The following is a 229,320-nucleotide window of genomic DNA, read 5'->3' as shown; positions in this document are numbered from 1 at the left end:
TCGTAAAATTTTGGAGGTGACAAATTTTTTTTAAAATTTTTTTTGATTTATAAAAAAAAACCGTTAAATGGATTTTTTTTTTTCAAAAAATATATCAGACCTTTTTTTCAAACTGCTATGGTAAAAAACCAACCACGCAATTTTCTTGAGAGCCCTTTCTGCATCCTTCTGTCTTATTATCTGTACAACAAAATTTATTTGAAGTCGACATTTGGGAAAGAACTTTTCATGACAAGAATAACTCTTGGAGAATTTGTCAATTCCTCGCAAGAGGCAGTATCCTCTGGCCTCTGGCATGGCAGTCCAACGCATTTTTTTTTAAATTCATTTTTATTAATTAATTCTTAAAACTATATTAAAGCTAGACAAATATTCATAGAACTAGGATAATTAACCATAACTTACAGCTAACTTACTGGTTCCATACAGACACTCTAAGTTGAACAATAATTTTAATGCCTTTCGGCCCTAAGATTTATTTAACTTCAATTCAATTTTATTTATTTTTCTATTCATTGGAAGATAAAAAAAATCTAATATCAATATCCTTTTTTATTGTTACTTAAAAACTACTTAAAATAAGGTCCTTAAATAAAACTTAAAATTTATTTAAAATACTTATTCTACCTATAAACTACTTCATGTTTTTTTTTGTGCCACCATGCCTATTCTACTTAAAACTAAACCCTAAAACTATGAGGCAAGTATGTAACCCCATCCCGACTACCCACTATCAAGTACCGATTGAAGCCGCCAAAACTGGTTTTCCTGCTTCACCCTATCAGTGAACCGAATGAGCTCTGCTCCACCTTGTTGGTCGAAGACAAAGCTCTTGCAATATGAACTCGAACGAGTTTTATCACGAAATTGTCAATTCTGTTGATTCGAGCCCCGTTGTGTAGGACCTCGTTGGAATAATAATGCACGTAAGAAGATTCGGCTGTTCGATATAAGCCGGTACAGCGTCGTAAACACTGCCGCTCAAACTCCCGAAACTTCTCCATCTGGGAAGGGGCAACATTGAACCACACAGGACAACCATAAACGATCATCGGCCGTATAAGGGCCATGTAGCAAATTAGAAAACAACCGTTTCGTCAAAGCGAAGGCTCATCTAGCCCTGGTCAGAGCAGCATTTATATGTCTGTCGAAATATAAATACTGATCTAACCAGATACCGAGGTACTTCACTACACTTTTACCCGCTAATGGCTGCCCGTGAAGATCAACGCTGACCATCTTGCGCGAATTCTTGCTTGTATCCCTCGTGGCCCTAGCCAACGAAGTCCGGAATAGAATTGTCTCCGAGTTCTGGATATTTATTTTCAGTTTTCAGTCGTCGCAATATTGCTGAATCTTGTCGAAATCACGCTGCAAGAGAATTCTAATAACCTCAACCTTTCGGCTCGTTCTGTACGCTAGTAGATCGCCAGCGTTTTAGGCAAAGACCCTTTAACCATACGGTATCAAAGGCCTTTTCCAAATCAACCAGAACAGCACCTGTTCATTCTTGTTTTGATTTATTCCATTGGATATTAGAAACGAGTTTAGACGCAGCATGAATTGTGTCATGACCCGCCTTGAACCCGAACTGTTTATTCGGAATTATTTTGTTGCCCGCAGCCCACTTAGTCAGAGCCCTGTTGATAATCTTTTCGAAGACTTTGCTCATACTCGAAAGAAGACTTAACGACCCAAGATTTGACGGCTTGGAGTTGTCCTTTCCTTTCTTCGGGAGAGGATGAACCACAGCGATTTTCCAATGCACTGGATAATATGTATTATTCAGTGTATTATTGAAGGGCGTGGTGTAAATGTCAATTGCCTCCATCGGTAAATGTCTCAGTACAACGTTGGATACACCATCAACACCTTTTGACTTTTTGTTTTTTATTGAGTTGAAGATGAGCTGACGCTCAGTTTTCGTCACTAACTTGGTCTTGGTCCCGTTTGCTCGGTGATTATAGCATTTGCCAAGGAATCGTCATCGAACCGCATGAAACCACTGTTCTCAGATCGCCATTGTGTCATATCATTTCGAAGGTAAAAGTGATTGAGTAAGCCTCTGTTTTTCAGGTCGTGGTTGGGGCGTATGCTAACATTCACCTTGTAAACTTGCTGGAAAGCAGCTCTCACCGTCTCCACTTTTTCCTTCGGATATTCAATTATATAAAAGTCAACGTAAAAGATGACTTCTTCTGGATCTATTTGCGCTGAATACGTCTCTGTCTCTTTAGTTCTTTGAAGTTTCAGAAACGGAAATTCATTACCGTTTTTATTCTGAATATCTTGTTGATTTTAGGGAACATACTAGGGTCACTGGAATTAACTGACTGGATCTTGCGGTCCCAGTACTTGTTATTTAATAACCTGTATTTCTCCTTAATCAACAGATTGACATGTTTTATTGACGATTTCAGTGTCCTAACCTCCAAGTCATGTGGAATATCCAACGCACTTACATTCATGCCAAGGGTACTTAATTAAAAGCTTAAATTAAGGTACCAATTGAAATGTTAAAACAATAAAAAAAAAATGGAAACAATGTTCGCTTCTACGAGCAAAATCTAATAATTTCGATCACACGCGCTGTACAACCTTGGGTACGTTCCCGTACAAATTCTTTTGTTTTTAAAAAACGAACAATCGTCATCGTTTTTGTGTTCAATGTTTTCTGTATTCAATGTATTCGTTGTTTTCTGAAAACAAACGATTTACCGAAAAATTTGTATCTGAATTTTTGAAGTGATAATTAAAAACTTGCTAAATAATCACAAAATGATTTGAAAAAAAGAAGAATAAAGTAAAATAAGTTCTTTCAAATTTCAAGAGGTGATAACTCAAAAACTTGTTTTGGTTAAGTAATTTTGAGCTTCCTATTCGAAATAATGTCAAAATTTGTCCATACACGATTGAAAGCAAATAACTTTCAATTTTAGATTTTAAGTCAAGCTACTACCTAAACCAAACTCTTTAAGAAGGCAACATTTTTGTAAAAAGAGTTTTTGTTTAGTGAAAATTTGACAAAACCTATTTTTGCGTAATTTCTGTCAAATGTTCATGTCTATAGTTTAACCAAAATTATGAGTGCAAAAGCTCTTTAAGGTCAATTCAAATCCAGGTTTTCCCATCCGTTTTTTTAAACATACTTAACAAAAACTTTTCAAACAAAGAAATTTACATTTATTCGTTTCAAATTGATTTTTTAACATAAACATAAACTGACCTAGAATATCAGAAAAGAAGGACGTTTATTGTGCCGAATGTAGTTTTTTAAGGTATTTTAATATATTACGGCTTTTTTAAAATTTGGGTAGTTTAAAAAATTCTCATCCAAACCCAAATTTTATTTATGTTCAATAAAATGCAAACTTCCTTAGGAATCTGATATAAACTTATAACAAAGTACACAAAAACTATTTCTGACATTGATTTCTTAACCTCACTTTGATCTTACTTTGTAATAAGATTTTTTCATTTAAAGCTCATTCATTTGGAAAAATGTCTTCAAAACTATTTTCATGTATAATATGTCAGCTTAAAATTATGCATCTCGTCAGGTACATGAAATATGAACTCACTAATCAAATGTATTTCATTCAATTTCCTTGCCCTACAGCTTTCATTCGTCTTAATATCTTTTCGGAAAAAGCAGCTTCATAATTTGTATTATTAATCTACTTGATCCCACAACTTTTCGATGTAGAAAATAATACCTTTCTTCTCATTATTAGGTATCTTAACGTTGAAATAAAATTCACATTGTACATAGGTATACATACATTATGTAAATATTTATTTAAAACTTCCTGTACTTTAATTATTGTACTTCCTGATCCTGTGAAGCTTTTACTCCTATGTAAATATGTGAGTACTTATATGCAAATTCTTCAGTTCCGGTTATCTTCAGGCACAATTACAAAGTCAAGTAACAAAATATAATAAGCTTTATCTAGGTATCTTTGTTTCAGAGGCCAAAAGTCTCTACGACTCACTTTCCATGAATAATTTCATTCAACTTACAAACTGAACTCTTTTTCATTCTCCGATTGACTTTTTGATGGAAAAACAAAAACAAAAATAAAATACATAAATGCAAGTCAAATCAAAACCAACTTCTTTTACAACTCGTAGCTCGACGTATCATAGGTTCCATATATTGCTCAATTTGCCGTCCATCCACACACAACTTTTGAGGAATCTGTTACAAAATCGATTCTGGGAAAATCCACGCATGAAAATTTATCTGTCTAGAAGGAGGTACGTTCATACGTCGTCGTGAATCGTGTTAAACCTCATTCAAGAAATAAAAATTGTGCAATATCCAACCCACTGGAACTGCCAGTCCGCCAAATGTGACAGGAGTTCATTAGCTCCTTTTTTCCCGCATTCTTATATTTCTCACTGCAAATGCATAAAATAAATAACACGAAAATTGTGCTATTAAGAAAATCCGGTAAAACCCAAGTCAAATGGTACATGCGGTAATAATTAGAGTGGAAAAGCAAAAGTGAAAAATAATATAAAAATTTTCATCTTGAACATTGAAGAAAAACCCGAAGGAAACGAACCAAGAAGTCAAAGAAATACAAGACAAGAAATATAAAAATTATTGTGCTCAAGCTGCATTTCTGTGGTCTTGGTCTCCATCTACTTTGATCCACCAAGTGTGTACGAGTATAGTGGCTATACGTAGCTTGCAGCCTTGGGGATTCCCTGGTTTTTTGAGATGTTGCATAATAACACGCCAAATGTTATTGTTTTTTTTAATCGCAACTCTTTATGTTGCTGTCTTTTGGCAGACCACAAACACTCGAACTTTTAGTGACTCACTAAAACTCAACACCGCACTGGCCAGTAGTTAGCGCCCTAAGCGAATACAAACATACAAATTTTACTATCACGAATTCGGAGAAGCCGATTAATGAGGTCAATTGATTGAACGTATTCACATGAATTGAATACTTAATAAGATTGATTTGTTTGTTTTATTTATTTATGTTTTATTTAAATTATACTTGAACTTATGATTAAGTGTGGAGTGGTAAGGGTCATTAATTGGATTGCTGATCCCATTTTAGGATTTGGAGTATAGTTTTTAAAAGTGTGCTTAAAGTATTTTTGTTTTATGTACCCTTAAACAGCTTTTACATATAAAAACTTTAATACAAATACTTAGATAAATCAAGCACCTTCTCAAATAAGCCAGCTGGACTTTGATTAACTTAACTATTTTAAGAATTATTTACTAAATCTTACATAAATTTTAGTTTAAAATAACTTAAGCTATACTGTATTTATAATTTGCTTTAATAATATTTGGCAACCAATCACTTTTCCTTTTTAAGAAAATTATGCAATTTTGAAAAGCATTTGAGTGTCTATTTCATATTTTATTTGTTTACATGGAAAGTTTGTAAATACAATTTATAACAAACAAGTTTAATAATTGGACCCTAAATTGGCAAAATAAAAACTATATTTGGATTCTTGGACCGTAAATTTGTTGATAAATAAAATCGGCAATTGTAAAAGAGTTCAACCTTCATTCGAATTTTTAGCAAAGTGTGTACTGTGTAGGTGTTGTTCCCTTGTAATTATTATGATAATATTGCGTGTTTATTTTGTTAACCTTGAAAAATATTGCCATTTAACAAGGTTAGTGAAATATATTCATATCATATTTTGCATGTTAAAGGTATCGATCGAGTAAGAAATATAGGTACAAATAATCATTGTCTTCGAAAAAAAAAATATTTCGCTCTAAAATCTAAAATTCAGTTTGGTAACTTATTGTAAGACCCGCTTATAGTCATACAAAATTGATTTTTTTATATAATAAGCACACACTGAAGGGGATATTAATTACTACCCTTATTGTGCAAACACATTGTGAGCACTAGGAAGAGGAAAAAGGGTTTGAAAGGAGATGTCGGTGCACATTGGTTTTGAATTCCTGAATAATGCAATGACTGGGAAAAACTGAGTGTTGTTTTCACATTGGCTTAGTACGGCTAAAAAACGAATCTCTGTATTTGACTGTACGGCTGAATTTGGACACGAGGGTATACTGATGAGCATTCTTATAAGCGCGAGTATTAAGTTTAAACTGTTTAAGGGAAGGAATGCATCTGGCTATTTCGTAAGAGCATAAACCGTTAAAATAAAGGTAGAAAAGTTGCTTAACAACTTTTAAAAAGACCATTTGATGCGATCCACACTGTTTACCGTTTCTGTACCCGTTTCCCGACTTTTCTTAAAGTTTGACAAAATATTAATAACAATATTTTGTGTAAGATTACACAAATTGAAATCGACAAAAAATTTAGTTTTTTGTTGTTTTTGGTAGATTTTCATGTTTCGTATAAAATGTCTATTGGAAACTTCTTAAAAGCTAATTAAAACTTGGCAACAACGTGGTGCATATGATAAAATAAGTTGGATTTGAATATCTGGTTATGTTCCAGAGATTTTTAGTCGAAAACCATACGCTACCAGTTTAAGACAGTTGGATTTTTCTTGAAATTTATTGTAATATTAATTTTTTTTTTGAAATATAAAAATAGTGTTAAAGCAATATTTTAAATATTTGTAAAGATATGTATTTTTATTTTCACAATTTCGAACAGCACTTTAACTTCCCGGTTTTTCGAAATGAAAATTTTGACATTTCTCGACGTTTCAAGGTCCCTAGAGTCAAAATAAAAGATTTTTAAAGAAATACCTGTGCATGCTTGTGTACGCAGGTTAGAGATAAATATAAAAATAAGAAAAAGAGGCTGGGATGCGACCCACACTGATAACTTCCCATCTCGTCTGTCGATTTGTCTTGCTTAAAAGTTTGTCTATAAGTACTCGTATCAATTTTTACCAAATTTGCGTACTATTTTTAGTAGATTTTATTTATTATGAAAAAACGGACTGTTGGATTTTTATATAAAAATTACTGAATATCGAAAACAATATTTTCTGTAAAATAAAATAAGTTTAAACCAATATTTTTAATTTTTGAAAAGATATTTGAGATTTACCAACTTTTGTTAAATTTTGTTTAGGTTTTTAATTTTTTTTACAAAAACTGTCCATTCGATTTTTTTTTCAAATTTTACTGAATGTTAACAACAATATTTTTTGAAAGATAAAAGTAGTTTGAAGCCAATATCAACAATTTTTGAAAAGATATCTGAGTCGAAAACCAATTTTTACCAACTTTTATTAATTTTTTTTAGGTTTTTATTTTTTGTAAAAAAAATTATTCGATTTTTCTCAAAATTTTTCAGAATGTTGAAAATAATATTTCTTAAGTTTTAAGCCTAAACTTCAAGTTTTTGAAAACGTATTTGAATCGATATTCAATTTTTACCACCTCTGAGTAATGTTTTTTTTAGATTTTTAATTTTTATAAAAAAAACTTTCAATTCAATTTTTCTCAAAATTTTATCAGATGTCAAAAACATTATTCTTCGTTGCAAACAAATTGTTTTGGAGATGAAATCATATTTTAGTTGTAAAATTGGAGGTGACAAATTTTTTTTTCAGTTTTTTGGTTTATAAAAAAAACTGTTAAATGGATTTTTTTCAAAAAATATATTTCTTTGATATCACGTTACAATATATAATATACAATTTTATTCAAGTCTCTAGCGTTTTTGGTTCGTAAGATATTTAGGGTTAACCAAAATGTTTACCTTTTTATCAAACTGCTATGGTAAAAAAACCACCCACGAAATTTTCTTGAGAGCTCTTTCTGCATCTTTCTGTCTTATTATTATCTGTATAACAAAATTTATTTGAAATCGATATCTCTTCTGGTTCTTGAGCTATGGACGGCGAAAAAAACGTCGCGAACGTACGGACGTACGAACGTACGTACACACGCACGCACAGACATCTTTCTAAAAATTGTTTATTTCGACTCTAGGAACCTTGAAACGTCAAGAAATGTCAAAATTTTCAATTTGACAAATCGGACCCATTAAAGTAACTTCCTATGGGAAGTTAAAAATATTTTTGTATTGCTCTAGAAAAGCACTCCCAATAGAACCGTTATCTTGTTCTTTAGTTTTTCTCATGTATTTTATTTCTAATGCAGTTTTATCACGGAAAGAGTTAAAATATCGATAGAAAATTTGTTTGCTAAGAATAGTAAAGCAGTTCAAACTCTTCATTTCAAAATACATATTTCGCTCATGACACTTTACGTTTTCTATTTCGCTCATCACTATTCACACCTCCTGCTTCACACTTCAGACTCCTAACTCCACATTTTACACTTCTTACTTTATACTTAATACATCCCGTTTTTCACTTCGGTTATAGCCTTTCATACTTTATATTTCTCACTTTCACACTTTATACTCTGTGCTTTAGAATTCAGACTTCCCCGTTTCACACGTCACAAACACAAACTTCTATCCCATTTTTCATTTCAAGCATCGATTTTAAAAACTAAATTTTTTGAACTTTAATTATTCGTACTTTGATGTTTGGTACCGTTTGACCTAATTTTTTGTACTATGATGTAATATTTTTGAGTGAATCTCAGTTTTTTCAAAACCCTTCCCTATTTTCTTTTAAACACTGTATCATTCAACCAATGTTAAAGAACTTGGTGGTAAAAATAAGGTTTACGACTATTTTTAATCCTAGACTATTTCCAAATTTAAAAGAAAATCCCAAGAATACATCATCGCAGCGTGAGAAATTAAAACATATCATAGACACACAACAAAAGGTAATTGTAATTTGCAACCAACTGTGACTGCTTAATTGTCTTAATAGCGCAGAGACTAACGAGCCCAACTTCAACAAAACATTTATATGAACTTATATGTACTGTACCGTACGTATGTCTCTATTTTTATGTCTAGTGCATTTGTACCTGATATTTAAACATACAAACATGTACAGTATGTATACCTACAGGAGAAAGTTTAATGACGTCAAGTCTTGGTATCAAACAATCAAACCTTCTAGGCTAATTAGACTATATAAAGTTCAAACAATTAAAGGCTATGTTGATCTGTAATGGTAAGTACTTCCAATTTTTAACTAGGAAAAACACAATAATGTCATATTCAAGACTTTATACCCACTAATTGGCTTGTATTCACATCCATATTGAAAATTTGTCCATAATAAGCGGAAATTTTATATAAAACCCTCTCATATTTTGAATTCCAGAACCAAAACATCACATAAAAGTACCATGTATGTGTATTATATTTATATGGCTGTGTTTGTATAGGTAGACTGCTGTTTTTGTGATCCTAGGTCCTGTAACTTTACATAGTGATGGTGATGATACAGAAAGCATTCATCCTCCACTGGTTTTTCGGATTGACATCAATTGAGGTGATTGAATATAATTATCTGATTTGAATCAAATAGTTTAAAATGACCACATGATTGTACCTATCTAACTTAACCTAACCTTTACATACAGCCATCAATGCTATTTAGAATCAAGGATAAGCTCAACTACGAAGGATTTCTAATCATCAGGTGCGTATACAAAGTTATCTGCTTAAGTAAACAGAAGATTGTACTCAAGGCGAACTTTCTGTTTTATGATAAAATTTAAATTATTTGAAAAATCACTGAACCTATTTTTATGAAAAGGACAATAACTCGAAACTTTGGTTTATATGAACTTTAGCCTCCTGGAAAAGAAAACTATGAACGTCCTTGTCTTTTTTAAAATGCATACCATTCCAACCTATAGATGTAAAATTACCGACATAGACTAAAGCAAAGCCACTTACACCCAAACACATTGCAATAAGCGCATAATAAAAGCGATGTAATAAAGTAACTAGGTAATATATACATTAACTATGGAAAAGACCTCACAAATAAATCCAGATATTCCAGAACCTTATACACCCGACTGACTCCCTATACAGTACAACTAAGTTGAATGGAAGGGACTTAGATAGAGAAAAGCTCCAGCTGTGAAAATTAGAATTGTCGAGATAGAAGAAAAATATATATATCATCATGGAAGGCATTTTGAGGACAAATAATGTTAATTGAGATTGAGCTCTTCTTCTGAATTATTCTACAAACCTATACCTGTACATAGTAGACAGAAGATTCAAAAAATTGTTGTTTACATTTAGTTACAAATATAATTAGGTACAAACTACTTGTAACTTTAAGGAATATTTAAGAAGGTTTAAAATATATTTTACACAATCTTTTAAGGCTTCTTAAATAATCCTTAAAGATACACGTAGTTTTATTAGGCTAAATTGTTTCTTTTCATTGATTTTTTTAAAGGTTTGTTTGTTAAGCTTTACACTCCACTTGATGTCGAGTCAAATTGACTTTTTTTGGACTCTTAATTTTTTTGTGTGGGGGCAAGTTGAAGTTACGAATAAATAATAAACCAAAGCGACATAAGATGAAAGCTTAGTATATAAAAATCATAGTGCTTTAATGGTGAAAGACCAATAGGGCGACATCTAGATATTTTTCCAGAAACGTCTAGTGGAGAAATGTATTTTTAGCCGGGAGACTAACCAATTTGATAATTCGAAAATTATCAAATTAATTATTAAACGTGTTTTTTTGGCATTCTATAAATAGTATAGTAGAAATTCCGAAGAAAACGCATCGGCAGTAGCTAGATTTTAGTATTTAAAAACTGGCACAACTGATAGATCTGTCAGAATAACAATACAAAAAAGACACTAATAGAAGAAAGTTTTGTGAAAATCAAAAGTTAAAATTAACTTAACAAAATAACTAACTAAAACTTATAAAATAAACAATTTTCAAGAAGTAACTGTAAGAAAACATCTGGAAATTGAAATTTTATAAAAAAAAGTTCATTTAACAATTGCTTCAAGGAGGGGGTATGTTCGTAAACTACTACATTAAGATGTGGTGTTGAAGCGAGCTTGAAGATCACCTCAGTTCTTTATATACCTGAATCGAGTTGAAATGAACTTAATTTGACTCCATTCCCGTCTGGGTTCAGAGTCGAGTCAAGATTTGTGAAGAAAAATCTGTGTGGAGGAGGTGGTTTAACAGATAATGCATATGGCCTGTTTATTTGTATGTTTGTGTAAAAAAATATAGTTTTGTTTTAATCAATTACAAAAAAAAATGGACATGGAGTAGGTAGCATATTCTTATATGGTGCTGAACTAATCAGTTCTTCATTGTTTAACACGAATCAAACAATGCAATTCACACATCGAAAGCATCAAAACACCTTTGCATTTTAAAAAGTGCTTTAATACTTAGTCATTTTTAAATCTTCTTGTTCGGTGGAAACACTAAAAAGATTAATTTAATCTCTTAACTGAGATAAACCTTTAGTGGAATCATAGCAAAACTTAATTATCTTTTCTATTGTTTTCTCTTGCACAATAAGCCCAGTTATTCCATTTTCATTTACAAAACTAAATAATATCAACAGCAACAGATTGATTTTTTTCCGAAATGGAAAACACAAAATTCCTAATGTACAACTACTCAACGAACACAGCCATCGAGATACAAATGCAATATTAATCTTAGCAACATTTGAGAACGAAATCACATAAGATCCATTCGAGACTCGTATAAATGTCAAAAACCCATCCGTAGTAAGATTCTACTTTAACTTTTATTGGTAGTATTCATACTGCGGATATTGTTTTTTGTTATTCTTGTAAAATCTTATTATACTATTGGTAGATTTTTCAACAAAACACTGGTATTGTTAAGGGCTAAACAATTTACTAGTAAGTAATTTGCTAAATTTGTAATAATTTACTAAGGGAGTCCAAAATTTAAACCTTTCTGTTTGTTTTCCTAACTAGTAAATTGATAATTGTCTTTCATAAAAAACCGAGTATCTAAACATGTCTTAAAAGTGACAGTTCGTGAAAATATCAAAGCAAGTACGCTTAAACGGACCTATTAATTGGAATTTCCAACAGTTAACTGGACCATTCAGAGATAGTAATATGTTAAAATCGTTTAAAATTAGTTAAATCATCTTTTAAGCTTTGTTTGCTAAAAATGACTAATATTTTACTAATTCGTTTAAAATATTGCACCAATATGTCTTTTCCTTTTTTCATCTCTTTCGAATATACAAAGGTCTCAACGGCTAAAAATAAATTTCTCAACTAGACGTTGGAAAGGAAACAGTCAAACATAAGTGATTTTTTCCCCAATTGAAATATCACAATAACGTCAAAAATTCACATCATGTATCATACATTTTTAATAAATAAGAATTAAATTATAAAATTCTTTCTTTATGTTAAAAAGATGTTACTTGATAAGTAAAGAAGTTCGAAGTTAAAATCATTTTAATTCGTTAATATTTCTTCTAATTTTATTGTTTTATTTAAAGGTCAACAGTAATTTATAGCTCTAAGTTAAATTGAATTCAAAACAAGAATCAGTGAATCTGACGTTAAATAGGACTGTTTGATTTTGCAACTTATCTTGTATTTGTCTTTATTTTTACTGTCAGATCCTGAATTTATAATACACAATTAAGTATTTCATTCTATCATATTTATCGTATCATTTTTTTTTTGCTTCTATAGGACTTTGGTTTAGTTAATACAAACCGTCTTCTATTGCTGTCATAAATTGTTTTAAATGGATTACACTCCATAACAATTTGTTCGAAATTTTGTTTCTTCTAAATGTCTTTTTAATTGGTAGAGTTTGGCGCCCGTGGTGGCCATTTTGTTTTGGTGGCATCTGTCAAATCCTTTGTTTATTATTCAGCTGCTTAAGTAAAGTCATCATGGCAAGGTACACGATTAAACAGCACGTTCAAATGATAAAACATTATCATCAAAAGGAGTGTTCGTTTACGGTATACGTGGTGGCCCTTCACAGTCCATTCTTCAATGTTTGGTGGACAAATTTAAAACGATCGGTTCAGTAAACAATCAGCCAACACCCATATCTTCAAAGAACGCAATATCAGCCAACAACATCGCCGCGGTCCATGAAAATATACAGCAGAATCCAAGGCAGTCTATTAACCGCAAGAACTCGGCCTTTCGCAGACTTCAATTTGGCGAGTTTTGGTTCGGGACATGGGCCTTCAACCAATTGTGGCCGAAAAATCATCTTTTGTGACAAGGCGCATTTTCGGATGAATGGCAAAATTGCCGTATATGGGACGGCATCAACCCACGCGAGGTTCAACAGGTGATAAAGGAGTATTCACATGAGAGCGACCAAGGAACGACGAATGAATTACAAAATGTGAGTTTATATACGTTTGAAGACTTGTTTCCACACAAATTGTTAACAAAACTATAGCAATATAGTTTCTATTTGATTTATGATGCATAGTTTTACTTTTCAATATCATATTTTATTAAGTTTAAGAAAAAAATGTATTCATCGCGAAAAATTTTTTTAGTTGATTGAAATTCAAAATACATTATCCAGTTTGAAGTTTGTGTAAATTACAATTAGCTACTGGAGTATATCTTTCTTCTTGTAAATAAATTGCCGAAGTTTCTTCTAAACCTTTTATTTAAGAAACTATTATTTTTTAAACATGATCACAAAAGACAGCTATAGAATCGACATCATCTTGAAATTTTATCGTAGGCAGTTTTTGTGCACAATGCATTTAAAGAAGGTAAGTAGTAGTAGTAAGTAAGTAAGTCTACAATTTCTTCAGAACATAAGTTTTAAGCTGGGATCACGATTTCCAATATTTTAGAAGCCTTATTTTCAAATATATTTGTTGACTATTCTTTATTCTTTACGTTTTATTTCATCTGTTCCAATACTAAAATTGTAAAAATTGGAAAAATCTCCTAGACGTATTAAAAATAAAATGCACGACTGGGTCGCACGAACTTGCTCCTGTATGCAAAGAGTCTGTTTAAAAAAGTACTTATATGAGATTTAAAAATATACCTGTAAAATAAGTTTGGCTTCAAAGATATAAATGCCATTTGAATTGTCAAAAAACCGCACGATCTTTGTAGGTATATGAAAACCATAGTATCTACTCTCATGAGCAGAAACTTTTAGGGCGACCAGATGCCGAGTCGTTGGCGTGGCGTTAGTATCGAAAGTGGAGAAATTCAGCGGGAGCGAGAGAAAAACATTATTCCCATTCCCATAAGCAGCCAGCAGAATAAGGGAGATAATTAAAAAGTCAACACAATTTCCTTCATTTTATTTGAGTCTATCCTCGTATATGTTTTCACATAAAGAGCTTCCATATGAAGGTTGATGAATTTGTTTTTGTTTTATTTATATTAACGCACTTTATATAACAAATAAAATGGCTTAATATTGTATCTAATAAGGGGATGAAACAAACTTTTGCATGCAAACGTCAGCTGTTTAGGATCTTTTACCGATATTTGTTTTTATTTCCATTCATAAGTCTGCTTTTACTTGTGTACGATCTTGTATATGAAAAATGGATTGTATTATGTATAAAGCTACGATGCGATTCATATAGATTCAACTTGTTCCTTCAAAGCTTTTTTCCTTTAGATAGCTTTATAGTAATTTCATATTAGAAGAACTAGGATGGAAAATAAATAAGATAGAAAAGAGGCAGACCATGAATGTTTAAATTGTAAGGCGATCGCCTATTGGTTGTGTAGTTAGGTAGCAGGTACATGTCTAAAACGAATAAAGAATAGTTCATTGGCGAGCTTAGCTTTATGCAGATAGAATAAGGACATGTTTATTATGATAACGAAGGAATTTTATTGGTAGCTAGAAGGTAGATACTACATTCCTTCATTACTACAAGTGTTCAGCGCAAACATGGAGTTTTTACGTTCAGTTTATTTATTTTGTTAAAGTTTAAATAAATAACAAGCATACGAACAGGTACAAGAAATTGGTATTAATGTGTTGTTTACAGTCAGGCTTTTGAGCGTTTTGGATTTTAGTTAAGAAGTGACACGTGAGCAGCAGTTGTAGAAGTTGTACGTAATACCTTTCAAAATAGGTATAATATGTGTACCTACGTTGAAAAAGTGATTCTAATAGAAAATACATTTACTCTTTCTGGCCCGTTTCTTTAACTTGTACTAAGTATTTATTCTTTTATATAGACTAAGGCAAGTTAAATATGTGTGAAAGAACCTTATTCGTAAAGAATAATATTTTAAAATCACATATACAAAGTGACCAAGATATTACTTCTTGATAGACACTTTAAAATAGATTGTTGATTAAATATATCATATAAATGTGTACCAAATGCATTAATTTAGATAAAAGATAGGAATGTATTTACAATTTGGCAAAATAATGCGCTCTTTCGGGCTCATGCACAGTTAATAATTTAAAAAAAAAATATTTTAAGATTCAAAATTTTACCTGAAAAATAAGTTTGTCTTCAAAAATTTAAATGCCGTTTTATTAATCAAAAAACAGTTGATTTTTCAAATTTTTATTTTGAAAATCGTTAGAGCGGTTTTTTTTAAAATTAATTTTTTATATATAAAATTTTCCAATTTTGTTCTAAAAATATTTTTGGAATGCAGTTGTTTAGTGATTGTAAATATACGTCTTATATTTGAATTTCGTAAAAAATTGTTGACCCGTTTTTGAGATATAGAATTTTGAAAAATAAAAATTCAATATTTTTTTAAAAATCCAAACAATTAAAAATTACATTTTTGTTAATCAAATATTGTTAAGGCAATATAGGAGCTTATTCAGAAAAAAAATTATTAAAATCAGTTCATAAGTTGCTGAGAAAATTAAAAAACAAAATAACGGTTCTATGAGCGGTACCTTTCCTGAGCAATACAAAAATATGATTTTCTTATAGAAAGAAGCCAAGTTAAAAAATAAAATTTTAGAGAAAATTAAAAAAAAATCTATCGGTTTGTTTTTGAGAAAATTCGAATTTTCGTTTTTTGACCAAAAAAATTGTATGGGTGCCACTGTTAGTTTTGATCTTAAAAAAAAAATGAAAAAAACGCCTAACGCGAATTTGCTCAAAACCTTAACTTCCAAGTTTGAACTCAATCGACCCAATGGTTTAGGCTGTAGGAGCGTGGACAGACAGACAAAACCGACCGGACGGAATCGCGGGACCCACTTTTTTCGACCTCTCTAACATCGTAATATCATGTTTGATTAAAATCTCGAGTTCGAAATTTTGCACGAATGCAAAACTTGCCATATAGTTCCTATATGTCGCAAGTAAAAAATACTTTGAATATTCATCTTCTTTTCCCCCGTTAATTTAACTTCAACAATTCAAAACAACTTTCAAATTTATTCACCAATCGATTTTTATTTTCAGTTAAATTAAGAAAGTAGTAAACTAGAGAGTGCTATTCCATCATCGACTATTTCCACAATCAAAAAAACATTGTCAGCTTTTAGGAGTTTCTAATAGGAAATCCGGTAGTGAGAAGTTTCAATTGGAGCTGTGTATGCCACCTGTTGGGAGATAGACACAATAAAAGTTTACCATGAAACAGTTTTGAATTTTCAAACTAAAGTTCAGCCCTCAGATCAAAGATTTTACTCACATAATTACGGGCATATGCCAATGGAACATGTTCAGCTGCATAAACTGCTGAGTAGGCAGCTGGCAATGATACATATTGATGGGCAATTGGTGTCAATCCACTGACATAGCCAGCATGTTCAGTATTGGCAGGAGCCAAAGATGGCTGAGGAATTAATCTGCCCAAAAGAGGAGTAGACACAGCTGGAACTAATCCTGCAGCAGCAGCGGCAATGACAGCAAAAAGAATCACCTTTGATTTTAAAGAAGTCAAAAGTGTTATCAATTAGATTTTTGTTTAAAAAGAAGAACTTACGAATTTGAACATATTGTTTGGTTGTTTGTAAAAAGTTGTTACTTCTTGAGTGTTTAACGAATGAATCGAATTTGATACCATCCCTAGAATTGTACTAACTATTTATACTACTCTTGAAGAAAAACACCCAGCTAGTTCTTTTGTTCACGATGATGGACACGGAATACAGGTTCAAGGGCAAAATAGGGCAAAAACAAGAAAAAATGCAACAAAACACAAAAAAGCAATCCCAAAGAAGAAGATTCACTTCGGGGCAATAGATGTAAAAACTAGATATCTTAGCAACATGCATCTGGGAAGACTTATTTTGTTTTTGTGCTTCATTTTGTTCTTTGATGAAAGACAAAGGGCAAGGCTGATTCTATCATAACCAAAGTTACCATTGAATGGAAGGTTAGGGCCATCCCGTCCGCGTGTCCGTCAGCTCATCATACTGTATGCATCATTGGTAGGTAATTTGACCTTGATGCCCAGTCCAAATGAAGGCATCGCCTATTCCATTTAAAGTCGTCTTCCCTTTCACTTTTGAACATTCGCGTACGTGTAGGTTTATATGGAAGGCAATTATTCTGGATTTCTACCTGTTTTAGCTCTGACCATCTTGCATTGTTATTGCCTTTGCGAGAAACGGTTTTTCATACAAGTTATAGGTTTAATGATCTCAGCGTGTAGTGCATCTTATGCACGGAAGCAACCTTCGAATTAACCGTTGGTTGGTGCATATTCTGCAATATGATTAAGAAGTATTTTGACGCTAGTTTGCGTTGGGTGCGGTGAGCACTAAATGTAATCGATATTGACAATTATTGACCCTTTTTTGCGTTTGCTTAAGTTTTTAAGCTTATGGGGATTCTGTTGTATTTTTAGATTTAATTTTAAAAACAATATCATTTTTCAACTGTAGGAAATGTTCGTATTTTTTCATGTTTGCTCATAGAAAGTGCTTCGAAACATCGCATAGTTGCCATAATTCATTAAAATTGTGTTTATAATTTTCTAAAATTGTGTGTATTCGAATCCAAAAAATAAACTGACACAATTTTTACTGCAAAAATGGTCCAGTCAACAGATGGGAAATTCAATTTTTAAGTCCGTTTAAGTGTGGTTGCTTTGTTTAACTTTCACGAACTGTCATTTTTAGGCATGCTTTGATGCTCGTTTTTAATAGAAAGCATTTAGAAAAAAGTAAAAAATAATAAAGGTTTAAAATTTATCTTTGCCTTAATAAGATGCTAAATATTTAGCAAATTGTTAAACCCTTAACAATAGGTTGTTTAAAATGTTGCGTCATAAGTTTTAACTAAAAAATGGTCTAAAGGTATTACAATTTAATATTACAGTTTAAAAATATGTTGAAATAGGTGGTTCGGTTTTCATACCGCCACCATGCGCCGCATAATGGGCCCAAACAAGCTGGGGTGTTTCAAAAATCTATCAACTTGGAAACATTTTAAAATTTATTTATGATTACGCAAACATTTTTCAAAATGTTAAAAATATAGTTTTTATATAGAACATTTAAGAATGAATAATCTTTGGATAGTTTTTTGAGTCGATTTAATTTCAGTAAAATTAAATTTTGTTTGTAATGGAATTGCCATATTCAATATTCAAAATATAAAGAACATAGATAAGTTGATTCGATATTAATAGTTTTTGGATTCATCCTTTGTTTGATTACGATAACCAAACATTTTGTATTAGAAAATTGGATGTTTTATGTATTTTAAATTTAACACGTAGAAAAAGAGTAGAAATACATTTTATGGGGTTCTCACTTTTATTTACTTCCCAGAGATAGTTATTGAGATCGGTCCGATGGACGCTTGAATGTCCCTTGAGTCTAAGGAAAAGATTTTTAAAGAAATGTCTGTGCGCGTGTGCGTACGTCCGTTCGAAGTTTTTTGCGTCGTTCATAGCTCAAGAACCAGAAGAGATATAAAAATTGATTTTCGACTTTTATATCTTTTCAAAACATTGAGATATTCGCTATGAACTAATTTTATCTTAAAAAAATAGTGTGTTCGACATTCGGTTAAATTTTGAGAAAAATTGAATTTACATTTGTTAACAAAAAATAAAAACCTAAACAAAAAACTAGTATAAGTTAGTAAAAATTGATTTTCGGCTCAATTATCTTTTCAAAACTTTGAGATATTGGCTTTAAACATTTTTTATCTTTTAAAAAATATTGTTGTCAACAGTCAAAAAATTTTTGAGAAAATCGAATTGACATTTTTTTTACAAACAACTTAAAACCTAAACAAAATTTCTCAAATATTTTAAATTATGACTTCCAACAAATTTTCACTTATAAGAAATATTGTTCTCAACATTCGGAAAAATTTTGAGAAAAATCTAATTGACAGTTTTTGTACAAGAAATAACAACCTAATACTAAAACTCAATAGATGTTTACTTTCGGCTCAAATAGCTTTTCAAAAATTAAAAATATTGTCTTCAAACTTTTTGAATTACACAGAAAATATTGTTTTCGATATTCAGTAGTTTTTTTTTATAAAAATCCAACAGTAAGTTTTTTCATAAAAAAATAAAATCTACAAAAAATAGTACCCAAATTTGGTAAAAATTGATTTTTGGTTTTTGATATCTCTCAAATTAATTTCATTCATCCAATTTGTAAAAAATTAAGAAATGCTACTTAAATTGGTAAAAATTTGATTTCGACTAAAAATCAATCTCAACTATTTCTTTTTATGAAAAATGTTGTTGGTAATTTTAAAAAATTGAAGAATAATTCAACGAACAACTTTTTTAACCCAGCACGAAAACCTACAAACTTTTAAGCAAGACAAATCGACAGGCAGGATGGGAAGTTATCAGTGTGGGTTGCATTCCAACATCTTTTTTATTATGTTTTTGAACAAACATTCTATATTTGAAATAGAAAATGTTTTGAGAACTGTAAATACTATTTTAAGTTTGTTCGAAAAGCTATATACGATAGTTGAATATAGTATTAAATGGAAATGAATCTGGAAGAAAAGAGAAACTTTAATAATGTACGGATATATGACAAATTCCAAACAACTTATTCTTGAAAAAAAAAATTATTAAAAATTAGTTATGAAAAGATGTTTGCAAAGTTTGAAATATTCTGCCTAGAAGACAATTTAACAAAAATTCAGTCTCTTCTAAGAATCCAAAAAAATGCAATACATTTTTGAACCATTCCTACAAAACCTTGTGATTTTTCCAACAATCCAGTTTGGAGGTTTACAGAACACTCAAGAATCATAAGCATCTAATCCTCCGTTTCTTACGTCAGTTAAGCTTCAACAAATATTTGTTTATTTTTTCTGTTCTTGTATAAAAATATAATAACGTATGAAAAGCATCCTTGGTCTTAATTGAAAACATCATAAAACGTACAAAAAGTTCTTTTTTAAATTTTTATATCGATTGAGTGTTGCATTCAATTTAAAAGAAAATAACTATTTTTGAAAAAAAGACTCACCCTTTAAAAAAATGTAAACCATTTAATAACTTGATTCAGAAACTTATAAAATAGTTCATATTAAACTTGTCCTCCCCAAAATTGTTAACAGAAGTAATGAGTTATAACAAAAATATAAATTACTTAAAAAAATTCTTATTTGAAAAGAACACATTTTCTAGACCTCCCCTTATATTTTTCAATTATTGAAAATTACCAAAATAATTTTTGAAACGCTCAAGCTTATTTCGTTGCATAGTGCGCTGGCCCAGAAAAAGTTAAGAACCGTATTTGAGATATTAGAGTGTTCTTTTAAAATAAAAGATTAAAAAAAAAAATCATCTAAGTTGTTTGCTTATTGAAATATGTTCAAATTTATAAATTGTTTACTAAATTCTATAGCAAAAAGCGACCCAAGACTTAAGTTAAAATAAAATAGTGTTTGTGAACAAAAAATAGATACATCGAGTTTAAAGTTCTGATTTCATGCAGAAATGTTAGATATTTTATTGAAACGTGTTTTTTTTTGCAAACATAATATATTGTGTTTTGTCTTTTTGAGCGCTACAAAAAGCCTGGAAATGATACATTTTTAAAAAATAAAACAGAATATAATATGAAGAATTTTCTGGCTTTTATTTTGACGTATTTTTTACGGACTCAATTTCCAGGAATCTATTATTACCTACTATCTTTATCAGTCTGCTTACACACGAGACGTACGTCATATTTGAAGGCGAGTTTCAGGAACTTCAAGGCAATTTTAGTTTTTGTTAAGGAAATAAGAAATGTAGTTTTTTCGGAATAAAACTTTAATTTACTATTTAAGTTAATATAATTAAAATCGTTACTACTTTTCCAAAATTTTGATATTTTGTGGAAACCTTAAAGATTATTGTGAAGATTTTAGTTGTTTTTAACCGCAAACCGCTTTTTGGTGAAAGAAGTTTAATTAGTCAAACATTTGCAGATGCAATTTTTACTTAAACAACTTAACTATTTAACTATTTCCAAAATTTTGATATTTTGTGGAAACCTTCAAGATTATTGTGAAGATTTTAGTTGTTTTTAACCGCAAACCGCTTTTTGGTGAAAGAAGTTTAATTAGTAACTCACTAGCTGGTTTACCCGGCTTCACCCGGGAGGTATTCAACTATTTTATATACAAAAAAAAAATGAGGATGAAAAAACTAGTATTTTTTATATTGTAGCTTTTTTATTTACTAATTTAAATATTTCTCTGTACATATTTCTATTACAGTTATAACACTTCTTTGTAAACAATATTTTTTGTTCTTTGGTGAGGCGCATAAACATATAGTTTTTTGCCGAGCTGACACGGGAGCAAGCCACACACAATTGTCCGTGGGTAAAATAGTGACTTGTGATGTCAAGGCCTGTGCCTTATTGATAGACATAGCAAAAAAAGGCTTTATAGGAAATTGTACTCGTTCAAATTCGAACGGGTTTTCGTCAGTTATCATATAGGTATCCTGGGAATGAAAACGACTTGAACTTGGGCTGAGCCGGAAAGAATGTTGGCTTCAATTACGATCCTCTGCATACCTTAATCTCGGTGCATTTAAATTCTTCATAAGTATTATTGGAGACCCAATTTCATAGAATTCAAAAATTCAATTAAAATATCAATAGCACTATCTTGATCATTCAGATTATCAATAGAAAGATAAGTTTGTTGATGGGGCTGAATCATTGGAAGAATTTTATTATTTACGGATATTAATAAGAATAACGTGTCCACCTTTCATCTTCAGTGGGCAAGTTTTTCCACCATCGGCCGGTGATCGACGCCGATATTTCGGATAGCTGTCATTTTGTGAATGAGTGTCTTTCAAAATGTCTTTTGGAAATGCCTTCGTACATTTTCTATTTTTCATACATGGTGTTTTAGGATTTAATCGACCGCAGGGTCCATAAATCATATTTTTTCGAACGATAACGTATTAAATAGGACCTTCTCGTTGATCAGGATCATTGGGCCGTACTTTATCTTGGAGCCATACTAAAAGATGAACATGAGGCAAGCCTTTTTTTTGCCTCTCGATTTTATACATATAGCACCTTGTTTCACAAAATATTTTATCTTTGGTTATTAAGTCAATCAGTTTTTTTAAATTTGAAATTAAAAACTCGTAAAATAATGTCATGTCGATTTGTCGCTTGTTGATTTAAAAATAAAGATGATTTAATTTCTGGCTTGTGGATTGCAAGTCATTGTGATAAACAGATCAGGGCATTTAAAATTTCTAACATAAACCAAAGCATCTTGTTTACGTTGCTGCATATACGAGTATCAAGGGCCACAGGTGAATGAAGTTGGTAAGCGTCAGCTTGAATTGCATCGTGAAGGATATTGTAATTTTCGGCTCGTAATTTAGTTGGACTTGCTCTTAAAAAGTCTAGCCGCTCAGGTTCAGTTTTGGCGTACTTATCGAAAATATACTGACTGAATAATTTCCCGAAACGAAGTAAAATATTATTTGAATTTTATCTGACTTGAAGCCTATAAGAGTAAAAATCCATATCTGACTCAGTTTTTTTTTTTTGAGGAATTCTTGTTATTGGATGAATTTGTAGTACTTAAAAGGTTACTGCAGTGCATCGTAAGTACGGTGTATTTATCTTACACGTTTTAGAGTGTTATCTCGTGCTCGCATAACGATATCCCTTTTTATAAATTCCTGTCCAACAATTAATACGGCTACATCATCAGCATGAGGTGCATCATAACGACCTCTGTGTTCTGTCTGTGGCACACGGTCACCTCTGATAATGACTTGAAAATGTTCTATATTTGATGACATTGCTTCAAAAGCACTTTTGAAGCTGCGCACGTAAGTATTGTGACAATGTAACAAATATTGCAAGTCGTATAGTAATTCTCTATCGCCATTCGTCGTTTTACTTCGTTCACCTAGTCTTACTTACTTACTTAAGGTGGCGCTACAGTCCTGTGTGAACTAGGGCCTAATTCAACAAACTTCTCCATCTAGCTCGGTCACTAGCTAGATGTCTCCAGTTTCGCGCTTCAAGTTGGGTGAGGTCACCTTCCACCTGATTTGCCACCTGTGGGTGCGGATTCGAAGACTTTCCGGGCCGGAGCATTGGTTTCCATGCGCTCTACGTGACCCAGCCATCTTAGTCGTTGGACTTTTACTCTTCTGGCTAAGTCTACGTCGATGTACAACCCGTACAGTTCGTCGTACCATCTTCTCCTCCACTCCCCTTCGATGCATACGGGACCGTAGATCACACGAAGAAATTTTCTCTCGAAGCGATCCGCTTTTATCATGGTCCATGCTTCTGCACCGTATTGCAGGACGGGGATGATAAGGGTCTTATATAGCAACACTTTGGTCCCTCGAGAGAGGACTTTACCATTCAATTGCTTTCTTAGTCCAAAGAAAACAGCGGTTAGCAAGAGTTATTCTGCGTTTGATCTCAGCGCTGGTGTTGTTTTCTGCGTTTACAGTGGAGCCTAGGTAGACGAAGTCCTTGACTACCTCAAAGTTACGTGTGTCGATTGTGACGTTTTGACCAAAACGTCGGTGTTGTATGTCCTTTCTAGACGACAGCATGTACTTTGTTTTGCCCTCATTAACCGTTAAACCCATTTTTGCCGCCTCTGCCTCAATACTCACAAAAGCCCCATTGACATCACGCTGAGTTCTTCCGATTATGTCAATGTCATCAGCGTATGCCAGTAATTGGACAGACTTTTGAAAGATAGTGCCTCTAGTTTTGACGTGTGAGCTCTGCACTATTCTTTCAAGCACGATGTTAAAAAAATCGCATGACAGCGCATCACCCTGTCTAAAACCTTTTTTGACATCGAAAGGTTCTGTTAAGTTGTTTCCAACCTTTATGGAGCAGCGTGAATTCTCCATGGTCATCCTGCACAAACGGACGAGTTTGGCAGGGATGCCAAAACTAGACATGGCTCTGTAGATGCTGTCATATACCTAGTCACCCATGAAATATATTTTTGCAAAAATTTCGGTTCGTCAGGGTTGTTTGGTAAAAGAGATCCAGCTTAATGACCATGAAATTAAAATATAGGCATAAAATATCTTCATGTCTGATTTCATTGGCACAGAATGAACGTTATTTGGAAAGCAGAATTGTTAACGCGAATCATATCAAGAAAATTTACAATGTTTAGAATCTCGATGAGAATGATTCAAAAGACTTTTTAATGGTTCCGGTGGATTAGCAATTACTGCTAATAAAACTTTTTCTCCTGAACAGCAGAGACCTGGTGGTTCTTTAGGCTATTTGAATGCACGATAGAAATTGAACTTGGTATTGATATTTCCTATCGAAAAGTGGGATCAGTGAGTCAGTGATATTAGATTAGAAAAAAAATATTAAAAATATAGGGGGGTCATAAATATTAACGCAATTCGATAAGTTTTGAATTCAAGGGAATATCTACGAAAATGGAAAAAAAACTCTCCCAAGAAAATATTTGCGTTAAAAAAGGCTTAGCAATTTAAAAAAGGCCCCCAAAAAGCAACTAATGCTTTGATCATAAATTGCTTATAAAACTGTTTTCCGCAAAGGAACATTCTATTGCAGTTTGACAAAATTAGAACTTCTCAAAGAAAGGAGAACTCAAATCATATAACGTTATAAGTGGGAACCTTCTAGAACCAATAGTTTTCTTGGCGGTATCAGTTCAAAACCTTTCATTATCGAATAGCTGTTGGAAAATTAAATAATGGATGAAATAAATGTTGAAACAATTTTAATGTCTGGTACACTAACAATTTGAAATAGGAGAACTGATTTAAAAATACCTTGTAGTAAAATTCATGTAAGTAAAAGGTGTTTTTCATTAACTTCGCGACGCAAGTTTTGCATTTGAAAGTAAAATACGTTTCGGTGCATTTGTAAACTGAACATAAAAAAAGTACCTTCTAAACTATTCGTTTATTAAAATTTTGTAGCAAATTAAGGGCCTTCAGATTTCATCATACACTGCTATGAATATTTACCGATCATTCTAGAAAATTGAAGACTAAATTTGATATTAAATAAAGAATTATGAATTGATTGAAAATCCATATACACTTCTCCACTTCAAAATCCCATTGAAAGATAAATCTCAAACCATCAGTTATAATAATTAAACAGTTTATCCTTGTTACGCATTTAAACAGATGCCAAGACCTTAAGGACAGATGTTCCTTTGGTTTGAATTGATTTTCAAACAATACTCACAAGTATATTGCTTTTCTATGAATCCTTGCCAACGTTGTTTTCGTCGTCGTCGGTCTTCGTCGCTCGTCTAGTTGGTTGGTAGGGTACTTATGCCACTAGAACAGGAATAAGCTATCAAAAAATACAAAACCCATTGGGAACTCATCAAATTGCACTTGACAACTGAATTGAGGCTGTAATTTTCTATACCCTACACAGAACAGTCTGTTCATTTGGGAAAGACAACAAAATTATATATCTATGGTAGCTATTTTATATTGGCCATGGCTTATAGTCGATATTTAGTTCAATTGAATTCATCATATAAGGATATCCATATAGATATTTGAGCAGTGATATTTTGTGGGCGATTCGAGAAAATGCCATTTTATACGATACACCGACACAAGTATAAGGACATTGATTATTTACTTTAAATTATTGTAGATTATTACGATTTGAAATGTTGTTATTATACAATTTCAATTATTATATTTTATCCATCAACCTAGATATAGACAAGGTTTTATAATGGCTGTTATAATGTTTTTTGAAGAACGTTCAATTGAGAGTAATCACCATAAGTAATATAAAAGTACCTGTGTAGAGTTTAATGTGTACTGCAGGTACTTATGATGAATATCGAATAAATATCTATATTGATTTTTGTTTTAGTCAAACACATATCAGCCAGATAAAAACAATCTATGCACGGAAAGAATTCTTAGATCAGATCAAGAAAAATAAGCTACAAATCACGAAAAATGAATCCAGTTTTGGACCTTGGCTTCGAAATAAGTAAATTGCTACTTTTTGTTTGCAATTTCATAAAATGAGCAAAATGAAGATATTGAAACTCAAAAATCATATTTCACTACATTTTAGTAGCAATAATTCGACCGAGGAAAACAAATATTTCAAACAGCGAATTGCAATTTGATATTAATTTGTATCAATTTAATGTTAATTTTAATCGTGAATTTCAGCAGGAGTTTGTGGATTGAAATTGTTTTCTTGTAGATTATGATTCGTTTTTTTAAATACCTACACACACAAGTGGCAAATTTCAACCCTTGTTTTCTTAGACTGCGACAATATACATTAGTTTGCAAATGACAACTAATGTTTTGCTACTTCTTTTTTTTTTAAATTGCAACTTTTGAGTCGTAATTTGAAACAGGTTATTCTGCAGTTTGCAAATGACAGTCACAGTTTTGATACTTAGTTATCTTTATATTGCAACTTTTGAGTCGTAATTTGAAACAGGTTATTCTGCAGTTTGCAAATGACAGTCACAGTTTTGATACTTAGTTATCTTAAAATTGCAACTTTTGAGTCGTAATTTTAAACAGTTTCTGCAGCAATTTGTAGCTTTTAAAGATTAATTTACTTTCTATTTTCAAGGAATCATGTAGAGATTCAAGAACAATTTTTTGCAAAATCAACAATCTTCATTATGATTTACAACATAAACTTATTGGTTTTCGTATTCTCAGGGATATTTTTTTAGTTGATCGCGCGCCGCGAAATATTATAAGTTTTTGTTACAAATTGCAATGAATATATTCGTAATTGCAACTTTTGAATATCAATTTGCTTATTTTTTTCAGCATTTTTGTCGCAATTTAAGAATATTTCTTATTAATTTAAAAACTATCGTTCTTAATTCACAAATATATCATATTTATTTTTGAATTCAAGAGTGTAGTCTTATCTTTTGAAGTTTAATGGTAGTTAAAAAATTGAGTGGTTTTACTCCTCTTAGTTGTGAACGAAAACTCTTATCTTTATCTTTATGAAGGAAACTGAAAATAATTTCTGTCAGTAGTAATGCAATAAGAAAATCCACACCTTTACTTATTTTTCATTTCCGTACCATTGTATTTTGTTTGTACTAGAGAATAATAATTTAAAAAATCAATAATATATAAAAGAACGACACATTTGAAAGAATTCTTTATTTTTTATTGTTTTTAACTTATTTCTAAAAATACAAATTTAGAAACTTAAAATTAAAATATATTATACTATTTTTATTATTTACACTGTTTCGCCAATCTTCTATTTTAGAACGCAATTTGGCCCGGTTGCCCACATCTGTTGGAAATAGTGTTATCAAATCACTTTCATTCAGTAACCTTAAGGATTCCAAATCTGTGATATTAAAAGCTGAAAAAAAAAATCCAAAAATTGTTCGATTTTACTAATAAGATTGGATTATACCTAGGTCAGTAATATTGATTTGGGTGACCGTTGGACCATGAACAGTTATAAAAGAAAATATTTACTTATGCCACTTTTGATATGCATGACTATTTAAAGCAACATTAGCTTTATGTTTATTTTTGTAGGTTTTAATGTCTGTTTTCTCGGGGATATTAATATTAAATTATTCTAAAACGTAAGGAGAAATTTTAAATTAATTCTTATCATTTCTCAGTTTGTCCTTTGTGGTGAATAACCAAATAAAATTGTTTTCCAACCAAGATATTGAAGTCGACATCAAATTCGAAATGATAAAAAAACCCAAGAAAAACGACATAGCCTGATTTTCTTTTATAAAAACAAATATATGTACCTATATATATGTATAGTATATACATACGTTGTTTTCAATTATTTACTTACAAAGAAAGTGATTATATAAGGTATCAAGTCCCCAGAGACTGAGTAAATCATACACATTTTTTGTGTTTTGGTTAAAATTGTCAGTTGCCAGTTCATTTATATCTGGATGGTCACTTGACCCAGCATTTGAAGTCATTTTAAAATTTTTTTAAAAATTTCCTAAAAAAAAAATAAAATTTAAGTTCAAAACTTTATAACGTTTTGATAAATTCGAAAGACGCATAATGGTTTTCAATTACTAGGTATTTGTAACAAAAGGGAAAATTATTAAATACTTTTGCTAATTTTGTGAAAGGCTTTGTGGTTGAATAAAGTTATTATATTTTTTTTTAAGCGCTGTCTTGAATGAAACATCAAAAAAATACTAATAAACATTAATTACTTGTCACTTTATTTTACTTACCTATGCAAGGCCGGATATCAAAAATAGTTAAATGAACAATTAATTTCCTTTTTGTTGAAATTTTTATTTTTACACCACTTGACAAAAACAATATATTAACGCACGCGCGACTGTTTACGAATGAATCGAATGATATGGATTTTCAGGAATTTCAACTCAGAAGCCCAGTGCAAAGCCAGCCACATACATAGCTGAAAATGCTAAGATTATATGTGTGTATATACACTACAATGCAATTCGGGAGCGGGACACCCAAAAACATCATCACTAAGTGAAAATTCTATTGCACATCAACCATATGTGCAGAGCAACGGCGGCGCTAACAAGAAATTATTCTTCGTCCAGCAGATTTTTGGGCACGAGCGCAACAACAACCACATTAACGTTGCGCATCCTCATCATCGACGACGTTGACGATCGAATCGAAATCAGACCATCAACATACACGTGCGCAGGCCACACCCTTTTTCATAGTGTTGTGATAAGCGGTACTTGCGACCGAGAACGACGTCATCGAAGGAAAATAAATATCAACGGGTAACTGCCAGCTGCAGCAGCAAAATACAAAAATAGTCAAAAGAAATACTAATAAAAAATGTTTTAATGAATGGCGAAAGTCACGTTACCATAGACCCCCGTCCCCCCTTGTCCCACCTTGTCAAACTCAGCAAGAGCCCATGATATTTATATAATATAAAATATCATCAAATAGACAAAGCAAATATTGGTATTGAGAAATATTCTGCAATTCTTCCATCGAGAGAATCAAAAATCTATGTAGCTATGTAATGTAAATGCATAAATACGCAATATATGTATTGTAGATAGTAAGCGAAGTAACAAAAAAAAACATAATACAAAATTGGATTGAGTGCATGCAAATCACCATATAAATATTTTTAAATTATTACCCTGAAAAGACTAGATTAAGACTAAAAGAATTGTAATTTACTGTTTAGCTTTTTTCTTAAATCAGCAAATATGTTTTTCTTAAATTACAATATTGCAGATTGAATATTTATACCTATTGTGATTATATTTTATTGATTTGAGAATTGAGAATGCTTAAATCACCGCATACATTTCGCAAAACAAGATTAATGAGTAGTCAAATTAAATTATTCCCCTAAAGTAGTAGATTGCGACTCAAAAGTTGCAATTTACTTTGATTTCAACAAGCTCGAATTATAACTTTTGATAATAATTACCAAATTATAAAATTTTGTATTTTACGAAGATTTGAATGCTGAATTATAACTTTCTCATTCATTTTATAATAAAATCGTCTTGATTTACTAAAAAAAGGGTTTTCGTAAATTGCAACCTAAAATTTAGCAATTAGTGATTTTTCAATTCTCTCCGTGTGGCGTAGCTATATGTTATAAAGTTTTTAAGGCGAAAAGTGATGTGTGTCATTTTTATGATGCAGAAGAAATCTCGAACGTATATCTATCAATTTTCTTGGAGGGTAAAAAAGTGTACGATTATATCTATTTTTATAGTCAATGTCAAGGACAACTTTTTTACAAGTGATGTTGAAAAAAAACACATTTAACTGAAGATATAAATGTCTGTCGTTTATATGTCAATCAAAATATCTGATTTAATATGTGATGGTGGTATATTTATTGATGTTAGACAGTTTTAATAGAGATTAAAAATGGATTTTACAAATAATAAACGAGCAAATAGAATGATGAATAAGAAAATGTATAAAAATGCAAAAAACGAATTTGGCAAATATTCTTTAAAGAAAATTCTCAATGAGAATAAAATATTAAAGAAAACTTTTAAGCTTTAAGATAAAACTTTAAATTCTATGAGTTGGTTAGGTCCAACTACGTGTGTGCTGATTTGGTTAAGTTTTATGTACATAGACTTTCACATTTAAACATGTGCACTTAAGAAAATAATATCAAAAACAAACATTTATTATGTGATGTGTTCGATGTCATGTTAGTTTAATGCATTCAAATTTGAACAAATTAATGTATTGGAGATAAATTATGAAGATTCAGATAAAAAAGTTCACTAGGACGTAAACGTAGTATTTTTTGTTGTCGAATTTAAATAAATCACTTCCCATTAGGAGTTGCAATGGATTTAAAGTTTCTTGACTTTTTAAAGCATTTAAGGTCATCCACCATCTATCGGTCAAATTGAAATGTGCCTGTGTTTATAAGCACATTACTTCGAAAATAGGGTCCCGAATTGCAAGTTGTCAGTATATTTTTTACTTTCCATAGGAAGATATGAAGAATCAAAATATTTCTAAATCTCCTCCATGGTTTGAATCTTGCCTAAAAAACTTAAAAAATAAAAGAAACAAGGCCTGGATTGAATATAATAAAACAAAAGCTGATAATGACTTGGTAATATACAATGAGCTAAGAAATATGTTTTGTGACTATTCAGAAACTATTTATAATGACTTTAATTTAAATACTGAAACCGACATATAAAACGACCCAAAAAAACTTTTGGTGTTATGTTAATAGTAAGAGAAATACTGACGGGTATCCAAACTGCATATCTTTCAACAACAAACTTAGCCATGACTCTGAAAAAAATTCAAATATGTTTGCAAATTTTTTAAATATGCTTTCGAAGCAGCGAACTCCTGTCAAACGCGTGAATCAATGGGCCTCTCACAAAATTTCTCTCATTTGAATTCAGTTAGTTTTTGGATCTCTGAAGATGAAATCGTTCGCAAAGCTTCAGAACTTGGCATTTGCAATAGACCTCGTCCAGATGGTATACCTTCTTATGCTTTGAAGAATGCGCACCCTATTTATCCTATCCTCTTCATATTCTTTCGAATGAATCGGTCAAATCATCAATTTTTCCTGAAATTTGGAAGAGTTCGTACATATCACCGATACATAAAAAGTGTAGGTAGGTAGGTAGAAATGGCGATCTCAAGGAAACCTAGCCTGAGATCCAATTAGCGCTGTAGTGCGCCGTTTTGATACCAAAAGCTCGTTTGACCTTTGATTGAAAGGGATAGAATTATAGAGAAGCTTCATAGCGATTATGTTAGAGCCATTTAGTCGCATTGAGAAAAAAGATTAGGCCTCTAATCTTTGTCTCAGATAGCTCATCAAGTTTGTGAAAGAATGCTTTTCCAAAGTATTTCATTCTAGTGTTTGCCAAAGCAGGCCATTTGCAGAGGAAATAGATTATCGTTTCACTTTCTCTTTGGTCACTACAACTACGGCAAAAAGTGTTGTTAGAGATACCCAACTTCTCTGCATGAACTCCTATAGTTCAATGTCCGGTACAAACCGCAACAATCCTGGCTATGTCTTGCCTTGGCCTGCATAGAAGATCGTTTGTACGGGTTTTGTTGTAGATGCAGTTGGGTAAATTGCTCCACCTTCGGTTTGATTCAGTTTGGTAGATATAGAAAAGATTTTACCCTTCATAGCACCAAGAGGAATGTTAACCATTTCCGCAAGTGAGCTATTAAGGGCATATCCTTGCTTGGCTAGCTCGTCAGCCCGTTCATTTTCCACGATACCACTATGGCCCGGAACCGAGATCAGAGTGACACCGAGGTTAATATTCAGGCTTGCAAGCTCATCGTGACATTGCTGGACCAATTTAGATGAGGATATGGCCGAGTTAATGGCTTTGACAGCTGCCTGACTGTCTGTGAAGATAGCCGCATTTTTGGGTTTTGTTTAAGTATCTTCCATGCCTCCCTTATTGCCACCAGTTCAGCCTGAAAAACGCTAGCAAAGTCAGGAAGCCTAAAGGATTTAGCTACATTTAGGGACTCAATAAAAGATCCCAGAACCAACTCCATCTTTGAGCCGTCAGTAAAGATGGTTGTGTCGAAACCTGTCGACACGATGTCATCCTCCCAATCTTTTCTGGATGGGAAAATAACCTTAAAACCCTTACTAAGGCTCAAAGTAGGAGTGCAGTAGTCAGTGTCTACCGAGATAATATCTGAGGTAATCAATTTCGTTGTGTTGCTGTGACCATAAGGTTTTGACAACCAGGTGTTTGATTCCTTCAGCCTAATAGCGCTGCAGGAAACTATGTATTTAATTGAAAGGTCGATTGGTAGAAGATCCAAAATAACGTTTAAGGCGTCCGTTGGGCAAGTACGCATGGCCCCTGTGGTGCCACGCAAGTTGTTTTCTGAACCTTCTTTAGCTTATCAATATTATAGGCTTTGCTAAGAGCAGGCCACCACACAATCGAACCATATGTGAAGATTGAACGTACTACGGCTGTGTACGTCCATAAAATCTTCAGTTCTTTCAGTTCTAACGGAAACAAGTTGACTGTGTCTTTATAGACTTCAGTAAGGTCTTTGATAAATTGTGCCATAAAACATTTACTTCCAAACTTAAATTCCAAGGCTTTAACGATAAATTTGTTAGTTGGGTTTCGTCTTACTTATATAATAGATCATACAGCGTGGTTTTTAAGAATGACCGGTCATCATATTTGTATACCAACTCGGACGTACTACAAGGTAGCCACTTAGGTCCTTTACTGTGTATTTTGTACGTTAATGACTTACCTTCTATTATAAAACACTCATCTGTTTTAATTTACGCTGATGACATTCAAATTTTCAAACGTATCGACTTATCTGACGACTGTTTACTCCAACAAGATAATCTAAATAGTTTTCGAGTATGGTGTTCTATCTTCTCTGATCTACGTACTATACTTGGCTCAAAATTAACTTTTACAAATCATTATGACTATATTATTAAAAAAGCAAATAAAACGGTTTTCACATGATTTTCGCAACGCTTATATTTTTAAACATCCTTATATAACATTTGTAGGACCAATATTGGAATATGGCTCCCTTTTATTCAGTCTATATAAACAGAATAGAAAGAGTACAAAGTAGATTCATGCGCTTCTGCCTCCGTTTCTTCCCATGGTCCAATAGGTTCGAACTTCCGCCGTACAATCATAGGCTCAAGCTCATAAATCTTCCATCGATTTCTAAACACAAAGAGTACATTCAGCTGTGCTTTATTATAAAATTAATCAATGGGTCATATCACCATCAATTTTGTAACAATTAAACTTTATTAATAGCCGTTCAAGTATTAGAAGACAAGTTCCTTTACGTCCTACATCAAGCGGATCAAACTATGTTAAAAACAGTCCCCTCAACCAAATGATTTCAGTTTACAACAAGTATTACTTTTTGGTATATTCCGTAAGCGATTATTTTAAAAGTAAAACATGTAAAGTAAATTTTGTCAACACTTCAGTTTAGCTTGCAAATTGCTTAAGGCATTATAAATCTATAAATCTAAGAATAAGTGTAATATTAGTCTTTAGTTAGTTTGTTTAACGAATTCAATAAATAAATAAGTATTTGAAAAAACTCAGTGCGATTAATTGTTTCAGCTCCTAGAAATAATATCCGGCATACATTGAAAATAAGACAGATGCAGACGAAGTGGTAAATGTTCTCAGCTGCATCAAGATTACATGTTTTGCATAAGCCAACAGTATCATGCTGATATGCCCTAGCATTCAAGTTAAGTAATCAACATCTCGTTCTTAAGATCGTGCTTATCATTGCTCGTGAATTTGAGTCATTAAAATAGTTGGGTAACTCTGAGTATGATACATTGCTATATCCGTCGTGAAATTGCGATTGTAAATCACTTTCGGTAGAATCTTTACACTGTTGTTTTTTCCGTTTAATCAAAAGCATGTTACTAATCAAAATTAGTTGCTTCAAAGTTGACAACAATGCCAGGCGCGCGGAAAAGGCCTGGGCCCAATGAAATTTTTGCGAAGTACTGCGGATGAAAGTATGCATGGTAATCTAGAGCTAGCCAGACTGAAAACTTTTCGCGAATATTTCAAATGTATTTCAAGGGTAGAAAGAAACGCTTTTTGAAAACCGGTTTCAATATTTACAACGTAGTTTATTGTATTATATGGTAGGTTGAAACATTTTTTGACTAGAAACCTTTAAAGCTTTTCACATTGTATGTACTCTTTGTACCCCCATAGTTGAGCACAGTGAAACACAATTGATCTGGTAATTGACTTTAAACTTTGTTAAATGTAGCACTAACTTATTTTTCAGGAGCTTAGAACTGGTTGCGTTAATTGCATTTTTTGATGTTACGAGCCTCTTTGTCAGATGTTCAAACCAAGAAATATTATATTTAAAGAAGACACCAAAACCTGGTTTGTTATTTTTACTTCTACACCTTTGAAATTTCCATTTTTAACTGGAGGCCGAAGAGCATTAAGCATTCTTAAAAATAACAATTTCAGATTTCTCAAGATTAACTTCAAGGTTAGATTTATCGCAATAGCTGCTAAACTTGTTTATAATTGTTTGAAGTAAAGTAAAGTATGGTTACATTTGTATGTACGATGGAGCTCCATGCGACACAGTCCTTGAAGAAAACATCCCTTTGTTGGACTGGCTGGGAAACAGCCCTGATATAAACCCAATTGAAAACGTGTGAAAGCTGATGAAGAGGTAAGTAGCTAAAGATGCGGTAATTTTTTGAAAGAGTTGTGGAATCACCACCCACAAATGCAAGAAACAGTCAAATCATGCATTGGCAGTATGCCGGCAGAATTGAGGCTATTATTTAAGCAACAGACGGTTCAACAAAATATTGACTGTATGTCATTTAAGAACAAGACAAAAAGCAGAGCGCTCAGGACGCAATCTTGTTTAACGCCTTTTCTAAGAGTTACTGCTGAAGCAGTACGACTCACGGCTTTTTACCCTACCAATTTAAAAAAATAGAGAACATTTTAATTGATCCAAAATCCCTGGTATAACTGACACCTGCTAAAACTTCGAATTGACAGGTTTTTTTTTTTTTAATACTATAACTCGGTAACAATTGATTTTCGACACAAATATCTTTTCAAAAATTAAAGATATTAGCTTTTATCTACATACTTTCTTCTTATAGAGAACATTGTTTTTGACATTGAGTAAATTTTGTATAAAAATCCAACAGTCAGTTTTTTCATAAAAACTAAAATCTAATTTATGTGTGATTCTCGATATCTCGCGAATAAATGAAGATATTGACTTCAAAATGATCTCATTTTATGTTATATTTTGATATTAACGTAAAATAATGGTCTTGCAAAAATCCATTCGTATTTTTATATATAAAATAAAAAGTGTTAGAATAACAAAATAACTTCAAATTTTTTACCTCATAAAAAATATTTTTATTGACATGTTGTTAAAGTTTTCGACAAATACGACACACGGGGTGAAAAGTTGTCAGTGTGCATCCCAGCTTCTTTTGTTTGTTATTTTTGTTATTTTTGAGTGATATGAAACTCTCTAAATCTAAGGGTAGCAACATCCCAGAAAATATGACTAAAAATCGTATATATATGCCTTTAGCAGTAAGCAAATCATCGGCTTAGAGTAAAAACCTTCTAACTCTAAAAAAGTAAATTTTACAGGAGAAAGAAAAAAGTTCAAAGCGGTTCTTGCTAGTTTAAAAATAAAGAGGCTGGAATGCGACCCCCACTGATAACTTCTCATCCCGTCCGACGATTTGTCTTGCTTAGTTTGTAGGTTTTCGTGTTTGATTAAGAAAGTTGTCAGTTTATATAATGAAACAGTTTGATTTCAAAATCTATTTTTGTTAGATTTTCTAATAAAAAAACGGACTATTGGATTTTTTTTTTAAATACTAAATTTCAAAAATAATACTTTCTGTGAGGCAAAATTAGTTTTTTGATATTTGATATTTTTGATTGACCAATTTTTAGTAATGTTTTTTAGGGTTTTTATTTTTGATATAAGAAACTGTCAATTCGATTTTTCTCAAAATTTTACCGCATGTCAAAATTATTATTGTTGAATTAATCTTTATAACAACATTTATTTGAAGTCGATATCTCTACTTGTTCTTGAGGTATGGACGATGAAAAAACGTTTAGTTTTTTTAAAATCATCCGAAAACCTCACCTAGAAGTATACATGTGTATAGGGAGTAAATCGTAATGCTCTAATATCAGTAACTTAAGCATCACCTCTGTCCCGACCAAACGAAATACTTTTAAAAATTGAAGTTTGCTAAAAATTCTAAAAAAATGTGGTTTAAATACTTACATGTTACATCTTACATGTTAAGGGAGTACCACAATTGATTTATGACATTCTTATATAGAGTTTTAAGGGATTTTTTTTGCGAATATGAAGTTACGCGATTTCGTCAACTCGAAAGTTTAAGTGAACGTTCATTTTGATGTCAGACGATGCGCCTTCCCAATACCTTTCAAACTGCATACCTAACTCAATTTCGCTCAAAAGTGGAGTTAGCAGGTTTACACTCTAATGCACGATATATTATTTTGAACAGAGGAGAAAGAAAACTGGTCCAAGTATTGACCCATGAGGCACAACAAAATACTAGTCTGATGAAAAATCAACCAATTTCTTTTTAAGTTCGCTTAGAATCCGAAAGATACAACGTCTAATTACAAAAATCACACCTTAAAATTAGACTCAACACCTCCTTTTCCAAAACCATTATCGTTGTCATCATCATGTTTCATCACCGTCACACTTAATAAAAATAATCCAGTCACAACCACATAATAACAAGATCCCATAATCAGGACCTCAATCAAGAGATTCTTTTTCAAAAAAAGACTTCATAATATGTGAATGCATTTTGTTGTGACTTGCAATTTTCCTATTTATTTTATTCAAATGTCTAAAGAAGACCGGCTCTATATCTGCCGGCCTACCTATCTCTGCCTATAAGTCTACCTTAGTCAAAGAAGGCTTAAAGTGCTTGTACGATTGTGGATTGTGTGTCTGCCCGCATGTTCGATATCTGTTCATAAAATGGGATTTCTGTGTAGGACGATGACGACGCTTGACGACGACTAGAGATGGTGTTGATTCTAGGTAGAAAACTATTGGATTACAACTGGTGGTAAGGTAATTCAAGACGACATAATATAAATCCCTGTCAGTGACCCTTAAACCACACCTTTGGTACAAGTATACAATTGAAGTGTGTATAACAACAAAAGGCATTCCAACCCTCGAAATTTAAGTTTCACCCACCAACAAAAGCTACGCTCCATGTCGTCTGCGAGCCTCGTCGTGCGTCGTCGCAAGCCACCTCGCGCACTTGGACTGACCAGTCCAGTTCGGACCAGAGATAAGAACTACCTTTGGGTATCTACAAAAAGTGTTCTTAAAAGAGCCTCCGGACACATTAATTGTCACATTGTTGCCGCAGTCAAAGTCCACAACGACTTCAGGCACAGAGATTCTAATTGGACACGACTATCATCATCGGCTGTTCCTAAGTGGAAAGGGAACTCATTTAAACTAGATTTACGCACTCCGTAATGACACTTAACTTATAATGACATTGCTTGTAAGGTGGAACTTGAAGGGACAGCTCGAGGGGGCACATGATGGTTGGGCTGTGGAAAATAGCCGCAAAATGTGGTCTGTGGAGCTCATGCGAAAGTAAAATCATGTTCATGGCCATCGCACCAAGATGCGTTTATAAGCGATCGTCCGTCGTCCCGTCGTTGCTCTTAAAATCTTGTTCCTTTGCCTACGAAGACAATTTAGAAGGAATAACAAGAAAATTAAAGACAACAACAACTAAGAAAAAAAGAGAGAGGATACTTGGAGGGCTCTGCACTACTTCTGCATCATCAGGGTTCTTTGGCCATCTGATGGAAGTAAACAATAATATGGTCGGAATGGTCAGAAACTGGAGTATATAAGAATGGATGCAATTCCAATGAAAGGCATCAGTCAGAATTGATAGTTCTATCAGAGTTCAACACAGACCTTCAAGCAACCCTTTTTAATAAAATTTCAAAATGTTCAAGTTGGTAAGTTTCAAGCCGTTCATGATCATCACATCGGTTCTCTTAGAAGTTCAGACGCACTAAAATTAATTATTTTCATCTTTCCATTTGTAGGTGGTGTTGTCTGCTCTTCTCGTCGTTGCTGCTGCTAAGCCAGGCACAATTATCGAAGCTATTTCGGCTCCAGTTCTCAAGACAGCCATTGTCCATGAGCCAACCTCAATTGAAGTTCACGAACCAACCATAGCTAAGGTTGGCGAATATGTCGAAAGTGTCCCAACAGCTGTTTCTCATCAGAGTTCAACCATTGTCCATAGTCGGGCTAACCAAATCACCCCGATTGTTGCTCCAGCTGTTCGTACCTATTCAACTCCAGTTGTGAAGACCTATGCTGCTCCAATTCTCGAAAGTGCTCCATTGCTGAAGACCTACGCTGCTGCTGCTGCTCCAGCTTCAGCTGCTTTCGTCCAATCTCCATACGTTCGTAGCTTGGATGGAAGTTTGGCCAGCTATGGTTATGCTTATGCTCATGGTTCACCTTTGTTGTATTCAGCTCCTTATGGTTATGCTGCTGCTGGAACTTATTACAGAGGTTATTAAAATCGGTAAACCTTTACTGGGATTAGGAACTAATAATTTGGCTAACAAAAATGGCGAGGAAAACTGATTTGATGCGAGATGGTATCTATTGTTCCTAATAATGAATTGATTTGTTTTTATTTTGGAAAGATTAGAACCACGTTATTTTTGGATAAATAAATTAAATGATATTCTAGAAAATATTTGAAATATTTTATTATTTTTGTTGTTGTAGTTTTAAAAGCTGAAGATATGAATCTGTTCATTAAATTCTAACAGCAAGGCTTTGAGGACAGTTTGATTTTGTAACGTCAAAAATCGTTGATTTCTTCTAAAAACTTACAAAAATCGGAGTAATTACTTTATTGTGAGCTATCTTATTGACAAACTTGAAGGAATGGTCTTTCCTATTTGTATGGCACTTAAGTCCTTACAAATATTGAAATTACTTTTTGATGTCCCTTTTTCCTTCTACCTGAGTAAATGATATCAACTAAAACCGAAATTTTACAGAAATATTTTGTAAATTCCTTGAAAATACCAAGTATTCGAAATATCAAGTTCTTGGAGTTATATCTACAAGTTTATATCAAACTGCTTGAATAACTTTTGTAACAAAATGCCTCAATTGTGCTTCTCAGTGCTTGACAAGTACTTTCTTTTAGAGGATCTAACTACTAAGAGTTTCTAAGGTTCTTCACCAATACGCTTCTTCTTTCTAAGAATGAATTGATTTGTTTTTATTTTGGAAAGATTAGAACCACGTTATTTTTGGATAAATAAATTAAATGATATTCTAGAAAATATTTGAAATTTCGTATTATTTTTGTTCTTGAAGTCTTAAAAGGTGAACTAATGAATCTGATAATTAATTGGTTTCGTAATGTGAAGAAAACAAATCAGAGTAATTACTTTATTCTGAGCTATCTTATTGAAAACCTTGAAGGCATGGAAAACTGTCGTATTTTGATAGCACTAAAAAAAGGAATTTACAAACATATTTTTGAAATATCTTGCAAATACCAAGAATTCGAAATATCAATTACTTAAGCGCATAAGTTCTTGGGTTTATACCTATAAGTTAATATCAAACTGCTTGAATAACTTTTGTAAACAAGTGCCTCAACTGTGCTTCTCAGGGCTTGACAATTACTTTCTTATAGAGGCTCTAGGTACTAAGAGTCTCTAAGGTACTTGACCAATACTCTTCTTTTTATACGGGTGGTCCATGGGAATAGGGACAAAAACGTACACACATTTTATTAATATTTTAACACACATAAATAAGTACCGTTTTAAGTTTTGAAAAGAGCATCGAGCATATGACGTTAATCTTGTTCCTTGCACGAAGAAAGTCGGCTCAACAAATTTTAGTGAACGTGTTGAAGCAAGCTATCGTGTATTAATGCAATTTCTGTTTTTATTGCATCCTTAAGTTTGTCTAGTGAACGTGGTTTTGACTAGTAACCACGTGACTTCAGTAAACCTCGAAGGAAAAAATCGCAAACCTTCAAGTCAGGTGATCTAGGAGGCCAACGCATATCTCCAAAACGTGGAATGAGTCGGTCTGGTTACATCTCTCGTACGACGTTCATTGTGGCGATCGCAGTGTGAGGAGGTGCTCCATCTTGTTGAAACCAAATATTTGACAGGTTGATAATTAACCTCCTTCTACGGAACTATATTTTAAAAAGCTTTTAAGAATGTAAATGTAACGGGCACTATCGACGGTCACCGTGTTTCTTTGATTCTCAAAAAAGTAAAGACCAATGATTAGTTTTTTTTCGAGACTGCACACAAAACAGTCACTTAAGGGCATTGCAAGGGTAGTTTCTGGAGGCTTTAACGGTTTTCTGCAGCATAATAACGGAGATTTTTGCTTATTTGCAAAACCGTCGAGGTGAAAATGCCCTTCATCACTCATAAATAACAGCATATCGTCTTGTACCTCAAATAACGATATCACCTCTAAAGGAAATGCTGAATGTTAGTGATAATCAGTTGATTTCAACTGTTAAACAACTGTCAACAACAAAAATAGAAGTTCAACGCACGCTTAACGATGCGTCAAACGGAAAACGTTTCATTTGTAATGCCTGAGCTTGTTTGCTCAACGAACGTTTTGGACTTTGGAGAACAGCGGCTTTTAAATTTTCCGTATTTTCGGAAGTTGTTACAGTACGTACGGGGCCTGGTGGATTTTTTGGAATAATTCCAGTTGTTCGAAAAGCAGTGACCCATCTTATAATTGTTTTCCGATCGGGGACAGCACCAAGACAGTCAATGTAAAAAATAGTTCTATGCCCACTGAATGACTCTCCACTGTGGAATTTAAATGGCATCATCTTACGGATCGTATGAGACTTTTCGGACTTACTCAAACTCAGTCTACGTTCAGAAACCAATCTATTGTTAACCCTACTTCCGTGACCCTATTGGTATTTTTTCATGTGGCTCCACATCACAAATTTGAAAGGTGTTAAAAGATCGAGGTATAAGACGATCAGGAAACGTTTCTTGCAAAACTGCAAACTTTGTAAATTTTAAAAATTCAAATGCTTTCCGTTTTTGAAAATAATGCTGTTTTAACTTGTCAAAGTTCAATATAAAAATAAAATATCTAGACGGCAGCTTCACAATATCAACGTCGTAGAAGCTTTTCTCCTTATTTGCAAAGAACTTGGACAGCTTCTTTTCACAAGCCTCTTTTGAGTTCAACTTTACACCACCAAGGGCATTCGCCATTGACAGGGACAAGTGGTAATCACTTTGCGTTATTGCCGGGCTATATGTGATAAAACTTGTCACACGAGCTCTCAAAGCTTCTGACGGATCATCAACGAAGTGTGTGGTCTGGGGTTGTCCTGGTGGAACACTACACCCTTCCTGTTGGCCAATTCTGGACGCTTCTGGTCGATATCCTCCAATTGTTCCTAGTAGATGGTAGAATTAACCGTCCTGGCGATATAGGAGCAGCTCATAGTGGATGATTCCCTTCCAATCCCACCAAACACAGAGCAAAAGCTTTCTGGTCGTCAATTCCGGCTTAGCCACTGTTTGGGATGATTCACCGGCCTTCCATCACGACCGTTTTCGCTTGATATTCCCGTAAGTGATCCATTTTTCGTCGCTCCAAAAATATCACAGGCGTTCATACAGTCCAGAAGGTTTGCTTGCGTCACATAATGCGGCACCCAAACATCAGGCTTTTTTTGTATCCAGCCTTTTGCAGATTGTTTTAAATGGTTTGGAGACTAACTCCCATTTCCTTGGCGACATCACGAGATGCCACATGCCGGTCTAACTAGATGCTTTCCATGATTTGATCGGAATTCGTCATCACCGGTCTTCCCCCGGCTGTCTTATCAATGGTGTCGTTTTCACCTTCTCTGAATCGTCGAAACCATTCCTCAGCGGTTAAAAGTGATAGAGTACGAAAAACCAACTCAATTCATCTCAGGGAACGTTTCTCTAGCGTATTTGCCTTTAACAAACTAAAACATTAAAATAGCTCGTATTTTGGCGTTAGTAAACTCCATGTTTATGCGTCTATAACTGTTGAACGCAATATTCAAATAACTTATCATGCATAGCGTCGTTTGGCAAGTTGTGTTAAAACCTTTCCAATGTAGTATTGCCAAATATGAGCTTTGTAGCGCTTTGCTCATATCCGAGAAATTCAAAAGACAACTTTTATGATATCTTCAAAACTTACAGCTGGAAAAAATAAGCCTTTAAAAAAAAACTTTTCAAGTCTGGTTACAAGTGATTAGAAGATTACTCAAACAAATGAAGGAAATTTAAAGTTGTTATTTTTATGTTATTTTGCTTAAGTTTTTCTTATTTTCTTCCAAAAGTTTACGAACTGTGAATAGAGCGAGGAATTGAAATAAGTTTGAGAAGGTCACTATTTATATGTTCCAAAGCCCAAACAAACGTATTAAAATAAAATAGTAATAACTTCTTACTTCATAACACCCAGGTAAACAACCTTGCAGCCCAAAAAAACATTACTTCGATTCTTCTGTCATAAAGCAATTTTTGTTGGCCTAGATTAAAAACCGGTTCACATTAACTGACACTTAATTACGCCACAATGCTGCTTACCTTTTTAACAGTCAATCTTAATTTTAAAGGGTTTACGTTCAATGTCATTTTAAAATGAATGCTTCTCCACTGAGTTAAATAATTTTGGTAATCTTCATTACCTTAATATGTAGATAAGTAATGCATTTTCACAACAACGGTGACGACTTACTTGACGCTACGAACGGTAGCAGAGAAGCAATAGTTTATCATCAGGTTAGCATATAAATTGCATGTGAGCCCTATTTGTCAGCGTAGTCTTCGTCGACGTCGTCGTCGTAGTCGGTCTCATGATAATTAAAAGCTTTTTGATGTGACGTCAATTGTACCTTCATTGACGAAAGCTGATGGTTAAAATCACCCACAAGTCTGTGTAGATATGTGACTATAAGATTTATAAGGAAGAATACCTATGCCAATGGAAAATTACAAAACCTGTTCACAAAATTGTACCATGCATCAGCAGATTGCTTGATGCTTGTTAAATTGATTTGCTTGATCGACCAACAGAAGAAATTAATCATTTAATTAAATAATAGAAATACGCGTTCCAGAGATTGTGAGACATTGAGATTCATTGAAATAAGTTTTTCACTTTAAAGGTTTTATAGAAAATAGTAAATTGAAAAGTGGTGGTAAAAGGGCTGAAAGAAGTATTAGTTTTTTTTTTTAATGTGACATAGGGAAGTTGTTAAGTTGTTACACATTAAATAACATATGATTTGTTTTACTATTCATTCTTGAACCATGTGCTAGACAGGGTATTTCGCATAAAAGAGTATCAAATGAGTGAAGTTTTTTACTTCAGGGTAATGGAAACCTGAATTTTTCCTTATAAAAAATATGTTAATATTTTTTTTATATTTGTCTTGAATCTACGATTTTTTGGTTATGATTTTTCTTACATAAAGAAAAAAACTTTTTTAAATTGAAATAAATTTTAAATAACAAATTGCAGATGCGATTTTAAAGGAAAGGCATTTATTGTAGTGAATTTATTAAAGGAAAAGCATTTAAACTATGGTAAATTTATATACGTTCGGTAATCTTTTTTCGTCGGCTATATTTCAAGAACTGTCAGATATAACGACATCAACAAAATGTTGTTTGAAGATATTAACACCAAAAGATGCAGAAGAAATGATCTTCCAAAAAATTACAGCAATTAAAAAAATAAGTGAAAATGTTGGTTTACGTTGAATATCGCTCAGATCAATAACGCTTGAATCAAATTTTATATAATGTATTAAGACGTGATACCAAATTGTTATAAATGCGAAATAACTTTAATTATCTTTTAGAAGAAGAAATAATGTTACATCCAAAATAGTTGTAAGCATCAAAAACGTTTTTAACATCAGGTAAAATTTTGGCACAAATCAAATTGTTTTTTACAAAAAAAAAAATAAGAATATAAAAGAAACAATATAAAAGATTGATAAACATTGATTTTTGACAAGAATATTTTGGCAACAATTAAAGACATTGTCTTCGATTTAATTGTATCAAAAATTGGTAAAAACTGATATCGGTTGAACAACTCAAGAATATATGAAGTTATTAACTTAAAAATTATTTTGTTCTATACAAAATTTTGTTTTTAACGTAAGACATTGTGTTTAGAAAAATCTGATCGGTACTTTTTGTATACAAAATAAGAATTTTTAAAAAATGTTACTTAAATTGGTAAAAATTAGTTTTCGACTAAAATTTTTTGGGAAAAAACTGATATTACCCGTGGTTTGTTGGAAAATCTATGAATAGTTTGGTAAGATTTTACACGAATAACAAAAACAATATCCGCAGTATGAATACTGCCGATAAAAGTTAAAGCAGAATCTTACTACGGATTTGTTCTTGACATTTATACAAGTCTCTTATGGATCTTATGCGATTTTGTTCTCAAATATTGGTACGATTGATATTGCATTTGTATCTCTATGGCTGTGTTCGTTAAGTAAAAACTGATGTCGATTGGGAATCAAGTGTTTTTCATCGGGGAGAAAATCAATCTGATATTGTTGATATTATTTAGTTTTGTTTGAAAATGGACAAACTGGGCTTATTTTTCAAGAGAAAAGAATAGAAAAGATAAATAAGTTTTGCTATGTTTCTACCAAAAGTTTATCTCATCTTTTTGGTGTTTTATTTCGACTCTAGGGACCTTGAATCGTCGAGAAATGTCAAAATTTTCAATTTGACAAATCGGACCCATTACAATAACTTCCTATGGGTTTTCTTGGGAATTTTCTACTATACTATTTGTAGAATGCCAAAAAAACACTGGTCTGAAATCAAACGTATTTTATCATATGAAAAATATTGTTGCTAACTTTTAATAATTTTTTTTTAGAAAAATTTAACAGTCAATATTTTGTACAAAGCACTAAAACCTACAACACAAGACTGATAAGAAATGGTTTTCGACTCAAGTATTATGACAACAAACAATGATATTTTGAACTTAAAATTTTTATCTAAAGTTCAACATTTCTACAAAAAAAAAAGAGGCTGGGATGCGACCCACACTGATAACTTCCCATCCCGTCTGTCGATTTGTCTTGCTTAAAAGTTTGTCTATATGTACTCGTATCAATTTTTACCAAATTTTATTTTTTATGAAAAAACGGACTGTTGGATTTTTATATAAAAATCATTGAATATTGAAAACAATATTTTCTGTAAAATAAATAATAAAAAGTTTGAAGCCAATATTTTTAAGTTTTGAAAAGCTATTTGAGTCGAAAGTAAATTTTTACCAAGTTTTAGTATTGTTTTTTTTTAGAGTTTTACTTTTTGTAAAAAAAACTGTCAATTCGATTTTTTTTAAACTTTAACTGAATGTTGACAACAAGATGTTTTGAAAGATAAAAGTAAATTAAAGCCAATATCTCAAAGTTTTGAAAAGATATTTGAGTCGAAAATCAATTTTTACCCACTTTTATAATTTTTTATTTTTAGGTTTTTATTTTTTGTAAAAAAACTGTCCATTCGATTTTTTTCAAACTTTAACTGAATGTTGACAACAAGATGTTTTGAAAGATAAAAGTAAATTAAAGCCAATATCTCAAAGTTTTGAAAAGATATTTGAGTCGAAAATCAATTTTTACCCACTTTTATAATTTTTTATTTTTAGGTTTTTATTTTTTGTAAAAAAACTGTCCATTCGATTTTTTTCAAACTTTAACTGAATGTTGACAACAAGATTTTTTGAAAGAAAAAAGTAAATTAAAGCCAATATCTCAAAGTTTTGAAAAGATATTTGAGTCGAAAACAATTTTTACAAACTTTTATAAATTTTTTTTTAGGTTTTTTTTTTTGTAAAAAAACTGTCAATTCGATTTTTCTCAACATTCTTCAAAATGTTGAAAACAATATTTCTTATAAGATAAAATAAGTTTGAAGCCTAAATTTTAAGTTTTTGAAAAGATATTTGAATCGATATTCAATTTTTACCAACTTTGAGTAATGGTTTTTTTTAGATTTTTATTTTTTATAAAAAAACTGTTAATTAGATTTTTCTCAAAATTTTATCAGATGTCAAAAACATTATTCTTCGTTGCACAAAATTGTTTTAGAGATGAAATTATATTTCAGTCGTAAAATTTTGGAGGTGACAAATTTTTTTTTTCAGTTTTATTGATTTAAAAAAAAAACCGTTATATTGATTTTTTTCAAAAAATATACCTGTTTGGTATCATGTTACAATATATTATATAAAATTTAATTCAAGTCTCTAGCGTTTTTGGTTCGCAAGATATTTAGGGTTAACCAAAATTTTCACCTTTTTTTCAAACTGCTATAGTAAAAAAACCACCCACGCAATTTTCTTGAGAGCCCTTTCTGCATCTTTCTGCCTTTTTATCTGTATAACAAAATTTATTTGAAGTCGATATCTCTTCTGGTTCTTGAGATATGGACGACGAAAAAAACGTCGCGAACGTACGGACGTACAAACGTACGTATACACGCACGCACAGACATCTTTCTAAAAATCTTTTATTTCGACTCTAGGGACCTTGAAACGTCGAGAAATGTCAAAATTTTCAATTTGACAAATCGACCCATTACAATAACTTCCTATGGGAAGTTAAAAATTGTACCAAGAATTTAAAAATTAATTGAAAAACTTCCCATAGAAAGTTATTGTAATCGGTCCAATTTACCGAATTAAAAATTTTGACGTTTCTTGACGTTTCAAGATCACTAGTGTCGAAATTAAAGATTTTTACGTACGTTCGGGAAGTTTTTTTTCGTAATCCATAGCTCAAGAACCAGTAGACATATCGACTTCAAATAAATGTTGGTATACAGATAATAATGTAGAAAGGTCTCTTAAAAGAAGTGGATGGTTTTTTAACCATAGCAATTTAAAAAAAGAGGTGAACATTTTGGTTGACTCTAAATATATCTCGAGCCAATAACGCTAAAGACTTGAATTAAATTATTATATATTGTAACGTGATAACAAAGAAATATATTTTTAGAAAAGAATCTAATTAACTTTCTTATTATAAATCAAAAAGACTGAACAAAAAATTGAAAAATTATTTTACTTCCAAAACAATTTTGTGCAACAAAGAATAAAGTTTTCGACACTTGGTGCAATTTTGAGAAAAGTCGAATTGACAGTTTTTTTATAAAAATAAAAACATAAAAAATCATTATTAAAAGTTTTTAAAAATTGATTTTAGTCTCAAATAACTTTTCAAAATTTTGAGATTAATGCCGCAAACTAATATTTTCTTATAAGAAATATTGTTTTCAACATTCGGTCAAATTTTGAGAATAACCGAGGTGAAAGTTTTCTTAAAAAAAAGTAAAAATTGGTTGGTAAATGTCTTTTCAAAAAGCAGTGAGTAAAATGACAATAATGTAATATCAATATACCAATAAATATTTCTAGTGTTTAGAACTTTCGATCTTTATTAGTTTCTTTTTGTCTTTTTATAAGATTGTTGTATCATATTGCTTTTAATTCATAGGTCAAACAAGACATGGTACCAAATCATAGCAATTCTTCGCTAATTAGTTCACAGAGTGAGGTTACTTTTGTTTGCCATTTCTACCTGCACATTTATTGCAATTTATCGAGAAATTTCACAAGCAAACTAATGTTTACCTTTAAACAAAAATATTAATTACCTGTACCTTACTTAAGTGCCTTGTTGAAGCACCGCAGTAAAAACATTTGTTCAGACAACTTCTTTGGATAAACATGTCACTTTAATTGAAGTGCTAAAATTAAACAAACAAAATTTTGTTATTTTAACAAATACATCAAATCAAAAATGTAGACCTTTGAGATATCACCCTCAAAATCTTGATTTTTAAAGCTGATATAATGTAGAACAACCTATATATTGAGTATTAAACGATTACGGTAATGCCTTTTAGATATTTATACATTATATCGATGTATTGTCTAGAAATGATAATGATCAAACTTGCTTTGTTATCCAAACAAAACATAAAATGCAATTAACATTTAACGTTTTAACACCCTCTATGTACTGTGTCTTGAAATACTTTATTGAATTTTGTGCATATAAAACCTTATGTGGGTTTAAACTGTCAATCATTCTTGTTAAGAATTCTTTTGTTTTCAGTTTAGCACACCTATACCTTTTTTTAAAAATGAAAATGATAGTAAGTAAGTTTGAATATTAACGATATCTTAGTTAGAAATAAAGTATTTTAACTCATTATCAATTTATAGATGATTTTGTTGGCCGTTATGGTTCAATCGGATGCTTTTACACCGTTCTTGACGAATCTTGCATTTAATAGCTTTCCTTCGAGCTTATCAAGAATTATTTCGGAAAAGATTGGATTGCCTATTTCTGAAATGCCTGCAACACCATCAGTACCATCAATACCATCGATACCGTCAACACCACCGATACCGTCAATACCATCAGTACCACCAATGCCATCAATACCGTCAATACCATCACTTCCATCAATTCCACCAATACCATCGTTACCTACAATACCGTCAATACCGTCAATGCCACCAACATCTTCAACACCTTCAGTACCATCAATGCAAATGCCTCCAATTCCGTCAATACCGGCTTTGCCGTCATTACCAACAATACCATCAATACCAACAATACCAGCAATGTCGCCAGCATCATCGATACCATCAATGCCATCAGTTCCATCGATTCCATGGATACCATCAATACCGTCGTTTCCTTCAATACCGTCAATACCATCAATATCCTCATCTAAACCAGCTAAACCTGCTAAGCCATCTAAACCAACAGAAGCATCCAAACCTTTCACTGAATTGAATCCTCAAACTAGAACAGCTTTTCAATATCCCGCTCAATATTACTTTATGCTACCTGGAACATATTACTCTCTTGAAAGCCTGAACGAAAATTACGAACGAAGTTATCCATCTTTAAATTCGGTAACTCAAGGTGGATATTTATACTTCTAGTATTTTTATTTGTTGCAAATTATTATTTTTGCTAAAAATACACATTTTTTATAAGTTTAACACTTGAAAAAATTCGTTTGAAAAAATTTAAAAATATTTGTATAATAAAGATATAATAAAAAAAAACTTGAAAATGTTCGTATTTTTGGCCCAACATTTTTCGTTTTAAACCATTTTTAGAAGATCAACAGTTTTAGAAATATTATCTATCTAAAGTTAAAAATCCCTGTTAGCATATGTCAACATGACAAGTCACAAGTAAGGAAAGAAAATATTGACATTTGGTACGTTTCAGCCCACTGAATTCTCCATATTTAAAACGCCTAAGATTTACTGTTTTAAAAGGTCATACACCGTACATGACGGTAAAACGTCAAAATTATTCACGTTAGGCCAACCAAACATCGTCGCACTTTTCCTTGAAATGTCAAATTTTCTAAAATGAAAAGCCAATAATTCCATACAACATAAAACTGGTATTAGAATAATCCCTATGACTTCCGAAAACGAAGTCTTCAAACTTTTTTAAAAGGAAATTTTCATTTGAAATTCAATGTGAACATACCTTAAAGAAAAAAGTATTAAATGGAAAGCATGTGTAAGAAAATATGACAGTAAGTTGCCTCTCAGCCGGAAGGAACCACATTAATTTGCAGGCAAAGTGGTGCAATTTCGTCTGACACAGACTTCCACATTTCACGACCGATTATTTGTATTCATACCTATGGAAACAATACGAAATACAAGGCACAGTGCCCTCAATGTGGAGCGCATGCCTTGCAGATCAAATTTCTTTTTTTGCAAGTATCTGATGATAAAATCACACTATTAACTGAGATTTGAGCAATAAGGCTGACAAGAGGGTAACCTTTGTGGGACAGTATACCTACTCCATTCATATACGAGAATGTATTTAATGAAGGTATGGTAATTGAAGCAACATCATCATCATCATAATTTTATCGTTTTAATTATTAATAACGACGCAATATTTAGATACCCTAGGAGTTGTCAATCTTGTTGATGATGGGGTAGATTCTTGAAGAGAGGGAAATCTAAGAATTGAATTTCACAATAAATACACTCCCATCTATAACGCCGCCGCCGCGCTATCGATTTATTGCATTAAGGTTGATTTAGATTTTGCATTTGGATGATTTCAAGATCTAGATTTCTCATGGTTAATACGATCGTATAAAAACAAGATATTGACAGAAGTTAGGCATCAGTAACGCACTGAATCTTGCATTGGATTTATCACACAGGGTACATCTATTTAGTTTTGAAGAACTTAACTAGAACATCAATCGAGTAAATCAAAGCTCTGAGGAATTAAAAGACTTAAAAATCCACTGGAAAATGTTCAAATTGGTAAACTTAGAACTTAGATCTTGGTGGATTATTTGTGCGGATATACGAGTTTCTTCCTTCTGTCTCTTCTATTCACAGCTCGTCGTTTCATCAGTGCTGATGGTAGTTGCTGCAAGTCCCTCATATCAGCTGCTGTCATCTCTGCCACCGGAGGAAACAATTTCGCTCCCTTCGTTGCCTCAGCCAGAGCAGCCATCAGCTGGAATTACATCATCCTCTTCGTCGGAGGAATCAGCTGAGCCTCCAGCGTCAACACGAGAGACTCCAGTTCCAACACAATCAGCTCCAACACCAAGTGAGATATCCACTACTACCCCCGAGCCATCGCCAGCGATCGAACCCTTGTCAGAAGACGAATTCAATTTGCTATCGGCTTCGGCTTTGGGAGCCTCCTCATTGGGATCGGCATCAATTCAACATCAAATCCTGCCACCTGAGACAATTTCTCTGCCAATTAGAATAACTACCAGTCCTGGGCTGAGAACGGTCCTTGCTCCCGAGACCATTCGCATCCATCAACCCACTGTCACCAAGGTGGGTGAGTTAGTTCAGAAGATTCCCACAGCAGTGTCACACCAAAGCCAGACCGTGGTCCATAAGCATGCCGAGATTATTACGCCAATTGTTGCTCCAGCTATTCGGACAATCACCTCACAAGTGGTGCGGGCCTATCACACTCCGTTGGTTTATGCTGCACATGCACCGGTTATTAAACTCATTCAGCATTGATTTTGATAACGATGAATCGCCAAAGGCCCAAACCTAGGACCTAGGACCGAATCTATAAATATATAGAATTTTCTTCAAAGACTTTTTCTGCATCATTGACTCGAACCTATAAATATTCTTCTTCTTTTTACATAAATGAATTTTGATGATGGCTTACTTATAATTCAATCTGTTTATTTACTCTTCTGTTTTGTGTTTAAAGAAAAAATAATTTTAAACGCTTAAATTTATATATTTTGTAATATTAAATAATAAGCTCGCGCCTTTGTAATTGATTTAAACAAACAAATAAATGAGATTGAGTGTGTGATAATGATTTAATAAAAACATATTTGTTTCTTTTAATCAACGAAATGAAGTTCGAGTGAAGGGAAGAGGTTTTAGGAAAAGATAAACTTATTGAAAAACCGTTTATTTCTTAACGAAGATAAGTGTTTCGATAATTGAGGTCGTTCAACATGAGATACATTATTAACATTGATAACTCAATTGAAACCGCACATGATATATCAAATTTTATTAAAAACTTTTTCTAAAGGCGGTGTTCAAATTAGTCTCATTTCATTTAAAATATTTTGACACGTCATCATACTTTCTCGTTCACATAGTTCCACTTCTTAATCTGCTTCTTACAGTAAAGAAGGCGTGAAATAGAGTGATCTAACATTTGACAGTCAAGAAAATAAATTGGGCACGTTCGAGGGCATAAAGGACTCAATTTACACAAAAAGAACGAATAATTTTATAAGATGTCTTTATAGCTCTAAGCTTGGTATTTAACTTCAGTAACTCTTAATATCAGTTCTTCGTACAGAACATACTATAAATTAAAATAATTTTAATAAGTAAACAATATGGATGGAAAATGTGATCAGGTCATATTTTGACAAAAATTAATTTAACTAAAGGCACATTATTCTTGGCTACTTTTCCAGTCTTTTAAAACAAATGTCGTAATTAGAAGACAGTTTTTTGACAGCTTGTCAATTGGATGTTTTTCAATTTGTCTTATACCTACAATGATTGTTCCAAAACGCAGAGAAATTTATTTTGAATTCAATTTCAGACTCGAAACGATAAGATTTTTTTTATGATATTGCTTTTCAAGTTCCAGACAGGAAAACAAATGAATTTTGAATGATTATTGCTCCATTTTGTTTTTACTTTTCTTCATTGACGGTCGGGGAAGTTAGACTTTTACTTTGAAGAAAATTTAACTCATAAAAGACATCTTATTTTCAGGTGGGGTTATGTACAGTAAATTCAAAATAACTAAATAAGTTATTTGTTTTAAAAAAAAAGTTGTCAATAACGACATGAGTTAAAAATGTGCCAAATTTATGTAAATGCAGATGTTGATTTTGATGTTCAAATGGTAGACATGTGCATTCAAGAGGACACAAGCGTCCACAGGTTTTTCTCAAAACCCACCTCTGTCTATCAACTCCTACTCTCACCTCCCCGCGGTGAACATCGGGTTCCTAGTACCTCAACTGGAGATTGGGTTCCAACCCCAGTGGAAAGTTGTTGGGGGCAGCAAACGAGAGAGGGGGGAGAGGTGTTTCCACTAAGGCACCTCTCCTTATCCAGGCGGCAGCGGACGAATTCTCGAGATAGAATCAACGGTGGCGTCTACAGTTCCAGTAAGGTCGAACTACTTAGTGAACACCTTATAGGGAGCACCTTATTCGGAGCCCAGGCCTATAAGGAGCGGTTCATCCGGCTCCCCTTCCTTGGAGTTATACTAAGGATCTGGCCCTCCAGGTTGGGGGTTGTGCCGTCGGGGTGACTTCCTGGCCACGTAAAAACATCATAGTTTCGAAGCAACAACAAGCCTCGGATACGGACGGATTCACTGTTGACAACCCACGCAAACGAAATAAGGACAACGAACTTCGGATATGTACGTGGAATGTTAGGTCCCTTAACAGACCACGTGCAGCCGAACAATTAGCGGAAGCCCTAAACTGCTGCAAGGCAGATATTACAGCCATCCAAGAAGTGCGATGGGATGGACCGGGTAAACGCAAACTAAAAGACTGCGATATTTACTACGGCGACTGCTACCGAGAACAAAGACAGCGTCTATTTGGGTGTGGATTTGTTGTTGGAACTAGGCTCAGGCAAAAAGTCTTGAGTTTCAACAGTGTGAGCGAGCGCATCACGACAATCCGCATCAAGGCTAAATTCGCCAACATAAGCCTAATATGCGCGCATGCCCCAACAGAGGAGAAAGATGAAGACACCAAACATATGTTCTTCGAGCTCTTGGACAAGACATATGAGCAGTGCCCTGGCTATGACATTAAAATTGTCTTAGGAGATTTTAATGCCAAGCTAGGAAGAGAAGACATCTTTGGTGGCATAATCGGGAGATACAGCCTGCACGACACCACCTCCGACAACGGATTCAGGCTGGTCGATTTCGCTGCGGGGCGAGACGTTCTGGTAGCTAGTACGCAGTTCACGCATCTTAATATCCACAAGGGGACATGGAAATCTCCTGATCAATCAACCGTCAACCAGATTGACCACATTGCGATCGACGCACGACACTTCTCCAGTATCCAGGATATCCGAACATTCCGAGAGGCCAACATTGACTCGGACCACTACCTCGTTGTAGCCAAGGTACGGCTACGGATATCCCGATCCAAGCCAAAACAAGGAAGTACTGTGAGAAGATTCGACGTTAGACGGCTACAATCGCAAGAGACTGCCATGTCCTTTTCCGATCGAGTCTCTAGTAACCTCCTAAGGAGTCCTATGCTTCCTGCATTAAGCATTGAAAACCAGTGGCAACATTGCCTTGCAGCCATCAGAGATGCCGCCTCTGAAGTGCTAGGTTTCACACGGCCACCACAGCGAAACCCCTGGTTTGACGACGAATGCCGGCAAGCGCACGCAGCGAAACAAGAGGCATACAAAACGGCGCTGCACAAAAGGACTAGAGCTGCTCGCGAGCTCTACGAGCAGAAGAGGAGAGAGGAACACCGGCTTCTTAGACGGAAAAAAAGAGAGCATGAGAAGCGCGCGATCGAGGAGATAGAGGGATGTCACAACAGGAATGAGGTTCGTAAATTTTACCAAAAGGTAAAAAAAACCTCCCAAGGGTACCAGCCACGAACCGAAGCCTGTAAAGACGATCAAGGGAACATCGTAGTAGAACCACAGTCGATGCTGAGAATATGGAAAGATCACTTCTCTAAATTATATAACGTCGACGACGAACCGAATTCCGCTGTAAGGGACTCAACTTCGGCGACGCAGATCAACAATTCCGCCTACCCGACCTTGACGAAGTGAAGATAGCTATATCTAAACTTAAGTCAAACAAAGCTACTGGAGCTGACGGCATCACCGCCGAACTATTCAAAGCAGCAGGCGATGACTTGGTAGGGAGCATGCACCAACTCATCTGCAAAATTTGGTCGGAAGAAAGCATGCCCGATGAGTGGAATCTCAGCATAGTGTGCCCGATACATAAGAAAGGAGACCCTCTAAACTGCGCCAACTACAGAGGCATCAGTCTCCTTAACATTGCGTATAAGATCCTCTCTGCCGTATTATGTGAACGTCTGAAGCCATTCGTCAACAACCTGATTGGTCCTTATCAGTGTGGCTTCAGACCAGGAAAGTCCACTATCGACCAAATATTCACACTACGGCAGATCTTGGAAAAAACCCAGGAGCTTCAAATCGATACCCACCATCTCTTTATTGATTTTAAAGCCTCGTATGACAGCATCTATAGGGAAGAGCTCTACCGAGCAATGTCTAGTTTTGGCATCCCTGTCAAACTTATCCGTTTGTGCAGAATGACGATCTAGAATGCACGCTGCTCTATCAAGGTCGGAAAAGATCTTACCGATGCATTTGATGTCAAAAAAGGTTTTAGACAAGGCGATGCACTGTCATGCGACTTCTTCAACATCGTTCTGGAAAGAATTGTGCAAAACTCAACCGTCAACACTAGAGGCACAATCTTCCAAAGATCCATCCAATTACTCGGATACGCAGATGATATTGACATAATTGGAAGATCAAATCGTGATGTCAGTGGAGCGTTTTTGAGCATTGCGACGGAAGCGAAGAAGATGGGTTTAGTGGTCAATGAGGGCAAGACCAAGTATATGCTGTCATCAAAAAAGGACACTGAACGACGACGTCTTGGACAAAACGTCACCATGGACAGCTATAACTTTGAGGTAGTTAAGGACTTTGTCTACCTAGGCGCCGCTATTAATGCAGTCAACGACAACAGCGCTGAAATCAAACGAAGAATAACTCTTGCAAATCGCTGCTTCTTTGGACTTAGAAGGCAATTGAGAAGTAAAGTCCTCTCTCGAGCATGTAAAATCACCATCTATAAGACACTCATCATCCCGGTTCTCATTTATGGCGCTGAGGCCTGGACCCTGTCAAAGAAAGATGAGAGCGTCTTAGGATGCTTCGAGAGAAAAATTCTTCGGGCGATTTTTGGTCCCGTACGCATAGATGGAGAATGGAGGAGAAGATATAACGACGAGCTGTACGGGCTGTACAGCGACACTGACCTAGTTAGCAGAATCAAAGTCCAACGGCTTAGATGGCTAGGTCATGTAGAGCGGATGGACATCAACGCTCCAGCCCGGAAGGTCTTCGAATCCAATCTCGAGGGACGGCGCAGTAGAGGAAGACCGCGACTCAGGTGGCGCACCCAGGTGGGAGAGGACCTCAACCAACTTGGCGTGCGAAACTGGAGACAGCTAGCTAGGGACCGAGCTGGCTGGAGACGCTTGTTGGTTGAGGCCCAGGTCTGCCCCGGACTGTAGCGCCACCTTAAGTAAAGTAAGTAAGATGTTGATTTTGAATAAAACACAAATTATTTAGAAAACAATTATCGGCCAAAGTACACCTTCATGCGATGGTTAAAAATGTCGACGACACTGAGGCATCATCAATATCGTTAATGTACCGTATTATCATACCTTAGCTCTTAAATTGTTGCGGGCTTATCGACGTACATCTTTTCTTTCAAAATACTCCAAAGAAAGAAGTAGAACTTAGTCAATTCGCATGATCTTGGCGGCCAATTGACATATCCAACATATCCATATCCTCATCTTCCAATTCTGGCCATAAAAAGTCAGTTTTCATTTTTGTATAACGGACCCCAATCACAGTCACTGCCTGATCAACCTTATTTTGGAAAAAATAAGGTCTGATGATGACGCCAGCCCATAAACCGCACCAAACAGTCACTTTTTGTGGGTGCAATGATTTTTGAAATGAGGTGCAAACTAAAAATGATTATCTTCGGAAATTGATCACCCACTGTTGCCATTTTTCACTTTTTCTTATTGTAAGCACATTTGGACGATTAAGTTGACAAACAAATCAATGGTTCAAATTGAATTAGTCTGAAAGTGAGAAATTAGAAATGAAATGCAGAAATAAATTTGACATTTTGGTGTGGTTCACGTTCAAAATCTCGGCCTTTAAATTTACCCACTCTTTATATCATATTGGAAAAACACAATTTGCATTTAAAAATTGACAGATAGCACGGTAAAAATATAAAAAAAGAGGCTGGAATGCGACCCACACATCTCATCCCGTCTGTGGAATTGTCTTGCTTAAAAGTTTGCAGGTTTTCGTGCTTTTTTAAAAAAATTGTCAGTTGAATTATTCTTACAAATTTTAAAATTACCGACAATATTTTGCATAAGATAAAAAAGTTTTATTTCAAAATTTATTTTGAAAGGAGATTTTTAGTCGAAAAATAATTTTTACCAATGTTACAAATTGGATTTATAAAATTAATTTGAAGTTAATATTTTTTATTTTTCACGAGATATATCTTAAGAAGCGAACATCAATTTTTACCAAACTTGCGTACTATTTTTTGTTAATTCTTTTTAACTTCCCATAGCTATTGTAATGGGTCCGATTTGTCAAATTGGAAATAAAATTCGGAATTTCTCGACGTTCCAAGGTACTTAGAGTCGAAATAAAAGATTTTTAAAAAGGTGTCTGTGCCTGCGTGTGTACGTTTGTTTGTACGTCCGTACGTTCGCGACGTTTTTTTCGTTGTCCATAGCTCAAGAATAAGTAGAGGTATCGACTTCAAATAAATTGTGTTATACAGATAAAAAGGCAGAAAGATGCAGAAAGGGCTCTCAAGAAAATTGTGTGGGCGGTTTTTTTTTACCATAGCAGTTTAAAAAAAGGTGAACATTTTGATTAACCCTAAATAGCTCACAGACCAATGACGCTAGAGACTTGAATTAAATTGTAAATTATATATTGTAATGTGATACCAAACCCATATATTTTTGGAAAAAAAAAACATTTTACGAATACAAAATTATTTTATCACCAAAACACTTTTGTGCAACATAAAATAAGGTTTTTAATATTTGGTAAAATTTTTAGAAAAATTAAATCGACATTTTTTTATAATAAAAACCAAAAAAAAATGTTACTCAAAGTCGGTAAGAATTAAGTTTCGACTCAAATATCTTTTCAAAAACTTGAAATTATGGCTTCAAAAGTTTGTAAAAATTGATTTTCAATTCAAATATCTTTACAAAACTTTGAGATAATGGCTTCTAACTAATTTTCACTTTTAAGAAATATTGTTTTCAAAATTCTGAAAAAATTTTTGAAAAATCGAATGGACAGTTTTTTACAAAAAAATAAAAACCTAACAAAAAAACAAACTAAAACACAGTAAAAATTTACTTTCGACTAAAATGGCTTTTCAAAAATATAAAACTTTGTCTTCAAACTTTTTATTTAACAGAAAATATTGTTTTTGATATTCAGTAGTTGTTTTTTTTATAAAAATCCAACAGCCCGGATTTTCATGAAAAATAAAATCCACCAAAAATAGTACGCAAATTTCGTAAAAATTGATGTTCGGTTTTTGATATGTCTCAAATTTATTTCATTCATCCAATTCGTAAACATTTAAGAAATATTTTGACAAAAATCGAATTAACAGTTTTCTTAAAAAAACTAAAAACGTTACAAAAATTTAACAAAAGTTGTTAAAAATTTGTTTTCGACTAAAAATCTATTTAACAAAACTAGATTTTCAAACTAAACTATTTCTTTATATGAAAAATATTATTGATAATTTTAAAATTTTTAAAAATAATTCAACTGACAACTTTTTGAACTCAACAGGAAAACCTTCAAATTTGTAAGCAAGACAAATCGACAGACGGGATGGGAAGTTATCAGTGTGGGTCACATCCCAGCCTCTTTTTATTATTTTAATAGAAAATGTTGACATTTTTCGACGTTTTAAGGTCCTAGAGTCTAAATTTTAAGAAATATATCTAAAAAAAACATTACTAAAAGTGGTTAAAAAATAACTAACTCAACTATCTCTCAAAAATGTAAGATATTGGCTTTCAACTAATTTCATCTTAAAGAAAATATTGTGTTCGACATTAAGTAATTTATATAAAAATCTGACAGCCAGTTGCTTTCATAAAAATTAAAATCCACACAAATTAGTACCCGAAAATGTTAAAAATTGATGTTCGATTCTTGATATCTCATGAATAAATGAAGGTATTGACTTCGAACTATTTATCAAACACGTTTTATTCTTGTAAACATTCTGTTATAGTTTTAAGCAAGACAAATCGACTGACGGGAATTGATGGGAAGTTATCAGTGTGGGAAGCCCTTTATAGATTTTAAAATTCACCTGCAAAATAGTTTGTTTTCAAAAATTTGAATGCTATTTGATTTGTCAAAAAAATCTACCAAATTCTTATTCCAAAAATTAAGCGGTACTCTTCTGGAACAATACAAATACATTTTTTTATTGTTAGAAGCCAACTTAAGAAAAACATTAAAGAGAAAATGTAATAAAAACTTATCGGTTCGTTTCTGAGAAAATTCGTATTTTCGATTTTGAACCAAAAAATGTGTTATTTTTAGTCTTAAAAAAACTGAAAATACAATTAACGGAAATCGGCTGAAAACCTTAATTTCCAAATTTGAAATAAAACGGTCTAATAGTTTGGGTTGTAGACGCGAGGACAGACAGACAGGCTTACGGAATCGAGGGACCCACTTTTTTTGACTGGTCATGTCATGTTGGATTAAAATCTTTAGTTCCATTTTTGTATGAATGCAATACTCGTTATATGTAGTACCCGTTGCGTGATGGTTAGTGCGTAGGACTGTCATGCAAAGGGTCTTGGTGCCAATCCCTGTCTGTGCCACTTTACTATTTTTCACGGGTACTGCCTCATGCGAGGAATTGACAAATCCTCTAAGTGTAATTCCTGTCATGAAAAGTGTTTTCTCAAATTAGCTTTTCGGATTCGGCATATGAACTGTAGGTAACTTCAATCTCTGAGTTTCTATATGTCGCAAGTAAAAACTTGCTATTAGGAATGAGCTGTTAATAAACATTAGTTTAAACACTTAAACTGTTAATAAAAATATAAATTTGTTAATAATTCGAAAACATACTTTAAAATATCTTCACATCTTCATGTGTCTTATTTTTGAAACAGATTTTTTAAAAATGATTTCAGCCAAAATGAAGATTGTTGGTCAATTGCCATCAATAATTGTACGGTTTGTAAAAGAATTAAACATATGCAAGAATACTGAGTTTAAAAATCATGATATCTGGATTGTGAACAAATGAAACCATCTGTGATTTCAAGCATATAATGTTATTCGAGCGAACACCAGTGGAATAATTTACTTAAAACTATTCACTTACAGCTCTGAAAAGTGATTTTCCTTTTACTTCTATAAGCTTTGGTTATATAACCAATATTTAAAACTCTCAATTCGAGCGCATGATCAAATTTCGTTCACTTCTTAAACAGACTACCTTTAACTTAACACTTTAAGTGACACACCCTCTTAATTGAATTGATATTAATCACTTAATTTAATACCATGCGTAGTTATTTTAAAGAATGCTTGTATTGATCTTTTTAAATTAAAATCTTGGAATATGATGCCAAGTACAGTTTGAAGCTTCAAAAGGGTCGTATTTCTATCCAATAAAATTAGAGCAGTTTCATACTGATCACGATTTAAGAATGCCCAACTTAAAATAAGTGATTGTCTTCACGAGGGAATATTTTTTGATATAAAACCAATAAACTCCTTCAATCAATCATCAGTATTTTCTGAATTAAAAACAGTGCAGTCGATTGAATTTGCTTCAATATTTAAAATGTTTAAAATTGTAATATAAATTTGAAGAAAATGCAAATTCTTCTTTTAAAATTAACCCATTCTTTATTTTTTACTTTAGATAATTTTGATTGCTACTGTCCTTGGAGCAGCTCTATCCCAGCAAGGACTCCAGCCAAAAGAAAATAAAACTATTTTTACACCAACTTTTGTCAGGCTAGGACATTTGATTCAACGTATTCCAACATCAGTCTCTCATCAAAGTCAAACTGTCGTTCACAACCATGCAAATATAATCAGAGACATTGTTGCTCCTGCAACAATTATTAGAAACATTCCAATAACTGATTCAATTCGCGAAAACATGAATCAAAATGAAGAGAAACCTTACAACTCCCCTCAAAACCAAAATCTCGAAAGGATCATTTACTTGAATTATTACTAAAATTTATCAAAACAATGCTTCACTGTAATCCTTCGATTGTGTAATAAATTTAAATAAATGGAAAGCAACATCAAATCCTTAGACTTTTAATATCGTAGCTGTTTTTGTCATTTTTTGGATTTTTACAATATAAATATTTGCTAATAATATTACAGAATTAATCACCTTTGCTATTTTTCAATGTCACTCCAAGGTAGGTACTTAAATGTGTTCCAAATTCTCCATCCCAAAATTTCAAACTAATGTCACGACACTATGTAACTCAATGTGCGCACTGTACAAACATCATCTTATGCACTTACTTGGCTATGATACCGATAAAGCTTGAACCCATGTCTAAGGGGTCAAGAATAGTAAAATAACAAAATAAAAAATGTCATCTTTTTGTATTGAGTATAAAAGTGGGCTTATAGCATCTTTAATTACATCAGTTGTAGGTTTGAATTTGAATTGACAGCAACATGAACATCTTGGTAAGACAAACAACGAATTACCAAAATTTCATATCTAAGTTTTTTTTTATCTTTTAGATACTTTTATCCGTGATATTTGGAGTGACTTTAGCACAAGCCATAAAAGATTGTGATCACGGAAATAATGGAGCTTCAGGGCGTCATTCTCATCATCAGGATATTTACCAAAGACCTTCAGATTATGATTCAGATGACTATACTCCCCATACATCATATGGTCCTCCTGATCCTCCTCGACGCAACAACTTTCCACAAGACTCATCCGATGGAGAAAGTAATGCTCGACCAACATACTCTCAGAATGTAAATCGTCCAGCTCCAGTCTATGGTCCTCCTCCATCACGGTCCCGAGTTGCAGCTGCTGCTGGTATCTATGATGACTATGAAGACATTCTCTACGCTCAACCACCTGCCACACCCCGACGTTATAATTTGAACTATGCTCAAAGGGAACCCTATTACCCAAGATACGAAACATACCCCTCCATTCGTCGTCCTGAATATCGTGTCCCAGTTTATTATGCTCCACTTATTCCAGATGGATTTATTCCAGTTCATTCCCATTCTCCGACAACTGGAAAACCAACAATAGCAACTGGGACTCCATCATCAACTTCTGAAACATACCAAAGTGAACATCAACATGGCAGTGCTTCGACATCGTCATCGTCATCATCATCGACAGAACAAGAAAACTATGATGATGGTCAAGTTAGGAGACAACAACCAACAGTTGTTGTTGCAGGAACCACTTCACCAATCCAAAATGAGCTCAAAAGATATTTGTTCAGGAAACCATTTAGAGGAATAAGGAAATTATTTCAAGGATCGATTTTGGCTAAAAGGAATAAAATCGGATTGATTCCTTCGTTTATTCAAGGAGCAACTAGTAATTTTTAAGAAAGACCAAAGACCATGAAAAAGTACCTCAATAAACAGTTAGAGTATAGAATTGAATGAAAATGTTTTTCTTTAATTAACAGTGTTGTGAGAAAAAAATGTCAAATATTCAAAAACAAAAAAATGGTGAATTTTGCATTCAAAGTGCAAGTTTTCAAAATGTCGAGTTTCAGGAAATAATAACGGTTGGGTTGGTTCGGATATACATATGTATGTTGCAATTTATCTCGTTATGTGTGAAAAAATAGTAAATGACAGCTTAAAACGTCAAATAGAAAAAGAGAACGCTTGATCTGCCATTTTCCTTCGATTCGAAATGAATGAAATAAAAGTGACAATAACAAAAATTCTCTCAGCAATTTTAGGTTTGAATTATAAATACGTGTTTTTTACAAACTAATAAACGGTGATTTTTTAAGAGCTTGAGAACTTTAAAAAAAAAAACGCATAAAATTTGCAAAATCTCATCAATTCTTTATTTGAAACGTTAGATTGGTCTATGACATTTACTTTTTGAAGATAATTTCATTTAAATGTTGACCGCATGATCTTGGTGGCCAACTTACCGGTCCATTCCTTGAGATGAATTGTTCTCCGAAGTTTTCCCTCAAAATGGCCATAGAATCGCGAGCTGTGTGGCATGTAGCGCCATCTTGTTGAAACCACATGTCAACCAAGTTCAGTTCTTCCATTTTTGGCAACAAAAAGTTTGTTAGCATTGAACGATAGCGATCGCCATTCACCGTAACGTTGCGTCCAACAGCATCTTTGAAAAAATACGGTCCAATGATTCCACCAGCGTACAAACCACACCAAACAGTGCATTTTTCGGGATGCATGGGCAGTTCTTGAACGGCTTCTGGTTGTTCTTCACTCCAAATGCGGCAATTTTGCTTATTTACGTAGCCATTCAACCAGAAATGAGCCTCATCGCTGAACAAAATTTGTCGATAAAAAAGCGGATTTTCTGCCAACTTTGCTAGGGCCCATTCACTGAAAATTCGACGTTGTGGCAGATCGTTCGGCTTCAGTTCTTGCACGAGCTGTATTTTATACGGTTTTACACCAAGATCTTTGCGTAAAATCTTCCATGTGGTCGAATAACACAAACCCAATTGCAGCGAACGGCGACGAATCGACATTTTACGGTCTTCAGCAACACTCTCAGAAACAGACGCAATATTCTCTTCTGTACGCACTGTACGCATTCGTGTGGTTGGTTTAATGTCCAATAAAGTAAACTGAGTGCGAAACTTGGTCACAATCGCATTAATTGTTTGCTCACTTGGTCGATTATGTAGACCATAAATCGGACGTAAAGCGCGAAACACATTTCGAACCGAACACTGATTTTGGTAATAAAATTCAATGATTTGCAAGGGTTGCTCGTTAGTAAGTCTATTCATGATGAAATGTCAAAGCATACTGAGCATCTTTCTGTTTGACACCATGTCTGAAATCCCGCGTGATCTGTCCTAACCTCAAAAAAATCACCCTTTATTTTTGATCTTTTATATTCGTATAAACTTCAAAACTCTCACTTTGGTGAAACTGTTATTTCTCAGTTGATTAAAAAAAATAGAAAACATTGACGTCGAAAGTTAGTGGTGCATATACTTGATGAACTAAGAAATTAGAACTTACAAATACGAGTTTATTTAAAACTTTCTTTGAAAATACAATCTATCACCTTTTATCGACAAGATGTTTTAGATTTGACTCTTGTCTCGTTTAATCTCTCAAATAAAATATTGAATTGGAGAGTATCAAAAGAGATCTCGTTCTCCGATCATAGATACATCTAATTCACACTTATTGAAGGGACCCCAAAACCGATCCAACTCCGGAATTATAGGAAAACAGATTGGTCAAAATATAGGGCAACTCTGAAAAATCTGATTAAACCAGAACTTTCGGATCCGCCCTTCTGCGCTCTTGAACTCGATCAAAAGGTCGATGAGCTTACAGCAGCCCTCAATAAAGCCATGGAAAATGCCTGCCCCCTCACTACAGTGCGGGGAAAGAAGAAACCGTATTGGTGGGCTGCTGAACTAGATATACTCAGGAAAGTTTGTAGAAGGCTTTTCAATCAAGCAAAAAAGACTAGACATCCCCAAGATTGGGACTCCTATAAAGAATCCCTCAAAAAGTATAAACTAGAATTGAAAATAGCCAAAAGATCCTCATGGAGATCCTTCTGTAACTTCATAGAAAAATCCTCGGAGGCATCAAGGATAATGAAAATTCTCTCGGCAAATCCAACCATACCTAGTTGTCTTAAAAACTCAGATGGGCTAACTCTTGCGTAGAAACGCTAAACCTGCTATTAGACACCCACGTCCCGGATAGCTCCCAATCCGTTAATACAACAAACAGTCCTGGGTCGGGTATTAACTTAATTTTTCCTCAAGGTCTGGTTACAAAAGAAAAATTGACATGGGCTTTGAATAGTTTCAAACCTTACGAATCTCCAGGTCCAGATCAAATTCATTTGATATAACTTCGCCCATCATTGAGATGATCTTCAAAAGTTGTATAAATCTGGTTTATATACCTTAGCGATGGAGAGATGTAAAGGTAGTTTTCATTCCCAAGGCGGGCAAATGCTCGCATGTCAACCCTAAAGACCTAAGACCTATTAGCCTATCATCGTTTATTCTCAAAACTCTGGAACGATTGATCGATATCCATATACGTAGCAAAATTGAGAAAAGACTGTCTCAGCATGCTTACTGCAAAGGGAAATCGGTAGAAACAGCCTTGCACACTCTAAGAACTATCGAATACTCAATAGAGAGAAAGGTATATGCTATGGTGGCCTTCCTGGATATTGAGGGCACTTTGAACAACGTTGACACATCCGCTATCACTTCTGCTATGACGACCTTAAACGTCGAATACTTAATCTGTGAGTTGATTAATCTAATGCTAAAAAGCAGGATCATCAACTCTAATTTGGGAGGACTAATATCCCTTGAGAGGGAAGACTACAGAGTGGTTGCGTATGCCGATGATGTTGCTATCGCCGTCACAGGGGAACATCCTAATACACTGAGAGACCTCCTCCAAAATGCCCTCAATATGCTCACAAGATGGGCTGATCACTGCGGACTTAGTATTAATCCTTAAAACACAGACCTCGTCCTTTTCACACGGAAATACAAGATCCCAGTAATTGAACCTCCTTTAATAAAAGGTATACCACTAATTTTAACCAATGAAGCCAAATACCTTGGTCTGAGTTGGAATCTAATAAACAGGAAAGAGTTAAAAAAGCTACAGCAGCTCTTTTCCTTTGCAAGAAAGCTATAGGAAGCAAATGGGGTTTTCAACCTCGCATAACCTACTGGCTATACACATCGGTCATCCGACCAATACTTATGTACGGGGTTGCAGTATGGTGGACTGAACTGGAGAAAGTCCTATACTGCGACATACTCAGCAGAGTTCAGCGCACTGCATGTCTCTGCATAAGCGGGGCATTGAGAACCACACCATCAGCAGTGGCAGCGAGTACAGCGATAAGATTCGACGCCTCATCTCAATGGGCCAACAACAATGTGGGGCACTCCATAATTTTGAACCTCTTTGGTTCTATACCAAAGTACATAGACTATACTATTCCTAAGCCCCTATTTGGAAAAAAACTTCTAGGTATCCATTCCATCCAGAGATGAATGGGAAGACAAAAAACTCCTGGATAACAAAAGTATTCATTTTTATACAGATGGATCCAAGACAAATGAGGGAGTTGGTAGTGGTGTGTACTCAGAAAAGCTTAATCTAAGCATCTCATTCCGCCTCCCTAATCATTGTAGCGTCTTTCAAGCCGAAATTTTAGAGATCAAAGAGGTTCTCTCCTGGCTAAGAGAAAACGTGATATCAACTTCTGATATCCGCATCTTCTCTGACAGTCAGGCTGCTTTTAAATCCCTTGACGGTGTCTCAACCACATCTCAAACGGCCCTCGATTGTCAATCGTCTTTTATGGAGATGGCGCAGCAATTTAACATTCATCTCTGTTGGGTGCCGGGCCACAGATACATCACAGGAAATTGTAGAGCCGATTAACTCGCTAAAAATGGAACCGTCATACCTATTTCACCTGAAAGGGAGAAGATAGGTATACCGAAAGCTACATGTAAACTTATGCTAAAAGAAACAGCTTTTGCGATAGCAAATTCTAGCTGGCACAACTTACCAACATGCGCAGCCACAAAACTCATACGGCCTTCACTGGACTGGAGTTATCTCAAAGCAGACTTCATATTAGCTCCCTAATAGGTGTCCTTACGGGACACTGTCTTATAGGCAGACACGCAATACGACTTGGTGTAGCCTCAAATGACTTCTGTAGGAGCTGTATGGACAAAGAAGGAGAGGAAACAATCTCTCATCTCCTCTGCTCTTGCCCTGCTCTTTCACTCAGACGCAAACTTCATCTGGGGGACTACTCTTTTGATAATCCCAGTCAACTAGCTAAAAAGGATATCAAATATCTTCTTCGCTTTATAAAAAGCTCAAAATGGTTCGACTAGTAAGAAGTAATTCTCTAGATTCATGTGGTATCACAATGGTTTCGCTTGGCCTAAGTGTGTGGATTTTAATCCGCAGCCACGTTAACCTAACCTTACCTATCTACATTTTGCTATTTTGGTTCTGTAAGTTTCAACAAATTGAGTATTTTGACGTTCGTGAAAAAATGGGTTATCGAAATACTGCCGTATCGAAAATATCGGTGAAAGATTAAATCGAAACTGGATGAGACCCAAATGAGATTGGGATGAAAAGGCGATGAGGCTTGGATGACACCAATACGAAATTTTAAATATGCAAATACAAGTTTTAAAGTACCTGCTTTTTTGTGTAACATGGTCTAAATTTACCTATTAGCGTGTTTTAAATTAGATAAAAAGATACTCTGATTGTTTGGGAGCTTAATACGAGTGCTGATTTGTAGAATCAAAAAGTATGGGTAGGTGTAATAATCTAACCTAGGAAGAAGTAGCCCAAATTTGATCTTACCGGTATCTCGGCAAAACCATCCGTTTTATAGCCATCTTATTTAGAGGAAGTTCAAATGTTGTATACAACTACCTTAAGGCCCGAGATACAAAACTAGAAAGGAAGATTGAAGAAAGGAACATAATTTCAGGAAAGGGAGAGCTGCTTCAAATTTAAGAGGCACAAGCTGGGGTAAATGTTAGTAGATTGACTGGTGCTTGGTGATACAGATAGCAAACCATATACGACATCAAAAAAAGAAGAATCTATCTTGAGAACGGCACAGCAAAGGAGGTTATGTAACGCTATTATAGAAGCAAAAACCTATTACTGGACAGTGGAGCTGAATTTTTAAAGCTCTATAATGACGGCAATCACTTAAAAATCAATACTGGAACGAGCTTTTCCGCATTTTTCTGAATTATTTAGTGGAAAAGGATGGACTTTTCAACAAGATAATGCACCGATACATACCCCACGGACAACCAAAGCCTAGAAACCGGTGTAAAATGTGAACCTATAATGGAAAACGTTTGGGGATGGCTTTCAAGAAAAATCTACAAAGGAAAACGATTATACCAAGAAACCAAAGAGGTTATTGAAGCCATAGGACCAAATTTCGATCAATTATCTGACAGCACTCTATGAATCCATACACCATAGGTTATTTAAAGTAGTTCAGAAATCAGCAGGCAGCACACATTACTAAAAATTATTTGAACTCATTCAACAAAGCTAGTATATACCTAAATTATAAGATTTTTTGTATTTATTTTACTTTAAAGGGTCTTACAAATAAATGTAGATATCCCTATTCATTTGACACACAAAAATAGGTACGTTTTATGACCTTCTTCGGAAAAAACCGCCATAAAACTTTATCAACTTAATCCATTAAAATATTTTTTGCAATATAATTTTTAGACTTAGAAAAATAAGTCAAATAAAAAACGAAAAAAGCTGGTTCCTATCCATGTCCCAAGATGTGTACTCCAAATGACTTTCCAGTTGGTTCCTCCTCGTTATGACGAGCTAGCTTCAAGCTTAATTTATTGTCACAATATCTGCTTCAAGGAAGATTGCATACAGTTCATGGAGCGTGTCCGAAATCGTCCTTCCTCACATAACAAGCCAACATTATTCCGAGAGACCCTCATCTCAAACGCGCCTAAGAAGTCGGTATGTCTTTTACTAAACACACAGGTGCCGAATCCATATGTGAGTACTTCGCAGAACCATATCGTCCTGTACAGCAGCAGCTTAGAGGTTTTGGTAAGGTTTCTGGATTTAAAGACTTTTGACTCTGTTAGCTTTGAAATGTAAATACAAATATTGAATATGGAAGGTACTACAATCAAAGTACGGCACCTTTACGGTTTTCTAAAAATCAACTTTAAGTAATAATTTCACTTGGCTATTTATTTTTATGGGATCACACTTTATTCTTCACTTTTATTTAATTAAAATACTCTTAAACATCACATCATAAGCCAGGTCGATAAACTGGTCCATACGATGGTGCTGCATATTTTTGTCCCACAGCAACAGTCTGGAAATCCCTTACGGCTGGTATCACTGCTGGAGCATTATAAGATCGTCCAGAACCCCTCGATGGAGTAACCACAACTTTCCCATTCAATTGTGAATAGCTCTGATGATAGACCACTGATGGTGCTGTATCGATAACTACTCCAGCTTTAGCATCTAATGGTTCAATGACCTTGAGATTGCCTAGATAACTTGACTGGGCAGTAGTTGCAACTAACAGAAGTCCCATCACCGAATAAATCTGCAAAATGACAGATATTTTAGAGGAACACAATATTTTCGACAGAAATGAACCGCACACTCACAAAATAAATTAACATCTTTTTATGTTTCGACTAAAAATATAGGCCAACTTCGGAGGCATCCACACACGGTCCAAGAGAAAGGTGGGTGTACTTATGGAATTTATTTTATGTAATTCTATGCAAAAACCAGGCGCGGTGCGAACAAATTATAACCAGAAACGCTCCACAATCTTGTCTCGACTGTGGACCAGTGCGAAGTTGGCACTTGCTTGAAGGTGCTTTCGTACCTAGGTTATGGGTAGGTACATTCGAATGTTCATAATATAAATGAAGGACGGTGGGGTTGTCTGATGCTGGTCATGGTTTAGTTGGTTATGGTACTTTTTTGAACTTAATAAAAAAATTGTTTATAAAAAATAAACAACACAAAAAACCGGTGAGTCATTCACTTGAGTGATTTTGCTAGACTACAGAAGTGAAAACTGGTAACAGGATATCGATAAGTACGAGTAGTCTTATAAAATACAATCTTTATAGTAGAGCCCCAACCTCCACGCCGTTGCTGCTCCACAATCAATCGATCTGGATATTGTTTTATTTTAATTTATTTTTATTGTGGCTTATGTTGGTGTGAATAAAATTAAGAGAAACAAAACTAAAAAAGAAATTGAGGTGCGTCGCGTCGATCGTGGATTAGAAGATAAGAGAAACAGATTTGAATCAAACTGATTGCATACAAATTCGAAACTAATTTATTTATTAATTAAATTAAATATAGTGTCATAATAAGAATTAGCTCATAAGAATGTGCAAGTCAAATTCAGAAACTAGTGCCAATAAAATGTGTTACTTCCTCCTATTGGCTCAACTTTTTCAGGGATGAAATTAATACCAAAGAAGGGTAAAGTTGCCATATATTGGCGTACGCAGACGATAGCGACATGATCGAAAGAACCCAGCAAGCTGTGAATGATTCTTTCATCCAGATCGAGCAGGTGGCATTTGGGACTGCACATTATTGAAGGAAAAGAAAAATACATGCTAGCGTCGACTATAAGAAGAACAGTTGGTTAAACAATCAAGAAGAATTAATTTGAAGTGGTACAATCCTTAAAAAATCCTTGGGTCAATAGTAGTAGCCGATACCAATATATAAGAAGTATTATGAGGGTGGCTGCTCAAAGTCAACAGAGCCTACTATAGTCTCAAAACTGTTTTAATCCAGATACCTTACTAAACCTTTTAAGCAGCTGCTGTGCAGGACAGTTGCTGATTTTGCTAGTACTCACATAAGGAGCTGTACCAAGTCCCCTTATATGAGGAAGCACGATTCCGTAGACGCTTTAGTCTTGAACTGTATGAAATCTACATATCTCGAAGCAGATATTGTGACACAAATTAAACTTGGTAGACTCCGGTCAGCTGGACAGCCAACTCACATGAGCGAAGAGGAACAGAAAGTCTTTTGCAGCTGATAGAGTGGAAGACAATTCTAATGCTTTGGAACGATTATGTGGACCAAGGCACCCATGTCCTAGAGGTGTACAATTGGATGGTGTCGGCTAGCGTTCGGGATAAATGGAGAAACTTGTTTATGAGGCTAAGACCGGATCCCGGTATTGAAATGGAAAAATGGCTTGCATATAACAAACTGTATCATGAACGTACACTGAGATAGGGGAATGTTATGTTATCAGTTAAGTATCGTTTATAGTAACAAAATAGGAATAGAATAACCTTAGTGGCAAACCTAAGAAACTAAAGAGTTTATGAAGGTAACAAATCTGAAACAAACATAATATGTAATAAAAAGTTATGAGGCCTTAAACTCAAAGTGGACAACTTAGTAAGTACAACTTACTAAAAGTGGCGTAACAGTCCTGAGTGAACTAGGGCCTCACATAATAAAATTCTCCATCTAGCTCGGTCCTTAGTTAGATGTCTAAAGTTTTGCGCTCCAAGTTAGGTGAAATTACTTTCTTCTTGTGCGTGCCACCTGATCCGCGGTCTTCCTCTACTGCATTGTCCTGTGGGAGTGGATTCGAAGACTTTCCGAGCCGGAGAATTGTTTCCATGCGCTCTACGTGACCCAGCCATTTTAGTCGTTGAACTTTTACCCTTTTGGCTACGTTGTTGTACAGCTCGTCATTCCATCTTCTCATCCACTCCCCTTCTATGTATACGGTATCGTAGATCACGCGAAGAACTGTTCTCTCGAAACCACCCAAGGTGCTTTCATCCGCTTTTGTCGTAGTCCATTCCTCCGCACTGTTTAGCACGACTGGAATGATGCCTTATATAGTGGCACTTTGGTCGCTGGTCAATTGATTTCTTAGTCCAAAGAAAAAGCAAGAATTATCCTTCGTTTGATCAAAGCGGTTATCTTATAAGTCTGATGCTCAAAGACAGGACAATAATTTCTAACATGAGAAGTTTTACTACCACCAGATCGGTGAATCGAGGCCCTCCCCAAGGTGGAGTCCTTTAGCCTCTTTTATGGAACATGGTATTAAACGACCTACTTACATCATTGGAAGCAGAGGGTTTCAAGGTGATTGCCTATGCTGACGACGTTGCAATATCCGTATCTGGGAAGCACCCCTAAGTTCTCTCGGAACTCCTACAAAATGCCCTAAACAGGCTAACTAAATGGGCTAAGCAATGTAGATTGGACGTCAACCCACACAAAACGGAATTAATACTCTTTTCGAGAAGATATAAAATTCCTCAGATTAGCCCACCCAAGATTAGAGGAATACCATTAGGCTTTTCCGACCAAGCGAAATATTTGGGCCTCATTTTAGACAAAATTGGAAGGCAAATATTGATGAAAGAGCAAAAAGGCTACTGTAACGCTTTTTACTTGTAAAAAGGCCATAGGATCAAAATGAGGCTTCTCCCCAAAAATAACCCACTGGCTATACACATTGGTAATCAGACCGATACTCATTTATCATATATTTATTTATAAGCTCATCAAAGTCCAGCGGTCAGCAGGTCCAGTAGGATCTATCCCAGATCGCTTAGACTACACCACCCCAAAAATGGTATTCGGTAAATGCTTCCATGTGTCCATCCCTTCAAGATCCCTCTGGGAAGAAGAGAGACCCCTGGAAGACGATTCGGTATACTTCTAAACTGACGGTTCAAAGACCGATCACTGAGTTGGAAGTGGTATCTTTTCAGAACAACTGAATCTCAGTCTATCCTACAGACTTCCCAATCAATGCAGTGTATTCCAGGCCGAAGTGATGGCGATTAAAGAAGCACTATCCTGGCTCAAAGAAAACGTTATATCTTGTAAGGATATACGAATCTTCTCAGATAGCCAAGCCACTCTTAAATCGCTCGCGTCTGTCTCCACAAACTCTCAAACAGTCCACGATTGTCGATCATCTCTGAATGAGATGACGGAACAGTTCAACATTCACCTCATTTGGGTGCCGGGCCACAGAGACATTCCGGGAAATTGTAAAGCCGATGAGCTCGCCAAAAACGGAACACTTCTGCCTCATGTTAGACAAAAACATAACATAGGAACACCACTTGCTACATGCAAATATCTTCTTAAACAATAAGTTGTTTTCAACCTTCATGGAGCAGCGTTAATTATCAATGGTCATCCTGCACAAATGGACGAGTTTGGTAGGGATGCCAAAACTATACAGCCTTTCCCTGTAGATGCTGTCATATGCGGCCTTGATTTCTATGAAAAGATTGTGGGTGTCGATTTGATGTTCTTGGGTTTCCTGGTCTAAAACCACACTGATAAGGACCTATCAGGTTGTTGATGATGGGCTTAAGATGTTCTCAAATTACGGCAGACAAGATTTTGTAGGCGATGTCAAGTAGACTGATGCCTCTATAGTCGGTGAAGTTAAGATGGTCTCCTTTTTTCATAATCGGGCAAACAATGACAAGTCTATTAAAAATTTGGTCAAATGTGTTTGTTAAACCGCTTACACAGTAAATCTGAAAATAATGATACAAGACGAAAAAATACGTTTGTACGTTGTAAATTTTTATTTTTCCGGAATTTGGTGCTGTTTTTGGGTTACGTGAAAAATGAAAAAGCTCAAAATTATTTAATATGTGCAGAGTACAAGGCTTTCTATAGCAACTGCAAATATTTGATAGATAGATAGTTTATTGATTTTGTTTAAATTTTACAATGGTTTTTACCGCACATTTTACAATATAGTGATTTGATACAATGTATCTTTCAGCTAAAATAGTATGTATATAAGTTTTCTAAATTTTCAATAAGGTTTACATAATTATAATTTTAATTTTGACCGGAGGAAAAAACAATAAAAACCTCCATTTAATGTAAGAATATAATAAAATCATAAAGCTAATTACTAGTAAGGGTATGAAATCTATCAGGTTAACAGATGAACCAATAAATGAATAAATGATAGTTTGTTAACAATAAGTATGAATAAATATTTTATAAATTACATACAAACTGTAAATAATTGAATAAATAGAATAAAATAAAATAAATAAATAAATAATTTGAACAAAAATAATAAGTAAATAAATAAATAAATAAATAAAAAAATAAATAAATAAGTAGCTAAATAAATAATAATAAAATAAAATAAATAAGCAAAACAAAAATTAACATATAAATAAATAAATAAATAAATAAATATATCACAGGTAAAAACAAAAAAATTCAAAAAAATAGAATTTTTAAATTTGATTATTAAGTTCACTAACCAAATTGTTCTCAGCAAGATCAAGTCGATCAAAGAATTTTGTTGTTAGTTTAATGATTCTATCTTTGATCAATTCGACATTCGCCTTTACGTGGAGATCTAAGGTGGAATGATGCCAGGGTAGATTAAGCATCATGTTTAAAACTTTATTTTGAGCAGTTTGTAGTTTTTTTATATGAGTTTTAGCTGCGCTTTTCCATACTGGACAACCGAACAAAAGAATTGCCTGAAATATAACCTTACAAATTATCGTTTTATTCTCGACTGAAAGTAAAGACTTCCTCTTAATAAAAGGAAACAGCAGTTTGGTTGCTATCTTGATTTTTTTTAGTGATTGTGAAATATGGTGATTGAATGTTAATTTAGAATCAAGGAAGATACCGAGATATTTCACTTGATTGTCCCAAGAAACCGCAGAAAAATTGCTGCTTCACAGGATGGAATTTTGTGTTAGGGAATCTTACTCCCAGATTCTGCTTTAGGGATATGCAAAGCTCTGAACATTTACTAAAAATATGTATTACCATTTACACAAGCTTATGTTTGTAAAGGTAAATCATTTGAAAAGTGTTAACATATAAAATGTTAAGTCTTAAACTGTTTTTCAGAAATAATTGACTTCTAAGGATTTTAAAAGAGTATTTTAAAGGTCGTCTAAGAAAAATCTTGCAGAAATTTCGGAAGTATTTTCTTTCATACGATATTCTGAAAAGTTATTAGTACATAATGTTTTTAAAACACTCGATGTTTTATAATAAAATACAACATAAATTATACATTTTTCAAAAGTGCATTGAAATGATGTAGGTACTCTATCAAAGCTATAACCTGGCCCTTTAAAAGAAATGTACATTGTTTTGTAAAACAGTGTAATGTAAGCTGTTTACAAACTTTGCTTCATTAGGATGAAAATTTCGGGTTGTTAATTGTGTGTTTTAAAAATTTGTTTGCTTAACAGAAATTGATGAGTTATCTTATTCAAAATAAAAAACAATGAATTTCTATCACATGCTGAGATTTATTTTAATTTAAATGTTCGTTTCACTTTTCAATTTGATTCATTTTGCTTTTTAATGGTGTAGAGCGTATGCATGGGGAGCAGCATGGAGAGAGTGGACAAGTGGAGCTGAGTGGACAGCATGAACAACTGGAGCAGTATGAACTGAGTGGACAACTGGAGCGGAGTGGACAACTGGAGCAGAGTGAACAGCATGAACGGAGTGAACAACTGGAGCAGTCTGAACAACTGACGAGCTATGAACAACTGGAGCTGAGTGAACTACAGCTGGAGCAGCATGGACGACAGCTGGGGCAGCATGAACAACTGGAGCAGCAACATACGATTTGACAACTGGAGCAACAACTGGAGATACCACAGCGGTATTGTGCACCCTTGTAAATGTTTGTGATGACACTGCAGATGGCACAGAATGAACAACTGATCCCACATGAGCCGATTCAACTGTGCTGTGAGTAGCCAAATGTCCTGGTTTGGCAGCAGCAACAGCGATCAAGGCAAAGAGTGCGACCTTAAAAGAAAAATAAGAAAAATGCTTAATGATAGTTTTTAGTGAGCTTCAAAATAATATAAGACTTACGAATTTGAACATTTTGATTGGGATTGAGATTTTTGTGTTTGGCTGCCTGATGACAAAAAGGTTGACTGAGTTCAACTGATGCCTTACTCAAATGCCAACAGCAGTATTTATACCCGCCTCCATATAATCAACAATCAACACTTCTTGAAGATCAAAATTTAAATCCCATTCATAGACACACCCATTTCAAACACTCGACACTCATATAAGCACCTTAAAAAAAAAATTGTTATCTTTTTGAGTAAGGTACTGGTACATAACCGAACATAAAATTTCATTGACATTTCTAATATTCCTTGTTACAGACATTTAACACAACTTTTAATTATTTCAGTTACGCAATATTAATGATCCTACATATGATTTTGACAAAACCTAATCCGTCCTTCACGCGAAAACAAAACATAACTTCAAGAAAAAAAAGATAAAAATAGATATCTTTTATTTTTTTTAAATTATATTATCTATAAAAATCCGTTGAAACCTCAGTCAAGGTAAGCCAAGTTATGTGCCACAATTATTGTTTGACTGACACTTTATGATTTCAACAACAACTTAAAAACTAACATGACGCTGGCGTTATTGGTAAAGACAGTGAGTCGATTGCATGAGAGTGATATGATGGTCAAATGGGAAGTTGCAGAGATACATAATTGAAAACCATAAAATAACCATTATGATGCCTGAGCTCAATGATCAAATGAAGTATAAAAGTAACTGTTTTGGATGAAATAAGCATCAGTTATCTGTCAATTCGCTTTCAAGCAACTTTGTACCTTAAACAAAAAATCTAAACAACTTCAAAATGTTCAAATTCGTAAGTTTTAAATTTTTTTTTGAGATAGTTTAAAGGAAGTTATATATTTATTATTTTTATGTTTGTATTTTTTAGATTGCCATCCTTGCTTTTGCCACTGTTGCTATTGCTGCCCCTGGCCATCTCAGCACTCACTCAGTTGTTGAAAATGTTGTAGTTGGAGCATCAGTTCACTCAGCACCCAGTGCAGTGTCCCACCAGAGTCAAACACAGTACCATAGCAAATCGGTTGTGACTCCAGTCTTGGCTCCAGTCGTTAAGTCCTATGTTGCTGCTCCAGTTGTTCATGCTGCTCCAGTTGTACACTCTGTCGTCCACAGTGCTCCAGTTGTCCACTCTGCTCAAGTATTGTCTGCTGCTCCAGTTGTCCACTCTGTCCATCATGCTGCTCCAGTTGTTCACTCCGTCCACCATGCTGCTCCTGTTGTTCACACCGTCCACCATGCTGCTCCCCTTGTCCACTCAGTCCATGCTGTTCCCCATCATGCTACCATCAGTGTGCACCACTAAGTTTGTAAATTGAATTTGTTGATTTTGGAAAATTTTGATTAAAATAAAAGTATTAAGAAACTAAATTCTGACTTAAATTGACATCATTAGTATTTACACAATTAAAGTATTTATTTCAAACGAAAGAGTTGAACAACAAACCTCTTTTAAGAACTCTTATCTATCCAATCCAAAAAATAGTCATAAAATTCGGGATTGACTTTAATTAAAGATAATTTTATGCTTTAAATAAAATTATGTGGTTTCCATCGTTCAAATTACCTTAAAAATACTCATTTTGTATCAAGTTTTTTGCATAAATCCATCAAGAAAAAAAACTTTAATTTCAAAACAGTTGTTCAAATTCACACATAAAATTTAGTTGCAGGGCAAATGGATTAAATTTCTTTCATTAGTTTACTTCCTATATTATGCTAGGCGTTAAATGGTTATTGAACTTTTATTTCAATCTGTCAAATATAACCTTCACAAAATTGGCTTTAACTTGCAAGGCACCTTACAAATTATAAAGTGCCTCAGGCATTTAAAAATTTGCAAAGGTAAGTGATAATTGTGAATTGTATTATTGTTTGTGGTTGAAAAAGAAATTTGTATAGAAGCATTTCATTAACTGCAGTTCATTTTCAAACGCATTTCGACCTTTTTGCAAATCTGAACTCTATCTTTCATTTTAAACTCTGTGATGAGTGATTTTTCTTTTTCATGAAAATTAAAAAAAAAGATATGTATGTAAAGATAATGAAATCGCTGGAGGCATTGCAATAACACACTCATTGTTGTCAACTCTTGCGATTCGCTAACACGTCTTTTCTAATTCATATCAACACTTTATTCAAAATGTCAAAATGAGTAAAAGAAACTAGTAAAAATTAAGAAGACTCAAGGCAAGCATATATATTTGACAGATGTAAAAACAGTAAACCGCATTAGACTATGTCAGTTGCGTTAGATCTTATTAATAAATTAATGAACTGTTTCGATTAAAAATAGTCTAATTTAATAATCTCCATATCTTTCAGACTTTTAAAAAAGTCATTCGGTAGGCTTTTAGACGACAAAAGAGATTTGAATGTAATGCAAGCTTATAGTCACTAATTTGTCTGCTTTAAAATTAACCTTCAAATTAAAATTTTTTTTTGGAAAGTAAATCAAACCAAAATTTTCTTAAAATGAACTTATGATAAAAAATCACATCAAAATATTTTCTCATTCAACAAAAAGCCTAGCTAAGATGCTTGCTGAATTATTTATATTTAACATATTTTATTTCAAAAGGAAAACGAATGTTAACAATATACACAAAACATCTTATGTTGTATTTTTAGCTTTTGAGGAAGTCAGTTTTTGGTTGTTAAAAATGTTAACGAGATTTTTTGAATGCTCCACTTAAAGACAAATTTTTTTGAAGCAATGTATAAAGGTTAAATACAGATTTCAAAGAATGCATCAAATTTTTTGGGATCATCGCTGCCAAAATATTTCTCTTTTGAAGTCTTGAATCCAGATAATTCCAATGGCGGTAAGTTGAAACAACCTGTTTGTTATTAGTAAGTGCTAATGGATCAAATTTAAATGATGGAATTTTAGTGTTTAAAGTTTTACACGCTCTTGCGCTTCCTTGAGCTATAATTATTGTTTCAGTTATTATACAAATTTGTGAGACATAGTTTCAGGTGTTTTCGACAGATCGATGCTTTAATTCATATCATGACAATAAGTTAAACTTTTATTTCACAAATCAACATTTTTTGAATTTAGAATGCAGCATCATTTGTAAACACAAAATAGACAATTTTTAAAGTTTTTGGAAAGTTTTTTTTTTTGATATACAAATTGTTAAGAAAAAGTGGGTAAATGTACCATTTCAGTTTAGTGGTTTGCAATTGATATTTTTCTAAATACAAATACACTAATTCAAGGTCGGATATTGAGTTTATTATTTGTTCAATTTCTTCACGGCGCTGGTACTCGACTTTACTCAAATTATTGAGCAGGAAAAGAAATATGTATTAACATACTATAAAAAACCATTGTATTTGGCAGTTCGAAATTTTTCCTATTTTGAAAAATCGGGATTGGTGTAATAATATCATAATACTAATGTAATGAAATTTATTGATATACAAATTTACTGGATGTTGAAAACAATACTTTTATAGAAGATGAAATAAGTTTAAAGCCATTGCCTTAAATTAAAAAAAAAAAGATATTTGAGTAGAAGGCAATTTTTTGCCAAGTTTTAGTATTGTTTTTTTTATACTTTTATTTTTTGTAAAAAAACTGTCAATTCGATTTTTTTTAAATTTGTTTGAATGTTGAAAACAATATTTTTTATAAGGTAAAATTTAGTTAACCTTAAATTTTTGAAAAGACATTTGAGTCAAAAATCTTTTTTACCAACTTTTAGCAATGTTTTTTGCTTTTAGATTTTTATTTTATCTTTTCGTCGCTCAGGCCATAAGCACTTTAAAAGACAACACCTTCAAGCAAACACTTATTACAAGGCTTTGTGTTTCCAAAAGAAAACAAAATACTTTGAGACAGAAGCTGGACGGTTACAAATTGTATGAACTCGAAGGACTTTTGGAAGTTGGTGAACAATTTGACCATTTTAAAAATTAGCTAAACCCAATTCATGAAGGTAACAACTTTCGTTTTGCACACCTCTGTATTTATAATGAAGTTTCGGACACAGATACAACCAACGAAGAAGTAGATGCAGCAATGAAAAAAAAAAATAGGATGGCAAAGCGGCAGGCTCCAATGGGATACCAGCGGAATTTTTTAAGTATGGAACCGTTGAGTTAATAAGTAAGCTTACTGCAGGTTACAACGAGGTGTTGGAAACAGGTATGTTTCCTTAAGAATTTAGGGAATCAATCATTTTTCCGATCCCCAAAAAAGGAAGCTGGTCTGAGATGTCGAACTATCGAAGAATAATCTTTTTAAATAAGTGTTATAAAATATTTACAGCTGTTCTGCAAACACTGCTCAATAAATGGATTGAAGAAAATAAGCTGTTGGAAGAATCTGAGGCAGGCTTTAGATCCGGTTATCCAACGATTGATCATATTTTTGTTCTAAAAAGCATTTCAGATTCATTTATAAGAAGAAGGAAGAAGTTATACGCGTTTTTCGTGGATTTTTTTGGAGTCCTGCAAAGCCTGTATATGGATACTAATGCAGCAGTTTGGAATGGTACAGAAAGGCCGGATTGGCTTAGAACTGAATCAGGCGTTAGACAAGGTTGCACGATGAGTCCAAGCCTATTCGCTCTATTTATCGAAGACGTAGTCGAACACGCGGGAGAATTTATTAAAGCACTCTTGTTTGCGGATAATATTGTGTTTCTCGCGTCATCTACAGCTTATTATAAACCGGATTTTTGAGTACTTTAAAATATGGAAACTAATAGTAAATATGGAAAAGTCCAAGATCATGATTTTCAAGAACGAAGGACATAGAAACTGCGTTAGTGAAAAATGGAACTACAATATTGAAAAAGAGTTCAAATACCTTGGAGTGATTTTGAAAAAAAAATTAAATATGGAAACTCATCTGAGAGAAAAGCGCATCTTGGAGTAGATGTTTCTCAAACAGAAATATCGCACACATCATTAAGTACTCTGTTTTTAAGAGAGTAGCAGAATCAACCTTATTCTATGCAGCTCAAGTGTGGGGAGCGTATCAATATCTTCCAGCTGCCACAAAATACGCCGAACTATATAGTTATGTTGGAAACGGGACTGCAGCCACTCTTTGTACGAACACTTCGAATACAGATTGATTATGTGCTCAAAATCATGAATATGGATAATTACCGGTTACCGAAGATAGTGGCACTTCAAACTATTCGAGAGAGGTCGAGACGGTATGCAGAATGGATGAAACGTAGATAACATAGATAACTTTGATTTCAATCAATGGAAAGAATTACTGTACCACCTAATTGTAGAATGGATGATATGTTATGGAAAAAATGACTTAATGAAGCAACTGGGTCTCTGCATAGAGCAATTTAAAGTTTTTCCATATTTCCGGGATGAATACAGTATTTCTTCTAGTATTTCTTAACTTCATTCCACATATGGAGAATTTATAAATATTATGCTTCTTATGTAATCTACAAGTGAGAGAAGATGTATTTCAATTCATGGGTAAATGTCCAAATCTTCACATCAGGAGAAATGTTCTTGGAACGGGTTTTTTGAACGAAAATGAAATTGTATCATTGTTGAACGAAGTCAACGTTAAAAAACTGTATATGTACTGCAAACTGGCCCTTAATTATAGGGGGAGAATTATTAATGAGAGTTTCTGAAGATAATATTTTATTTCAATAGTACACTATTACAAAAAAAAACTTTTTAAATCATGTATCTAATTCGTTTATCTATAAATTATATTTCACAAAAAATAAGTTTCCAATTTTTATTTTGTCAACTAGGCAGACAGCAGAATGCCATGCTTTTTTTGATTTTTGTAAACAATGTAAATTATTTAAGACGAGCAATAAAAATCTATCTATTTCTAATCAATCCAATATTACATTTAATTGAAGTCGCTAGCGTTATTGGTTCTTGAGATATTTTGGGTTAAACAAAATGTTCACCTTTTTTTAAACTATATAATTGAAAAACCACAAACGCACGTGTGAAACCTCGAGAAATGTCAAAATATTCAATTCGAAAAATCGGACCGATTACAATAACTTTCTATGGGAAGTTAAAAAACTTTTTTACGAAATCAAAAGTAAAGATGAAATTAATCACTATCAAGAACTGGTTTTGGTCCAAACTAATAACAATTTTAATTTTCTTACCCATTTATATTTTCTTACCCAACATATTCAATTTTTAAAGCTTTTCAAATCGGGGAAAGAAAAACTGTTTTTTTTTTTGGTTCCTTATGATTCTTTTAAAAAAATGTTCTTAATATTTTAAGGTATCACCAAAAGCTGGCACAAAAATCAGCAATATTTGGAAGAAACATAAAAAGTATTTTCAAAAATGTTTGTGCATATTCAGTTGAAGCGGAGTGTATGTGGATCATTAATTAATTTTTTGTTTAAATTCAGTCTTCATCTCTTGGTTTTGTATTTTAATAATGAACAGCGTTAGCCACTGATACAATGACCTTGAATTTATAGTAACACATCCACAATTGGAGCGGTGGCATGAATAATTGGTGTTAAAGCATACGTTTTCTCACAAGAGGTGTAGCAGCTACATATTGTAAATGCGACACAATTCGATTAGTGAAACTTTAGAAGTTTTTAAGATTTGTTTAATATGAATAGTTTTCACAACTGGAGCAAATATTTCATCAACATGAGCTTTGTTGTGAATCCTGTTAAGACTTTGAAGAACGACTGCAGACTATTTTGGCAAGATTTAGCTTTACAATAAAATTTATTGTAATGATTCTAGTATTTTCCCTTCTGATGACAAATACAAAAATAGGAAGAAAACAGTCTAGAAAAAAAATAAGAATCATAAATTAAAGAGTTATCCATGTTTTTAGTGAAAAATGGACATTTTTGGTGAGTTCAGATTGTTGCATAAACTTAAAATTGAGTTTGTTAACAAACTACAATTTTAGAAATACTTCTATACATATTTCTATGGTTGTCTCATTTAAAGGGAAAAGTTATAAGCAATTGAAACTTAATCGCCTAAAGCGCACAAAATACAAACAAAATTCACGCATTTTGCAAGTTGAAGGCTGTTCGTTTTTAAGATTAAAACAATAAAAGTTCATTGACCAGAAACATTTGGTATTAAACAAAATCGAGAGTAATGGTATTTTGTTATGATCCAACTAATCAATTGCCAGAATAAGTTGTTACATATTTAAAACTTTACAATTCGAAGAATTTTTAAAGTACATTTTTCAATAACTCTTGAGGTACTTTTACTTTGGGTAAAAATTAAAAAAATGACGATGTTCACCTTTTTTTGGTCATTAGAAATAAAATCATTTAAATTATCATAAGACTCTTATGTATAATATAAATTCTAAAAAAACTCCTTCATATTTCGTGCGAGTCTTATTATCTTATAAATAATTTTGTACAACACTTTATCTTCCTCCCTGAAATAAACAAAATTTACCTCCAAATTGTTTCAACTCAAAATATTAAGTGTCAAAATGAAGGACAAACTCGCTACTAGGTGGCTCTATTCATATGAACATAATGATCAATCGATAATAATGATTTTTTTTCTTTTTGTCAAATTACGGTAGGTAGGTACTTAAAGGTGATTAAATCAATAAAATGTTTGGGTCCATAATCTCTGCTCACGAATGAGCATACAAAAAATATTAACCTAGAGCTATAGAGGTGTGCCTTGAGTATTGGTGATTGATGGGTTTATGATGTTTCTCTTGAACTTGAAAATCTATAAGCTTTTTTTTTATTGAAGAATGATGATCAGTGAGGTATAAATAGTGTTAGAAGGCAGATAGTATATCATCAGTTGAGTCTCACTATTCAACATTAAGCAACAAAAATGTTCAAATTCGTAAGAATATACATAAATTAAGAATATTTAATATTTAATACTAATCAATTCTTTTTTTTTACTTGAACAGATGACATTCCTTGCATTGATTGCTGTGACTTTTGCCAAACCAGGGCATTTGACAACACACAGCGTAGTTGAAGAAGCTCATGTTGGTTCTGTGGTGCATTCTGTACCATCAGCAATTTCGCATCAATCAATTACCCGAGTTCACAACTCAGCTCATGATGCTCCAGTTGTAGCGCCAGTTGTTAAGACTTACCATGCTGCGATTGCTGCTGAGCCAGTTCCAATTGTTCATGCTGCACCAATTGTTCAAGCACCTGTAGTTCACTCAGCATCAGTTCTTCACACCAATGTCCATTCTGCTCCTGTGGTGCATACAGCACATGCTTACCATGCTGCTCCAGTTGTCCATGCTGCTCCAGTACTTCACTCAACAGTTCTCCATGCATCTCCATCTTTCCACCACCATCATTAAAAATATTTAAATATTTGGACGCAATTAAAATAAAGAAATGTATATTCTACTGTGATAAAACGAACAGTTACCTTAAGATATTTTGCTTTCATTTTAAGAAGCCAGTAATTTTCATCTTTCCCGACTGATAAAAGAAAAGATAGGGATCTGAATCCCAATATTGGTGGTATAATAGCGTTCAAAATTGGGAATTCTTTCATTCTTTGGCACTCTTTGGATCTTCAACCAACTTAAACTCTTCCCATTAGAATTCTATTTCTTTACCCTATCAAGAAAAAGACCAACGACAACGGGATTAACTGATTTCGCTTATTTTGGAAAAGGCTCTTGTCTTCGGTCAAGAAAATTTTCCTTAGCTACGATTTATGGTCATTGGGACGTACTTCTTGCTTATTTGAGGCCAAAACCTGATTTTTTAACTCAAATCAATTGATACCCATGGGTGTGATTTTAATTTCAAAACTAACCCACTTTTATTAGAACACCCTTTACATAGCTAAAAACCTTTTTTTGTCATTTCTTTTTCTTTAAAGTATTTTTTAACCTAACAGAAAGTTGGAATTTCCACTTCTTTCATTTTACCAAGATCACACAAATAAGCAGCACCATTTTTGCATAATTCCATTGCTTTAACAATATTTAAAGCACAATCTTCTGGTGTTTGCTGTTTGGCATCATTGAAAAGTTTTAACGTTTCTTTCGAATTTGGCGAATGTGTTTCTGTGGTAAATTGAACACAAAGGTTTGTTGCTGTAATTCCAGGACAAATACAGATAAATGAAACACCATTTTTAGAAAAGTTCACTTTGTCCTGAAAAAAAAAAACAAAACACAAATCCAAAAAAAATATTAAATTTTGGTTTCCTGCTGAAAATAAATTGAATTTTTGTTTCTTACAGCCATTGCTCTTGTATATGTAATAACTCCGGCTTTGGTTGCACTATAAATTGGAGTTAGAGGAAATCCAACTAATCCAGCTATTGATGCTATATTCACAACTAAGCCCCCTCCTTGTGGTCTTTTCATTAAGTCTAGACCAATCTGACAACTGTTAATCAATCCTAACTGAAATGAGAATATTAACTTCTGCAGAAATATTGGATTCGAAATGCTGTATTTTCTTACCAAATTAACCCCGATAGGTATTTCAGCACGAAATTCATTGCATACCCCACTTCCGTTGATGAGAACATCAATTGTTTTAATTTTAGAGATGACTTCAGTGAGACATTTCTTGATGTTGTCCCGATCACAAATATCTATGCGCAAGAAAAATACCTTTGTCAAAGGATTAAGTGTTGTAAGTTCTTTGATTAATGCAACATTTTCTACAACATCCAACACTGCTAAATTCTGTAAGGAAATGTGAACAAAATATGAAAGTCTCTATTTTTGTTGGTAACAGGAAGAAGACTCACAGCAACTTTCTTATTCACAAGTAATTTGCAAGTGGCGCTACCTATTCCTCCACATCCTCCAATGTAAACGACGTTTTTTCCATTTAAATCCATAATATTGTGAAATAAATTTAAATGAAGTCTGATTCTACTTTGGGCTTGCAAGCAACTGAAGTATTATTTAGTGTTTGAATATGAACTTTTATCAACTACGGAATTACAACAAAAAATGCCCCTAGAATTTATATTAGGGTAGAGCACGAAAAAAGACAATTTTTTTAATAAATTTAATAATAGTTATTTTACTTTGAAATATTATTATTTATTAATAATGTATACGTTCTTATTTTTTGTGATGAGGATGATAAAAAATAGTCTTTACTTTATAAAATTTTAACAAATTAAGTAATTTAAGACCAGTAGTTAAAGACCTGTTCATGGATTCTTTAAAAATAAATTAATTCAATACATTTTATCACTATGTACGGATAATAGCAACTATATCCGTACAGGGAAGGACTGTTACGCATTCACGCTATTGAGAAATGAAAAATTATACATAAATAACACTGAAATAATAAACAACCAATTTTATAAATATCGCAATTCACTACGAATGTGTTAAGAACTCTGAAGTCACAGTTTAGAACAATTAAAGCAAGAACTTTTTAATCATACGAAGCGCCATCTCTTTTATCAATAGTAAAATTTGAGCTTCCGTCAATAGTCAATTTTGAGCTGTTGGGAAAGCCTTATTATGGGAAGAAACGAATTTTAATGTTCAGTTATCAATAGAACTGAAGAAGGTTGACCAAGAGGAATGTTGTATTTTCGCTGATTATGTTCTTGAAATGCGTTTGAAATGCGGTGATGATGCCCATTACTACTCCGGAGGCTGCTTTGCAAAGCATAATAGTATTATTTTGCGCCATTCTCAATGTCTTATTGCATGCACTATGATTCGATTGTGTCAGATTAGACTTTCTTACACTTCAGAGCAGTTTTTTTTTTTTTTTTTTTAATAAGAACCTTCCTATCTCTAGGATCAACTTGAAATCTAAGTTGAACACCTTCAAACGATACAAGCAAATTTAAATAAATGACAATTGGCAGATTTCAAGGTATAAAGTTGTTATTTCCTGTTCTAATTATTTTTATCTATTTTTAACTTATATCGTCGTTTTTAATATCGATGTTATAGTTACAGAACACACTCAGGTTTTTCTTTAAGTTCTCAAAGATATGATATGAATGATATCTTTGAACACGCCTAATAACCTAAAAGTCACAATGACGATTGAATTAGTTTAGTCAGACAATAATATCATAGTTTTCCCCAACAGAATCCTTGAAACATTTTATTCAATTTGCGTAAACTGTTTTACATAGCAAAAATTAACAACAAATTTATAAACTTATCCAAACGGTAAACTTACTAAGTCCCTTTTGCTGGCACTCTTCCTTAATCTGTGCCATAACTAAGTACATCTTAAATTCTAAGAATAACCTAATTTATTTTTAGTTTTCAGAAAATGTGTATGTTTCACTTTACTAAGTTACACATAAAATAAAACGTTTGTAGCTAACTTCTTTTTTATGTAAAATGTCAACAAAATTCAAATTGTATAAAAGTAGGTGTGATATTTCACGGTAAATTTATGAAAAGTTTGTAAAACGTTTTGCGTTTGTTTAAAATTAATTAAGAAAGAAAGAAAGAAGCTGACAAGAAAAGGATAAGTAATCCCAATTTTTCTCTAAAAGAAAAGCGAAAATTAATTATCAATAAAAAAAATAATTGAAAATAAAAAAAAGATGGAGTCACGTGGAAAGAAAAAGAAACAGCTTGGGAGAGGAAATAACATCGAATTGTAATTCCCATTTGGATTTACATTCATCATGTTACAGGACCGTTTAAGCACTCAAAACATTTTACCAAGGATATAAAAAAGAAATTAGGAATGCGCCCGATGGTAATGTATGTAGATGGATTTATAGTATATTTCCTATACAGCTTTGCAATTCCTTTGGCAGCTCTTGAAACTATTGTTGAAACAATTGAAACATGCATCCTTCCAAAATCAGCAACACTTAAAATATGATTGCCTGTGGCAAAGAATCGTAGAGCTACCAATAGCTGGTTTATGCAATTGAATTATTTCTAGAAGACGGAACATTTTGTTTAACGATTTGTTATAAAAGATCCTTCTCGATTTGTTCTAATACGTAGATAGCAATCTTCTTAGCCAAACGAAATCTTTGGTAAAAGGCTAATTCATCAAAAGTAAAAAAGTACTCATTCCTATCGAAACCTGACGGGGGACCTTGGTGTCCCCCTTCTTCAATCAATTCAAGAACCAGCAAATCGGTCAATTCAAAATTTATTATTATTTTTCACTTCAAATAGGAAGTTATTGTAATGGGTCCGATTTGTCAAATTAAAAATGTTGACATTTCTCGACGTTTCAAGGTCCCTAGAGTCGAAATAAAAGATTTTTAGAAAGATGCCTGTGCGTGCATGTGTACGTACGTTCGTACGTCCGTACGTTCGCGACGTTTTTTTCGTCGTCCATAGCTCAAGAACCAGAAGAGACTTCAAATAAATTTTGTTATACAGATAATAATTCAGAAAAATGCAGAAAGGGCTCTCAAGAAAGTTGAAAGAAAGCAGTTTAAAAAAAAGGTGAACATTTTTGCTAACCCTAAAAATCTTACGAACCAATCACGCTAGAGACCTGAATTAAATTTTATATAATATTGTAAAGTGATATCAGAGAAGCAATTTTTTGAAAAAAAAAATCCATTAAATGGTTTTTTTTTAAACAAAAAAAAACTGAACAAAAAATTTGTCACCTCCAAAATTTAACGACTAAATACGATTTCATCTTCAAAAAAATTTTGTGCAACGAAGAATAATGTTTTTGACATCTGATAAAATTTTGAGAAAAATCGAATTGACAGTTTTTTTTATAAAAAATAAAAATCTAAAAAAACATTACTCAAAGTTCGTAAAAATTGAATATTGATTCAAATATCTTTTCAAAAACTTGAAATTTAAGCTTCAAACTTATTTTATCTTAGAAGAAATATTGTTTTCAACATTCAGTAAAATTTTGAGAAAAATCGAATTGACAGTTTTTTAACAAAAAATAAAAACCTAAAAAAATGTATAAAAGTTGGTAAAAATTGGTTTTCGACTCAAATATCTCTTCAAAAATTTGAAATATTGGCTTCAATTTAATTTTATCTTATAAGAAATATTGTTTTCAACAATCGATAAAATTTTGAAAAAAATCGAATTGACAGTTTGTTTTACAAAAAATAAAACTCTAAAAAAAAAACAATACTAAAACTTGGTAAAAATTTACTTTCGACTCAAATAGCTTTTCAAAAATTAAAAATATTGGCTTCAAACTTATTTTATTTCACAGAAAATATTGTTTTCGATATTCAGTAATTTTTTATAAAAATCCAAAAGTCCGTTTTTTCATAAAAAATAAAATCTACAAAAATAGTATGCAAATTTGGTAAAAATTGATACGAGTACTCAGTACATATAGACAAACTTTAGAGCAAGAAAAATCGACAGACGTGATTGGAAGCTATCAGTGTGGGTCGCATCCCAGCCTCTTTTTTTATTTTAGTTTGAACAAAGAACTAATTTTGTTGGCACAACAATTTACTGAAATGTCATCACAAAAAATAATCTCCTGAGTAAAACTTACTTCTATTTCTTCTTCATAAAATGAGTTTCACTTAGGTTTATTAATGTCAAACTCTGAGTTCTGTGCAAACCATTAAGCAGAACTTAGTAAATTATGTCGAACTTTAATAGCTATGAATCTTATCAGCAAACGGGTCTAAGTGTTTTACGACGAACGTTTCAAGAATACCAAAATGTATACTGTAACTTCCGTTACCAAATGCCCATTTCAAAAATAATCCAGGCTTATTGCATATTTTTGGGCGGCTTACAAAAATACTTTCAACAATTTAGCAGAATAAAGGGGCCTGCACACGATCAAACAGTTTTAATTTTTTTGTAAGTAATCAACAGATTGATGAACTACAAAATTGTATATTTTTCAAAATTAAACTGGAATATCATTGATCTTTGCTTTTTCTTCAAAATTAACAGAAATAAAATGAACGATTGGGTCGCACAAACTTGCTCATCAATCCAAAGAGTCAGTTTAAAAAAATTTCCTGTGTTTTAAATTTTATATTAATATAATATTTTAATGCCATTTGATTTCATAAAACTTTTGAAAAGTTTTATTTAAAAATTGTTAGAGCAGCAGTTTTTTTTTAAATAATGTTTTATATATAAAATTTTTCAGTTTGAGTTTAAAAATACTTTTTGAGCATATTAATATACTTTTTACATTTGATCTATGTTAAAAACTGTGATCCGTTTTGGAGATATCGAATTTCGAAAATTAATGTTTAATATTTTTTTAAAATCCATAAAAAACACTTTTGATTATTAAAACAGTAAAGATCTTGTGTCGACAAAAATTATTGAAATGGGTTTATTTGTTCTTAAGAAACCCTAAACCAAAAAAGCGGCTCTATGGGGTATTTCTCATCAGCCTCTCACGTTTCGTAAGGAACTTAAACTGATTTCATTGAGGAAGCCTCAAGATTCATTTCGTATCACAATGGGCCATTAAACTATCCTAAGTGTGTCCTATTCCATCACCGGGCAGCCACTTTACCCTAAACTAACCTATGGGGGTACCCTTCTGGAGTAACACAAACACATGTAATTTTTTTTTTTAAACAAGTTAAGTCAAGAAAAAAAAATTTAAGAAAATTCTTATTTTCGATTTTTATTCTTGAAATCTGCCGAAATTTGTCGTGCCGCTAGTTATTTTTATCGATATTTTAATTAGCAATGTGTTATTGAAAAAGATGTCGCACCCCTCACATTATTCAGCCGTAATACTGAAACTTCTAGGAATTCCCATTTGTTTCTCCTAAAACTACATTTTCGATGTACTTTCAGTCATAGAATTTCTTTTTCAGCCGCACATCATGAATGTGGAATGCTTTACAGAACGTTATTCCATTTCGACGTTTAAAACTTTAAGACAATTGTCCAATGGTGTCTTCTCTCTAATCCTTGACTATTTTAGTAAAGCATTTACTATGTTTAGCCATGACAGTTATAATATTCCTATTGCGTATAAATTATGAAGAAAATATAATTTAAATTTTTTTACAAAAAGGTCACATTAGACACTAAGGTCTTTTATTCGAACTATGGGATAAAAAAGAACACACTGAAAGGTTTAATAATTGAGAAGCTGCACTGTAATCCAACACTTAAATACAAGTTATTTATTATATTTTTGTTGTATTTATTCATATTGTGAAATACCTCTATAGTTATTATCAATTTGTATTTTATTCCTTTTGTGAAATACTCCCATTTCTCTTATCATGTCTTTTTATTTATCAGTTCTTATCATAATGTAGTACTACTATGCAGGTAATATTTAACATTTGAAATTTAAGTTTGAGTTTGACGTGTGCTTAGTGCTATAACTCTTGCTACTTGAATAGATCTAGATTGATCCGGAAAATCTTGAAAATAAATGATAACTGACCCGTTTCACTATTTTTCACGACTGATAAATGTTATTAACTTCCGTTACAAACCGTTAAGATTAAAATAAAAGGGGTCTTGAGGATACAAGAAATATTATACGAGTAGCTGTAGAAATTTACCCTTAGTATATAAGTAAGACAAAATAGGAAATAATTTGAAGGAGGTTGTTATTTACTTAGGATCTTTATTCTTTGGCACTTTCAGCAAGCTATAAGCTTTACAATACCCTATTTATCTCTATACCGCATCAAGCTAAAATTACCTTAGATAGCGCCATTCATTCATTGGCTGAATTTCTGATATTTTGGGAGAGAAACTAAGTTAAGGGTAACAAAATATTCTTAAGCGCCGATTTTTGGTCGTTCGTCCGCACTTCTTGAAGACCTTCAACGATGTTCATGTTCATGTGAGATGCATCTACTTCTTCATCTTTGTTATAAACATTGAAAATCGCTTGAAAGACTTTCTTAGGGAACGATTTAAGAATAAGCACATTGATATTCATCGCAGATATAACCTGAGTTGGTTATCAAAATCTCAGCTTGTAGATCAATGTTAACTAGAATCAACAGTCGATCAATATCTTCTAAGACAACATAGCAACAAAGTGTTAGCTTAAATTCTAGCTCGCGTCTTTTCCAAAGAAAAATTGTACCTTTTTTTTAAATCTTCTGCATTTGTTACTAATTTTGTGTATACTGGCGTAAAGTAGTTTTAAAATAAAAAAAAATATTTCATAAATATCTCTCATTAGCTTGTTTTATTTATTCAGTATTTTTCTTTTAACTATTTTTGTACATCCCAAAAAACTGGAAATTGAACTTCCGTCATTTTACCAAGATCACACAAATAAGCAGCGCCATTTTTACATAATTCAATTGCTTTAACAATATTTAAGGCACAATCTTCTGGTGTTTGATTTTTAGCTTCATTGAATTCTTTTAAAGTTGCTTTCGAGTTTGGAGTGTTTTTATCGGTAGTAAATTGATCCATAAAGCTTGTTTTTGTAATTCCAGGACAAATAGAGATAAATGAAACACCGTGTTTTGAAAAGTTCACTTCGTCCTTTAAACAAAATAAAGTCAAAAAAATATGTTTTTTTTTTGCAGAAAATCGATTCTTACAGCCATTGCTCTAGTAAATGAAACAACTCCAGCTTTTGTTGCACCATAAACAGGAGCTAGTGGAAAGGGATCTAATCCAGCTGTTGATGCTATATTCACAACTAAGCCCCCTCCTTGTGGTCTTTTCATTAAGTCTAGACCAATCTGGCAACTGTTAATCAATCCTAACTGAAATAAGAATGTTAACTTGTGCAGAAATATTGGAATCGAAATGCTGTACTCTTACCAAATTAACCCCGATAGGTATTTCAGCACGAAATTCATTGCAAATTCCACTTCCGTTAATAAGAACATCAATTGTTTTAGTTTTAGAGATGACTTCCGTGAGACATTTGCTGATGTTGTCCCGATCACAAATATCTATGCGCAAGAAAAATACTTTTGTCGAAGGATTAAGTGTTGTAAGCTCTTTGATTAATGCTGCATTTTCTACAACATCCAATACGGCTAAATTCTGTAACGAAATAGGAACAAAATATGAAGTTTTCTTTTTTTGTTGGTAACAAGAAGAAGACTCACGGCAACTTTCTTACTGGCAAGCAATTTGCAAGTGGCTCCACCTATTCCTCCACAACCTCCAATATAAACAACGTTTTTGCCATTTAAATCCATAATATTGTATTTAAATTAGATTCAAATGAAGTCTGATTCTACTTTTTGATTGATGCCTTAAGCCGACTTCTGATGAGTTCACCTGAGACTCGACTAAATGCTGTTACAGCTTGAAAGCAACTAAAGTATTAGTTAGTGTTCAAATACGATAATGTTATCAACTATGAAATTGCAACAAAAAACGAACTTAGAATGTTGATTAGAGTAGAGCACGAAAAATAGACAATTTTATTAATAAATTTAATAATAGTTTTATTCTGCTTTTGAGTATTTATTTATTAATAGTGCAAATGTTCTTATTTGTTGTGATGGGAATGATAAAGAAATAATGTTTGCTTTGTTGAATTTTAATAAATGCAATAATGTTCAACTAATATAAGACATGTTTATGGATTCTTGAAAAAAAAAATATCTTACTCAATATTATAATATTACGATGCAGATAATAGCAATTGATATAGGGAACTATAGTTATGCGTTCGTTCCACGGAAAATAACTCTAATTCACCTTCACCATTTCGTTGTGAGACTATCCCCAACAAAAGTCACTACTGCTGAGAAACGAAAAATTCTATTTCTATATCCATTATAAACCGAAATTATAAGCTATACATTTTGTTTTAATGTCATGAATAATGTTTTGTGTAATCTTTTATTAACTCTCAAAATATTTTTGAATAAATTATCGTTTGTGTAAACCTTTTTTCTGTCAAGAAAAATGTACATTTCCTTTGGAAAAAATACACTTTTTCCTGAATTTACAAGCCTTCAAAAATTCTATTAAATTGGTTTGTCGTATTTCATTTCGAAAAATAGATAACTTGAGCAGGAAATTTGCAGCTAAATGATATTTTAATAGTCGATATCCAAAGTGTAGTATTAGTTAATATGAGCATTCAATATGTTAAACGATTGAAATGTTTATAATCAATGATTTTAGCTGTCCGTTTTCTAAAAATAGACGTTTTTTAAGTCTTATTTAAAACATCAAGAAAGAGGCGATAGCTTGACATTAGTTAGTTATCATTATCCCTTACATTTTAGGAAAGGTCAAAATAAAAGTAAACATTAATTTTAATAACAATGAAGAAAAATTAAATTATTTCAAAAGCCAGTATAGGTTTAATTTTCATATTCTAATTTCAAATTTGAAGCAATTACGTCCAACTTAAACTTAACTCTACAATATTTACTCATATTACTTACATATATTTTTGTATGTAGATTTAGAATAACAATTTAATTTATTATGAAATATAGTTTAAAAAAAAGCAAGTTGTATTATTTGATTGTTCGTTTGTATTAAGTGGTACATAATTAAAATATTTATTAAGTTTTAATAGATAAATATGTACATATGTATTTTACTAAGATATATAATAGTCCTAAGAACATATTATATAAGGGCTCTCAGCAATTGATATCATTCTATTGTATATAATCGATATAAGTATCTTCTAACAGTGGGACTTTTGTTACAATTAAAGTAAAGCATTTTTATAAGATTTTAAAGCTATTTTTGAAATAAGGTTCAATAAGAAAGGTTTTGCAAGAGAATGCAATCATATTTGAATAACATTTTTTTATGGGAAAACATTTAAATTTATTTTAAATGAAAACATTACATAATTTTGGGTGTAAAATATAATTTAATTCACGATATTTGCAAATAAAATGAAAATACATTTATTTCTATCTCAAGACTGAATGCATAAGGTACTTATTATTTTTAAAATTGTTGTCTATATCAGTTAATTTAAATTTTTGAATTTGTTTTATTTTTGTAGACTACTCATAATTCCTTACTACCAAAGGAATTCGAAACTTTACCATATATCATGTTTCTTGTACCAACTTAAAATTCCTTACTATTTTCGGGAAATATTCTTTCTAACATAACCCAGCATTACTAATTTTGTATAACTTTATTCTGACAAAAGTTTTTTTTGATCAAAGAATTTCATAGGCCACTTGTACATTTTTGTGAATTATATCGGCATTTGGGATCAGATTGTTCTTCTAAATCTTCCGAAGGAAAACAAATCGTTTAAAGTTTCTAACCAAACAGAACTTTGGACTTAGTTGTATACAATATACATACAATAATATATAAAATGAATAAATGAAATTTTAATGTTTCGTCTTAAAAAATATTCTACTTTCTTAGTAGATTTTTTATTTTCTCACTTTCATTTTAACATACAAACAATTTGAATTAATTAGTTAAATAATAATATTAATATTTTCTTCTATACTTATATTTATTCAGGCTTTTGGAATACCGAATAAAGTTCTGCACCAGGGAATGAAACCTCATCACGTTTTCCATACCGGCACAAGTAAACAGCTCCATTTTTGTTCTCCTCAATTGCTCCGATAACATTTTCTGCTAATTGATCACAAGTCTGAGCTGTTGTTTCAACAAAATTCTTCTTAATAGCTGCAGAATTTGGTGTCAAATCATCGGAGGTGAATTGCTGGATAAGTCCGGTGGGTGTCATGCCGGGACAAATGCAAATGAAAGAAATGCCATGACGTGAGAAGTTAACTTCATCCTAAAACAGTCCAAAGAAATGTGAATGGTTGTTTGAGTTGAACATTACTTGAGGTACTTACAGCCATTGCTCTTGAATAGGAAACAAGACCAGCTTTGGTTGCACTATAAATCGGAGTTGGTGGATATGGTTCTAGGCCACCTGTTGAAGCAATATTCACAACCATTCCTCCCTTTTTGCCTTTTGATTTTTCCATAAATGCCATTGTACAGAACATTACTCCCAACTAAGGGTAAAATAAACACAATTTTTAGGTAATCAAAGGTTGTACAGTAAATAATGAAAACTATTCTCACCAAATTAACACCAACAGTAATTTCAGGCTTGAATTCATTACACAATCCACTTCCATTAAACAAGATGTCGATATGTTTCAATTTGGCGAATAGTTCATCAAAACACTTGATGACTTTTTCCTTGTTGCTTATGTCAAGTTTGACAAAGAAAACATTGGTCGATGGGTTAAGGGCAGCCATTTCTTTGATAAGTTCAGGTTTTTCAACCACATCAACTACAGCAAGGTTCTATAGAGTTTCAATCATTTAAAGTTTATTCATATTTCTAAATCACCAAACTACTTACTGAAACTTTCTTTTGAACAAGATGCCTACAAATAGCTGCACCAATTCCACCACAACCTCCAACATAGACACAATTTTTGTTTTTTAGATCCATGTGTTAATAAGTATTGTTTTTTTTAGTGTTTCTTTCTTTTAATAAAATAAATTAATTTAATAGCTTCAAATGTTGTGTAGCTCAGTGTAGAATATCAAATTTAGACTGATGCTTTTCTTCACTTTTAGGCAGACTTTTTATATGAAAAAGCTTATCTAAGTGCGTTCGATTGTAGCGTTTATTTTGTTTTGAAGTGTTTTCAAATAAATCTTTGTGCGCATGTCTAATACACTTAAATTTTTGATTGTCATTTTTTGTATTACAAGAATAATGTTTCCAACTTAATGTCTGTCAAGTAGCTCCATAAGCTTCTACTCTTGAATAAACGATCAATAAGCTCTCTAGTTACAATGCTTCTAATGACATTTTTTTTCATTTGAATAATTATGTTTGAAATTGATTTTACGACTAGAAAAACAATTCTGTTAATTACAAAAATTATTCTGTCACATAAGGTTACGCATAGATGATTTTAAAGTTAATAAAAATAGGCATAGAGCATGCTTATTAAATTAATAATATATGTATGTTTTTGTAAACATTCGCAAAAGCTTAGTGTTGTATTGATAGAGTAGTATGAGCATCAAGAAAACGTTGTGGAGGTATTGCCATTGTTTCTCGAAAACTGTGTTTCTAAAAAGTGGATATATGAAAACTAAAACAGACACGATTCTCAGGTCTAGCAATTAAAAGCACGTCTGGGTCGCACGGAATCGATCATTCAAATATTTCCTATATTTTAAGATTTAAAAATTAACTTGAAAAAAGAGTTTGTTTTCAAAAATGTGAATGCCATTTGATTTCTCAAAAAAAGCTTAATTTTTCAGAATTTTTATTTGAAAATTGTTACAGCTGTTTTTCAATAATTTTTTTAAATACAATTTTTTTCAATTTCAGTTTAAAAATATTAAAAAATAAATAAAAAATTTATTTTAAAAATCAAAGAGCTTGTGCAGAAAACAAATTATTGAAATCGGTTGATTAGTTCTTGAAAAAACTTAAAACAAAATAACTTTTCCTTTCTGTAACAACACAAATTTATGTTTTTTTTTTTCATTGAAAGAAGCCAAGTTAAGAAACAAAATTTTAAGGAGAATTTAATAACAATCTATAGATTCGTTTGTGAGAAAATTTTGGATTTTTGACCAAAACATTTGTATTGGGGCTACTGTTATTTTAAGTATTAAAAAAAATGCACAACTGCATCGCAGGAACTTGCGCCTTTATGCAAAGAGCCTGTTTAAAAAAGTACCTGTATAAAATTAAAAAAATATGCCTGTAAAATAGGTTTGCCTTCAAACATATAAATGTCATTTGAATTGTCAAAAAAACCTCCATTTTTCAATTTTTTGTTTCAAATCGTTAGACCGGTTTTATTTAAATTAATTTTTTTATATATAATAAAATTTTCCATTTTTTCTTAAAAATGTTTTTGTTATGCAGTTGTTTAGTGATTGAATGGAAATGTAGTCTGGACGAATCATCATCATGCATATTATTTCGTTAGCATGTCTCCCTTTTTCGGTTCTCATACGGAACTAATTTTAACAATAAAGGTGTCAACACAAATAGAATTTTCCGTAGACTATACGAAATGCATTTTATTGAATATTAATTTATAATTCGTTGAAAAAACTTAACTTTTTATTATAATAAAAATATGAAATACTTGGAAAATATTATGACAAGGGAAATGGTTTGTGTACTTGAATTAACTTTAACACCATTTTTTGTCGATAAGCTAGTTTCATCCCAAGACACAACTCATCCTAGGACTGGTTCGTTTTTTCCTTTAAATATAGCTTTATTTTAATTTCATATTAGAAGAACCAGGATAGAAAATAAATTATCTGAAGATAAGAAAGAGGAAGAACATGTATGTATGTAATACGATCGACTATTAGTTGTCTAGTTAGGTAGATGTCTAAAACGGATAAAAATAGTTCATTGGCGTGATCTGGGGCTTACGTTTAATACAGTTAAAATAATTAAAAAAAAAAAACAATTTTAAGATTTGTGTTTTAAAATTGAGATGCCATTTCATAAATCGAAAAACTCATATTTTTTTTTTTAAATCGTTAGAGTGTGTTTTTTTTTTAAATTATTTGTTATATATACAATTTTTCAATTTTGCCCTAAAGCGAATCTGCTGAAAACCTTAACTTCCACTTCCAAGTTTGAACTCAATCGACTCAATGGCTTAGGCTGTAGGAGCATGGACAGACAGACAAAACATTCCGGACGGAATCGCGGGACGCACTTTTTTCGACTCTATCATCGTAATATCATGTTTGATTTAAATTTCCAGTTCGAAATTTTGTACGAATGAAAAACTTGCCATATAGTTTCTATATTTCAAGTAAAAATGCCTTATGCGAATCAACTCAAATTAATTTCTAAATTTGAGCTCTATTGACACAATGGGTTTGGATTGTAGGGGCGAGAACGGACTGATGGACGTAATCGTAGAATCTATGTTTTTTGACTTCTCTACTATCGTAATGCCATGTTTGATCAAAATTTTGAGTTCGAAAGGTCTTACAAATGCAATACTTGCCACATTATTCCTATGTGTCGCAAGTAAAACGTATGCAGTGAAGTCTTAAATTCTTATGAACACATTTCAAGATTTCATCGTCATTTGAAATTATCAGATCTTTATTTTATTACAAAATAAAAACATCTTGTACGCGGACTTTTTATTACAATAGAAACAATTAGTTCCAAAAAATAACTTCTTTGAACCCTCAAAAACATGTTTCCCAAGATTAGAAAGAATTAGAGAATTAAAATTACAAAAAAGTTAAGTGAAATTTAATCGCCATTTGGGATCGGGGCGTTTTTCCGTAATTGCCAAAAAATAATAAATTTTTCTAACCAAATTAAGCTTTGTTGACAGCTATAAATGTCAGTCAAGAGACTTCATAAGCTTCTACTCCTGAATTAATGATCAAAAAGCTTTTGCGTTACAATTTTTCAACTGAATTGGTTAGCTTTAATTTTATTCTATTTATAAAAAGAGAATTTTGATAATGACAAACAGGCAAAAATAAAGCTTTCTCAGTAATAAACAATTTTTGTTATTGTTAATTGATTAAGAAAAATATCGTTACTCATATTTTCTTCAATAAAACGATGTGTAGGTGTTGCCATTAATACCTAAAAAATTTAGTTTCCATTTTGTTGGGACATTTAAACGTCGAGGAATATCAAAACTAAAATAAATGAAAAGATAATGATTTGTATAGACTCTTCTATAAATAAATGAATAGTTTTTTTTTATCAGAAGTCTCCAGCATACAATCCTGCATTTGGATGCAGACAAATATTACTGATGTCGATAAACAGATGCATTTGACAGTGGATCCCATAATTTCGACAGCTTGACCGAGATATTGGGAATTGTATTCAACCAATTATTACTCTTAAAAGTAAAGACCGTTTTCTTAAATTGCTTTGTATTTACGGAACTAATTTTTAGAACTGTCATGATTTGGCAGTTCAATTTAGTTCTGCCAAAACAATTTTTGGGAGAAGCGAACAAACAGTTCTTGTAATAAAAAGATTAGTTTAACAGATTCTGCGTTTTTTACTTCGCTCTCACTTATGTTTAGAAAAAATATAAGTTGATTAAAGTTATTTTTAGTTTACTTCTGAAAATGTTCTTTAATAAAACAATTTTATATTTAACTGAAGGCGAACAACAAAATATATAATACCTGTACACAAAAAGAGTTTTAATTTTATTAATCCAAAACCCTAAATATAAATCAATATTCTTAAAAAATAATTAAATATTATTTACGATTTTAGGTATCCAAAACTCCGGAATTTTGATTTCTTCAATTTCACCAACATCGCACATATAAACAGCGCCATTTTTATTCAATTCAATTGCTTTCATAATACTTTGAGCACATTCATTTTTGGTCTGTTTTCTTGTGACACTAAAAAGTTGAGTGGTTAATTTTGCAAAATGACCCTTATTTTCTGAGGTAAATTGATCCAGCAGATTGGTTTTTGTTAATCCAGGGCAAATTGTAATAAATGAAATACCACTTTGTTTCAATTCAGATTGTTCCTAAAAAAATTAAAAGATAACAAATCGTAAATTTGTGATTTTGGAAACAAATTTTCAGTAAAAATAAATTTAAATAGAAAGTCATCAAACTAACGTCAGAAATGTTTTTAAAGTATATATTTTTGCTTTGTTTGCTTGGAATCTTTAGATGTCATTCATTTTGTAGTCTCAAAATTGCATTTTATTAAAAGTTGATAGTTAAGAAGAGACAGGAACAATTTGACTTTCTTTGTACTTACTGCCATTGATCTTGTGAAGGCAATAAGCCCTGCCTTCGATGCACTATAAATTGGTGATGTCTTTATAGGATTAAGACCGGCGACAGATGCAATATTTACAACCGTCCATCCATCATGGTTATCCTCTAATGTGTCCATTAAATTCATTGCTATTGAGGTTGTGTTTATAACTCCCAACTTAAAAGAAATTGTATACAATGTATAAACCCTTGATTTAAAATTGTGAAAATACTTATTCCTACCAAATTTACTCCAATAGTTAAATCGGCATCCATTTCGTTAAATAATCCACTTCCATTGACCAAAATGTCAATATGTCCAATTCTAGATACGACTTTATTGAGACATTCAGAAATGTTTTCCTTAGATCGTAGATCAATTTCCAAAAAGAACACAATCGTCATTGGATTGTTGAGTTTGATATCGTTCACAAGATTGACATTCTCCTCTAAATCCAACATTGCGAGGTTCTAAAACAGAGAAAGACAATCTTTGGTTTGATATTTGAACTGAGGTTCATCCGAGTTCAAAGTTTAACAATTGATGCATAAACAACCTTAAACCAAAGTTGAACTTCAATTAACCCACAGAAATCTTGAATACAAATTACTAAACCAAGTGTAAAATTTGGAATAGAGATTGTTTACAATAAAACTTTTATCTTACTGCAACTTTCTTTTGTGCAAAAAGTTTACACAACGTAGAACCAATTCCACCACAACCTCCAATGTAAACAACGTTTTTCCCCTCAATATCCATATTTTTCTGCAGACTCTCCACACTCAAAAGCAGAAAGTATTAAAATTGAGTTTGCAAAACGAAGATTTAAGTAAGACTGATCAATCATTCTGAATGGAATATATGAGAAACTTACGAACGAACTAATTTTACAAATAGAACATTATTTTTAAATACAAATTATTATTATCTAAGCAGTAATTAAGCTGGCCGCGTGTTGTTGGTTTTCAATGTTACAGCCTACCACAAGCTATTTTGTAATTGTGATATAAAATAGTTCAAATAAGTTAGACGGAGCAACATGCGATGGGGGTTAAATTATTGCACAAATAACACGAACACACTGTGAAGAAAATTTAGTTTAAATATTTACTTTTATAGTCTTCGAACATTTAATTCAATTATTTCATATTTTGATTTTGGTTAGTTTTTGAACAATTTGATCTGGTATTCAAATTATACTTTTTTTAATAGCTTTAATTTGAAAACGACTTCAAAATCAAACGATCACGTCGAGTTTTTGAGTTCAAAAATTCAACTATCAAACGAATAATTCAAAAACATAAAGGAATTACATTCATGGTATATGTCATATGAAGATACATAACTCCATGACATTACGATATTAGAGAAATTCAAAAATATGGCTCCCCATATTAGGTCAGTCGGTCTGTCTGTGTGTCTGCCCTCGCCCCTACGGCCCAAAACCAATAGGTCGATTAAGTTCAAACTTGCAAAAAAAGGTTTAAAGTTGATTCGCGTTAGCCTTTTTTTCATTTTTTTTGAGACGAAAAATAACAGTAGTCCTAATAATCATTTTTGGGTCAAAAATCGAAAATTGATATTTTTAATTGTCTCTAAAAATTTGGTTCTTAATTTTACTTTCAATATAACGAAATATTTTTGTATTGCTCCAGAAGGGTACACCAATTAAAACTGTTATTAAATTCCCATATGAAGTTATTGTAATTGTCCAATTGAAAATTTTTACATTTCAAAAAAAGATTTTTAGAGATATGTATGTCTGAGCGTGAGTGTGTACGTACGTTTGTACATCCGTACGTTCGTACGGTAGAGATATCGACTTTAAATAAATGTTGTTATACAGATAATAATGCAGAAAGATGAAAAGGGGCCTCTCATGCCTCTTGTTTCTCTACGTGCGCCTGCCGGCATTCGTCGTCAAACAAGGGGTCTCACTGTTGTGGCCGCGTGAAACCTAGCACTTCAGAGGTGGCATCTCTGATGGCTGCAAGGCAATGTTGCCACTGGTGTTCAATGCTTAATGCAGGCAGCATAGGACTCCTTAAGAGGTTACTAGAGACTCGATCGGAAAAGGACATGGCAGTCTCTTGCGATTGTAGCCGTCTAACGTCGAAACTTTTCACAATACTTCTTTGTTTTGGCTTGGACCGGGATATCCTTGGCTACAACGAGGTATCCGAATCAAGGTTGGCCCCTCGGAAAGTTCGGATATCCTGTATACTGGAAAAGTGTCGTGAATCGATCGTAATGTGATCAATCTGGTTGCAAGTTGATTGATCAGGAGATTTCCATATCCCCTTGTGGATATTAAGATGTGTGAACTGCGTACTAGCTACCAGAACGTCTCGACCCGCAGCGAAATCGATCAGCCTGAATCCGTTGTCGGAGGTAGAGCCGTGCAGGCTGTGTCTTCCGATTGTGCCACCAAAGATGTCTTCTCTTCCTAGCTTGGCGTTCAAATCTCCTAAGATAATTTTAAGTCTTGTTCCAGAGCTCGAAGAATATGTCTTTGGTTTCTTCATCTTTTCCCTCTGTTGGGGCATGCGCGCATAGAAGGCTTACATATGTTGGTGAATTTAGCCTTGCTGCGGATTGTCGTGATGCGCTCTCTTACACTGTTGAACATCAAGACTTTTTACCTGAGTCTAGTTCCAACAACAAATCCACACCCAAATAGACGCTGTCTTTGTTTTCGGTAGCATTCGCCGTAGTATACATCGCATTCTTTTAGTTTGCGTTTGCCCGGTCCATCCCATCGCACTTCTTGGATGGCGGTAATATCTGCCTTGCAGCAGTTTAAGGCTTCCGCTAATTATTCGGTTGCTCGTGGTCTATTAAGGGACCTAACATTCCACGTAAAAATACGAAGTTCGTTGTCCTTATTTCGTTTGCTTGGGTTGTTAACAGTCCGTATCAGAGAGTTGTTGGTGCTCCGCAGCTAATGTATTTTTTACGTGGCCAGGAAGTCACCCCAACGGCACAACCCCTAACCTGGAGGGCCAGATCCTTAGCATAACTCCAAGGACGGGGATCCTTATAGGCCTGTGCTCCGAATAAGTCGTAGAAGCCCTATAAGGTATTTACTAAGTAGTTCAACCTTACTGGCACTGTAGACGCCATCGTTGGTTCCATCTCGAGAATTCGTCTTTAGTGGAAACACCGCTCCCCCTCTCGTTTGCTGCCACCAACAACTTTCCACTGGTGTTAGAACCCAATCTCTAGTTGAGGTACTAGGCACCCGATGTTCACCGCGGGGAGGTAAGAGTAGGAGTTGATAGACAGAGGTGGGTTTTGAGAAAAACCTGTGGACGCTTGTGTCCTCTTGAATGCTCATGTCTACCATTCGAAAATTTAAATGTTGGCTAGGTAATCTCATATTGGAACGTGATACCAAACAAATATATTTTGAAAAAAAATCAATTATAAATAAAAAAAAAACTGAAACAAAATATTTGTCACCTCCAAAATTTTACGAACAAAAAAATGAGTTTGTCTCCAAAACAATATTGTGCAATAACATAACATAAATAATAACATTTTTAACATTTGGTAAAATTTTGAGCAAAATTGACATTTTTTTATAAAAAATAAAAACCTAAAAAAAACATTACTTAAAGTTAGTAATAGTTAATTTTTGACTCAAACATGTTTTCCAATATTAAAAATATTGTCTTGAACCTTATTTCTTCTCACGGAAAATAATGTTTTCGACAATCAGTAATTTTTGTATAAAAATCCAACAGTAATTTTATTCATAAACAAATATTATTTACAAAACATAGTACGCAAAATTTTTAAAAATTGGTGTTCGGTTTTCGATATCTCGAAGATTTTGACTTCAAATTATATTAATTAATCAAATTTGTATTAATTTATATAAGAAATACATTTTTTTTTTAAAAATGCCAATAAATTGGGAAAAAATTGGTTGCGACTAAAAATCTCGTTAACAAAAATTGATTTTTAAATAAAACTATTTTATTATATGCAAAATATTGTTTACAGTTGTTTGTGTTGCATCTCAGCCTTTCATTTTTGTTTTTGAGTTTTCTCACGTACTATTTAATGGATTTCAAACATTTATAATGGCTAAATCAGATTTAATGTTTTTATTTTCAATTTTTAAAAATAAAGGGTGATTTTTTTGAGGTTAGGATTTTCATGCGTTAGTATTTGACGGATCACGCGGGATTTCAGACATAGTGTCAAAGAAAAAGATGCTCAGTATGCTTTGACATTTCATCATGAATAGACTTACTAACGAGCAACGCTTGCAAATCATTGAATTTTATTACCAAAATCAGTGTTCGGTTCGAAAAGTGTTTCGCGCTTTACGTCCGATTTATGGTCTACATAATCGACCAAGTGAGCAAACAATTAATGCGATTGTGACCAAGTTTCGCACTCAGTTTACTTTATTGGACATTAAACCAACCACACGAATGCGTACAGTGCGTACAGAAGAGAATATTGCGTCTGTTTCTGAGAGTGTTGCTGAAGACCGTGAAATGTCGATTCGTCGCCGTTCGCAGCAATTGGGTTTGTGTTATTCGACCACATGGAAGATTTTACGCAAAGATCTTGGTGTAAAACCGTATAAGATACAGCTCGTGCAAGAACTGAAACCGAACGATCTGCCACAACGTCGAATTTTCAGTGAATGGGCCCTAGAAAAGTTGGCAGAAAATCCGCTTTTTTATCGACAAATTTTGTTCAGCGATGAGGCTCATTTGTGGTTTAATGGCTACGTAAATAAGCAAAATTGCCGCATTTGGAGTGAAGAGCAACCAGAAGCTGTTCAAAAACTGCCCATGCATCCCGAAAAATGCACTGTTTGTGTTGGTTTGCACGCTGGTGGAATCATTGGACCGTATTTTTTCAAAGATGCTGTTGGACGCAACGTTACGGTGAATGCTAACAAACTTTTTGTTTCCAAAAATGGAAGAACTGAACTTGGTTGACATGTGGTTTCAACAAGATGGCGCTACATGCCACACAGCTCGCGATTCTATGGCCATTTTGAGGGAAAACTTCGGAGAACAATTCATCTCAAGGAATGGACCGTTAAGTTGGCCACCAAGATCATGCGATTTGACACCTTTAGACTATTTTTTGTGGGGCTACGTCAAGTCTAAAGTCTACACAAAAAAGCCAGCAACTATTCCAGCTTTGGAAGACAACATTTCCGAAGAAATTCGGGCTATTCCGGCCGAAATGCTCGAAAAAGTTACCCAAAATTGGACTTTCCGAATGGACCACCTAAGACGCAGCCGCGGTCAACATTTAAATGAAATTATTTCAAAAAGTAAATGTCATGGACCAATCTAATGTTTCAAATAAAGAATCGATGAGATTTTGCAAATTTTATGCGTTTTTTTATTTAAAAGTTCTCAAGCTCTTAAAAAATCACAATTTATAATAATTTTTTTGTTCGAAATTCGATATCTTGAAAATGGGACATCATATTTTTACGAAATTGAAGTAAGGCGCATATTCATTAGCTCTATATTATTGCATACCAAAAATTATGTTTAAAATCAAATTGAGAAATTGTATTTATACAAAAATTATTTTTAAAAAAACTGCTTTAACTATTTTCAAATAAAAATTTTCAAAACTAAATTTTTTCATGTGGCACAGTTTGTTGAAACCACTAATTCTCCAAGTCGTATTCTTCAATAGCAGGCAAAAAACGTCAGTTATCATACGACCATAACTTTCCGAATTGACGATGACAGTCGTTCCATCGTCTTTTTTGGAGAAGTAAGGTCCAATCACACCTCCGGACCAAAGAGCACACCAAAGAGTGAAATTTGGTGGATGTAATGGCCTCTCTTCAATTACTTGAGGATTTTCAGAACCCCAAATACGTCACTTTTGTGTATTAACATATCCACCGAGAGAGATATGGGCTTCATCGCTGAAGACATTTTTTTTTGTTGTTTAAGCACCCATTTGACGTATCCACGACTGAACGTTGTGAATGGTCAGCTGGCTTCAGTTGTTGTGTGATATGGACTTTTATGGATGTAGGTGTAGATTCAAATGCAAAATATGTAAAATTGAGCCGTAAGATAGTCCTTATTCCTGAGAACGACGAGGAATCGACACATTTGGGTCTCCGGCAACACCTTCACTTAGAGCAGCAATATTTTCATTGGTACAAGCAAAACGATGATGAACAGTCCTTATAATATATGTAACCAATGCAGGCTCTTTAAATTTCTTCAAAATTTTGAAAATTGCTTGATTAGTTGGATAATTATGTAAACCATAATCTCTTCTTAAAGCACGATAAGTGGCTGTGGAAGAATCACCATTTTTGTAGAATGTTTTTATTAATTTGTATGCGCTATGCGATAGTTAAGCGATCCATTTTCGTAAATGGAGTTAAAAGGCAACTGGAAAAAAAAAGCTTTAACAACTTAGTTTGACAGATGTCGAATTGGAGCCCTATACTTTTGACACCACAAAATGGATAACTCATTATTTCCAAAACTAAAGCTAATTATAAGCGATTGTCAGATTCTACAATATTTTCAGATCAGATAACGATAAAAACATAGCCAGCTAATTGGCTGAAAATATTCATGATTGGCTGATTTCGTGCAAACGACTTTAAATTGAATGATTCAATTTTGTTTCCACGCAAAGGATGTATTTTCAATTATGAAGGAATTGTCACCAATGTTCATTTCTGTGTCTAATTACCCGAACTAAGCTTAACTAGTCTTAAGAAAATTCACCTAACCGCACTGAATTCACTTTTTGTTTTCACCATTCAATTTTGATGTAATCGAAAAGTGGATTTCGATATTGACATCTGTCAAAAAGATAAGTTTTTTTTGTTAATCTGTCTATAAAGCCTTAAGACGAACTCTTACGCAAATAAATTCTCTGACTCACACCCACATAATTATTCTGTTGCAATAAGTTTTTATTGCAAAAGTGGTTTGTTCTCTATGAAACCGAAAACGATTTTGCATAATGTCAACAACACTTGACAACAAACATACGCAATTGTGGTTTCATATTGCATCAATATCGTTCTCTAGATGACAAGAGACACACTGCACCACAATAATGTAAATTTGCATAGACTTTAAAGTAGACGAGTCTATATTAGTCAAAGTGGTGCAGTGACCTTCTGAAAAAATTGTCTTAGTCTCAGTCTTAGTATCAATTTCTCTATATGGTACATGTGGCGGAAGAGAAAGACAGACTTATGACGATAGTTTCGAAGTAAAAAAGATCAGGAAAAGGGTGGAAAATACGCATACGCACCATTCTTTTTTTTGAGTTGGTATAAAAGCAGGGGTTCAAGACTTGATAGACATCAAACACACTTTAAGTTTTGACAAACTAACAAGTCACTAATTTAATAAACTTTGCAAAAATGTTCAAATTGGTAGGACCAATTCAAATTGAAAATTAAATATTCTTTTTCTTATAAATTTGTATACTTTATTCCACAGATTGTATTGTCCGCTGTTCTCGCCGTAGTTGCTGCCCGTCCAGGACTTCTCGGAGCTGCTTCCGTTCTAGAACCAATCGGCTCAATTGTGCGTACCATTCCCACAGCCATCTCACACTCTAGTCAGACCCAAGTGCACAGCAGTCCAATTGTCACTTCAGTTGTGTCCCCAGTAATTAGGACTATCGCTGCTCCAACAATCATTCGCAGTTCACCCATTCTGACTGCTGCACCAGCTTCTCTTCTTGGTTCAGCTTCAATTATCTCAGCTGGCGGACCAATTCTAAGTGCAGGCTCACCCCTCTTGGGCTCAGATTTGGGTTTGGGCTTGGGTCTGGGATTGAAATTGCATTAAGTTGCAAGTCGTTCATACATCATCATCGCCATTCGGAGTTATTGTTGTTAGAGTGTTCTTAATTAAAGGAAATTATAAGCGCCATGCAATAGATTTTGAACAAATTTACATAAAGACTTTTTATTTATTTGCTTCGAGCTTAACTTTTACTAATTGGAGAAACTAGTTTCTTGTTTATGCACTTTTATGCACCTCAAAAGACTTCTGGGTGCAAAACTGCAAACATAAAGTGAAACACTAAACGACCTTTCACCATTAATTGTATTTGCATTAATGACAATACGATACGGTGAATAGAGTAATTGATTTTCATATCGATTTGACGGTGCTTTGTTTTTAGTTGAACTCTCAAAAAACCTTGAAACAAGAGTACATAATGTGTGGTGTGGGAAAAATATTAGACTGAGACAGTTTTTGAATATAAATTAGAAGTAATTCATGATCAGATAGGGATCTGCGGGTTGAGCTTCTGCATGAAAATATAAAATGCACAACGTGATCACAATCACACGAAAAAGCTTCAACGTTTTAAAACTCTAATTGCTTACAACTAAACTATGACGTTCCTATTTTTTTTTTCAATTTTCTTAAATGAATAGTTATGTTGCATTGTGTTATAAACTGTCAGTTTTTATTTATGTTTCATTTCAAAGATGATACTATCACTACTATACTATACTATAAAATTTTGTGTAAAGAGTTTAAGTTTAAGAAATCTAGCTTTTAAGTCTTGAATGTTGATTGTGAAGCATTGGCATAGCATTGTTCCGTAGCCCCAATGGCACGATGAAGTCGTTAAATTGCCTGATCTAGTGGGCCAATTGTGATCATTTCTTGGAGAAGTAGCTCAAACAGAAAACTATATTTAGTATAGTTAGTTCAAGGCATTCACTGTAAGACCTAAATCTTAAGATCAAAGTCTTTAATACTACATAATGACGTTCTTGGAATACCTTATTCGAGAGATCGACGAGCAATTGACAATCGGGAAAAGCAACAATATTTTCAGATGTTTTGATCGCCCTATTTACACGGTTTAAATTCACAAATCACAAAAAAAGCTGAAATTCTACAAGGCTAATCATGGTTTGATTTAAGCTGCAAAGAGGTTATCAAGGACCAAGAGATGAGCTTCCGGTGTTTTAGAGCCAACTCAACTAAAGAAAACCGGAAAAGGTTTAAGAAAGCCTACAATGCTCATATTCGAAGGACCATATTTTTTGATGGTCAAAAAATACTGCAATGTCCCAAAGACATTACGAATCTTTAATCATTCGTAAAAAAACATGATGAATTCTTCCTTATCATCGGTTACTACGCTTGTTGGCAATGACACTCCTTTAGTTGACTCAACAAATAAAACTAACTTGTTTAAATGGCAGTTCGCCAAAAATGTCACCTTACAAGATAGTGTCTTGGCTCCTACAGTTCTTGAAGCGTAAATGATTCTATGGGACCAAACTTTTTTTGTACTCGAAATGTGGTGAGAGTTCTAAAAGATCTTAGCATTCATAAATCCAATGGTTCGTATGTTATTTACGCTATTATTCGGAGGAGTGGTTCTTCCACTGCGTTAGCTTTTCTATTTGTCCTTTTCTTCTGGGCTCGTTGAGAGTAGTTGGAAAACAGAATTTGTACAGCCAATCCCAAAAAAGACGAATCTTCTTCTTTCGCAAGTTTTTGGAAATCCTGAATAATTATCAGCTTAAAAAATATCGTGAGGAGTGGAAGCTTCTTAATGACCGGCAATACGGCTTTCGTAGCAATAGGACTACTGGGTATCTCATGGTTCATCTCATTGAAAAATGGAAAAAAAAATTACATCGTTTTGGAGAAAGTAAGTTTATTGCACTTGATATTTCAAAGGGATTTGATAGAGTCTGGCATCTTGCTCTCTTATCAAAAATGTGTGCTTTAAGTATTGACGAATCTCTTCTTCGTTGGATTAGAAATTTCCTTTAAAGCCGTTCAGTTCAATACAAGGTGTTTTAGATGGAATCAAGTCTAAACTAATAAAATAACGGGTGGTGTGCCCCAGGGCTCTGTTCTATCTCCAACACTCTTTTTCTTTTTTATTAATGATCTTCTGTCTGCAACTTCTATTCCAATTCATTGTTTCGCCGACTGTTAGCTTTTCATATTCGTTTCCAGACTCACAACCCTCCTGTTTAGATGTTGAACTGTAACTACAAAATATATGGTCATTTATTCCGACCTACACAGCATTTTACAATGGGAATAAAAAACCAATGCTGTCATGTATCGTTAAAGCGAGATATACCCTCTTTGCCAATATCTATGAGTGGCACTTGCATCAACGAAATTGAAAATTTCGACATCTTCGGAATGTGCACCAGCAACCACCTTATGTGTAGCAATCGCATACCGATATCACCAAGAATGTGTAGGCTTTTTGAGACGATGCTCTCCGTATGATCTGGCTACAGTTTATAAGACTCTGGGACAGTATTTAAGAAAAGCTCGAACATCGTCGGAAAGTTTTTTGTCTCACGCTTTTGAACCGTACGTTAAAATGGACTATGCTCTAGTGAATTAGCCATTTGCATTCATCCCCTTGAACAATTTAACTGTAATACCCGCGCTTCTATGAATGTCCATCAGTTTACCCTTGATTCCAAGTTCATATACTATGCTGTACAGAGATTAATTTTTTAGCCGTGCTACGCGAATGTGGAATGCCTTATCACACTCTATCTCTCCCTGTAATTGCAATGTTCAGGAATTTAAAATCAATGAACACCAACACCTTCTTTCCAACCCTTTCCTCTTTTCTTATTGCTAACACTGTGTGTCTTTGGCATATTTAATGTATAGAAAACCCTTTTAGTGTTCGCTAATTATAAAAAAAGGTTTAATACAAAATGTAACTTATTAATAAATTACATTATGCTTTTGCAAAGTACAAATGTTGTCCTCTAGATACAGTTTGAATCATTTAAGGATCTTAGTTAGGTTCTGGAAATTGTCTCTAGTTATGACTCTTTATCAGTCTCAAATGAGTTTTTGAGAAATCTTGAACGTAATGCTTTCATGGTGTTGCAAAATACTTCTTGGAATTAATTTTAAATTTTTATTTGGAACCCGTTTTTAACATTATTTTCAAATTTATTCATTATATTTTAAAAACTTGTTGTGAAAGAATTTTTCTATATAAAACCGCTTTAGCCTCAAAGAGCTTTGTATGTGATGTTTTTTCATATTATTAAAATATAATATGCCAAAAAACTGAAATAGAGTAATTTTGGAGTCGGATTTGAATGAAGGCCGTCAAAATCCTTTGAAAAGTGCAATTTGATTGCCAGGAACAGACCTTGACGACAAGTAGTAGATAGATTGTCAGCTGCTTAATATCGGGCCTCTCAAAATGAAACCTCTCATTGGAGAACGCTTTATAACCAAAGAAGGATATTTTTTTCGTTCAGGACACGGCGTTTGTCATAAATAGAAACAGAATATTATATAGGTACACTAAAAATCTACAATTCAATAAACAAATACCAAATACACGAATAATTTGAAATCGCAGCTGACTATAAAAAAAAACACATTGTACAAATTTTGAAATTGAACTTTTTTAAAGTTAGCAGAGGAAAAATTTCAAATTTTTATTTTGGGATTTAAGGATTCTTTGATGTTGTGGATTTTTGGGATTCTATACAACTTTCGTGAAAATTAAATGAAACAACTCCATCGTATTCACTTTGGAAAAATATATTTTAATAGCACAACAGATGATAAAATAAAATAAAAACAAAAATAAAACAAAACAATAATTTTCAAATAAGAAACTGTACAAAAATATTGATGATCTCTTGCCAAACTCAGCTCAATATCTTCCTTCACGATAACTCCTCTTTATTTTACACCTCATCTTCTTTTTTTCATTCCCTCTCGAACTCGCTTATAGATTTTGAAATATGTACAAACATGATGATGATTTAATGATAATGTCCACCCAAATGCAGACCATGATATGGACTCAACAATGGAGCTGAATGGTAAGCTGGAGCGATGACAGTTTTAACAGCTGGAGCTAGAATTGGTGCTGCAATAACATGTGGATGGCCATGGACAATTGTTGAGCTTGAATGTGAGATGGCTGGGGGAAGAACATGCACAGCCTTGATGATTGGTGCTGCATGAACAACTGGAGCATGAGCATAACTCAGAAGGGGAGCATGTAGAGGCGCTCCGTGCAGATAGCCAGGACGAGCTGCAACCAAGGTGCAAAGAGTTGAAATCGCAACGAACTGTTGAAAAATAAGAGAGGTTTTTTTTAATTCCGCAATACAGAAAGGATATCTTTAGGTTTGTTGTTCTCTTACCAATTTGAACATTTTTAGGCTTTGGATTGTGTTGGGTCTATAAGAAGTACCTTACTACGAACTTGGTAAGACAAAAGTCAACTGATGTCGTTGCATATCGAATGCAGCTCTTTTATATATTTTTTCAGATTCGCACAAATTACAATGCAATGCGACTCATTAATCATTGCTCTACAATCAGATGCTGAGTTGTTACAAATCCCCAGCTTCCATCCTCCAGAATTGCACCAGCATCTGTTTCTAATTTCTTATTTGTCGTTTATAGTTTTATGTAGTTTGTTTGTTTTTTGTTTTGTGTCCAAAGACCCGGTGACTTAGATTCAGATTCAATGTTGCACAACGCTTGCTAATGCCAATATGACTTGCTGGCCTATTAAAAGCAAGCGTGCTCTGTTGCTCCTTTGTTAGATGACATACGGATGATGGCGGCGACGACCGACCACGACGATGGCTTCGGTGCTTACATTCAGTGATGTGGTGAAGGGCGGCGGCGGGTGGCTGGTGTGGTGCAGAGACACTGCATGGAATAGTGTTGATAGCGCCACAGCACATGGTGTAGGTGACTTCTTTGGCACGACCTTCAGGAAAAATTAAAACAAAAACAAACAACAATTTCCATGCCAAAGTTTTCCCAAACCAAATCAGTTCAAGTCGAAAGAGTATAAGATACCGTACGACAAACATATAACAATATCACATGAATGCTTATATGATGCAGAACATGGCCGGCAACTTTGTCTACACCACTAGACTATAGGCCATGAATGGTGGAAGCAAACCTATACATGGCGCAGTAGACCAGTTAATTGTGTGATCTTTTGCAAAGTTTTGTTTTGGTTTGGGACCCCCCCAGAGTAGCTCAAAAGTCGTGAGCTCCAATGTGACACGGAAAGAACTCCAGGAGGTACCTACCTACCGCTTGGCTCTATGCTGTCCCTCGATCTATCAAGCTCTTAGGTTACAGCAGGTTTCCATATATTGATAGTTTTTTAATAATTGAAAAAGTGCAAAAGAATGCTCGCAGTTACCACAATATTTTCCGTCTTCCTCTGAAGCATAGAATTTTGTATGAGCCTAAGCTATAAAAGTTATGTTGCATAATTATATCCGCTTATAAAATTCAAATTATACATACGAAGTCCACCTGTCCGCAATTCGTGTATCGTTTAATTGTATGTTTTACCACACTCCATCACACTAACACTTGAGTTCATCCATGTCTATTGTTGACTTAAAAAAGTCTATAAAATACGATTGTGTGTTGGAACTAGGCTTAGATCTTTGCTAAAGTTCGTTGAAGGCACTTCTTAGGTATACCATTTTTTTTAATCTAAAGTTTTGATAAACAATTAAAAATAGTTCTTTTTCGTTCGTTACGTAACTTTCAAAGACCGGAAGTATTTATTTTCCTTTAACGGTATTCCTGTTCACGTTAGACTTTTTTGAAACGACTCTGACTCATTTTGAAATTTCATCATTTCATTAGTTAAAAAAAAAATTATAAACTCTGCCTTAACTTCCTGTCTATGTTATTAAACGGAAACCGGACAAAAAGATTAAACGTCAATGTGATTAACCTGAAAAATTCGTTAACTTTAAAATAGGCACATTAAAAGGGTCCTATACTTTTTCTATAGCAAAAGGACCATTTTAAGAAGGTTTATGAAAAACATTGAATATACAAATTTACACTGACATAAGTAACTCCATGGGGATATTCCCATTGGTAAAATAAATTAATTAATAATTAAATTGCATCTGACAAAATTTCAATTTTATATTCATTCTATTATCCTTTTTTGATTTTTAATCAAACTCGCAAATCTTAGTTGTCCGTAAAATTTAACAGTTTAAAATTGTAACCAATCAATTTAGAACCGTCAGTGGGCCAAGCGATGAAGTAACAAAGAAATTATAGTTTGTGTTCCATTCGCCAATATAAAAATCAATGTTTAATAGAAATCCAAATGCATTTCAACAGAACATTTTATTTCTCAAATATTCGAGTTTATTTGACATTTATGCAAAAATCTAAAATTATACCAAAGGAAAAAAGATTAAAATTTAATTTTTCATCGATCAAAGTTCTTTTTTTTGACATTTGTTTATTCAGAAAAGAGTTCAGCGGTGGCAGCGGAAGAAGATAAAACCTCTTTTCGATTGGCAAATTGACATAAATAAACAGCTCCATTTTTGTTCTCCTCAACTGCTTCGATAACATTGTTTGCTAATTCATCACAAGTTTGAGGAGTTATTTGATCAAAAGTTTCCTTAATGGTAGCAGAATGTGGAGTTAATTTATCCGAGGTGAATTGATCGATAAGTCTTGTTTGTGTCATGCCAGGGCAGATGCAAATGAATGATGTCCCATGGAGGGAGAAGTTAACTTCAGCCTAAAATGGGCATAATAAGAAAATGTATCAAACATATAACTTATGATATTTAAAACTTACTGCCATTGATCGTGAGTATGATATGAGTCCAGCTTTGGTTGCACAATAGATGGGTACGGGTGGATATGCTTCCAATCCACCTGCAGAGGAAATATTCACAACCATTCCTCCCTTTTTGTCTTTTAGTTTTTCCAAAAATGACATTGTGCAGAATATCGCTCCCAACTTTTCAAAAAAAATATGAGAAATTGTAAACAAAAAACAATTATTTTTCTCACCAAGTTTACACCAACAGTAATTGCTGGTTCAAATTCATTGAACACTCCACCGCCATTGAAGAGAATATCGATGTGTTTTAATTTTGAAAAAAGCTCATCAAAACATTGAATGACATTTTCTTTGCTACAAATGTCAACCTTTACGAAGAAAACATTCGTTGAAGGATTGAGTTCAGCCAATTCTTTGATCAGTTCAGGGTTTTCCACTACATCCAGGACGGCGAGGTTCTGTTTAGATACATTTAATAGTAGATATTTTTAAACCATCATCACTATCTTACTGAAACTTTCTTTAGAACAAGATGTTTGCAAATAGTTGCACCGATTCCACCACAGCCCCCAACATAAACAACGTTTTTATTCGTTAAATCCATCAAATTTGATATAAAACTTATTATGAATTAAATTAAATGCACCTCTGGCGATGTTCGTCAGAGCTCAACTACAAAATCAGCAAGACGAAGACTGATGGCATTTTATGTTTAATCAGAGATTTTTATTTATAAATGACCTCATCTCCAAAATTTTGAAGCTCTTGAAAGTGATTTCTGAATGAGGTGCATTGCAAAAAATAATCTTTCTCCACAGAAACATTTTTATTTCCGACATGACAAGTATTGCATTCATACAAAATTTCGAGCTCTGTATTTTACTCAAACAACCATTACGATGATAGAGAAAAAGTGGGTCCTCCGATTCCGTCTATCTCTCTGTCTGTCTTGGCCCTTACCCTACAGCCTAAAACACTGCATTAGGTCGATTGATATCAAATTTTTAAATTAAGGCTTTGAGCCGATTTGTTTAAATTTTTTAAGGCTAAAAATAACACTTTTGGTCAAGAATCGGAAATTCGAATTTTCTCACAAACAAACCAATAGATTTTTTTTTAAATTTTCGTAAAAATGTTTTTTCTTAAATTGGCTTCTTTCAATAAATAACAAATATTTTTGTATTGGTCCAAAAGGGTACCCCCATAGAACCGTTATTTTGTTTTTAAGTTATCTCAAGAAGAAATTAACCGATTTTTCTGCACAAGCTCTTATTCTATATTAACTGTATTTGATGATCAAAAAATAAATAGTTTTTTTTGTTTGATATTTGAAAAAATATTTAAATATTTTTTTTTTTATAGAATATCCAAAATGGGTCAGTATTTTTTAACGAAATAAAAATCTAGAACGTATATTTTTAAGCTTTCAAAAACATTGATGAAGGTTTTTACATTAACTTTTCCTTCCAATTATATTTGATCACGTTCTTTTAATTTTTTTCCAAACATATTATTGACATCAGTAAGGTATTGAAACCATATCTATGTAAATTGTGCAATTGCCATTTTGTAAAAAAAAAACGATAAATTAACGATAATAAATAAAATTACAAATTACAAACTATTTAAAAAAAGAGGCTGGGATGCGACCCACACTGATAACTTCCCATCCCGTCTGTCGATTTGTCTTGCTTAAAAGTTTGTCTATATGTACTTTTGTACTCGTATCAATTTTTACCAAATTTGTGTACTATTTTTTGTAGATTTTATATTTTATGAAAAAACGGACTGTTGAAAACAATATTTTCTATGAAATAAAATAAGTTTGAAGCCAATATTTTTAATTTTTGAAAAGCTATTTGAGTCGAAAGTAAATTTTTACCAAGTTTTAGTATTGTTTTCTTAGAAGTTTATTTTTTGTAAAAAAAACTGTCAATTCGATTTGAATCGATATTTAATTTTTACCAATTTTGAGTAATGTTTTTTTTGAATTTTTATTTTTAATAAAAAAACTGTCAATTTGATTTTTCTCAAAGTTTTATTTTATATAAAAACATTATTCTTCGTTGCACAAAATTGTTTTGAATATGAAATCATATTTTAGTCATAAAATTTGGGAGGTGACACATTTTTTTTCAGTTTTTTTGATCCGTTATATTAATTTTTTTCAAAAAATATACTTGTTTGGTATCACGTTACAATATATTATATAAAATTTAATTCCAGTCTCTAGCGTTTTTTTTTTTGTAAGATATTTGGGGTTAACCAAAATGTTCACCTTTTTTTAAACTGCTATGGTAAAAAAACCACAAACGCAATTTTCTTGAGAGCCGTTTCTGCATCTTTCTGCCTTATTATCTGTATAACAAAATTTATTTGAAATCGATATATCTTCTGGTTCTTGAGCTATGGACGACGAAAAAACGTCGCGAACGTACGGACTTACGGACGTACGAACGTACGTACACACGCACGCACAGATATCTTTCTAAAAATCTTTTATTTCGAATCTAGGGACCTTAAAACGTCGAGAAATGTCAAAATTTTTAATTAGACAAATCGGACCCATTACAATAACTTCCTATGGGAAGTTTATAAACGTTAAAACCATTTCCGAAAAAAAATGTTTTATTAAGGTATTATGATTAATTAATTTGAAATTTAATTTTTAAAAACAAACTTATTTTATAATAAATATAAGTACTATTTATAGATAGAGGCTTAAGATGGAGGAGCAAGCGCGTGTGACCCTGTCGTACACTTTATTTATTAAGCTTATATTTTGTTTTGCTTGGTTACCATTCAGTGTTGCCGAAGAAACACATTACAAAGAAGTATTTAGTAGTAGTATAGAAATTTATATTTTTTGACATACTAACGTATAATTGTAATTTTTTTATCTCGAAAAATAACAAAATAAATAGTAAACTCAAAAATAAATGTTTTGTACAAAAAAACGATAAACAAAATCTAATAGGAAGTGAATGCCTTTTGGTCGCCAGGCGGCATTTTGAAAGATGAGTGCTATCAAATTTGTATTGGATTTGAATTCTGACATATGTTTTAAGTATAACAAAACTATATCTAGTTTCATATTAACTTGAAAAAAAGTAGTACAACTTCAAATATGTGAACATAGTACCTATAATACACTACTCTTATATTAGTGTCATCGGCAACACTAGTTTACACCAATTGATTTTTGTTGGCAAAGACTATAAATATGTTGACACGTCAGATTTGACATCTTATTAAATATTAAAGGTTTTACATTTTTTGATAAGAAATATTGCATTACCAGAAAAAAATAATCGTACACCCGTGTCCTAAAAATTAGGTTAATTAATTTAATAAAAAATATAACACATATATTTATGTTTTTGTCGATTGACATTCAAAGAATTTGTTTTTTTCTAATGTAAGTTTTAACGTACGAAAAAATAAAATCGAAACTTCTTTCAACCAGCCTTTATTTATTCTTTTTTTCTTGGAAATTTGTTTTGTATAACAACAACATTTCGACTTAGAAATGAGATGAAGCAAAATATAATTATTAATATAATTTTAGATCTAAATGCATGTCAAAGAAACATAGAATTAAAAGTTCCAGTGACGATAAATGTCATTAAATAATATGATCCCTCTGAAGTTAGCAAAATGACAGCACTGCTTTTCTCACACTCTCTATACCAACACTTAAGACACTTAAAAAATATATTTTAGTTTGCAAACTGCAAGGGAACTTTGTATGAACAGTATTCCCCGCTTAATTGCACTGACCTGGACTGACCAACCGTTTCAATTAACTGCCCCAATTGTACATAATCTGAAATTGAAAAAAAGTCAATAAATTAAACACACTATTGTGGTGCAACCGTTATAATACATCGTTTGTAATGACTATGTCTACTTTAACTTTTGAGAAGATCCTACAAAAATCAAAGCTTTTACAAAAGTTGTTTGGCCGATTTTGAAAATGAAACGAAATTAGTCCAGTATTAAAAGAACATTAATTTCAATAAATTGAAAAAGAAACATTGCCTAAACGACCTTAAAATTGAAACAGAACACACAAATAGACTGAAATGTGACACACCCTGATAACTTCAAATCCCGTCTATCAATTTGTCTTGCTTATAAGGTTTTTAGGTTTTCGTGTTTTGTTAAAAAATGTATTAGCTTACCAATAATATTTTGTATACGATTAAAGAATTTGATTTAAAAATCTATTTTTGTTAAAAAGATTTTTATTCGAAAACCAATTTTTACCAATTTTAATAGCATTTCTTAAAAGTTTAAATTAATTTGAAAGCAATGTTTTCTATTATTCACGAGATATCGAGTACACCAATTTTTACCAATTTTGCGTAATACTTTTTGTAGTTTTTAATTTTTAAGAAACAATTGACTGTTAGATTTTTATTTTACTGAATGTTGAAAACAATATTTTTTATAAAATAAATATAGATATTTGAGTCGAAAATCAATTTTTACAAACTTTTAATAATTTGTTTTAAGTAAGTATTTATTCTTTCTCAAAAAACTGTCAATTCGATTTTTCTCAAAATGTCACTAATTGTTGACAACAATATTTAAAAAAAAGAGGCTGGGATGCGACCTACACTGATAACTTCCCATCCCGTCTTTCGATTTTTCTTGCTTAAAAGTTTGTCTATATGTACTCGTATCAATTTTTACCAAATTTGCGTAGATTTTATTTTTTATGAAAAAACGGACTGTTGGATTTTTATATAAAAATTAATTAATATTGAAAACTGTTGGCAACGCCATAATTATTACATATTGTCAATATTTTGACATTTATATTACTTTTCATTCATTCTTACTTCTTACTTATTAGTCTGTCTTTTTAATCTGTACCTTTGTACCAGCTAGACGCAATAAAACACGTGAATAAAATATATTGCATTTATTAATAATTTATTTTCTCTTTTGAACAGAATAATTTGTGTGATCACAAGAGATCACAACAAAAACAATATTTTCTGTGAAATAAAATAAGTGTAAAGCCAATATTTTTAATTCTTGAAAACCTATTTGAGTCGAAAGTAAATTTTTACCAAGTAGTTATGTTTTTTTTAAGAGTTTTATTTTTTGTAAAAAAAAACTGTCAATTCGATTTTTTTCAAAATTTTATCGAATGTTGAAAACAATATTTCTTATAAGATAAAAGTAGTTTGAAGCCAATATTTCAAATTTTTGAGTCGGTAATCAATTTTTACCAACTATTGTTAAATTTTGTTTAGGTTTTTAATTTTTTGTAAAAAAAACCGTCAATTCGATTTTTCTCAAAATTTTACCGAATGTTGAAAATAATATTTCTTATAAGATAAAATTAGTTTGAAGCCAATATTTCAAAGTTTTGAAAAGATATTTGAGTCGAAAATCAATTTTTACCAACTTTTATTATTTTTTTTTCGGTTTTTAAGTTTTTGTAAAAAAACTGTCAATTCGATTTTTTTAAATTTTACTGAATGTTGACAACAATATTTTTTGAAAGACAAAATTAAATTAAAGCCAATATCTCAAAGTTATGAAAAGATATTTGAGTCGAAAATCAATTTTTACCAACTTTTATGTATTTTTTTTAGGTTTTTATTTTTTGTAAAAAAACTGTCAATTCGATTTTTCTCAACATTTTTCAGAATGTTGAAAACGATATTTCTTATAAGATAAAATAATCTTGAAGCCTAAATTTCAAGTTTTTGAAAAGATATTTGAATCGATATTCAGTTCTTAAGAACTTTGAGTAATGTTTTTTTTAGATTTTTATTTTTTATAAAAAAAAACTGTCAATTCGATTTTTCTCAAACTTTTATCAGATGTCAAAAACATTATTCTTCTTTGCACAAAATTGTTTTAGAGATGAAATCATATTTCAGTCGTAAAATTTTGGAGGTGACAAATTGTTTTTTTTTTCAGTTTTTTTGATTTATAAAAAAAACCGTTAATTGGATTTTTTTTTTCAAAAAATATAGTTCTTTGATATCACGTTACAATTTATTATATAAAATTTAATTGAAGTCTCTAGCGTTTTTGGTTAGTAAGATATTAGGAATAAGCCAAAATTTTCACCTTTTTTTCAAACTGCTAGGGTAAAAAAACCACCCACGCAATTTTCTTAAGAGCCCTTTCTGCATCTTTTTGCATTATTATCCGTATAACAAAATTTATTTGAAATCGATATCTCTTCTGGTTCTTGAGCTTTAAACGAAAACAAAAAATGTGGCGAAGGTACGTACACACGCACTCACAGACATTTTTCTAAAAATCTTTTATTTCGACTCTAGGGACCTTGAACGTCAAGAAATATCAAAATTTCCAATTCGAAAAATCGGATCCATTACAATAATTTCCTATGGGAAGTTAAAAATTAACAAAAATTTAAGAAAAAACTATCAGTTTGTTTTCGAGAAAATTCGAAATTTCAATTTTAGACGAAAACATTTATATAAGGACTACTGCTATTTTTAGTCTCAAAAAAATAGAAAAACGCTCAACGATCAAAACCTTAATTTCAAAATTTTAAGTCAATCGACCCAATGGTTTGGGCTGTAGGGCCATGACAGATAGACAGAAAGACGGACCGAATCGGGGGACACACATTTTTCGACTTCTCTACCACAGTAATGTCACGTTTAATTTAAATCTAGATATTTTTAAGAATGCAAACCATACTTGACACATAGTTCCTATATTTCGCAAGTTTAAACAATGTTGAGCAAGAAAAAATATTTGTGGCTTGAAATACTTATTTTCTTATAGGGCACCAAAAACTCTGACTCTTATCAAACTCTCAGGGGACTTACACTTACAGATAAGGTACACAATTAATAATAAGATATAAAAACAGTTTATCTCATACAGGAAGTTTAAAATCTTAACAAATTTGTTTCTTCTCAAGCTATTAACCTAAAAACCAACTTATTTTCCAGCATCAGAAATCAAAAAATCAGACAATACCCTGTTATTGCCTTATAGCAAACAATTTACCGTGCAAATTGCCCCACACTATAGAGTAACCTATGTACTCTTATATATGTACATTGTACATACCAATCACTCCCATTTAATTTACCATAAAGTCAGACACCCAAAGCTACCGTATATCTGGCGGTAACACCTATCTGAAGGCGCGGAATGGCAACAATCAGCATAACTAGGTATTATACTAAACTTAAAAGTCCCATGCAAATCATGTTGCATATACGAGTAACAGCAGCGCCAGCATAGCGTACCCAATTCAGTCTATCAGTTATAGTATAGGGTATGCATTAGTAGACCAAATGAATTGCAGCTTTTATGGAAATAATAATAATAACAATAGAGGTGATGTGAAAATCGACCAAAAGGGGGTTCGGTGGGAAATATGGTCGTAAAGACTCAAACCTTTGAAGCCTCGCTTGATACCTGTCCCATTGAAAATAATTGAGAAATCCCAGCTGCCGTCAGTTTCAGCGTGCGGACTTTGGAGTCGACAAAAATGACTCTCAGCCAAAAAAAGAAAAAAAAACAAAAACTGTATTTCTGTCTAATGTCATATAGACCTGCTGGGTTAACGGTATAACCAGCAGCGGCGTGATGCTAGTAAGGTCCCCTGTTGTGGTGGTGGTAGCGGTGTTCAATATTCGTGTTAGCTTAGCGCACATGCTGCATAATCGAATTATGAAATCTCATCAAGGAATTTGACCAAATGCACGCCTGACATGGGACAAACAGTACACGACATGCAGTAGTTGAATTCAAATTTGTAGCTGAAATGACCTTTAACCTCGACAAAGATGTTGATGCTGATGATGGTGGTGAGTTGGCGGTACAGAGTTTTCTATTAACATAAAAACACAAAATATCCTGCTCTTAATGTGAATAGGACCTTGCGTTCGTATGTCGTTGATTTTCAAACAAATATATATTTTGTGGTTAAAATAACGGTGTTTGGTTAGTTTAGTTTAAATAAAATATTTTTTTTCTCTTTTACTAACGACCTTATTGGAGGTGGAATTCCACAAAGCACCTTTGAAACATGCTAACCATTTCGTCAAAAGCATTCCATAGAAAATCCCGGAAATGAATTGTCCCAGATCCTATGTAGTCCCACCTTAATAGACGAGCCGTGAGCACGTTTAGGCCAAATTCAGTTCGAAGTGGGATTATATACTCTTGGCCATCACATTAGGACAAAAATACCTCGTGACCACAGATGTGGAACAAGCGAACAATAAAATTTATTTTATTTCGTTGCATGTGCAGCGATTTAATCGTTAAAATAAAACACTGTGGCAATATGGTATTAGTAGATTCATTTGTGGCAGGCTGCCGGCTCCGACCATGGTAGCGGCATGCAGCAGACGTGAGGCTGAGGCTGGCTGCCCACGTCGCAATAAAACTATTTTGTTTCTGTTATTTTGAAAAATGCTAGTAATAATGACACTATCAGTCAATTATCTGGAATGGCGATTACGATGGCAACAGAAACACCATCGGTGCGATGGTCGACAGCCGGCGTTGGTCGTCGTCGGTCCAAGCGAAAGGGTCTACACCGAAAATCTCATTAATGATGCCTGCAGTCTGTACTGTATTTGTAAGGGAAAGCAAAGCTTTCAATTTCGACTTCACTTGAATTTAATGGAAAAATTGTAATTCATAAGCAATTGCTCTGAGGGCAAGAAAAGTTTTATGATCCCGAACGTGTGTTGGTTAGTTCAGCTTTTCGGGTGTGATCACTTTGAGATGGATTTGTATCATTTTTATTGTTGTAAATAAAACGCTATTGCATAATTGGGTCAACTTAAGATGTAATTAAGTATACATGAATCTTTTGTATAATAAAACAAAATAATGTATAATAGTAGTACCTGAATAACTGCACGTAGATATGTTTACCTTAAAAGAGTGTTTAAATGAAGAAGGTTAATTAAACATAACCTCATTTAAGACCTTGACATAAAGTAGACAGCTGTTCAAAATAGTAGGGAATTAGTTTGACAACTCACACGATGTTTTGCAACATGTAGTAATGCAACATAAAATAAAAGAGTTTCAGCAACGTCATACAAAAAAAAAAGCGGTCAAGCAAGGTAGTATGGGGTTCTTGGTTTAGTGTTGGACCGCTCTTCTTTATAATAGGCAAACGCTTCTCTATGTTGAGGACAACACGCCACTTAGATATACCATTTTTAGCAAGGTACGAGCAAGCACTTTTCTAAATTGGTGAGTGCTTGGATTTGCGATCATCGATTTTTTAAGGTACTAAGGTCAAAGCAATCCCCTAAACTCAACCCGATTGAGAATTTGTTAGCGAGCCATAGTTTTAAAGAATAAAAAACAACTACGGTTGGAAATACAAATTCAATGCAAAGTATTTTTTTTATTTTTAAATTGACTAAATTAAATTTAACAAATTCACACTCTCAGTTTAAAATTCCCTAAGCGGCCCATAGACACAACGCTTGTGTTCACACTTTTGTCGGTGTGCATAAATGTGCGCTGGAGCAGACACCAATTTTCGGTGTGAGACACGCAGCGAGTAAAATCAAATCTTTTTAATTTTTCTGTGTCAGACTCTCGATAGGTGTGATGTGTATGAGGATGAGCGCACACATTGACTGTTCAGTTCCATATGAATAGTTGTTGTGGAGGTGCGTGTCACGTTACTTCAATAAAAGCTTCAAGCTTCAACATCACTCGTTCTGATCTTTCTTCTTTGGGTTCTCTTTCAAAACTAATATTTGTAGGATTTGGTCGTGGGTGGCGGTCGTGTGCGCACAAGCGTGGTTTCTATGGGCCGCTTTAGTATTTTGAACAATCAAAAGTATAGGGCTGGAATTCGACATCTTTCACACTATGTTTTTAAACCAATTTTGTGTTTTAGTTTCATAGTTTGAAATTTACGAAAATGGATCGCTTAACAATCGCACAATGCAAATAAATTGTGAAAATCTACTACTAAAGTGGTGATTGTGCCACAGCCACCTATCGTGCTTTAAGCGGAGATTACGGTTTACATAATCGTCCAACTACGCAAGCAATTGGCAAAATTGAGAAAAAATTTGAAGACAATGGATTGGTTACAGCCTGTGCATCATCTTTTCGCTCGTTCCCCTGAAAATTTCGCTGCTGTAAGTGAAAGTATTGCGGCCGAATATGTCGATTTCTCGTCTTTCTCAGGAATTAGAACTCTCTTACGGCATATTATGGAGTTTTTCGCTTTTAGATCGACAAATTTATAGATATAAAGTCCAGCTTACACAACAACTGAAGCCATCTGTTTAACAACAGGTGATGGACGGCAATGTTTTGAACAAAATTTTCTTCAGCGACTAAGCACATTTCTCATTCGTAGTGTATGTCAATAAACAAATTTGTCGTATTTCCGGTTCTGAGAATCCTGAAGTAATTGAATAGAGGCCATTAAATCCATAAAAAGTTACTGTTTGGTGTGCTCTTTGGTCCGGAGGTGTGGTTGGACCATACTTCATCGAAAACTACGAGGGAACGACTGTCACTGTTAGTGCGGAGTATTATGATCATATGGAAACCTACAGTTTTTTGTCTATTATTGAAGTATACGACTTGGAGAATATGTGATTTCAGCAAGACGGTTTCACATGCCACACAACTTGAGCGAATATAGCTTTATTGCAAGAGACATTTCCAGGCGGCGTAATTTCTCGTCGTGGTCGACAACAGCTGGCTAGCAAGATTATTCGATTTGAACCCGTTGGACTCTTGGAGCTACGCGGAAGACCATTTTTATAAACCTTTAGCTCTTGAGCACTTTAGAGCCAACATTCATCAAGAGATGCATAAAAGAGATGCCTGCAACCATTCGCATGGTGGTCATTTAAATGATGATTCACACATAATGTCAACGTTTAAACTTTATAATAAAAAAGAAATATCTTGAAAACAAATATTTAATATGTGTTTTATTTACGTATACTTTTGAAGCCGCAAATGGAAAACCCTGTTTTTTTTTAATTTTTTACAAATATCTAAACACTTGAGTGCATATCTCAAACTTAATGAGTGAAAATCGTTTCAAATGGAAATCCTTTGTAAGATCTTTTAAGACAACAGGCCTGTAAACCCAGGCATATTTTTGTTCGTTTTCTTATTTCAAAACTTTTACACTTAAAAGAATACCAAAATAAGGTGTTGGTGTTTAAAAGAATTTTAAGCCTGTTTTCATTCCATAAAAAAGACAAGCTAAAGGTTTTTTTCATTATCATTCATTTTATTATTTTATCACAACACACAAAGTATCCCTGAATAAACAATTCTCAGTCCAATCTCTAGCCATCCGGTCAGTCTTCATTCATTGTGTTACTTACCAAGCTTGGTAACCAAGAGGAGCATGGTAAAGGGTCTGGACCAAAGGTGAAAGATGTGCCCTGGCAATTCCGTTCAATGGAGCACTGACAGAAACATGGTTGGTATAGTCTGGGGCCTGAATGGTGTGAGTATATTCGTATCCGCTTGATGGCAAACCAGCAGAGTAAACCAATTCAGAGCCCAAACCTAAGTGTCCGGCGGCAGCAATGGCGAGAAGAGCAAAAAACACCACCTTTTTAAAAAAGAAGAACAGAATTTAATTTTAGAAAAACGTCTTTACAAGAGTATACAATTCTAGAACTTATAAGATATACTCATATAGGAGTACTTACAAACTTGAACATTTTGAAAATTTTAGTTATAGTTCTCGTGAGTCTGTGTTACTTGAACAGGGAACTTGGAGCGTATGGTTTAGTTCCGAGAGGCTTCGTTCGTTTTATACCAGAAAGTTGTGAGTTCACTGAAAGAAATAAAAAATTGGATCAACCCACCTGGGTGGACGATGACGGCAACGACAACGTGCAATACCCACCTGTGTTTTTCTTTTTCTCCCCACTTTCAATACTTGTGGTTTTAGAATGTCATGGAAAATACAATAAGCAATTACTATAGCTTGCTCGAGTATATACTCAGACCGAGACGCACTGATCTACGACCACGACCTTCATACACAACTTGCGTGTTGTTTATTTTCCTCGCACTCACTCTGGAGCTCTGATGTCTGACGCTGGAAAACCTAAACAAGGCAAAAACTTCACTTACTTTACAGTGCCGGCTCGTATCTATCTTTTCATACTTAATTAAAAATATAAAAATAAATGGATTCCTTTCTTATGCTTAGTCATTGAGTTGTTTTGATGAAGTTTATTTGAGTACGGTTCACAGTTTGATTTGAATAATACAGTTCTAATTAGCGAAGCAAGCAATTGAACTTGATCACCCAAAACCTGTTGAGACTTTTTCTAACGCCTTGCCTTGATTATTGGTAATTCCAAAATTCCTACCTGTTATTTTGTTCTATAGGTAAGGTAGTGTCTAAGCCGGAGTTATATTTTTTAATCGGATTAAATGGTTGAAATTTGATTTATTTTTGGCTGACGTTTTGATTGAATTTGTATTGTTATGGATACACATAAGTACATAGGTGGTTCATTGTTCTTTTTTTTTTACAATTTTTATAAGTTGATACTTTTTTCCGGATCTGAGTTTTTATTGACAATTAAAAAGATTGATCTTCTACAAGCAATTAGTATACAGGACATACAATTTTTGACTACCATAAGTTTATTCTTGTGTAAAGACATATAAGGAAGATACTGATTCCGGAAGCTTTTAAGAACTGAAATGGTCTTGAATGTACGCATAAAGTAAATTTAAAAACAAAATAAATTATTTTCCAAAAAGAGTTTTCATTTTAAATAGAAAACTAGGCAGTTGTCCCTTTTGATCGTCATCATTTAACATTTTCATCAGCGTTTTGAATGTTAAAAAAGTAATAAAAAAATGGTAAAAAAATTAGTGTGAATCCTAAACACTTTTTAGTTGTCATAAGCACCTTAACTGTGTTGCTCGTTTGTCAGATATCGTTTTCCATCTATAATGACATACTTCAGCAGTTCAAAATGGAATGGAAAATTTGAAAAACATATTAGAAAACAATACGAACGAAAAGCGGCATGTTATTAGTTTTTAAACAATTTCCTAAAATAATTTATGTTTTACTAAATTTGTTCTTCTTTTGCGTTTGGAGTGTTCAAAACAAAATTAAAGTTATTTTGAAACTAAGATTGGTCAAATTAATAATTAATAATTAGCAGTCTGTTTTAAAGCAAAAAATGTTTTGATATTTTTGTACGACGGACGCAACAAGATTTTGTCATCAACGTGCCCTAATCGCTCATGTATTTCAAGAACAAGTTAGTGTTTATTGTTGAAAACCATGGTGGCTAAAATATTTTTCAGATCTACAAATAAATTCTCAATGTGGTTGAGATAAGAGAACAGAGTACGCCAGGGGACCTCAGAAATTCGATGATCACGAATCTAAGCGCTCACCAATTTTAAAGAGGCTAAATCGGTATCTTGCTAGAAATGTAAAAATTCTATCTTAGTGGCGTATTGTTCTCAGCATAGGGAAGCATTACCTCTTTCAAAATATCACTATATGTTTCATTAGTTATTATTGTCATTAGTGTGGAAAATCGGTACAAAGCTAAACAAAGAAAAGAGGCTGGGATGCGGCCCAAACTGATAACTTCACATCCAGTCTGTCGATTTAACCTTCAAAGATTTGTAGGTTTACGTGTTTTGTTAAAAAAATATCAGTTCAATTGTTATAAAAAGTTTAAAACATTTTGCATTATTCAACTTAATAAGGTTGATTTTAAAATCCATTTTTGTAAATGAGATTTTGAGTCGAAAACCAATTTTTACCAATTATTTAATTCTTATATAAACAAATACAAACTGAATAAATGAAATTAATTTGAAGCCAATTTTTTTCTATTGTTCACGAGATATCGAGAACCTAACATCAATTTGTACAAAATTTGTGTACTATGTTTTGTAGATTTTAATTTTTTATAAAAAAAAACTGACTGCTGGATTTTTAGAAAAAGTTTACTGAATGTCTAGAACAATATTTTCTGTGGGATAAAATAAGTTAAGAACCATTATTTTTAAGTTTTGAAAAGATATTTGGGTCAAAAGTAAATGTTTAATAAGTTAGTATTGTTTTTTGTATGTTTATGTTTTTTTTTTGTTTAAACTGTTATTTCCATTTTTCACAAATTATTAACGACAACAATATTTTTTATAAAATAAAATTAGTTTGAAGCCATAATCTCAAATTTTGGCAAAGATATTTAAGTCGAAAATCTATTTTTAGCAATTTTGAGTAATGTTTTTTTTTTGGTTTTTATTTTTAACTTCCCATAGGAAGTTATTGTAATGGGTCCGATTAGTCAAATTGAAAATTTTGACATTTCTCGACGTTTCAAGGTCCCTAGAGTCGAAAAAAAAGATTTTTAGAAAGATGTCGGTGCGTGCGTGTGTACGTACGTTCGTACGTCCGTACGTTCGCGACGTTTTTTTCGTCGTCCATAGCTCAAGAATCAGAAGAGATATCGACTTCAAATAAATTTTGTTATACAGATAATAAGGCAGAAAGATGCAGAAAGGGCTCTCAAGAAAATTGCGTGGGTGATTTTTTTTACCATAGCGGTTTAAAAAAAGGCGAAAATTTTGGTTAACCCTTAATATCTTACGAACCAAAAACGCTAGAGACTTGAATTAAATTTTATATAATAGACTGTAACGTGATCTCGAAGAAATATATTTTTTGAAAAAAATCTATGTAACGGTTTTTTTTTCTAAATCAAAAAAAATGAAAAAAAAAAATTTGTCACCTTCTAAATTTAACGACTAACACATGATTTCATCTCCAAAACAATTTTGAGCAACGGAGAATAATGTTTTAAAAATCTGATAAAATTTTGAGAAAAATTGAATTGATAGTTTTTTTTATAAAAAATAAAAATCTAAAAAAAACATTACTCAAAGTTCGTAAAAATTAAATATCGATTCAAACATCTTTTCAAAAACTTGAAATTTAGGCTTCATACTTATTTTATCTTATAAGAAATATTGTTTTCAACATTCAATAAAATTTTCGAATAATAATGATAATCGAATTGACAGTTTTTTTTACAAAAAATAAAAACCTAAAAAAAAAATTAATAAAAATTGGTAAAAATTAATTTCCGACTCAAATATCTTTTCAAAACTTTGAGATATTGGCTTTAATTTACTTTTATCTTTCAAAAAATCTTGTTGTCAACATTCAGTAAAATTTTGAACAAAATCGAGAATTGACAGTTTTTTTTATAAAAAATTAAAAACCGAACAAAAATTAACAAAAGTTGGTAAAAATTGAATATGGATTCAAATATCTTTTCAAAAACTTGAAAGTTAGACTTCAAACTTAGTTATCTTATAAGAAATATTGTTTTAAGCATTCTGAAAGATGTTGAGAAAAATCGAATTGACAGTTTTTTTACAAAAAATAAAAACCTTAAAAAAAATTATAAAAGCTGGTAAAAATTGATTTTCGACTCAAATATCTTTTCAAAAATTATAGATATTGGCTTTTTACTACTTTTATCTTTCAAAAAATATTGTTGTTAACATTTAGTAAAATTTTGAAAATATCGAATTGATAGTTTTTGTACAAAAAATTAAATACCTAAAAAAAATTTAACAAAAGTTGGTAAAAATTGATTTTCGACTCAAATATCTTTTCAAATCTATAAAATATTGGCTTCAAACTAAGTTTATCTTATAGAAAATATTGTTTTCAACATTCGATAGAATTTTGAAGAAAATCGAATTGACGGTTTTTTTTACAAAAAATAAAACTCTAAAAAAACAATACTAAAACTTGGTAAAAATTTACTTTCGACTCAAATAGCTTTTCAAAAATTCAAAATATTGGCTTCAAACTTATTTTATTTTACAGAAAATATTGTTTTCAATATTCGGTGATTTTTATATAAAAACCCAACAGTACGTTTTTTCATAAAAAATAAAATCTATAAAAAATAGTACGCAAATTTGGTAAAATCGATACTAGTACATATAGACAAACTTTTAAGCAAGACAAATCGACAGACGGGATGGGAAGTTATCAGTGTGGGTCGCATCCCAGCCTCTTTTTTATAATAAAAACCGTCTATTCAATTTTTTTCAAAATTTAACTGAATGTGAAAAACAATATTTTTAAAAAAATAAAAGTATTTTAAATAAAATAAAATATATAAATATAATATTGACAGTTATCTTACAAAAAAAACTAAAAACCTAAACAAAATTTTAAAAAAGTTGGTAAAAATTGATTTTCGACTCAAATATCTTTTTTTAAAATTTGAGATTGAGGCTTCCAGCTAATTTTCTTTTATAAGAAATATTGTTTTCATTATTCAGTAAAATTTTGAGAAAAATAAAATTGACAGTTTTGTTGTAAAAAATAAAAACCTAAAAAAAAACAATACTCAAACTTGGTCAAAGTTTTCTTATGATCTAAAAAGCTCTTTTTATTTTACAAAAAATATTGTTTTGTTTTCGATATTAAGTAGTTTTTTTTATAAAAATCCAACAGTCCGCTTTTTCATAAAAAAAAATCTTCAAAAAATAATACGAAAATTGGTAAAAATTGATGTTCGGTTCTTGATATCTCTCAAACTAATTTCATTCATTCAATTTGTAAAAATTTAAGAAATGCTACTAAAATTGGTAAAAAAAATTGTTCGACTAAAAGTCTTTTTAACAAAACTAGATTTTCAAACTAAACTATTTCCTTATATGAAAAATATTGTCGGAAATTTAAATTTTTTGAGGAATAATTCAAGTAACAACTTTTTAAACCTGTACTACAAACTTTTAATCAAGACAAATAGACAGCCGAGATGGGAAGTTATCAGTGTGGGTCGTATCCCAGCTTCTTTTTAGAAAATTGAATTCAATTCTCTAGCTTTATTGGTTCGTGAGATATTTTGGGTTAGCCAAAATGTTCCCCTTTTTTAAATAACAATGGTAAAAAAACCACTCAATCAATTTTTTTGAGAATCCTTTCTGCATCTTTCTGCTTTATTATCTGTATTACAAAATTTATTTGAAGTCGATATTTCTATTGGTTCTTGTGCTATAGACGACGCACGTACAGACATGTCCACAAAAATCCTTTATTATATCCCTAGGGACCTCGAAATGTCGCGAAATGTCAAAATTTTGAATTTGACAAATCGGACCGATTACAATAACTTCCGATAGGAAGTTAAAAAGCAACCCCTCACATCATGATACTACTGCCTCCGCCTTTCTACTTTTTTTGTATGACTGGGGTGAGAATTTTTGAGGACGCCTTGTCTTTTCTTCCGCAGTTAGACCCAAAAAGGTTTGTTTTTTTTCATGAATATATTATTATTTTGAACAACTCTGTTCCTTAAACCTTTTAATAAAATTGATATAGATTTTCAAATGACACCTCTAGTTGGAAAATCCTAGATTTTTTCAAGAAGATATTATTAAAGTCTTTAAAAAACAAACCAAAAATATTTTACGTTTGCATTCTGGACAATAATGTTTCCTTCTCTAAATTTGTTTTTGAGTACAGAGAAAAATATTGGCACTTAAATGAATATTGATAAACCAATACACATCCAACACATTTATTTTGGATACAAAATGTTTATCTTGATGTTCAAATTTCGTATCGTTGACATTTTTTAAAACACACAAAATCTTGTGCTACAGAAATGTAAATAATTTAATTTTTCAAAACCAGAATGTTGTTAATTTTTGTTTATAAAAAATCATGAAATGCGATAAACCTTAATTCTAACATTCATAATCTATGTCTTGCATGAAAGAATCGTCAAAATATTTGTGAAAAAATATTTTAAAGAATTTTTATTACACTTCGTAGTTGAGTTTTTTAACATTTTTTAATTCGAGGAATTTTCTGTTTTTATTACTATTTTTTTAATGCTATAACAAATTTTAATTTTAGTTTGTACAAGACTAAATTTTCCTTCAATTCTAGTCACAAGTTCTAGTTTTAAGCCCTTATCTTTCTCAGACTAGTATAATTCTGTAGTAAAATCTGCAAAATGTTTTGAATCTTCAAAAATCCAGTGGCATAAAACAAAAGAAAATTCGATATGTCCAAATTTTTGGAAACCTTTTGTGTAGTGCTTATTCGGTTTGAAATTTACAGTTAGTAAAAAAAGTCAGTACAAATAAACTTACATCTTAGAAACGGTTCTATCTTTAAGAAACGTCAAACAAACCTTATTAAAATGATCTTAATTATTTACAAAGTCATTTAAAAGTATGTCCTAATGCAATCAAAAGTCTTTCGCTTTTGTGAACTGTTTGTCAGTTGTTAGAAAAATTTCAAAATGTAGACTTCGTTCACACTGAAGATAAAAGGAATTGTATATAAACCTATTTTTTAATTTTAGTTGCATATTACATAATAATTTAGACAACCATAAAAACAGTTGGTTCGATTTGGAAACTTTTTAATGAAATATTTCCAACAAGTACCATTTTCAATATCAGTCAAATGCAATACAACTTTAAACAGAAAATTCTTCTTGAACAATTTTAGTCATTCATAAGATTGGACTAGTCCCAATCATTTGGATATTTAAACTATTTCGAAATCCAAACAGTTTGAAATGACTTAGACGACCCCAATCACACGAGGCGATTGGGCTCGACAGCAGGCTATTTCTACACCTTGACAGTTTGAGATTAATTTTGGTTTGCATTTGCTTACTCGTCATTTAAGCAGAAAATTACTTTTTAAAATGATTTATTCGTGTGTTGTTAAAACTTGAAGTTTTTGAATTGCTGCAATTTTTCTGCATACCTAAGATCAAGACAAAACACACATTTAATTTTCGTTTCATTTATAATTGTTTATTTATGTATGTACATTTAAATTTTTCTAAATTATCGCCGTTCGTTTCGTTTTAACAAATAAATAAATTTAACTGTCCAACTGCCCGTTTCGTTTCGTCGAAAATATCAAGCAATTTACCAACCATGGCCATAAGCATAAGCTGATGGAGCCGAATGCAAAGAAATTGGTGCTGAATGGATTGCAAGAGGCGATGCAGCAGCGTAGCTGATGTGAGCTGGAGCGGCCAAAGAAGCATATGAAGAGTGAACCAATGGAGCACTATGGATTGGAGCAGCAGCATAGGTCTTTACAACTGGAGCAACAATTGGTTGGACAACATGAGCTGAATTGTGGACAACAGTGGAGCTCTGGTGGGAAACAGCTGTTGGGATACTCTTGACGATGGCGCCTACCTTGGCAAGTGAGTGTTCTTGCACAATGGATGGAGCCGAGTAAACCAATGGGCTAGCTTCATGGTAGAGTCCTGGACGGGCAGCAGCTACAGCGAGAAGAGCAGACAACACCACCTGTTGATAGAAAAATGCAAATTAAAAATATAGTCCTATGGCATATTTGGATTTATTCAAAACTTACCAACTTGAACATTTTGAAAGGATTTTTGGGTTTTGTTTAAGGAGGTCTGTGTTGACAGAAGAACAAATGGGTTGCTAATGTTTTTTACCACGGAGGTGCTTAGCTTTTATACTCAAGTCTTTCAGTGTCAAAAAATTTACTTTTGCTTTCAACTCAAGGAAATGCTATAAGCTTTACTTGTACCAACTGAGCTCGAAGGGGCTCTTACTCTGATTCACTATTGATACGAGTATTGTCCGCAAGTGCACAGCAGAGGCGGTGGCGGTGGATGGCGGCGCCGGCCGCCGCACATAAACACACATATGGTCCAATTTCTTGCGTCACAATCACAACTCGTAAAAATTAAATATAAAAATAATATTAACTCTATTGCGGGTATAGGTAATTGCAATAAGTAACTTTATAATGACTTAATACTTGTTTTTAACTCTTTTTGTTGTTTTTGTTTTCTGTAGGCTTCAGCTACCGGCAATGTACTTGGTTAACAGAGTGTATTATGTCCGGTATAGATTGTATGCGAGGAGTTGATTTCGTGGTTTTCTTTTGTGATTTTTATGGTGACCGTGAAAAGTTGAGATTCAAAACGTGCGATGCAGGGCGTAGGTAAGTACATTGTTGTTATTTTTATATCTCGTGCGATGATGTTTTGAATTGGTTGGCCCAGGTGTGCTATAATCGCTTTATTCAATTTCCTTCTGCATTTTCATATACATTTCAATTCAATTTGATTTGGGTGCTTTAAAGAGATTAAAGAAAAATATCTTTATTTAATTGAGGATAATATTCGAGTATGTATTGACCTACAAAACACATTCAATAGATTGATGCAATTCTTTGTAATTTGAATAGTTGCATTCTTTTGTAAGTTTAAATTAATTGATTTTTGGTTTATAGTTTGAATGTTTGTTTGGCGTATAATTAATTAAATAAGACCATCAGGTACGAGGTACAACTTGCGTACTTGCAAACTTTTTTGGATGACAAAATACATATATGAAAGATTTTTGAAATCCACAATAATTAATTGATTTGAAACAAAGAACGTATAAGATGTTTTAAGTAGATATTTACTGCTGGCTTACATTGAGAGAAGATATGAATTAAAATAATTAGATTTAAATTGAAAATTATTTTTAATTAATCTGTCCACTGCCATATCTTAAGAACTTTCAAAGATATTGCCTTTAGCAGATAATAATACAAGATATTTTGAAAAAGCTTCATATTTTGTATAATAACTTTAAATTTTTTAGAGTTTACTACAAATTTGAATTGGCTTCAGAAAAAAATTCACCAATTCAATTTATGGTCGCTTGCCATGAGATATTTTAGGTGGGGTTACCCTTTTGCGACTTTAATGCTGTATTTGTGATCAGGGAGTCAAACTGACTTCCGTTTAGATGTATGGATACTTTATGCTGGTCTACAATTTTGCACCTGGTGGCTCCTGTTGAGCAAGTTAGAGAAATCAGTACAGTTCGATGATGAATGGTACTGATCAATTCTTAAATTATTAGAAAAGGCACAGCTAAGAACTGCACTGAGAAAATTCTCAGCTTGTGAGCGAACGCAAGGAGTTACTGTTTATTTTCTTCCTAAAATTAAATTTTATGATCGTTGGTAAGCACAGGACTGTCGTCCTGCCTGTGGACAGTGGCTGACTTACTGATAAAAATTGTACAAACGAAATGAAATAAGTATCAGTAAATACACAAATCGAGTGACTATCAATCGTCGGTATTTAATATATGTTTAAAAATAAGTTTGAAGTCGAATTAAAAATCATTTTAAGGAATGATGTACATTGTAGATAAAGTTTAATTTTTTAATTTTTATTGAGCTAGTTGTAGAAATATACTTCATTAAATTCTAAACTTTACAACACAAATAGATCCTGAGATCTAGAAATCCAAAAATGACTGATTTTTAAATTATGAACTACTTCACAACAACGCAGAAGCTTGAAAATCGTCAAATTTTTGGTTTTCACGGATAAATAAAAAGGATCACACGAACCTGCTCCTGTACCCAAAAAGGTCTATTGGTCTATTTAAAAATAGGACATGTAATTTATGATTTACTAACATTTTTTGGAAAAAAAGTTTGTCCCAAAAATTTAAATGACATTGGATTTCTCAAAAAACATAATTTTCCAAAACTTTTTTTTTTAAAATCATTACAGCATTTTTTTTAATTAATTTTGTATGTGTACATGTGTACAAAACCAACCTCAACTGGAGATTGGTTTCCAACCCCAGTGGAAAGTTGTTGGGGCCAGCAAACGAGAGAGGTGGGGAGAGGTGTTTCCACTAAGTCATCTCTCCTGATCCGGATGACAGTGGAGGAATTCCCGAGATAGAACGGTGGCGTCTGCAGTTTCAGTAAGGTTGAAGTACTTAGTGAACACCTTATAGGGCTTCTTCGACTTATTCGGTTATTCGGAGCGGTTTTATCCGTCTCCCCATACTTGGAGTTATACTTAGGATCTGGCCCTCCATGTTGGGAGTTTTGCGTCGGGCTGATTTCCTGGCCACGTAAAAGCTTTCATAGTTGCGAAGCACCAACAAGCCTCGTATACGGACGGATTTACTGTTGAAAACCAACGCAAACGAATAAAGGACAACGAACTTCGGATATGCACGTGGACTGTTAGGTTTTTTAACAGACCAAGTGCGGCCAAAGAATTAGCGGAGACCCTAGACCGCTATAAAGCAGATATCACCGCCGTTCAGGAAACACGATGTAATGGGCGGGGCAAAAAGAGGATGAAAAACTGCGATATTTACTATGGTGACTCCTACCACGAAAATCAACAGCGCTTATTTGGATGCGGATTCGTCATTGGAGCCAGACTTAGGCAATAAGTCTTGAGCTATAGGTGCATCAATGAGCGCCTCATGACCATACGCATCAAGGCTAAATTCCGCATTATTAGCCTGATATGCGCGCACGCTCCCACAGAAGAGAAAGCCCACAACAGTAAAGATATGTTCTTCGAGCTCCTAGACAAAACATATGAACAGTGCCCTAGCTACGATATTAAGATATTCCTGGGCGATTTTAATGCCAAGCTAGGAAGGGAAGACATCTTTGGTGGAAAATCGGGAAGAACAACCTGCACGACAACACTTCCACTTTTTACACTTTTGCTGCGGGGCGAAACGTCATGGTAGCCAGTACGCGTTTTCCACACCTCAACATCCACAAAGGAACTTGGACTTCTCCAGATCAATCTACCGTCAACCAGATTGACCATGATGAGGAATGTCGGCAGGCAAATGCAGCCACAAACAACAGGCACGCAAAGCCGCGCTGCGAGATCTCCGCTCTCAGGCAGGATTATACATTCAACATAGACGACGAAAGCCAACAATCCCGTCCTCCCGACTTAGACGAAGTAAAGAATGCACACATCTAAGCTGAAGTCTAATAAAGCCGCTGGAGCGGATGGCTTGAATGCCGAGCTCTTTAAAGCAGGTGGAGATAAGTTGGTTACGAGCATGCACCAAATTATCTGTAAGATACGGTCGGAAGAAAGCATGCCCGATGAATGGAACCTCAGTATTGTTTGCCCGATCCTGAAAAAAGGAGACCCTCTAAACTGCACCAACTATAGAGGAATCAGTCTACATAACATCGCCTATAAAATATTCTCTGCCGTAATATGTGAACGTCTAAAGCCCATCGTCAACAATTTGATAGGTCCTTATCAGTGTGGTTTTAGACCAGGAAAGTCCACAGTTGATCAAATATTCACATTACGGCAGATTCTGGAAAAAAAACCCAAGAACACCAAATCGACACCCACCATCTTTTCATCGATTTCAAGGCCGCATATGACAGCATATACAGGGACGAGCTGTATAGAGCCATGTCTAGTTTTGGCATCGCTGCCAAACTCGTCCGTTTGTGCAGGATGCCCATGGGGAATTCACGCTGCTCCATAAAGGTTGGAAACAAATTAACAGAACCTTTCGATGTCAAAAAAGGTTTTAGACAAGGTGATGCGCTGTCATGTGATTTTTTTAACTTTGAGGTAGTCAAGGACAAGGAGAAAACAACACCAGCGCTGAGATCAAACGCAGAATAACTCTTGCTAACCGCTGTTTCTTTGGACTAAGAAAGCAATTGAGTGGTAAAGTCCTCTCTTGAGAGACCAAAGTGTCGCTATATAAGACCCTTATCAACCCGGTCCTGCTATACGGAGCAGAAGCATGGACTATGACAAAAGCGGATGAAAGCACCTTGGGTAGCTTCGAGAGAAAAGTTCTTCGTGTGATCTACGGTCCCGTATGCATCGAGGGGGAGTGGAGGAGAAGATGGAACGACGAGCTGTACGGGCTGTTCAGCGACGTAGACTTAGCCAGAAGGGTAAAAGTCCAACGACTAAGATGGCTGGGTCACGTAGAGCGCATGGAAACCAATGCTCCGGCCCGGAAAGTCTTCGAATCTACACCCACAGGACAGGGCAGTAGAGGATGACCGCGGATCAGGTAGCGCGCACAAGTGGAAAGTGACCTCACCCAACTTGGAGCGCGAAACTGGAGACATCTAGCTAGGGACCGAGCTGAATGGAGAAGTTTGTTGGGTGAGGCCCTATTTCACACAGCGCCACCTTATGTAAGTAAGTAAGTATGTGTACATTTTTTAACTTTTGTTTAAAAATGTTTTTCATATGCAGTTATTTAGAATATATACTAATAAACATTTTATACTAGATTTTCGTAAAAAACTGTCGACCTGTTTTCGAGATATAAAATTTTGCAAAAAAAAAAGCTGGGATAACTGATAACTTCCCATAGCGTCTGTCGATTTCTCCTGTTTCAAAGTTTGTATGTTTTTGTTTTGGGTAAAAACAGTTGTCAGTTGAATTATTCATTAAAATTACCAACGATATTTTTCATATAAAGAAATAGTTTCGTTTAAAAATCTAGTTTTGTTAAATAGATTTTTTGTCGAAAACAATTTTTTATAAATTTGAGAGATATCAAGAACCGATCAACAGTTTTTACCAAATTTTGGGTACTATTTTTAGTAGATTTAATTTTTTTTAATAAAAAAACGGACTCTGCCATTTTTATAAATATACTACCGAATATCGAAAACAATATTTTCTGTGAAATATAAAGAGTTTGAAGACAATATTTTTAATTTTTGAAAAGCTATTTGTGTCGAAAGTAAATTTTTAGTAAGTTTAGTATTGTTTTTTTTTTTAGGTTTTTATTTTTTGTAATTTTATCAAACATTGTAAATAATATTTGTTATAAGATAAAATTATTTTGAAGCCAATATCTCAATGTTTTGAACTTTCATTAATTTTTTTTTAGTTTTTTATTTTTTGTATAAAACTGTCAATTCGATTGTTCTCAAAATTTTACCAGAAGTCAAAAACGTTAATTAAATTATTTTGGGCATAAAATGATTTTTTGTTCGCAAAATATTCGAGGTGATAAATGTTTTTGTTCAGTATTTTGTATTAAGACAAAGATCGTTAATTGGATTTTTTAGCTAAAAATATGCTTGTTTGAAATTACGTTACAATACATAATTTAACATTTAATTCAAGTCCCTGACGTTATTAGTTTTTGAGATATTTGGGGTTAACCAAAATTTTCACATTTTTTTAAATTTCTTTAGTAAAAAAAAACACCCACTCAATATCTTTCTGCATTTTATCTGTATAACAAAATATATTTGAAGTTGATATTTCTACTGGTTCTTGAGCTATGGGTGAAGAAAAATCTTTACTCTCGTCGAGAAATGTCAACATTTTTTTGGAACTCTATACAATGGTTTGGCTGTAGTCTCGAGGACAGACAGACAGACGGAATCGGGTTACCCACTTTTTTTTATTTATCTTCCATTATATCGTAATGTTTGATTAAAATGTCGAGTTCAAAATTTCGAACGAATGCCGTGCTTGCCATATATGAACATAGTTCCTATAAATCGCAATTTAAAATAGTAAACCTTGAAAATTCATAATTTTTGCAAATCTTAAAGCTTATTTTATAATACTTAATGAAGCCAAATTCTGATGTATTGAAAAGGCCTGAGTAATAATTGTGGCAATCAAATTAATGGAATGTAAAAACAGGCTTAAATTATTTCTGTAAGCTGTCAAGTAGTTTTATTTTTCAAAGGTTCAAATTCTGAGGATACCTAAGTTTTATGTTATTTAATTTATTGCCATCATAAAAATTAATGAACTTATCGCATTGAAGCACAAAATTCCCAACGACTTAATCTTTCTTTGATACAATTCTTAAATATCGTAAGAAAATTACACAAGTTAAGTAAGAGAGAATTGCACTCAAAACTACTTTGTATTTAATATGTTACAAAATAAAACAACAAAGACAACAATAAAATCGACATAATACTCTGGGATTGTCAAATTTGTAAAACAACGTTATGCTTTAGTAATTTTTAGGTTTATCGAATTACAAAATAAAAGAATCAATGACTTCCAATTATTATAACTCTGGTCATAAATTACATTGATTTAAAAAATAAATTAAATCAATTGAAGTTGAGTGAAGCGTGGTAAAGGCATATACTTGATTTTGAATTTCTAAAAAACAAACAGTTTCTTACCTTCATCTTTTCGTTGTGATTTATTATCATATGAATAGAGGCTAATTGATTGAGCTACTATTCAGGTGTTCAATAAGTCAGAAAGTTTGAAAAAATGCGTAGCTTACATTATTTTTCTAATTAACGATATTTATTTTTTTCAATAACTTTATACAAACAATTCAATCAAATTCCTATTCTATGTTAGCGATTTCGTTTTCCTTACCACGAAGAAGCGTACGAGAATGGTGAGGAGTGTCCATAGGAATAGTGATCTGGAGTTGAATCATGGAAGGAGTAGTGTTCTGGGGTAGACTCGAGGTATTCATAATGAGCTGATGGAGCTGAATAGCTGTGATGAATTGGTGAGGCAGCGTATGAGGTGTAAGGACTGTAGACAGACTTGACGATGGGAGCAGCATACGACTTGACAATAGGAGCAGAATAAGATTTGACGATGGGGTGGGATGCGTAGGTCTTCACAACTGGAGCAATAATTGGTTCAACGAAATGTGCTGAATCATGGATGATGCTTGAACTGTGATGCGACACGGTGCTGGGCAAGCTCTTGATATACGATCCACCATATTTGCTATAGCTATGGTCATAGACAATTGGAGATGAGTAGACCACAGGAGATGATTCGAGGTATCCAGGACGGGCCACAGCTACAGCGAAGAGAACAGAGAGAATCACCTGTGTTTAAAAAAAATTAGAATTATAATCCAATGTTTCGATCCTTGGAAATGCGATTTTGCAAAAAATAAGAAGAACACTTACAAATTTGAACATTTTGATTTGATTTTTGAGTCTTTTGGGAGTCTGTGTGTTGACTGAAAGATAATAAAACTTTATTTGATGCTTCTTCTCAAATTGTTAAGATCTTTTATAGTAACCATAAAATTATATTTTGATGAATTTAAATTACTATGAAGTCTAAGTCATTGAATTTCGGATTCATCTGAAAACAAAAGTGGTAAGCTTCTTTTTCTTCTTCGTCGTCGTCTTCTTCTTCTAATGATGTCGTTTAAAATGACCGTGAATTAAGATCTCCATTGTTTTCGGGAGAGGCCTTTTTTGCATTTTCTTTTGTTTTCGGTTTTTGTTTTGGTCCGAAATTGTGGCACGCAACTCTTCATCAAGTTCATGGTTTTCAGAATCACTTAAAATTGACTGACTGCGATTTTTCTTTTGTTATTAATCTTTTTTTTTGAAACGAAATTAACTTAATCTTTTTTTTTCAAAGATATCTTTTGTGGTCAAATCTCATACTTTTTGGTAGGTTTGAGATAAAAAATGTTTTTTTTTGTTTAAAAAAAGGCGTTGATGGGATGAAGTTATTTGTGTTGAATTAGTTCGCAAATTTAATTGCAAAGTAATGAGATCTTTTGTTGATATTAATGAGTGGGCAAGGCGGTAGATGTTTGTTTGTATTTTTTTTTTAATTTCATTTGAAGTAATTATGTTATGAACAAAAATACAAAACAGAAATCATTGACCCCAGGTAAAATGTAAACACGCTATATATATTAGAGTTCAAACTCAATTTAGACCCTAAGTGGAAACACATATTTTAATTAAAGTAATTAATGTGAAATAAATGCAGTGCCCAAATGATTGACCTCCAAATAAGTTTATTGCAGTTTATAGTTCAAATATTTGGCTATGGGCTATGTTTATATGTTTTTTTTCATTCGAATGATAGATTTTTGTTTTAAATTTGGTCATGCATTATGCTGCTTTGTGTATTTTACGATACTTAAGTAAATAATAATCACATCCGTTTGTTGTTTTAAAACATATTAATACAAACTGTTTGATGTTAAGAACAACATTATAAACATTTAATTTAAAATGTATATACGTGACCTATCCGTATTTTAAAAATAATTGATACAATTAAAATCTTGTTATAACAACTTATTGTATTTTAAAAAACCATCAGTTGTGCTGTAACTTATTTAACATGGTTTTTTCGCAAATTCAGGTTCGCTTCTCAGTTCTTTTGTTTGCTATGAAAATAACAAGTAAAATGAGTAGCAATAGAAAAGCAAAGAATATTTGGGGAAATTTGAAAGTTGCAACTTATTTTATATTCAAAACCACTTTCTTCAAAACATTTGTATTGTGTGAACTTTGTTGATATTTATATAATTATTGTATATTCAATTTTTGATATAAACCAATTGAGTAATTTCCTTCTTTTTTAACATTTCTTTTTCAAATATGGCTCAATAATAAAGAAGAGTGGGATGAAAATTTAGAGGGTCTAAAATTTTATTTGTTTTCCAAATCGTGTCTTCAAATATTTGTTTTCTTTCAAGGTCGTTATTGATAATCCTTAACTTTTTATAATCAACCTCTTCAAAATATTGGTTTACAGTTAAAGAAAAGGTTTGTGTTTATTTTATTTTACCAAAACGTAAGGGGTCTTTGTTGTAAGACTGCTGACATTTTTTTCAACTTCCAATAATTTCCACATGACGTATTCGTTTTGACAGAAACTTGACTTAATTCAAGCTTTTCCGACAGAGAATTTTTCAGCCAAGAGTTCGAAGTTAACAGATATGATCGTCATGTTGGTAATGCAAATGATTTAGGTGAAGTTGTTCTCATAGCGGTAAAAATACATATTTCTCTTCTCCTGTATCTTTTCCATTTGAATTATCAATTGAACTTATAGCGAACTCTTCTTAGCATTTGACTTTGTTATCAGTTTTCCTGCACTGACACCAATATTTTACTTCTAGGTGATTTTAATTTACCACACATTGAATGGATTTCCTTCTTATTGACAGCAAACAAGCTAAATTTAAAAATAAAAAAATTGAATTCTCGATTTAGTATTTTCTTCTGACGCTATTAGTAATCTTGTTCTAGAATCTAGATCAAGAATCATTAATATTGATAAATATCACCCTTGACTTCAGAAGAGCTAATTTTCAGTTGTTGTCTAAAGATTTAACCATTTCTGGATTTACTGATACCTTAGTAAACGGTGATTTTTTAAGAGCTTGAGAACTTTAAAAAAAAAAACGCATACAATTTACAAAATCTCATCGATTCTTTATTTGAAACGTTAGATTGGTCCATGACATTTACTTTTTGAAGATAATTTCATTTAAATGTTGACCGCGGCTGCGTCTTAGGTGGTCCATTCGGAAAGTCCAATTTTGGGTAACTTTTTCGAGCATTTCGGCCGGAATAGCCCGAATTTCTTAGGAAATGTTGTCTTCCAAATCGCATGATCTTGGTGGCCAACTTACCGGTACATTCCTTGAGATGAATTGTTCTTCGAAGTTTTCCCTCAAAATGGCCATAGAATCGTGAGCTGTGTGGCATGTAGCGCCATCTTGTTGAAACCAAATGTCAACCAAGTTCAGTTCTTCCATTTTTGGCAACAAAAAGTTTGTTAGCATTGAACGATAGCGATCGCCATTCACCGTAACGTTGCGTCCAAGAGCATCTTTGAAAAAATACGGTCCAATGATTCCACCAGCGTACAAACCACACCAAACAGTGCATTTTTCGGGATGCATGGGCAGTTCTTGAACGGTTTCTGGTTGCTCTTCACTCCAAATGCGGCAATTTTGCTTATTTACGTAGCCATTCAACCAGAAATGAGCCTCATCGTTGAACAAAATTTGTCGATAAAAAAGCGGATTTTCTGCCAACTTTTCTAGGGCCCATTCACTGAAAATTCGACGTTGTGGCAGATCGTTCGGCTTCAGTTCTTGCACGAGCTGTATTTTATACGGTTTTACACCAAGATCTTTGCGTAAAATCTTCCATGTGGTCGAATAACACAAACCCAATTGCTGCGAACGGCGACGAATCGACATTTCACGGTCTTCAGCAACACTCTCAGAAACAGACGCAATATTCTCTTCTGTACGCACTGTACGCATTCGTCCAATAAAGTAAACTGAGTGCGAAACTTGGTCGATTATCTAGACCATAAATCGGACGTAAGCGCTTTACACATTTCGAACCGCACACTGATTTTGGTAATAAAATGCAATGATTTGCAAGCGTTGCTCGTTAGTAAGTCTATTCATGATGAAATGTCAAAGCATACTGAGCATCTTTCTCTTTGACACCATGTCTGAAATCCCGTGTGATCTGTCAAATACTAATGCATGAAAATCCTAACCTCAAAAAAATCACCCTTTATTTGCTAATATTGATGAAGCAGTTTCAACTTTTAATAAGATCCTTAATTATTGTTTGGAAAAAATAATGTACCCTTGAAGAAATCAAGAAATACAATCTTTACTGCTTGACAAAAGAAATAAGGAATGGAAAACGTATCTCAAAACTTTGTCCTCAATAAACTTCTCTTTTTATATTAAACTCTTTAACCAATTCAAGTCCCTTTCTAACTTTGTAAATGCTTGTTATGTTACTGAAATGGGCACCTCTTTAAAAGAGAAACCTACAAAATTTTGAAATTTTGTAAACTCAAAGAAAAAATCAGATGGCTTTCCAGTAAACTTCACTTACAAGAACCTTTCGTTAGATAAAACTATTGATATCTGTAACGCTTTGGGAACAAATTTCCATTCGTCATTTTTAGACCTTTAGAACAAGGTTATGAAGTTGACTGCATAGTGTATACAATGACTTTTCTAAAGTTTTTGACCAACTTAGGCACGGAATTATTTTATTTAAACTCAATGCTCTTAGGTTAGGTTAGGTTATAGTGGCTGTCCAAGATGGAAACGGACACACTTAGGCCAGTTTAATGGCCCATTGTGATACCACATGAATTTTGAGGCTCCTAAGCTTAATGGAACCAGTTTGAGTCCGTTACGAAACGTAAGAGGAGGCTGATTATTCTAATTGATTAAGATCGCTTTGATCGTTAAAGAAGAATTCTCCTAGGTAATTCTTGCGTTTTCGAGGCAGAGCAGGGCATGTACAGAGACGATGAAGAACTGTTTCCTCCTCTTCCTCGTTCATATAGCTTCTGCAGAAGTCATTTGGGAATACACTTAACCACGTAGCGTGCTTTCCTATTAGACAGTGTCCGGTTATGAGATCTATTATAGAGCTTATATAGCAAGCACCTTAAAGACTTTAAATCTAGTGCTGGCCAGATGTTTTTCCTGACCTGATACGGGGTGATGATGTTCCACCTGGTGATGTTGCTAAACCTGGTGTTACGCCTTCATAGCTTCTTGCATTAGCAACAATTTACAAGTAGCGATTGGTATGCCAGTACGTGCCAAACGTGGTAGGATGAGCTCTACTGTACCGTTCCTGGCGAGTTCATCTGCCTTACAGTTACCTGGAATGTCTCTATGGCCCGGCACCCAGCAAAGGTGAATATTAAACTGTTGCGCCATCTCCATTAGAGATGATCGACACTAATGGACTGTTATAGAGTTTGTAGAGACAGAGTCCAGAGATTTGATAGCGGCCTGGCTATCAGAGAAAATACGGATATCAGATGTTGATATCACGTTTTCTTTAAGCCAGGACAAGACTTCCTTTATCACCAAAAGATCCGCCTGGAACACGCTACAATGATTGGGAAGGCGAAATGAGAGACTTAATTTCAGTTGTTCAGAGTACACACCTCCACCAACCCCTTCTTTTGTTTTTGACCCATCTGTATAAAAATGGATTGACTCATCCTCCAAGAATGTCCTGTCCTCCCAAAAATATCTGGGATGAATAGAAATCTGGAAATTTCTGCCGAATTGCAGTTGAGGGATGATGTAGTCTGTGTGCTTTGGAATTGATTCCAAATACCTAAGAATTACGGAGTGGCCAATGTTGTTGTTAGTCCACTGTGACGAAACTTTAAGGCGAATAGCAGAGTTTGCTGCTATTTGTATGCTAAAAATTTGAGGAGGTGTTAGGTAGAGTAAGGTGTTCAGTGACGCAGATGGGGACGTGTGAAACGATCCGCTTATACATAGGCAAGCTGAACGTTGGACTTTATTTAACTTATCAATGTGTATACCTTTCTCTAAATCAGTCCACCATACTGCCACACGGTACACTAAAATCGCTTTGATTACCGATGTGTATAGCCAATGCGTAATTCTGGGTTGTAAGACCCATTTATTAATAATAGGTTAGGCTCCTCGAATATAGGACCAAATCGGTTTGTGTGGGTTAACACCCAGTCCACACCGATCAGCCCGAAGTATTAGTTGTCCAAGGCATTTTGTAAGAAATCTTTTAGGGTGTTAAGATGCTTTCCTGAAGCTGCTATAGCAACGTCATCTGCCTATGCTATCACTCTGAAACCCTCGGCATCCAGACTAGTTAGAATTTCATTCACCACTGGGTTAAATGTTTTTGGGTTTCCACCATTTTTCTTAGCTTGGATCAAATCATATCTTGAAAACAGATATTATGAGGTAAAATTTAGAAATTGTCAGTCTGAACCTTTTGTTGCTCAATCTGGTGTTCCCCAGGGAAGCCATCTTGGCCCTTATCTGTTCATTCTGTCTATTAACGATGTATCGTCATGTCTACGCCAAAGTAAAGTTCTTATCTTTGCTGATGACATGAACTTTTAAGATTATAAAGTCCTCCCATGATCGTGTCCTTTTCCAAGCCGACATTAATAGTTTCACATTTTGGCGTGGGAAAAATAGCCTTGCCTTCAACCCTTCAAAATGCCAGACGATAACTTTTACTAAAAAACGAATCTTTAGTGTATTTGATTAATGTATATCTTAGCAAAAACTCTGTCGCGTCTCCACATTTAAGGATTTAGGTGTTTATTTCTGTTCCAACTTAGAGTTTACACATCACATTAATTTTATTGTCAATAAGGCAAGTTCTATGCTTGGTCTTATAAAACGCTCGGCAAAGGAGTAATAGATCCCTATTTTACTCTTTCTTTGTACAATTGCCATGATCGCCCTCATCTTGAATATGCATAGCAAGTATGAACTCCTTATTAAGAAATCTATATAAAACCTATTGAATCAATTGAACATAATTTTATTAGCTTTGCCCGTAAGGGTCTTCCTATGGAAGATCCTTATGATCTGCCTCCCTATGAACATCGTATTCAATTTCAATGTCTCCATCAAAGGCGTCTTTATAATGATTTAATATTTCTTCATCAACTCATCAATGGTGAAATGTATGCACCTTATTTGCTATCTTGTGAACATTTGAATTACCGGGGCGGAACTCATCACCTGCGCACATTTGATTTTATACATATTGACTTCCATAGAACTAACTATGGCAAGAATGAAGCTTTAAGTTGAATGAGCATAGCTTAGTGCTCCATATATAAAACAAACGTCTTTATTTTATTTTTTGTTGTTTTGTATTAATTCATGTTAAATCTTAATTATGTTTTGTATTTTGTGCGTGTGTTAGGCTTTAATGATGAGCCTCTTGGAAGCTTGCTATAAGCAAACTACTTTCTGAAAATTCTGAAGTGTATCTCCTTACTTTGCAACAATTTCTTTTAAAAAATATCATTTTTTGATTTTGATGCTTACAAAATGTTCATTATTAAAAATTTAAAAGAACACATTTTTTGCCACTGGGAACAACGCCAAAAATGTTGTTTTCTAAAAAGCGGAGGTAGTGTTATTTATATCCAATGTTAACTAACAACATAAGTAAATTCATCTACCAGTACAGTAAATTGTTGGTTTGTCGTTTACGATACAATGTTTTGGCTCATAACGTGATGTTGTGTCAAGGGCTTGATAAGTTGAAACAAACATTTCTGAATCCTTTTTTAAAGTTTTTAAATTAGGTCACAGAAACTCATAGTCACTCACGCGAAACTTTTGAAAAACACGAATTGCTCGAATAATAAAAAATAATTAACTTAATATTGTAATTTACAGACCACAACCTAGATTTGTTATCTTTATCAAAAACTCAAAAACAAAGCCTCATTAAACCGATATTGATCAAAATTAACCACAGCCAAACCGTTCGTTGGTCGCCATACACGCATATTGAACTCATACGTGATAATGAAAAAACCATTAACCTTTTGATCACACACAAATTCCTCTCACTAGCTATACTATGTAACCGGTACGTATATTTTGTCTTGAGCAGCAACGGTTAATTGGTAAGTCTTTCTTACATCATGCGTGCAATGTCCGCAAATAGTGAACCAGTATGTATTTTTCACGGTCAGCGCAACTCTTGGCTTGCAGACATGAGTGTCTGTATAGATCTTTATTTTTGATCCAAAACACACCTGGTCATACTGACCAAAAAAGCTTTTTACTCGTAAATATGTAGGTAATCTACCTTTGCTCTTATTTTCTTGAAATTGTTTAAGACTTTTATGACTTAGTGAGGCAAAATTAATCATGGATATTTCTTTTTGTTCACCGAGTGGTATATTGGCGGTACCTACCTCTAACTACTTCTTGTTGTCTGGGTCATTTGTGCCTGAATAAGTATAAAAGCAAATGAGCGGCTGCAAAACGGTATCAATTGAATTCCAACCACATTCAACACAGACCTCCTAAGCAAACCAAACAAAAATCAAAATGTTCAAGTTGGTAAGTACCTACGCCCACATCCAGGTTATGTAAGACCATTTTTATTGACACTGCATTTGTGTTTTTTTTTATTTGCAGGTGGTGTTGTCTGTTCTCTTCGCTGTAGCTCCTGCCCGTCCAGGACTCTTGCATTCATCCCCAGTCGTCTACTCTGCTCCCATTATTCAGGAGCACAGTTACGCCAATGTTGGATCTATCGTCAAGAGTGTACCGACCGCTGTTTCGCATCAAAGCTCAACTGTAGTACATGACCAAGCCCACTATGTGCAACCCATCGTTGCACCCGTAGTCAAGACCTATGCTGCTCCTTTAGTCCAAACTTACCATTCAGCTCCAATCCTTAAGACTTACGCTGCTGCTGGTCCAGCTCATTACACCTATGGTGCTGCTCCATTGGCTTATGCTTCCGCGTGGTAAAATTCCTGACGGGTCGTTGGACCAAAAAATTGTTGATCTTTTTTGTAATAACTGAGAATAAATTTAAAAAATAACACTCGAAAATACTTTCTTTTTATTTCGTTGTGGTTTCTTGGGTGTGTAAAGAATGAGAAAAAAGATAGGAAAATTGTTTGTCAACTTTTGGAAATTGATTCCAAGACATTGAATAATTTCCACTTCCAACTAAAAATTATTTGTTTGTTAAAAATCTTTACGAATAAAATAAAATATCCTTTGATTTTGGAACGATTATGTCCTTTAAAAATATAATTTGTTTTATTTAATTTAAAAATTAAAAATTGCAATAATAAAAGACATAGAAATTTTAAAATTTTATTTCTGTAAACCTCAAAAACAAACAACTTGCAAGAGTGAAAAACATTTTCTTTTCTTGTTGTTATTTCAAGATTTATTCAGGATTTTTACAAAAAACTCCGACAAATTTTAACATTAATAAGTTCCTGGGTCTTCTGAAAATAATTAAGTAGATTCTTTGTAAAATTTTAAAAGATGTGCTATAAAAACACTAATGGTGGTGTAAAAATGTATACACGTATAATATATGTTTAACTGATACTCGTATTAAAACATTATAGGCTCAATTTAGGAACCTGTCTTGGAAATCCCAGCAATTAAACACAAGCTACGTATTTTTATTCAGAATTCATAAAATTTTATTTGGTCTATGTCTAGTTGTTGTCAACATTTTAAATTGTATGAAATGTTTTCTACAATTTTCCATAACTTAACAATTAATCAAAGCAAATGGCCTAAAGTAAGGTAAGAACAATTTATTTAAGAATAAATAAAATCTGGAGTGTCAAAATGTCAGACAACTCATATTAAATATGTACATACATATAATATACAAATATTATATGAGTTTGGAGTGAAATTTCGTCTGTCAAATTTTGATATAACATGATTTTCAGCTTAAATTTTAAAGAAAGCTGCTTCAAGTTAACAGGTTGTTGCAATACTTAATAACAGAGGATTATTTATTTCAAATCGGCATCATACTTAAATCTTTTATTTTAAAATTTTTAAATATTTTTTTTTACATCTGATTGATCTTTAAAACGAGATAAACATATTTTATTACTTCGAATATAATAAAACAACACTTTTTTAATTAAAAGGGTCCACAGGTTTTTTTTTCCGAGTGGATGGAAATAGCCAAGTTCATGAAAACGCTTATAAATCTTCAGCTTTATTAAAATCCTCAGGAACTGAGGTATAATCGGCTAAGATGGTTGTTGATAAATGATAATCAAAATGATCGAATTTGATCTAAGCAAGGTGATAGTCAAATTGATACCTAAAAAGCTGTCACAAAAAATGTGATAGTCATTTGCTTACTCCGAATATAGCTACAAGACGCTTACACAATTGACTTTAAAATTAAAATCTTAGCTCACTTTGTTTCTTAAAAAAAAACCACATTGCTGGGACTTACAAAGCTTAAAACATTCGAAAAAATCAAGAAAAGTAAGAATTTTATTAAAACACAATCAATTTTATACTTTTATTTAGATATTTTATAAGAATCACTTTTAAAATTTGTTCAATTAAATTGGATTGAGTTGAATCATCTTACACAGACGGAAAGAAAATAATAGTCAATTTGACTATAAAAAAAAAGATAGTCAACAATCACCTTAGCCGATTCCACCCCTGTCTTTTATGTGAAACGTCTAATTTACTAAATTGTTTCGCTGACGCCAGTACCCTCAGCTTTTCATATTCATTTTGAAATTCACATCCTTTTCCTTCTTATGTGAACCACAAACTGCAGCGTATAGTAAGTTTATACAATTCAGATATTGACAGTATTGATCAATGGGGAATTAGTGTAGAATTTATTTATTTGAAAACTCAATGCTATCTACTATCACAAAAAAGCAAAAGTCCTCTATTAAAATCATCCATGGGTAGCCCTTGCATCGAGGAGACTGGAAAGCTTTCAGTTCTTTTTCGGAGTGAGCACATATTTGAATTCTCCAAAAACATTGCTAAGTGTTTAGGTTTTCTTCGTCCATGCAAGAAATTTTCTTCTGATATGGTTAAAATTTATAAAACCTATATTCTTTCGAAACACGACTGCATTTTCCATATATGAACAGGTTTCAATAACGCACATGAGTCTCTTGAACAGAATTAAAAAGAGACCACCAAAAACGTAATACCCGTTCTTCAAGGAATGCTCATAAGTTTACTCATTAGCCAAACTTCAGACCAACTGTAAAGCACAAAGATTCTTTTTTAGTTGCACTACACAATGTGGAACGCTTTAGTAGACTCAGTATTTCCCACTCATTGCAAAATTCAGACATTCAAAATCATTGTACATCGTTATTTTAATCCTGTACCAGTTTCTTTATTGCTAGGACTCCATTTATTCATTATAAGGATATTTGTACCCTTTTGAAAGAAATGAAATGCCTGCATCAATTCTTCTCCACATTAGACATAAATTAATTTCAACCACAAGCAGAAAAAAACGTCGAAGATATTGAATGAAAACATTAACCTTTTTACTTCCTTTCAATTTTATCTCACTATCAAGTTAATCAAATAAAAAAAGCTTCTGCATTATATTCGCAATGTCCGCATATTCGTAGATGAACTTTTCACGGTCATCAGTGTTGTAATTTGGTTTTGCTACAATTGACCATTGCGGTTACTTCTTTCATTATGCTTAAATTTTACTTTCAGGTTGACCAAAAGACTGGTTCTTCTGATACACTTTGGGACTTTCATGACTCAGTACTTATCATACAAGAAAATGTATGGTGTGAGTATTGTAGGTCGTTTAGCCAAAATAATGTAGATTGGTATATAAGACACTGTGCAGCTGCAAAACGGTATCAATTGAATTCAAACCTCATTCAACACAGACCTCCTTAACAAGACTCAAAAAAACTAATTCAAAATGTTCAAGTTGGTAAGTTTCTACACCCAACACAGTCTCTGTCTTATGTAAGACTTTTTACCAAATACATTTTTGTTTTTGATTACAGGTGGTGTTGTCTGTTCTCTTCGCTGTATCTGCCGCCCGTCCAGGACTCTTGCATTCATCTCCAGTCGTCTACTCTGCTCCCATCATTCAGGAGCATGGTTATGCCAATGTTGGATCTATCGTCAAGAGTGTACCGACCGCTGTTTCGCATCAAAGCTCAAGTGTAGTACATAGCCAAGCCCACTATGTGCAACCCATTGTGGCACCTGTAGTCAAGACCTATGCTGCTCCTTTGGTACAAACCTACCATGTTGCTCCAGTGCTGAAGACCATTTCTGCTCCAATCTATAAGAGTTATGCTCCAGCTCATTATAGCTATGCTGCTTCTCCATTGGCTTATGCTTCCGCGTGGTAATAAAATTCCTGACGGGTCGTTGGACCGAAAAATATTTTTGTTGATGTATATTTAAGTTTTATTGAAAAAATAAAAAAAAAAAACAAATACGTATTTAAATAATTTTTGTTTTCATTATTATTTTCACTGACTTAAAATCGTTCGAAAAAAAAACTAATAGACATTAAATAGAAAAAGCTTCAATAAATGGTAGGTGTTAGAATATGAGAAAGGGTTTCTTTTATTCAACATATTTATAACAGTATGGTTCTGCAAATTAATGACATCTTTATGTATCAAGCATGGGTCAAATCTTTGGCTTATTGAATGCATTCTCTTGACTCTTCTTTGCCCAATATTGACAATAAACAAGCAACAATAGTCCAAGTATTTAAACGGTTCCTTATCCCACTTTTGTCTAAGCATTTAAGTAAGCTTATTAAAAGAGTTGTTTTAAAAAGAAATAGGGTCCCACAGTTTTGTAATTTTGTAGCTATTATGCAGATTTTATTTAAGGTTACCGAAGAATCCAATTAATTTATTTACAAAGTGTAAATATTTGTTTCTAAATTAAGGTACATCAATTAATTAAACTTTTCTCTTAAATACGAATCATTTCACAATTAAACGTGGCCTTGTCGTCGAATGTAATGTTTTGAATGTAATTTTCAAGGCATCAGGAGAAACAAAGCAATATTATGTTTGAATCAGGTGATAACTAGTGTTTTTGAGTTCTTTTCAGAAAGAGACGTTATTAATAAAGATTATTGCAACCAGTTGAGAACTTGGTGACAATCGACTCTAAATGAACTGTTAAGTGCAGGCACCGTAAAGGTTAAAGAAAATGTTCATGCAATGGAATTGTTTTGATAATTTAAAAAGAACAGAAATTAAAAAGCTTAGAACTTAAAAATAAGTTACTAAAAGACTATTACAAAAACATTCGTTTTGGTAGATTCTATTAAAATATGAAATAACTTATTTCAAATACCATTTAATTTATAGTAGTTTAGAATGTATGGAAATGTTTATGCTGACCGAAGATTGTTATTGCCTAATCACAAATATCACATTAGTTTCGCCAATCACCATAATAAAGCATCAATTCAAACAAATATTCAAAAGATGTAGAACCATCTGAAAACCTACTGTGCGAGCTGTGGACGCGAATGTGTCTTTTCTGTTATTAGTTCTTTTTCCTCGACTGTTATTATGTTTTGTGATACCATCTTGTGTTGTATTAACGTATAAACTTTAAAGCTGGGTTGGGGTGAATGAAAAATAATGATTTTTTAAGATAATAATTCACGTAATCAGCTTCATGTTATGTAAAATATTCGGACAAAACGTTTTATTATAAATGCAGTTATTCAGATAACTTTTAAATATTTATCTAAAATACCTCTACACTGATCGAAACATAAACTTTAGGGATGTTTTACTTAAACATCATATAATATAGTGATTTCAATTAATTTTTAGACCAGTTAGAAAAAAAGTACAAAGGAACGAAAATATTTGTTTCAACATTATTTATTTTTAAGTTTTTCAGTCAGCAAAGAAAAATATATCACCAATTGTTCGGTCCAACGACCCGTCAGGAGTTTTATTACCACGCGGAAGCATAAGCCAATGGAGTGGCACCATAACTATAAGTGTAATGAGCTGGACCAGAAGCAGCGTAAGTCTTTAGCACTGGAGCAGTGTGGTAGGTTTGCACCAGAGGGGCAGCATAGGTTTTAACCACAGGTGCAGCGTAGGTCTTGACTACAGGAGCAACAATGGGTTGCACGTAGTGGGCTTGGTCATGCACCACAGTTGAGCTTTGATGCGAAACAGCGGTCGGTACACTCTTGACGATTGATCCAACATTTGCGTAACCATGCTCCTGAATAATGGGAGCAGAGTAGACGACTGGGGATGAATGCAAGAGTCCTGGACGGGCAGCAGCTACAGCGAAGAGAACAGACAACACCACCTGTAATCAAAAACAAAAATGTATTTGGTCAATAAAAAGTCTTACATAAGACAGAGGCTGTGTTGGGTGTAAAAACTTACCAACTTGAACATTTTGATTTAGTTTTTTTGATTTTTGTTAAGGAGGTCTGTGTTGAATGAGGTTGGAATTCAATTGATACCGTTTTGCAGCTGCTCAGTTTCTTATATACAAATCAACGCTAAACGACCTACAATACTAGCACCGCACTTTCTTGTGAGCTAAGTGCTGAGTCATGAAAGTTCAAAAGTATATCAGAAGAAACCAGTCTTTTTGGTCAACATGATAGCTTAATGGAAATGGAAAGAAGTTACCGCAATGAGACGCATGGACTATTGTAACAAAACTGAATTACGGCATGGATGACCGTGAAAAGTTCATTTACAAACATGCGGACATTGCGTACATGCGATGCAAAAACTTTTTGTTTTTGATAAACTTGATCGTGAGATAAAATAGAAAAACGATCTTTTATGACTTGTGATAAATGTTACTCGTAATGTTTTCGTTCACTATCTTCGATGTATCTTTCTGCGTGTGGTTAAAATGAAATAATGTCTAATGTGGGGCAAGATAGTTGTTGGAGTGCCAAGGTGTATATTTTTCAAATTAAATTAGCAAACAATAACAGAGGTTATAAAGTTTAAACACATTAATTTAATTAATTTGGCATACAAACTTGTCTAAATTTTAAATATTCGTTTTAATCTTACTATCGTCTGATTTGTGTTTTTTTTTTTTTAATAAGAGCTTATTGAATTTAAGCATTTTTATTAGAACGATAAGAGGGATACAAGGATCCCGAAAAATAAATTAACTTCGTTAGTGATATTAAGAAGTGATTTTTTTCTTAAAAAAACACTTGATCTTACATCAACATTTGGTTTCATTCTTTTTGCAAAGTGAAATAAAGCCGAATTGGTGTTTAAAATTTTACGTTTTTTCTTTAAAGTTATATTATGGCACCTTATTTCGTTGAACCTATGAATATCATCGTTATTAGAAAATTGTTACGAATATCGAAAATCAATAATAGATCTGATGGAAAACGTAGCGGAATAACTGCTTATCACTCAAAAGTTTGTATGGGATCTGGAAAATGTTGGTATTCTTATGATTCGAAGTCATCTTAGTTTTGAATGTTTGATAAAAAATCTTGAAAAAAAACTATTTTTACACCAAAATAACTGTCGAAAATAATGAACACAGTGATAAGTAAATATAAATGTCATTTTACATGAAGATGGCATTGTAAAATCGTTTTCTAGATTATTCTTGTTTGGACGAAGACCAGTCCGAATTGAAGTGAATCCTTGAAAATCGTTCCAACTTTCTTAAGTAATAAGCGAAGTAACTTTAGTTACTGTTTTTTGCGATTGATTTGAATTCTTATTCGAAATTATCAACTCTAAATCCAGTCGACTTGTTTTATTCTTAAATTCTATGGTGATTACTGATTTTCATTCAGATTTGTTGGTTTTCCAAAACAAATTTGAAAAATAAAAAATGTGCTGGGATGCGACCGTTTTCTGTTGCATCATTAAAAGTTTGTGTTTCTTTTGTAAACATATACAAATTGAATGAATGAAACTAATTTGAAGTCAATATCTTCTATTGTTCACGAGATATCGAAAACCGTACAACAATTTTTAACAGGTTTGCGTACTGTTTTTTCTAGGTTTTTATGAAAAAAATGGAATGTTGGATTTTTATAAAACATGTACTGAATGTCGAAAACAATATTTGCTGTGAAATAAAATCAGTTGTAAGAAAATATTTTTAATTTTTGAAAAGATATTTGAGTCGAATATTTTGGAGATAATAACATTTTTTTTTGTTAAGTTTTTTGAGGTGACAAATATATTTATGTTTAGTTTTTTTGATTTATAAAAAAAACTTTAGTTGGATTTTTGTTTCTAAAAATATAATTGTTTGGTATCACGTTACAATATATAATATAAAATGTAATTCAAGAGTCAAGCGTTATTGGTTCGTGAGATATTTTGGGCCAACCAAAATTTTCACATTTTTTTAAATTGATATGGTAAAAAAAACACCAACGCAATTTATTTCAGAGTCCTTACTGCATCTTCCTGCATTATTATCTGTATAACAAAATTTATTTGAAGTCGATATCTCTACTAGACCTTGAGCTTTGGATGACGAAAAAAACATCCCGAATGTACGTACACACGTACGCAAATTTCTCTAAAAATCTTTTATTCGACTCTAGGGACCTTGAAACGTCAAGAAATGTCAATATTTTTAATTCAACACATCGGACCGATTACAATAACTTCCTATGGGGAGTTAACTAGTAAGCATTTTCTTTGACAACTTTTTATTTGATTTTCGACTTGTTTAAACAGACATAGAACTTACACAACTAATTAACAATAAATGATTGATAAATGATCCAACTGCCTACTTTACAACACAGATAACTTGAAACTGTGTATTCTAAAACATGTTGCTTGAACTTAATTGCTGGGATTTCCAAGATGATTTTTTATTTATGTCCATAACTTTACCACCAGATAATTAACTTCTTAAATGTTAACTTCGTTGTAAGTGTTTACATTTTACATAAAAGTTTAAAAATTGAATACGAAAGAGCAGTAAGATCCAGAAACTTTTAAAAATTCCAAAAATATCATGTAAAAACCCCCACAGTTGGACGATATACCTTCCTAGGACTTATGCTTTGGTGCATCAATATAAAATCTTTCTATTATTATTAACTTCATAAATTTAAATAAATTCAAGATACCCTGAAAATTTTCACTTTACAAAAGTGAAATACGACTATATTACACTTCGACAAAGATAAGACTAAAATACTTCCCACCAAAGGGAAAGAACTTACAATTATGTAACAACTTATGAATAACTAACTCCTGAAAGTGGGTAAAATTGCCAATTTTTGAAAATACCTTATTTCTCGTGGTTTCATTTCAGTATACCAAATCACTATGATTATTTTTATGCAGCCATCGACTGCAGCTACATCTAGCTTTCAATGCTGGGCAAAATGCATTGCACTAAAAGTCGCAAAATAATTATTGGCTGTCCCAAAAGTAATAATATGTGTTTTGAGTTTAAAATTAATTTTATTTACATTTCAGTCAGCAAACAAAAACTATCAACAGTTGTTCGGTCCAACGACCCGTCAGGAATTTTATTACCACGCGGAAGCATAAGCCAATGGAGAAGCAGCATAGCTATAATGAGCTGGAGCATAACTCTTATAGATTGGAGCCGAAATGGTCTTCAACACTGGAGCAGCATGGTAGGTTTGTACCAGAGGAGCAGCATAGGTCTTGACTACAGGTGCGACAATAGGTTGCACATAGTGGGCTTGGCTATGTACTACACTTGAGCTTTGATGCGAAACGGCGGTCGGTACACTCTTGACGATAGATCCAACATTGGCGTAACCATGCTCCTGAATGATGGGAGCAGAGTAGACGACTGGGGATGAATGCAAAAGTCCTGGACGGGCAGCAGCTACAGCAAAGAGAACAGACAACACCACCTGTAAATAAATAGCACAAATGCATTAAGTCAATAAAAGGCCTACATAAAACAGCGGCTGCGGTGGGCGTAGAAACTTACCAACTTGAACATTTTGATTTGGTTTTTTTGAGTTTTGTTAAGGAGGTCTGTGTTGAATGAGGTTGGAATTCAATTGATACCATTTTGCAGCTGCACAGTTTCTTTTATATTCATTTTGGCCATAAATGGCCCAGACAACGAGTACAAAAAGCTGTGTATTTCTGGTTCAAAGAAAATGCTCCACCACTTTGGTTTTCTGAGTCATAAATTCCAAAGAAAAAAATGGTGCAAGCCAAACATGAAAAAGTCTTTTGATCTCTCAACATGTAGACGACGACAAGGCAACGCATGGAGCTCTAATACTAGAGTTTCAACATAGATGACCGTGAAAAGTCTGTTCAGCGAGTACATAGTCGTAGATAGATATTCTCTGCAGACATTGCACGCATGATGCAAGTTGAAAGAAATGATGGAGTTGAAAGTAAGAGGAAAAGTTGCTATTTAGAGTTAAGGTTAATGTTTGTTTTTCATTATCATCGCTCTTAGATATTTTATTCGATGCGTGTGGCTAAATGTAATTGACAGTTTAAATGTAGGGCAGCAGCAACATTTTTTTGGTGAAATATTGTAGGTTGTTAAACGGAAACACAAATCAATTTGTTTATAATTTTAAAGTCGGTTTCTAGACAGAGATTTGAGTTTTGAGCAAATGTCTCCATATTCAAGGTTAATGGCTAGATTATCATGATTGGGAAGTTGAATTCCAAGCTATAGGCTGTACAAACACTGAATAGAATGATTATATTATCAGATATTTAATTCTGAATGTTTACTAATATTATGAAATAAGTTCACTTCAAATAATAAAATATAAACTTTTTGTTCAGTACTTCAAACAAAGCTTATATCAAACGAACTGGTTCATGTGCAATCAACAGTATTTTCATCAATGGCTGATACAAATTTAAGTCAAATTGCTAAAAAATATTATCCGGAAATAAGATTTAAGCTACTGGTGCGTGACAAGCTCATTATAATTCACAACGCCAGATAATTCGCGTTTAACTGTTAAAATAAATTAACATTAATATAATTGTGGTAATTTTTTCCACTAATTTACATCTAATAGGTCTAAAACATTATCCAAAGTCCATAACTGTGCACGAACTTTAAACATTTTCAAAGCACACATAGAATGTTTTTAAAAATCCACCAAAAACATTACATTTATATTTCCGTATTATTTATAATCATTTCAAACCCTTCACATGCTGGCAGCCAATTCCCATGGCCCTGGAATTTATTTCGGAAAAAAGTTGATCATTATGATCGAGAAATTGAAAATAAAGCTAAATTAAAAACAGTGAGTTAAGTAATATTTTTATATTCATAATATTGTTTAGAAATATTAACATTTTTTTTCAAAAGGACGAATGGATTAAAAAAGCTAACTTACCCTGTGAAATTTATGAAGTCCAAACAGAAGATGGATATATTCTGGTTTTGTATAGAATTCCAAAGCCGGGACATCAACCTATTCTATTGGTGCATGGTCTATTGACATCTTCGTTAAGTTTTGTAATGCTTGGAGCTGAGAATAGTCTAGGTATTTAAAGGGCTTGGAAACATTTCAAATTTACGACTTTTCCTTCTTATATTTAAAGCTTTTCAGCTTGCTTCAAGTGACTATGATGTCTGGCTTATTAATACACGAGGCACTGTTCAGAGTCGTAATCACACTTCTTTGACTCCTCGAAATCCCTCGTTTTGGAAGTTTAGTTTTCATGAAATCGGTATTTATGATCTTTCTGCTACCATTGATAAAGTCCGGGATGTCACAGCATTTCATCAACTCATCTATATTGGACATTCACAGGGAGCCACAGCCCTATTAGCACTTTGTACTTTACGGCCAGAGTACAATGATCGTGTTCTACTCTTTCAAGCTCTGGCACCAATAGTGCTGCTGAGAAATTTCGTCAAGTTTTCACCAGAAACAATCACTCTTGTCAAACGTTTTGTAAAGGTAGAAATTGTGTGTCAACAAAACTAAATCCATCTTGACTTTTTTTTTGCAAATTTTCTAAGTCAAAAATTAAATCTAAGGCATTTGAGTCATTTGCTCAAGGACAAATTCTGGAGAAATGTTCAATAAATTCAGAAGAAAATGAAAAGTGTTTGGAACTTGTGTCAGAAATATTCGGTGTTGGGCAGTACAATCAGGTTTGTATATTCTTAAGTTTATCTACAATTCCAAACTAAAGCTATTTATTGCAGTCTTTGGACCCAATAGCCCTTGGGACAGTAACAGCTGGAGGTTCTGTTCAGGAAATTGAACACTTTCTCCAGATTTTAAAATCTGGTGATTTTGTTTCATATGATCGTGGTTTGGAGGGTAATCTTGAGTTCTATCATCGAGTTGAGCCGGATGGATACAATTTGACAAAAATTACCATGCCCATAATTTTGCATTACAGTCGAACTGATGCATTGGCCACGGCCAGAGCTGTGCATGAACTTTATAAGTACCTGCCATCTACAGTGGGTGTTTATGGAGTGCCAGCTGACAAATTCAATCATTTTGATTTTATTTGGTCACCATCTTTACGCAATTTGCTGAATACAAATATTGTCAGGCTGTGCGAAGAGTTCTTAAATGGTACTTTAAAATATAGAATTGAATAAAAGTTTTGAATTTTCTATGTGAATTCAGACTTTCGGCAGTTTTTTTTTACAGAAGAAATGCATATCAATTTAGATTTCAATTTTTTCACGGAAAAGTGTCGAACATGTGATGACTTAAAATGTATAAAACAAACAATTCGTTTAAAGTTAATTCATTTAGTTGCATAATAAAATAATTTGTATTTTAAAAGACATTCCCAATTCGGTATACTGCCTCACATTACCCATTAATTGATTTTAATCTCACGCATAAAGATGCAGAGAAGATAGTGAATGAAAACATTAACTTTTGTTCCTCATAAAAATTCGTTTATAATTTTATCTCAAGTTTATGGAACGAAAAGCTTCTGCATCGCATGTGCGCAATGTCTGCATGTTTGTGAATTACTTTTCACGGTCATCTATGCTGTAATTCGGTTTTGAAAGAATTGACCACGCGTCTCTTGGTAATTTCCTTCCATTGCGCTGAAACTATCATGTTGACCAAAAAGACTGGTTTCTTCTGATATACTTTTGGACTTTTATGACTCAGCACTCAAGTCACAAGAAAGTGCGGTGCGAGTATTGTATATCGTTTAGCCAAATTAATGTAGATTGGTATATAAGACACTGAGCAGCTGCAAAACGGTATCAATTGAATTCCAAACTCATTCAACACAGACCTCCTTAACAAAACTCAAAAAAACCAAATCAAAATGTTCAAGTTGGTAAGTTTAAACGCCCACCACAGCCTCTGTCTTATGTAAGACTTTTTACTGACCAAATACATTTTTGTTTTTGATTACAGGTGGTGTTGTCTGTTCTCTTCGCTGTAGCTGCTGCCCGTCCAGGACTCTTGCATTCATCCCCAGTCGTCTACTCTGCTCCCATTATTCAGGAGCATGGTTACGCAAATGTTGGATCAATCGTCAAGAGTGTACCGACCGCTGTTTCGCATCAAAGCTCAACTGTGGTGCATGACCAAGCCCACTACGTGCAACCCATCGTTGCTCCTGTAGTCAAGACCTACGCTGCACCTGTGGTTAAAACCTATGCTGCCCCTCTGGTGCAAACCTACCACACTGCTCCAGTGCTAAAGACTTACGCTGCTGCTGGTCCAGCTCATTACACTTATGGTTATGGTGCCACTCCATTGTCTTATGCTTCCGCGTGGTAATAAAATTCCTGACGGGTCGTTGGACCAAACAATTGGTGATATACTTTTCTTTGCTGACTGAAAAAAATAAAAATAAAATCGAATTCAAATAAACTTATGATATTTTATTTTGATAGAGCTAAGCTCATGATTTAAGACATAGGCTTTAAGGACTTTCATCATTTATTTTAAATCTACAAAGCATACATCAAGAATTTATTTTAATCAAACAATGAAAAAGAAATGGATTGATCTCTAAACTTAAACGGAAAGTGCCAGAAATGTTAGATCTTAACAGATGAATTTTGTTAGGTTCAAAAACAATGAGTTCAGAACGATTTTATTTCTTCAAGCATAATTTTAGAATTTTTGAAAACCTAAGTAGTACACGTAGTGTCCGTAGGATGATAGTTAGTGCTTTGGACTGTTATGCTAGGGGTTCAACCCCTGCCTGTGCTATCTAAAGTTTTTCACGAGAACTGCCTCTTGGGAGTAATTGACAAATTCTCCAAGAGTAATTCTTGTCATGCAAAGTGCTTTCTCAAAATAGGCATTCGGATTTTGGCTTACAACTGTAGGTCCCCTCCATTCCTGACAACATTAATTGGCCTAGGCCCTAGGTTTTAACGAACTGTTGCGCCTCCTAATTTATTTATTTTTTAAGTAGTTGTTTTTTTGGGACCCTCCCATTTAATTTAACTAATTCAAAATGTGTGGATTACAAGAGTATTAAAAATTACCTTACAATTCCCCAAACTTCGCATATTGATTTATGGGATTTATGATACTAGCTTAGCAATTTGCTAGTATCAAGCATTTTGCTCAAATCTTCTAGTTGTTCATTTAAAGTTAATAAAAATTTGCTTCGGATGATTAAACAATTTTTTGAAGAACTTTTTCTTAACGCTTATAAAAATTCCATAAACCACATCTTTCTGACAAAAAATATTATTCATTATAAGATATTTCTGTTTTGTTTCTGAACAGATCCTAAAATGTCAATTTCAAAATTATATGTATTTTTCTCTTAATTTTTTTGTTCAAAGCTTTAAAGTTGTATTTAGTTAAAAGTCGGCTTGTAAGTGTGCAATAGTTTCGTAAAAATGGCCTAATCGTACTGAGTAAAATCGCTGGCAAAGAATGAAAATTCTCAAAAAAGAGCAGACTTTGACCTGAGCTAGCTCAGTATGCTTAGCACAGTTAGAGTTCATGTCGCTAATCTAAAAAAGTAAAACCTCTTAAAGTATCGTTGCAATGACAAAAAGTGAAGTTGCCGTTTTTTTGGTTTGACAATTAATTTTTGTTCTTCCATTATTACTTCTTAATAGGCTATTTATCACCATTACCTTCTTTTATTCGTAGGAAGTATTTATATATTTATTTCTATGACACCTTTAATTAAAATCAAGTTTAGCTAAGTTGATCAGTTCAATTAATTTCTCACTATAGATATTTATTAATTAAATTCAATCAATAAAAAACATAAAACATTAAAAAAACTGATCAACAGTTCCAAGTGTAACATAAAGTGCCATTCATAAAATCCTGTTTTAATTTAAAAAAAAAGAAACAAAAAATACAAAAGACTTTAATAAAAGATTGAAAAATTCAACAACAAAACAATATCTTTCACACAAATGAATCAAATTAATCAAGTTGTGTGGCCGTGAAATGAAAAAAATCTGAAGTGGCTTTAAATATAATTAAATAAAATGGATTATAATAATTTTTTGTTTATCCAAGAAATTCACTTTTGAATGATATCTCTCTTAATGTTAATGTTAATTGATTCAGATCAACAGTTGAAGTGTTGATGGCTCTATTATCCCTTTTATATTGGCAATTGGCATTCATTACAATATTAAAAATGAAAATAATAAAATTAATGTAGGTTTTGTAAATCTCTGAAATAATGATAGCTCTGAATTGTGTACACTGATGCAGAGTAGAGGTCTTGATAAAATTTCAATAAGATAATAAATGAACTTTAAATAATTGATGATGATCATCATCATTATCATCACTAATCAATTAGTAGGTATATTTACCTGTTTGTGCTTCTGGACATTGAATTGGATAATATTTATTGTGTTTAATTAGTTTGGTTTGATTTGAAAGGTGTTTTGGGAATAAGAATTGGTGTGGGTTTACTTAATTGTTTGTTTATTTATTTAGAAAGTGCATTTATTGCTGATACAAAAAAATGATAAATTTAGTTTGTGTTTGAATAATTGATGGAAGGTAATTTTCTATGCAAATATTTGCTCTCTAGTATTTGATGTAATTATAATTGTTTGCTTTCTAAATTGTAAGGTGGTTAGATTTTAAGGGCCGATGTTGATTTTGAATAAAGTATATATTATTTGGGAAATTACTGTCATTTCTATTTATTATGATAATATTGGTATGGTTTAATTATGTACGGAGACAAATATTGGCCAAATGGCCGACGCGATTTTGGCAGCACATCTCCATTCAATGATCCAAATTTTCGATGAGGCTGAGGCATAATTTGGGTTCTATACCTTTAAACTTAATCTTAAGCTTATCTTTCAGATTTTGAATTTTTGATGGGTCATGGACGTACAATTTTTTTTTTAAATAACCCCAAAGATAGAATTCCAGTGGTGTCAATTCACATGATTTAGGCGGCCAATTGACATCTCCACCACCTGAGATAGGAAGGTCATCGAATTTGTCGCTTCAAAGAGCCTATGTTTCGTTTGCTGTGTGGCAAGTAGCATCGACCTGTTGAAAGCACATATCGTCCACATCCACATCTTTCAGTTCGAGAAATAAAAAGTTCGTTATCATCTCACTATATAGCGAACACCATTCACAGTTACTGCCTCATTTTTGAAAAATATGTCCCGATGACGCCTCCAGATTATAAACCACATAAAACAGTGACTCTCTGTGGGTGCATTAATTTTTTGACAAGTGCGGCCATTGACGAATCCACTAAGGTAATAATGGGCCTAATCACTGAGAATAATTCTTTTTCGAAAATTGATCATCCACTGTTGCCATTTACTGCCACCATTCTGACCATTAACGTAGCTTGAAATGGTTAAAAGGCTTTAGTTCATGAATCACTTTCACCTATAGTTAGCGTGTAAATGCAATACTTTATAGTGTTCATTATAGAAGAGAGTGAGAGATGCGATTGTTTGGCACGATGACGAGTTGAGGTAACGGCTCTTCAGCCACACTATCGCCAACTGCCATTTTTATAAAAAGCCTGAATAACTTTAACTCGTTGCTAGATTGTGTGTTTGGTTTAGTTGAGTTAAAGTTGAATTAGTCTGAAATTAAGGAATGTCAAATGAAATGCAAAAAATAAACTTGAAGTTGAGGTATGGTTCACATTTAACATCGACCCTCAAAATTTAACCACCCATTACTTCATTTTAATAATTATTGCTCCTATGAAGCTATTTATGGGCTTTTTCTCAATCAATCACGATAACATTTTAAAATGATGTGTTGTGGTCTTTAACGTCTCTGTTTTTGCTCCCAATACTGCTCTTTCTCTTAACCGAACGTGGTTGTCAAACTGCTGAGTTAGCTTATGAACAACAGGTTGAATAAGCTCTTCCTTCGATTCGAAATGTGATAAATCCAGTTAAGATGTCAGTTTCTATTTCACTAATATCTAACAATTGTTTTGTAAACAAACCTGCACTTTGATCTTGTTGTAAAAGTAATATTTTCACATATTAGGTGATTTCAAACATCACCTGCAGTTTATCGTACAAAAACTGGAAGAGTGTAACAAAAATCACAGAACACTAAATTCATAGCTCCACTAAAAAGTTCTATCTAGTGCGTATAGTGACCTCTTGTGAAACATCGTATATTCCTACTCCCGCCCTCCGCCCTTTACTTTACGTGGAGGATCTTAAAACATAAGATCTCGGTGGCTAATTTTGATAACATCTAAAAATATTTAAACAGTCAGAAAACTTTTCTTTCAAAATTTCATTTAATACGTTATTTGTGTAGCACGTAGCTTAGTGCTATGTTTCTGAAACAACAGCTTAAAATTTTCCAATTAATTTACTATTGACGGTCTTCATGAGAGCACAAAGTGCTTTAGTTTTGTGAAATATGACTGGAAACACTGTCTATATTAAATTTCAATAACAACTGATTTTTCAGCGTGTACCTTTTCATTTTTGGCAATATCGTAATTTGTACTTGGCAGATGTTGAAAAGATTACATTTTGAAAAGTGACAGCAGTTACTACACTTTGATCTTAGCCATAGGTTGGACACTGTTTTATTAATTGTTTTTAAACAGTGCATTAACAATGGTTACTTTCCGACATCATGTAAACTTTCAAAGATCTTACCAATATCAAAGAAAAATGGAAGTCAAGCAGTTAACAGCTTTCGACCGATCTCGCTTCTATTAAACATCGGTAAGCTTTTTGGACGTGTGCTGCGTAATCCCTAAACCCTGTGAAGATGAAAACTTCATTCCCAGAGACCAATTTGGTTTTAAAAACGGCAACTCCACTGAACATGCATTGCTTCTTTTCTAAGATAAAGTAGTTCACAATCTTAGGAATAAAACGTGTACAGTGTGCTTGGAAAAAAAACATTCGATTCGCTTTGGCACTTTGGTCTAATTTTTAAACTCATGCAACTGAATTTTCCGAATTAAAATTTTTCATTGACATAAGTTCTGCAATATATATAGGTTCTGAACATACCATTTTTTCCGTTAATACAGGCGTCGCTTTAGGGTCTATTTTAGGCCCACTTTTGGCATGATTTACTTTTTCATATCCCACTTCGGATGAACCGGGTTCTATTCACTATGCTGATGAATCAATTGTGTTCACAAGTTATGTTCGACCAACGTTTAACAAAATAAAGCAAAGACTACAACTTGTGGAAAATAATTTTACGAAATGGAGACTAAAAAATAACTCTAGAAAATGTGGATTGACTTGTTTTAGAAATGCGAGCGTAAAAGGACATTCCCTTGCAGTTAAAGAGAGTAAATCCCTTAACATTACAATACAAAGTATCTTGGCGTCAATTTTCAAAACCGATTCCTCTTAAATAAACATGGAAGGATGATTATAAAAAAGGCAAAAATGGCAGCTGAACCAGTTGAATTGAAAATACTATTTAACTCGAAATTCTTGCAAAAGAACATCAAAATTCTAATGTACCAACATTAGTAAGACCCATTGTTACGTACGAATTCTGCACTTGGCTTACCATATCACCAACAGTTGCCAAAGAATTCCAGAAATTTGAACGACAGATCCGACGACACTCCGGACTTTTTAGAAAACCAAATAAAAAATTGTATTCCAACAACATAACTCAACACAAGTACTCAACACTCAACACAAGTAATACCCATCATGCAGTACCAAACAGACCTATTTTTGAAAAAAGATAAAGCGCACAATCTCTCATTTAAGCCCCCTAATAGGATCCTTAATAGAATCGAACACCACTGACAGTGTTAATCAAAAATACTCCATTTACCAAGATCGGAATCTTTCGTACGTTTCACTCTCCCAAACCCGTTTGTTTACATTGTTGTATTTGTAATTTTGACAATTAGTCCATGAATAGATGTGAAACCAAAAAAAAAACGATGCCGTGGGCTAGCGGCACTTAGCAAAGCAAAAACAAAATGGGGTGGTTAATAAGTTTGTTTTCAGATTTTTCTTTTTACTTTTTTCGATGAAAAACTTAGTTTTAAGCTTTAGTTTTGCAGTCATTTTGTTGATAGCGAACCAATGTACATTTTTTCTTGAAAAAAGCATGTTCAACACCAGTTAAATATAATTTATTCACTCATTTACAGCAATCACTACGAAATTGTTTAAATTTCATAACTAACTTCGGATTATTGTATCAAAAATGCGTTTGAAGAACCATCAAGTTAAGGGTGCGAGCGCAATTTATTGAATTCAAAATTTGTTTGCAAGTAATTAAAATCTGTATCAATTTAATTAATCCAAGTATATTTATAGTTTGTTTTTGATGATTTAAGCTTGCAACTATTTTACAATTCCATTTTGATTAATAAATATTAAATTAAAAAAAAAAAGAGTTATAATCGAAAAATATCTCATCCATAACAATCTTGATTGATGGAAGCATACATGTGTTTGCTATCAACAAAAATTATGCTTAAAAGGAACACCAATATTAAAAAAAATAATCAGAACGATTATAACTAACTTGTTGAATAAATGCATAGCAAATAAATTGCAAATTTTGACGTTTATTACAAAACGAAAACGTAAAAAAATTGTTTTGAATTTATGCACAATTGATTCAATAGATCATGTAATCGACATGAATGTCTATTGTTGACGTACAGAACTTTCTTTTAGTGAATTCCCACAGTTTGACGCAAAATACGATTTTCATTCATTCCTTAAAAATGTTAAGTTACCTAAGTTCAAGTTTACTTATTATTGTTTGAAGGGTATGTTTAATAAAAATGCTGCTAATAATGAAAACAAATTAATGTATATGTTTTTGTTTTTCTTAATATAATAAATTCTATTGTAGATTACTTTTTATAAAATGCAGAACATAGAAGAAAGTGTAAATAAACAATAGTTTTAGATATAAAGCAGAGGTTAGCTTAGAAAAATATTTTTGAGAAAGCCAATAATATTTAAGGTTTTTAATATAATATTTAAGGTATTTATTGCACTCATTTAGTTGGTATTGTGTTTAACCATATTGCCTATTTTTGTCCTTAAAAATGCTTTACACAAAGCAACTTATTTTTAAAACATGGTTCCCTCAAATTTGTATTCCAAAATCTAACTACAAACAAAATTCTAACTCTAAAATAGTCCCTCAAAAAGAAATTTTCAGAAATATTCCTGCAACAAACAAAAATTTAATCGTGCAATTATCGAACTGTTTAAATGATGAAAATACTAATTTAATTGAGGAATCTAAAATAGCTAAAGTTGGCAATGGAAATTCAAAAGTAGCATTGTCTGTACAAACAAATTTTTGAGGCATCCGCCTATTGTTTCCACCTGAACTTCTAACGTCACCAAAACAATGTTCTAAGCCAACTACAGCTGAAAAAATGTTCTGTTTTGTCGTTTTACAAAGTATTGTGTTACACTTTTGTCCATTTCCAATTATACTTAACCAGTTGCAGCTCATATTGCGTTCGCAAATAATTTAAGTAAATAAAAACCAGCACTAATAAATGATTAAATATGTATTTGGTCAATCTTATTTCATATCCATTAACAACATTTATTAAGATTGAAATTAAAAAGCTAAACAAATCTTTCAATTTAAAACCATGTCAGCACTTCAGATTCTGTTGGTTAGGATTGTTTAGTTTTTGAACGAGGCCACAAAACATTCTAAATAAAGCATTTAGATGTGCCTGCAGACTATAATGAAGCATTTTGATGAGCCGGAACACTAAATGTGAGAATGTGTTTGGTTTTTGCATCATTTCACGCACACTTTCTCACATTTAATGTGTCCTTAGCTTGTAGGCAAACCGAAATGTCAGTCTGAGATTCCGATCTTGGTAATGGAGTATTTTTGGTGTTAATGACAACTTTTATCTTTCACCGTTCAATTTTCTCAACGAGGGGTCAATCGCTCTTTTAAGACCTGATACAAACTCAGGCCGAATTCCGTTCTATGAAAAAGCATCTCCTTTGAATTATAGAGGTTGATTTGCAAAAGTTATATTCAAAAATGTTATAAACATATAACCTTAAAGTTTAATTGCCAAAATATTCTATAATAATGTAATAGATAGCAATGAGACTATGAGTCTTATTCTTAACCGGAAGTGAGTCAAGGATCAGTCAACTGCTGAACTCGGGGTAGTCAGAAGATTATTCTAGGTTCTTTGCCTGTGCCTTAATCTATTACGGTTTAGTTTTATTTGGTTGTAAGCTTAGTTTTAGTCCTAGTCTGTAAGTTATTGTCAGCCACTAAAGAGAGAAGCAGCTGTAGTTGTCGGGCATAAGCAACTAAAATTAGAGCAATATATTTCTAGATTAAAAAACCGTTATGCTATGAATTTGAGTTATACAAAATTTAAACAATTTTTTAACTAACTCAGACACATCTAAAGTCGAGCAAAACTGAATATTATTGTAACTGAAAACTGATTGAATATGTCTCAATAAATTAAAAAAAGACAGAAATACAAATAACGATCTATCTAAAACTAAAACTTTTTTTTTTAAATTTCTTTAAATGGGTCCTGAATGTAGAAAGCGTCAAAGTCGATAGTATTTAACATCGAGGTGATTTACTACTATATTTAAGAATTATAACTTGAGTTATTTCCACAAAAAAGTGCAACATCTTGCACTTGCTAAAGCTACTATGGGTTATAAGTCTAAAATGTTGTGAACATAACGTCCAGCTGAATAATTTATTTTTTAATGTTAGCTTAAACTGCAACTTGACAAATATATAAATAGTACAATATATTATTGTTTTTTTTTTGGAATGCCAATTTTTATTTTTGTGTATTTTGAATTTTTTGTTTTAATCCATTCAACTTACCAAAAAAGCAAAAGTATAGACATTTTTGTTCGTTATGTATATATCTCTAAGGCCTGATATATATCTTAAATCTTAGCTTTTGAAGGTATAGATTTGGCTTACATACTCAAATATTATTAATTTTTGTCGTATGAATGAAATATAAGATAATCACAAAACCCACTCACATACCGCGTTAGACATCACACCAACAAGTATTATTATCAAGCAGCTCTATAGTAAACCAGAGGCTGGCGGACTCGAACTTTGCATATGCCTCCTATTTGTAAAGCGTATGGCTTATTATGGTAAATGACAAGACAATAAATCATGGTCAATTGATATACACTACATAGATACTTATTGACAATAATTCACGCCCCGCAATAACCAGAAATATGTACCAAATCTTGTTTTGTTTTTTTCTTTTTCATCTCTCTCAAAACAGCACAAAAGCTATTGTATTGACAAGAGACAAGGCAAGACAGTAATAAGATTATGTAAAGTACGCAAGCGTAAGTACCTAAGCTGGGTGTCCGGCATATAGACGACAACTTTAGCCAACTGTGCGTATAAATAGCAACATTTCGCAAGGAATTGGTATCAGTTCATTCTACGAATAATTCAAGTCAACACAGACCTCCTTTTTCAAAAAATCAATAAATCAATCAAAATGTTCAAGTTGGTAAGTGTACCCAGTGCCCACGTCAAAGTGTCCACTTTTTGACACTTTTTCTTATAAGAATTTAAAATTTTATTGATTTATTCCTTCTTGTAGGTGGTGTTGTCTGTTCTCCTCGCTGTAGCTGCTGCCCGTCCAGGACTTATTGGCTCCCCAGTGGTATACTCTTCCCCAATTGTCCAGGAACACAGTGTGGCTCATGTCGGCTCTGTGGTCAAGAGTGTCCCAACTGCTGTGTCTCACCAAAGCTCCACTGTTGTCCACAACTCAGCTAATGTCGTCGAACCAATTGTCGCTCCAGTTGTCAAGACCTACGCTGCTGCTCCAGTCCATGCTCCATTGGTCCAAACCTATGCTGCTGCTGCTCCTCTTGTGAGTACCTATGCTGCCGGTGCTCCAGCTCACATCAGCTATGCTGCTGCTCCAGCTCATCTCAGCTATGCTGCTGCACCTGCTGCTCACCTCACCTATGCTGCTGCTTCTCCAGTTGCTTACGCTAGTGCCTGGTAAACATACACAAACAAAAGCTGATAAAGTTCCTCAAGACGGGTGGTTGGACGGTAAAACCCTTCCTTCCCCTTACTTTAATAATACTTCTCTGCAACAAAACATCATGTGCATAATGTACATAAATGTACTAAGCTCCGTAATGAATTCTAAATAAATAAAACCAGAACTGTCTCCATTGAAATTTTGTTGTTTTGACTTTGTGATTATTTTGTTTCCGGCTTCGACTTCTAATGACTTTACGATTTGAATGGACCCCAAGACAGCGGACAAGTGGGGAACAAAAAAGAGTTATTATTGTTGGCCTTCGGTACATGTTCGGTACTTGATACGGAGTGTACAAGTTACAATTCTTAAGAACAAAGATAAATATCGCATGTTGTTTTGTTGATGTCAAGACGCCTGCGTAGAGTACAACTTCTCTATAATGGCTGTGGCGGATGTAAATTCTGAAAAAAGCATTATTGGTTTTGAAGTTGATTTAGATCTGTAACGAAATTACAGCATGGTTATTTATATTTCCAATGTAAAGCTGCTGTTGTTTTTATTGCTAATAAGACTTGAAAGTTAAAGTTATTTGAAGTTTAGTTAGCACCTTCATTTTGGATTTTCAATTAGTTCAATTTTCGTGTGAATAGAAAAAAATAAAGCATAAACTTCTTGAATTTTAGTTGTAAGTTGTAATATATGTCTTCTAAATAGGTTTGCAATTAGAGGTTTCAATTTCAATGACTCAATATTTGAGTAGCTTTCACTTTTGAAGCTATCATCTTTTGACATTTGACAAAACTAAAAATAGGACAGAAGACACTTTGACAACGCATTAAACTTGTAAAAATTAATTGCTAAATCGGTCAGCAATAGTTGCCGAAACTTCAAGACACTTTTGGGTAGCCCTGAAGGACCTTCTCAGGGTTGTTAGTGGTGTATACAGTTTTTTGGGTCGACCACGACGATGTGATTGAAACTTATTTATTGAAAAATGATTTTGATGCTTATTAAAAAATTAATTGTTACTATAAATTCGTTGCGATTTCGGGATTTGGTTACTGATTTCTTTGTTATGGTCAGAGTTTAAAAGATATTGATGTGGACAACGTGTAATTTCAACAAACATTCAAAGTTTTTCTAGCAGTTTCCGTGTTATTTCTGAAAGATTTTACGAAAATTGGGAGCCAAGATATTGTGATTTAACATCTTCACGATATGTAAAAGTAAGATTTATGAATATGCTCTACTGTCGATAATCGAACCTTAAGAGGGAATTCATGAAGTTATCAAGGACTCACAAGAGCAAATGGAAGAATTTTTATTGAAAGTTGTATAGAAAGGATATGTTTGTACCTTTGCTGTAGAATAGATTTAGTTGATATTGTTTTATTGTTTTTAATGGTACAATTTCACGTCTATAAAATAAACATTATAAATATCTAAATAAAATCTCTTACTGAAAAAAACCCAACTGTTCAGCTCAAACTTCTTTAATTCAACAAAACAAGCAAAATTAAATCCAACATAATTTTATGACCGAAACGAAACTCCTACTGAACATTTTTCTAAACCAACCAGGAAGTCGAATAATTTAATTTGAAAAAACAAAAGATTCAATTAATGTGAACTTCTATTTAACAAAATTGACAAAAACGACATTTATGAATGGTTTAACGTCGACATAAATATATGATTAACATAAAGATTAACCAAAGTTCTAAAGAATTGTTAATAAATCTTTAACTAAAGCTGCAACAATCTGAAAATTCTAAGTGGGTATCTGGCTAACCAGTTTGTTTTTGTTGTTGTTGAGCTTTGTTGTGGTGTCATGTATAACAGTAGGTCAATGGCGAGTGAAGCAGCAATATGCAATGGGGCACTGGCGTTAAAGTTGAAGTCAGAGGCGCGGTTTAAGTTAGTGAAACCGAATGGGCAATAACTGGACCAAGAGGTGCGGCAACATAAATCTTAACCGAGCTCTGGGGCAACGAACGGTTGCACAATTTCTAATGACCGTGGCCGTGAAAATGACCATCTGACCTGGAAGTTGTAAACAGCGGTTTGCCTTTGGGGTATATTGGCAAGAACAAATTCTTATATATTATTTAGTAGTTACTCGTAGCTAATGAAAAGAATGGAACTTGACTTTGCCACAACCGTAGATCAGATAAAAAACTTTGATAGCCTCGGACTCTAAGTCTTGGGGAATGGTGTAATAAAATGTGAACACTTTAAGTCTTTTTTTTTGTATAACAGTCTTAAATTATTTTCCTACGTCTAAGTTGTAAACATATAAGAAAAACATCAAAATACTAGCTAGGAGCTAATAGCTAATTAGAAATATGGCCATGGCCATCCACTTTGAAATTTGGACATTATAGAGCTGCTTAAATGTGAAAACGATTTTAGTCGAAACCTGATAATTTCGGTACTTGGAGACTTGGACATGGCTATTGTCAAGAAGGCCATGCACCTAAAGAAAATTACATTTTATTGAAGATTATTTAATCCTTGGACCATTTTTCTTCGAAATTAAGGTGGAGTACAATGTTATTGTAGTTCACAAACATGTGCCTTGAAGGACCTATGGTTCATTGGTTATGCCTCACAGCCTGTGCCATAATTGATCTTTTAGGAACCAAATAACAAATCGTGATACCAGCCGTCTTGAAAAATGGGTTGGAGGAAAAAGTAGAAGAATTTTAAATGAAGGCCTCACGATTAAAATAACAATTAACTTTTACAAGTTCTTATGATGTCAAAATTTCTGCCGATGGTTCCAACTTGAGAGTTTTTGTTATTTCTCTTTGAACTTATACTTTGTATGAGCCAGGTGTATTAGCTTATAGTTACAGGAAAACAAGTCATTGGGTTGCGTAGGTGGGTTTAACCAAAACCAAGAAATATGTAAACACAACATAAATAGTTTTTGTTTGTGCGTTTAAGAATGTTTTTTATATACATATGTGAATTTCACTAGTAACGTTTTTGAGCATTCCGACCTACATCCGACCAATTAAGCGATTAGTTCAGTTCATCGGTGATGGCTTTTGACACCAATTAATAAAATAATAAATGAAGTATGACCTGATCTGGGCGTCGTAGTAATTACCATTATGATTTTCAGGGTTGTCAGAAGAAGAAGATCATAAAGGTGGAAACATAAACGACAGTTAGATTTTAATAAACAAATTTCTGAATTTCCAAAGCAATATTTCCTGTGAAATAAAATTATTTTGATGCCAATATTTTTAATTTTTAAATAATATTTGAGTCGAAATTTAATTTTTATCAACTTTGTCAAATGTTTTTTTAGGTTTTTATTTTTTGTAAAAAAAAATGTAAATAATTGAATTTCGACGCAAATATCTTTTCAAAAGCTTGAGATTATGGCTTCAAACTTATTTAATGTTATCAGAAATATTAATTTCAATATTTTGAAAACTTCTGAGAAAAATCGCATCGATAGTTTTTCTTACAAAAAATAAAAACCTAAACAAAAAAATCAATACAAGTTCGTAAAAATTGATTTTTGAATCAAATATCCTTCCAAAAATTTGAGATTATGGCTTCCAACTAATTTTAACGTATAAGAAATATTGTGTCGGAAAAATTTTGAGAAAAATCGAATTGACAGTTTTTTTTTACAAACAATTAAAAACCTAAACAAAAAAACTAATAAAAGTTGGTAAAAAATCACTCTAAAATATCTTTTCAAAAGTTTGAGATGTTGGCTTTAAACTACTTTTATCTAACATTGTTGTCAACAGTTAGTAAAATTTTGATAAAAATCGTATTGACAGTTTTTTTACAAAAAAAATAAAAAACCTAAACAAAAAATTGAAAAAAGCTTCGTCAAAATTTACTTTCGACTCAAATAGCTTTTTAAAAATTAAAAATATTGTCTTCAAACTTTTTTTATTCCACAGAAAATATTGTTTTCGATATTCATTATAGTTTTTTTTTTTTGAAAATTCAACAGTCCGTTTTTTTTATAAAAAAATAAAATCTACGCAAAGTTGGTAAGAATTGATGTTCGTTTCTTGATATCTCTCAAATTATTTTCATTCATCCAATTTGTAAAAATTTAAGAAATGCTACTTAAATTGGTAACAATTTGTTTTCGACTAAAAATCTATTTAAGAAACTATTTCTTTTTATTAAAAATATTGTTGGTAATTTTAAAATTTTTAACAATGATTCAACTTACAAATTTTTTAACCCGACACGAAAACCTACAAACTTTTAACCGAGACAAATCGACAGACGGAATTTGAAGCTATCAGTGTGGGTTGCATACCAGTCTCTTTTTTAACTTCCCATAGGAGATTATTGTAATAGGTCCGATTTGTCATATTGAAAATTTTGACATTTCTCGACGTTTCAAGGTCCCTAGAATTTCTTATAAATCAAAAAACTGAAAAAAAAAATGTGTCACCTTCAAAATTTTAAGACTAAAATATGATTTCATCTCCAAAACAATTTTGCTGCAACGAAGAATAATGTTTTTGACATCTGATAAAATTTTGAGAAAAATCGAATTAACCGTTTTTTTATAAGAAATAAAAATCCAAAGAAAACATTACTCAAAATTGGTAAAAATTGAATATCGATTCAAATATTTTTTCAAAAACTTGAATTTTGGGCTTTAATCTTATTTTATTTTATAAGAAATATTGTTTTTAAATTGATAGTTTTTTACAAAAAATAAAAACCTAAAAAAAATTTATAAAAGTTGGTAAAAATTGATTTTCGACTCAAATATTTTTTCAAAAATTGTAGGTATTGGCTTCAAACTAATTTTATCTTATAAGAAATATTGTTTTCAACATTCAGTCAAATTTTGAAAAAATCGAATTGACAGTTCTTGTACAAAAAATTAAAAACCTTAAAAAAATTAATAAAACTTGGTAAAAATGTACTTTCGACTCAAGTAGCTTTTTGGTAAAAATTCATACGAGTACATATAGACAAACTTTTAAGCAAGACGTATCGACAGACGGGATGGGAAGTTATCAGTGTGGGTTGCAAACCAGCCTCTTTTTTAAAATTGTTTCTACTAATAACACTTTTTTAAATAGTTTTTAATACAGTTTAGAATATGAAGCTTCGTAATCGCGTTAATAATAAAATTCAACTTCCAAGCCCTTAAGAAATTCCCCTTACAACATATCTTTTTTCTTCATCAAAGAACAATTAACATCTGGCTTATAACAATTTGGAGGCTAAGAAAATATCAAGTCAACTTCTTTCCCTGTACAAACAAACAAAACATCCAACACGCATACAACATTCGTGTGATGGTATTCAATCTTCGACCATTATACCTTTTGATATCATAGGTTAGGTATAAAGCTAATTACCGGCCAAACCCAAACCCAGACCAAAAACCACTTCGATTGTGGGTTACAAAGCTCTTTTACCGCAAACGAGCTGCGAGAATTATGCGTTTTCAAGGTCACAATCACAATTCCAACTCACTCACAATATAAAAACTGACTTTTGATATGATATTGAATTGAAAGTAATTTTCGTTTGGTAATTAATTTTAATTGAATCAAAAGCAAGAGTGAGAGGATTATTATTATTTCGAACTTGGGCTACTCATGCGGATCGTCTTTGACCACAGATTGTAACGATAGTAAACCAAGGCGCATTGCAGAGACCATCAGCGAAAGAGAGAACGGAACAGATTACACCGCTGAATAATAATGATATTATGCCCCTTTCCAATGTTGCATTATTATAAATTTATTATTTATTTGATTGAGTTTAAATTAATTAATTTAATGTTGATTAAAGTTTTGATTTAGTTTTAAAGTATAAAAGAACTTGTGTTCTTTGGTTAAGATATTCAGTTCGTTAGTTCTGCCATTCAATACAGACCTCCTTTGACATCAACAACAACAAAACCAAAACCAAACAAAATGTTCAAATTGGTATGAAAAAGTTTAAATATATTATTTTAATTGCTTTGATTTTGAATATCCTTGTTTTTCTGTTGTATTGCAGGTGGTATTGTCTGCTCTCCTTGCCGTAGCTGCTGCTCGTCCAGGTCTCTTACATTCATCCCCAGTGGTTTATTCATCCCCTCTTGTGCACCAACATGGTCTGGCTAGTGTTGGAACGATTGTGAAGAGTATCCCAACTGCTGTATCTCACCAGAGCTCCTCTGTTGTGCATGGTTCAGCTCACGTTGTGCAACCAATTGTTGCTCCAGTTTTGAAGACATATTCAGCTCCAGTTTTGCACACATCCTACTCATCTCCAATTGTTAGCTCTCCATTGGCTTATTCTGCCCCACATTTATCCTATGCTCATGCATCACCAATTCATTATGCATCTCCTTATGGATACACCTCAGGCGGATGGTAGGTGTTCTAATTTTGAAGAATCGAACGGTTTCAGGACGGAAAATATACGCAAATTCTAAACAACAATGTAAATAATTCTTAAATAAATAAAAACAAAAATTATCCATATAAATAGAACATTCTTATTTTTGAAATGGTCATAATTATTATGAAAGGTTTTGTGGGGTTTGTTATTTAAATAAACACGAATTTTCAAGTTTAGATTCAACACATTGAAATTAGATTGTACTCCAATGTTTTTGTTCAGGAAATTAAGATACAAAAATATCCTTCTTTTGAAAATTGTCGAATTCATTGACTTGCAGTTCATTTAATCAAAGGGAAAATTTTTTGATTAGTTTATGTTTGGAAAAATATTGTTTTGTTTAGAATAAAGTTTTCAAGTGGTTCCAAAAGCCAAATAACACTTGGTTTTATACGTCAACTATTTCCCATGTTATAATCGTCACGAGAAACATCTGTCCTAAGCTAGATTTAAGACACATAGGGCGCTTGCTATCTCTTAGCAGATTACTTATAAGCTTGATAACTGGCGTAAAACCGGACACTGTCTAAAATCATTTTTGCAAAAGCTGTTGAAATGAAAAAGAGGAGAAAACAGATCTTCATGTTCTGTGTATGTACATGCCTTGCTTTAGCTCAAAAACGCATGAACTACCAAGGAGAATTGTTCTACAACAATCTAAACGATCTTTACCATACTAACAGAATCAGTCTTTCACGTTTCGTAAAGAACTCAAACTAGTTTCGTTGAGCTCAAAAGAAAGTCTTGAGATTTATCTGGTATCAAAATAGGCCAATAAACTAAACTGTACCAAGTGTGTGTCCTACTCCATTCCAAGCAGCCACTTTAACCTAACCTATAATCGTCCTTAAATATTCACATTACGCCAGATTCTGGAAGAAAACCAAGAACATAAAATCTATACCCGCCATATCTATTAATCTATTTAAAGGTCGCCTGTCTTGTTTTGGCATCCCTGCCAAATTCATCCATTTTTGCAGGATGGAGAATTTTCGGTACTCTATAAAGGTTGGAAGCAACTAAACAGACCCTTACGATGTCAAAAAAGATTTTAGACAAGTTGATGCGCTGTCATGCGATTTTTTTAACATCGACCTGAATAGTACAGAGCTCTCACGTCAACACTAAAGGCACTATCTTTCAAAAGTCTGTCTGATGACACTGACTAAATCGGAAGAACTCAGCTTGATGTCAACGGTGATTTTGTGAGTATTGAATCAGAGGCGGCAAAAATAGGTTTAATGGTTAATAAAGGCAAAACAAAGTACATGCTGTCATCAAGAAAGGACTTACAACATTGACGTCTCGGTCAAAACGTCACCATCAACAGACGTAACTTTGAAGTTGTTAAGGACTTCGTTTACCTACGCTTCACTATGAACGCAGAAGAAAACATCAGCGCTGAGACCAAACGAAGAATAACTCTTGTTAAAGGCTGTTGTTTTCGGCTAAGAAAGCAATTGAGTAGCTAAGTCCTCTTTCGAAGTCATCCCCGTTCTGCTATGCGGTGCAGAGCATAGCCTATGACCAAAGAGGAGAAGCACCTTGGGTCGTTTCGAGAGGAAAGATCTTCAGGTGATCTACGGGCCCGTATGCATCGAAGGGGAGTGGAGGAGAAAATGGAACGACGAGCTGTACAGCAAAGTAGACTTTGCCAGAAGGGTAAAAGTCCAACGACTAGGATATCTGGGTCACTAGAGCGCATAGAAACCAATACTCAACCGGAAAGTCTTCGAATGAACACCCACAGGACAGCACAGTAGAGGAAGACCGCGGATCAGGTGGCGCGCACAAGTGGAAGGTGACCTCACCCAACTTGGAGCACGAAACTGGAGACATATAGCTAGGGACCGAGCTAGATGGAGAAGTTTGTTGGGTGAGGCCCTAGTTAAGTAAGTAAGTAATTAAATTGGAAAGAAACATAATATTTATTTCTTACGGAATCAAATACTCAACTAAACAAAAATATAAATTAATATTTCCCGCGTCCATATTTATTTTTGGAAAAACAAATTGAAGAGTGGGTCAAAATTAAACTTTCGTTTAATTTTCTGTAACAAGAATCTGCTTTATTTTTTTTATTGATCTAGGAAAAAATGTAATTTGCTTTTTAATTTACTTTTTTGAGTAGAAAGTCAACTTAAAGATGTTCAAAAACATTCTTATAGCGAATCGAAATGGGCTGAAATTTGATTTTGAATAGTTTGTATTACATTAGAGTCAATAAACAAAAATATAAGCATTGGTAAATTGTTCGAATATTTAAAAAAAATCTGTTTTAAGGAACATTTTTTTAAATATTAAACACTATCTTTTTTATTTTTTCTTATTTGGTTAATTTTGCAAAAGAATATTTTAAACATTATATTTGGATCTTAAACTTATAAAAAACAATACTGAAAATAGACTATTGACCGAAGAATGTTGAGGTTGTCAAAATTTTGACCTAAATTTGAATCCCATTAAATGCGACTGTGATAAAAATTGTGAACAACAAAATGGACCCAACATTTTTATAAGTATGTATGGGCCTGGAGCTAAATTAATTAAGCTCTTTCGAATGCCCTTGTAACTAAGGTTTAAAAACTCCAATTTTTCAAAGCTTCAACAGCAAGTTAGTATTTTTGTCATACGACCATTGTGAACAAAATTACGTTTGCTATCTGCCTTTTGCGGAATAAATTTTGATCGAAAAATGAGTAGAAGAAAATGTAAGCAAGAATATTTATTGAAATAACTGAGTTTTCAATATTTAAAATTTTATTTAAAAAATAGAAAAATTTTCAAGTGAAATCAATTATGTGAAGAAAAATTACCGTAAGGGCTTATACCGTTAATTTCTTTTTGTGCCTCTATTTTATATCCAAATTTTTTCAACAATATTTAATTTTTGTGAACTCATCATTTTTTGATAGTTCTTGAAAATTTCAAAGACATTCTTAATTCTTTTTGATCCATTGGACTTATTTCGTCGCTAATTTTACAATCACTGATATTTTTGATTCCACAAAAGAAACACAAACACTTTTTGATTTTTTACATAATTCACTTTATTTTATTTAAAAAAATTGAAGAAAAATGTAAAATCTACCACTGGTTCCAACCTCCTCCGTATGCTGATGCAGTCCTAAAACCACCATACCCACTTCCCCAACCATTGTAGTACGGTGAGGATACTATTTCTGATGGTACTGCATAAGAGTTCAACACTGGCACTGGGACGTGTTCAACAATTGGTCTTAAATACGGACGCTTCTCGTGTACAATAGTTTGACTTTGATGAGATACCGCTGTCGGAATAGAATGCAACGTATGTCCAACTACCTGGGGTTCCAATGCGTATCCATATGGAACGACAGAAGTGTGCAAGTAGCTAGGACGAGCTAATGCTAAGGTCACAGTTGTTAAAACAAGGATCTAAAAGGATGATGGAGTCTTATATTTTTTTTGGTCAAACTTATTAAAAGCAAATGAAAACTCACAATAATTCTTAACATTTTTTAAACACTTCTTTACACTGTTTCTTTGGTAATCCACAATTCGAAACTGTGCCAAAACTTGCCACCACTAACCTCTTTTATAAAGATCTTACCACCATCTCAGGGGGATTCAAAACTTTTCCTCATGGATTCTTTCAAACAATTGGACAATAACTCAGTGGACTTAAGCCGACTCTTAAAAACGAATGAGAAACAAACAAAAATATAAACAATTCGCAAAATGTTGCGATTTTCCCGTAGCCTTGCGTTGTTCTTATAGTCTAAAGGTATGTTCCAACAAGACATTAGGGGCTTTGGCTTTGGTTTTGTATCGCATGACGATATGATGGACTTTATCGACCTAAACGCTTCCAAATCACAATTTGACTAAAATTAACATAAATGTCTGGTTTTTGAAATAGAGACTCGTTCCTATTGTGGTATTGGACCGTGACAGCGACCAACAAGCTATAGTACCTTTATATATATAACCGACACGTAGATAGTTTTCATCTTAAAACAAGCAAATTACGTCATAGGGAGGGTAGTGTATAGGAACATATGACTCTATCTGTGTTTGAATCTGAACCTCATTGCATAAAATGATGAAGTTAATTATTTTTCCTCATCATAATGTGGTCGTAAATACGTAAGAACGCTAAACTTTTGGATGTAGTATTATGTTAGATTTGTTTTAGTTCCGCTTTGGTCAACAATATTTTTTGTTATCACATGAATAAATGTTGAGTTGAAATTTACCCACTCTTAAACATGCAGCGTTAAGCGATTGGCTTGATATAAGTCATGCATATAATTTGAATTTAAGGAATGCTTGACTTTAGTAATGATTAGTCTTTGTGTGTTAATGTATGGACTTACATTTGTAATTTTATCATTTTATTATTTGTGGGTTGCTAACAAAAATTCTGTAATGCGAAAGTATGCAGCTTCAAAAAGTTTCCTTCAATAAATCAGTAGTGGCACGAGCTGTGGGACATGTCTTTCTGAAACCACCACTCTTGCACATGATGGTTGTAAAAAGTGGTAAAAGTGAAGTTCAAATCGAATATTTTGAGAATAGACGAAAGTATTGATTTCATTCTATGCAAAATATTTGTTGTTAACGTAAGATAAATTCTCCAATTCAAATCAGTTGGATGTTTCATTAACTTCTCATAGGAAATTATTGTACTCGGTCCGATCAGTCGAATTGAAAATGTTGACATTCTTTTCATCCGTAAAGATATCGACTTCAAATGTCAAATGCTATTGACATTTACACCACACTCTTCAACAATGCACTTAATAATGCATATTATCCAGTGCATTGGAAGACCGCTGTGGTTCATCCTCTCCCGAAAAAGGGAAAGGACAACTCCAACCCGCCAAATCTTCGGTCGATAAGTCTTCTTCCGATCATTAATAGGAAGTGGGCTGCGGACAAAAAAATAATTCCGGATAAACAGCTCGGGTTCAAGGCGGGTCATGACACAATTCATGCTGCGTCTAAACTCGTTTCTGATATCCAATGGAATAAATCAAAACAACAATGCACAGGTGCTGTTCTGGTTGATTTGGAAAAGGCCTTTGACACCGTATGGTTAGAGCGTCTTTACCTAAAACTGAGCAGGCTTGGCATAAGCAAGCTATTGTTGTATATACTTTATGATATGCTTAACGGTAGAAAGTTTGTTGTCAAAAGTGGCAATGTAACATTCTTAATTAAAAATGGTCTTCAACAGGGAGCGGTGAATTCGCCGATTCTCTTCAGCATTTACAATAGCGATCTGATAGGTAGTCTTACAAAGGTAATTGCGTACGCCGACGATCTAATTGCATATAGAACGCCCCGAAAGATTGAGGTTATTAGAATTCTCTTGCAGCGTGATTTCGAAAAGAATCAGCGACATTGCGATGACTGGAAACTGAAAATAAATGTCCAGAAGTCGGAGACAATTCTGTTCCGGACTCCGTTGGCTAGGGCCACGAGGGTAACGTGCAAGAATTGGAGCAAGATGGTCATCGTTGATCTTCACGGTCAGCCATTAGCGAATAAAAGTGTAGTGAAGTACCTCGGTATCTGGTTAGATCAGTATTTATATTTCGACAGACATATAAATGCTGCTCTGACCAGGGCCAGAGGAGCCTTCGCTCTGACGAAACGGCTGATTTTTAGCAGTCGGCTTGACCCCAGAGTGAAGGTAATTTGCTACATGGCCCTCATACGGCCAATGATCGTTTATGGTTGTCCTGTGTGGTTCAACGTTGCCCCTTCCCAGATGCTGTACCGGCTTATATCGAACAGCCGAATCTTCTTATGTGCATTACTATTCCAACGAGGTCCTATACAACGGGGCTCGAATCAACAGAATTGACAATTTCGTGATAAAACTCGTTCGAGGTCACATTGCAAAAGCTATGACTTCGACCAACAATTTAATTTTCGGGGCGTTCTATCCGAATGACGAGTATTTTAAAAGTGCACGCTTGAGCGACTTCATTCCACTAGAGGCATTCCTCTTTCTAGACAGATGCGGTCTGATACAGGATAGATTGGCAGTTCCATTATTCTACCACGTTAGACGAATAACCGTGGATAGGCGACTCCTGTACAATTTTGGACGTCATGGCACAAATTGGAGCATAGCTCTTTCGGTTCAGTAGGGCTGTGTCCGAACGGGACCGAAATGATAGGGTGAAGCAGGAGAACCAGTTTTGGTGGCTTCAATCGGCACTTGATAGTGGGCAGTCGGGATGGGGTTTTAAGCCTTGGCCGGCTTACATACTTTTTTTTTATAGTTTTAGGGTTTAGTTTTAAGTAGAATAGGCATGGTGGCACACAAAAAAGTACAAAAAAAAAAATTAAAATAAAAAAAACAAAAAAAAAATGGAAAAAAAAGTATATAATAAAAAATAAAAAAAAAAACATAAAAAGACAGTAAAATATAAGAACAAAAAACGTTAGATTTGCTGCTGTGGTTGTTCTAGTTTTAAGTAGTTTATAGGTAGAATAGGTGGTTTCAGTTAGCTTTAAGTTTTATTTAAGGACCTTATTTTAAGTAGTTTTAAGTAAAAATAAAAAGAGATATTAATATTAGTTTTTTTTTTTAATTTAAAATAAATACTAAAATAAATAAAATTTAAATAAAGTAAAATAGATCTTAGGGCCGAAAGGCATTAGTAGTTAGTGTTATAGTTTAACTTAGAGTGTCCGCATGGGACCATTAAGTTAGTTGTAAGTTATGGATAATTAGGCTAGTTTTATGAATTTTTGTCTAGCTTTAAGATAGGTTTAAAAATGAATTAACAAAAATATATTTAAAAAAAAGTGCGATGGACTGTCATGCGAGAGGTCTTGGGTTCGATCCCTGACTATGCCACCTACAGTTTTTTCACGGGTACTGCCTCTTGTGAGGAACTGACAAATTCTCTAAGAGTAATTCTTGTCATGAAAAGTGCTTTCTCAAATTTGCCGTTCGGATTCGGCTTAAAACTGTAGGTCACTTGTATTCCTGAAAACAGTACTCGCAAACAGGAATGGTTAAGAGTTGTCAGTCACTAGGCTCTAGTTCTCAAACGGACTGTTGCGCCACCCAATTTAATTTAATTGAATGTTGTTTTTTTACTATAGCGATTTAAAAACTAGGTACAAATTTTGGTTAATTAAAAATTTCGCAGGAAGCAATAACGCAAGAGACTTGAGTGATATTTTATATCGTCGTCGTTCTATGAAAATTCCCTAAGTCCATTATCCTCAAAAATGAAATAAATGCATTAAGTTTATGCAAATGACAAAATTTATATTTTTTCAAAACTCCCTAAGTTTAACGATGCACCATTTTTAAATTATAAAGAATTAAAACTCCCAAAATCTATTAATTTGCATATTGATTACTTTTAATGCAAATATCTCAAAACACAAAAAATGGACTTAGGGAGTTTTAATAGATCGACGACGATATTATATGTTGTAAAGTGATATCAAAGAAACATATTTTAGGAAAAAAATCCGATTAATGTTTTTTTATGAATCAAAAAAATTAAAAAAATATTTGTCACCTCGAATATTTGAGCAACAACAAATAATTGTATCTCCAAAATGTGTTTGTGCAACGAAGAAAAACGGTTTTAACAGATGCGTATCGCTTTTAAAAAATCTCGAAAAAAAAGTTTTTAAATCCCGACTTCCAAGATGCCGTTTTTTTTTAAATCCGACAGTCCCGTTTTTGTTTACAAAATACATTTGTTAAACTAAATAACAACAGGCTAAAATTTATTAACTTCCCATAAGAAGGCAAAAAAGACTCTCAAGAAAATTGCGTGGGTGTTTTTTTTTAACATAGCAATTTAGAAAAAAGGTGAACATTTTAAATAAATATCTAACGAACCAATAACGCTTGAGGCTTGAATTAAATTTTGTATAATTTATTGTAACGTGATACCAAACAAGTAATTTTTTTGAAAAAATCCAATTGTCCAAATTGTCACGTCAAAATTTTTACGAATAAAAAATGATTTTATCTCCAAAACAGTTTTGTGCAACGAAAAATAACGTTTCTTAACACCTTTTTCTTACAATAAATAAAAACTTAAAAGAAAATTTAAAAAAAGTTGGTAAAAATTGATGTTTGACAAAAATATCTTTTCAAACATTTGAGATTATGGTTTCCAACCAATTTTATTTTATAAGAAATATTGCATTGACAGTTTTTTACAAAAAAATAAAAAACAAAATAAAATACATATTCGACTCAAATATCTTTTTAAAAATTTTGAGATATTGGATTTAAATTACTTTTATTTTTTAAACATTATATTGTTGTCAACATTAAGTAAAATATTGAGTAAAATCTAATTGACAGTTTTTTTTACAAAAAATAAAAACCTACAAAACACATTACTCAAACTTGGTAAAAATGGATTTTTCACTCAAATACCTTTTCAAATCTCTGAGAAATTGGCTTTAAACTACTTTTATCTATTAAAAAATATTGTTGTCAATATTGACTTTATTTTGAGAAAAATCGAATCTACAGTTTTTTTTTTACAAAAAATAAAAACTTAAAAGAAAATTTAACAAAAGATCGTAAAAATTGATTATCGATTTAAATATCTTTTCGAAAATTTGAGATTTTGGTTTCCCACTTATTTTATTTTATAAGAAATATTGTTTTCAACATTTACAAAGAATAAAAACCTAAACAAAATACATATTCGACTCAAATTTCTTTTAAAAACTTTCAGAAATTGACTTTAAACTACTTGTTGTCAACATTTTTAAAAATTTTGATAAAAATATTATTAACAGTTTTTTTTACAAAAACTAAAAACATAATACTAAAACTTGGTAAAAATTTACTTTCGACTCAAATAGCTTTTCAAAAATTAAAAAAATTATTTTCTTTAAACTTTTTTATTTCACAGAAAATATTTGTTCAATATTTAGTAGTTTTTGTATCAAATCCAACAGTCCGTTTTTTCATAAAAAATTAAATCTACAAAAAGTAGAACCCAAATTTGGTAAAAATTGATGTTCGGTTCTTGATATCTCTCAAATTAATTTTATGCGTCCAAATTATAGAAATTTAAGAAATGCTACTAAAATTAATAAAAACTTGTTTTCGACTAAAAATGTATTTAACAAAACTAGATTTTGAAATAAGACTTTTACATTATATGAAAAATATAGTTGGTAATTTTTATATTTTTAAGAATACTTCAACTGACAACTTAAAAAAAAACACGAAAACCTACAATTCTTTTAAGCAAGACAAATCACCAGACGGGATGGGAAGTTATCAGTGTGGGTCGCATTCCAGCTTCTTTTTATAACAAATAGAAACTTTCAAAAAACGTTGCCAAAATTGATGACAAATTTTTCGACTAAAAATACAGATATGGAAATCAAACTTATTTTATCATATGCAAAATATTTTTTGCTTACTTTTAGTTAAATTTTTTAGAAAAATTCAATTGACAACTTTTTTTTACAAAACACCTACAAAAATTACAAAAAACTGGTAAGAGAACATAGAATGATATTGATTTCAAATAATCATATCTTATCTTCTCACAAAAATTTGTTAAAGTAGATATTAATATTTTGTTAAAGCATTGAAAAAATCCAAAGATGGGCATGGATTGAAAATTATCAGGGTGTATCCCAGCCTCTTTTTTATTGCGTTTATATCAACCAAAAGTAAGTTTCATTGTGAAACAAAATTTTGGTCGAAGAGTATTTTGAAATGAACCATGATTTTCGAAAAAAAATTTGTTCAATTTGGAAGCGTTGTTCAAAGTGATAGCGTATTCATGATAATGTGTCTATCTCAACTGAAAATAAGCCACTTAACAACTGACAAAATGGCTGCCATATAAAATAGTATTGCCAATTTAAAGTTCTATAACTCTAAAAAAAAGTCTTAACATTATTGTTTCAAAATCTTGCTGATACGAAAAACTATAAAAAGCGCCCAGCATCTTTGTGTAATTTCCGTATTGGTCGTTTAGGAGGTTGAAGGTCTTATCAATTTCGTTCTACCACTTTTCTGTCAGATTATTCAATTTTTGAAAATAACACTTAGGAACTCAATCTTCTCTAAACGTCTTAATTGATTGATCATATATTTGATCTTTCTACGCCACAAAGAAACTTATGTTAAAAATAATGTTTGTGGTCACTTATTTTAGTTGCAAATCAGGTACAAATGGTTTGCCTGCCTTTTTAAAACTAACGACATAAAACATTTGGAATTGTAATAGTCGGAGCATTTGACCTCTTGCGCTAATTTAAATGAAACCCAAATGAAAACAAAAACCACATCAAGTATTTCCGGCAAATAAAAAATCTCTGGAATGTTGTTTCATACATAAACCAAATTTGTTACAAATCTTGGTGCTAATTTTCAAATTATTCGACTATTAAAAAGGTAAATTAAGTGTCGGAAATACAATGAAGGTAGGTTGGTACCAGAAGTGCGGTTAATTCTTCCTTCTTTTTTTATTTGGTTTTAACTTAAACCACAAACAAATTACCACTTAGTGTTCCTAACATAGAAATACAAAGAAATATACCCTGAAGCAAGAATCACCATCATTAAAGTTCATTTAATTTTTATGATCTTGTTATTTAAGTAAGTGTAACTCCACACCTTAATTTCTTTGAACCAAAACAAAAATTGTTGAAATAAACCAAACAAATTGTTTGTAAACATTTTATTTTAGTTTGTTGTAAAAGACGTTAACAGGCGAGTCATGGCCAAACAAAATAAATAAACTTACATTTTTTCAACAAAGTTTAAATTTTATTTCATCGAAATAAAAACATTTTAGACTTCTTACAAAGCAGCATAAGGCAAGTAGTCTGGATGGTATTGTGGAGCAGGGATGACATACTGGACTCTTGGTTGACTGGCATATACAAGTGGATAGTTGTTATAACCGATGCGTAAGTATTCCTGATTTAGGGCATTAATGTGTTGAGCACGAGCTGCAGCAACCTCTGGAGTGTATTGTACTTGGACGGGAAGTTGTCCAACGATTGGTTGGGGAAGGACATTAAGTCCACGAAGAGCTCGTTGGTATGCTTCCAAGTGTTCAGCTCTAGCTGCCTTTACTTCGGGTGTATCATCAATTGGAGCACTTGCTGGAACTACTTCGATGTTACCACGATTCTGTAGAGGTTCTGGAGCTTGAGGGATATTCGATCCAGAAGCCACAAATCCATTGTGCTTATCAGCTGTGTAAATGACTGTCTGAACTTCTCCATTGGCATCAACGTAACGATATGCTCCTCGGACAACTCCTTCAGCCGAACGTTCTTCCTGTCGAGCTAGACGACCGTCATTGAAACCAAAACGATATGCTCCATTTTCGTTACTCGTGGAAAAATCGTTCTCCCTTAATTTAAGGGAAATATCGGCTGAACATACAGCAATTGAAGCAACAAATAAAATTGCAGTAAAAGTCTTCATGATAGTTTGCAGAAAAGTAGGAACTGTGTTAATGGAAGAAGATTAATTGACTGATGACATTTTGAGAATTTAGCGAGGTTTTATAGTTGAAAATACTTCCCATACTGCAATGAAAACTTGTGCCAAAAAATGCAGGTAAGTTTTGAACGTTACAATCAACCAGTTTCTAAACTAGAAGTTTTCCTAATTACTTAACAAGTATTTCCAAATCATTAATAGAATTTCAAACTATAAAAGGTCAGTGGGCCATCTAAATGTCATCAGTCGAACAATCTTCTTCAATTTACACAGTTCTTAATATTCTCGAAATTTCTAAATTCTAAAAATCATGAAGACTTTCACAGCTATTTTCTTTGTTTCTGCAGTTGTTTTATGTTCAGCTGACATTTCACTCAAGCTTCGAGAGAATGATTTCTCTACCAGTAACGAACAAGGTGCTTATCACTTTGGTTTCAATGACGGTCGTCTAGCTCGACAGGAAGAACGTTCGGCTGAAGGAGTTGTCCGAGGAGCATATCGTTACGTTGATGCCAATGGAGAAGTTCAAACAGTCAGTTACACAGCTGATAAGCACAATGGATTTGTGGCTTCCGGATCGAACATCCCTCAAGCTCCAGAAACTGTACAGAATGTTGGTAGCATTGAAATAGCTCCAGCAAGTGTTCCAATTGATGATACACCAGAGGTCAAGGTAGCTAGAGCTGAACACTTGGAAGCATACCAAAGAGCTCTTCGTGGTCTTAATGTCCTACCTCAACCCATCGTTGGACAACTTCCCGTCCAAGTACAGTACACTCCAGAGGTTGCTGCAGCTCGTGCTCAACACATCAATACCCTGAATCAGGAGTACTTACGCATCGGTTATAACAACTACCCAAATGTCTACATCAGTCAACCAAGTGCCCAGTATGTCATCCCTGGTCCACAATACCATCCAGACTACTTGCCTTATGCTGCTTTGTAAGAAACTTATATTTTACGATTTTTTAAATAAATAAAAAACGTTGTTACCAATTTTGAGATTTTCTTTATCTTTAACACTTACGCGTAGAAGATCTGTCCTTTGAAGGGCCTATTTAAATAACCTCTTATCTTTGACACTATACTGTTGGTTTTGCCACCACCATTGGTTTCGTTAACAATTTTTTGCAAACCATTTTTTGCAATTTCTATTTAAAACATTTGTGTTATTTTGCTCAAACATCACAATGTATATCTTTTACTAAAATCCAACTTGATTTTGCATATGTTCAATTCAGTGGTGACAGAACTACATTATATTTTCCTAAGAAACCAAAACAATGAAAAAATGTAATCGTAAGTCGATCGGAAAACAATAATCGTGCCATTTATGGTTGAGTTGTGACCTTTGGGAGCACAATGCACGATTGATTCGAGACCGCGCATATGGTGCTAAAAGTCTAAAGAAAAAGTAGTTGCCACAAAACACATGAAATGCAACTTAAACAGATGTCTTATAATTTTATATTTTTCAACGTTATAAAAGAAAGAAAAATGCAAAACTATAAAGAATATCTTAGACTTAAAGCCAAAAGGTTGCTAATTGGTGATTTGAAAGCTATTTAACTTTGCAAACAATGGATTAATACTACCATCCGTGATATGTGTGTTTTGTGTGTCTCCATAATAATATAAAACAGATTATGTTAATTTTTAAGGTTTTATAAAGAGATTAATAGTTTATTGTTATATTTATAGTTTATGACGACAACGCATAAGATAAAGAAAAAATGTATAACTTAATATATTTTATATTCGTAAGAAGATAAACTATTTGTATGGTAAACGGGCGATTTAGATAAGAACTAATAGAGACATAAAATATTAAATTTATTCACTTTTATAATTTATTACTAGTTTAGGACCAAAAACCATTACTTCCGGAAAATAACTAAGCTACAAATCATCAAAAACCGACAGAAAATAAACGAATATTTGTAGGCCTATTTAATCTTTAAAGTTTGCATAAATTCAAGATCGTAGGTTTATATGTGTAGAAATTATTCAAATCAAGAACTAAATGGTTGTATAACTTAAAAAATGTTAATTGTTTTTAAGATATAAGTACGTACAATTTATTTTTAATAATTTATAAGAAAACAGAAGCTTAAGTTTTAAATATAATTTGATAAAACATAATTCTTTAGCTTTAAACTTTGCTGAAAAGATGATTTGATTTTATGTGGATGGATATTCAATGTTTTTTACCAATACATATATTAAAAAGTGTTGGTAAACATTTAATTCCTTAAATTTATTTGTTCTCAAAAGCTGGCTCTGATTAATTCTTGTAGCACACGTGGGTGCATACGTTACATTTCTGTCTACGAATTTTCTCAAAAACGAACCAAATAAAATTATTAAATTTTCTGTTAACATTTTTTTCTTAGCTTGGCTTGGGTATAGAACCGTTTTCAGCTTTCCATAGGAAGTTATTGTAATTGGTAAGATTCGTCTAATTGAAAATTTTGACTCACGTTTCAAGTTCCCAAGAGTCGAAATAAAAGATTTTTAGAAAGATGTCTATGCGTGCGTGTTTACGAAGTTTTTTTTACGTCGTCCATAACTGAAGAACTAGTAAAGATATCGACTTCAAATAAATGTTGTTATACAGATTATAATGCAGAAAGGACTCTCAAACAAATTGAGTGACTGGTTTTTTTTTACCACAGAAAATTAAAACAAAAAAAAATTGTAAGTTATATATTATAACGTGATACCAAGCTATTATATTTTTGAAAAAAAAATCCAATCAACGTTCTTTATTAATTAAAAAAAAAAAAACTGACTAAAAATAATTGTCACCTCGAATATTTTATTAACCGAAAATGATTTAATCTCCGAAGTAATTTTGTGCAATAAAAAAATAACGTTTTTGACATCAGGTATAATTTTCAAAAAAATCAAATTGATAGTTTTCTTACAAAAAATAAAAACCTAAAAAATCAATGCTAAAACTTGTTAAAAATTTATTTTCAACTCGAATTCCTTTTCAAAAATTAAAAATATTGGCTTTAAACTAGTTTTATCTCACAGATAACATTGTTTTCGACTTTCAGTAATTTCTTTTATAAGAATCCAAAAATCGTTTTCTTCATAAAAATAAATCTTCGCAAATTTGGTAAAAATTGATGTTCGGTTCTCGATACCACGTGAACAATAGAAGATATTGACTTCAAATTAGTTTCATTCATCCAATTTGTATTTGTTTATACAAGAAATACAAACTTTTTAGAAATGCTACTAAAATTGGTAAAAATTGGTTTTCGACTAAGAAACTCGTTAGCAAAAATAGATTTTGAAATCAAAGTATTTCATTATGCAAAATATTGATATTCAACTGACAACTTTTTTAACGACAGACGAGATGGGAAGTTATCAGTGTGGGTCGCATCTCAGCCTCTTTTTTTTTTGATTGCACTTGCCCTTTATTTAGTCTAAGCTTTGCTTAACAAAGTCCTCGATTTTATGTTTGATTTTAATATTTTTATCAAACTCATGTTATGAATGCTTAGTCCTTACATTTGTTTGTTTGAAAAACGCTGGCCCTGACTAATGCTTGAAGTATAAAGTTTTTGTAGATTTCACATATGTTTTTAATTACTGAACTCAATTTAAGAAAATGTTTTGGTCATATTGATAATAACCGATCTACGTTGGTATGTAGGTGCTTTTCATTTTAGATCTTATAGCAGTACTTGGTAATTGTAATTTTACTATATATAATAATTTTAGTTATTGTTTTCTAAATAGTCCTGTGATTTTAAACAGAAAACATTTTTTATTTCTACCGAAGTTAATTCAAACTACATACATAGGTGCGAAAAATTTGTTAAGAGACCACAGTAACACTGCTAATATGCTTGTAAAGCTTCTTAATAAAATAGAAACAGATTGCAAGGCGTTTTAATATGTTTTGTAATTTTATTGGCTAGCTCCTGAAAGTATACTCTAAGGAAGTAACTTGAAATTGTTGAACAATCAAATGGTTTGGATCTTAACTAATGCTTGACGTTGTTGAAAAATATGGTTCGTTCATTAATTGAATTTCTTTTCTCATTTGCACACGAAACTTGCTAAGAACTTTAAGGTCTAGCTTTGAATTTATATTTTAAATTGATAAGCTTTATAGAGAAACGATTTGATTATCGTAACTATATATTTTTAAAGGAAGATTCATTTATTGATTGTCAGGAAATCAGTAATATCTTTGAACATTTCTCCAACTTCTCTTAATTGTACTAAAATCAAATCTTCATATGCTTACTTTTAAACAATTAATTTTAAAAGGTGTTAAATTGCCTATCACAATTAAAAACAGATATCAAATTTTCACTTAAAAGTTTTGGTTGTACCTGATTTTTGGAAAACATGATGAAACAATGAAAATATAGAGCACATTTTTTTTCCAAAAACAATATTCTTAAGTTCCAAATGTGAGTGTTGTAAAAAAACCATTATTAAAAATCGTATACTTGAAAATCTCAAGTTATTCTCAAAATATTTGTTCTGGTATATTAAAAGTTAAACAAAAAAAATAGTGTGCACCAAAATTAGGTTCGAAAAGACTCATAGCTTAAATCAACTTCTACAATGATTACTCAAAGAATTCAGCACAAAGAATTTTGAAATTAAAGATAAATTTAAAAATACAAATTCGAAACATTATCTGAAATGAACTTCACAGTACAGATATTCATTATTTTTAAAAACTTTACAAAATTTTCAAATGGTTCAGAAAATAAATAGAATTAAAACATTGCGAAACGATAAAGTAAAAATTAAGTTTTGAGGATAACTTGAGATTTTTGAGGTCTACGAACGTTTTGAAACTTTTATATTTTCGTAACACAATTTTATTTTTCATTTGTACAGTTTTGTATTGACAATATGTTAATTGCACATTTATTAAAAATGTTTTAATATGTTTTGTTTTGAGATTCAAGCTTTAAATATTTTAAGAACGAAAGAACAAAAAATCAATCAAACAAACAATTATATTATTCAAAACTTACTTATTTTTAATCAAACATGACCTTACGATGGTGGAGAAGTCGAAAAAAGTAGTCCCTTAATTCGGTTGTCTGTATGTCCATGCCCTTACGGTCCAAACGATTGGGTCAGTTGAGTTCCAACTTAGAAATGAAGGTTTTAAGCCTTTTTTAATTTTTCTTTAAAAAAATTGCAGTAGTCCCCAAACATTTATTGGCCAAAGAACGAAATTTAGAATTTTCCCACAAACGAGTTAGATTTTTACTAAATTTTCTTATTTTTTTTTAATTATGTTTTTCTTCTTCAATAACAAAAATTGTATTGGTCCAGAAGGGAAGAATCTTTATTTTGTTTTTAAGTTTTCTTAACAATTAAGCAACCGATTTCGTTCATTTTCTGCAAGCTCTCATACTTTTTTCAATTATATTTGATAATCAAAAATTAGATTATTTTAATGTTTTGATTAAAAAAAAATATTAATCATTTTTTTAAAATTGATATCTTGAAAATGGACCATTATTTTTTAACGAAATTGAGATTTAAAACGTGTTTGCATTAGCTTTTAACTAAAATTGAAAATGTTATATTTAAAAAAATATTTAAAAAGACTCTAAATATTTTCAAATAAAAGATTTGTCAATTGAAGATATTCTCTTCAAACCTTTTTTATTTCACAGAAAATATTGGTTTCGATATTCAGTAGTTTTTTATAAAAATCCAAAAGTCCGTTTTTTCATAAAAAAAATAAAATCTACAAGAAATAGTACGGAAATTTGGTAAAAATTGATGTTCGGTTCTTGATATCTCTCAAATTTATTTCATTCATCCAATTTATAAAAAATTTAGAAATGCACTAAAATTGGTAAAAATTTGTTTTCGAATAAAAATCTATTCAACGAAACTAAATTTTCAAACTAAACTGTTTCTTGATATGAAAAATAATATTGTTGGTAATTTTAAGAATAATTCAAATGCCAACTTTTTTAACCCAACACAAAAACCGACAAACTTAGTTATCAGTGTGGGTCGCATCCCAGCCTCTTTTTAAATTTTAAAATACAGTCAATATTTGTAAACAAAGTATTGAGATACATGAGCAATTTCGTGTGACCCAATCGAGCATTTTTATTTATTTTTAGAGCTTATGTATGTAAGTCATTTGGAGTTCTACAAGCACAGTCGCAAAATGTTAAAGATTAAGTAAATTATTAAAGCCATTTACTTAGTTATGTTAGTTAAAATAGCAAAATGACTCCTATTCATTTAACTTCATTAATACATAAATAACGTTTAAATTTCGATATTTCAAATTCATAGGTTTGTTCCAAATCCTATTTATAAAACTATACAAAATATGTTGTTCTAAATTGTTCATAAACTCATGTAATTAGTTCCAAACTAATGTATGATTGGGTTTTTAAAAAACATCGCAAACGGCAGTAAACTAATCATTGGATTCCATTAGTGTCCACTCACACACGCAACGATTTATTTTACCATACATCCCCATAAACACCGAAAGTGCTGCCAAAAGTGTATTGACATGGAAACAAATTTGTTCGCCCAACCTCTAACAAACTAAAAATAATAATTATTATAATCTCCAGCTTTTTTGCCCCGAAACATAAAGCGCAGCACTAAACCAGCTTTTATAGATATATTATTCCAAAGATCTTTTATTTTGTTTTTCATTACGTTAGTTAGTGACTTTAAGACAGCCGACAGGTGTTGCTGTTAGAGTCTATACGGACTTTGATAAACTGTTTGATTCGAACGAGTTTAACCGCCTTCGTCATAAATCACCAGCGGCAACAATGGGTGGAAGGTGGATACTGGATACGTGTTCGGCTTCGGATTAACTGTATAAATTCAGTGAAGTATAGTATAATTATCACCAACATAGGTAGATACACTAAGTTTGGTAGCCTCTGGGCAAAAATCATTTCTCACGATCACCACACCATCATCGTCACAGCATCATTTATCTGAGTCATGTCATGTGAGAAAGAAAATGTGTGTCTATAAATGTAGCTGCGATGCTTTGGATATTTTAATCAGAATATTAATTTGGACAATTTAAGCTGGATTAAGATCCTCTGGGCATTTTATAATATCTATCAAATGTGAATACGTAAAAAGTGCGTTTAGTAGAAGTAGTTTGAGAGATAAAGTTGCAAAAAACATATTTACATTTATTGATAGTTGCAGTTTAAAGTTGAATTTTGTGTTGAGTAAATTTTGATTGAAATAAATTTTAGCTATTAGAAAAACTGGAAATCTGTAATTTTATATCCCTGACTGTAAGAATAAAATTAACTTTAGGAAATTGAATGGAATGGAGTAACTATTCGTAGGCGCTGCAGCAAATTGAGGAATTATTGCCGAAGGGTAATCATTCGAATACGAATTGGATGCATTCAGAACTAGTTTTTGAAAAAAAAACAGGCTTAATGTTTTTTCCGTCACTATTTAATAGTTAAAAAGATTATATTCTTTAATTTTTGTTCGTAAACAGCTAAAGCCTACAGCCTAGGCGTCATTTAGCGTCATTAGCAGAAAAAGGCAAAGTGAAAAAGTGAATGTTGCTTTTCCTTAGCCAAAGAAAAGCGAAAGTGCGTTTGCTTAAATCATGTTAGGTTCATTATAAATATATTAATAGCAAATAAAAGTGTTATGTAATTTCATAGAATTTAAAATACTTAACTTAATTGCTAGAAATTTGTGAAGAAATAGATTTAATTTCTATTAAATTATATTTGGTTAGATTTGTTGGACAACCGACGAAAGGAATTTATGAGCGGAAGAAATTCCGTTACAATGGACATTATTATTTTTATATTCACACACTTAAAGCATCAGTAGTAACAAATTTGTATAATTTTTAAAACCTACCTTAAACAAACGCATAAAGTTGTTTTTGCTATCATAATAAGGACTCTATATAACGTTCAGTCATAAAAGAGATGTTACGATTTAAACTTTGTCTTCAATACAGTTTTTAATTTTAAGGCACAATTTTGTGCATCTCATTGAAATAAACTCTTTATTAAAAGCTCGAAATTCATAAAATTTTATACAAATAATAAAAGAATGCTTATTTAAAATAGTTATGAAACTAAAGCTAAATGAAAGTGAATAACTTTTGGGCTGATAAGAATGTTGAATTCAACAAATATAACTTATTGTTGTTTTTGTTTTTTTGAGAAATTATTTGAAACTAATAAGAATATGACACAAAACTTTAGAGAAAAATTGGTGGAGAGCATAATGTATGTATATGTTTCATACACCTACTTAAAAGTGACCTTTGAGGTGAGCCCTTTTCATGAATATTTTAAGAGTGGTTAAATTTTAAGTACTGATGTTACATGTAAACCATCTCTAAAAGTCAATATTTTTCTATATTTTATATGATATTTCTCAATTTCAGACTAACTTAATTTGAACCGTAAAAAGACACACAATCGAGCAACGCTTTAAAGTTATTTAGGCTTATTATGAAAATGGGCGTTCAAATAGATGCATATCGTACAATTCGTGATTTTTTCGGTCAATTAATTCGTATAAATGTGAGTACAATTAAAAAATCGTGCTAAAATTTGAGGAAACCAGATCAGTAGTAGATTTTAAAATGATGAACACTTTATATTAAGACTTGCAATTACACTTCCACAAGGTGCAATTGACAAAAGAACTAAAGCCTCTTGACCATTTAAACAGTCATCATTGGTTAAAATGGTGGCAAGGGATGTCAAAAATGTATGATCAATTTCCGCAGAAAGTCATCTTCAGTAATAAAGCACATTTTCAACTCAATGAATTCGTCAATAAGCTTAAATACCGCATTAGGGCGAATGATAATCCAAAATTGATTTTTGAAAAACACCCTTGTAGATATTTTTGTTTGTTTTCGTACGAACTCCCTTGAATTAAAAACTATAGTATTGCGTTAATGGTAATAACCCCATTATATTTTTAATTATTTAATATTTATATATGAAAACAAAATTTTTATTTTACTTCTTTAAACTTTGTTTGCCAAAAGTATTTTTTTTAACTGAGGACTAGACTAAGAATCGGAAATTCAGCCATTTTCCACTAAAGCAGAACAAATTAATCAACTTTTTACTAACGAACGATCCACGATTTATTAATAATTTAACGACATTTTCAAAAACAACTAAAATGCATGTTTCACACAATTTAGAAATTGGAAAAAACTTTGGTAATGCTTTAAATAATGTTCATAAATTTTGTTTCTAAGAAAAATACAAATATTTAAGTTCTCCAAAAGAAACCATGAATAAGAGATCGTCAAATTGAAATTAAGTTGCCTTTAAATTATTGAAACTCGCCCTTAACTCGTCTAATAAAAAACTCGTAATTCGCAAACAATTTCGAACTCAAGCCGTTGGTAGAAAAGACGAAAAAGTGGGTCCTTTGATTTAGTCCGTATGTCTGTCTGTTCTGGCCCTTACATCTGAAAGCCTGGTGTCTTTGAGTTCAAGCTGGGCAAATAAGGTTTTAAGCGCATTACCATTTTTTAATACCAAAAATATATTGATGTTTGTTTAAAAAAAAACTCGATATCGCTGAAGGGGGTATAAGCACTAAATAACTGCATACCAAAAATATTTTATATGTAAAAGTCAATTAAAAAAAACGCTCTACTGATTTTTAAATGGCATTTAAATCTTTGAGAAAAAATTATTACATTATACATTTTTAAATCTTAAAATAAAATAAATATTTTTAAACAGACTTTTTGGAAGACACAGTTGTGCATTTTATTTGTTTCAAAATTTATTTTCTGTTGAATACAAAAACTGTTAAGATCTTACAAAATTAAATAAATCTACTTTTTGTTGTGAATTTGCTTTGGATTTTCTAGAACTGAGATTTAAATACGACTTTCAATAATATAAACGTTCCAAAAACAGCAAAAGTGACACTTCTGTTGAACTAATGGCCAATTGAAAATCATCATGAACATTTCATGTCTATTGATATAAAGGTTTCGAATCTCTTGAGATTTGAAGTTAAAATAGATTCTGAAAGTGTAATTTGTGAGTTTTTTCCCAACTTATTTGCTTACCTAAATTTGTTTTTATATAATTGTTAGAGAAATTATGTACTTAAATGCACCCATTTCCTTAAATTTAAGAACCAAACATTTTTTTCTCTACAATTTTTAAGTTTTTTTGAGTCCCTTAAAATCAAAATATATTCCAGCATCTACGAGCAAGAAAGCTGATAGTGATAGTAATAATTAGACTCCCGAAAATTAAATTCTCTCTCATTTTCAGGATTTTGAATTTTTCTAACGTTTTTCCCAATAATAGAAATGGAAATAAGAAAAATTTTTATTATTTTTGAAAAAACGCTACGTTTCAAAACAATTTCTTACATTTCTGCGTGAAATGTACCAAAATACCTCTAAATTCTTAAATATGTCATATTTAGTAAACTGTTGGAATCTTGAAATTTTTGCACATGTAGGAAATTGTCCAAATTTTCTGGACAAAAGTGTTCTAAAATAATTTTATAAGTAAAATTGTCATTTTCATTGCCCTTGAAATGTGTAATTGTTAGGTTAAGTTGCACATTATTTTATATAAATTTTGTCAGTCTCATTCACAGAACATTAAAGAACACCCCCCGGATCCGCTCTTGGGTGTACGTCGATAAGCAAGCAACAATTCAAGTGCTAAAGGATAAGATAATTCGTCAAATTAACGGAATAGAATTTCAGTTATGGGGTGGATATTTTGTTCCATACACTATTGAACTATACTAATGTTATCACACTAAAAATAAACGACAGTATTTTTTTTAATAATCAATGCTTTATTCAAATCAACACCTGGCCTTAAAATTTAATTCCCAAATTAATAAACTTTCGAACTATTTGATGACAAAATAATTGTATTTATATCCAATGAAAGTCTTTAACATTCGGCAAGAATTTACATCGAGTAGTGTGAGACCCTTACAGAACTAAATGAGAGAAGCATAATTCTATTCCTTGAAATGCTTTCAAAACCACATTCGTTTCAATGTACTCGGTCTACCGTGGAATGTTAATATCTAAATCAACATTGATGGTTCGGAATTGTTGTTCAGTCTTCTATTATTTTGCTGAGCCATTTCATTAGCAGTTTTTTGAAAACTTTTGCCATAATTGGAATAATCAATATTGTTCTAAAAAACTTTACTTCTGTAGGTGGCTTAGGTACAAGAATGGCTTTACAATGACTGAAGAAATCAAATTACTCGTAATAATCTTTTTGTACCTCATCTCCTGCTAAATTATTTTACTGTAGTCCAGATTTTTGGGCACGTTAACAAAACTGTTAAAAAATTAAAAACTAACCTTTCCACCTAAGTTCATCTTTCTCGGAATTTTTGAATGGAATGTCTAACTTGTTAAATTCACTACAAAACCAAATTTTACAAATTATAGATATAGAATTAAAAAAATTGTTAACTCACGTTGTCCTTAGGCTAAAGTATATTTTAATCTCTTCAACGTTTTAATGGAAATCATTTCTTTAAAAAACAGTTTTTTTTTAACGTTTCTAAGATGAGTTAATATGTATATTAAGAATGTGACAATAACTCTTAAGTAATCAAAATTTAATTATATTTTTCGGAGATTATTTAATGAAAATGTATTCAAAAATTAAAGGTCTTCAACAAAGTCGTATATTATATTTGTCTCATCCATTCCATGGAAAAATGGACAAACAACAAAACACTTTAAGACAAATCAATAGTTACAACTCAATTTCAACAAAAAGTGTTTGATTTACGTCCGATTGCCTCTGACAGATTAATAACAACGATTATAATGCGTGTATCAGTTTTCAAAACAATAAATAAAAATATCTCTAACAATATTATAGCCATAAGACTTAAATATGCCGCCAAGCTATGTATCAAATCGATTCTATAGCTTTTGTGTAACCAATGCTGCAGGTGCATTTTAAAACCACTCACAGAGTCTCTTCATATCTTTGAAAAAATAATGGAAGGGAGTTTCAATAAATTGATCACAGGAAATTGGTCAATTCAGAAAAATCTTTAACGCTGATGACATTATTGTGTTCTTCCATAGCTTACGATGCCATAAGCTATTTACCTACCGGATGTTGTCTATTAATTAAGACGTTCTCGTTCTTGAAATACGAAGTGAGAAATAAGTATCAAGTGTTCAAATGCATTGAAATTGCCTGCAGAATGAATTGAAAACAAATAAAAAGCTTTTAAAATTAAATTTAAAGTTCGTTATTTTGGTGCCGATGTTTGTAGAATAATACAAAAAATAAAAACATTAATTTAAGAATTAATCTCGATCTGATTAAATAAATATCCAAGGCCAGTTTTTGTTTCACTTTACTTTGTTTTACTTTTAAGTAGTTTAATTTAAGTACCCATGTTAATTGAGTATATGGTGGAGTATAGTTGAAATGAAAACAACAACAAATGCATACAACTTTCGGAACTGCCAAGGAAATTAGATCAACCAGCTCAGATAATGATTGTTCAATTAAATTGAACTTTAATGATTATAGGCTGATTCATTCTCCCATCAAGCAAACACCATGCGTCGCGTCACGTCGACCACCTGTCAAGCAATTTACATGGCCTACTGCAGATGAGGTATGTCTGTAGATATACATATGTTTCTATCTCAAATTGCCTTGATGCATAGTTTTCTTAAAAAAGAGATACCTGAACATAAAATTGAAAATAATTGTTGCGCTATTATTGTCATGGATGCAGAGATTGGGAGTATAATAATAATGGGGTGTTCTTTGACATCGTGTTAACACCAAGAATTATAATACTATGTTATTATAATTGTCAACATTGATATTAATGGTTACAACTAAAATTATGTTATGGATAAGTGTTTTTTAGACGAGCTTATAGAGTTTAAAAAAGAATATAAACACATGTGTATGCTTTAATGTTGTGTCCAAGAATTTAAATTTATGACAATTGACCTCACATAGTCCCACAAAAATTGTCCAGCAATGAAAGTATTATTTAGGTATGGCCGGCTTCATTTTTGAAGAAATATGGACCTTAATTTTTGAAAACCCATATTGCATCATGTTTCTGCCTATAAACATACCAAACAGTGGCTTTTTTGGATATGACGGCTTGTAGATTATGACCCCTCTAAATACGACAATGCTGGACAAAATTTTCTCGCAAAATCGGGATCGTTCACAGATCATGCTACGCGCTTTGACTTCAATTTTTGAACAATTTTCCAAAAAGTCTTTGGTGAGCACTGTATGACGTTACTGAGGATGCGCTATCCCATGAAGTAAACGTGCTTGCTCGAATTATTATCGGCTCTGCTGACGATTATCTCCACCGAATATTGGACTCTGTGCGCGATGCGTTGTCGCCTGTACCGAACCATTGTTTTGGTTATAAATTTAAACGATTAACAAGCGCTGTTGACGTGTAAGTCTATTTATTATGAAATGTCAAATTAAGCTGAGTATCAAACATCAGAAGTGTAGGACCCATACTATGATGGTTAGTGCGTTGGACTGTCATACCAGAGGTCTTGGGTTCGATTCCTGCCTATGCCAATCTAAGGTTTTGTTCACGGTTACTGCCTCTTTCGAGAAATTGACAAACTCTCCAAAAGTAAATCGTGTCATTAAAAGTGCCGTTCGGATTTGAGTTAAAACTGTAGGTCCCCTCCATTTTCGGCAACATTACTCGCACACAAAATGGTTAAGAGTTTCAAGTTTTTACCTTAATCATATAAAAACGGTAAAAGAGCTGAGAGCTTGTACATACAAAAATACTTGAAACCGGGCCATCGGAAAATTTTAAAGAGGCTGGGATGCGATCCACACTGATAACTTCCCATCCCGTCTGTTGATTTGTGTTGCTTAAAGGTTTGTAGGTTTTCGCGTTGGGTTAAAAAAAAAACTATCAATTAGATTTTTCTCAAAACTTTACTGAATGTTGCCAAAGATATTTTTTAAAACATAAAATTAGTTTAAAGCTAATATCTCAAAGTTTTGAAAATATATTTGAGTCGAAAATCAATTTCTAAAAATTTTGCATACTATTTTTTGTAGATTTTAATTTTGTATGAAAAAACTGACTGTTGGATTTTTATAAAAATATACTAAACCAATATTGTTAATTTTTAAAAAGATATTTGAGTCGAAAGTAAATGTTTACTAAGTTTTAGTATTGGTTATAACATACAACTAGTTTAAAGCCAATATCTTAAAGTCTTGAAAGTCAATTTTTACCAACTTTAAATAATGTTTTTCTATTATCTATTAATAAAGATATTTGAGTTGTCTATTCGTTTTTTCTCAAAATTTTACCGAATGTTAAAAATAATATATCATAAAAGATAAGATAAACCACAGTCATTGCTGGGGATATACAAGGACCACTTCTGCAGACTGTATAACGGCGACGCACGAAGAACCGATTTCGCTGTCTGGCAGGATGATCCATTCAACATAGACGACGAAAGCCAACAATCCTATCCTCCCGACTTAGATGAAGTAAAGATTGCCATATCTAAACTGAAGTCTAATAAAGCCGCTGGAGCGGATGGCTTGAATGCCGAGCCCTTTAAAGTTGGTTAATAAGTTGGAGATAAGTTGGTTAGGAGCATGCACCAATTTATCTGTAGGATATGGTCCGAAGAAAGCATGCCCGATGAATGGAACCTCAGTATTGTTTGGCCGAACCTAAAAAAAGGAGACCCTCTAGACTGCACAAACTATATAGGCATCTGTCTACTTAACATCGCTTACAAAATCTTCTCTGCCGTAATATGTGAACTTCTAAAGCCCATCGTCCACAACCTGATAGGTCCTTATTAGTGTAGTTTTAGACCAGGATAGTCCACAGTTGATCAAATATTCACATTACGGCAGATCCTGGAAAAAACCCAAGAACACCAAATTGACACCCACCATCTTTTCATTGATTTCAAGGCCGCATATGACAGCATATAAAGGGACGAGCTGTATAAGGCTATGTCTAGTTTTTGCATCCCTGCCAAACTCGTCCGTTCGTGCAGGATGACGATGGAAAATTCACGGTGCTCCATAAAGGTTGGAAACAACTTAACAGAAACTTTCGTTGTCAAAAAAGGTTTAAGACAAGGTGATGCGCTGTCATGTAATTTTTTTTTAACATTGTGCTTGAAAGAATAGTGCAGAGCTCCCACATGGACACTAGAGGCACTATCTTTCAAAAGTCTGTCCAAATAGTAGCATTTGTTGATGATATTAACATAATCGGAAGTACTCAGCGTGATGTCAATGGGTCTTTTGTGAGTATTGACAGACTATGACCAAATTGGATGAAAGCACCTTGGGTCGGTTCTAGAAAAAAGTTCTTCGTGTGATCTACGGTCCCGTATGTATCGAAGGGGAGCGGAGGATTAGATGCAACGACGAGCTGTACGAGCTGTACAGCGACGACGTAGACTTACCCCTAAGGATAAAAGTCTAACAACTAAGATATCTGGGTCACGTAGAGTGCATGGAAACCTTCTTTGACCCGGAAATTCTTCGAATCCACACCCACATCAAAGCGCAGTAAAGGAGGACCGCTGATCAGGTGGCGCACACAAGTGGAAAGTGACCTCACCCAACTTGGAGCGCGAAACTTGAGACATCTAGCTAGAGACCGAGTTAGATGGAGAAGCTTGTTGAGGCCCTAGTTCACACAGGACTGTAGCGCCACCTTAAGTAGGTAAGTAAGTAAAAGATAATATAAATTGGAAGCCATAATCTTAAATTTTTGAAAAGATATTTAAGTCGAAAATAAATTTTTACTAACTTTGAGTAATGTTTTTTATAAAAAAATCTGTCATCTCGATTTTTCTCAAAATCTTACCAGATGTTAAAAACATTATTTTTCGTTTCACAAAATTGTTTTGGAGGTAAAATCGTTTTTCGTTCGTAAATTTTTCGAGGTAAATAATATTTTTTTAGTTCGAGCGCTATTTAGGGTTAAACAAAATGTTTACCTTTTTTTTTTAAACTGCTATTGTAAAAAAAAAAACCAACCCAATTTTCTTGAGAGCCCGTATGTGTACGTACACACGCACGCACAGACAACTTTCTAAAAATCTTTTATTTTGACCATAAACGGCGAGAAATGTCAACATTTTCAATTCGACAAATGGGACCCATTACAATAACTTCCTATGGGAAGTCAAAAAGATTCTTTACTGCAAGTCTATTTTACGTGATCATAATTAGGGTAAATTTTCACCTTAAAAGGAAATCATAATGTAATTGAATTTCTCATTGCACTAAAACAATTTATTTTGTATTTATTTTAACCAACCTAAGTATAAAGGAGTGATACGAACATGCAAAACCAATCCCCCATCTATAATCCAAAGGCTTTAATGCACAACTTACCTACAAATTATATCTCCACCCACTTTACTTTAATCAGTTCCCGACTTAGTTGTGTACTTAATTTACCTAAAGCTGCACGCAAACAACATGCAATAAACCATCATCACCTTACCGCCAGCAGCTATAAATTTTACCTTCGAACTCGATTTATGTTCGTCTTGATGCAGCCAATGTTTCGATACACAAAATATCAAAAACACATACAGCTACTTTTAGTACAAGTACCTCTGTACTTCCTTTCAATCTGTCATTATTTTCCTGCTTTGTTAGATCTTACAACTTGACTTAGTAATATAGGTACCTTACCTACTTTGTGGCGGGGAAAAATATAAAGAAAGGTGTGTCCTCCACTGTTATCTTTCGTGCAGAAAACACACCTGAACTACATATGTCTTTTATGTTCATTGTTTTAACGTTCAGTAGGTAACTAGGGTAGTGAATTTTTTAAAGGATAGTTATATTGTATTTTTGAAAAAAAGTTGCACTTCTTGTTTGTGGAAAAAAAAAGTTTTTCTACTGCTTTTCTTTAAAAAATTGAAAATCCCCTCTTATTATTCAATTAGCTTACAAGTGGCATTCGTTTTAAAAAGCCTAAGTGTCCTGGATAACAGCCCTTAATAAATCTCTCAATTTTGTATTTTGATTCATAAAACCTTAAACATGCAACCCAACGTTGCTTTATAGATTTGGTTGAATCATTCATCTAGTTAATCTACCAAATGGATTAAGTAGGCAGAGTAGATCACGACTTACGACGACTTTAAAACTGATTTACCTCTAAAAACACAACTTAAAGCAAGCAAAATAACAATTCTTTTCCCAAGTGATTTTGCGAGCTACGTCAATCTTTAAAGTCTGTATAAACTGATCCAATGATATCACAATTGACAACCATAATTATCACAAGATTTGGAGAGATAATAATCAGATATATCTATATCGGTTCACTTAAAAGTCCCACTTGCGTTCATGTCATGTTGAGACTTTGATTGAAATCTCCAGTCGTCAAATAATAAAACACCAACTCTTTCGTAACACTTAAGTACAAAACTATATACAAAAACAGAACAACATTTTAATTCCTTTACATGCGGTAAAGTGTTAAGATATTTAATTCGTTATTGTAACAAAAATATCTTGAACTACAAGTAGTTTATACAGAGACTGGCCTATTGCTATCTTTGGAACACCACAAATTAGATTTGAAATAAAAAGCCAAGAGATTATCTATTTAATGAGAACCTTATATCTCACACATCACACATCATAGACGTTAGACATCACGTATCAACCTTAACGAAAAAATGCAGTCGAAAACTAAAAATGGCGATTTCATATCATGTCGGTTGAATTTTTTGACATCTTTTACAAGCTCAGTGAGGAAAATTATCCCTGGATAATGCCACGGTGCAATACTTGCACGTTTTTGATGGAATGCGTTCTTAAAAGTTAGTCAAAAAATTAGTGGCCAACAAATACCATTGGTGTCACCTGAGCCTCAGTTGGAGTCACATATTATGTACATTGTACTTATGTATGTGCGCAATAGGCTCTAAGATATATCGATTCAGATAATTTTGGCTAGATAAGCTGACCGAAAGGCAGTTGAACATAACTGATTTATGCAAATCCGGAGGCGTATATGCCAAAAAGTTAAGCTTACGATAAAAATGATTCATTTGGACTTTTGAGCAACAATTTCTTGTTTTTTTTTTCAAATTTTTTTAATTTATGGGGCCACGTGTTGAAAAGTGAACGAAATGAAATTAAGATTGGCATTTATTAAACTTCTGTCACAAATAATTATTAACTATTAATCGACGCACAAATGCATAAACATTTTGATCAAGGTGATCTAAAATTATTCAAGTGATAAGCTATTAGGCAAGTTGCATACCAATAGCAACTAACTTACTTAACTGTTACTTTTATTCCTTGTGTGGTGCAACTTATAACAACTTATCAATCAGCTACTTAAATTGCTAAGTTTGGCATATAATATATGTTGCTTTTTTTTAAAAAAAAAAAACGGAAGCCTCAGGGTATGTCATTTTAATTTAAAATGTATAAATAAATAAATGGGACTTTCATTTTTTTTCGGCAAGTTTTCAAACTAAAACTCATGAATATGAATTAATTAAACTAACAATAAATCTAATAAATTTATTAATAGAAACAAATTATTAACATACACATTTTGAAAATTTATTGGAACCAGTGAGCATTTAACATTTTTAACAAGTGTTGTAAAAATTAGTTTCTGCGAGGAGAGAAAAAAAAGCGATGAAGTATTATATGAGGTGGGAGACTCCAATTTGTTGTAATAATTTATAATAAAACAACTTTTAAGTGCCGGATTTTAATTAAGATTAATGTGCATCAAAATGTTTTATTTAATTTATTTATAAATATAATAGGTGGAGCGTTACGATGTTCCTTCAACAATATTTTTAGATACAGTGTGACTGTTTTTTTCCGACTTTGAAAAAGACGCATTGAACTTTTTATTGACAATAATTTATATTTTTAATTTCATACAGAAAGTTATTGTATTGGGTCCGATTTGTCAAATTAAAAATTTTGATATTTTTCTACGTTTCGAGATCCCTAGAGTTCGAAAGATTTTTAGAAAGATGTCTGTGCGTGCGTGTGTACGTACGTTCGTACGCCCGGACGTTAGCGACTTTTTTTTCGTAGTCCATTGCTCGAGAACCAGAAGAGATATCGACTTCAAATAAATTTTGTTGTACAGGCAGAAAGATGCAGAAAGGGCTCTCAAGAAAATAGCAGTTTAAAAGAAGGTGAATAATTTGGTTAACCCTAGATATATTACGAACCAATAACGCAGACTTGAATTAAATTTTATATTATATATTTTAACGTGATACCAAACAAATATATTTTTGGAAAAAATCCAATTAACGGCTTTTTTATACATACAAAAAAAAAATACACAAAAATTTTGCCACCTTGAAAATTTTACGAATACAAAATGATCTTATCTCAAAAACAATTTTGTGCAACGAAAAATAATGTTTTTAACATCTGTTAAAATTTTGAGCAAAATGGAATTGACAGTTTTTATAAAGAATAAAAATATTACTCAAAGATGGCAAAAAATTCAAATTGACAGTTTTTTAACAAAATAGAAACCTAACAAAATTTAATAAAAGTAAATAAAAATTAATTTTCGACTCAAAAAACTTTTCAAAACTTTGAGATATTGGCTTTATACAAATTAGATTTTTGTTTTAAATATTGTTGTCAACATTCAGTAGCATTTTAAGAAAAGTAAATTGCCAGTTTTTTTTACAAAAAATTAAAAACCTAAACAAAAATTTAAAAAAGTTGGTAAAAATTGATTTTCGTTTTAAATATCTTTTCAAACATTGGAGGTTATGACTTCCAACTTACTGTATCTTATTATAAATATTTTTTTCAACATTCAGAAAAAGTTTGAAAAAAAAAATCGAATTGACAGTTTTGTTACAAGAAATAAAAACATAAACAAAAAAGTAATAAAAGTTGGTAAAAATTTTTTTCTGACTCAAATAACTTTTCAAAAATTTGAGATTATGGCTTCCAAATAATTTTCACTTATGAGAAATGTTGTTTTCAACATTATGGACAACTTTGAGACAAATTGAAGTGACTGTTTTTTCTACAAACAATAAAAACCTAAACAAAAATTAATAAAAGTTGATAAAAATTGAGATATTGGCTTGAAACTACTTTAATCTTTTAAAAAATATTACGGTCGACATTCAGTAAAATTTTGAGAAAAATCTAATTGATAGTTTGTTTGCAAAAAAAACCTAAAAAAAAAAACAATACTAAAACATGGTTAAGTTTACTTTCTACTCATATCTCAATATCTTTAAAAAATTAAAAGTATTGTTCTAAACTTTTTTATTTCACAGAAATATTGTTTTCAATATTAGGTACTTTTTTTTAAAAATCCGTTTAAGTCCGTTTTTTTCATACAAAAATAAAATCTAAAAAAGATAGTACGCAAATTTAGTTAAAATTGATGTTCGGTTCTTGATATTTCTCAAATTAATTTCATTCATCCAATTTATAAAAATTAAAGAAATAATGCTTAAAATAGATTTTGAAATCAAACAATTTTATTATATGCTAAATATTGTTGGTCAAGCCTTTGAGTTCGGAACAAAATTTCGTTTACCTCTAAATGTGCTCTAAATCTTTTCTTGGACTTTATGTTATGGTATATACTGTGTGATAATGGGTGTTTTTTTGTTTGCTATTTTCGTTTTGACAACACTGTTTTTGACAGTTCAGGTACGTTTTGTGTTTTGTGTCACTCTCAATCATCTTTCAAACAACACTTGCAAATTATCAAATTTTGTGATTAAAATGTGTGCTAAAGAAAGCTCAAATCACCCTTCAAGCTTCTTTTATTTAATGGTCAGTTGAATCAAGGAGGCTATTCGGGCTATTGTGATTAACAATCGCACCAAATGCTTATAGAGTGGCCAGCTGAGAAACATATATTGCAGCTGTATCGGTCAGTGTTAGCGATGACCTCGCATTATCACTTCAGTGCCTTTGGCAGCAATCGGAAGTCTGTTACTCCACTGCGTGGAAAATTGAGCGGACGAATTTATGTGTAGAGTTAAAGCTGGTTTAGGAATTGACCTTACCCAACGCTGAATTTTTCTTGAATATGCCCCTGAAAAGTCAGCCGAAGAACCACTTTTTTGGAAAAATTGTATTCAACTTTGAAGCTTATTTCGGATTAAATAGATGAGTGACCAAACAAAACTACGTATTCGGAGTGTGTAGCCAGAAGCATTCCAATAGCTTCTAATGCAACCAGAATAAGTCTTTGTGTTTTTAATTTTAAATTTTCTAAAGCTCTCATAAAATCATTCCTTATTTAAAATAAAGTGTCCACTGTCCATATCAACGTTTCAAAGCTTTTTAAATAAATAAATCAGGTGAGAACAAGGGCATAGTGACTTACAACTCTCATCCAATTCTGTTTGCGAGTAATGTTATCAGGGATGAAGGGGACCACAGTCTTAAGCCGAATCCAAATGGCTAATTTAAGAAAGTACTTTTCCGTAAAAAATTTTAAACGCAAGAATTGGTCGTTCAACTACAAAACCGAGAAATTCGGGTCATCAGCATCAATTCAATACTTTTAAGAGTCATAAATGCTTCCATTTTTCTTAAATTAAACGGCTAAGCGAGCTATTATCGTAAATGGAAAACCGTAACTAATCTTTTTCAATATAAAATGACAGCTTAGTTTGACAGATCTTTTTACTTGAAATCACGAAGTTAATGACAATCTAGTATAGCTATTTATATTTTTGTATTTATTAAAGTGGACTATTTTTTTTTATAAAAATGTTAGAGGATTGTTTTTGAAAAACTATGAACTATTAGCTTTTTAGCTTTAAGTTTTTGTGTGATATTAAATATAAATTAGAAAATAGATTTTCAAAAAAATATATTTATGTTATTTCTCTATGTTTCATGTTTATGGAGAAATTAGTTCCTTAATATAAAAGAACGTTTTTTTTGAAATTATGTTTTAAATTATAATGGTTTTAATTTTAAGTGAACATTTTAATTAATTTTAAGCTGTCGAAAACTTAAATTTCTGTATTTATTTGCTTAAGTTATTGAGGGTCAAATTGAGAAATAATACGACCATTTATTGGTAGCGAGCTTACAATCACCCTGTATTGTTACAGCTAGAGCAACAGTTATAGGTTCTTCTTGATTTATAGCTGCGATGATAAGGCCATAACTATGTTATGAATGAACTTGAACAGCATCAATTCTCCTGTTAGTAAAATCTAAGTGGTTATTTATATATGTCCGAAACTGATGTTTGTAGTAAAAATAATTTGAATCTTATGAAATATTCAAATCTTGGAAAAAGAATAAATCTGATGCAGTATTGTCTTGGACTGCATTCAGATGAAAACCATGGTCACCATCAACTTTGATAAAGAATGCCTGTAAATTAAGTGAATGCAATCTGAAATTCATAAATTGAATTTTACTCAAAGAATGGATTCAGTGTATTGCATTCTCTTGTTATTTATAACTTTATTGAAGAGATTTAACTCTTATTATTAAAACCAAATTCTTCTATCGTCAGACAATAGAGAAAAATGTGATTACGATATTTTACGGAATTGGACCAGTAAAAATTTGAATTCAATGAATATATAATAATCTTTAATTTTAAGTTTTGAGAAAATTCAATTATGGCTAACTTCTCCTCCTTTGTGCTAATTTTTCACATTTTTGCATTATCAAATTCAAATAAAGTAGAATATTCTTAAACTGAGAGAAAGATTATTCAATATAGTCAAGCTCACATGTAAACATTTATTTTAACTTTCCGACCAAAACAGGGGTTCTGCATCAACCATTTTTATTAATTTGTATATTTTTGCGTCACGCATTTGGTTGAAAGACAGAATTTTTGTTTGTCGAAAATAAATTTGACGTGGTCCTTATTCTTTTTTTTAATTTATTCTGGGGTTCTCTTTCAAAACTGTTGTAATGCATGTTTTTTCAAACATCGTTGTGTTATCGGAAAGTTAACCGTTTGTTGGAAACAGACATATGATGTATATTTCATTATTTTCAGTAACATTAGGACGGTTAGCTTTATTATTAATTTTTCTTGTTATGAATTAACTTACAAATATTCTTGAAAGAAAAACAATTAAATTAATTGTTATGTCTTTATTACTTCGTTTGTATATATTAAAAAAATAAAGAACTTATTCAAGCTTGTAATCAAAGACTCTAGGTCAAGGTACATATATAGTTGTACATGTTACTGTTAAAAACTATTATCTCCATTAATTAAACAGACATAAAAAACATAAGAAACAACAAAACAAACAGGTTAATTAGTCACGGAAAAAACTTTAATTTCACCACCCCGTTAAATAAATAATGACAAAATGTAACTTAAATACCAACTAATGGTAAAGACATTTTTTGTTTGTACAAAAACATGAAGTTGAAGATAATAATATGTATAAAACAAAATAAACTCCAGCTCTGAATTATTACTAACAAACTCATGAATAAAACGTCACACATATGATACAGATATATACATAGGTGGTTAAACAGTAGCTCCAACAAGTGCTTCTTACAAGACCTAGCAAAAGAAAAAAAAAAACAATATTGCCAACGTTTTAATTTAAAAATGAAGACTTTGAAACATTAGCTTGCTTTTCTGACAGAAGATAAAACTTTCATAATCTGTGCGCGTTTAAAAAAAAACATTAAAGCAGTTAAACGAAAGAACTGAGGTCCGAACTTTTATTCAATACAACTATGCTCAACATTTTTAAGTTTATGGGAAATTATCGATAAATTAATTTCGAGATCATGTAAAGTAAACCCTTCCTTTAAATTTTATAATTCACCCCAGTTGACAACCATGATTTTTTCACATGCATCTTGTGGAATTATTATAAAAGTGCAAAGTAAAGACAGATAGCTACATCGATGTCGTTTGCATGTTTCCACGGTTTACTGAATTAAGATTCGCATGAATTCGTGCAGAGGCGTTGAAACTTACATAGATTTGATATCGGAATGGAAATCAACCTTTTGAAGGTCGTTTTATACCAAATCATGCTTAGCTATTGGCTGTTGACGGTTTTTTTTGATATAAGGTTAAAGTTGCAGAAGTAATTGTGGATCGGTGATCTTACGTAATTATGGAAGTTGAAGGAACTTCATATCGTTGTCGTCGTCGTCGTTCCGTTAAGATATAGCACATCATAATAATGAATGCAAAATTATTGTACGATGCTAGAAAAAGGGGTATGGCAAGATGTGATAAATGTATGCGATAAAATAAGTTTATGACTGGGAAACTGTGGAACTGTGGCGTGGGGGCAAAGATTGAGATATATTTTTGATGTGAGAAAATTATATGAGTAGGTGGAGTTTTCATTATGAAAGAAAAAGATTCAATAACATTTGATAAATAATTACACTATCGATTGCTAGTGTTCTTTTCTTGGTAAAAAAATTCATTCAAATAAAAAGATTTTTGTTAAATTTTTGGTCTGTTTCTAAGACAACATTGTATATTAGTGTATTTAAAATTAAAAACATGGTGATTATTTAATTAGAGCTCTCAATTAGAAAAATGAGAATACATTCAGTAGCTGTAGCAGCATTCTCAGTTCAATTATATACCACGACCACCAAATGTTTTATTGCATCATTAGCTAAGTCCATTTGAGTAACTTGGTATGCATTTGCTTAGCCTTATTTATTTTATTTGTAACTATCGCCCATATTTAATGAATTCGCAAATCCTAGGTAAACTCCCCTTTTTTGGTAAAACTCTTGTTGAAGTTGTAGATATGTGAACATCAATTTTCCACAGTCAGATTTACTTGTTTAACCAAATTAGAATTAGGTAAGTAGATAAAATTTGTTGTTTTAGCAATCAATTACTTGTTATCCTGCTGTTATTCGCATACAAACAAACAAAAATTGAAAAAATAAAAATTGATTACCTGAGGAGAAAAATATAAGAAACGGATTTAATTTTTTAAAAAATGTGGAAAAAAAAGATTGTGTGCAGCCGATGAAAAATAAACTTGCGGTTGTTTTTGATGTTAATTAAAACTTTAGAAAAACATCAACAAGAGTGTTTAATTTCTGCGTACATACCTTTTTACAAATCAAGTAACAAAAAAAGAGTTCAAATTACGTGATCTTATTTTAAACTGTTTTTGTAAGAGCACGACTGACGCGACGCACTGCGTCGACAGTCGTTATATTTTGAATGAATTTATGTTTGTTCCAGTTTTGTATTTATGTACTTTTCATGATGAGTTTAAAATGCAGAGTTATTAATGGTCACACAACATATTCACGCATTGAAAATCTATGAACAAAAAAATTAAACGAAAGAGCTGAGGTTCAAACTTTTATTTAATATTTTTTGAAAATGTTGATCGTTTTCAAACAAAATAAATGAAGGTGGCGCAACAGTTCGTAGAGAACCAGAGCCTAATAACTTGCAACGTTCAACCATTTCTGTGTGCAAATAATGTCAGGGATGAAGGAGACCTACAGTTTTTATGATGAATCAGAGCGGCTTATTTCAGAATCATTTTTTCTGATAAGAATTATTCTTGGAGGATTTGTCAATTTCTCTCAAGAGAGAGTACACGTGAAAAAAACTTTAAATGGAACAGGAACTAACCATCATGCCACGGGTACGACAGTAGTTCCTTATGACACTTTCTATAACTTTTTCGAAAAAATCAAAGGTATAGCAGTCATTGCGAAAGATTAAAGTAATTTCAAAAAGAACGATAAAATTTACCTTATTTTTCATGATTCAAAAATTTGAAAACTGAGCAGAAAATGAGATTGTAATACCATAATTTTTGCCTAGCTTTAATCTCTTGCATAATGTTCCTTCTTAAAGCGTATAAACCTTTATTGTGTCTCGATGATAGCATCAAACGAAAAGAACAAAATATTCCAAAGTAAAATATTTAAATGCGCCTTGTCGTGCTGTCTGACAAACAAAACTCTAAAGACATGTATTTACGTTCCTACTTTCTCATTTGAATAAAACTTAATAGACAAACCGACTCAAAACACAACACAATCTGTCAGTCTGAATCATAACGATTTGAAATAAAAATTTATTTTTCTCTGAATTTAATTGCCCGCAAGATATTTGTCAGTTGGTGGGTATTATAGAGTAAAAAGTGTTTTTTATGACGCACATCCAGATGTCTATAGATTTTATCCAACCTACAAACAAACAGACAAAGTTTTATTATGTACCTTTCACATTGCGAAAAACTAAGCTTAAACATCGACCCGGACTCCAAGTTGTTGAAGCTACCATAATTTGCCTGACTGACTGACTATAAGGTACGTAACATTTATGTTCTATTGAAGGTCTAGTGACCGCCTTTTATTTATAAAATAATGCAACAATATGGACTTCAGAAATACATAATTTGAAAATACTACAATACCAAAAAATAGTAGGTTAGGTGTCTCTATCAGTCTTTAAGCAGTCATCAGTTGGTTTGGCATAGTTGGTAAGTTGTTCAATAATGTACTAACCTAAAATATATATCTTCTCTCTAAAAATGTGCAGGTAGGTATGTACGAGTATATCGCTATTCGGTTGTATAGCGTGCGAAAATTAATCTAAATGTATCCACTTTCGATAATTGTTTGTTGGTAGCGAGTTGGTTTTGATGGTTGTTATAGGCCGTACGCTGGCTGCTGCTGTGACTGATCGCTGATGTAATTCGTTTTGATTTTTTTCACTTTTAAGTCTGGTCTTAGTTTAATGTGTTGCACCAAGTTATGGACGACCAGATGGTAGTCATAGTAGTTTTGATAGAAGCTATTAAGAGTTGATTGCTCTTCATCTACTTATTTCTTCGATATGATAGCTGGAATCCACTTGTTAATGTTTTTTTCTTCTTTTCGATATTTTGAAAGTCATTTGGTTTGTAACAAGAAACTAAGTCACTGACAAGAATATTATTATGTTCTTTAAAAAAAAAAAACGTTTGAAACACTATTATCGATCATTATAAGTCTTATGAAATTGCGTATTAAATATGATACGTTACGAAAACCATTAGAAGCAAATAGAAGATACATCAATTTTAATTGATAAATTATAGTTCTTTTTACTAAAACTGATGCAATTAAGAAATGTTAATATTTTAGTTAAATAAGGATTTCATCTCTTGGCATTTTTTCATAAAATATCTCTTCGATATTATCAAAAATGTGAAGAACAATTTTCAAAAATGTTTGTTTTCAAAAAATACACCCAAATTTTCCGTGGTAGAGGGTAAAGATCTGTGCTTTTTTATCTTTGAAATATTTTGCTTTGCTTTGTTTTGTTGGACTATAATATGAAAATTAAAGTAACACTCGCTTAATTTTTGGTGTTTGTACGTCAAATTTTTCAAAAAGAGTTTTTGATATAAATAAAAAAGTTCTTAAAGTTAAAAATTTGTAAGTTTGTAGGGCAAAAATCTTCCCGCATATCCGTTAATTTTATTTGGGTTTGAACTTGTATAAGAATGAATTCAAAGAGATATTTAACTGCGGCATTGCTGAAGAATTCATTGAGAATTTCATAGTATTCCTTGCTGGAAAAATAACGCCGACGCGTTACAAGCCTGGAAGTTTCATTTCATTTCCTAGCTTTAGTGGAAATTTACGAGTAAATGATATGTGTCTTATTATATCTTATTTCTTCATTATTCAGATAAGCTAAACCGCATTTTGTTCATGATGGTGGAAATGTGTTTTTTTCTAAATTCGGTATCTCAAAAACGGGTTAATATTTGTTAACGAAAACTAAATTCAAAGCTTAGAATAATATTCATAATTGTATTATAAATTATAAATAATATAATTGTCCATAGCTCAAGAACCAGTAAAGATATCGACTTTGCAGAAAAATGTAGAAAGGACTCTCAAAAAAATTATTTTTTTACCATAGAAATTAAAAAAACAGGTTAGAACATTGGGTAACACAAAATTTCTCACTAACTAATAATGCTAGAGATTTGAATTTAATTGTAAATTAAATATTGTTGTGTGATACAAAAAAAATTTTTTTGGAAAAAAGAAACAATTAAAGATATTTTTATAAATAATAGAAACCTAAGAAAAAATTACTAAAAGTTGGTAAAAATTAATTTTTAATTCAAATACCTTTTCAAAAATTTGAAATTATTGCTCCAATCTAATTTTTTCTTATAAAAAATGTTTTTTTTTTGACATTCGGTACAATTTAAAAAAAAAATCGAATCAACAATATTTTTATAATATGAAAAACCTAACATCAATTTTTACCAAATTTGCGTACTATTTCTTGTAGATTTTAATATTTTATAAAAAAAACGGACTGTTGAAAAAACTACTGAAAATCGAAAAAAATATTTTCTGTGAAATAAAAAGTTTGAAAACAATATTTTTAATTTCTGAAAAGCTATTTCAGTCGAAAGTAAAATTTGCCAAGTTTTATTAATTTTTGTTTAGGTTTTTATTTCTTGTTAACAAATTGTCAGTTAAATTTTTCTCAAAATTTTACCCGATGTTAAAAAAAATGTTTCTTTTACGCTTAAATTAGTAAGAAACCATAATCTCAAATTTTTGAAAAGACATTTGAGTCGAAAATCAATTTTTATCAAAATTTTGTCAAATTTTCTTTTAAGTTTTTATTTTTTGTAAAAAAACTGTCAGTTCGATTTTTCTCAAAATCTTACAGAATGTTGAAAACAATATTTCTTATAAGCTTAAAAAGTTTGAAGCTATTATCTCAAACTCTTGCAAAGATATTTGAGTCGAAATCAATTTTTACTAAATTTGAGTTATGTTTTTTTAATTATTTATTTTTTTATAAAAAAACTGTCTATTCGATTTTTCTCAAAATCTTACCAGATGTTAAAAACGTTATTTTTCGTCGCACAAAATTGTTTTAAAGACAAAATCATTTTGTATTCGTAAAATTTTCGAACTGACACATTTTTTTCAATTTTTTTGATTTATAAAAAATTTTACTTGGTTTTTTTTCAAAAAATATACTTGTTTGGTATCGCGGTACAGTTTATTATATAAAATTTTATTCAAGTCTCCAGCATTTTTGGTTCATAAGATATTTGATTTGGTTAACCAAAATTTTAATTTTGTTTTAAATTGCTATGGTAAGAAAGCTACCTGCGCAATTTTCTTAAATGCCCTTTCTGCATCTTTCTGCCTTATTATCTGTTTCACAAAATTTATCTGAAGTCGATATCTCTTATGGTTCTTGAGCTATGGACACGGAAAAAACGTCGCGAACGTACGGACGTACGATAATAAGTAAACACGCATGCACAGACATCTTTCTAAAAATCTTTTATTTCGACTCTAGGGACCTTGAAACGTCGAGAAATGTCAAAATTTTCAATTTGACAAATCGGACCCATTACAATAAATTCCTATGGGAAGTTAAAAAAGATTTTTAAAACAAACTATTTCATTATATGCAAAATATTGTAGGTAATTTTGAAATTTGTAAGAATAATTCAACTGACAACTTTAAAAAAAAACACGACAAATTGACACTCAGGATGGGAAAATATCAGTGTGGGTTGCATTTCAGGCTCTTGTTTTTTGTTTAAAAAATTGTAAAATATTGAAAAGATTCTTTTCAAAGTTCTATTGTTAACTGTGTTATTTAAAAACATAAACAAAATATCATACAAAAACAAATGTGTTTCAAACGAATTTTATACATTTAAGTAAATATGGAGATTAAAACATAATAAAGATAGTTTGCTAAAATAACAAAAGATTCCTCATTATTTTATGACTTTTATGTATAAGTATTTAATTATAGTATTGAATAAAAGTTAAATTCTTTTAAACATTTTCAGCATGTTCATTGTTGGTAATTTTCAAATTTGTAAGAATAATTCAACTGACACCTTTTTTAACAAAACACGAAATCTTACAAGCTTTTAGGCAAAACAAAATTGACACTGGGGATGGGAAGTTATCAGTGTGGGTCGCATTTCAGTCTTTTTTTATGTTTTTAAAAAAAATGTAAAATATTGAAAAGGTTGTCTTAAACGTTTAAACACAAAGCCATAAATAAAAAAAATAATCATTATGAGAATGGCTTTACACTTAGTCTCACTAGCAAACAATTTTGAATTTGAAGCTATTTAAAATTTTTTTTGTGAACTTTATTATTTAAAAAAAACTTAAACAAAATGTCACACAAAGGGAAGAGCAAATCTCTGTTTCAAATATATTTTATATACATTTAAGTAAATACAAAGATTACAAAATATTGAAGACAGTTTGTTAAAATTAAAAAAGGTTCCTGATTATTTTATGACGCTTATAAATACTTATTAAATTACTAAATACTAGTATTAAATACAAATTAAATTCTTTTAAACGTTTTCAGCATGTTCAAAAATTAATTTCATAGATATTGAAAAAGGCAATGACCCGTAATTATTTAATGCGGGATTATTACAATATTTAAAGAGTTTTTAGAAGAGTTCACTGTTCTAAGTTAAACTTTAAATTGAAAAACTTGGTTTATTTAATAAGACACTAATCTAAAAAAAAGCATATATGTATTGCCTGAAAATGTCCATTTCTGTTACACTTTCCCAAATAGAGGGACCACAAAATTAAATGCATACTTTTCAAAATTAATTTTTCATACTGACAAAATTCTTTTAACCATCATATTCACTTAAAAAGGAATTCCACTCCCCATTGTTTAATAAAAGGAGTTAATATAATTCAATTTTATATTATTTTTATTTTTTCTTTCAAAACTATGAACATGAATTAACCATAAGCAGATATTTTTTTAAATAAAATTCTTCTTCCATATTTTGCGCTCGCATCACAAATCACAAAACCAAAATGATCGATCACAAGGGCGTCGTCGTATCGTCATCGGCTATCGGCATCGTCATTGCTGTCATTAAAAATCAAGTGATCTCAAGACAGACTCAATAAAACCGCTGAACAACTAAAATAAGTAAAATAAAAAGAGATCACTTAACAAATGCCAAACAACTATTAAAATTGTTAACTATTCGAGTTGCCAATTCAACCGTCTCCCTCGTGTGAAGTCAATTGATCAACATCAGAATCACCACACCATCACCAACAACATCGGCAAACAACATGAATAACTTCTTGGAAGCTTTTTCCCTTCCGGTCTTTATGCAGCAGCATTACCACCAACTTGCATAGCTCTGTCTAACAAAGCTTACAAACTCATACAATAATTCGGTGCATGCGTTGAATGTGAGTCAACTTCCCACGAGGGGAGTTGTATGAGGAACGACGATTTTCCCGCCAATTTGGTTAAACTATTTGTGACTGGCTTTGGGTTGCCGAAGTCGTAGTCGAAGTCGAAGCCGATGTCTGTGTCGATTTTCCGACGTTTCTTTCCTTTTGGCTTTGGAAGTTTAGGTCTGTGTTCATGTTTTCTTTTTGTCAAGATAGACAGAAGGTGATTGCTGCAGCCAACCCTCACCTCCTCCTCCTTCTTCTGCTTCATGCGTTAGCATCAGAGTTAACGCCGCCGCTGGTACTCATGACGAAGAATTCGCAAGTTGTATAAATACGTGCATCGGTTACCGAATCGGAATCATTCCAACTTCAACTCTAGATCTCTAACTAGTAACAGTTAACCAATAATTCTTAGCAACATGTTCAAATTGGTAAGTTAAGCAATTCTGGTGGTTCTCTCCAAAAAAAGGATACAAAGGATTATTCTCTTGGTTTCAGTTCGTTGTATTGTCCGCTCTTGTCGCCGTTGCCTCAGCTGGATTCCTTGGAGGCGGATACGGTCTTGGAGGCGGCTACGGTGGTGGCTATGGACATGGACTTGGAGGTGGTATTGGCATCAGTTATGCTGCTGCCGCCCCTGCTGTGGCCTACCACGCCGCTCCAGCAGTAGCAGTTGCTGCCCCAGTTGTCAAGGCTATTGCAGCCCCAGCCGTTGCTACTTCATACGCCAACACCTACAAGGTCTCCCTATCAGCTGCTCCAGTCGCAGTTAAGGCCATCGCTGCTGCTCCAGCCATCTCATACGCTGCTCCAGCTGTATCTTACGCCGCTGCCCCAGCTGTATCCTACGCCGCTGCCCCAGCTGTATCCTACGCCGCTGCTCCATCCGTCTCATACGCCGCTCCAGCTGTCTCATACGCTGCTCCAGCTGTCTCCTACGCTGCTCCAGCTGTCTCCTACGCAGCCCCAGCCATCTCTTATTCCGCAGCTCCAGCCATCAGTGTAGGATACGGTGGTGGTTACGGATACGGTGGTGGTTACGGACACGGTTTGGGAGGACTCTCCGCCATCTCTTTGGGACACTCATACGGACACCATTAAGTGCACTACTCCTGCTAAATCCAAAAAACAAAATACTCAGTTACCAGAAACAAGAAAAAAGAGACAAAAAGCAAAAAAAAAAGGACAAAAACAGCGAAATCCCAAAATTCAGTGAACTGTGCAATGAGGGTTGTGTAACTTTCCACTGTAACTTTTGTTTTTTCTTAAATTATGTTGTTTTGTAAATAATATTTAATGTGTTTTTTTTTTAATAATAATTATTTAATTTGCTTGTTTTGTTTTGCAATTAATTAACTTCTTATGTTTCATTTGCGAATACATACATTCTATTTAAAATAACCATAATAATTATTATTTTCTGTTTGATGTTGGAATGAGAGTGTGAAGTGAGAAGAGCAAAATAATAAAATAGTTTAAAAATGACTCAAAACTTATAATAATGTTTTTATTGAGCAGTTAGATTATACCTATGCACCTCTTACTCAAGCAAATGATAAAATTAGTGCATTTAAAAACACAATATTTTCAAATCAAATTATTTTTTAGTAGATCCTACAATAGAGATGCAGTCCATACCAGCTTTGTTCTTTTACCATAGAAAAGAATTGCTAAGTCCTTTATGCATAATTGTGAATAGTTTGAGTCCATAGTTCCTTATAGTTGGGTCTAAAGTATAATTTAAAAAGATTTACGACAGTGAATCGATACACTTTGGGAACAATATATCTACAATCCTATTTAAGTTAATCGAAATAGCAAAGTTTTATAAAAATCGTGTGTGGAGGTTTTTGTGCGCTCTTTCAAAAATTGACAGGTTTCAAAAATAGCAAATTTGACGTGTTGGCTGCCCATATTAAATTATTGCAATGGGTCAGATTTGGCGAATTGAAAATTTTGGCTTTTCTCGACGTTGTAAGGTCAAAATAAACGACTTTTAGAAAGATGTCTGTGCGTGCGTGTATTTTTACGTAAAAATTCGATTCCGAACGGCTAATTTGAGAAAACACGTTTTATGGCAAGATCACTTTTCGAGGATTTGCCAATTCCTCGCAAGAGGCAGTACTCGTAAAAAAACTTTAGATGGCATAGGCAGGGTTTGAACCCAAGGTCTCTGGCATGACGATGCACTTTTTTTTTCAAATTCATTTTTATTTATTCAATCTTAAACCTATCTTAAAGCTAGACAAAAATTCAAAAAACTAGCCTAATTATCCATAACTTACAACTAACTTAATGGTCCCATACGGACACTATAAGTTAAACTATATCACTTAAAACTAATGCCTTTCGGCCCTAAGATCTATTTTTCTTCAATTTATATTTTATATTATTTTTATTTCTGTATTTATTAGAAAATTTTGAAAAAAAACTAATATCGAGATAATTTTTTTTTTTTTATTTTAAGTAGTTTTTAAGTAAAAAAAAAAAAGGTCCAACGTACTAACCATCACGCCACGGGTACTACTTTCAACTCAAATACCTTTTCAAAAACTTGAGATTTGGCTCCAAACTAATTTTGTTTTATAAGAAATAATTGTTGGCAACATTCCTTAAAAAATCGAATTGACAGTTTTCTTACAAAAAATAAAAACCTAAACAAGCACAAGTTTTCTTACAAAAAATAAAAACCTAAACAAACACAATATTTAAACTTAGTAAATATTTACTTTCGACCCATACCTTTTTCAAACTTAAAAAATATTGGCTTCAAACCAATTTTGTCTTACAGAAAATATTGTTTTTGACATTTAGTAGTTTTTTCATAAAACTTCAACAGTCCGTTTTTTTATAAAAAAAAAATAGATCTTAAAAATCAAAATATTGTTGATAATTTGAAAATTTTTAAGAATAATTCAACTGACAACTTTTTTAGTAACACACGAAAATCAACGAACCTTTTAAGCAAGACAAATTAACGGAGGGGTTGGGAAATTATCAGTGTGGGTCTCATCCAAGCCTATTTTTAACGTAACTGAGGAAGTTATTGTAATGGGTCCGATTTGTCCAATTGAAATTTTGAGATTTCTTGACGTTTCAAGGTTCCTAGAGTCGAAATAAAAGATTTTTAGAAAGATGTCTGTGCGTGCGTGTGTACGTACGTTCGAACGTCTGGATGTCCGTACGTTCGTGACGTTTTTTTCGTCGTCCATAGCTCAAGAACCAGAAGAGATATCAATTTCAAATAAATTTCGTTATACAGGTAATAAGACAGAAAGATGCAGAAAAGCCTTTCAAGAAAATTGCGTGGGTGTTTTTTTACCATAGCAGTTTGAAAAAAGGTGAACATTTTGGTTAACCCTTAATATCTTACGAACCAAAAATAATAGAGGCTTGAATTAAATTTTATATTATAAACTGTAACGTGATATCAAAGAAACATATTTTTTGAAAAAAATCCATTTAACGTTTTTTTTTATAAATCAAAAAAACTGAAAAAAAAATTGTCACCTTAAAAATTTTACGACTAAAATATGATTTTATCTCCAAAACAATTTTGTGCAACAAAAATAATGTTTTTGACATCTAATTAAATGTTGGGAAAAATCAAATTGAAAGTTTTTTTTATAAAAAATAAAAATCTAAAAAAAAACATTACTCAAAGTTGGTAAAAATTGAATATCGATTCAAATATCTTTTCAAAAACTTGAAATTTATGCTTCAAACTTATTTTATCTTATAAAAAATATTGTTTTCAACATTCTGAAAAATGTTGAGAAAAATCGAATTGACAGTTTTCTTACAAAAAATAAAAACCTAAAAAAAATTTATAAAAGTTGGTAAACATTTACTTTCGACTCAAAAAGCTTTTCAAAAATTATAAATATTGGCTTTAAACTAATTTTTTCTTATAAGAAATATTGTTTTCAACATTAGGACAAATTTTGAACAAAAACGAATTGACAGTTTTTTTTACAAAAAATAAAAACCCAAAAAAAAAGTAAAAGTTGATACAAACTGATTTTCGACTCAAATATCTTTTCAAAAATTGTAGATTTTGGCTTTAAACTACTTTTATCTTTTAAAAAATAGTGTTGTTAACATTCAGTAAAATTTTTAAAAAAATCGAATTGACTGTTTTTGTAAAAAAAAAATAAAAACCTAAAAAATATTAACAAAATTTGATAAAAAATGATTTTCGACTCAAATATCTTTTCAAAACATTAAAATATTGGCTTCAAACTAATTTTCGCCTATAAGAAATATTGTTTTCAACATTAAGACAAATTTTGAGAAAAATAAAATTGACAGTTTTTTTTACAAAAAATAAAACTCTAAAAAAAACAATACTAAAACTTGGTAAAAATTTAGTTTTGACTCAAATAGATTTTCAAAACCTTTAAATTTTTTGCTTCAAACTTATTTTATTTCATAGAAAATATTGTTTTCGATATTCAGTAATTTTTATATAAAAATACAACAGTCAGTTTTTTTTTATAAAAAATAAAATCTACAAAAAATAGTGCGCAAATTTGGTAAAAATTGATACGAGTACATATAGACAAACTTTTAAGCAAGACAAATCGGCAGACTTGATGGGAAGTTATCAGTGTGGGTCGCATCCCAGCCTCTTTTTTTAATTTTCTAATAAATACAAAAATATCATCCATATCAAAAATATGTTATCTTAAGTTTTTTTTTCACGGGAGGAATTGACAAATTCTCCAAGAGTAATAATTCTTGCCATAAAAAGTGCTTTCTCAAATTACCCGTTCGGATTCGGCTTGAAACTCCATCCCCGACAACAGTACTCGCACACAGGGATGGTTGAGAGTTTAATTCACTAGGCCCTAGTTCTTAACGGACTTTTGCGCATTTTATTAACGCGTTAGCCCTGTTATTCAGGGTCTTTGGTAAATTTATAAACATTATCAATACTATTTTGCTATTTCTTTTTTTTAATATTGAGTCTTTTCAATAGTGTTTCAAATGAAGAATCTTTAAAATAAAACAGCCAGTTGGTTATAATTTGCATTGAATTTGACATTTGAAAGCTCTTCTAAGCGAATCAATCAGTAAAACAATCACTAGAGATTTGAGTAGAAGTTTTTCTTTAATCTCTTTTCAAGAATTACTTTTCCATGAATTAGAATAACACAACAATTTCCTACTACGTTCATGCCTCTATGAGAAAGTGGGGGTTTGATGTTTAACTTAAAAATATTTCAATGTCAAATTGTATTTTGTTCAACATCTGAATCTTTTTTTGTATAAGGTCAATTTTAATAGGGTTTTACTATTATTTAGAAGGGATTCAAATATATTGGAAAATAAGTTTATTTTCTTCCAAAAATCTTTGGCTGGCTCAAATTTATTTTAATCATTTCTGTAAGTTGTCTGATTGCTCTGCCCTTCAATTCCACGAATTCCAAAGCCAAATATCTTAATAACCACCCTAAAGCAACTCCATCAAAAACACAGCCTTAACGTTACACTAATTATATCTTAACGTATGTCTTGTAAAATACATTGATTTAAAAACGAAATCTCCATTAAAAAAAATGTTTTTTTCAAAAACTTGACACGCAGAGCAGGTGTGCTCCAGATCTCATGTGAACTCTGTGTCGGGAATTATTTCTTTTGATGGTGTTCTGATATGAATTTCCATTTCCATCACGCTATTGTGACTCTGACATTATATCTCGCAAATGAATATATCCATCAATGGTTTCTTCATAGTCAAGATACGAGCGAGTAGGTATATACCTAGATGGAATGGTGAAAAGGTCACCATCATGAATCCACGACAATATAATAGAGTCAGCAATTGAATAGAGTCTCCCAACTCCAACATCATCGGTACAGCAGCTTCCAGTGCAACTAGTGTAGTTGCTATATGGGTATCATCTTCTTATATGAACGATTTGGGTGATTTATTCACGCATTGTCAGCCATGTCGAAGAAGCTCTCAATTTGTGTTGTTGTAAAAATGGACGTTGGACAGCTTTGTGTAGGTAGCTGGTTTTGAAATTGTTTTATTTTTTCTTGTTTCGCTTGGGCAAAACAAAAACATACAAAAAAGTCGCCATCGCCATCGTCAGTGTTCGTGCTGAGATTAACCCAAATGTTAAAGCTTAACCATACCACCATCAGCCAACAGTAGCAACAGCGTAAGCCTTTTGGTTTTGAATGACATGGACATTAATTTGCTGGTACAGAAAAGTGTGCCTTTAGGCATGCAATATGGATGGCCTTAAGGTCAGAGCATGGAATTTAATTTTTTTTAACTTGTAAAGAAACAGTGCGCGACTATACCTACGCTTTCGATAAACCGAAGACGATAGCGACGTGTGGTGTTTTGTTTGTTTCTCCTTGTGAAGCGATAAAGATAGAGTAGGTTTGTAGCTTCTACACAACACAAAAAACAAAAGCGATGATCAAATTGATTGCATCTTTATTACATGGCTATCAATCTTCTATATATATCTATGCAAGTTTAGGTTGATTGAGACTGGTATTTTTAACCTTTGGCTTTGAAGATCAACAAATCTTGCTCTTGTTTTCACTTAATTTATGTGTGTTAAGTAAGTAAGGGGACTTTTGTCGGCATAGACAAAATCGCGATAAAAATCTAAAATGTTCTAACGTTGAAACAGATGTTTGTTGGGAATGTTTTGAAATTTCATTTTCAAAAGGATACATTTTATACCCAAAGTTTTTATTTTCCTTGGTGAACAATTCATAATAAATTTGACCTGAGCCAACACTGCTTCTTGAAATTTTAAAGGGTATTCCGACTATTATCCGGACAGTGATAATATTTGGATGTGGTTCAGTATCAGGTTCGTACCATTGTTCAGATATTTTGAGACCTAAATATAAAAATCTATTCAACCGAAAATTTTGTGAACTATTTCTTAACAATTGAATGAGTAACACAAATATTGAGACGAAGGTCTGGAGCTATACAGGGAATATCCGGCTTTTTCGAAAGTTAAGAGTCCTGATTACAGCAACAGGATAATGCATAATCACAAATACGACCTTATTCAGAAATTAAAAAAAAAAATAATCCAAGTGCTGCCGTGAGACAGCTGTGAATAGGAAAAATTAAAAAAAATCTGTAGGTTCGTTTTTGAGGAAATTTGAATTTTCCATTTTTGACCAAAAAATTTATATGGGGACTACTCTTATTTTTAGTCTTTGAAAGAAAATTAAAAAATATGCCTAACGCGATTTCGAAATTTGAGGCTAATCGATTTCGAAATGATTAGGCAGCAGGGGTGAGGACACACAGACAGACGGAATTGGGGACATACTTTTTTTGACTTCTCTAACAGAATTTTGTCTTGTTTGATAAAAATATCGAGTTCGAATTTTTGTACGAATGCGGGATATTTAGTGCGGAGGACTGTCATGCGAGAGTTTCAATGAATGGTTGAGAGTCTTAGGTCAAGAGGCCCTAGTACTAAACGGGACTTGGGAGGGCAAGACAAGAAACTTTACGACTATGTTCGAGTGACAGAGCCGTGTTGATGATATTATTATTATATTTAATCATTTTAAAAGCTATTCTTTGAATTCTGTCCAAGAGGCTTTAATAAGTTATTGGAGCACCAGCCCAGTGATGAGAGTTATATATTCAAGTATATAGGTTTTGTAGATTGCAGCCAAATCAGACGGAGAGAAAAATGTCTTGCATTTTCTCAAAAAACCTAGACATCTTGCGGAATTTATGGCGACATCGAGTATGTTATCACTCCATAAAAGGTGGTTCCTGCTGCACATTCCAAGGATTTCAAAACAGAGCCCTGGGGCACACCAGCGTTTATTTTATGGGCTTAGACTTGAATCCATCTAATACAACTTGTATTGAACGGCTCGAAAGGAAATTTCTAA

The 229,320-nt window shown here is 32.5% G+C and overlaps 26 protein-coding genes and 2 long non-coding RNA genes across 28 annotated transcripts; 13 read left to right on the top strand and 15 right to left on the bottom strand.

Annotated features, from left to right (window-relative positions):
- Positions 1–16,220: 16,220 nt before the first annotated feature.
- LOC129947966 (uncharacterized) lies at positions 16,221–16,936 on the bottom strand. The gene is made up of 3 exons (XM_056058756.1): positions 16,794–16,936; positions 16,500–16,730; positions 16,221–16,407 (listed from the first exon to the last, which is right to left on the bottom strand). Exons 1-3 carry the CDS (start codon positions 16,872–16,874, stop codon positions 16,357–16,359), a joined length of 363 nt encoding a protein of 120 aa, XP_055914731.1. The 5' UTR covers positions 16,875–16,936; the 3' UTR covers positions 16,221–16,356.
- Positions 16,937–38,208: 21,272 nt separating this feature from the next.
- Positions 38,209–39,123, top strand: LOC129946695 (uncharacterized). The gene is made up of 2 exons (XM_056056967.1): positions 38,209–38,365; positions 38,456–39,123. The coding sequence occupies exons 1-2, from the start codon at positions 38,354–38,356 to the stop codon at positions 38,939–38,941; spliced, it is 498 nt and encodes a 165-aa protein (XP_055912942.1). The 5' UTR covers positions 38,209–38,353; the 3' UTR covers positions 38,942–39,123.
- Positions 39,124–48,731: 9,608 nt separating this feature from the next.
- LOC129948213 (uncharacterized) lies at positions 48,732–49,482 on the top strand. The gene has a single exon (XM_056059116.1). The coding sequence runs from the start codon at positions 48,744–48,746 to the stop codon at positions 49,455–49,457; it is 714 nt and encodes a 237-aa protein (XP_055915091.1). The 5' UTR covers positions 48,732–48,743; the 3' UTR covers positions 49,458–49,482.
- Positions 49,483–50,668: 1,186 nt separating this feature from the next.
- On the top strand, positions 50,669–77,051 carry LOC129945230 (uncharacterized). Its single transcript, XM_056054891.1, has 8 exons — positions 50,669–50,828; positions 50,907–51,550; positions 61,625–61,640; positions 61,698–62,529; positions 75,144–75,335; positions 76,149–76,153; positions 76,465–76,476; positions 76,552–77,051. Exons 1-8 carry the CDS (start codon positions 50,817–50,819, stop codon positions 76,984–76,986), a joined length of 2,148 nt encoding a protein of 715 aa, XP_055910866.1. The 5' UTR covers positions 50,669–50,816; the 3' UTR covers positions 76,987–77,051.
- On the top strand, positions 60,690–61,242 carry LOC129947381 (uncharacterized). Its single transcript, XR_008781707.1, has 2 exons — positions 60,690–60,774; positions 60,844–61,242. It is a non-coding gene; the product is annotated as an uncharacterized LOC129947381 (long non-coding RNA).
- LOC129947379 (uncharacterized) lies at positions 68,962–69,622 on the bottom strand. Its single transcript, XM_056057916.1, has 2 exons — positions 69,398–69,622; positions 68,962–69,333 (listed from the first exon to the last, which is right to left on the bottom strand). The coding sequence occupies exons 1-2, from the start codon at positions 69,410–69,412 to the stop codon at positions 69,028–69,030; spliced, it is 321 nt and encodes a 106-aa protein (XP_055913891.1). The 5' UTR covers positions 69,413–69,622; the 3' UTR covers positions 68,962–69,027.
- LOC129947371 (A-kinase anchor protein 14-like) lies at positions 75,060–75,796 on the bottom strand. Its single transcript, XM_056057908.1, has 2 exons — positions 75,660–75,796; positions 75,060–75,590 (listed from the first exon to the last, which is right to left on the bottom strand). Exons 1-2 carry the CDS (start codon positions 75,669–75,671, stop codon positions 75,132–75,134), a joined length of 471 nt encoding a protein of 156 aa, XP_055913883.1. The 5' UTR covers positions 75,672–75,796; the 3' UTR covers positions 75,060–75,131.
- Positions 77,052–83,242: 6,191 nt separating the features above from the next.
- LOC129947372 (A-kinase anchor protein 14-like) lies at positions 83,243–84,067 on the top strand. Its single transcript, XM_056057909.1, has 2 exons — positions 83,243–83,510; positions 83,581–84,067. The coding sequence occupies exons 1-2, from the start codon at positions 83,499–83,501 to the stop codon at positions 83,989–83,991; spliced, it is 423 nt and encodes a 140-aa protein (XP_055913884.1). The 5' UTR covers positions 83,243–83,498; the 3' UTR covers positions 83,992–84,067.
- Positions 84,068–84,508: 441 nt separating this feature from the next.
- On the bottom strand, positions 84,509–85,584 carry LOC129947369 (development-specific 25 kDa protein-like). Its single transcript, XM_056057906.1, has 4 exons — positions 85,410–85,584; positions 85,117–85,344; positions 84,889–85,056; positions 84,509–84,802 (listed from the first exon to the last, which is right to left on the bottom strand). The coding sequence occupies exons 1-4, from the start codon at positions 85,500–85,502 to the stop codon at positions 84,536–84,538; spliced, it is 756 nt and encodes a 251-aa protein (XP_055913881.1). The 5' UTR covers positions 85,503–85,584; the 3' UTR covers positions 84,509–84,535.
- Positions 85,585–91,740: 6,156 nt separating this feature from the next.
- Positions 91,741–96,203, bottom strand: LOC129945229 (alcohol dehydrogenase 1-like). The gene is made up of 7 exons (XM_056054890.1): positions 95,873–96,203; positions 95,587–95,814; positions 95,352–95,516; positions 95,000–95,290; positions 92,350–92,577; positions 92,124–92,291; positions 91,741–92,064 (listed from the first exon to the last, which is right to left on the bottom strand). The coding sequence occupies exons 1-7, from the start codon at positions 95,963–95,965 to the stop codon at positions 91,786–91,788; spliced, it is 1,452 nt and encodes a 483-aa protein (XP_055910865.1). The 5' UTR covers positions 95,966–96,203; the 3' UTR covers positions 91,741–91,785.
- Positions 96,204–99,676: 3,473 nt separating this feature from the next.
- On the bottom strand, positions 99,677–101,129 carry LOC129947367 (alcohol dehydrogenase 1-like). The gene is made up of 4 exons (XM_056057904.1): positions 100,952–101,129; positions 100,528–100,755; positions 100,286–100,462; positions 99,677–100,046 (listed from the first exon to the last, which is right to left on the bottom strand). Exons 1-4 carry the CDS (start codon positions 101,042–101,044, stop codon positions 99,756–99,758), a joined length of 789 nt encoding a protein of 262 aa, XP_055913879.1. The 5' UTR covers positions 101,045–101,129; the 3' UTR covers positions 99,677–99,755.
- A 6,407-nt stretch (positions 101,130–107,536) lies between these two features.
- Positions 107,537–108,244, top strand: LOC129947375 (retinin-like). Its single transcript, XM_056057912.1, has 2 exons — positions 107,537–107,696; positions 107,764–108,244. The coding sequence occupies exons 1-2, from the start codon at positions 107,685–107,687 to the stop codon at positions 108,115–108,117; spliced, it is 366 nt and encodes a 121-aa protein (XP_055913887.1). The 5' UTR covers positions 107,537–107,684; the 3' UTR covers positions 108,118–108,244.
- Positions 108,245–111,833: 3,589 nt separating this feature from the next.
- Positions 111,834–112,615, bottom strand: LOC129947378 (uncharacterized). The gene is made up of 2 exons (XM_056057915.1): positions 112,464–112,615; positions 111,834–112,388 (listed from the first exon to the last, which is right to left on the bottom strand). Exons 1-2 carry the CDS (start codon positions 112,473–112,475, stop codon positions 112,077–112,079), a joined length of 324 nt encoding a protein of 107 aa, XP_055913890.1. The 5' UTR covers positions 112,476–112,615; the 3' UTR covers positions 111,834–112,076.
- Positions 112,616–114,448: 1,833 nt separating this feature from the next.
- Positions 114,449–115,617, bottom strand: LOC129947368 (alcohol dehydrogenase 2-like). Its single transcript, XM_056057905.1, has 4 exons — positions 115,416–115,617; positions 115,135–115,362; positions 114,917–115,081; positions 114,449–114,856 (listed from the first exon to the last, which is right to left on the bottom strand). Exons 1-4 carry the CDS (start codon positions 115,506–115,508, stop codon positions 114,569–114,571), a joined length of 774 nt encoding a protein of 257 aa, XP_055913880.1. The 5' UTR covers positions 115,509–115,617; the 3' UTR covers positions 114,449–114,568.
- A 10,517-nt stretch (positions 115,618–126,134) lies between these two features.
- On the bottom strand, positions 126,135–126,810 carry LOC129947380 (uncharacterized). The gene is made up of 3 exons (XR_008781706.1): positions 126,792–126,810; positions 126,592–126,719; positions 126,135–126,491 (listed from the first exon to the last, which is right to left on the bottom strand). It is a non-coding gene; the product is annotated as an uncharacterized LOC129947380 (long non-coding RNA).
- A 6,904-nt stretch (positions 126,811–133,714) lies between these two features.
- On the bottom strand, positions 133,715–134,475 carry LOC129947373 (cuticle protein LPCP-23-like). Its single transcript, XM_056057910.1, has 2 exons — positions 134,319–134,475; positions 133,715–134,251 (listed from the first exon to the last, which is right to left on the bottom strand). The coding sequence occupies exons 1-2, from the start codon at positions 134,328–134,330 to the stop codon at positions 133,859–133,861; spliced, it is 405 nt and encodes a 134-aa protein (XP_055913885.1). The 5' UTR covers positions 134,331–134,475; the 3' UTR covers positions 133,715–133,858.
- A 6,538-nt stretch (positions 134,476–141,013) lies between these two features.
- On the bottom strand, positions 141,014–141,753 carry LOC129947370 (uncharacterized). Its single transcript, XM_056057907.1, has 2 exons — positions 141,675–141,753; positions 141,014–141,590 (listed from the first exon to the last, which is right to left on the bottom strand). The coding sequence occupies exons 1-2, from the start codon at positions 141,684–141,686 to the stop codon at positions 141,117–141,119; spliced, it is 486 nt and encodes a 161-aa protein (XP_055913882.1). The 5' UTR covers positions 141,687–141,753; the 3' UTR covers positions 141,014–141,116.
- A 7,499-nt stretch (positions 141,754–149,252) lies between these two features.
- Positions 149,253–149,908, top strand: LOC129947377 (larval/pupal cuticle protein H1C-like). The gene is made up of 2 exons (XM_056057914.1): positions 149,253–149,407; positions 149,486–149,908. Exons 1-2 carry the CDS (start codon positions 149,396–149,398, stop codon positions 149,822–149,824), a joined length of 351 nt encoding a protein of 116 aa, XP_055913889.1. The 5' UTR covers positions 149,253–149,395; the 3' UTR covers positions 149,825–149,908.
- Positions 149,909–152,634: 2,726 nt separating this feature from the next.
- Positions 152,635–162,683, top strand: LOC129945228 (lipase 1-like). Its single transcript, XM_056054889.1, has 8 exons — positions 152,635–152,789; positions 152,866–153,216; positions 160,178–160,355; positions 160,414–160,775; positions 160,838–160,972; positions 161,027–161,408; positions 162,095–162,141; positions 162,222–162,683. Exons 1-8 carry the CDS (start codon positions 152,778–152,780, stop codon positions 162,588–162,590), a joined length of 1,836 nt encoding a protein of 611 aa, XP_055910864.1. The 5' UTR covers positions 152,635–152,777; the 3' UTR covers positions 162,591–162,683.
- On the bottom strand, positions 154,716–155,354 carry LOC129947374 (retinin-like). The gene is made up of 2 exons (XM_056057911.1): positions 155,257–155,354; positions 154,716–155,176 (listed from the first exon to the last, which is right to left on the bottom strand). Exons 1-2 carry the CDS (start codon positions 155,266–155,268, stop codon positions 154,808–154,810), a joined length of 381 nt encoding a protein of 126 aa, XP_055913886.1. The 5' UTR covers positions 155,269–155,354; the 3' UTR covers positions 154,716–154,807.
- Positions 158,285–158,954, bottom strand: LOC129947376 (retinin-like). The gene is made up of 2 exons (XM_056057913.1): positions 158,810–158,954; positions 158,285–158,729 (listed from the first exon to the last, which is right to left on the bottom strand). Exons 1-2 carry the CDS (start codon positions 158,819–158,821, stop codon positions 158,376–158,378), a joined length of 366 nt encoding a protein of 121 aa, XP_055913888.1. The 5' UTR covers positions 158,822–158,954; the 3' UTR covers positions 158,285–158,375.
- LOC129947366 (lipase 1-like) lies at positions 159,930–161,463 on the top strand. Its single transcript, XM_056057903.1, has 5 exons — positions 159,930–160,112; positions 160,178–160,355; positions 160,414–160,775; positions 160,838–160,972; positions 161,027–161,463. The coding sequence occupies exons 1-5, from the start codon at positions 159,945–159,947 to the stop codon at positions 161,432–161,434; spliced, it is 1,251 nt and encodes a 416-aa protein (XP_055913878.1). The 5' UTR covers positions 159,930–159,944; the 3' UTR covers positions 161,435–161,463.
- Positions 162,684–171,622: 8,939 nt separating the features above from the next.
- On the top strand, positions 171,623–172,471 carry LOC129945617 (pupal cuticle protein G1A-like). Its single transcript, XM_056055455.1, has 2 exons — positions 171,623–171,783; positions 171,877–172,471. The coding sequence occupies exons 1-2, from the start codon at positions 171,772–171,774 to the stop codon at positions 172,288–172,290; spliced, it is 426 nt and encodes a 141-aa protein (XP_055911430.1). The 5' UTR covers positions 171,623–171,771; the 3' UTR covers positions 172,291–172,471.
- Positions 172,472–178,055: 5,584 nt separating this feature from the next.
- LOC129946799 (retinin-like) lies at positions 178,056–178,769 on the top strand. The gene is made up of 2 exons (XM_056057131.1): positions 178,056–178,217; positions 178,291–178,769. Exons 1-2 carry the CDS (start codon positions 178,206–178,208, stop codon positions 178,651–178,653), a joined length of 375 nt encoding a protein of 124 aa, XP_055913106.1. The 5' UTR covers positions 178,056–178,205; the 3' UTR covers positions 178,654–178,769.
- Positions 178,770–181,702: 2,933 nt separating this feature from the next.
- On the bottom strand, positions 181,703–182,330 carry LOC129946800 (uncharacterized). The gene is made up of 2 exons (XM_056057132.1): positions 182,160–182,330; positions 181,703–182,094 (listed from the first exon to the last, which is right to left on the bottom strand). Exons 1-2 carry the CDS (start codon positions 182,172–182,174, stop codon positions 181,765–181,767), a joined length of 345 nt encoding a protein of 114 aa, XP_055913107.1. The 5' UTR covers positions 182,175–182,330; the 3' UTR covers positions 181,703–181,764.
- A 7,024-nt stretch (positions 182,331–189,354) lies between these two features.
- Positions 189,355–190,186, bottom strand: LOC129946795 (cuticle protein-like). The gene has a single exon (XM_056057128.1). The coding sequence runs from the start codon at positions 190,127–190,129 to the stop codon at positions 189,494–189,496; it is 636 nt and encodes a 211-aa protein (XP_055913103.1). The 5' UTR covers positions 190,130–190,186; the 3' UTR covers positions 189,355–189,493.
- A 203-nt stretch (positions 190,187–190,389) lies between these two features.
- LOC129946796 (cuticle protein-like) lies at positions 190,390–191,149 on the top strand. The gene has a single exon (XM_056057129.1). The coding sequence runs from the start codon at positions 190,458–190,460 to the stop codon at positions 191,091–191,093; it is 636 nt and encodes a 211-aa protein (XP_055913104.1). The 5' UTR covers positions 190,390–190,457; the 3' UTR covers positions 191,094–191,149.
- Positions 191,150–221,698: 30,549 nt separating this feature from the next.
- On the top strand, positions 221,699–222,777 carry LOC129946797 (cuticle protein 63). Its single transcript, XM_056057130.1, has 2 exons — positions 221,699–221,852; positions 221,920–222,777. The coding sequence occupies exons 1-2, from the start codon at positions 221,841–221,843 to the stop codon at positions 222,520–222,522; spliced, it is 615 nt and encodes a 204-aa protein (XP_055913105.1). The 5' UTR covers positions 221,699–221,840; the 3' UTR covers positions 222,523–222,777.
- The last annotated feature ends 6,543 nt before the right edge of the window (positions 222,778–229,320 follow it).

This window comes from Eupeodes corollae, chromosome 2 (genome assembly GCF_945859685.1).
Source record: "Eupeodes corollae chromosome 2, idEupCoro1.1, whole genome shotgun sequence".
Taxonomy (NCBI): domain Eukaryota; kingdom Metazoa; phylum Arthropoda; class Insecta; order Diptera; family Syrphidae; genus Eupeodes; species Eupeodes corollae.
This window is presented reverse-complemented; position numbering and strand designations above follow the sequence as displayed.

Coding starts and splice junctions, on each gene's coding strand:
- LOC129946795 (XM_056057128.1), bottom strand. CDS start 190,129: ATGAAGACTTTTACTGCAATTTTATTTGTTGCTTCAATTGCTGTATGT.
- LOC129947368 (XM_056057905.1), bottom strand. CDS start 115,508: ATGGATTTAACGAATAAAAACGTTGTTTATGTTGGGGGCTGTGGTGGA. Junction 115,082..115,134: donor TTACTGTTGGTGTAAACTTG/GTGAGAAAAATA, acceptor TTTTTTGAAAAG/TTGGGAGCGATATTCTGCAC. Junction 114,857..114,916: donor CATACTCACGATCAATGGCA/GTAAGTTTTAAA, acceptor TGCCCATTTTAG/GCTGAAGTTAACTTCTCCCT.
- LOC129947366 (XM_056057903.1), top strand. CDS start 159,945: ATGTTTTTAAAAATCCACCAAAAACATTACATTTATATTTCCGTATTA. Junction 160,113..160,177: donor ATAAAGCTAAATTAAAAACA/GTGAGTTAAGTA, acceptor TTTTTTCAAAAG/GACGAATGGATTAAAAAAGC. Junction 160,776..160,837: donor TTGTCAAACGTTTTGTAAAG/GTAGAAATTGTG, acceptor AAATTTTCTAAG/TCAAAAATTAAATCTAAGGC.
- LOC129948213 (XM_056059116.1), top strand. CDS start 48,744: ATGGTTCAATCGGATGCTTTTACACCGTTCTTGACGAATCTTGCATTT.
- LOC129947966 (XM_056058756.1), bottom strand. CDS start 16,874: ATGGTATCAAATTCGATTCATTCGTTAAACACTCAAGAAGTAACAACT. Junction 16,731..16,793: donor CAAACAATATGTTCAAATTC/GTAAGTTCTTCT, acceptor TTAAAATCAAAG/GTGATTCTTTTTGCTGTCAT. Junction 16,408..16,499: donor TGGCATATGCCCGTAATTAT/GTGAGTAAAATC, acceptor ATCTCCCAACAG/GTGGCATACACAGCTCCAAT.
- LOC129947369 (XM_056057906.1), bottom strand. CDS start 85,502: ATGGATTTAAATGGAAAAAACGTCGTTTACATTGGAGGATGTGGAGGA. Junction 85,057..85,116: donor TACCTATCGGGGTTAATTTG/GTAAGAAAATAC, acceptor TTCTCATTTCAG/TTAGGATTGATTAACAGTTG. Junction 84,803..84,888: donor CATATACAAGAGCAATGGCT/GTAAGAAACAAA, acceptor TTTTTTTTTCAG/GACAAAGTGAACTTTTCTAA.
- LOC129946796 (XM_056057129.1), top strand. CDS start 190,458: ATGAAGACTTTCACAGCTATTTTCTTTGTTTCTGCAGTTGTTTTATGT.
- LOC129945229 (XM_056054890.1), bottom strand. CDS start 95,965: ATGGATCTAAAAAACAAAAATTGTGTCTATGTTGGAGGTTGTGGTGGA. Junction 95,291..95,351: donor CCTATTCAAGAGCAATGGCT/GTAAGTACCTCA, acceptor GGACTGTTTTAG/GATGAAGTTAACTTCTCACG. Junction 92,292..92,349: donor TACCTATCGGGGTTAATTTG/GTAAGAGTACAG, acceptor TTCTTATTTCAG/TTAGGATTGATTAACAGTTG.
- LOC129945230 (XM_056054891.1), top strand. Junction 62,530..75,143: donor GTTTATTCAAGGAGCAACTA/GTAATTTTTAAG, acceptor TTAATGGTGTAG/AGCGTATGCATGGGGAGCAG.
- LOC129945228 (XM_056054889.1), top strand. Junction 153,217..160,177: donor TGGCTTATGCTTCCGCGTGG/TAATAAAATTCC, acceptor TTTTTTCAAAAG/GACGAATGGATTAAAAAAGC. Junction 160,973..161,026: donor GTGTTGGGCAGTACAATCAG/GTTTGTATATTC, acceptor TATTTATTGCAG/TCTTTGGACCCAATAGCCCT.
- LOC129947367 (XM_056057904.1), bottom strand. CDS start 101,044: ATGGATATTGAGGGGAAAAACGTTGTTTACATTGGAGGTTGTGGTGGA. Junction 100,756..100,951: donor TTGCACAAAAGAAAGTTGCA/GTAAGATAAAAG, acceptor TCTCTGTTTTAG/AACCTCGCAATGTTGGATTT. Junction 100,047..100,285: donor CCTTCACAAGATCAATGGCA/GTAAGTACAAAG, acceptor TAATTTTTTTAG/GAACAATCTGAATTGAAACA.